Below are 288,358 nucleotides of genomic sequence, written 5' to 3'. Positions count from 1 at the left end.
CAATAATGCCCTATTTTGGCAAATTTACTAAAAAGTAAACATGTTAGAATATTTCTTAGGGCAACATAATTTAGAAAATTAACTTTGAAAGCTGATTTGGCAATATTTATTGTAAGTTTTATGATGTGTCCCTAGGCTTTGGATTCAGGTGTATCATTTCTGGGAATTTATTCTGGAGAAAAAAATCCTATGTAAAATAATTATATTTAACCTTTTTTGCCCAGTAATAGGAAAATATGTAAATAAAACATGACACATTTACTCAGTGAAATAGCTTATAACAAATATAAATTATCATAGACTACATGGCAGCATGGAAAATGGTTCGACAACAACAACAAAAAAAACCAGAAATACAAACACAATACGAGCGAATCTTAAGTATCTAAACATACAGATGGAGTTCTGATTTTCAGGGATGTACATGTGGATTATTGGAAAATATAGTGCCTTGTACTGTTTTTGAAGTAAATGGATACAATGGCCTAGCCTGAAAATTCATATTCATAATACTCGGAAAGAAGACAGACACTATTTGAGGATTGATTGAATTCTACATAAAAGAGTAAAAAAGAAGAGGAAACACTGGTTCTTAACCAATCATTTATGTATTCAAAAAATACATGTATTTATTGGATTCTTTCTCTAAGCCATATTGTATGCTAACTCAAAAACAGGTATATTACAAGTCCTCAATGACCTTAAATTCTAGTGCAAGTTTGTCCAGTCTGTGGCCTGCAGGCCACACGTGGCCCAGGACAGCTTTGTAAACTTTCTTAAAACACTATGAGATTTTTTTTTTAAGCTCATCAGCTATTGTTATTGTTAGTGTATTTTATGTGTGGCCCAAGACAATTAATCTTCCAATGTGGCCCAGGGAAGCCAAAAGATTGGACACCCCTGTTCTAGTAGGAAAAAAAAAGAACTAACTTGGTAAAGATATAGCAATATGACCTACATTAAATGTATTCATGAGAATATTTTTACTAATTCATTAACTTATTCAGTAATTCATTCTATGGCATAATATTGTGGTAGCAAGCCTGAGCTTTGAAGTCAGAAATCTTTGTAACACTGGGCAACATACTTAAATTTGTTAAACTTTGGTCTCCTCATCTGCTAAATGGGCTCAATAATATCATCATCAGATATGATGTGCTAATTAAATATGAAAATATGCATACAGCGCCCGGATCTGTATACTGCTCCCAAAATGTTAATTTTCCTGCAGCTTTTCTTCTTGGTTCTGAGTCATCCTGAAAAGGGATTAAAGTTTATTTAATAATATACACAACTTTATTTATGTATTTTTCTACATGAAGAATGCTCAAATGTTAAAAATTCTAACAAATATTTTCCTCAGATAAATACAGTATCTATTTCTACTAAGTGAATATTTTGAAAGTTCTCTTCAGATGGTTTAAATATCAAAACTTAACAGTTTTAGGAATTCAGTGTAAATGAATTAGGAGTAGGCATATTAAGTTTTCTTTGAAATACACCAAATATTTACAACTAACATTAAATATTAAAGACAAAGACAAAGATTTCCAAAATACATGCTAAATCTCCAACCCAATGCCAAAAAGAGATGAGGAAAGTCTTCATAGAACTACATTTTTGAACATATGTCATAGAACCAATATATTTAGTTTGCAGGGGCAAGACTAATCCAAGACATCTCCTGACTTTTAGCCCTGGATATTATTAATGAGCACTGCATTAACTTCCAATTTTGGTAACAAATATGCTTTAGTTGTCTTTTTCTTGCACAAAAGGAACAAATGCATACTTTTCTCATTGGATGGCTTTCAACTGAGAGAGAGAGGAAGAAAGAAAGGACACAAATATGACATTAGCCATATCACACACTCTAAGGGATTTCAGTATTACTATGAATATTACATTATTCTTGAATAAAAGCTTTCAAACAGCATGACACATTATTTCTTCAAAGAAGCTTTCCCTTTTGCCATCAATTGACATGGCTGAGATATTACTCTTATAATTCTTCATAAGTGAATATGTATCCTAATCTGAAAATTCATATAAGGTTATATTTCCCAAAGTGCTTATCTATCTATAACTTGTTTTGGGTATCATATTTTTCATTGCAAAGCTGCTTGATGAGCATGAATCAGTTGTCAGGTTAAATGTACAAGTAATCAGTAATACATTTCTAAGTTTTCCAACCATTGTTTGCATATGTATAACTAAAGAGAAAAAATACCGGTGGGAGAAAAGGGCTCTTCTTGGTTCTCAGAGAAGCTAGGAGTCATTTACTCTCACTACTTGTTAAGCCTTACTTATTCCTGCAAAGAGGTAAATTAATACATGATTCAAAAGCATGAATAGGCCGGGCACAGTGGCTCATGCCTATAATCCCAGCACTTTGGGAGGCCGAGGCGGGTGGATCACAAGGTCAAGAGATAGCGACCATTCTGACCAACATGGTGAAACCCCATCTCTAAACCATCTCAAAAATTAGCTGGTCTTGGTGGTGTGCGCCTGTAGTCCCAGCTATTCGGGAGGCTGAGGCAGGAGAATTGCTTGAACCCAAGAGGCAGAGGTTGCAGTGAGCCCAGATTGCGCCACTGCACTCCAGCCTGACCCCTGGCACCTGGCGCTTAGAGACAGAATGAGACTCTATCTCAAAAAAAAAAAAAAAGAGCATGAATAGAAACATGTCGTTGTATTTGGCTTTGCTTTCCTGTCATATAAGCTGCAACCCAAATGGTAAGTACAACTTCAACTGGTTAAAGTGGTGGCTCATGTTACAATCTGGAAATGAGGTAATTCAATAAGCTTTGTATAACAACAACAGCAACACTATCTGTTATATTGATAGCTAAATAAAACACATTTTATTCCTGCTTTCATGATAAATTAGAATTATAAGCTAGCTGATTCTTTTTTCAGTGGGATATACATAACCCTGAATTAAGATTTGGAAAATTTCAGTTTGGTTCTGGCTATCTCATTAACTCATAAGCTTTGTTTTTATGTATTATAACTATTATTATCTTTCCAGATCTCAAGTATTTCATGTGTACAATGATAGAATGCAGTAAGACATCACTAGGGCACTTTCCGGATTTTAAATTCTGCTATTTCTGAAACTCTAACCAGAAGCCGATTGCCTCAGTTAAGGGAAGTGTTTCAGAGCACTAACTTGTTTCTGGCTAGACACAAGCAATTAGATGTTTCTATACTTTCTTCTCCACCCACTCTTTCTTGGACCATCCCATCACTCAACTAAAGCTGCCTGTTAAAGGACATCAGTGACTACCATGTTGATAATCCGGTGGTCAGTTCTTTTTCTTCTAGACTTTTACAGAGCATTTGACACAACAAATTACTCGCTTTTTCTTGAAGCATTTCTATATCTGGTTTCTGGAACGTTATTAATATAATTCTCTCTTATATCTCTTTCTACCTCAATACACTACTCCTCCAACACTTTTTCTGAATCCTGTTTTTCTTCACCTTTAATGATTGAAACATCTCAAGCATCATTTCTCAGATCTCATCACTTTTTCATCTACATTCACTACCTAAGTGATCTTTAAAATCTTTCTTTCTAGTCTTCCCCATCTAAGTAAAGTACAATCACATTTTACCAGTAGTCAAGCCAAATATTTAAATATCATCCTTAACTCATCTCTGGAACAGAATTCCTACTCTATAATTTAAAAATCTTATTTAAAACTATTATAGAGAATTTTCTTAATTCTACTTATTTGTTCATTACATACTCATTTATCCACACAGAAACTTCTTTTTGTGTATTTAATCTTCAATTCATTTTTAAAAATATCATCACAAGCACTCATGAACCTATCATTCAATATAAAAACTGTTACTCAATGGACAATCTATATATGCATCCCCCAGCATTGTACAACATCCCCCTGCCACTCCTAACCAAAGTAATAACCATCAGGATGCTTCATTCACAATTTCCTTGCTATAGGTTTATATATTTTTAGCTCATCTTTATGTATTCCTCTACATTTTATTAAGTTCTTAAATACACTTTCATGGTGTATGTACATTTACTTTGTACTCAATATTATATTGCTGAAATTCATCCATGTTGTTACATGTGGATTAAGTTAATTCATTGTGATTGTTTTACTAATATTATTTATTAATATTAATATATTAACATTAACAGGAGATATATTCACTTTTGTGTCAATGAACTAAAATGATTGTCTCTAGGTTTTGGTTACTATGAGCAGTGCATCTATAAATAATCTTGTACATGTAAAAAGTTTCTCCCAGATGGTAGCATATGCTTTTAGTGTCTTGCCCAGATTCTCAGTGACTCCTTTACTGGTTTCTTTTGGTGCTGCTACTAAATGCTTTCACAGGCAGCTTTCCCTGAGAATAGCGGTTACAAAATTGATCCAACCTTATCCTGGGTTGCTAGGGTTGTGCTCTTCCCACCCATTCTTCTCATCTGAGGCAGTTGGGAGTCAATGAAAGTGCACAAAAGCCCTACTACCTTGTTTAGCTTTGCTGCTTTCTCTATCCTGATTCCCAACTCCCTGATAAATATCTCCTGAGTGCATTGCCTTAACAAATCATTGTCCAAGAATCCCTGTCTCAGGGTCTGCTTCCAGAAAATTTGAGCCAAAACACATGTATCCACCTAGGGTTGTAGAGTGTGAGAAAAGTACTATTTTACAAGACCTGTCTTTAAAGTAATTGTATTACTTTCCATTCCCACTAGTAATACATAAATATGTCTATGGATTCATATCTTCTCCATCACTTGACATTTTCAGATTTAAAATTTTTTTTTCCAGTAGAAGAGGTATGAAATAGGGCCTCATTGTGGTATTATTTATTTATACACACTAATAAAGCTAAGTATTCATTTGTATGTATTGGCTATATATATATTTTTTATGACATGCTGGTTCATGTTTTTTTCTCTCATTTTTAATTAGTTCTCTGAGTTTTTCTAAACAAATTATGAAGTTATTAATACATCATTGATATCATTCAATATTTTGTAGGCATTGCAAATGCTTCCTAAATTTAATTTGTTAGTTATACTTTCACTAGTGTTTTTAGACCAAAAAAATGAAAAAAAATTTAAGAGTAAAATGTAACATCTTTTACACAGCTAGATATTTTTGTTGATTTAAGAGAGTTTTGCCTACCTCAGGACCTAAATGTTGATATGAAGTGTATTCTTTATTATTCAGTTCTGGGTAGTTTTTTAATCCCATTAGAATTTCCTTTCTACTTATCAGAGTGTGATTATTTGATTTCTAATTATTCATAAAAAATTTACATTTTTTTGTTATTTTCTTCTAATTATTTTATTATCAGTGAATATGATCTGCATATACCTAGTCTTTGAAATTTTGAGGCTTGGTTTTTGTTTTTTACCTTTTAACATTATCAATATTTATAAATACTCCATGTAGGCCTGAACAATAGAATTTTCTAATTATTGGATGCATAATGGTTTTTTATATCTCTCAGATCAAGCTTATTAATTTTGCTATACTGATTTTATTATCTGCTTTTCTTTGAATTATTTTTGTGTTGAAATTTCATATTATGATGATAATTTTCTAATTTTCTTTTTGCAGTTCTAATTTTTGCTTCATATAATCCAAGGCCATTTCATTAATTGCATGCAGTTTAGAATTTCTATATCTTTTTATGTAATTTGACATTCTATTCTTGTGTTTTGAGCCTTCTTGAATCTGGTTTATGATGTTCTCTCCCTAATATCTCTTACCATCTATTCACCACATACTGTGGCTAGAGTGATCTTTTAAAAGCTAAGTTAGAGCATGGTACTCATCTGTTGAAATATTGTAATGTTTTTTCCCTTTTACTCAAAATAAAATTCAGTATTACAATAGGCCCTCCGTACTCATTCTGACAAATGACTGCCTCTTCTAACTCATCGCTTACTGGATCTCCTTCCTCCTTTAGTGCAGCTAAAGGAGCTTCTTTGCATTTATCTGACCAGGCCAAAAATGTGCTTAGCTCAGGGCCTTTTGTTTCCTATTTTCCATACCCGGATAGATCCTCCCCCAACACAACTGTGTGACGTACTTGCTTCCTTCACTCAAATTCCCATATTGGAACATTCCATATAAAAATGTCACTTCCCAACAAACACATCATCTCTCTCCTGTCTTCACCCTGGATATTTTAAAAGAATTTTTTACCATTATTTGTTTTTCTATTCTTTCCATAAAAGTAGCACTTGTTATTTCACTTACTGATATGTGTGGCAGACTAAATCAATCATTTATTTCCCTAGAGAGCATCCACCCCTCCCATTCTTTTGCTTACTTTGCTGAGAGATGTAACTCTTCAGCCACTTGTTACAACTTACAACTGGTATATTCCAAGGGTCACAGAATTAAGAGTGTGTGATTGAGTGTTGAGTTAGTCCTGCGGGAGGAAAAGGATATAAACAGAAAGTATAACAGATACCAAAGGATGGATACATGTATTTTTCAAGACAGCAGAAAACGAAATGGACATATATTCAGAAATCTGAACAGATTAAGAACCCTACGTTGACTAATTAGAACTTTGAAGGACACAGACTTCGACAGTCATGGAAGTGTGTCTCTTAAACCTCCTTTCAAGAGAAAACCCATTATGAGGAGTGTACTCAGCTGACAGTACCCACTTGCCACTTCTTTGGAATCTACCACTCTATTCAGCCAATTTACATTCCCCACCATTCCAGGACAGCTCCTATACAATGCCTGACCATGGTGGAGGTACTAGCTGTCATTGCTGTCCAGTGCAGCTAAACTTTCATGAGAAATCATTGTTTTGGGGATCACCAACAGGCTGGTCAAGGCTTTCTCAGAGCTCTGTGTAGCTCTAGGCTCCTCTTAACTAAATCCTTCTTTCTTCCTTCACTCTCTTCATAGGTGTCAGGCCCATATCAACAATCTGAAGTCTCTCTCGACCTACTCCTGTGTCATCTCCCCTGTATCTTTTACAGACATTCTCCAACCCCATTCCACCAAAAAAGTCTCTTTCACTTCTAATTTCAACTGAGTGTCTACTCCTTGACTACTGAAACTGACAACAACCAGAGACCCTTATTTGAAGGGGGCTATTAAAATGTAAAGTGACAATAATTTAACTGGGATAGATTTGAAATGTGTTGACCAATTATTCATTTACTTAGCAAATATTTGGGAATCTGTTATGTGTCAATGTAGTTGTCTTCACAAACTTGATGTTACATTTTTAAGAGGAAACCAAAACATTTTTCTATCTTGTTCCTGTTATAGCCTTAGGAATTCAGAGAAAATAGTTTTTTGTTCTTCCATTGTTTGGGTCATGATTGCAGTGTTTCAGAATGTACCTTATCGCTTGTGAAATGAAATAACTTTTATTTAAAATCACTAGGCTTCTTCAACTAGCCACATTTGCCAGATGCTAATAGGCCATAAAAAATAAAGAGAATCAAGTACCTAACTGTCCAATTAAAGAGCAAAACAGTGACAAAATCAAAGTAGAAGACTATATTTCTGGAATGCTTGAATTCCCCTAATAATTGGACTGGGAATAAAAACAAAAATCATGTATCACCGTATTATCAAGGGTTTAGAATAGATTCATTAATAAAATAAAGTTTGCCTTCCTTTTATGCAATAGATACGTCCTGAAAAGATGTATGCAAATTGAATTTGTCTAATCAAATCATATACCAATGCTTTTTATTAAGGAAAATTATGAATCTCTTACCAAAGAATTGTCCAGAGTTTTATACCAGTTTCGCTTAAATCAAGGTGAATTCTCAAGATGGCATATTTCAATATACTAAATATAACAAATAATTGAAGAGGAAATATTAAATAATTAAATTCAAAAGCTATATCTTGGAAGCTGAATTCCTACAAATTGAAATGGGAAATGTCTCTAGTTCAATTTGATTTCTCTAAATTTGTAAAATATTTTTATTTTTAAAATCAATATTTTACTTTTTAAGATATCTTTGCCCCTTTTAAATTTATCTTTCTTTTCATGTACTCAGAAAGAAGAAATAAGGGCAATTTTTTTTCTACCATACATATTAATAGTCTCCTCTTTCCTGAGAATATTTTTATTGCAAATACGTAGCCAGATATATGTAAGTATAATAAAGATATCTGAAATGCTACTTTAAATATTATTAATATAATGTTTTGGCTTATATGAATTCTAAATCAAAGTTCATCTATAATTGATTGTTAAAGACCAAAAGACGGTAAAGGGAAGACAATAAAATTAGCTAGTTTCTATAGAAGAAACATGATGTGCTAAGTAATAACTACAAACTCCAAATGTCAAAATATATTCTTACATAAAATAATTTCAAAAGCTTCCATCACCAGGATAAATTACCATGTTAAACTACCAAATTCCATCACATAATTTGTTTTCCATGGAATTTTCATAACAGAAACAGAACACGTTACCATGACAATTTGATGTATTCAATCAATAAAAACAGTTATGTGCTAATTTCATGAAAACAAGTTTGATATCTGGATGAAGGTGACGATTAGGAAAAAATAGCTCTTGCTCAGAATTTCAGAGTACCAAATGCCAGACAAATGATGTCCAGATAGTGGTTTCTGAAATTTCAGTGTTATAGAGGGTTTCTCAAATGGCTGTTTTTGATTCTGCAAGCAGATTGCTTCAAAGGGACAGCTGTTTCCCTGGAGTTCACTTAAGTATCTGCAAGCATGATCTTGATGGGTCATATATTAGATATCTACTGATTATTCAGTTAGCTTCCCCAGGACACTATAGTTAAGAGGTTACACTGTCTTTCCATTCAAAGGCAGAGCTAAAGCAGAACACAGAGCAGAACTACCTTTGAATTTACAGTCACTGTTAGCCTTTTTCACATAAAATACCATGTTCTGCAGACTTTAAAGATATAATAGCTGAATCCACATGCCTACAAGTTTTAAACAACATAAAAATGTAAAATTGTAAAATATCACATTGCTCTCAGTGAGTTTAGATCATGCCACTGCACTCTAGCCTGGGTGACAGTGCGAGATGCTGTCTCAAAAACAAACAAAAAAAGGATACTACCCTAAGATTTTTTTTAATATTGTGAAGATAAAAATATGTTACCAGATTACCTTATATAAATGATCTCCCCTTTTCTTTCAAGCACTGGCACATGTACTCTTGAAATATGAACTTTAGGAAGAGCACAGAAGCCAATTATGATGATGCTGTGTAACAAGCTCAATAATGGTAAAGATTTGAAATGTTGGTATCTCTAGGGGAGCACAGAAAAGGAAGCAAGTAACTCCTCCTGGGGAAATATACAAGTAATATTATCCCGGCAGCAGTTAATAGTCCTGTCTCCTCATCTGTATGGGATTTTGTAACCTGTAAACTATAGAAGTAACAGCGTGAGAAATCCAAAAAACCCCGAATCATTTGAAGGGTGGTATTAATTTGAGAAACATTTAAAAAGTTTAAGTCTAAAGAACTTTGAATATTCTTGCTTTTGGTTATATTGGACGTGAATATTTAATGTAATAGAATGTGAATTCAAATTATGAATATACTCATTTTTTTAATTCAGAGGACCTGAAGAGAGTCTACACCTAATGAATTAAGTTCAACTGATTTATGTTAAAGAAAATTGTAGACTTGAGAGCCTCAGACCAAAATACAATGCAAGGTTAGCTTTTTGTGTATGTGTTTTTTTAAGTGGGGGAAATTTTTTCTCTCTAGGATACGACTCTATGTTCCTCTATTCTTTCTGTAACATGCAGATGCCCACAATAATTTGTTGAGGAATTTTATAATTTCCTTGAGACTTAGTTTTCTTTTCTTATTTCATTTTTTAAATATATATATTTGTTTGAATTGATCCACTCTATTTTATAATTTACATTTGGCAGCAGTTACCAATTACTTGCCTTAAAAATTACCTCCAAGTAACTCTAGGTACCCCCAAGTTCCTCTAAGTAACTCTAAACAATTATGTTTTTGATGGATCAGCAATTTAGACAGGGTTCAACTGTGTGATTCTTCTGTTCTATGTAGTGTCAAATGAAGTTATCTGCTCATATTCAGCTGGTAGATGGATTGTCCTTGGGTCCAAGATGGCTTCATTTACATGTCTAGAGCGTTTACAAGGATAGCTAAAAGGCCAGGCTTAACAAGGTCTGGCCACCAAAACACCTACACATGGCCTCACCTTTATACTCTCTGGGTAGCCCAACTTACATGACTCTAGACAATCAAAGAACCTATGAGAGATAGGCACAGGCTAAAGTGTTCCTATTACCTGGTCTTGGAAGTCCCAGATTGTCACTCCTGCTACATTCTGTTGGGTAGTGAAACTTCACCTGTCATTAGGAGAAATAGCGAAGAATTTTTAGCCATTTTGAGTCTACTACAGTCTGACCTCTAGTCACCAATTATTTATGATTCCCCCATTTGTAAAATACACTTGATGCCCTCTCAAAGCTCCCCAAAATATCATCCTGTTACAACACAGGGCTCAAGTTCAAATACCAGGATTTTGACATGTAAATTAGTTCCAGATTAAAAATATATAAACCTATATTCTGCTCCAACGATATAATTCTGCATAAAATATATCCAAAACCATAATGGCTTGGAATATATTTATTATTTCTCATGATTCTGTGTATTTACTGGGCTTGGTCATTCCATATCTTTCATGCTGTTACATTCAGGCAGCACCTGGGACTGCAGTTATCAAAAGGCTTCTTTACTCTTCATTTGGTGTCTGGGCTGGAAGACTGAAAACCTGGGATACACTCACCCATGTCTCTTCACACAACTTCTCCAAGTAGTTAACTTGTGTTCCTCATGGCAGGATAGTTAGACTTCTTACATAATGGCTGATATCTCTTACAGACAGGGTCTGAAGATGCTAGCTTTTTAAGACTCAGAAGCGAAAACTGCCACAATGTCACGTCTACTGTATTTTATTAGCCAATAACTGCCAAAATTCAATGGGAAAATACAAACATCCCACATCTGCAGAAGTGTCAAATAATTTGTGGCCACCTCTCATCTGCCACAGTTCCATCTCTGGCCACATTCCTCCAAAAACCAAAATATACTCACACCCTGCAAAGACTTCCCAAAGTCTTATCCAATTATAGTGTCAGCTCAGGCCCAAGGTTTAAGCTCTTGTCACCTAAATCAGCTCCAGGTATGGGGATCTCTGGGTATAGTTTCTCTGGTACATCTCCTCAAGTAGAGTTCTAATCTATCTGAGGCATTGTGAACTAATGAGACAAGTTTTATGAACCTCTCCCCCACTCATGTAACAAACATTGATGAGATAGGCACAGGCTGACCACAATAGACCTTCCCTTCCATGGAGGGTAGGGGAGAAGAGAAAACACAAAGCAGTCACTGTAATTCACAGAAATTCTGAAATACAGCTGGGTACTTGTTAACAATCATTGATTAGGGACGCTTCATCCTCCTTGGAAGTAATTCCTAGGTTCCACTCTCTGGGTTCATTGTTATGACCTTATATTCACTGCTCCATTTATACAAGAAATGGCCAGTATTTGACACTACATAGCCTCTTTTACTACTTCCTACTTGTAGATATTTGGGGTCCTAAAGCTTCTTTTGTTGTTGTACTACCCCTAAATCATTTAGTCTAAGCTGGTGGAGTAATTCTCTTAAAAACTTTGTGGATTTTCTACAAGCCTTTTTGGAATTCTCAAACAAACAACAAAAAAACCACACCCACCAATTGTGTCAAGACAAGCTCCTTTGGCCACGTGGGAGACTTTTCAGTACAATAACATCATCAAGTTTATTCTGTCATCCATACTCTTGGTTTCTTTACCCAATGACTACAGTTTCCTGCCTTGGAATTAGTCTTTTGATTGAGACCATGCCTTACTTTGAGAATATTTTACTAGAAGAGATGGGGAATGAGAGACAGTTTTAATTTCAGTTCTAACATATCCTAACTTTATGCTTCCTCTAAATTCTGCTGGAAGACAAAATTTCCTCTAAATTTTGTTTTATGTTTAAGTTACCTCTCTTTTTGGTCTTTTATCCTAAGGACCTATAAGAAGTCAGTTGGCACTTTCTGTGTTCTGCCTGGAACTCTCCCCAGTGAGATTGTGAGTTCATTTCTTGTCCTTTTTATTCTCCATACATCTACAGATAACAGAGCTGCTGAACTTTTTTTCACTATATAAAAAGACTCTTCTTTGCTCTAAACTCTAAATGTTTTACTTAGTGTCCTTCAACTCCTAATGGTTTTTTCAAGGCCTTTCCAGCATTCAAAAAAAATTCACTCACATTTTTTCCAGATTCTACCTGCCACCTATGTTCAAAGCCAGCCACTGTCCATGTTCTGGGTTTGAGTGACAGCAGGTCCCCACTTCTTGCCACCAAATTCTGCTCCGATTATCTATTACTGTAAGAAAAATAATACCAGAATTAGCAAATAAAAACAATAATTATCTTATTCTATCTCATGATTTTCTGGATCAGAAATTTGATCAGTACTGAGGCATTTCTTTGATTATATTATTGAGGTTCCCTGATGGTGCTCATCTGGCAGAAGCTGGTTGGATGGTCAAATATGGCTACTCCCATAGCTGAAGGCTTCACAGGAATGTCTAGAAGTCTGGCTTCTTCTGGGACTATCCACTGAAGTGCTTACATGTGGCCTATTTAGCTTAGCAGTCTCAGCATAAAGGTCTTCTTACATGTGTCTTAGGGCTCCAAAGCATGTGTTATATCAGATCTGGGTGAAAACTGAAGGCTTCCAATAACCTAGCCTTTGAAATTTCAGAATGTCACTTCCACTGCTTTCAGTTGGTCCAGCAAGTCACTCCAACCTAGATTCAAGGTGAGGAAAATTATACTCTTCCTCTCACTGGGAGGAATAGCAAATAATTTGCAGCCAGTTTTAATGTACCACACATTTCTACTATACATAATCATTTTCATAAAAAAGTGTAATGTGATATGGGATTGGGGCATCTTCTATATGAAGGCTGTTTTGAAACTAGCAGTTAATTCTACAACAAAATTATTTGTTTAAGATTCGTATCATTAGTCTTCATGAAAAAATTCCTTGAGTCTTAAAATAACAAGTCTACAAATGCATGTTTAAAAATAGCTTTCTAAATATTTTGTGTGTGCAGTTATGATTCTGTTCTGAAGTGTGGATACATCTTTGGGAAAATAAAGTGTTCTTGAGAAGTAGATAAAATGGTTTTGTTTACAATTAAATTTGGGAAAATTTTTCACATTATGACAGTATTTTACATAAGGACCTCATCAGGGTCTGTGAAGGTAAATCTATGAACTACTTTGGGTGGTAAGATTGTCATCTGTAGTAGAAGGCAAAAATGTCCCAAATTTTTAACCTTCTAAATTCTATGCCCTTGCCATGTAACTTTACAGTTACTTCATTATTATTTTTAAATTTCCTCTGCTCTGACTCTGGTCCCCACAAACACAAATAGAAATTGTTTGTCAGTTTTGAAACTGAGTCTCATGAGTCTTTGCATACTGGCACTTCTGTTATTCCCATAAGAACATGCTCAGACTAGCTTGCTGGAGAAAAAGTAAAATGTGGAGCATAGCTGCATTGCCCAATTCACTCCAGCTACAGTCAGCCTAGCTTAGCCAACAGTCAGCAACTCTCAGACATGTGGGTGAGTCTGACACCTAAAGAACTCCAAGCAAGGCCAAGCCTAAACCACCAGCACACGGGATCATCAGCTAAATGAGTATTATTATTTAAAACACTTACTTTTAAGATGATTTCTCATGAAGCATTATTGTAGGAAGATGTAACTGATTCAGAAGTCGGTATGAGGAGAGGGTGATGCCATAAAATATCACTAAAACATGCACCACTGATTTGGTGACCAAATGGCAGGCAGAGGACTGAAGAGACTTTAAAAGGAAGTTGGACAAATGGCAAGGAAGCCACCGTAGAGATCTAAGATATGGTAACCATGTTATGGAGTTAAACTTTTGGTAAAACTCTTAACTGCTTTAACTAAAATAAAGCAACTAATGAATGTTTTATCTTGTCACAGAAATTTATAGTAAGAATTGGAAATAGCAGTTTTTTCTTATTAGCTATATGTGAAAATATGCCACAGTAAAACAATGAGCGCAGAATAGTGCTGAGAGTTTGCAAAAACAATTTAGAGGAAAAATAGTGGGACAGGAACCTACTAAATTGGAAGGTAAAACTATTTCTCATTTCTAGTCTCTCATGTTAGACATGGCCTCAGGTATAAGGTCAAATAAAGGGTGCGGCTATGGGACACTTTATGATGACCTCTGAGAGGATTAAGTAATTAATAGTTGATTCCCTCACCTGGACAAAAAGTAACCTCTAGGAGCTGAATGGAATGGTTCCCTAGCAGCCTGTATAAACCCAAGCACCAGAATCGAGTTGGAGAGAGATAAAATAAGTAAATAAATAAATAGTGTGTCTTTGGAGCTTAATGTGGACTAGATCAAATTTTAAAATAAACTCAACAGGTCAGACATGGTGGCTCATACCTATAATCCCGGTACTTTGGGAGGCTGAGGAAGGCAGATGGCTTAAGCTCAGGAGTTGGAGACCAGCCTGGGCAACACGGCAAAACCCTGTCTCTACAAAAAATATGTCAGCCAGGCATGGTTGCACATATATGTAGTCCCAGCTACTCAGGAGGCTAAGGTGGGAGGATCACTAGAGCCTGGGGAGGTGGAGATTGCAGTGAGTTGTCATTGGGCCACTGCACTCCAGACGGGGTGACAGAGCAAGACCCTGTCTCAAAAAAAGTAAATAAAATTAAATTAAAGACATTCAACACTGTGTGTGTCTGTGTGTGTGTATGTATGTGTGAAGATTTTTGCTCTGTAGCCCAGGCAGGAGTACAGTGACATGAACACGGTTCACTGCAACCTCAACCCCCTAGGCTCAAGCAATCCTCCTGCCTCAGCTTCCTGAGTAGCTAGGACCACAGGCACATGCTACCATGCCTGGACACACCTACATTTTTGAGATTTGCATTGGCAAAAGAACCAACAGGCTGGTCTACATGACTTGAGACTTTTCAAAATATAGAGTGCCTTCTAGGACCCCATACTTATATGATCAGAAACAAATTTTGATCTTTATTGAGCATATTTGCTAATGCTGCCTTCAAAAGTGGCGAAAGAGTTCATGAAAAAGGAAAGATAGTCCAGAGGGAGAGCTAAGATCTATAGAGAATAACAGAAGGGGAAACCATTCCTAGCTGTGAGAATTGGACCTAAGAGCATTCTCTATATCCAGAATACTGATTGTAATTTCCCAGTGTAATTTTAGAACACTTAGATGAGTGACTGCCATAGAGCTTCTCATTCTTTGCTTTTTCCAATGATAGTACATTATTGCTTTTAACTTACCACTATTTCACTACTGTAAGTTGGATGTGAGTGAGATAGAAAACTTGTCTCCTTTTGGTTTGTAGGTTGCCAGGTCAGGAATAGCTACATTCAAATTGATATAAATCACAAGATCCTAGAATTGGAGCTTATGTGTGATTGAATGAGGAGGTGAGTGTGTTTTATATAAGGGAGATAAATGAATAACTGTTTCCATCAGAACAGACTAGGGTCTTGGAAAGTGGCTTAGATTCTTCATTTCTCTGGATTCACCTTCTTTAACATATAAATTGTTGATGACCTTTCTCTCTGACACTTAGCTAGGATTGTGAGCCCAGAATTCAAGAAGCCTTTTGAGTTTATGTTTCCTCTCTCTTAATCCTTTGCTATCACCTTGACAACATACCCAGTAAAATGAGATGTACATGGAGGATAGTCAGTGTGCCAAGCCAAGTTAAACCTGTATCAGATAAAATCCAGTTCATTTCCATACACTTGAATGAGTCTAGCCAAGACCTAAAAATTGCCTACACAAACTTGGCGAAAATGATCTCCTGCACTAGTCTACTGGGTAGAAACTAATTTTTTTAAGATATTGATATTTAAGGTTAGTTAATACTTAGCACTTTTGTGGAAATATATATTTCATAGATTGCCTTAAAAATTTTATATGACATATTTCAGTTAAACATAAAAGTCTTGGTAATCATAAAAGTAGAAACTGTATATCCAGTTAAGTTAAGAAATAAACATTCCAAGTACATTGGAAGTTTCTGCTCTGTACCATCCAATTCCTCTTCTTTTCTATACTCCAGAGACAACCACAATCTTACCATTTTTGTTAACCTCAAGAATTTTAATATTCTACTATGTAGGTATTTTTTTCTATAAACAAATATAGTATTGCTTTTATTTAAAAATATATATAATGATGACATTCATTATAACCTGCAATGGCTTTTTATACTCAACATTAGATATTTTAACTTTTATAATTTTAAAAAACATTGTTCTGGTTCTACCATTTTCACTATTGCACTGCATTACTTTATATAGGTATGCCACAATTTATTAAAGCATTATCTTTATATGAACATTATGTTCTTATTTTAGGTCACCGAACATCTTTTTGTATACTGGTTGGATATAGAAATTTGGTTTTAAATTTTACATCCCACAGGTCTGAGGAACTGAAACAATGAAAAGTCCGTACTCCAGCATATATTTTATTCATGCTTCAGGATTTGTCTCCTATATTCATCTAAAAAACACTAAATGTAATACTATTCATGTTGGCATATTTCATACCTCATGCAAAACTGATAAAGTTAACATAAACATGGATTGGCTTCAAGCACCAGGAGCATTCAGAAATTTTTTAAATGATATATATTTAAACGTTTTGTCTACATTTAGTCAATGCACTATCACTCCTGGAAAATACAGTAATTTGCATTAATTCTTCACAGCTTAAAAGAGACAAAATATTCTTCTTAGCAATTCACTTTTTAGCCTTGGCTGGTGTATTAGTCCATTTTCATATTGCTACAAAGAAATACCCAAGAGTGGGTAATTTGTAAAGAAAAAGAATTCTAATGGACTCACAGTTCCTCATGGCTGGAGAGGCCTCACAATGATGGCGGAGGGCAAAAGAGAAGGAAAGGTGTGTCTTATATCGCAGCAGGCAAGAGAGCATGTGCAGGGGAACTGCCCTTTATAAAACCATCAGATCTCCTGAGATTTATTCACTATCATGAGAACAGCACAGGAAAACCCACCCCCATGATTCAATTACCTCCCAGTGGGTGCCTCTAACAACATGTGGGGACTATGCGAGCTACAATTCAAGATGAGATTGGGTGGGGACACAGCCAAACTATATTAGCTGGGATCATTGTTCTAGGTGTGAATGAGAATACAGACTATTTTATGTGAGACTGGGTAACATTCTGTACCAAGAAGTTAGGATTATGATGTAAAGTGTGTAACAAAGTTCTCTTAAATTGATAGTTGTGGAGAAATGTAATAAAATCACACACTAAATTTATTATTCAGAATATCTTTTAGTGATTGAACAGGAGGCTTGATTTTCTTAAATAGATACAACTATGTTACTTTCACAGAGCAATTCATGGATGCTAAGTCAGATAAGTCATTATTTCAATAAGCTCGGAAACATGAAAGGCACTGTATTCAAACAAAATTTGTTGACTTCTACTGTCTATGATGGCTGTGCTGGAAAATGTCAGCCTTAGCTTTAATACCAAAATATTTAACGTTGAAAATATTTGCACTTCACATCATTCACTATTAAGGGGAGTTTAATTTTTAAAGCATATGCAAATCCAAACATCTAAACAGACTCAAAGAATCATATAGATTATATTTCGTGTCTCAAGAGAATACTCTTAGAAAGGATTGAGACTTGTAATTATTTTTTAACAGACCAAAGACTGACCTAAGTGTCCGTATTTTTAATTGTAACACAGTTCCTATTTCCATTTTTATAATATCATTTATAGGACTTAAGGGTTTATAAGAACTAAAGAAATAGTTCACATTAAGCAATTATCAATAATTTCCTTAGAAAATATTTTTATAATAAGAATGATTTATTCACTTTTTGATGAAAATGGTGTATAAACATTTATATTTTACACTGTTCTAATGTTGTTTAATTGTTACAAGTAGCTACAGTCTATCTTGACTCAATTTTAGAGCTATTTGTGTTTTTATATTTAGATTTTGCCTTTACTTCATCTACAAATTTCAATATAATGTGTCAGAATAATTATTGCAAATAATTGAGCATTAAGTAAGTCTGGAAGTTTGCAGGCTTTGCATATTTCTAATTAATATTTCCCGTTTAAAAGCTAAACTTAATGCAACCATGTATGTTTGTTTTGCTTTCATAATTAATGATATTAATAAGCAAAACAGATTCTAAAGGTTTAATGTGGTGAACTAGTCTCTTCATATTTTCATGTAAACCTGTGTTTCTTAAGTTACAGCTGATCCTACTGTATTTGAAGTTCTTATAATTATTGCTATACAACAAACAACTCCAACATTTAGTAGCTTACCACGACCTTAATTTATTATTTCCCACAATTGTGTGGGTTGCCTGAGTCATTTTTCTGCTGGTTTCCACTAGGCTCACTCATGCAGCTGCATTCAACTTCAGGGTCAATAAGTGCTAAGCTCAGCTGGAATGATTGAGAGAGTTGAATCTGTCTCCTGTTTTTCACACTAAAAGAGGCTCTACTGTTTTAAGATCATGATGTTCTCAAGATTTCAGAAGGTCCAAGCCAGCCATGGAATTTGTGGGGGTTCAATTAAAACAAAATGTGGGTCCCCTTGTTAAAAATTAAGAGTTTAAAGATGGTGATAGCAGAGCATTAAACCAAGTGCAGGTCCTACTCAGTACAGATCACATGCCCAAAAGCCAGCCCTGGAAAAGGGCAACAGTTGAAGTTGTAAAATATCTTAGTGCCTTGGGTCTTAGATCACACTACTTCACATCTGCCACATTTTATGGCTCGATGCAAATACCAAGAGCAGCACAGATTTAAAGGGGTAGACCAGGATCGCAAGAATCTGTGATCATATTTTGCATTCTACCACAAAAGATGTTTTAATTCTGCCCTTTCTTACATCATCTAGTCACTCTCAGCATTTTCTCCATTCCAAAAGAAATAATAATCAACTTTTAAACTTTAAATTATTTAATAAAATCAAATGCATTCTACCATTTTTAAGCCTGTTTACTTAATTTCCAAATCTTGATTAACAGGGAAGATTAAAAATTAGAAAATAAATGAAATTATGAACACATCTGTAGATTGAAAAGAAAAATGTATTTGGAAGGAAAAGGGAGTCTTAAGGGATCATCAGGTTGTATTATGAGACTATATAGAGAAGGCTACCAGATAATTTACTATAAATAAATGCATCTGGGTGAATGTGTACAAAGCATTTCCATTTCAATAAAACAGAACAATGTAATCCCCAGATCAAGTATAAGGCCCTGTAAAGCACAGGTATACAGTATAACTCAAATGAGAATTATACTCTAATGGTGCAAAATAGACCAGATTGTCAACATGCATTTTTGACTTGGTGTTAAAAAGAACCAGTTTGCTTTAAAGAGCACAGAGAAGAAAGGCTTTGTAAACCAGAAATCTAATCTGAGAAACAGAGACAAATCTGGGGTGCTGTTATTTTCACTGAGATCAGCCTATATCTTTTTTTTTTTTTTTTTTTTGAGGCAGGATAGATTGTAATGGTACTGTCTCAATCTAGCCTATTGTCACCCAGGCTAGATTGTAGTGGTACAATCATGGTACACTGCAGTCTCGAACTCCTAGGCTCAAGCAATCAACCCACCTCAGCCTCCTGATTAGCTAGAAATACAGGCACACACCACAACCCTTGGCTGTATTTTAAAAAAATCTTTTTGTAGAGACATGGTCTTTCTATGTTGCTCAGGGTGGTCTCAAACTCCTGGCTTCAAGCAGTCCTTCATCCTCAGCCTCCCAAAGTGCTGGGATTATAGATGTGAGCCACTGCCTGGTCTCTCTCATGTCTTTAGAGCAGCTGTGTTGAGGTCGCATTGCTATTAGCAATGAAACGCTGTTTTACAATTTTGAAGGATTCCATGCATTTTACTACCCGTATTTAGATGTTTTCAGTTTAATTTTAATATTGTCTTTCTGATTTATTAACTTCTTTTTCAAAGTCTCCTTCTAAAAGAAACAGGCCCTAATTCTCTCCAACAATTATAATCTTCCAGTAACATTCTATCACAGCTTCTCTAGGTTCTCATTCTAAATACCCATTGTCTTCCTTCTCTAATGTCTAAAAACATGTAGGAAGATAAGTGTTTTCAACCCTTATAATTGTTACCTGCATCTAATTGTACAAGATTAAATCATTTGTTTAAAAGAAAAGACATGAATATGATATATTTTGTTGTAAACTATGAGAATTGTAGAGAATTGTGTATTAATCTGCTGCTAACAAAGACATATCTGAGACTGACTGGGTAATTTGTAAAGGAAAGAAGTTTAATTGACTCACAGTTCAGCATGGCTAGGGAGGCCTCAGAAAACTTACAATCATAGTTGAAGAGGAAGCAAACATGTCCTTCTTCACATGGTGACAGCAAGGAGAAGTGCTGAGCAAAAGGAGGAAAAGCCCCTTATAAAACTGTCAGATCTCATGAGAACTCAGTATCATGAGAGCAGCATGGGAAAGACCCACCCCCATGATTCAGTTACCTCCCACCAGGTTCCTCCCACAGCACGTAGGAATTATGGAAGTAACAATTCAAGATGAGATTTAGATGGGGATATCACATTGGTTGGACCTGTTACCAGAGGGAGTAAAACAGTTTAGTAACAGAACTGTAAAAGGTTTCCTGATGTCTTCCAATAGGGGCTACTAGTTTTTGTTGTTGTTGCAATTTTTCCACTTGAGAAAGACACATGAAAAAGCAAAGGTGAGCAGGGCTGTCTGTTTCCAACTTCAGGGTAATTGAGGGATTGGCTCATTCTGCTGAGAGTGCAACAAAGAGAAGAAAACTCATTACTGGATGGGGGCAAAGAATCCAGGGAGAGGTCAGATTGGCAGAAGTCTGTATCTCACAGCACTGAAGGCAGGCATGAGACAGGGCCCCCCACAGCTTAGGACAGAAGGACTTCTTCCTTGCCCTGCATTGATCCTAAGTGAGACTGAGGACATTTAACAGGCTGGGCTTTGTAGGAATTTTCAGCTTTCCAGATGCTACTTAATACTGCCAGACTGCACTATGTTAATTAAACTCTTCCTACAATGTGGTTATTATGGAAGAGGTCTGCCAATGTCCTGCAAAGTGTGCATTCCCAGGAAGAGAGGACAGGGACTCTGCCAAATGATGAGGGGAAACCCAAACACCAGGACCCAGGTTTTCTAGAAAAGTGTTCTCAAAACAAAATTAATGGCATCCTGTGCTTTCGAATGAAACGGTGAATTCAGTTTCTAAAAAGCACTATCTGCTCTGCATGGGAGCCAAATTTATTAATTAGAATTGTTTTTAATAACTCCGAGTCTCCTTCCACAGACACCAGTAAAGAGAAGAGTAAATGAATGTGTTCCTCTGTAGGAATACACTGCCCCTACACTGCCCTACCTTAGATGTTGTTGTTTGGCATGGGAAGTTTCACACTAGCAATGGAAGAATACAATTCAGAAGAATTTGTGTAAGAGGATCCCATTTTTGTGAAGTAACAGCAAAAATAACTTCTCTACATGTCTACTACATGTCTGCAGATAGATGATGACAATGATAGATTAGGGAGACATGATTGATAGATAGATGTTTGATATATAGATAGGCAGACAAATGATAGATAGTTTTGTTTTGTAATTAAATAATGGTGTAAGAAAATGAACTAGTGAATATGACTTATGACAATGGGTTGGAGGTAATATAGAAAAAGGGAGGAGGCCAGGAACAGTGACTCATTCCTATAATCCCAGTTCACTGTGAGACTGAGAGAGGAGGATCACTTGAAGCCAGAAATGCAAGTCCAACCTGAGTAACATAGCAACACCCTGTCTCTACAAAAGTTTTTTAAAAATTAACTAGGGGTAGCAGTATGCAACTGTAGTCCACCACTCCTGGGAGGCTGAGGTGGGAGAATTGCTTGAGCCCAGAAGTTCAAGGCTACAGTGAATTAGGATTGTACCACTTCACTCCAGCCTGGGCAATAGAGAGATACCTTGGAAAGAAAGCAAGAAAGAGAGAAAGAAAGAGAGAGAGAAAGAAAGAAAAAGAGAGAAAAAGAAAGGAAGAAAGAGAAAGAAAAAAAGAAAGGAAGGAAGTAGGGAGGGAGGAGAGGGAGAAAGACCAAAAAATTATTTTCAAAAGTTATCAGCATATATATTACTCAATTTAAATTCTCTATTTATATAAGATTATGTGTGCATGTATATTTGATTACAAAATTTAAAGTACCTCTATAGTTTGAAACATTTATTGTTAAGGGAATAAAAAGTTACTTCTTTGCTCCTTTCATGTTAATCCCTAAGCAAGGATATATCTGGACAGCCATTAATAGTTCAGATACATGTGGATGGGTGCAGTGGCTCACGCCTGTAATCCTAGCACCTTGGGAAGCCAAGGTGGGTGGATCACCTGAGGTCAGGAGTTCTAGACCAGCCTGGCCAACATGGTGAAACCCCGTTTCTATTAAAAATACAAAAATTAGTTGGGCATGAGGATGCATGCCTGTAATCCCAGCTACTTGGGAAGCTGAGGCAGGAGAATGGTGCAAACCCAGGAGGCAGAGGTTGCAGTGAGCCAAGACTGCACCACTGCACTCCACCCTGGGCAACAGAGCAAGACTCTGTCTCAAAAAAAAAAAAAAAAGATACATGTATTCGAGCCAACTAAATGCCACGCATTATTCAAAGTGTGGGGCCTAACAGTCTCCTTCCTCATTACTCCTCCAGATGCACCCTAAGAGCAGAGAAGTAGTGCTATGCATTGTAGGCTATGAACAAAAGGCTTCTCCTGGTGAAACCAACTCTACCAAATAGTAAACAACAGTAGTCGGGCTGGGGAACACATTCCTGGCAGGGCAGGACAAAGGAGGTATTTATATATCCATGGCGTAAATGTGAAAGATGTAAAGTGTCTAACAATGTTCTGTACACAACACAATCTTTATAGACAAATTTGTCTCAAGACACATAATGTTTTCACGTATAAAATTTTTAGAGGTGTTGCTTGGTTTCTATAATTTTTCATTTTCTTAATACATTTACTTCTGAGTAAGGTAAAGCAGGATCAATTCTTTGCACAAATAATTACAGAGAAAATCATTCTTTTCAAATGTGTATACACCTTGTTTCATTCTCTTCCTATTCTCTGCTTTGCAGTGGAAGATGCCATGTGATCTTTGGCCATCTTGTAAGAAATTAGTTTGATGTCAGGAGCCCAATACTACTGTCTTTTCACTGGCAAAGCTCCCAATGAGATCAATCAGAGCTTTCCTCCTAATCTAGAAGACTGCAATTTTGTCCCAGTGCAGGAGAAAACGTGGGCAAACATAGTAACTATTTGGTCATCATTGACGGTTCAAACACAGTTAGGAGCATTTAAGTCTGTTTAACTCCCCTGCTGGGATGGTGGCCTTAAATTCAGGCAGCAGAGCCTCACAGAGAAAGGCTCATTTTAAAAAATGCTGGGCCCTTTTTACTTCAGCATTTTCATAGATACATTCTGAGGTTTCATGAATTCTGCCAATCCTGGTTTGAGGATTAAATCGATTACTTGGCTGAGTGCAGGAGGGTGAGGACAAGGGCTGCTGGGGTTGAGGGAAGGCACAGACTGGAGGGGGACAATGAGCATTTGACCAAATGAAAAATTACAAAGGGACATCACAAATAATGTTCCTGCAAATATTTTTCCATATGATCTATGATCACTATAATGAGTACAATAAACTACAACCTAACCTAGTAAATTATATTTTTATTCCCTAAAGCATTTTTAATATTCTCAAGCATAATTTGGGGAATATGTTATTAAAAAACAGATATATTTACTAGAAAACAAACTACTTCAAATGCAGTATCTTATTTATTGTTTGAATCATTTCACTTAAGTCATATAAAAGCACAAACAGCGGTAATCATATTACAAAGTATTCCAGGACGCAGGCTTTGCTTTCTAATTATTATTCTTTTCAACTAATTATTAATAGCTGTTTGTTTTGTTTTGTTGTTGATAATGCTTTATTCACTATGCATAACAGAAATAATTACTTATTGAAAGGATTTTCTGTTTATATTTTCCTCTAAGAATTTGTCTTTGGCCTAAAAAGCATGATTGCATTTACTTTCTTTAGTTTCTATTGAAATTTGGAGTAGTTAATGGAATCTTTTTGTGTGCGTGTGGTAAAATCACCTAACGTGAGCTCTACCCTCTTAACAGATTTTTGAGTGTATAATAGAGTGTCCTTGTTTATAGACACAATGTTGTACAGCAGATCTCCATAACTTTTTAAACAAACCACTGATACAATGGCAACATAAATTAAACTTAAAGGATATATTCAACAAAAAACTTAGGCAAAGAATGCATATGATATGATATAATTTATAGGAAGTTAAAAAACAGGCAAAACTAATTTGTGATGATAGAAAACAGAAGAGTAGTTTCTGGAGGTGAGAGTTGGGAGGCTGGCAAAGAGGTGAGGACAGAGGAAAGGAAATGAAGTTTGGTGATGGATATGTTTCATATCTTGATCTAGGGATGTTCCCATGGATGTATATGTTAAAAATCATCATGCAGTACTTAAGATCTGTGCATCTTACTTTACATTTATTATGTCTCAATAAGCTACCATAAACAAAACACAGAAACGGGAGGGAGAAAATGAAAATAAAGACTGGGAATAAATTGAAGGAAGGCTCACATCCCCAAGAAGGTAAGAGAGGACAGGGCATCAGAAATGCACTTCCAGGTCTTTACATAGGTCAGCTTGTGAAAAATGTAGAACTACAAATCAGACTTAAGAGATCCAGGAGGTGAAGTATCCTGTTGCAATAGGATTCCTTTCTTGACAATGGTGGTTCAAGTCCTTCTCCATCATTTCCGTGATTCCCAATGTCAAAATCCCAAATGTGTTTGCAAGAAATCCTAAAAGTTCATTGAATAAACAAACAAAATCTCTCTTTTTAAAAATCACTATCTGAATCTATAAGAGCATAATGTACAAAAATATCAGGATTTCAAATTCTATTTTAAATCTTTAAAATAGACTGTCTGTATTTTCTATAGAATATACTGACTGGTGTTCTATGTTATTTTGTATTTCTAAGTTAAAAAGCCTCAGTCCCCACCCCAACACACACACACACACACACACACACACACACACACACACACACACAGTGTTGCTGGAAAATAACTTACTGGAGAAAAGACACACCAAATGCAAATACTTGGGAAGATACAGTTCTGAAATTGAATATAATTTTTCATTAATAATCAAAGAAAATATATCATAGGCATCTAGTTCATCTCCATGCCATTTCAAGATTTTTCTGTCCATTAAGAGACCCACATAGAATTATAAACAAGCAATATTGTATTTTATTAGCTCACATTTTAATATGACATTTGTATTCCATTTTCTATTTCACTAGTTTCCATGTATATTCCTATTGTTTTCATATTTGTCCTTTTACCAATAGTGTTTTTCTTAATAAGGTTTTTCTTATAAAGTAATTCTAAAATGTTTGGATGTTCCGTATAATCAATTTTCCACAGTTCTGTAATGATTGCTTCATAACATTCTACGGTTGGTTTTATTGCTTTTGTTTTCACTTGTAAAACTATTATCAGAATTGAAAATATAAATGCAAGTGTAGAGTTTTCTGTATCACTGCAAAGATTGAAATTCAGAATTTTTGAAGAGCAGATTGTAAAAACATGACAATATAATCAGAGTTAAAGGATGATGACTTTTTGATGGAGTACTGTTTCTATAAGGCAAACTTATAAATGCTTTACTGAATGACCTCATGTTCATGTTTCCAGTTAATAAGCAGGTTGCTAACTCTCAGCATATTATTGTCTACTGTAATTAGTCAATAAGACTAAGTGTCTAGCGGTATACATACATTATCTAAAAAAATAAAGACAAGTCAATAAATTACCATAATATTTGGTATTTTTATAAGTTTAATTTTTACTAAAAGATGACAAATACAAAACAAGTCATGTATGCATTCAATTAAATCACTGAAATTCTGAATTAATTACGTCACTGATAGATCATCATTTGACACTCTCTCACACACAAACACACACAAATAATAATTAAAGACAAGAAAAGCTAGAACATATTATATTCTGGAAAAAAATAGAGGCAGAACTCTCCATAGAAACTGCTAGTATCAAAAACTAATCATCTTCGTACAAGGCTCTAAGCCTTTGGTTTTCAGCTTCATCAGACTTAATACGTCATCAATCAATCAATCAATCATGTCTTAACTATGATATGAAGGAGAAAAGGAAGAAATTACTTTATAAAAAATTCTATGCATTTAATAAGTAAATGCTTAGACATGACTATGCTAGTAACCATAATGAAATAGGTAGATGCTTGTTCCTCTAGGTGTCATCCCTGAAAATGCTAAAGGTACAAATGTAAGTTGATTAGTCTTATTGTATTGATATCTCAAAACCAGAGAAATACAGTGCCATTGGTGATGTGATTTTGAGAAATGGTGAATATCTCTTGGTAAAGTTCTTAACAAGACAAAGTAGAATCTTTCCTCAATTTGTATGGTGAGCTGCATTACTGGAAAAATCTGTGTGTAGTGAAGCAACACAAAAATGCTTGATTTTGCTAGGGTCATTTATTTATGAACAGGTCTATACCTGCATGTATGTTCAGTGGAGCAGTAGAAATTCATGCCAAACAATATAGTTATTCATTGTACAGAAATTTCCCATACAAACACAGAGCTTCTAGCATCTGCACTTACTAAATAACAGCAGGGCTTCCCCACTTGTCATGACAACCAAATGCCCCAACACATTTCCCAAAGGACTTCTAAGGGATTATATATCTAGTTGAAAACCATTGCTCTAAATCAATTACACCACATCTATTTGCTACTATGGCCAAATCATTGATCTAATCAATTACAACAACAAAGTTAAATTAATGTAAAAGAGAATTCCTAGAATTTCTGCACCTTCCTGTTTTCCTCTTGATTTCAGCCTAAAAGCCTTGACTGTAATGGGGACAAGAAGCTTCTACACTCACATTTGACTTTCTTTGACCTTATCAATTTCTTTAATGCTTGCTATTACTAGGCACACATGCCTTGCCTAGGAAAATCATCGTTTATGTTTGCCTTTTCATTTTTTTTCAGAGGAAAACAAATCACGTAAGGGGTTTATGAGTTTATGTGTAATCATAAAATGTGAGCCTAGAGACACTCTTACTCCCTTAAATGTGATTTTAATAACAAGAGCTAAAATTTAAAAGGACTGCAGGCTATTGTACCAATACAATAGTTACTCTACACAATGTTACAGATATTAATTCATTTCATTCTCATGACCTTCTGTGGAAGATATTATTATCATTTCCATTTTATAGATGAGGAAACTGAGGAACAGCTTAATGTCACACAGCTGGAAAGCAGTAGAGTAAGATTGAAAACCAGGCAGTCTGGTGTCAGAGTCCATGTGCTTAACTAATTATGTTGCACTCTTCCTGTATACATGGGGGAGATGGAATGAAAGGGATAGTTATGAACTGGTTGTTTATCTAGAAGCTTCAGGGTTTTGTTTTGTTTTCATTTTTAAACATCAGATGATGTAATTACTGCTTTCTTCCCTATCAGATTTCTCCTCAAATTATTGCTGTTGTTTTAAAATAATGTCCAGAGCTCCTAACACGTAGAACACATGGAAATTACCCTCTGCTTGCTGGTACTGGGTATGACTCTGACTTAGACTTATGGAGCCTGACAGAGTATGCATTGGCACATTGCGTTTCTACTCATAAATTTTGGCCCTCCACTTTTCTGGCCTGAATTAAATTATTCAATGAACATTTTTATTCTCCTGATACACTCCAGCAAGTGAATTTATAGGTACTTAGGAAATCCAGAATTATTATGAATCAGAAGCTATAGTACTCTAGGTTGTAAGTTCTGTGAGGGCAGATAATGTGTTTGTCTCAGCACTTTGTCTGCTACTGCACTGCCTGAGACCTAATAGATGTTCAATAATATTGTTATTATTATTAAATAAATGAATTAATAAATGATACGTAAGATTTGATAAAACCTACTTGATTTGAATTTACTCATCCTGGCACTATTGCTCTGAATACTCTCTGTTCTAGGTAAAATTATTTTTATTTTTTATTTTTTATTTTTTGAGACGGAGTTTCGCTCTTGTTACCCAGGCTGGAGTGCAATGGCGCAATCTCGGCTCACCGCAACCTCCGCCTCCTGGGTTCAGGCAATTCTTCTGCCTCAGCCTCCTGAGTAGCTGGGATTACAGACACGCACCACCATGCCCAGCTAATTTTTTGTATCTTTAGTAGAGACGGGGTTTCACCATGTTGACCAGGATGGTCTCGATCTCTTGATCTCGTGATCCACCCGCCTCGGCCTCCCAAAGTGCTGGGATTACAGGCGTGAGCCACCGCGCCCGGCTAGGTCAAATTATTTTTACCTTCCATCACTGTTAAGTTTCTAAGCTGATCAACATTCTGCGGTTCTCTGCCAGACGTGATCCAACTTATTATGCCTCACAGCTTCTTGAATTAAACATAGAATCAACTTTCTGTTGTATTCACCTTTTTACAATTTCAAAGTCTTTTCATTATATTGAATCACTGTTTACTATCTACTTTTAATAGAAACAAAATTATTTAGGAATCCTGTAACTATTTTTAAATGGAGGGGGGATTAAAACTTTGATCACAGATCTGCAAACTGTATTTAACCAGGAAAGTTATAATTATATACTTTTTCAAATTATCTCAAAATTTTACTTCTCTGATCTTTCAACAATGCAAAAAAATATGAATACAGAAGGCACTTCCTAGGTACAACATTCTGTCCTAAGAAATTAGAAAGAAGTGTTTTCTTAGATTTTTTGGTTTTCAACTTTATAACCAAGAAACTTTATTAGAAGATAGTCTAAAGTGATACAATGACTGAAAATATGGAGCAGAAGTGACACCAGTTCCATAACCATGGAAGAGCCACTGAACTTCTCTTATGACTCTTTATTTTAATATGATGAAACTGATAATACATAGTTTATAAGCTCAGAGAGAGAACTTAATTTATATGTGTAAAGTGCTTTTTATATTCCATTTCTGGCATATACTAATTGCTATATAAACACTTACTGTCCTGAAGATTCCAATAATAATTCTCCCACCCAGAAATATGTGCTGCAATTTCAGAAACTATTTTAATATGACAAATGTAAATATATATGAACTGCATGCACCTGTATCATATATACACATCTGTATATAAAATGAACCCTTTTCTAAAGATTTCCTATGAAGACTACAGAACATGTGGCAAATATATGTACCTTTTTTCAATATAGCAAATATCTCTTACTATTTCCTGCCTTTACTCCCTATGCTAGATAATCTAAGGACACATCTCTTCAACTTTATCAAATAGGGGTCACCATTGGGAGAGCCTTGATAGAGTATATCTGTAAAGATGGCCCCATCTAGCTGAGGGCAGAGTTTCAATGACGGAACTGATTTCCCCAAGGAGGGCTTAGTGGATATGAAGTTTCACTGAAATTCACACCCAATAGCAAAGTGCAGGGCGGGTCACAATTAATCACAATGTGTTCAATTTTTCAGATGAGCTTTTTATAGAGACAACTATATTTAACCTGTGTGTTCCTTCTATTTACACCAGGGATTCACATTAGTTAAAAATAGAATCTAGGGAACTTGAATATAGCCTAATAACTGAAGGAATTTCATATTTTTTTGTGTTGTTTGAGTATATAGACACAATTGGAAAAAGATTGCTCACAGGAGTCAAGCCACAAGACACAATTCCTGGTCACCAGGATACATTTAAAGGTGTGCTTATTCCAGTGGGGTGAAAAATTGAGTAAATACCATGTCACTGCTCAGAAGTCCAATCTTGAACAGATTTAGAAATGATTAAGAAAATCTATTTTCCCTCATTTAATTATTTGGTGGAATGTTTAGGCTATTTTTCTAAAAACAATAATATTATTTATGTCAATTAAAGAAGTATTATATTTGTAAATAATCTTTTATAGTTTGTTTATGTAAGTTTTTTTCATTTACTGGAAGGTGAGAGCTACATTTTTTGATCAAGTGCATCTGGTGCTTTGATAAGTATATTCACACATATTCTTCGTTAATGCTTATAACAAATAAGTACTATTGTATTTTCCAGCTTTATAGATGAGGAAACCGAAGGTCTTTAAGTAATGTCCAGTCTAAGTAGTTTCAAGAGTGAGGCAGGAATTTTAACCAATTATGTTGTAGTCTAAAATCTATGCCCTTTACACTTCACTATGCAGTTCTACCTGACATGAATATTTTGAGTGAATTATGTTTTTGTTTTTCCCAACTGGTTGTTTTGACAAAGTGCTAAGTAAGGAGTAGTGCTTTTCCAGCTTCCCTTTAAATAGCTCAGTCACTCTATTTTTTTATTATTTTGCTTCCATTATGTGTCAGCTTTCCTTTAAGTGGCTCAGCCACTATATTTTTTATTTTTCTGCTTCCATTATTTCTCTATTTTATCTTTTGGATTCAGGGATGTTATTGCTTAAGCAAAGATACCAACAGAATCATAAGTATAAGAGATGTGTATGGCCAGATCGAGATCCTTGGTAACTAAGTGCCAATTATTGCATCAAGATACTCTACCATGGTGCTTTTAGGAAATCTATTTCAAAACATTTTTTTTTCCATCCCTATTCAAGAAAGCTATGTTTCTATAGCTGGAAACTTTAGTGAAATAACCAGGAGGATACGAGGAGCCACTTCAAGAATAATATGTTCCTCTACCTAAACAGCTCTCTCCTGTCAAAGGAGGAGCTCCTCCATGAAATTGAGACAAAACATGCTACTTTCAAAACTCCACAATATAAGCACCAAGACCTCATTCCCACAGGTAAATCTTGAAATACTTAGTACTCAAATAAGAAAAATGTAATAATCTGTTCTCATTATTAAATTGAGTTTTTTAAAGATTTAAAAATGCTAAAACCAATCTTATGGGTTTTCAAAACCATTAGGTTTAAACACTATCAATGGAAAATAATATAACATAAGATATTCTTCAGAATCTAAGACTCTATGGGCAATATTTGTGAACTCTGGAGTTAAAGGCCAAAACAGCCCCTATAGAACCATGAAGTTCACTCGATAATCACTCATAATCAGTTTTCAAGTTTCTAGATGAATTGAAAGTATAATTACTTTGGAAATAGGAGGGAGACTATTTCAGAGTATTAAAATTAATCCTGTCTTTAATTAATTAATTAAAATTAATCCTGTCTCTGAGTCTATGAAAGCAGGAACCTTGTCTTATTAATCATTCTACCCCTAGTACCTTTTGTTATCTATGACTGATGTGGGTGCTTAAAATATATTGGGAAAAGGAATCAGTGAAATAATAAATGAGTAACTTGATAGTAGCCACAGGCAGAAAAAACCACATGATTCTAACACAGGATAAAAGACTGAGAAGAAAGCTGAGCGGAATATAAAATAAATAGCTCTTTTCCCAATTTCTCTTCCACTATTTCCAATGATCTACAAACCTAAATGAAAGCTTAGGTGTTGATGAAAGTTGTGTTAGTACTTATACCCTATGTTCAAACCCCAGAAAAGTTTTATCTCTTTCAAATTGTGGTTTTTCCTCTTCTGTCTTTCCTCCATTGGCCATTTTCCCATTCTTCCTAATGTCATACCAAATGCAAAGTGTATGTTGCAGTATTCCTAAATTCTCTGACCTAACAATCTTGTACTAACTTAAAAAAATGGAACGTTATAAAAGGTCACGCCAAGGCAAAGAACATTAGCCATCTTAGGATCTCTTCCCTAAATATGCACTTAAATTTTTTAATCAATAAATTCAAGTCACCAGTTGTCATCGAGTCATCTTATTCTGGAGGGAAAAAGGCTGTAAATTGATCAGTTAAGTAGTTAATCAGCTCCTCCACATGAAGGCCCTAGAACCTTACCTCAATAATTTATTATGTTTTCAGATAAGTTGTAATCCTGAAAAATCGCATAAACTCCAAATAGTTTTTCTTTATATAAATTATGTAGAAAACTAAAGGAATTTGGACACTAAACCTATACATTGTTAACAAAACTTAGTGATGTGATTAGACCAGGGTGTTCTTTTCACTAGTAACCTACAGGGAAACAGAAACTTTAAAACTAGAAGGACAGCTTCAATAAAACCTAGAAATGTGATTAGTACTTTATACAAAACTAACATTTTCTAGAGTAATATTTAGAATTCAACTCAAAGTAGTTTTACAATTAAGTCCTTGGAATGAATAAGCTTTAGTTTTGAGGATTCAAAAATGTGTAAGAAATATTTTCTTGATCCTAAGAAATTTTGACCAGTTAATTTTGGAAGAAGAATAGCATGCAAATAGTATTAATATAAAGCAGAAAGCACATTTCAGAAAGGAAATGTTAAATATTATAGGAGTAAAAGAAGAAAAGCTTCTATCTAGTTGGGAAGATTATTAGATGTTTTAGGATTATTATTCTATTTTGAACAGACAGGTAGAGATACGGGGTACAAGAGAGTCTAATTCAATCCTGGTGCAAATATTTAGTATGTGCTTATAAAATGACAGATAAACATATTTGGTGCAATATATACTACTTTCTACAGTGATTACTATGTAACAGGCACTCTTCTAAGGCACTGCATAGTTTAATTCATACAACAGCAATATGAAGTTAAGTTTTGAGATATTCTGTTATTCCAGTGACAAAAATGGTTTAGACCTGGGCAGACTTACTCCATAAAACTTGTTCTTAAATACTTCATCACCCCAGCATAATGCAATATACCCATGTAAAAAGCCTTCACACATATCCCCGAAATCTAAAATTAAAAAAAATACTGCATCACATTCCTCTCACTTCTTATAAGTGTCTAATAGGGAGAATAGTGTGAAAGGTATGGCCATTAACAAAAGATAGATGTCAAGAGGAACTACTTTGTGTAGAGAAAATGAGGAGTTCATATTTCTGTATTTCAGATTACAAGATCTGATATGATACTCATGGAATTGATTTAAAGAGTTGGAGAAAAATTTAATCTTGATTTGAAAATTAACTTTGTAGAGCTGAGTTTGGGATAAATAAGGTCAAAGTAGGGACAAAGTTAGAGAGAGGAGAGGGTAAAGAACACATCATTCTCTTCACTTAGAAAAGAAAGAGGAGGCAAAGTTACTACCGTGTCATAACAGCATTCAACTTCTCACCTGTCCATCATGCACTGCCAGGCTTTGTATCTGACATGCAGAAAACTTGAAAATATTTGCAAATTAGGTTGGAAATAAAACTAATATAGAACATTGTCTATATGCATTTAATTCATGCCATAGTTTCACCAACTCTACCTCCTTGACTACGCATAGTTTTATTTTCTCCTTTTTAGAAATGAAGAACCTCACACATCCCAACATCCCATGGATGGGAAAACCAGGAGTCAACTTCAGATTTGTGTAATTCCAAATTGGTTTAAATTTTTCAAACTGTGTTAGAGACATCTGCTTTAAAGTAGCTTAGTTTTTATTATTGTGATTGAAATGATTTTGTTTGAAGGAGTGAGAAGACTTTTTAACATGTAATGATCTGTCATTCTTATAGTCATACTCATCCTATCATGAAACAGTTTATACAGGGAAAAGTAAAACCCAGCATGATAACTAGAGTTTTGCTTAAACTAATGATTACCCCATTTAAATAAAATGAACCGAGTAGTTGGCAACATATGTAGTTATTGAGAAGATATTTTTGAAATACCAGCATGAGTACTTGTCCTAGGCAATTATCATCTATCCATCAAAAGATAAAAAGGAGCCAAGACTAACACACACACATGCACACACATATTCACACAATTTCTGTCTTAGTAATTGGATAAAAGTTTGTGCTGTTTCTTAAAATTTTTGTTTTTATTTTTATTTTTATTGTGTATGAAGAATTTCCTTTTTGTCATATGGGGCGATGGGATTTATTCTAGACAAAACTCACCTGATTTGAACCCTAAGGAAACAAATTTAAATATTCCCTTAAGGATAATCAGTGAGGTCAAGAAACATGTTAATTTAGGTACATAAAAAACCATGGTCTAATAGATGAGCTATCTGTTCCACCCTCCAACTTTCTAAATTTCAGGACATCAGAAGCAGGTCATGTATTTTCAGGAGAAGGGGTGGGGAAGTGGTATTTCCTCTTTTGTAATAGAAAAAGGAAATCTATTCATTTAGGGTGTATGGGTTTGATCTTGATCCCTCTGATGTAGAGTTGTCATTTGTTTGTTAGATAGGAAAGAAAGGTGTGCACTGACCCAAAGGAAGGCATAACGTCTGAATTATGACCCCGCTCCTCCTACCAGCAGCCACATAAAAGAACCTTCTGCATTAGTAACTATTCAAGTTGACAGGGAAAATTTGAAGGGGAATGTGATAGAATGCCATAATATAAAAGATGGAAGAAAGAGAAAAAACACATAGCACTTTATTCTCTATTAAGAGTTCTTACACATAGGAGGAGAGGTTGAAGAAAGAATAACAATGTAAAAGGTGATATCAAAGGTGTACTCAATTCTGACTTTTATTCTAGCCATTCACCCTTTTGTACTGTATTTCATCTCTTAAGCTTTTTTTCTGTAGTTTTCATAATAAATCTGATACATTTTAGAAATCCAGTTTAAAAAGGCAAGAGAGGCTAAAATTGAAGCTTTCTCTTTCCTAACAGTTTTTTGGATGTTAATGCCTCATTGAAAATACTACTATTTCCTGTTCAAGTTCAAATTGATTTTGATATTTCATTCTGATGTCTTCAACATTATTGACTCATTATAATGTACAGATAATGTTGATATGGTATGATTGTAAAACACCAATAGGCAAAGGGCATTAAATGATTTATTTTTAAAATAAAAATGTCATTTTCTATAGTGTGACCTCTATCTATATGAACTAACCTATCTAGTCATGCAACATAGTGAAAATCAATAGAATATGAAAGTACTAGTTATGATACGTAATATGTTTACAACAAATGTAACATCCCATGTGCTTGAGTGAATTGAACTGTGATGCTTTATTCAAGCTTGGCTAACATGGTAGATTAAATATTATGAGATAAAATACTTTTTAAAAAGCATCCAGCGCTCCAGCCACATTACTCAAATATTTTTTGACAACTCGGCATTTCAATTTTAAAACACTTTTTGCCTGTGTTAAAATTTCAGATCTTTGAAAATATCATGTGACATTACTATTGTTGCAGGAATAGGAAGAAACATTAATCTGCATGTTATTATTGCTTGCAGATGTTCATTTTTGTGTTACTTGAATGCAAATGTCATTTTTTCTGAAACGGCACTTCATTTTATATGTTATATCATAGATGATATGAAAATTTACATTTGATATGCATATATAATAGAAAAACATTCTATCAGATTCTATTAAAATATAGCTGAGTGATAAGTCTGAAGCTCAAATTAGGTGTTCAAAAATGTGTTAGAGTAAATAAAAGTTCTTATTTCTATTAGTTAGGAATTTTACATTCGCAGGTTATAGACATACAATAATATTGATTCAAAGCCCCCAGAAAGGAAGTGGGATTTATTGACTTCATAAATCTCTGAAGTCCCAAAATTTGCCTTCACGTATGATTGTACCCACTGGTTTAAAAATGTCATGAAAACTCTGTTTTTTGTTTGTTTGCTTTTGGTTTTGTGTCTGCCACCCCCCAACCCTATCTCCATCTCTTTCCCTTGTTTTTCTCCAGGTTAGCCTTATTTTCAGGTAGGTCCTTTCCTTCTAGTGATCCTAACAGTGCCCAACTTTCACCTTTCTATCTAATTCATCAAGGCAAAGAAAAATCTCTCTTTTACAATAATTTCCAAAAATTTCACTAGTTAAATTTCATTAGCAAGGCATGAGTCCTGTGGTTACTCTTAGGTCTCAAAAGTGAGGTCATCCTACATAAAGCTGTGAATTAAAAGTGAGCAAGAGGTGGTTTCCCAAAGCAAATGACAAGCATTATTTATACATGTATACACTACATAAGCTCACCTGAGATAAATATAAGTTTTTAGTATATTTCAGTAATGGAACTTCACCAGCATTAGAATTCTGCAAGGGGTGACTAAACTATTTTTAATGATTACCTATAATTTTGAAGGCTAATATTTTGTCATTTTTATACTTTGACTTTATTTAACTTAAAGTAGTAGTCTCTGTGAATAAAGTATTATTGACAACATGATTTGAAGAATATTTATTTCCTTGCATACCAAAAATCCATCTCAAAAATCAAGTTAATTTGCTAACAATCCAGTTCACCTAATAAATGAAATTGGTGCTAGTAAGTGATGACAATATGCTTGAGTTGTTTTTCTAGGAAAAGAAATTTTTTTGATGTTAGTACATACATAGAAATTTGTCCATTCTCTCATGAGTAGCTCATATGTGAAAGACAACTGGCTGGTCAAAGTGAGATATGCAGTCTGTGATCACTGTGTCAAAAAAAGCCAACCGACCAATATAGAGATCAGACCCCTGACCTCAGCTTCATTATGTGTAGATTCAAATCAACTGTGCCTACTAGCTGCAGACATGCATGAGTGTCAGTAAATATCCCAGATTTCCTGACATAGAATCCTTCCCTACCAGGCCACAGCAGAGCTCAGTGAGCCCAAACTGATGACTCATCCAGAAGCAGCCATGCAAATCTTGGCTTCCTGAGGAAGGAACCAGAACAGCAGGCCAAACAATCCTTAGAAAATGATAAGGCTTAAATCAGCACCTTCTCCATTTTCTAGCACTCTCCTCTGACTTCTTTGCCTAGGCATACTGATGTATTATACAATAGTTACATAATTTCTCAGGAAATAGAGCCCAGAGCCAGATGCTCTCTCAAGAATTCGCATTATTATCATTTTTGTTGCTATAAATTGAGTTGTTCTTTTAAAAAAACAATCTCTTAGAGAATGATATATTCAACCAAATACATATCTGGTTTCAGTCATAACAGGATTTAAATCTTGACTTTCAGATTCCAAGTTGACAAAAGTTAAACAAATTTTTATTTTTTTACTGTTTCACACTCTACAAATCAGGTTCCAAAAGTATATCAAGTACTTTCCTTCAACATCTAATAAACATGTTCTACTCTCCCCGTTACCTCCATTATCTCAGCTTTTGGTTTCTCCCTAAATGGAGATTCTTTCTAGCCCTTGATGTATGTGATTAAAAACATATGTTTTACATTATATTTCCTATGTATTATATATTTTATACAATTTCATAATGTGGTAGTTGACAAAGTGTGCTTAGACCATTTACTTACATTTAGTTAAAATACTTGAAAAGATTTTTGTGCTAGAGCTTTTCCAGTGTACAGTGCCCATGATTGTATTTGCTTCAGATCATCATTTACTAAATGTCTTTGATAATGAGAATCCTGATTAGAATTTATTGACTGAGCCTATCTTTTTAAAATATACATTTTATTTTACAGCCCTTGACATTAAGACTCTATTCTTCTATCTATTATTATATGGTGATAGTAAGGTTCAAATTTTCTGAAGATTTAATCAGAGATTCTGCCACTAAGTAGCTTGATTTAATCTCTAGGTATGTAGATAAATAAACAAAATCTAAAGCTAAGAAGACCCTTAAGCTAAGAAGGAAAGAAAAGGAATGGAGCCTGGACAGAAGAAAAGAAGAAAGGGAGTAATAAAGGCAAAGAGGAAAGGAGGGAGGAAGAAATGCAACAAAGTATTGCTTGTAAATTTTCCATATACTTTTGTATTAGTTTGTTCTCAAACTGCTATAAAGAAATACCTGTGACTGGGTAATTTATAAAGAAAAGAGCTTTAATTGGCTCATGGTTCCACAGGCTGTACAAGAAGCATGACTGGGAGGCCTCAAGAAACTCACAATTATTGTGGAAAGCAAAGGGGAAACAGGCATGTCTTACATGGCCAGAGAAAGAGGAATAAAAAGAAGGGGGAAGTGCTACACACTTTTAAACAACCAGCTCTCATGAGAACTCACTCATTATCATGAGACTAGCAATGGGGAAATCTGCCCCTGTGATCCAATCACCTTTCACCAGGCCCCTCCTCCAACACTGAGGATTACAATTAAACATGAGATTGGGTGGGACACAAATCCAAACCATATCAACTTTTAATAGTGTATTTTCTGTTTAAAACTCTGTAAAAACATATAGACTATCGATCTATAATATCAAACAACTTTTAAAGTTAGAGTCAATAAGGCATGCATAACCTTATAAGCAGTCAATACTGAATGAATATTTGTTGAGAAACCCAGATAAAATGGCCAAGACATCTTTTAAATTTATTTTTGTGTGGTTTTTACAAATTTCTTTCAAGCCAAAATACACGAGAAAGAAAGTACAAGTTCATAAAGGACAGAAATGAACTGATCATCTTATTTGAAAAGATTTGGCAAGTTACTTTTTTCACAGTGCTTGAGGACTCTTTCTGTGGGCATCGAAACCTGTGGAAACATTGTATATTGTACAACTGAAAACATAAGAGACATCCTGAAAAATAACAAAAGTGAAACACAGTGCTATTTCAGTCACAAAAAGTTAAATATAAAAATTTACAATAACGTAATTTATATGGATGGTTATAAACATATAATTCTAGACACATATAGAAACAAGTATAAAATACTGTAATTAAAACATTCATTAAAACACATATGGACTTTAGAGTCTCATTGAAATTCCACTGTTAACTTTTAAAGGGTCTTAAAGCTGCCAGTTCAGCTGTTTAAATAATAGGAAGACTTGTAACAGGAACATACTAGGTCATTGTACTATAAAAGCCTATATTTTAAACCTCTTTAATGTTAGTCTTTCTGGGATATTTTTTACATATTTTATTAATAGCAGAATGTTTGTGTAGGTGTTATTTCAGCTACAGAAACACTTTCTAGAATGCATATAAATGTTCTTGGTTGGGTAGACAGTATCAAGGGAAGCATTAAATATCCTTAAGTCTGATTAGTGTGAAGTGTTCTTTTGAAGGCCATTTTATCTTTCAATCAGAATTCCACAAATGGTCATCATCCCACAATGTCAGCATTAAGAAACTCTATCGAAAGCAACAAGGCTGGGTTGTAGTGAATTTATAGAAAAAGTGAATCCTCAAGGACTCATGACCTACTCAGGACCATTGAAGAGTAGAAAACTAGAAGATTGAGTTAGGCCATTTTACAGTCAGTTCCTCTTGGATGGTCCCTTCTCAAAACTATCTCAGAAATTTCAACATTATCTATGGAGTTATATGGAGGAAAAAAAAAGATATTGTATATGACACAGAGTACAAGGTAAATGCAAATCCAAACATTTATTTAACCTTTCTTTTATACTGACTCCATTTGGCCTCCTGAGTATCCATGTTAATTCCAATATTCATGACTCCACCCTTATTATTCTTCTCATCTGAAATATCAGTGTTTTCTCATAGTCCATTGAGTATCAATTTCTATCCATTATTCAAAGATTCAACTGAAAGACCACTGCCCCCTCAACTACTCAGTTCAAAACATTTTCCTAACCACTTCTTGCTCCCCACCTTCTTTCTCCTTTTTTTTTTCTATTCACTTCCTTCTTGTGTTGCATTGCTAGATTCAGGAGAGGTGTTGTAAATTTGTTTTGTTCTTAGGAGTTATACTCTTACTTTATAGACTCTCCCTTTGGCAATCCTTTAAAAATGTAAGATGTTGAGTCCATCCTTAATCTATTGTTTAGCAGCAGTTTGCTCATACATCCATGTGAACACTCGGCACAGCATTAACTCTACTCTTTAAAAAAGGAGCCACTCCGAAATTGGAACCAAAATCTCATCTGTTAGACTCTTTCTAAAGTAAAGACGATGTCAAGCACTTTTACAAGTTATCTCATTGAAAAGTGGCTACAATCTACGCCCCTCCATCCCCACTGGGCCCACATTATGTGGAAGTATGATCGTCATGCCAGAAGCCAGATTTTTCTCCTGTTCCTCTTCTCTACACCATTTAAACCTTGATATTAAAATAAACTGAAGAAAATAATGACCAAAATTCACACATAGAAAAAGGTGTGAAAATTTTCTTTACAATTCAAACTCGTATTTAAGTATCAGGCATTAGAATCTTTCACAAATGTGCACAGAGCACTTTCTTTAATTTTCCACATCATTAACTTTTTAAAACATAAACTAGAGCTACTTGAAACTTGTCCCTTAAACAAGGTCATTATCACTTTTTCAATATATTCTTACACGGGAGAAAAAGGGTTGAGATAGAGATAGAAAGATTGGAATTATGCATAGCCTCCATCATCACATACATACTCTGACCATATTCTATGAGTATCCCCTTCGCCTAAATCCGGTCAATATCCTCAAGTTTTTTTCCCTGCAGTTTTTAAAGCCACTGAGAATCAGGCTCTTACTCTGTGTCAGGGACTGGATTGAATGCTTTATATATATTTCAAAGAGGAAAAGACAAATTTTTGTTGTGAATAAAATTTTAAAACATTGTGGAAATGGTTTCAATATTCTGGGGAAAAGAAAGAAAAAGAAAAACCAAAGGTGAATCCTCCTGTGTCAGAAGAATTTAGGAAACTGGCATAACTGGCATTAGAGCAGGTACTAGAAGGTGCTACTGAGAAAGAAGAGGGAAGAGCTCAATTCTACTTTGAGTTAATTTGAATAGCAAATTGGTGACAAGTTTTTGGTTGAGGAATGGCTGAGGAACTTTTGAAAGTGGTGCAACTCTAATGTATTTATTGAAACAACTGCAAATCTGAAAGTTAGCAAAATCTGTTCCCCTCTGATATACACACACACTCTTATGATAGTGATACCATAAAGAAGAATATGGATATCAAGATAGCATTATGTTTCTGATAATGTATTGTGGAAAAGGAACCAGGAGAGGGTGGGGACCAGTGAAAATCAGAAACGAAAAGGGGCTTGGAACATGTGTGCATCACTAGGAGGCTTTAGAAACTAGATTGCAACCTGTTATCTTGTGATTACAAATGGTGAGATATTGGGGAAGTCTTTTATTCTTTCTAAGACTCATTCGTCAGGAGTAGTTAGGAAAGATGATAATTTTCACCTTGAGAGATTCTTGTATAAATTAATGTGAAATACATATATGGCCACTGATGAGTTTTATTGATATACTTAATGTATTCCCCTTCTTAAGACTTTATCTTCCCTGTGAATTAAAGTAAAACTCCACCCCTACCTTTTAAACTATCTTCCAGTAATAATAAGGAGTATTTCCAGTAATAAATATTAAGGGCACTGCTGTAGAGAGCCAGGTGTTCATGTGAAGTGAGTAACCTTGTCTCCATGCTATACTCCTTCCGTGAGTAAGTTCTCCTTGACCTATCTTTGGCTGTGGATTTCACTTAAACAGTGAGCTGTGTATGACTACACATGCCAAGCCTTGTGACAGCACAAGAAGAAAATGATGAACACCTCTCCATATTCTTAGCAATACCTACAATTCTGCTTCCTAGCTTCTTTCAAGTTAAGAAGTGGTATGATAAAATAGTTTACATTAAGGCAATATAAAATGATAATAGTCTAATGTGTAAACATCTATGAGGGTTACAAGTATATTAATAATAGTAAACATAGGTAACATTTACTGAGCACTTTCTTTGTGATGGTCACTATTCTAAACACCCTTTATCTATTAAATATTTAACTTCTTAGCAACTATCTATTAAGAGTTAAGTTACTGTTAATATCTTCACTTAATCTAAAAATAACAACCAAACTTAAATAGGTGAAAGAATTAAGACAATTAACTTGTCAGAGTTAACTAGTAGGATTAAGATTAAAAAAATGATTTGCAATATTTAATAAATATTGTCATACTATTAATATCTGCTATTAATATTCCCCTTCAAATATTTTATTAATTCATAGCATTACATAACAGGACAAATTAGATAATCGTATTACTTTCTGATATAAGAAAGAGAATCTTGCCTTAATCTTTTGGAAATATTTTCTAAAAATTGAATCTTACCAATATCCCCATGACTTACTGTTTCTGAACTCTAGTTCTCTGTATCATGTCACTCTATTTAAAAATCTCTCAAAGCTTATAGCTCTTTTTTTATTGCCTTTTAGGTTTTGGGGTACATGTGAAGAACATGCAAGATTGTTGCAAAGGTGCATACGTGGCAGTGTGATTTGCTGCCTTCCCCCCCTTCACCTATATGTGGCATTTCTCCCCATGCTATCTCTCCCCAACTCCCCACCCCCACTGTCCCTCCCCTATTTCCCCCCAACAGACCCCAGTGTGTAGTGCTCCCCTCCCTGTGTCCATGTGTTCTTATTGTTCAACACCCGCCTATGAGTGAGAACATGCGGTGTTTGATTTTCTGTTCTTGTGTCAGTTTGCTGAGAATGATGGTTTCCAGGTTCATCCATGTCCCTACAAAGGACGTGAACTCATCGTTTTTGGTGGCTGCATAATATTCCATGGTGTATATGTGCCACATTTTTCCTGTCCAGTCTATCATCGATGGGCATTTGGGTTGGTTACAGGTCTTTGCTATTGTAAACTGTGCTGCAATGAACATTCGTGTGCTTATAGCTCTTATAGCTCAGAGAATGTAGCCCACTTTTCTCCAAGGCCAGACTGATTAGCTTCTCCAGCTTTATTCTGTAAATATGTTAAAGGTTCTTCCACTTTTCTGCTACCCCTACTGCATATAATCACCTTGCCAATTTCCACTCAACTCCAGGGCCAAATTAAGTAAAACTTTCAGAGCACAGAGAACCTGTGACCCAAACGAGGTTAAATCTACCTGTTAGAAGCTATCATTACATATTCGTCCAGCCTCTTCCATGCAATAATAGTACTAATTTAAACCAATTCCTACAATTGTTACTCTTTTCCCATAGATGGAAAAATCCATATGGGCATGGGTATCTCTGTTTTATTTTACTTTTCTTATTTTCACCACTTTATTCCATTTCCTGTTATACCATGCCCTGTATTCAGTACTGTGATGGTCAATTTTGGGTTGTGATGGTCAACTTGACTGGATTAAGGAATAACTAGATAACTAGTGAAGCACTATTTTGAGGTGTGTCTGTGAGGACATTTTCAGAGGAGATTGGTGTGTGAGTCAAGGACTGAGTGGGGAAGATTTACCCTCAATATCAGGGAGGACTATCCAACCAGCTGGGGTCCAGGATAGAAGAAAAAGGCAGAAGAAAGGTGAATTTGCTCCCTTTCTCTCCTGGAGCTGGACATCAGAACTTTTCCTGACCTTGGACATCAGAACTTTAGGCTTTCAGGCCTTTGGACTTCAAGACTCACACCAGCCATCCCCCAGGGTTTCTCGGCATGCTGCCTTAGACTGAGTTACAGCATCTACTTCCCTAGTGGTGAGGCTTTTGGATTTGGAATGAACCACACTATCAGTATCCCTGACTCTGTTATGGGACTTCTCAGCCTCCATAATCACATAAGCCAGTTCTTCTAATACATACTCTGTCATCTATCCGTCTTTCTATATATTCTTTTGGTTTTGTTTCTCTGGAGAACAAACTCTGATACAAGTACCAACCAAGCATGTTCTTATGTGCACACAAGCATCATACTCAAAATGTCCACAAATTGGCTCCTTGTCCTCTCCCCAAATCCTCTTCAGAATTTGTCTTCATCTACACCATGATCGCCTGTCTCCTTATTTATTCAGTCACCTCAGAAATCCTTCTACACTGCTGCTTTCTCTGCCCCTGTTTATCCAGGGTCACCAAGTCACATGCATTCTGCTCCTTAAACTCTTCCTCCTCCCTATCTGCATGATTTTAGTTAAAACACTCACCCTATCTTAAAATATTTTCAGAACTTGTCTGGTCTCTTTGCCTCCAATGTGCCCCTCAAAAAGATCCCCCCCTTCTTTTTCCCTAAAAACAGAGCTGGTCAAGTTAACTTTCTGCTGAAAGTCCTTCAGTGAACTATTAATATTTCAATGTCTTCAAAATATTGTCTCATACTTTTTCTGATGTCCTCCCCCAAACTCACTTTCACTCCAATGTCTAATTCTGCTGCATGTCTCCAACATCTTACCAATGTCTTGAATTTCATGGGCCTTATTTTATTCTTTTGTTTGGGTTACATTTCCCTCTGTTGGGAATGTAGGTAACACCTATTAATTCTTAAGAATCACCTGTCAATTCCTTCAGGAAACTTTCTTTTACTCACTCTTGCTCTTGTTTCATCCTTCAGGGCTTGACCTTCCCACAATGCCCCATAGTCAGATATATAGTTTTCATACTGTATTTGTATTGTCAACTAATACCGCGGTGGAGACATCAGATTTGGTTAGAAAAATTTCAGAATACACATTGGTTAGAAAGAATCCAATTTTCCATTGTTTGCCATTTTGTATGGCATTCGATATTTCATTCTCGTTCCAATTTCAGTTTGAGAGAAAATCCAGACACCACAAGAACCAGCTGAGAGTTGTGGTTTTGTTTTGGTTCCATAATGAAACATTTGTAATAAAACCTTCCTAATGGGATGATGAAGCCTACGGGAACTGTAAAAACACACAGCTCCCCAAGGTTTTTAATTTCTTTCTTTCTTTTTTTTTTTGATTCTGTAGCTTAAATGGCGGAGTTTTGAGATAAAAGCTTTAAAAGCTTCAAAAATGAGTTGAGGTACTTCCTGCTGTTTAGAACTACAAAGACAATATTCCTGCCTGAGTAGCATTTTCCTGCATTAAGGGAACCTCAGAGGAATCTCCACAGAAGTAAGCTGTGGCCTGTGAAAGACAACAAACCTGACCTCTCACTCTTTCACAGAAATCATGTGATAATTTCAAGGAATTGGTCTCCTCTTATTTTCTGTCCTACTCCCCTTGTTAGAGATGGCATTAGAGAGAAAGAGATGCTTTCAACCACCTGCATGGTTTTCTGTTTATCCTCTATCATTTTATGATTTATAAAGTTAAATGTTTGAAATATGTAAGGAAGACATCTGAGTTTTTTTAGCTTAACCTCTGTCGTTCTAATGTCTTTATAAGCACTGTAATTAAACTTACTATTAAACCTATTATTTTATTTTCTACTTTAGAAGTAATTAAATAGATTTGAATATATATTAAATGTTTTTAAATTAAGAAAATTCATAGATATCATTATAAAAATTACACAGATACCATTTAAATTGGCTGTATAATGTATATATTATGCTGTGGACTATCTATGTACATGAAGAATTCACAGGAAACTATTGACAAGACAGAAATCTATTGACAGAATAGATAAATTCTGGTTTTAAGAGCTCCTTTGAAAATAAAACAATACTCCGTCTATCCTTATTAACTTGACTGAATTTCCCAATCTATATTTTTCCAGATTTCATAGTAAATGACAGTATCTACCTCAGATTTCTATGTTGATCAAATGAAATAAAATATATAAAGTTCCCAGGATAAACCTAGCATGTGAAAGACCCTCAGTAAATATAAGTATTTTCTCTCAAAATGTTTGAAACTATAATAGATCTAAATATTTAACAATTCTTTTATATGTTCAGCCATTGTAACATAATATTGTAAATTATCAGAAAAGAAAATGTAGCTCTTACACTGAGGACATATGCTTATTTTGATACAATATTTCAAATGTCCAAAGCATGTTTTTAAATGTAGTCTACCCAGTACTTAGCATGACAAATGGTAACAGTGAAAAATTGATGTCTTTTAAAAAAATGTAATAGATATATTGACTTGCACACAGAGTGTGAAAGTTGTGGACAGGAGGGAAAGAGGAGGAGTTCCAGTTTCCTATATGGGGATTACCCTTTGTGGACTTTGAAATGTTGATATGTATTTTTACCTTGAATAACACAGTAATCCAATTTCCTAATCTGTACAATGAAGATAATAGCATGTCATCTATTTGCCTTTCATAAATAATCAAAAATAAGGGGTTTACAGGCGTATTTTTGCTTTAAATGACCTTATTGAGGTAAATTTGAAACAAATATTAAACTGAACATGCTTAAAGTTATAATCTAACACATTACTACATTAATGTATCCCTGAGAAACCATCACCACAATCAAGATAGTGAGCATATCCACCAATATCATCCCCAGGGATTCTTAGTGGCCCTGGATAATCCCTCCTTCTTATCTTCTTTCCCCACCGCACAGTCTCCTGAGCAACCACAAAGCTACTTTGGTCACTAGAGATTATGTTGCATTTTCTGAAGTTTTGTATAAATGGAATCACACAACATGTACTCTTTGTTATCTGTATTCATTCACTCAGTTTAATCATTTTGAGATCAATTTATGTAATTGTGTTAATCTATAGTTCATTATCTTTTAGTGCTGAGCAGTATTCTATTGCATGAATATTCCAAAATTTGTTTATCATTTCACCTATTGAAAAATATCTAGATCATACTGAGTTTCTGGATGTTACAAAGATTCTATGAACATTCTTAAACAAATGTTCATAAGACATCTTGACAAACATCTAGGTATGGAATGGCTACATCATGTGGCAGGTGTATGGGTAAATATTTTTAGAAAATGAACATACTGCTTCCAAAGTGGTACATATTTTACATTCTCATCAACAGTATAAGAATTCCAGTTACTCCAAATCATTTCCAGCTGTTGGTATGATCAGTCTTTTTCATTTTAAACAACCTAATAGGGATGTAGTAGCATCTCACTGTAGTTATGTATATTTAATTTAACTTTTTACTTTGAAATAACTACAAATTCAGAATTCAGGATGCAGCTATAATAAATAATAAAGATCCCATGTGCCCTTTGCCCATTTTTCCTCAATGGTAACATCTGGAAAAATGATAGAATAATATCACAATCAAAATAGTGTCACTGATACAGTCAAGATGAAAAACAATTCCATTACCATAGTATCTCTTCTGTTGGCTTTTTAAAATCACATCTACCAAGAGTCTATTGTTTTCTCTGTGCTTCTTTTGTTTCTTGTTCTTCTGTTTCTTTTTTCTTAGACTTCTGTGGGCAGTTTGAACATTTTCTAGGATTATATCTTGTTTTACTTATAGTGCATCAGAGTATGTCATTTTATTGGTAGTTTCCTTAGTGGTTTCATTAGGTCTTACAATATGAAAACATAATTTGTTGTACTCTACTATTTATCAATGTTTAGGAATTTTGAGTGAGTAAGGTATAGAAATCTTAGATCCATTTGGGTTTCTTTACCCTCTCCGCTTTTGAAATAAAAAGTTGTCGTCCCTGGTGTGAGTCCGTCCTGAGCGGCTGTTCTTTTGAGCAGTGGTCGTTTATCTCCGTCCGCCTTCTCTTCCACCTAAGTGCGTGTCGCCACCCGATGGAAGATTTGATGGACATGGACATGAGCCCCCTGAAACCCCAGAACTATCTTTTCGGTTGTGAACTAAAGGCCGCCAAAATTATCACTTTAAGGTGGATAATGATGAAAATGAGCACCAGTTATCTTTAAGAACGGGCAGTTTAGGAGCCGGTGCAAAGGATGAATTGCACATTGTTGAAGCAGAGGCAATGAATTACGAAGGCAGTCCAATTAAAGTAGCACTGGCAACTTTGAAAATGTCTGTACAGCCAACGATTTCCCTTGGGGGCTTTGAAATAACACCACCAGTGGTCTTACGATTGAAGTGTGGTTCAGGGCCAGTGCATATCAGTGGACAGCACTTAGTAGCTGTGGAGGAAGATGCAGAGTCAGAAGATGAGGAGGAGGAGGATGTGAAACTCTTAAGTATGTCTGGAAAGCGGTCTGCCCCTGGAGGTGGTAGCAAGGTTCCACAGAAAAAAGTAAAACTTGCTGCTGATGAAGATGATGATGAAGATGAAGATGATGATGATGATTTCGATGATGAGGAAACTGAAGAAAAAGTGCCAGTGAAGAAATCTACACGCGATACTCCAGCCAAAAATGCACAAAAGTCAAATCAGAATAGAAAAAACTCAAAACCATCAACACCAAGATCAAAAGGACAAGAATCCTTCAAAAAACAGGAAAAAACTCCTAAAACACTAAAAGGACCTAGTTATGTAGAAGACATTAAAGCAACAATGCAAGCAAGTATAGAAAAAGGTGGTTCTCTTCCCAAAGTGGAAGCCGAGTTCACCAATTATGTGAAGAATTGCTTCCGGATGAATGACCAGGAGGCGATTCAAGATCTCTGGCAGTGGAGGAAGTCTCTTTAAGAAAATAGTTTAAACAATTTGTTAGAAATTTTCCATCTTATTTCATTTCTGTAACAGTTGATATCTGGCTGTCCTTTTTATAATGCAGAATGAGAATTTTCCCTACCGTGTTTGATAAATGTTGTCTAGATACCATTGCCAAGAATGTGTTGTCCAAAATGCCTGTAGTTTTTAAAGATGGAACTCCACCCTTTGCTTGGTTTTAAGTATGTATGGAATGTTTTGATAGGACATAGTAGTGGTGGTCAGACATGGAAATGGTGGGGAGATGAAAATATACATGTGAAATAAAACTCAGTATTTTAATTAAAAAAAGAAATAAAAAGTTGTCAAGTATTTCTTCTACATGCATAGGGCATCACATCAAATGGTATTGTAATTTTTGCTTCAACTATCAATTATGATTCAAGAAACTCATGAAAAGGAAGATCATCTATTATTTACCTTATTTTTATGAATTATGATATTCTTTTTCCCTTTTAGAAGTTTCTTCTATTTCTGTTTGTTTTCTGCTTAGAGAACTTCCTTTAGCCATTTGTTAAGGATAAGTTTGCTAGCAACGGATTCTGTTAATTTTCTTTATCTGAGAATGTATTTATTTCCCATTAATTCTGAAGGATATTTTTGCTGGTTATAAAATCTGTGGTTGTTCACGTCTCTCAGTGTTTAAAACATGTTGTTTCCCTAGGCTGTTTTCAATATAGGTTTTTTTTTGTTGTTGTTTTTTTGCTCCTGGTTTTCAGGAATTTAATTATGATGTGTACTTACTTGGATGTGTTTGTTTATCTTATTTGGAATTGGCTCAGCTTTCTGAAACTGTGGGTTTATGTCTCTCTGCAAACTTGGGAAGTTTTCAGCCATTATTGCTTAAAATACTTTTCAAATGCTTTGAGTACTCTTCTCTCCTTTTGTGACTGCAGTGATATAAATTTGGCCATTTGGGATTGTCCAACAGATCATTTTAAGTACTTTTTTTGTTTTTCACATTGGGTAAATTCTCTTGATCTGTCCTTAAGTTCATTGATTTTATCTCCTTTTATCTCCATTTTAATATTAAGCCCATGCTGTAATATTTTTTCAGTTATTAGATCTTTTAGTTCTATGATTTACATCTAGTTCTAACTCTTATCTATTTGCAGATTTTTATTTTTTCACTTGTTTAAAATGAATTTATAATTGCTTATTGAAGCTGTTTCAAAATTCTTGTCAGATAATATTGACATATGATTCATCTCGATGTTTGCATCTGTTGATTACATTTTCTCACACTGTCATTTTTCTGGTTCCTAGAATGAGAAGTGATTTTTAAATTGTACTCTGAACCTATATGATTTTATAAAATGTCACTCTCAATCCTATTTAACCATTTTTTAGAAAGTCTTCTGTTTAGCTGTAACTCTAAGGACATTTAGGTGTGTATATTCAGCTTCCTATTATACCCTATAGACACTTTCCTGCAATCACAAGCTACTGACTCATGCTGTTCCACTGCAGACAGCTGGGGATGGCAGTTAGCTTCCCTCTTGACCTGCTGATACCTTCCCTTTAAAAGTATGGCACTTACTCACAACACCTCACTTCTTAGTGGAAGATTAAGATCAGCTCCCCAAGGGCTCTGTTGCTTCATAGAAGATGGAAATGAAGAACTCAAATGCATATTGGCTTTTTGCTGCCAACCCAGGTTAGGCAGAAGCTTAGTTGTCTATTTGGTCCCACTGCACCGAGAAAAGGACCTGGTGGAAACAGAATGTTAACTAGACTTGTCTCCACCACTATTTTCTGCCTCCTGGATGGATGCTCAGCAACGCATTAAACCGGCAAGCCATGCTGGGGGGTTAGGGAGCTATATTCAGAAACAGCATTGTGGCTAACCCTACTTCAAACCACTTTATTCTCACTTTTGCCTAGTGGATATGGAAATTCTGTTCTCAACTGGATGTCAGTGAAGTTAGAGGTGAAAGAAACTAAAATGTATATACCAGCACTTATTTTTACCTCTTTGTTTAGCTTTATTGATACCAGGTAGGGTGAGGATTGATCCTCTCACTGACAAGGAAAGGGAGGAATGAATTCGAGTGGTGACCAGCCATGCTTGAACTACCTTATTTATTAAGTCTCATTGCTGTTGGGGGAGAGTGAAGGCTCAGCTGACCACCAAACCCAACTTACCCTATGTGGTGGTGGAATGGCTCTACTACCTGGATCTTCCAGGAAGATAATAGAATCTTCCAGGAAGATGATGGAGTCTTCCAAGAAAATAATGCCTGTTGCATTTGGCAATACTGAAATTGGTTTTTGTGAGTGGAAAATTATGGTGGAAGATCAACTCAACTCCCTCCATTGCTTGATGTATAGTGTCTTGAAAACTACTGGGTTTTTGTTCAATTTTTGGTTGTTTCTGGCAGGAGAGTAAACCTGGTCTCTATTATTCTATTTTCGCTAGACTCATGTCTCATGTCTAGAGTCTAGTAAGCATTGGTGTTTTATAATGCAAGCAAAAATAAAATGGGAGATGAGAAGCTACTTATTCAAATAAATGAAATTGATTATCTCATCTGCCTTTCTGAGTGAAATTTATAGTTCAGTTAATAGTATTACAACAATATAGATTTCTTAGTCTTGATAATTGCACTATAGTTATGTAAGATGTTAATTAGTGCAACCTAGGTAAAGAGAATATGGACACTCTATACCATTTTTACAACTCTTTTGTAAGTCTGAATTCATCTCAAAGTGAAAGTTAACTTTAAAAATTCTTCATTCTTATTATCAGTGTCGATGACTTAAAATTCTGAGTCACTTTCATTTTTAATCCCACTCTTGCCCAGTCAGCCCCCAAAGTTTGTCCTTTTTAACCCTTCCCTATTATTTTGTCTTCTGCAGTACAGTAGTACAGTCTTTGCTCAAGTTCTCTTTACTTCTATAATAGTTTGAATAATTTCAATGGCCTCTATTTTAGGCTTCCTATTTCTATGTCTGAGAAGGTACAACTAACTCTAGTGGGTCCATCTGTGATTTGGCTAGAGCTCACTAACCTCACCACTTAATAGCCATTTAACTCTTCTGGACCACAATATCCTCAACTGTAAAGTGGAAATAATGGAAAGTGAACCATTTACTTCGGAGAGTGGAAGTGAGATACAAATTTTTCTGTGCATATGTGTGTGTGTGTATATATATATATGCACGTGCACACACACACACATATTTTGGAGTCTGCAAAGCACTTGCATTTTAAAATGACAGTGCATCATTATTTTCTAGACATAAGCAATCATAAACAATTGCTTCCAGGAAGATTATTTCACTCATCTGTTTTGGATTTACAGACTTCCTGTAATCTGCTTACATAAAAATAGCCACCAGTGGTGACAATGAGACCCAAAGCACAATGACACTCCTCAAGCCAAGTCAATCTTAGGGATTGCAGTGGCCTTTTATTTGTACTTTGTACAATTTCTGCCATGTAATATAGCCATACAGGGCGAAAGCTGTTAATTTTCATTTTGTTGCCTTCACTAACTTCTTAAAGCCCCAGAGCTCTAGAGCTGCCTACAAATTAACCCCAAGTAAAGTAAGTCACCCTTAAATGATTAAATTGCCTTCCTGGATACAAGTAATAGCATCCATTGATTAATGCACCTGTGAGTACATGGGTAAAGCTAAAGTGATAAATGTTTCAAAAAGAAATAAATTTTCTGCAGTTCAATTGTAGAAAACAATAGAATATTGATCTTAAAATTATTTATTACCTTTAAAAACTATCATCACTTATATAATTTTGTCACATTTTGATATTGTTTATGAGAATGAACACAAACATTAGCATGGTTTACAAGGCTTTTAAAATTAACAGTATTTTTGCAGATGACTTTTGCTTTACAAGTCACTGACTCTACTCAAACTGCCCAAATCCCTAACTCCTCCCTTTTTATGGCTTTATATGGAATAAATCATCCAAAATTTCTTAATGATAAATAAAAATGCAATACCTTTAAATTTAATATTATGCACTAAGCATTTTTAAATTTAGCATATATATGGGGAAGGGATTTTTTTTTCAAAAGCAAAACTTGTATTTAGTTTGTAATAAAAGTAACACTCAGAAAGCACCACACATCAGCTGGGTAAAAGGGTGAAGGTTAATGAATAATTCAGAATTGCCACCAGATCCTTAACATTATAATGGCTTTCGTACTGCTTGGTTATGTCTTGCTGGACTCACTTAAATGGCATAGTCCACATTTCCACACAGCTTTATTCAGTGAAGAAAATCTATACTGAGACCCTAAGCCTTAACAAATTGCCAAGGAATGAGTCTCAAGATTAGTGTGGATCTATACATATGTAACTATTCAGAACCAAACCTGATAACTAAGGAAGGTAAGGCAGACAAGTAAGTGTAATGAAGGGTTCCTGTTTGCATCTCATGTACTTTGCCCGTTCACTGTGATGTTAAATAAAAACCTTGGCTTTAAATATTGACGGATGAAGAATTATTAACCAGTTGTGTGTTATACAAGCAATTTTGTTTTAGTTCTGGGGTATTTGGCATAAGGATCCTTTACTATTATCTGCAGCTTGAGGATGCACAGCTGGAATGGCAATGGATTTGTTATCTGTAAAACATCCATGAATTTCACCACAGGCCTTCTACCAACATGGAAGCATCTGTGAATCAAACCGTTCCCCAGCTGTTCATCCACTCCTTGCAAGTTATTGCAGTATAAAACCCCTATTAATACTGCTGGTTATACTACACCCCTGATGGGTCCATAGAAAATCTTTCCTCTTATACTACAGTTTAGTGCAGAAATCCCCCAAAGATAATCTCTTATGATTCTTAAAAAAAAAAAATCATATTTTTGGAGGGTTTTGGGGGCAACTCTCCACATTTTATTTGACCCCTTTTTAGTCTCCTTGGTTTTGCAAAAGGTCCTCCCTTCCAGGTAGATATACCCATGGTGCTTTCCCACACAAAGAATAGAAAAAATTTCCATGAACGCAGGACTTAAATGCTAAGTAGAGTAAAAACAAATGCCAGAACGAAGTTATTTCAGCCCTTATCTTCAAAAGCACAATTGCTTTGGGACCCCTTAACAAATAGTTTTTCTTATTAGGGCTCTGGAAATTTTAATTTATTTAACAGTGACATACATATTTTAGGTTTTAATTAAAAGCTTTGAGTTATAAGAATTTCTATCATTGTACCACTATACTTTTATTTAAAAACAAATTGCATTTATAAATCACTTGGTAAGGAGTGTAAATCATGTGGTAAAGCTTTACTTCAGGAAATGGAAAAAGAGTAACTTTCATATTAAAAGTAAAACAATAACGTAACATTTAAATTTACAAGAACATTTATTTTAACTTAAACATCAACTAATAATTATGGTAAAGGAATAATTGTAAGACTTGGTATTCAACAAAGTTGGAAGTTTCGCAAATATTAATGGAAAATATACAATGATTTGTTGTTTTAAAATGTACATATCATCGATGATTATATTTTGTTTTATTGCTCCAAAATTTCATTAAGATCATGCTAACTGTGGAAATTCATGAACTATCTCAACAGTAGCATGCTATTTCTTCCACATCAGCAGATATAGAATTTCTTAACATCAAATTTGTATTGTTTCCAGTATGCAATGTTTGTTTTTCTCTGGATTTATGTTTCTTTGAATCTAAAGAATACAGACTCAGTTCAATAAGAGTATAGTCACATGAGTATAATGTGTAATAGCTTAAATATAATATTACATCAATCATTAACAAAGCAATATCAACAGAGTTTCACGTATGTGTAGATTTTTCATTTTCATTTAGATTTTCATGTTTTTTTTGAAACTTTAGATATCTAATTTTCAGATTGTAGATATTAGTTTTGTTTGTATTCATAAATGAATATAAATATAATGTCCTTTTGAAAATAAAATTTCTGGTATTAGGCCACTTTCAAACAGAGAATAATATATTTGACTGTATTTTAAAAAAGAGAATATGTCAAATACCTTCTGCCTACTCACATTAAAAGAAAGAAATTACTAATTCATTAGTAGTAGAGTAATTGGTTATAGGTATTATATATGCAGGTGGTAAGGGCTAGCAAGCTAAGTTGTTCTGCAGGCTAAGTTCATCTGGTCTTTGGTCTTGTTACCCACAGTAAGCAATATTTCTCCAGATAAATAACCATTATTTTTCTCATTTATTATCCCTCTCCATATTTTTGCTTTACCCACCTCCTTCAAAAATCCAGTCTCCAGTGATACACTTACTGGACAGTGTCTTGGATCCACCTATTTATAATCACAGGTAATTTCTCCATAATTCATGACAATTTGGCCACATTGGTCAAGCACATGTCTGATGCATGGTCTCATATTAGGTCTTCTGTCTGTCTAGAATGCTTTTTTCCATATAGTATTTTTTTATGGTCATGATCACTTCTTGTCATGTTAAAGTACCAGTAAAGCCTTTATTAACTATCCAGTATATTAGCCATCTACCATTATTTTCTGTAGAAAGTAGGATTCCTATGTATCTGAAATGTTCATGAAAGAGTAGCTTAAATGAGTTATAACTTTATTTTTCTCATACCTAAGACATATGCAGGCAATTGGTAAAGTTAACTCAAGGCCTTTGTCCTGTCTTTTTCACATAATCACAGTGTGGCTACCCAGCATCAGACATCATTTCCACATTCCAGCCAGGAGGAAGTAAACAGCAAAGAAGGGGATAAACCTGTGAAAGGAATGAAATGGTCCCAGAAATTTCAAGTCTTCTCACATTTTATTCAGAACTGCATCATATTTCACAGGAAACACTTAAAAGCAGAATTTTTGCCACATCAGCAGCGATATTCTAGCAGCAACAAAGAATGGATAATGAATAGGCATGTAGCAGCATTTGTCAAATTTTCATACATATCATTCATTGTATTTCTTTGCAGCCCTTACCTTGTTAATTATTTTATTGTTTATATGTCTATGTATTTAATGTCGTCTTACTAAAAGATGAGCTCTAGAAGATAAGAAGCCTTATCTCTTTTGTGTGTTTCTGAACCTCTAAAATCTAGAAAACTCTCTGGTGCATAGTATATGCTTTATAAATATTTTCATAGTAAAGGAATATTGGGTTAATTGAAGTTCTTAGGTCTAGTAGTATTTGTTTTATAAATCTAGCTGGTCCAGTGTTGGATATGTATACAATGTATAGTTAGGTTAGTTTGATCTTCCTGTTGAAGTGAACCCTTTATATAACACCCTTCTGTGTGTGGGTATGTGTGTCTGTCTGTGTGCACGTTTTGTTTCGTTTATTGTTGCAAGTTTATAGTCTGTTTTATCTATTACAAGAATTGCAACCTCTGCTCTTTTTTGTTTTTCATTTATATGATGTGTCCTTCTCCACCCCTTTACTTTGAACCTCTGGTTGTCAGTACATGTTAGGTGCATCTCCTAAAGGCAGCAGATGGTTCAGTCTCATTTTCTAAATCCAATTTGCCAATCTATATCTTTTAAGTAGAGAATTTAGGTCATATATACTCAAAATTAATATTATATGTTATATGTAAGGTTTTGTTTGTGTCATCATGTTTTTAGATGGTTACTTTGTAGTATCACTTATTTAATTGCTTTATGGGATCCAGAAATTTGTACTTACATGTTCTTTTATGGTAGCAAGTATTATCCTTTTGTTTTCATGTTTAGAACTCCTTTGAGCATTTTTTGTAGGTTCAGTATAGTGGACAAACTTTTCTAGCATCTATCCTCTAGCTTGTCTGGGAAACGCTCTTTCTTCTTTATTTACAAAGCTCAGTTTAGCAGCATATACACTTGTATATGCTTGTAAAGTTTCTGCTGAGAAGTCTGCTGTTAGTCTGACAGAATTTCCTTTACAGGAGATTTGACCTTCTCTAGCTGTCTTTAAGATCTTTTCCTTAACATTGACCTTGGGTAGCTTGATGACTATGAGTATGCTTTGGTGATGTTCATCTTATGTAGTATCTAGCAGGTGTTCTTTAAATTTCCTGTATCTGGATTTTTACCTCTGTAACCAGGTTAAAAAAAATCCAAAATTATTCTATCAAATATGTCTTGCCTTTTTTTTTTTTTTTTTTTTTTTGCTTATCTCCCAGGAATGCCTACTTATAGGCATTCCTGGGAGATAAGCAAATTTGGTTGCTTTACCTAATGCCATATTTGTACATTTGGTTGCTTTACATAATCCCATATTTCTCAAAGGCTTTGTTCTTACAAAAAAACTTTTTTTTGTCTGACTGAGTTTATTTAAAAGACCAATTTTCAAGCTCCGAATTTTTTTCTTCTAGTTGTTCTAGTCTATCTTTAAAACTTTCTATTCTGTTTTGCAATTCTTTCAGTGACTTTTTAATTTCCAGAGTTATGTTAGGTATGCAGCCATCTCATCTCTCATATCCTGAATCATTTTTCTAGTTTTGGTGTGTTGGTTTTCAACTTTCTCTTCTTTCTCATTGAGTTTCCTGGCAACCCATATTTTGAATTCTTTGTCTATTATTTTAGAATTTTCATTCTGGTTAGAATCTATTGCTAGAGACTTATTGTGACCCTTTGAAGATATCAAAACACTTACAGCCAGAGATCTTGCACTGATTCCTTCTTATGTGAAAGAGCTGTTGCTTCTTTTTTTGAATTTGTTATCATTTGTATGAGACTGTTAAATTTTTCATTCTTCTTCCCTTGAGGGTATGACTGTGGTGTATGTTGTATATGATTGTTTGGCTTCATTTCTGGTTGCTTTCAGAGGGCCAAGACTATGTATGAGTTCCTTCACTGTGGATAGAATTTGTGTGGTGGCTTTCTCAAATGTTGCTTATTGTTCAAGTACTTTCAGAAAGATGCTATGTTAAACAAGTATAACTGGGGATGTTAGTAGCACTTTTAGAATATAATCACATTAGGTAGAATGAGACAGTTTCTGTATTTCTAACACCTAACATTAAATTTCATCCTCTCTGAGAGTAGGCTGTCTAGGAAATGGTTAATTTTGAATTCTCTAACCTTTTTTTATTTTTGAATGCAAAGGAAATCTGTTAGTTGTTTGACTGTTTTTCAGTTTGCCCGAGGCTTGGGTCGAGCACCCAGTGCCATTTACTGATTCTCATTACTTGGAAAGAAAATTTCAACAGAACAAAGACAGAGTAATTTCCATTGGTTCACAGGGAATTCTCTGGTAGTTTCTTTGAAGAAAAATCATAAAAAATGGATACAATTATTATTATATTCCCATTATTAAGTAATAATTATTGACATATTTTATTTTAAGTTATCCAGCAATTTCTTTCCCAGTGAGAGAATTGAGGAACTGAAAAATATCACTTTGCTGCATTACTCAGAATACCAAAATTGGCTTAAAAAGGTGTTAAAATTACACTCCAAGTTGCCTGACTCCTAAGCTTGTGTTTAGACCACTATTTATTTTACTAGGGTGCCTAATAGATGAGCAATTGAATATGTTCATTAATTTTTTCAGGACAATAGGGTGCCATTTAAATACCCAGAATGAAACAACTTGCCCACTATTATACTGATTCCCTGGAAGACATAAAAGGTTGAAGAGTTTACAGCTACAAAGTATTCAATAGACCTCGGGTCAGTGCAGAATCAGAGTTACCTTTATGTTTTAAAATAAATTTGATTTTAATTGAATATATATATTTGCTTGTTTGTTGTCTGCTTGGAAGACCAGGGCCAAGCGCGGTGGCTCAGGCCTGCAAGCCCCAGCACTTTGGGAGGCCCAGTCAGGCAGATCACGGGTCGGGAGATCAACACCATCCTAGCCAACATGGTAAAACCCCATCTCTACTAAAATACAAAAAATTAGCTGGATGTGGTGGTGTGTGCTTAAAGTCTCGGCTACTTGGGAGGCTGAAGCAGGGGAATCGCTTGAACCCAGGAAGTAGAGGATTGCAGTGAGCCTAGATCCAGCCACTGCATTCTGGCCTGGTGACAGAGTGAGACTCTATCTCAAAAAAAAAAAAAAAACAAGGTAAATCATTGTAACTTTGTGTGCTCCACTCACTTACCCACTTAACTGTAAGAATTACCAAAGATGGAATAAGATGGAAATGATAGCAATCAAAACTAAAGTTGCAGTTGCAGAGATTTGAGTTTTTTACTTTAGATTACATTGTGTACCTATTAATGAACACTAAGAAGTTTATTTCAATATTGAAAACGTCCCCACAAATAATGAAATAAGAACGCCTGATAGTATAGCTATCAGGTAGGTAAGTTAGTAGGCAAGGATATTATTATGTCTTTACTTTTAAAAGTCAAAAAAAAATATCTTAACTCAAGTTTGGTATCAAATGGCTCATTGCAGCCATTTAGATTCTTGAAGATAAATTTTACTTGGTGGTGATGAAAATTTTATTCATATTTTGCTGATAGAGAAAGCAGATTCTTTCTTGCAAATGACAAAAGCAAAAATACAATAAAATGTCTGCATTTCTTAAAAGGCTGAGAAGAATTTATAATGACAATATTATTAAGAATACAGAGTCTACAATTATCACTTGCTAGCTCCAAAAATACAAATTTTTCTAGAGTTTTATTTGCAAATTATATTTCTCAGGATTCAATGAATATGCAAGAGAATAGAGAAGGAGAATAAGGGACAGAAAAGAGAAGGAGGGAGAGAGAGTGAAAGAAAAAGAGTGAGGAGAAGGGGAGGAAGAGGAGTAGGGTGGAGGTAGAGGAGATGATAACCAGGGAGAGCACAATGTCCCCTAATGCTGCCTTCTGCTCTGGCTAAAAGATAGGAAAGAATAACCAAAGAATTATTATGTAGTCTTAGAGAATTCATTTCCAATGTGCTTTGCATGTAACACATAACATCTAACTACTGTTAGTTGAAGGCTCCTGTCCCTCCCTCTTCCCCTTTCTCTCTTTCTCTTGGTTTTTCTTTTCTGTTCTTGGAATATTTTCATTTCCTTTCTTCTAATAGAATGCAGTCTATTCACCTGAATTACAATGCCATGCTGACTTAAGTCTTTTTGCTTCTTTATCGTTCAGAAAAAAATTCACTGTACTATAGAAAACCCAAATTAGAATAAGAAATTCATGAGGCATTAGTGATTCTGATTCTTATCACCAATATATAGTGTGCTCTTTTTATGCTGTAGAGGATCTGTTGAAGAACAGTGGAATATTTATCTTGCAGATAGATTGATACTAGAACTGAAATAGTAATGAGAACAGTTTGTATCAGAACATGTACAATTAAATTTGGTTCTAAAATTTGTAGCTTACATGGGAAATCTTTCTTTCTTGTTAAAAGGTATATAGTATTTAAAGAACATTAAAAGTTTCTTATTACAGCATTTCAGATTTGGGAGAAGATTAAAGAATATTGATATATCTAACTTTGAGAATCTAACTTTCATTTTCTTTTGAAATTCTTTCAGTATTGGAACACTCTTATGTTTATTATTTCCCTATGAAACATTTCTGAAATATCTACTGAGTTTTAAATATTAAGAGATTTTAATATTACAAGAAATGTATGGTATATTCTTAAGGTAACTTTAAGAGCTGCTTCTTTTACTAATTATTTGTAACTGTTATTATTTGTAGATGTTAATTCAAATATTCAAAACATATATCTTTATGAATAAAATTAATACTTTCTATGTATTTGAAAATTACATTTTAAATTATTCTTATATAGCACATTTACCAAATGTATTTCATTTATTATGTGCAGAGTATAATTGAAAGTCATTTGGTGTTGTTTTTATTTAGACATGGTAAGTACAGAAAATAAATGCCATTCAAACTGGTTCTTCCATTTTAAATTTGGGAAGAAATTGAAGTTGCTTAAAAAAATTTTTTTGACATATTGCAGCTAAAGTTCTTCAACTTATGCCTTTAGTTTGCTAACATTGAGGGAAATTGCCCATAAATATTCAGGTATCTGAATAAATTAAGACCTAATAAACTTGAAGAAAGATGTTTTGAGAGTGTACTTTTGGGGTGATATTCTCACCAATTTACTTGAAAGAGTGAATTTATATAATTTAAACTAAGTTTCAAAATGTTTAACAAAGACCAGCATTATCTTCTGCTCAGAAGCCTTCTCTAAAAGCATTTACATTGTTCACGGAAATCAAGCTGCTGAGTTTTCTTTTGCTACTTTTAAGGGCTTTTGATCCTTATATGGATATAAGAATCTGTTTTGCATATACCGTTAGACAAAACACATGAATATTAAGCCATTATTTTTACATTAGCAAGTTTTCCCAAGGTAGGTTTTTAACATTTTAAAGACATTTTGTTTTGTGTGTTACTCTCTTTTTGTCTAATCACCTCCAAAATTATGAACACTACAAGAATAATACATACTGAATAACAAAACAGTGTGAAATATTTATAACTAAGAAACAACTGTTAAATGTTCATAAACAAAGTTGTTTGGAGACTCCTTTATTAATTTTTAATTTATCTTCAGTCAATTTCTTATTACTTCCAAATTCCTGTAGGGGATTCTGTTAATTAGTCATGTGTAAAATATTCATTAAAACCAGCTTTCTATTTTCTTCTTTTATTGCAAATTTACATTTCTAATCTTATAACCAAAATAAATGCCATTGGGTAGAGCAACCACATTAATTTTGATCAGCCACCTAAAATAGAAGCTCATACAACTAAAGATAGATATGGTAATATAAAATAGACTAATATTGAGTACTATGTTGGTAGATCATCATTTTGCAATAGCAGATGGATATCTAGTTCATGTTTGAAAAAATATCAACACTACATAAAATAGAGTATATTCGAAGTCTAGTAAAGTAATCTAAGATGAAGTAATAATGAATTTTTACCTGTAGACTTTTGCACATTAAAAACATTTCAGAAACAACATGTAGTTTAGTTAGGGATTCAAAGTTAATCAACAGTAACAATGTTGACATTAAATTTCAATCATTGTGTAGCAAAAGTTTTGCAGAGTTTCTTCAGTTGTTATTTGTTTTAAAATATTGTACTTGTCTTTCCTTACTATGGATAATGTAGTTTCAATTCTGTGCTACAAATAGCAAAGTAGTATATGAAATGGAACATCTATGTGAGTATAGTATTACTAATATAGCTGTTGACTTTTCCCCTAACATAGTGTATGTTAGTAAAACATTCACCACCATCTCTAAAAGAAATATATGTCAGCATTGCAAGAAAAGTTTGCGATGCCAGGTATAGTATTTTCAGAGTGAAATTCTTGGTTTAGTTGAAAACTCTTAGACTTCTAAGAGTTTGGAAACAGCTTAGAAGTCTGAATTTGGATATATCTTAGAATTATCTTAATGTATCTCTTCTTAAAGACTATGTCCAAATTTTAAGTCTTCTGTCATTAATTAAAATTTGTAAAATGTAACTATCTGATTAGAAAGTTTACTAAAATAAAATAACATTATTTATGGGAAAAAGTGGGAAAAACATTTTATAGGAAGGAAAATGTAATTATACTGAAACAAATAGAGCACTTTGTTTGCTTTTTTTTTTTTTAATTGTACTTTAGGTTCTGGGGTATATGTGCAGATCATGCAGGATTGTTGCATAGGTACATACATGGCAAGGTGATTTGCTGTCTTCATCTCCCCATCACCTACATCTGGCATTTCTCCTCATGTTATCCCTCCCCAACCTCCCCACCCCCCACTGTCCCTCCCCTAATCCCCCCAACAGAACTCAGCGTGTGATGCTCCCCTCCCTGTGTCCATGTGTTCTCATTGTTCAACACTCGCCTGTGAGTGAGAACATGTGGTGTTTGATTTTCTGTTCTTGTGTCAGTTTGCTGAGAATGATGGTTTCCAGATTCATCCATGTCCCTACAAAGGACATGAACTCACCACTTTTTATGGCTGCATAGTATTCCATGGTGTATATGTGCCACATTTTCCTTGTTCAATCTATCATCGATGGGCATTTGGGTTGGTTCCAGGTCTTTGGTATTGTAAACAGTGCCGCAATGAAGATACGTGTGCATGTGTCTTTATAATAGAACAATTTATAATTCTTTGGATATATACCCAGTAATGTGATTGCTGAGTCAAATGGTTATTTCTAGGTCCTTGAGGAATTGCCACACTGTCTTCCACAATGGTTGCACTAATTTGCACTCCCACCAACAGTGTAAAAGTGTTCCTATTTCTCCATATCCTCTCCAGCATCTGTTGTCTCCAGATTTTTTAACGATTGCCATTCTAACTGGTTTGAGATGGTATCTCAATGTGGTTTTGATTTGCATTTCCCTAATGACCAGTGACGATGAGCATTTTTTCATGTTTGTTGGCCTCATAGATGTCTTTTTTTGTAAAGTGTCTGTTCATATCCTTTGCCCACTTTTGAATGTGTTTGTTTTTTTTCTTGTAAATCTGTTTTAGTTCTTTCTAGATTCTGGATATTAGCCCTTTGTCAGATGGGTAGATTGCAAAAACTTTTTCCCATTCTGTTGGTTGCTGATTTGCTCTAATGATTGCTTCCTTTGCTGTACAGAAGCTCTGGAGTTTAATTAGATCCCATTTGTCTATTTTTGGCTTTTGTTGCCATTGCTTTTGGTGTTTCAGCCATGAAGTCCTTGCCTATGCCTATGTCCTGAATGGTTTTGCCTAGGCTTTCTTCTAGGGTTTTTATGGTGTTAGGTCTTATGTTTAGATCTTTAATCCATCTGGAGTTAATTTTAGTGTAAGATGTCAGGAAGGGGTCCAGTTTCTGCTTTTTGCACATTGCTAGACAGTTTTCCCAACTATTTATTAAACAGGGAATCCTTTCTCCATTGCTTTTTGTCTCAGGTTTGTCAAAGATCAGATGATTGTAGATATGTGGTGTTGCTTCTGAGGCCTATGTTCTGTTCCATTGGTCTATGTCTCTATTTTGGTACCAGGACTATCCTATTTTGATTCCTGTAGCCTTGTAGTATAGTTAGAAGTCAGGCAGCATGATGCCTCCAGCTTTGTTCTTTTTGCTTAGAATTGTCTTGGCTCTGCAGGCTCTCCTTTGGTTCCATATCAAGTTTGAAGTGTTTTTTTCCAGTTCTGTGAAGAAGGTCATTGGTAGCTTGATGGGAATAGTGTTAAATCTATAAATTACTTTGGGCAGTATGGCCATTTTCACGATGTTGACTCTTCCCAACCATGAGCATAGAATATTTTTCCATCCATTTGTGTCCTCTCTTATTTCATTGAGCAGTGGTTTGTAGTTCTCCTTGAAGAGGTCCTTTATATCCTTTGTTAGTTGTATTTCTAGGTATTTTATTCTCTTTGTAGCAATTGTAAATGTGAGTTCACTTTTGATTTGGCTCTCTGTCTATTATTGGTGTATAGAAATAGTTGTCGTCTCTGCACATTGATTTTGTATCCTGAGACTTTGCTGAAGTCGCTTATCAGTTTCAGGAGATTTTGGGCTGAGACGATGGGGTCTTCTAAAAATACAATCATGTCATCTGCAAATAGAGACAATTTGATTTCCCCCTTTCCTAATTGAATGCCTTTCTTTCTTTTTCTTGCCTGATTGCTCTGTCTAGAACTTCCAATACTATATTGAGTAGGAGTGGTGATAGAGCGCATCCTTGTCCTGTGCCAAATTTCAAAAGGAATGCTTTCAGTTTTTGTCTGTTCAATATGATATTGGCTGTGGGTTTGTCATAAATAGCTTGTATTATTTTATGATATGTTCCATTGATACCAAGTTTATTCAGGGTTTTTAGCGTAAAGGGCTGTTGAATTTTGTCAAAGGCCTTCTGCATCTATTGAGATAATCATGTGGTTTTTGTCTTTGGTTCTGTTTATGTGATGGATTACATTTATAGACTTGCATATGTTGAACCAGCCTTGCATCCCCAGGATGAAGCCTACTTGATCATGATTCTGTTTGCCAGTATTTTATTGAAGATTTTTGCAACAATGTTCATCATGGATATTGGTCTGAAGTTTTCTTTTTTAGTTGCGTCTCTGCTGGGTTTTGGTATTAGGATGATGTTGGTCTCATAAAATCAGTTGGGGAGGATTCCCTCTTTTTGTATTATTTGGAATAGTTTCAGAAGGATTGATACCAGCTACTCTTTGTACATCTGGTAGAATTTGGCTGTAAACCCATCTGGACCTGGGTTTTTTTAAGATAATAAGCTATTAATTGCTGCCTCAACTTTAGCCCTTGTTATTGGTCTATTCAGTGTTTCAACTTCTTCCTGGTTTAGTCTTGGGAGAGGTCAAGTGTCCGGGAATTTATCCATTTCTTCCACATTTACTGGTTTGTGTGCATAGAGTTGTTTCTAGTAATCTCTGATGATAGTTTGTATTTCTGTGGAATCAGTGGTAATGTCCCCTTTATCGTTTTTTATTGCATCTATTTGATTCTTCTCTCTTTTCTTTTTTATTAGTTTGGCTAGGAGTCTATCTATTTTATTGATCTTTTCAAAAAACCAGCTCCTGAATTTGTTGATTTTTTAAAGGGTTTTTTGTATCTCTATCTCCTTCAGTTCTGCTCTGATCTTAGTTATTTCTTGTCTTCTGCTAGCTTTTGAGATTTTTTTTGATCTTGCTCCTCTAATTCTTTCAATTTTGATGATAGGGTGCCGATTTTAGACCTTTCCTTGCTCCTCATGTGGGCATTTATTGCTATATATTGTCCTCTAGAAATTGCTTTAAATGAGTCCCAGAGATTCTGGTATGTTGTGTCTTCATTCTCATTGGTTTTGAAGAACATCTTTATTTCTGCCTTCATTTCATTGCTTATCCAGTTGACATTCAGGAGCCAGTTGTTCATTTTCCATGAAGTTGTGTGGTTTTGAGTTAGTTTCTTAATACTGAGTTCTAATTTGATTGCACCGTGATCTGAGAGACTGTTATGATTTCCATTCTTTTGCATTTGCTGAGGAGTGATTTATTTCCAATTATGTGGTCGATTTTAGAGTAAGTGTGATGTGGTGCTGAGTGGAATATATATTCTGTGGATTTGGGGCTGAGAGTTCTGTAAATGTCTATTAAGTTCCCTTGTCCAGATCTGTGTTCAAGTCCTGGATTTCTTTGTTGACTTTCTGTCTCATTGATTTGTCTAATATTGACAGTGGAGTGTTAAAGTCTCCCACTATTATTGTGCGGGAGTCTAAGTCTCTTTGTAGGTTGTTAAGGATTTGCTTTATGTATCTGAGTGCTCCTGTATTGGGTGCATATATATTTAGAATAGTTAGCTCTTCTTGTTGCACTGATCCTTATACCATTATGTAATGCCCTTCTTTGTCTCCTTTGATTTTTGTTGGTTTAAAGTCCATTTTATCAGAGACTAGTATTGCCACCCCTGCTATTTTTTGCTCTCCATTTGCTTAGTAAATCTTCTTCCATCCCTTTGTTCTGAGTCTAAGTGTGTTTGCACATGAGATGGGTTTCCTGAATACAGCACACCAATGGTTCTTGGCTTTTTATCCAGTTTGCCAGTCTGTGTCTTTTGATTGGGGCATTTAGCCTTTTTACATTAAGGGTAATATTGTTATGTGTGAATTTGATCCTGTCATTTTATTACTGGTTGGTTGTTTTGCCCTTTGGTTGGCATAATTTCTTCATTGTGTAGTTGGTCTTTATCATTGGTTTTTTTTTGCAGTGACCAGTACTGGTTTTTCCTTTCTGTGTTTAGTGCTTCCTTCAGGAGCTCTTGTAGGGCAGGTCTGGTAGTGACACAATCTCTCAGCAATTGCTTGTCCATAAAAAGATTTTATTTTTCCATCACTTATGAAGCTTAGTTTGGCTGGATATGAGATTCTGGGTTGAAAGTTCTTTTGTTTAAGGATGTTGCATCTTGGCCCCCATTCTCTTCTGGCTTGTAGTGTTTCTGCTGAGAGATCCACTGTGAGTCTGATGTGCTTCCCTTTGTGGGTGACCCAGCTTTTCTCTCTGGCTGCCCTTAGCATTTCTTCCTTTGTTTCAACACTGGTGAATCTGACAATTATGTGTCTTCGGGTTGCTCTTCTAGAGGAGTATCGTTGTGGTGTTCTCTGTATTTCCTGTATTTCAGTGTTGGCCTGGCTTGCTAGGTTGGGGAAATTCTCCTGGATAATATCCTGAAGAGTGTTTTCCAGCTTGGATTCATTCTCCCCGTCATCTTCCGGTATACCAATCAAGCATAGATTAGGTCTTTTCACATAATCCCATATTTCTTGAAGGCTTTGTTCCTTTCTTTTCACTCTTTGTTCTCTTTTCTTGCCTTCTCATTTTATTTCATTGAGTTGATCTTCAATCTCTGATATCCTTTCTTCTGCTTGATCTATTCAGCTATTGAAACTTGTGTATGTTTCACGAAGTTATTGTGCTGTGTTTTTCAGCTCCAACAAGTCGTTTATGTTTTTCTCTAAGCTGGTTATTCTAGTTAGCATTTCGTCTAACCTTTTTCAAGGTTTTAGTTTCTTTGTATTGGGATAGAACATGTTCCTTTAACTCAGAGAAGTTTGTTATTACCCACCTTCTGAAGCCTGCTTCTGTCAATTTGTCAAATTCATTCTCCAGCCAGCTTTGTTCCCTTGCTGGTGAGGAGTTGTGATCTCGTGATGGGGAAGAGGTGTTCTGGTTTTTGATGATTTCATTCTTCTTGCGCTGGTTTCTTCCCATCTTGTTGGATTTATATAGTTTTGATCTCAGGTAGCTGCTTGGGGATGTGGCATTTCCTTTGTCTGCCTGCAGAGGCGCTGCTGGTCTGCCACGGATTCAGTGGAGCTGCTGCGATTTTTATTTATTCAGGACAGTTAGGCCGGCTTCTGCAATGGTGGCTGCCCTGCCCCCTGCAGAGCTTGATAGTTCCTGGTTGCTCTCTGATGTTCTGGGTGCGTAACTCTGGAGTGAGAGTTTTTTAGCCTGCTGGGCTTTGTGCGGGGGTGTGGGGGGGCGGGGAGGGGACCCATCCTGCCGTTTGGGCTGTTTCCCTGTTTTCAGTTCCTCTTCTTTCTGGGGTGTGGGTGGCTCCCTCGAGCAGGCTTTCTGGCTTTCACATCAGTCAGTGCTTCTGCCTAGATCTATGCTGACAGCCCCGGCGCTGGCCGAAGTTGCTGTTCTGCACTGTTCAGGCAGCTCGCTGAGGCTTTTCAGCCCAGCAAAGATCTCCTGTTCTGTGGAATGTAGAGGGCTTGGGTAGAGCCCTGTATCTGAACTGACGTCCCAGAGGGGGAGATCCCCTGTCCGCCAGTGGGTTGCACGCACCTCCTGAGTAGGGCAGTGCCCCACCTTGCCTTAACTTGTCCTATTTGGTTTATACCCACTATCCAACCAGACCCACAAAATGAACCTGGTACCTCATTTGGAATTGTGGAGACCACTCGGCTTCTGCATCTCTCTCGCTGGGAGCTGCTTTCCGGAGTTGCCTCTTTTTCGGCCATCTTGGGATCCTCTCCATTAATGTCTTTGAGCATTTTGTTTGCTTTTATGCAGAGTGGTACATTTATTGCCAAATTAAAGTCATCATGAATGACAACACATTTACAACATAGAAACATTTAGCAACATTAAGCACAGGTCTCAGAGTTCTAACTCTGTCTTCTGAGATTAAGTCAAAAAGGAGGCAAATATTTAGGTAACACATACTGCTTCAATAACAAAAACAAATGAACAGGATGTTTAGAATTATACATATCAACATTAAAAATATTTCTTTAATGAACAGAAGACATAATAGAAGACTGAATTTTGGGAAGACACAATGGCAATATTGAACCAGATCTCTAAGTAATAGAAGAAAACATATTCCAAGAAATAGTTAATTGTAGTACCCAATGGCCAATCATTACAGTCCACATGCCAGGTTAATTTTCCCTATCAGTCAACACTCTTTTGAAATAGTTATTCTCCTAAAAACTCACCCAACCTGATTATCTAGCCTGCATTGATTTCTACATCTTGAACACAAATGTCATTCCACAGTAAAATACACATCTAGACTAATCTACCAGTCTAATATTGTAATAATTTTTAAAATGTTGACTTACCGTGCCTTGCTGGTGAAGAATTTATGCTTGCCCTCTAAGTGTTAGCAGTCATGACTGCACAGCTTCATGATTTTTGAGTCTTGAAGCAGTCCGATTATCAAGTATACCTTGATTTATACAAAGCCCTTTAACATATCTTAGAGTCTCTTCTTTATTTGAGTCTATAATTTCTCTTAATCATATATGCACTCTGTTTCTAGCTTGAAAATCATCTTCATGTCTTAGATGGTGGAATGCGCAGTAACAAAAGAAGAATATGGAATTCAATCCTCCCTTTTAAAGGTGAGGACTTTGAGGTCAAGCACAGACATACTTAGTGAACAGAGGATCAGCTGGACCTGGTGTCACTTCACATGCCCATTCTCCATTAAAAAAAAATTTGAATGTAAAAAAGAAACTGGATAGTGTGCGTGACTGCATGTACTATGAGAAGAAAAATAAAAACACCTGAGTGTTTCAGTTCTACCTTGACCCTGACCCAGAGGCAAATTATTAAAGGTTCCTCATCTGAAAAAGGCAAAGGAATTTACTGCTTTGTTTCCACAATGCTGTGAAGACCCAATAATACATACATAAGCATACTCTAGTATATAAGGAGAAGTTATAATAATATAGTAAATTACACCATCTGCCTCCATTCTATGTGTTTTTCAAAATACTCTCAATTGTTGCTGAAAGTTACTGAAACTCCTCAGATAATTATCTTTCTAAACTCTATTCCAGACAAAATATAATTTTTGTATAACTACTAATGTTTTGTCCCTAACATGTCTCTGTTTTATGCTCAGTATTTAAAAAGAGCTTTCAAAAAACGTGTATTTGTGTGTGTGCACAAACACGCACATGTGTTTTTTTTGTTTTGTTTTGTTTTGTTTTGTTTGAGATGGAGTCTTGCTCTGTAGCCCAGGCTGGAGTGCAGTGTCATGATCTTGGCTCACTACAACCCAGCAACCTCCACCTCCCAGGTCCTAGTTCAAGCAATTCCCCAACCTCAGCCTCCCAAGTAGCTGGGATTGCAGGCACAAACCACCACACCCAGCTAATTTTTGTATATTTTTTGTAGAGACAGGGTTTCACCATGTTGACCAGCCTGGTCTTGAACTCCTGACCTCCTGATCCACCTGCCTCAGCCTCCCAAAGTGCTGGGATTACAGGCATGAGCCTCTGCACCCAGCCACACGTGTATTTTAAGGAATACTTTGACCAGTTTAGTTTCATGTAGAATTGGGATGGTATGTTTTCCAAAGAACAAGTAACAACACTGTCTCAGAAATGTAAGAATTTTTTTTTTTGAAAATATCCTCATCTGTATCTGAAAGAATTTCAAATTCAAGCTGTGGTTCCTTTTTGGATACATTTTCCCACAACCAGAGAGTTTCCTATTTAAAATACTGCCATATGCAGCAGGCTCTTGCTCACGAAAAGACTGTATCATCAGTACAAAAATATATTCTTCATTTTTTTTGAAACAAAGGAAGTGTCAGTAAAGGCAGTGTCTTTTAATAAAGAACACCTAAATTTTACACTATTCTAAAAATGTTTTCTGTCCCATCTTTCAGTAGCTGATAGGAAGGTGAGCATTTTGAAAACAAAGCAAAACAAAACAAAATGGCACGATATAACCTGGGCAAATCATGAAATATATTTTGTTTTACTGCATGCACTGTGAAAATCAAAGCAAACTACCGTTATTATTATGAACATATTTATTTTTTCCAACAGATGTACTTGGAATAATTACTCATAATATTATGTCTCAACAGTTTTAAAATATCTACTATTTGAAATATTTTTAAGGAAACAATTAGTGATCAAATGCATGTAAAAATTATTAAAAGGACTGTTTTTATTAAGAATACAATTGATGCTGGGTGCGGTGACTCACGCCTATAATCCCAGCACTTTGGGAGGCCGAGGCAGGCGGATCACGAGGTCAAGAGAGTGAGACTATCCTGACCAACATGGTGAAACCCCGTCTCTACTAAAAATACAAAAATTAGCTGGGTGTGGTGGCACGCGCCTGTAGTCCCAGCTACTCGGGAGGCTGAGGCAGAAGAATTGCTTGAACCGGGGAGGCAGAGGTTGCAGTGAGCCAAGATTGCGCCACTGCACTCCAGCCTGGCGCCTGGCAATGGAACGAGACTCTGTCTCAAAAAAAAAAAAAAGAATACAATTGATTTGTTTCTGTTTTTATATTTGTAAATAGTTAAATAAGCAATTATATACATTACACCAAAACATATTCATAATAGAGAAAAACAATTAAATATTATAACATATCTTATGATTACATGGCTAGGATTTTATCATAGCAAATGATCTTATCTTTATGTCACTATGCAACAAAAATAAAAAGTTATTATCCACCACCATTTTAAACACTAGCAACAACTTATGCACAAAAAAATTCACACCTGTAAAAAGTAGTGTAAAACATTTAGAGATATTTTTATTTACATTCAAAAATCTTTGTAAGTTAGGATTCAGGTTGAAAAGGGTGGGATTTAGAACAGAATTAAAGATTAAGAATTCATCATTGCAAAATGACATTTCTTTTGACAGCATAACTCAGTTGCTACTCAAAAATAAATCATTTATGATTCAAATGCTGTGAATATTTATTTAGTGTCATACCTGTCATTTGTTTGACTTATTTTCCCAAGGATAGAGAAGAACAACTGTACATCTCTTATTACAGAACCAAAATTATTTCTGGTAGCAAAGCAAAAAAAAAAAAAAAAATCACAATGTTATGTATCTTAAAATGAGCAGTAGATTTTTTTGTTGTGCTAATAAATCACAAAAAGAGCCAATAGAATTCTCCTAACACCACTCAATTTGCTCTGAAGCCATCACTTTATAAAATATCATTCAAATGCAACATTAGAAAAATCTATCCAGGCTATTTTACAGGATGATATCTTTATTACGTTTAATAAAAGCAAAAAGAGTCAAATCCCCCAGCTATTTCCAAAATTTAAGTCACAGTGGGGTCTCAAATTATATTTTTGTGCCTATGTTGTCATGCCTGTGCCATTATTTTCCTTAGCATCCACTCATAAGGCTGACTTAAGGGTCTAACATGACATGCTGGAACTGATAATAGGTAGAAATTGAGAAAAATTCTAAGAAATTAAGTTAAACAGTTACGATAGCCACTGAAATTAATTGAGTTAGACATCTAAATTAAGACACTACCAATTTGGGGTAGAAATGAGTCATATTTTAATTAGATTACAATGTACCTGTAAGTTACTATGACAGTATTTTAAAACAATATTTAAATGAACTTAACTCTGAACTAACACAGCTTCAATTTCATCATGTTGTTGGGGATCAGTAGGTTCAATATAAAAAGAATTTTGCCTGCTAAATGATTTTGGGCAAAGCATTAACACTCTCTAAAATGCAATGATAACTTCTATCTCGTACTATTGTTGCAAGATTGACTAACGCTTTATTTAAAAGTTGCACTGTCACACAAAGCTTTATACTAATAAAATGGATTACTGTGCTAATGGTAGTGATTAATATTTTGGGCCAATTTAACCAGATTACATTTTCATTCAACTTTAATGCGGTCTTTGGTAGTTAACCCACCCTGCATAAACCAAGTAAAATATATAGATTTATCAGATAATTTAATTTTTTTATTGATACATAATAGATGTACATATTTTTGGAGTACATGTGATAATTAGATATATTCATATAATGTATAAAGATCAAGTCAGGGTAATTGGGATATTCATCACCTTAAATATTTAATTTTTTCTTTATGCTAAGAACATTCAAGTTGATAGATTTGAATCTTAATGGAAATCTGTTGGCAAAAATAATGAATTGGCATACAGATCAATGCATCATGGTAAGTGGAGTGTGTAATGCATTTGGGGTTCTAATCACTTTACACATCCTTCATTTGGTTTTTCTTGATCTGTGAAATATATGGATTGGATTATAGATCCCACGATTTTCTATTTAGCAATAAATTTTCATACTTATTTCCAAGATAAAAATCGATGTTGTTTTATAGATCACAGATAACATAATATTGATACTAAATTCTACTTTAATGAGTCAAAAATTATTTCATTGCCATTAACTCAAATGGTCTTCAACAACTTCACCTCCCCACAAAAAACTATGTGAGAAGGGTAAACAGACGTTACTATCCCATTTTACAGAAAAAAAAAAATCCCACTAATGCCAATTAAGGTTATAAGTGTCAAGAATAAAACCATAAGACGTTCAACTGAGACTGGAGTCTAGATTATTTTAATCTCAAGAGAAAAAAAGATTTCAGAAAACCTTATAATACGAGAGGGAGGGAAACGGAAGAGCGTGGCCCTTTTAAATGATACAGAAGAAGGGAAGGGAAGTGCCCGGTGGGGAAGGGCATGGTCCCTGGCTCAGGCTGCACCCCCACGGACCTAGGTGAGGACAGGCACTGCTGCCATTTCGCCCAAATGTTGCATTTCCCTAGGCCACCGTGGCCCACCACGTCCCCATCCTGGGCCTATAAAAACCCGAGACCCTAGCAAGGAAGAGACAAAAGCGGCTGGACTTCTAGAGGAACCAACCAGGCAGAAGAAGACACAAGCAGCTGGACTACGAGAGGACGTCAAGGGGAGCACGCTGGCAGAAGAGCACAGGACAAACGAGGGCACACCAGCAGGACACCAAAGGGCGGGACGTGGTGAAGTTTGGCTGCAGTCGGAGGACAGGAGGGGCGGCCAAGAGGGAAAACCCCATCTTTCTTCTGGCTCCCCTATCTGCGGAGAGCTATTTCCACTCAATAAAACTCCGGCCTGAGCGACTGAGCAAGACTCCATCTCAAAATAAAAATATAGATTAAAATATACAGAGATTAAAATGCTTTACTCCACGTATGTATATAAAAGCAGGAAAATAGGTCGGGAACGGTGGCTCACACCTGTAATCCCAGTACTTTGGGAGGCCGAGGCAGGTGGATCATGAGGTCAGGAGTTTAAGATCAGCCTGGCCAAGATAGTGAAACCCTGTCTCTGCTAAAAATACAAATATTAGCCAGGCATGGCGGCATGCGGCTGTAATCCCAGCTACTCAGGAGGTTGAAGCAGAGAATTGCTTAAACTCAGAAGGTGGAGGTTGCAGTGAACCAAGATTGTGCCACTGCACTCCAGCCTGGGTGACAGAGTGAGACTCTATCATAAAAATAAAATAAAAGCAAGAAAATTAAACATATTTATTTTTCATTAAATACTTTTAACAAATGGTGTTAAAATAATTATTAGGCACTTCTTCTTAGCAAGTTCTACTTGTATTTCAAATAGCACATCAGAACTAAAAATACATGTAATTATTATGATATTTAAAAGTAGTAGTTTCTTTGCATTTAAACATGAGTAAATAAATCATATTATATTCATAAAACCGCTCGAGTTGACAAGAATCAAGTTTAATCACATTCATATTTTAAAGTTGTGAATTCACTTAATAAAAATGTACTCATTAATAGCAATTGCTTTTAGATATAGTAATATCTTTGATTCAAAATAAACATTCATAAGCTGCATTAAGAGACATAAATAAACATTTTAGGAAAATAATCTGTAGCTATATTTCTGAATGTTCATGTCGTATGTTACCAGCTTTGATACAGTTAATGAAATTTGAAATACATTTATATGTCAAAGACTTTTTAATGCTACCTCTTGAAAATATTCTACTACTGATTTCCTGCTGAAAAATAATACATTTAAATAAATTGCAGGAATCTGAAAGACTACCCCAAATTAACACACAATAAAACTTATGTACCTCTTTCAATAAGTGATAGAAAGTTCCTAATGAGTTGTAAATTTTCCTTTTTTCGTTGAGTGACATCAAATAACTTTGTATCACTGCCACAAGATTATTAACATACAGACTGAGGAAAGCCTTTAGATTTGCTAACAAATAAATACACTTTCTAGTGCAACTTTAAAACTTAGTCTATAATGCAGTAAAGCTAAGCTGGAGGGGAAAAAAAAAGAAAAAAAAACTTAGTCTAGACTCTATTCCTTATTTTAGGAAATTAAATTCAGAACAGAGTGACCATAGGTACTGCATTTTAACACCTATGTTTGACAAGATTTGTGAAATTAAAATGTCAGAAAAATAGGTTTTGAGGGCACTGTGACTTTTAAAACCATGAAGTGACCTAAAAAGAAGAAAGGGAGGGAGAGAAGGAGGGAGACGGAGAAAGGGAAATGAGAGGGATGCAGAGCAGAGAGCAAGGAAAAAAATTCCTGATGCCTTAATCAACAAACCTGCCTCCCTTTGCCTTGTGTTCAGTCACATGGAGCAATGTGTCAGTTGGCAGAATGAAGAAGTAATTCACAGATTCTGCACATTCCAGTCATAATCACGGGAATGGATTCTGGACTTCGTAAGATCCTAAGATCTCACTGAGAAGATGAAACTTGGCATAACCCATGTGGAAATTCATTTCATCTGTTTTCATTTTATTCTATCTGTCATGTATTTTTGATGACTAAATGGGAAAGAAAAAATGAAATTCTACCACATGAATTTCTGTTAAATATCATTTTAGCTATCAGTTGTCACACCTGCTATTTGATGCATTTCAGTCAATTGACATAATTATATATTTTTGAAACCTATATCATTCTCTGAAGCCTTATTTATTTTATGGTAAATCCAGTTTATTTTATTCAAACATCTTAACAGATACTAAATATTTGTTTTTCATATATTTAAATATTCTTCAGTATAAATCTGTAAAGTATTGAATAATATGCCTGTTTTTAAACTAAAACGAGTCACTATTTTTCATAATGTTGTGACAGCTCTGAAGGCTCTCTTAGAAACATCCAGGTCAGCACATGCACTTAGATTTGCACACGATTTCAGAAAGGTTTTCTAATTTTTTATTTTTATTATATACAAAAATTACAATTGTATATATTTATAGAAGTTGTATTCCACTTTTTTAATACAACATGGAAAGAGTAAATTAAGCTAATTAACATATTCATCACTTCAAATATTTAACATTTGATGAGCACATTAGAAATTTACTCTCAGCAACATTGAAACATACAAGACTCAATTACTAGCTGTATTCACAATGCTGTGCAATTGATCTAAAAATAAAACATACCCCCTAACTGAGGCTTTGTACCCTTTGACTATAATCCTCCTATTCCCCCACCTCCCAGTTGCTGGTAACCACCATCCTACTTTTTGTTTCTATGAGTTCTATTGTTTCAGATTCCACATTTAAGTGAAAATCTGTGGTATTTGTCTTTCTGTATTTGGCTTACTTCACTTAGAACAATGTTTGCCCATTCCATCTGCATGAAATTCGAGATGTTTTGAGGCTTCTTGTTATCGCTTCACAAGTTCCTCTCAAGTTCTGAAGCTCTATCAGTTTTCTATAGTTAGTTCTATATCAGTTACCTCCAGAATTCTATTATTAGACTCATATTATCTTTTCCATTTTTAGTACCAAATATACATATATTTATATAATTCCATACATGATTAATCTGTCTTAAATATGATATAAACATAAACGAAAGCAGATTTTAAAAGATGAAATAAAGATACAATGAACAATATTTTACTGCTTCATTATTGAGATGGCTTTTGAGCATCATTATTTATTCTTGAGTGTGATTAATAAATAATGATAGTATATTATGTAAAAATCTTGTTTCAAAAGGGATCTTGAAAGTTTAGATTTTGGGCTAAATTTTTGTTAAATCTGATGAGTCACTGTTTTTAACCTCTAAAATGACTCATATTGGAAATAGCAGAAGTATCAGCATCCCAATTTCAAAACTATCTGTCTACCCGCACACACACATACACACACACACAAAATACTAGGTTATTAATGTGTACTTTGTGAAAATGATTTTTCAGTCACACTTCTGACAATTGTACCTAAACAGGAATTTCTCATTTGGATGCTGAAAACAAGAAAACCTCTATGTGTAAATTTCCATTCATATACATTTTAATTTATGATTGGCCTTAAGTAATTAAAAAATATTTTTCTCTCAATTTATTTAAATATTTCCTAGGTTAACTAGTTTAAATGTACAATTTATTAAAAACATTTAAGATGGCCAGGCATGGTGACTCATCTCCCTAATCCAAGCGCTCTGGGAGGAAAAGGTCGGAGAACTGCTTTGAGTTTGAGACCAGCCTAGGGAACAAAGCAAGACCCCATCTCTACAAAAAGTAAAATTACAAAATTATCTGGGCATGGTGGCATGCACTTATAGTTCTAGTTACTCAGGCATCTGATGGGGGATGATCCCTTGAGCCCAGGAGTTCAAGGCTGCAGTGAACTATGACCACACCACTGCACTTCAGCCTTGGTGACAGAGCAAGATTGTACAAATAAATACATATAATGAAGATGATTTTCTGGACTTCTACTTCTACACTTGCATTACATCTCATTCAGATCTCTCTCTTTGGCTGCATCATTTGATAAAAGAACAGAAAGAATAAAAGAGAATGCAATCTCTTAACAGAGATATTCCCTTTTGCATTTTTCCTGCCATTTTTTTTTAATATTATGGCAAAGTTTTATTTAGTAAAAAAATATTTTATGTCATCCATTACTCAACATTCACTTATTAAAAATATATTTGAATGCATAATATTTATGAGCACTATTCTGGATAATGTAGGTGTCTTTTTTAAGAGCTGGTATCTTCTTCCTTCCTTTACATAATAACTCTCAGTCTTAAATTAACTGAATTGACAGGGTTCCACCCAAATTTCCTCTGACAGCTTTTTAAAAAAAAATCTACTGCAAATACAATTTCCCCAAGTCAATAGAAAATAGGTATTCCTTATCAACCACAAATAATCACTTAACTGTGATGAATGGGCTCATAGGGTCAGTCCCCACCCTCAAAATCTGAATTTAGAATAAATCCTGGAAATAGTGCTCAGTTTATCAGGAATATGAAAGTTGACATTTCAATAGTTAGCATGCTTTGTCTCTGGTACTGATAGAAGAAAAGAAAAGATTGATATAGTCATTTCAATGTTCCAAATTACATTATGGATAGTGACTCTTAAAATAAAAACATACTTCATAGACCTCCTCTGTAAGGTTTATATTTCATGCGGTGACAAGGTATTTAGGGAGTGCAAATGACAGATGTGAAGTACATTAGCAAAATGAATAGTTACTTCTTCCCACCAGATGAAGCACTTTTTTTTAATCACAACAATTTATCATGAACGAGGTGGTGATTTAAGAGGAAACATTGAAACTATAGTATGTATTGCAAAGGAAGTTAGCAAATTTGAAATTATGACTAAAACACTAGTAAGCAGAAGCTTTTTAAAATGCTTTGAAAGAGCGTTTTCGTGACTGATTTTAATATGTTGAAATTAAACTGTATTACTTAAAAGGTGAAGAAGTGAAAAAATGTACAAGTCTCAGAGTACCTCAGGTCAAAGGGAAGAAGGAAGTTAAACCCTAACTTAGAAATTACTTGCCTATTTCACTCACTGGCTTTAGAGTATCATTATCTGTATTCTTGAGTGAGATTTGTAATGAATGAAAGTGTATTATGTAAAGCCTTGTTTCAAAAAGAGATCTTGAAATTTTTTTTGGCCAAATTATAGATCTGATTAGATTGTCACTATATTTACCTCCTAAGATATCCTTGAAATAGTAGAACTAACAGCATTCCACTTCCAAATCTAGCATTCTCTCTCTCTCTCTCCTTCTCTCCACACACACGCACGTGCACGCGCGCACGCGCGCGCGCGCGCGCACACACACACACACACACTGCATTATTATTATGTATTTCATGAAGATGGCTTATCAACCAAACTTCTGACTGGACACAATCTTGCCTAAACAGGAATTTCTCAGTTGGATGGTGAAAGTAAAATACAGATGCTTGTATATTTTGGTGTGCATTTATTTTCATTTATTTAGTTATCATTAGCCCTAAATATTTTTTAAACTGTTGCTCTCTTAAGTAAATTAAGAATCATTTAACTTTTTTGGATTATTTGACTGATATTGTGCAGATACTGATTTTTCTACTTTCTAAGTATCTAGTATATATTTCCCTTCTTTCTATTCAAGCATTTTAGAAATAAATACAAGTCTAGTTCAAAATCTAAATACTTAAAAGCAGATGAATTTTATTAGTTCTATTTTTATTTTCTTTGTTTATTAATAGCTATAAGTGTTTAGAAAATTATTATTTCAAGGCCATGTGTGTTCAAGAAGACCCCTAAAGATAAATGTGTATAATAAATTATTATAAACGCCAAAATTACAAAAGGGAAACCTGATTTTGAGGCAGGAAATAGGGTGTGGACGAAGGGAACCAAAGGCTGTTTCACATGGACTTCACAGAACTAAATTGAAAGGAAAACCCTCACTTTCCACACCTAAGTAACAAAAGAACCAGAGGCTACTCCTTTTACAAACCCCCATTTTTTTCTGCATGACAGATGGGAAATGGTCTGCAATAAATCAGACTGATTGAGGGTCAAATCTTCTCTTGCAACTTTGTAAGTTCACTCCAGCCTCTGAATGGTTGCTGCCCACAAACAATCAGATTGATTGCCTCAAGTCTTTATTTGCACACAAAGTATAACTTTGTAACTTCACCCTAGCTCCTGATTGGTTGCTTCTTGCAACTAATCAGATGTTTGCACCGGAGTGTGACCTTTGTAACTTCCTTTCAGCCTCTAGTTGGCTGTTTTCTGCACTCAATCAGACTGACTGTGGGCTACCACTTCGTTTACATGAGCATGAAGTGACCAATGGGAAACTTCTAGGGGGTGTTTGCACCCAATAAGATTCTGTATTTAGATCCTTGAGCTGCTGCTCGTTCCTGCTCCAAAACTGTAGAGTGTACTTTCATTTTCAACAAATCCCTGCTTTCGTTCTTTTGTTGCTTCATGGTTTCTTTGCTTTGCAGAGTGTTATGTCCATTTTTTTGTTCAAAACGCCAATAAACTGGACAGCTTGCAGTCACGACCCACTACTGGTGACACTTTGGACAGAGGAAAGTCGATTTCTCAATCTTTCATCAGCATTACTGCATGTGAAGAACCTCCTCTACAAGGCTCTTAAGACATGGATTGGAAAAGGTACAGCTCAGAAACTTGGGAGGTAACTTTAAAAAAAAATGAGGTAGTCAATGTAGAATTTGAATACAACATAGATATGCTGTACTAAAAGTATTTTAAGTATTCTGTGAAAGAAGAACGAAGTGCCTCAATCTGTGAGAAATTTGTAAGGATATCAGCTCAGAGAAGAATATCTATAGGTGAGACGTTGGGAGGACAGAAGTTTCCCAAAGCAGAAACCAACCTTATCCCGCCTGAGTTGGAAGGGTGAATACAGCCAGTCAGGATACTTCTATTTTTCTGTTCAGTCATTGCTTTAGGAATGGCTGCACGAAATGATACTGGACAACATTAAAGGAAATATGTAGACAGAAGAGTCCTGGGAAAAGTTTAGGAGAAACCTAAAAATGTGCAAAACTTGGGGAGGTGCTCTAATGGAACACAGTGCAAACTTTACTCAGTGTGTGTGTGTGTGTGTGTGTGTGAGAGAGAGTCTGTTCTCACATTGCTATAAAGACTTACCTACTTGAGACTGGTTAAAAAAAAAAAAAAAAACTTGTAAAAAAAAAGAGAGATTTAATTGACTCACAGTTCCACAGGCTGTACAGGAAGTATGCTGGGAGTCCTCAGGAAACTTACAATCATGACAGAAGGTGAAAGGGAAACAGTCAAGTCTTACATGGCAGGAGAAGGAGAAAGAGACAGAAAAAGGAGGTGCTACACCTTTAAACAACCAGATCTCATAAAAACTCATTCACTAGCACAAGAATAGCAAAGGGGAAGTCTGCCTCCATGATCCAATCACCTCCCACCAGGCCCTTCCTCCAACATTGAGAATTATGATTTGACACAAATACAAACCATATGATTTTGTCCTTGGCACTTCCCAAATATCATGTCTTTTTCACATTGCAAAATATAATTATAACTTTTCAATAGTCCCCAATTCTTACCTCATTCCAGCATTAACTCTGAAGTCTACAATCCAAAGTCTCATCTGAGACAAGGTAAGTCCTTTCCACCTAGGACCCTGTTAAACCAAAGAGTTTGTGACTTCCAAGATACAATGAGGGTATAGCCATTGGGTACATATTCCCTTTCCAAAAAGGAGAAATCAACCAAAACAAGTGTTACAGGCCCCGTGAAAGTTCAAAACTCAACAAGGTAGTCATTAAATCTTAAATCTCCAAAATAACCTCCTTTGACTCCATGTCTCATGTCCAGGTCACACTGATGCAAGAAGTGGTATCCCAAGGTCTTGGGCAGCTTTTCCCCTGTGGCTCTGCATGGCTCAGATCCCAAGCTTGCTCTCAAAGCCTGGCATTGAGTGTTGATAGCTTTTTCAGGCACACAGTGCAAACTCTCACTGGATCTACCATTCTGGGGTCTGGAGGATGCTGAGCCTCTTCTCAAAGCTCCACTAGACAGTGCCCCAGTGGGGACTCTGTGTGTGGGCTCCAATCCCACATTCCCCCTCTGCACTGCCCTTGCAGAGGTTCTCTACGAGGGTTCCATCCCTGCAGCAGACTTATGCCTAGACATCCAGGCATTTTCATACATCCTTTGGACTCTAGGCAGAGGCTCCCAAGCCTAGCTCTTGCCCTTTTCACACCTGTAGGTTTAACACCATATGGAAGCCAGGAAGGCTTATGGCTTGTACCCTCTGTGGCAGTGGTCTGCCATGTATCTGGGGCCCTTTTATCTACTGCAGAAGCTGGAACAGCTGGGATGCAGAGAGCAGTGTCCCAAGGTTGTACAGGGCAGCAGGGGCCTCCGCAGGGCCCATGAAACCATTATTTTTTCCTAGGTCTCTGGGCCTGTGACTGGGGAGGCTGATGTAAAGGTCTCTGAATTGCATTTAAGGCTTTTACCTCATTGTCTTGGCTATTAGCACTTGGCTCCTCTACTGTTTGGCAAATTCCTGCAGCCTACTGGAATTCCTACCCTTGAAAAAGTGTTTTTCTTTTCTACCACATGGCCAGCCTGCAAATTTTCCAAACATTAATCCTCTGGTTTACTTTTAAATATGTTTCAGTTTCAGATCATCTCTTTGCTCACATATAGAAGTTTATGCTGTTAGAAGCAGCCTTACTACATATTGAACACTTCGCTGCTTAAAAACTTTTTCCACTAAATACCCTAAATCATCTCTCTCAAATTCAAAGTTTCATATATCTCTAGGGCAGAAGAACAATGCCTCCAACCTCTTTGCTAATGCATAATAAAAGTGACCTTTGCTTCAGTTTCCAATAAGTTCCTCATCTCCTTCTGAGACCTTCTCAGCCTGGACTTCATTGTCTATATCACTATCAGCATATTGGTCACATCCTTTAACAAGTCTAGGAAGTTCCAAACTTTCCCTCATCTTATCCTCTTCTGAGCTGTCCACAATCTTCCAACCTCTGCCTGTTACCCAGTTTCAAAGTCGCTTCCACATTTACAGGTATCTTTAGTAATACCTCACTCCTAGTGTCTGTATTAGTTTATTCTCGCTTTACTATAAAGAACAACCTGAGACTGGAGAATTTGTAAAGAAAAGAGATTTAATTGACTCACAGTACCACAGCTGTACAGAAAGCATGACTGGGGAGGCCTCAGGAAACTGACAATCATGGCAGAAGGCAAAGAGGAAGCAGACATGTCTTACATGGCTGGAGAAGAAGAAAGAAGGAGGAGTTGCTACATAATTTTAAACAACCAGATCTCATGAAAACACACTTCATATCATGAGAACAGCAATGGGCGGGGTGGGGGGGTACACCTCCATGATCCAATCACCTCTCACCAGGCCCCTCCTCCAACACTAGATATTTAATTCAACATGCAATTCAGACAGGGACACAAATCCAAACCATATCAATATGTATGTATAACTATCCTAGTCACCTCACTATCAACACTATTAAAGTAAGCCAAAAAGTCAAGAGAAAGATTGAACAGGCAGCTCAAAGTGACGACATGTCATCTAATGATCTATTTAGTCATAAAATTTCAACCTAAGTGTGTCACCCTCTTGTGTGTTGATATCAAACTTCAGATATTGGCCAGGTGCAGGGGTTCATGCCTCTAAGGCCAGCACTTTGGGAGGCCAAGGCAAGCAGATCACCTGAGTTCAGGAGTTTGAGACCAGCCTGACCAATATGGTGAAACCCCATCTCTACTAAAAACACAAAACTTAGCTGGCATTGTGGCACTCACCTGTAATTCCAGCTACCAGGGAGGCTGAGACACAAGAATTACCTGAACCTGGGAGGCAGAAGTTGCAGTGAACTGATATTGTATCACTGCATTCCAGCCTGGGTGACAGAGTGAGATTCCATCTCAAAAACCAAACAAAACAACAACGATGACAAAAAAAACCAAAGTGTAGATATTTTTGCAAGGGCTTAGTCTTTATTAGCTAATGTAATAATGTATATATAACGTGAGGCGTTAGATGTAAAGAAGACAATTGTGTTTGGGAGACTGCTGGAAACAGGAGACCTAGCAAAAGGTTCAAATCGAATCAAAGGAAGGATAAAAGTAGAAGTGAAATTAGGATAGGGATTGAATTACTGTTTCCTAATTTTGTCTAGCACTAGGCTCAAACACAATCTGTTAGCTAAAGTCTATTACTTTTCAGAAAGGTAAATATTTTTAATTTAAATTTTCATCTTTTAAAATCAAGTCCATTGTAAACATGGGTCTAGATGGACATATTTCCAAATTAGCATTTGTGGGTTTATTATGAAACGATGACTGAAAATTGCTACCATTATTGAAAATTACTACATGCAAGAATTGTGCTTGATATGCATCATCTCGTTTAATGCTTAAAGCAAAACTGTGAGGCAGATATAGTCTTTATATTCCCTGATAAAAGCAAAACTCAGTTGTCCAGAATCACAGAACTTGCAAGCAGCAAAAGCAAGATTCAAAACCAGGCTTTCTGAATGCAAAGCCTGTGCTTTAGTTGTGGATTATGGCTCCTAGGAAGAAACATGTCAGTAATGAGCCACAGGGTGTGGCATCTCTATACCTTAGAGATAATTATTTTAATGTTTAATTTTTGAGTGTTGAGATAATCTATTGAGGTGTTTGTAATTTTTTACACAATATTAAATTTCCTTGTCAAGAAATGTTGACACTGCTTTTTAACAGACGGAGTGCAGACTAAGTATTTGCAAGGATTAATAATTCATTTACCAAGTACTTGAAACCACTCCTATAACAACTTATGCCTAATTTACTTCCAATTACACACCTGTATAAAAATTAAGATTTTTAGATTTATATTAGGATAGTAATATTAACAACCTCTCTTGAAATTTTATGGCACCCAATGAGTTATTATTCATGAAGTACCTTGTAATTTCTAGTTTAAAGGTGTTTAATTTAAAGAATACATAGATTCTAATAAAAAGGTCAGATGTGAAATTTATTGAACTGAAAGCAAGTTGTTCTTTATGTGTAATTAATCATGAAACTTACATTGACGTGAACCAAAAAACTCTGGCTTATTACAATTCAACCTCAGTAGAACAGCTAAATGAGAGAACAAATTGTCCAAGTAACATCAACCCAAAGAACACAGCAGAAATTAACATAAGCATAAATGTCATAATTGCTATCATTTAATATTTGTTGGCTGCCTGCTGAGTGGATATAACTATGATAAATGCTGTAAGGTCTTTAAAGAGAAGGAGAATACCCTGAGTCAACAGTATAGGAAAAATAAGTTATATAGTTTGATTTTAATAGTTCTAGAATACAAAGCCCCTTTAATTTATAGCAAGAATTATTTACTCACAACTACATTGTTTATAAAATTTGATAAATTATTTGTATTATAAAACATTTGATACAGATGAAAGATTATGTATAAACACACATTTCAAAGCATAATAATAAACCAGATACCACTGTATGTACTATCTAGTCCTCCTGTATCTCTTACTTTTAATCTTTCACCCAGAAGTACCAGTACCCTAAATTTTCTTGTGTATAATTCCCTTGCTTTTTCTAGATTAAGTGGAAGTTTATATTTTGCTATATTCACTTAGCAAAAAATTAATACCTAACAATCAGCAATTATATTTCTAGATGTATAAGCCAAGAGACAATACAAGTGGTTTATAGCAGCTTCGTTTGTACCATTATAAACAAACAAAAACCAAAAAATTAAAAACAACCTCCATGAATATATAGAGAACTAAAAAATAAACTGAAGTATATTCATATAATGTAATATTTTTTCAGTAATGAAAAGATATAAAGAGATAAGTCTTAAAAACAATGAAGAAAAAAAGAAATTACAAAAGATAATCTGAAGTATAATAACATTTTTATAAATCTCAAAAACAAGTAAACTGATTTATTGTTCAGGGATAGATACATCCACATCACCACTTGGTCTTGTCAGGCATCTTACTTGTTACTAGCCTCACATTTTTGTTGTTGCTCTTTTAAACTCTATGGAGATTTCGTTTGGAACTTTATTGAATCTAAGGATCAATTTGTGGAGAAATGACAGGCTTAAACTAAGTATATCTCACCATTCATTTAAGTTTTATTTAATGACTTCTATTATCTTTCATAATATTTTATATGCAAGTCTTTCAATTTTTATTATATATTCTAAGTTACCTATACTTTGTGTTAATGGTATAAGTGGTATTTTTTAACATAGCAAAATGCATTTGACTTTTATATATTAAGGCTGTATCCATCTACTTTGTCAATATTATTTTCAAATAATTCATATATTATATACATATATAATAATATATACATAATAGCAGCTTTGTTTATTCTTTTCAATCCTAATATGTTGTACCTCTTTTTCTTTCTTTTCTTTTTGTTTTTTCTTTTTTTTTTTGAGATGGAGTCTCACCCAGTTACCCAGGCTAGAGTGCAGTGGTGCAATCTCGGTTCATTGCAACATCAACCTCCCAGGATCAAGCAATTCTCCTGTCTCCGCCTCCCCAGTAGTTGGGGTTACAGGGGTGCACCACCACACCTGGCTAGTTTTTGTATTTTGTTTTTTTTGTTTTTTGTTTTTATTGTTGTTTGGCTTTTTTGAGATGGAGTCTCACTGTTGCCGCCAGGGCTGGAGTGCAATGGCATGATTTTGGCTCACTGCAACCTCTGCCTCATGGGTTCTAGCAATTCTCCTGCCTCAGCTTCCCAAGTAGCCGAGATTGCAAGGATGTGCATCCATGCCCAGCTAATTTTTGTATTTTTAGTAGAGACGGAGTTTCACCATGTTGGTCACGCTGGTCTCAAACTCCTGACCTCAGGGGATCCACCCGCCTCGGCCTCCCAAACTGCTGGGATTACAAGTGTGAGCCACTGGGCCTGGCCTAATTTTTGTATTTTTAGTAGAGATGAGGTTTCACTATGTTGGCCAGGCTGGTCTTGAACTCCCAACCTCAAGTGATCCACCCACCTTGGCCTCCCAAAGTGCTGGGATTACAGGCGTGCACCACCACACCCAGCCATACTTCTTTTTCTTACTCTGTTGGCCAGGCTTTCAGTACAATGTTTCAAAGAAGTGAAAGTAAAAGCCATTTTGTCTTTTTCCTGATTTTATTTATTTATTTATTTATTTATCTATCTATCTATCTATCTATCTATCTGTGGATCGATCAAGACAGAGTCTCCCTCTTTCCCCCAGGCTGGAGTGCAGTGGCACAATCTTGGCTCCTTGCAACCTCTGCCTCCTAGATTCAAGCTATTCTTGTGTCTCAGCCTCCTAAATAGCTGGGACTACAGGCATGCGCCACCACACCTGGCTGATTTTTGTGTTTTTAGTAGAGATAAGATTTCACTATGTTGGCCAGTCTGATCTCTAACTCCTGACCTCAGCTGATCCACCCACCTCAGCCTCCCAAAGTGCTGGGATTACTGGCATGAGCCACTGCTCCTAGTCTTGTCTTTTTCCTGATTTTAAGGTGCTATGACTGATGTTTTCCCTTAAGACTGATGGTTTCCATAGATGCTTAAATTTAACACTTTATCATTCTAAAGATATTTTAAAATATCATACTTTTTTAGAAATTAGAAATGAACATTGAGTTTCATCAAATAATTCTTTTCTGTATCTATTAAGGCGATTGGATTATTTTTCCCTTTTAGCCGCTTAGAGTAATAAATTCACTTGAAAGTTTTCTAAAGTTCATAGTTGTCTAAAGTTGAATTACTGAGATAAATTCAAACATTTTTTCTATACATTAATCGATTTTTATTTTCTTACACGCCATGAATTTGACATTTATCGTTTTTTGCTTAGTTTTGATTTCCATGTTGTACAAATCTTACAGACTAGGTTGCTTTTCTTCTCCTTGTTCTCAGTATTCATATACAGTGAATTTTAATGGTATGTTCTTTGAAAATTTGATTAAACTCACATGTAAAATTATCTGGGTTTGAAATTTTGTCTGTGGGAAGACTTTTAAGTAAAATTGTTATAGATCTACTGTAACATAATTTTTAATCAGTCAAGACAAATTATTTTTGTATTAAAATATATCCTTTGGGTAAATATTACAAATTACTGTGAATAAAATGATTGTTAATTCTCTCTTTATTACTTTCTACTGAAAAACCACCTTTCTTGGCAATAACAAAAAGAATTAACACAAAATGCTTATTGAAAGTTCTAATTGCCCAACATATCACTCACAATTTTATAACTATCTTAGAGGCAATAAATTATCATTATTCATTTTAAAGACAAAGAAACTGAGACACAGAAAAGATTGCTCAGCTTATAAGTGACATTGTTGGCCAGACGTGGTGGCTCATGCCTGTAATCCCAACACTTTGTGAGGCCAAGGACGGTGGATCACTTGAAATCAGGAGTTCAAGACCAGCCTGGCCAACATGCCAAAACCCCCATCTCTACTAAAAATACAAAAAATTAGCTGGACATTGTGGTACAAGCCTATAATCCCAGCTACTAGGGAGGCTTGAACCCTGGACGTTTTACATTGCTTGAACCAGGGGGAATCGCTTAAATCCAGGAGGTGGAGGTTGCAGTGAAACAAGATCACATCACTGGACTCCTGCATGGGAAACAGAGTGAGACTCTGTCTCAAAAAAAAAAAAAAGAAAAAGAAGAAGAAGAGAGAGAGAAAGAGAAATAAAAGAAAGAGAGATAAAGAGAGAAAGAAGAAAGAAAGAAGAAAGAAAAAGAAAGAAAGAAAAAGAAGGAAAGAAAGGAAGGAAGGAAAGGAAGGAAAGAAAGAAAGGAAGGAAGGAAGGAGTGGCGTAGTCAAAATTTACATCTAGGATGTTTTGCTTCAGAGCCTGTGTTCACTAGAATTGTCTGTCCACTAGAAGTCCTGTGGTTTCATGTCTTGTCTTCCATCAGAAAAGTTCTCTCTTTTCCTTTTTCCAATTAAAAAAATCAACTACAGTCAGGATGGCAGGGTCTATAGAAACATTTCTCCTATTCTCACCATCTGATTGAAGTGAAATTAGAAGTTCCAAGCATGAAGAGTATTGTATTTATAGAAGATGAATAAGGTTCCAAGCAGACACAGGCATTGGCATGGAAAAAAAAATCCAAATAACAAGAACAATGTTATACTTCAAAGGAATCATCTCCTTTTACTTAAAGATCACCCGTAAGGAGCCCCTGGCAGAGGCCAGACCTCTCTTTGGGTAAGATTTAATTTAAATTTTTTTAAGACATTTTTTATTTATTTTTAAATTTTTTTATTTTTCAAATTTATTTAATTTTTCTTTTTATTTTTTATGTTTTTGAGACAGAGTCTCCCTCTGTGGTCCAGTGCATTGGTGTGATGTCGGCTCACTGCAAACTCTGCCTCCTGGGTCCAAGCAATTCTCTGCCTAAGCCTCCTAGCAGCTGGGATTACAAGTGCCTGCTAATTTTTGTTTGTTTGTTTGTTTGTATTTTTAGTAGAGATGCAATTTGTGTAGAGCTTCGTGTGTAGTAAAAAATTTAACCTGGCCAGTCACAGTGGCTCACACCTGTAATTTCAGCATGTTGGGAGGCCAAGGCAGGTGGATCACGAGGTCAGGACTTCAAGACCAGCCTGGTCAAGATGGTGAAACCCTGTCTCTACTAAAAATACAAAAAAGAAAAAAAAATTAGTGGGTGACTGTAATCCCAGCTACTTGGGAGACTGAAACAGAGAATTGCTTGAACCGGGAGGTGGTGTTTGCAGTGAGCTGAGATCATATCACTGCACTCCAGCCTGGACCATAGAGCAAGACTCCTTCTCAAAAAAAATTTTTTTTAACCTTACCCAAAGAGAAGTCTGGCCTCTGCCATGGGATCCTTAGAGGTAATCCTTAAAACTCTTGGAATGTCCTGCCTGATAAGTGTTTTTTTGTTTTTAACCTGAAGGCCTTGGGCCATATCAAATAGTCAATGCTAACAACGTAATTTATGTTTGGGAGTTTGAGTTACACATTATTAGCTTGACTTCTGGAGAGTCTGGAGAGTGAGGTCAGCCACATTAAAGGCCAACCATGTCTATGAGACTGAACTCCAATAAAACCTCTGGACATCAAGGCTTGAATGAATTTCCTCAGTTGGTAATACTCCGTGGATATTTTCACATTGTTGGTAGGAGGAGTTAACGCTATTTCTCCACTGAATATGGACAACTAGCAGCTTCACATTTGAACTCTCCTGAACTGGTCCTCATGTGTTTCTTCCCTTAACTGATTTTAATCTATATCCTTTCATAGTAATAAACTATAACCATGAGTTTCATAGTTTTCAGTGTGGTCTGTGAATCCCTTTAGTGAATTATCACAACTGAGAGGAGTCATAAGAACCTCTAAATTCTACAGGTGATGTCAGAATGAGGGTGTTCTTGTGGACTCTTCTCCAAATTTGTACTTAGTAATGACACACATTTGTTTGCCTGATGGCCTGCTCTCTTAGAACAGGACTTCTTGGGAAATGCTTTCATTTCTAACACACAAAAAAAATGTGCAGGCAGCCACATTAAGGCAACTCACATGTTCAATATTCTACAATGGATCTAATTCATGCTACTGTATTTGTATATCTGTATATACTGACATATATGTGTGTGTATTTATATATGTGCATATGCATATATAAATATATATATGTGTATTTATATGTGTGTGTATATATATACACATACATGCACATATATATAATTGATTATCTTTCTTTTTAGACTGCTGGCTTCAGAAGGCAATTATCTTGTCTTTCTTACTAGTTTACAGCGTTTTTTTTTTTTGTTTTTTTTTTTTGAGACGGAGTTTCGCTCTTGTTACCCAGGCTGGAGTGCAATGGCGCGATCTCGGCTCACCGCAACCTCCGCCTCCTGGGTTCAGGCAATTCTCCTGCCTCAGCCTCCCGAGTAGCTGGGATTACAGGCACGCGCCACCATGCCCAGCTAATTTTTTGTATTTTTAGTGGAGACGGGGTTTCACCATGTTGACCAGTTACAGCGTTTTTGTTTATTTACCATTCAAAATTGATAGACTTACTGATTGAGTCATTGATTTAATCATTCAGTGAACATTATTGTTTGCTATATGCTAGGCACTGGTCTACACGCTGTGTGTCCCACAGTAAAGAGTTCAAATTAGACATAAGTTTCTGCCCTTATAAATCTTACAATCTATCAGGAAAGATACATATATATAAAATATATATGTAATATATATTAGCTTATATATATAGCATATAATATATACACACACACATATATATGTGCAATGTGTGTGTTTATATACACACACATTGTTGCCAGGAGGAGTTAACACTATTTCTTCACTGAAAATGCACAACTAGAATCTTGATGTGTGAACTCTCCTGAACTGGTCTTTGTGTGTCTCCTCTCTTAACTAATTTTAATCTGTATCCTTTCATAGTAATAAACTATAACCATGAGTTTCAGTTTATGAACTCATATATACAGAATAAATAATAAAACTACATATTTTCTCAGATGGTAGTAAATTCAGTGGAGAAATAAAGAACTTGGAAAAGGAATGACAAATTTAGCCCTATAGTTTTGTTAATAGTGTAGTCAGAAATGGTCCGTTTACAAGGACATTTGAACGGATACCTGAAGTGCAAAAGCCATGTGCCAATGCTAAGCTGGTGACTGAGGTAAACAATGTCATGTGAAAATTAGGGTGGAACTTGAAGTCCTCCAGGAGACCAGCACTTGCACTAGTTCGGGGGTGAGGCAAGCAGAATTATAGAAGGTGAAGTTAGACAGACACGGGTGAGTTCAGGTTATGCAGGGATCTGTGGGTCAGTGGCAGAGCTTTGGCTTTGATTTTGAATGAATGTGAATTGTCATTAGACAGTTTCGACCGGAGCAGTGTCACGATACAATTTACATCTTAAAATGATTACTCTGACTGCTGTGTTGAGCATAGACTATATGAGGACAAAATTGGGAGGAGAAAGTCCAGGTAAGAGACTAATGGGAAAATCCAAGAAAGCAATAATGGTGTCTAGGACCAAGGTCAAAGTGGCGGTGGCAGTAAAAAGTGAAATGATTTTGAATAGATTGTGAAGATAATTCATGAGCTGGGAAGAGTGGCTCGTGCCTGTAATTCTAGCACTTTGGGAGGCTGAGATGGGAGAATCATTGAGTGCAGGGGTTGGAGATCAGCCTGGGCAATATAGTGAGACCCTGTCTCTACAAAAAATACAAACATTAGCTGGGTGTGGTCGTGTGTGCCTGTAGTTCCACCTACTTGGGAAGCCGAGATGGGAGGATCCCTTGAGCCTAGGAAGTAGAGGCTGCAATGAGCTGTGATGGTGCTACCACACTACAGTCTGGGCAACAGAATGATACCATGTCTCAATAACAACAACAAAAAGATGGAGCTCACAGAATTTGCTGATGGTTTAGATTGGGTGTGAGAGAGAAGTCAAGGGTAATTGAAAGGACTGTGTCTCAAATAACAGGACAGAATTGCCTCAGTTTCAGATTTCAGTTCGTTCTTATATTGATATAAAGAAATACCTGAGATTGGGTAATTTATAAAGAAAATAGGTTTAATTGGCTCACGGTTTTGCAGGCTGTATAGGACGTATAGTAGCTTCTGCTTCTGGGGAGGTCTCAGGAAACTTATAATCAGGTGGAAGGCAAAGAAGAAGCAGGCATATCTGACATGGTCGGGGCAGGAGCAAGAGAGAGAGAGGAGAGAGGTTCCATACACTTTGAAACAACCCCAGATCTCATGGGAATGCACTATTGCAATGACAATAGTGGGATGATGTTAAACCATGAGAAGCCACCCCCACGATCCAATCACCTTCCACCAGGCCCCACCTTCAACACTGTGGGTTAAAATTGAACATGAAATTTGAGAGGGGGACGCAAATTCAAACCATATAGGGGATTTTGTTTTGTTTGGAATTTTTTGTTTCATTTTTTTGTTCTGTTTGGAGGAGGAAATAGGGGAGGCGAAGTGGGGAAGCTTAGACCTTTAAATAGCAAAGCCAAGTAACCAGTTCTAGGTTCTAGGAGTACGGTTAAAACATAACAAATATAAACAACAAAGTCATAAGCTTCACAAGGCTCCACCTGTCCTCTTCACCCCGACATTCCTACGACCTTGCACAGTGCCTTGCTCTTAGGTGTTCAATAAATATTCAAAACACGAAGGAATAAAGAACTGATCATTAATATTTAAAATCCTGCCAGGATTTTGCCTCTATAGGAGCTATGCAGCAGGTGTACTTGAGGATAGGGCCTGGAAAATTCCTTATAATGCAACTCCAGATCTGTGCATTTCTGATGTCTACCACTGAGTAACAAGCTTCCTGTAACATATTTGATTTTGAACAGTGATATCCCTGTGAGTGTTACTCAGCAAACAGAAGAGTTAAATTGAACAACATGCTTTAGTGTTATCTATTAAAATACCGCATGATTTTGTGTAAAACAGTAACTCTGGTTTTTCCATAATTGATAGATATTTTTCTGGCAATAATTGGCAAAGACATTCGGCTATGTCTTGAGGCCCCTCCTGAAAAGAGGAAGTTTGTTTTCCTGTTGTTCTGACAGGAAGAGGTGGATCTAGTTCATCAACATGCAGTACCAAATTGTTAGGATGCAAGCTAAAAAGGATAAGTTAGAATATGGCACTCTCTAGAGTCATGTATCTATACAGCGTCGTGTGTGTGCTTATGTGTGTGTGCCCACGTACTGCGTTTGAAATGCTAAACAAACCTCTTGCTATGGGTTGCAGGCAAACCAATTTTAAAATGCTGCTGTGACAGTAGAAACCAGGGCTTTCAGAAGGGATCCAGGCACCACCTCACTGCCACTCACTAGCAAATGACGTCAGACACACTCTATTCTTGGTAAGCCTCAGATATTCATTTCTTTTCTTTTTTCCCCAGCTTTATTGAGGTTTAATTGACAAAAGTGTACATAGTTAAGGTGTATGACATGATGTTTTGATATAAATACACACTGTGAAATAATGAACACAAACAAATTAATTGACACATTTGTCACTTCCCATGGTTACCTTTGTGTCTGTGTGTGGTGAGCACATTTGACTACTCTCTTAGTTAATCTCATGTATACAGTAATGCAGTAATATTAGGTACAGTCACCATGCGGTACCCTCGATCTCCATAATTTGTTCATCCCGCATAACTGAAACATTGTACTCGGACCAGCATCTCCCTGTTTCCCAACTTCTCCATATCCCAGCCTCTGGCAACCACCATTCTACTCTTTGTTTCAATGACTTTGGCTATTTTACATACTACGGTAAGTGAGATCATACAATATTTGTCTCTCTGTACCTGGCTTATTTCACTTAACATAATGTCTTCTAGGTTCATCTATGTCATCACAAATAGCAGGATTTTCTTCTTATTTATGGCTGAATAATATTTCATCACATATGTATATGCCACATTTTCTTTAACTATTCATCTGTCCACAGACACTTAAGTTGTTTCCATATTCAGGTCTTCATTTGAAAAATGGTGAGGCATACTTATTTCATGGAATTATCTCAAAATGTACATACATTTTCATCCACCAAATGCTTTAATCTGGCTGCTTCTGTAGGGCGAAAAAACTCACACTTTTTCTTCCCCTCTACTCTCATACCACAACAACAATCAAGACAGAAGACTTCTGTGGGGTGGGAGTGTGTGTGTGTTTTGTTTCCACAGAGCAGGAAAGCAGTCGGTTCTATTGCAGACACTAGCTGGGTGTTCTCCAATTCAATTTTGTTGCTATCTACCTGGAGATAGCAGAGCCTGCTAACTTCCAGGAAACTCCACATGTTCAGGTGTCTGTCCTCTTGGGCTTCTGTGGAGACTTCATGATTGAAGGATGGATAATTGTCCTTACACATGATTGAACAAAAAGGCTATGATCTGATACTAATGGTCTGAATGGAGAAACCCAGAAGAGCCTGTCTGATTAGATTCTTGGCCTCTCCATGCAGCATCCTTCCTTCAGAATGTGGGGCAGGAGGCAGGAACTCTTCTGAAGTGGGGATCTTATGACCTACAAGGTAGGTCAGAGAATTTCTTTATAACCAGCTCTAGGACACAAAGGCAAGAGAAGATTTCTGCCTTGGAGAGAAAAAGGAGCAGGTGAAAGGAGGTCAGGAGAAGGTCAGAGAGACAGAAAGAGAGACTCTGTTTACCGAGAACTGTTCCTGAGGCCTAAAGCCCCTCAGTATTATAAAAAGGGCCGTGGGAGTTAATGAGCCAGGAACCGTGGACAAAACCATATAATATATATATATATATTATATATATATATATAAAAAATATCACCACACTGTGCATAACAAACTTTTACTATATAGTATTTATTATAAATATCATTATATATATAATATGTATCTTTCTGTTCTTAAAATTATACCCTAATAATCCTCCATGTCATTGAATAGTGTTTATAAGAACGATTTAAGTGTTTACAATACTTACTGTGGTCAGTTTTTCCAGTATTCAGGGCTACTTTTAGGAATCAATACTCTGATACTGTTTTATTAACATTAAGTCAGGCCAGGCCCGGTGGCTCACGCCTGTAATCCTAGCACTTTGGATGCTGAGGCAGGCAGATCACGAGGTCAGGAGGTCTAGACCCTCTGGCTAACACAGTGAAACTCCATCTCTACTAAAAATGCAAAAAATTAGCCGGGTGTGGTGTGGTGGCATGTGCCTGTAGTCCCAGTTACTCGGGAGGCTGAGGCAGGAGAATCGCTTGAACCCAGGAGATGGAGGTTGCAGTGAGCTGAGTTTGCGCCACTGCACTCCAGCCTGGGTGACAGACAGAGACTCTGTCTCTTAAAAAAAAAAAAAAAAAAATTAAGTCATCATGTTGGCATTTTAAAAATCTGAAATCAGCATCATTATTTTATTCAGATAAAATCAATGACTCTATTATATAATTAATGTGAAAAGACAAATCACTCATCTAGCCAGTTCTATGCTACTGAGTCTTAATAGGCAGATATATTGTGATATTGCAAACCTTCCTTTTCAAGAACAATTTTTATTCTATTTCAAAAACATTTCAAAGTAATGGACTATGAAGAAATCAGAATTGAAACTGATAAAGGTAAGTCTGCACTAAAGTTTCATCTATGCATGATAAAATTAAAGGACAAAGCAGGAAAATATGCTTTGTAATGAGACAAAATATATAGTTTGCTATCAATGAGAAGTTTGCAAAATCAGAAAAAAAGCCAAAAATCTTATTTAAAATATCTCAACAAGGTTATCAACTGAGATTTTTATATTCTTTGAAGGTAATTATTTAGATCAAAGTATTTGGAGTTATTTCATAGCCTGTCTTTGCACCATTTTGTTGACTAATATAGAATCAGAAAGGGCTTCTTCAGCTGCAGGTAATGAACAAAAATACACTCATGACTTAACCTTGACAATATAGAGACGTTTTTGAAGATAGTGCTTTTTTTTGAAAAAAGATCAAATATAATTTTGCTTTAAATGTTTCATAATTAAATATATTTTTCACTTGATTTTGTTCCCTGAAAATACTTCATTATGTTTACATTTCAATGAAAAATGTAAATTTATAATTCTATTGCATGTCTTATTATAAATTTATAATTTATTGCGTTTAAAATGTATCATGCATTTATTTTATTTTATTGTATAAATTTAAAACTTTAAAAAAAAAAAGAAGAATAGCATTGATACAGCATTTTGAAATTGGCCAAAAATACCCAATATTCCCATTTTGCCCTAATATTACTATCACCAATTTTTTATGAACACGTAACGTTGACTCTTCATGGCATAGTTTCCTTAATTATTTCATTTTTGTTTTAAAAATCGTTTCCAGGCTGGGTACTGTGTCTCATACTTGTAATCCTTGCACTTTCAGAGGCCGAGGTAGGAGGCTGGTTCAGCTCAGGAATTCTAGATCAGCCTGGACAACATAGTGAGATCCATGTCTATAAAAAAAAAAATTACAAAAATTAGCCATCCATGGTGGCACACACTGGTAGTCCCAGCTACTCGGGAGGCTAAGGTGGGAGGATCACTTCAGGAGGTTGAGGTTGCAGTGAGCCGAGGTTGCACCACTGCACTCCAGCTGAGGGGACAGAGGGAGACACTCTATTAAAAAAAAATGTTAATACTATAATTGAAGTGGCTATAAATACCTTGGTGCATACAACTTTATCAAACTCTGATTTTGGGGAGTGTGCGTGTGTGTGTGTGTGTGTGTGTGTGTGTGTTTTAGAATATATTTTAAAAATGGGAACTATTGAGTCAAAAGGCAAAAATCCTTTTAAGGCTGTGTACAAACACTGAGAAATTGCTCTCTAAATTAGTTAGTTAGTTTTTTTTCATTTGCTTGCTTTACTAATTAGTCAACAACTGCAGAGAATTTTCACTAGAAGCCCTCTTCCAGGGCCAAGGCATTCTTAGGCTGTGTAGCTATAACAATAGCCACAGGATAGATTTTCACTGTGGGCAGCAATGAGTAAGCAAAGAATCTGACAAAAACTTGCATCTCTCTAGCTGAATGGGACAGAATTTGTCCACTGAGGGAACCTACGGTCTTTGCAGAGGATTCTAATTATATATAAGTAGTAACACTGTGGCAGACCACGGTGAAGGTCAAAACCAGGAAATAAAGTAGGGGGACAGGGAGAGTGAAGATTTAATTCCATGAACAATCACAAATCACAGAACAAAAGGTGTTGCTTATTACTAACACATGTTCGTAATGTAGAAATAACTTTTAGATTATTCTTTTATTCCTTCGTAGGCCACATTAAATTTCTATTTTATTTATAACTCAAAAATGTGCTTCAAATTTTTCTTAATATTTTTCCCCAAATTTGATTTTCAGTGAGTCTTATCAATATCAACACTTTTCTAAATAAGATACATTGTAATAAAAAAAAATTTCCTTGCTATGCAAAATAAATTTTAGTCTGTAACAAAAGATTTAGTGTGCTTCATTAATAAAATCTATCAAGAGTTGACTTTAAATATCAAAATGTTATTCTTTTCCACTTGTAAGAAATTCCAACAATATTTTTTAAGCTAACATTATCTAATAACTGCATTTGAAGGGAAAACCAGAACTGACAATTTTACTAGTAAAGCTATTTGGTGTAAGTATTTCACTCAGGATGTCAACTACTTAGAAACCAAGACTATCAAAAAGCCACATTTGCTTCACTCAAAGCTCAGGATTGTGTTACAAAAACACTGTGTGATAGTTATAAGTTAATACAGACTCCCATTATTACTTATAGCATGCTGGGATGCTTTTTCATGTTACTCTAATAAATGTGATCTTACTTTTTAATAACCCTCATAATCTATAAAAGCCACCATGTTGACTCTGTAGAAAGGTTTCAGTATCCTTTTGAGCAAAATCTTTATGGATTTCTTTGAGGTCTTGAAGGTTTGTCATTTTTAATAGACAAAGCAAAGCACTCAGAGGATAGAGTCTTGAACAGTTAAATTATTTGTATTGAGATTGCCACTCTGAGGTACTTTCATGTAGTATTTTTATTTTAATAAGGAACAACCTCTTTAATTTAGTTCACAACTTAAAGGACTTCTTGTAAGCTTCATATGGGTAAAGAGTTTGGATAAAGAGGGATATGACATTTACTTATGTAAATGTATATACATGTACTTACATCTGTCTAGACTTGTATGTGTACACATATATAGTACAGTTTCCCATACTGTTGTACATATATATTTACACACACACATATAATATGTACCTATACACACATATACATATATGTGTATGTGTTTGTGTGTTTGTGTCTATTCAGTTCCCTGTCATTCTATGTCATGTGGTTGCCCTGTTTTTTTCCTAATGTTCTTGCTTCCTGCCTGAACTTCTGATTTCCCTTGCTGGAAGTCGCTTATTTACAAGAAGCCAAGAACAAATTAGGTCGAGGCCAGGCAGCATTATGTTGGTACAAAGGTAACTGGCTTCTCAGTGAATAAAGACACTTGTAAAGTGTTCTGGTAGCCATGCCTTTGTCCTGGTATATAACTGTGTATTCCTCTCTAGCTCTCTTAGCTCCAAAACAATGATGGTTCTGAAAACATTATCAGTTGGGATTAGGTTTAGTTATTCTAAATCCCAAAATAACAGTTCCAGAATAACAATGACTTAAACAAGATAGTAGGTAAATTTTTCTTGCAAAAGAAGACTGGGGGTAGCCAATTCTGCCAATTCTGGGAGGCTGCGTTGGCTCTTCACTCCTTAGGGACAACTACTTTATCACCCCAACATCATAAGACTGTGGCTCTCTCTCCTAGTTCAAGAAAACAGAGTTCCAATTTTTACCACTGATGAAGCAACAGAAGGAAAAAAATAGAAAGAAAAAAATATATTGCCTACTTTAAGGAGGCTTCTAAAAGTGAAATCCAAAGCTTGTGCTTATACCCCAATGGCCAGAACTTAGTTTCAACAATCTCAGTTGCAAGATAGACTGTAAAATGCAGCTTTGTTTCAGTAGACGATGTTCACAGCTTCAAGTACAAGGTATGTCTACTAAGAAAGATGAAAATAATATTTGCTAGGGAAGCAACAAAGTTTCCGCCATACTTCATAACAGACTATATTCCCTCTGCCATGATTAACAATTATTTCTTTGCATTTTTGGTTTATCCTTGCTTGACTTTAATAATATTGAAGCTAGGGACATGTCATGTCAACCTTTATGGTGTTAGAATAGGACTGTCTAAAAGTTACTGAGGACTCATTCTTAATACTCTAGCAAGACAGCTTAGATTAAGGATTCTTCTCCTATCAGAAAGAAGCTGCTTCTTCCACCCACAGAAAGAGTTACAACCTCCCAAGGGCCCTATTGTTGCTGCTCCTAGGCAGCTAGAACCTACAACTTCTAGTCTCCTATGTGCCTGCTTTTCCCTGAAAAAGTCCTTTTCACAGGCTTGCCCTACAACAAAGGAGCAAGAACAGGGAGCACAGTCCCCTTCACAGAAATCCAATCCTACACTCACAGCATGTACTACAAGTACCTGTCTGGGTGAATTTCCAAGCCAAGAGTCAACAATAGAAGAAAAGGCACAGGCCCTCCAGTCTTCTGATCATCTGCTGGAAAGCCTGCTGCTTGCCCAGGCCTCTCCACTGTTCATGAAGCACAAATGTGCTTCCTAGAGGAGAGAGTCCTGCTTGCCCTTTTGATGGGTTGAGTAGGAACTCAATCCCATCAGTTGTGAGAAAGGAATTTATCAATTTGGGTGCCAGAAAGTCTGAATTTTGATGCTGCCTGTTGACAGTAGTTGTCTGAGAATGTACCTGGGCACCTTGGGATCTGTGGAAAGTCAGGCTGGGCACAACCCCTCCTGATGAACAAAGCGGAGGATCTCCAAATTCCAGCTAGCTGACTATCCAGGAAACCCAGTTCATTTCTAGCACCATTTGGGGATGATTCTGTTTGTCACTCTATAGCTTTGAATCTCTAAAGTGTCACACAGAATATACCATGCAGCAGACACTCAGTAATGTTGGCTGGAGTCTGTTTGTTTGTTTGTTTGTTTGTTTGTTTGTTTTGAGATAGAGTCTCACTCTGTCACTCAGGCTAGAGTGCAATGGTGCAATCTGGGCTCACTGAAGCCTCCGCCTCCGAGGTTCAAGCAATTATCTGCCTCAGTGTCCTGAGTACCTGGGATTACAGGCAGCTGCCACTATGCCTAATTTTTGTATTTTTAGTAGAAATGGGGTTTCACCATCTTGACCAGGCTGTTCTTGAACTCCTGACCTCATGATCCACCCACCTCGGCCTCCCAAAATGCTGGGATTACAGGTATGAGCCACTGCGCCTGGTCGGCTGGAGTCTTAATGAATAAATATAAAATATTTGCTGTTGACCAGGAACAGTGGTTCACGCCTGTAATCCCAGCACTTTGGGAAGCTGAGGTGGGTGGATCACAAGGTCAGGAGTTCGAGACCAGCCTGAGCAACAAGGTGAAACCCCATCTCTACTAAACAAATACAAAAATTAGTCGGGCATGGTGGCACATGCCTGTAGTCCCAGCTACTTAGGAGGCTGAGACAGGAGAATCACTTGAACCCTGGAGGCAGAGGTTGCAGTGAGCCAAGACCATGCCACTGCACTCCAGTCTGGGCGTCAGAGTGAGACTCCATCTCAAACAACAACAAAAAAATTAGCCGGGCACGGTGGCACACATCTGTAATCCTAGCTACTGAGGAGGCAGAGACAGGAGAATTGCTTAAACCCAGGAGACTGATGTCGCAGTGAACACAGATCTCACCACTGTACTCCAGCCTGAGTGACAGGGCAAGACTCCATCCCCCCAAAAAAAATCTGCTGTTACATCTGAAACAACATTAACAAATACTTGAATTATGTGTTCCTTTAGTGAAATTTAAAAAATAGCCCCCTTTCTGTAGATTTGCTAACTTGTCAGTGCATGTTTTTTCATGAAAGAGTATCCCTTTCTAAGACTCTACCAAGGAAAATACAGAGAGCTTTCCAAGAGTAATGCTAAGAGCTTTTGTCTTAGAATCATTCATCATAATGGCGCTTGTTCCAATGTGTTCTTTTTAACGTACTATGGTTATTTCAGTGTGATTCCAATCACCTAATTAGAACAGTTTCCCTGAATCATAAAAGAAAACAGTATCCATTATAAAAAAATTTCTCACTGAGAACCAGAGAGATAAATAGGCCTTTGTAACTGGTGTGGAGGCACATGGAGTAGCAGGAAGGCCAGAAAGAACACTGTTGTTTCCTTTACTGATGTACATTGTGGACCAGGTAGATGAAGCAATACCTTCGACTTTAGAAGGTAAAGAAGTTTGACATTGCCTTGGGCATATAGAGTCACTGGGAGCCAATGAGCTAATGTGATTGTAGCATAGGAAATATGAACTGGGATACTGTTTTTGAGAAAAAGCGGAAAAAATCAGAAATGCTTTAAATTCTATTGTTCTTAGAGCCTTAGTTAATTAAGGCATGCTTTTTAAAAAATTGTTCTTTAGGTTCTGGGGTACATGTGCAGATCATGCAGGATCGTTGCATAGGTACATACATGGCAAGATGGTTTGCTGCCTTAATCCCCCCCTTCACCTATATCTGGCATTTCTCCCCATGTTATCCCTCCCTATCCTCCCCACCCCATGCTGTTCCTCCCCTACCCTCCCCAACAGACCCCCAGTGTGTGATACTTCCCTCCCTGTGTCTATGTGTTCTCATTGTTCAACACTTGGCTATGAGTGAGAACATGCGGTGTTTGATTTTCTGTTCTTGTGTCAGTTTGCTGAGAATGATGATTTCCAGATTCATCCATGTCTCTACAAAGGACATGAGCTCATTGTTTTTTATGGCTGCATAGTATTCCATGGTGTATACATGCCACATTTTCTTTGTCCAGTCTATCATCGATGGGCATTTGGGTTGGTTCCAGGTCTTTGCTATTATTGTAAACAGTGCCACAATGAACACACGTGTGCATGTGTCTTTATAATGGAATGATTTATAATCCTTTGGGTATATACCCAGTAATGGGATTGCTGGGTCAAATGGAATTTCTATTTCTAGATCCTTGAGGAATCACCACACTGTCTTCCACAATGGTTGAACTAATTTACACTCCCACCAACAGTGTAAAAGTGTTCCTGTTTCCACATCCTCTCCAGCATCTGTTGTCTCCAGATTTTTTTCATGATTGCCATTCTAACTGATGTGAGATACAAGCTTTTGCTTTTATTGGATAATCATATTTGCATACTCTAATAGATTATCAGTTTAAGAGTTGATTAATATACATTAAAAGTTACATCTGGGAAAGTTATTTGACCATACACATACTTCTTCAGTGCTTTGCAACATTCAGCACAAACCATGAAGTTACAACTTAAAGATTCTGATAAGAATAGACTCATTTTTTGCCACGTTATCTCTCAATAAAACTTTGCACAGTGAGAGTAAATTCGACCTTGACTCTTTAATAGGATCAAACATTTTATGATGAGAGAAGTACAAAATTAATCCATCCTGTTGACAGTCTTATAAGTCCTTCAGAAAAAAACAAAACAAAACAAAACAAGGACATTCTATTGACTGGAGAATTAGGCATTCTATTGACAAGGACAGTAGGGAAATGGAACAAAATTAGTATATTTACAGGACAACCTTTAAGACCATAATCATATGGTTCCGCTCAAGTGCAATGGTAATGGACCACAGAAAATTGTAAACAAGACACATCACTACTTAAATATTGTGTACAGCAACCTTATCAATCTTGGCACCAAAAGTAAAAACAATGCATAAAATTAATTTCAGCCTTCAACGAAAGAAAGTCAACAGAGGAAGCCTAATTTTAGTGATATGCATTATTATAAAGTTTTCAAAAGTGCTCTTTTCAGATATGAGTAAAACATTTTATACTCTCAAAAATATGTGGGTGGTGAGGACAATATTTGGAAGATATGTTGCTAATGATACAATATTGAAATTATTTAAAATAAAACAATGAATAATCATTAAATATAGGGCCAATAGCAAAAAATAATGTAAGGAAATAAAAACAACTTCAGAAACTGTTTTATATATAGGTCTTTTTTTTTTAAAGGAGAAGTGCCTAGGTTGATGAAAATGTTAAGTGCCTCCATTAGAATCTTATTGTTATCTTCTAATTTATTTAGTTAAAATGAAAAACACATTGTAAAACAGTCTCAACCTCAGGAATAAAGGTCAATTACCTTGATAATAATTCAACTGCAACCTGTGTATTTTACAGCAAAATAATTTCTCAGATAATTCCAATTGTGATTCGGAATTCTTTCCATTTTATATGTATTTTTAAGAAAATTACCTGTAAATTCCTGAATATCTACTAATCAAAACTCTTCATTCTTGCATTGCCTGGAGCTCAGTGATCACATTGGTACAAGAATAAAATAATGTGTCTTTTTTTTCCATATCGATATTCTTTGTACCTTAAAGAATTTTATTTACATGTCACCAAGATTCATTTTTAAAAGATATCATTTTAAATGTTTGCTCAATCTTTAGAAGTTCCTTGTAGAAATATCCTTGAAATCACCAAATCTAGTCAGCATTCTAACTTTCCATAACTGTGCTGTAAGTCAATTAATAAGTCAAATGTGTTTATATTATGTTATAGGACAAAGAAGTCTAAGCTTATTAATAGATTTATAAATGATCTTGTATTATGTACTGTGCTACCAGCATAGGAAGTGGAATTATTTGGTATAATTAAAATATGGAAAATCAGTAACTACTGAATAATTTTGGAAGAGAAACTAGTGCAATTGGCTTGTGAATAAGTTTTAAGACATATATAAGTACAATATTTAAGGTAAATTCTATAAGATGGATCCTTATTTTAAAATGTTAATTCACAAGTTATGTGTCAATAATGTGTTTACATCATCATGGCTTTTGGAAATTTACCTTTACATATGTGTAATTATTTCAGTGAAAGCAGAATTATGTTTACAATTGGTTGGAGATAGTACTATTTATATTAATTTATACCTATAGATAAGATATGGGGGAAAACTCAGAGTCTTATGCTTATCTTTAAAAGAAAATTTTTTAAAATGTGATAAATTGCAAACGATTATCAGTTAATGTACTTTATTTAGATTTCCAAACAGCTTTCTATTTTTTTAAGCCAATTCCTTCTCACAGAAGGCTATTAATAAAACAGTTTACAATGGAAAAATTAAGTCTTGTCTGAGATTAAAGATTTGCGACAAAGTGGAAAGTAAAATGTAAGAATAAAAAGAGAATTCTCAGAGTGATAGGAAGTTGATAATGATGTTCCCTGGAGTTCTAAACCAGAGACTTGTGTCTTCAATATGCATGTTAATAACAATAGATGATAGTGAATAACAAGGAACTGAAATATGCTCTTGATACATAATTACAATATTTAATTTTCCTAATAAAAATTGAGCAGTTGTGGAGAATTGTAAAAAGATATAATAAATGAGTGATTGAAGAACACAAATGTAGATGAAATGTAATGTAAAGTACAATCTATTGCAAACCTAAAGAAATAATTTAAATTACTTGTACATCCTGAGGGATTCTGTAACCTCTCAGGATATTATTTTGGACAACTCAATGAAGGAGAGCAATCAGCTATGAATAAACCAATGTTACAAAATGTTGAAAGCATAGCTAAAAAGAAGAACAGTATTAAGAGGTGATTTTTCACCTGGTTTCTGTTTTAGGAGTGCTGCCCTTTTAGAAAATGAGGTGAGCTTGATAATTTTATAACACAGAAATGTTCAAACAAAGAAAAATAAGTTAATGAAATAATTTACAAGTCAGTTAAAATGCAAACGATTAGCACAGATGCAGGTGATTTTTATTTTTTCCTCTTCACATCAATACCTGCGTCAGAAGAAAATTTGTTCCTAGATGTGGGTACTAGTTTACAAATCTTTATGAAGAGAAACTCTAGGAGAGAAAAACCATACAAAACAGAGACATTTGTAAATGTGTTAAGCAGAATAATGGAAAGATTTAGTGATTTTTCTGAAGGTCACAAAACAATTGAATGGCCAGGCTGGGAAGGAACTTGGGGCTCCTCCCTTCCAGTCAACACTTTGAAAATTACCAGATGCTTTTTGCACCCCCTTCGACTGAAAAAATTAGTAGCAGAAAATCTAGTCAAATGTTCCTGTTCATAGTCTTAGAACCCAATTTTTAAAGTGCTTTTGGACACTAACTTGAGTTTCATAATTAGATCATGAACTGATAAAATGCATAAGTGAAAACGTGTATGAAAACATTATAATTTATTTTTGATACAAACTGTTGACAGACATTAAATTGATTTAATATAGATTAGAAAGACACAAGTTCCTAGATAGCCAGGTTTCCACACTAGCATCTCTATGCCAACTGGTTAAAACCTAAGTTTAGCACTACCAAAAAAAAAAAGAAGAAGAAGAAGAAAAAAGAAACAACTCATTTCTCCTACTGTTTTAGACCTATTAATAATTTTAAAAATAACTATGTTTTGCTGGCTTTTTAAAAAATTAAATGCAAAAGATTGACCTTTGTTATATTCCAATGATGTAAAATACATCTGAAAAATCTAAAAGACCTCTGAGGCAAACAGTTTCCAGATAGTCTCTAAAAATACAAATTTACTTTTTTTTTTAAGACAGTCTCTCACTCTGTCACCAGGCTGGAGTGCAGTGGCATGATCTTGGCTCACTGCAACCTCTGCCTCCCTGGTTCAAGTGATTCTCCTGACTCAGCCTTCCAAGTAGCTAGGACTACAGGCATGTACCACCATGCTCAGCTAATTTTTTTATTTTTAGTAGAGACAGGGTTTCACCATGTTGACCAGGATGGTCTTGATTTCTTGACCTTGTGATCTGCCTGCCTTGGCCTCCCAAAGTGCTGGGATTACAGGTGTGAGCCACCGTACCCAGTTACAAATGTGCATTTTTGACAAATTTTATTATGCACTGTTCTAGAAATTAATTTATTCAATCAATCAGCCATAGCTATCACACTCAGGCATTGAATGAGATGTCATGGAGCAAAACAAAACAGAAAGCCAAAAAACAGAAACTCTGTTCCTGGCCTTTGAGAGTTCTAAGAGCTTAAGTTAAGAACCATTAACAGACAAATCCACTTTGGAAACTTCAGTCCTTCTCCATTCATGGTCATTCCTCTACACTGGGGCTACTGTTCCACTTTGCTAAAGCTTTCCTTAATTTTCACATGGAGTATGTTTTAATCATATTACTCTTTCCTACTTCATATGTAACTTAATTTTCTTTCTTTTTTATTTTTTACCTTTCTATAGCACTTGTGCCAACTGTACATTGTTAATGTTGGTTTTGACTAAAAGAAACTCAATATTTTTAGGTGAGAAACTGCGGTAAATTGTCATCCTAATTAGAGTACTATGAGAATAAGGAAAATATGTAGTAATGTGGAATTACCTAAATTAACAAATTGGTGGCAAAAGTTCAGTAAGTTGAAAAAGTCAAATGATGGGTAAGTTATGATTAATATTGAGAGATATATTTACAGCATGACAAACACTTGGAGTCTAATAGCATTATTGATGTCTAGGTGAGGAACCACACACTGTTACAAAGGCCTCAGAAAGGGGATCCAGAAATGGCATTAGGTTCCTAGTGCCAGTCATCCTGGGCAGAATAAATATGCTTTTGGAGAAGGCTTTTATGTCAACTACACACTAATTTCCTATATTTAAATGTGTTTAGTGTTAAAGGTATGGATGCCTGACTATTCTTACATGTATAGGAATGACCTTAGCAGTTCACTATCATCTAGCAGGGCAAATACTGTTATTTTCATTTAACAGTAGGTGAAATGATCCCCAACAGGGTTAAAGACTCTACTCAAGATAAAAGCTAGAATTAAACCCAGGTCTTCAGAGTTAAATCTTTCCATTGCAAACTCCAACCTGTCCAAGAACTTTTCAAGGAAATCCTGTTTAATTTGGCACTTACAGACAAACCTAAGATAGTACCAATCATGGATCTGATAAGATCTAACATTGCAAGAGGAGTGTTCACCCTAGCATATTCCATCAAAGCCACAATCAGGTAGGTAGCTTAAAGTGACTTCACTCCCATGTGTTATGTTTAGACCAAAATCAAGCTCTAAGTGATGTATATCTTTCAAAGTTAAACATACTACAGTGATACCCAAGGGAAAATTGTTAAGAAAAGTTTAGCCTGATAGTTTAACATTCCTTTGAGAATGCTTTTTAAAAATATCCTTTTCTTTCTGGTAATTAAAACATTTTTGGATTGAAACTGCTAAATGTTTTTTTGTAAGTAATGCAAGACAATGAATCCAAAATTATACATTGATTTTCTGTATTTTCCTTTAAAAATACAGACTTCTTCAAGCAATACATTTTTAAGTGATTTTATTTTTACAAAGAGCAATATTAAAACTATAAGCATCATTAAACACTTTATGCTCACCTTTACACTATCATTTTCTTGAAGAGAACTATGAATACACTTTTGCCTTTTAATAAGAACACACATGCAAAAGAAAAAATAGAAAACTTTTGTTTTAGATTCAAGTGTTAATTCACATTTGCTAATTTTAAAGCATGTCTAGGGAATAGTGATATTTTTAAAGATTGGGCTGTATTTTATTATCGTTAGGATAAAACTGAAGATGAAGCAAGTGTGGCAGATATAAGGAGTAAATTATTTTAAAAATAAGTGCTGTGTTTCAGTTTGTAGCTCATCTCAGAAAATAACGTATTTCTGTATTATGCCTTTTGAAGTTTGTTTCTATGTATGTTCATTGAAACTCAACTTCATATAACTGGAGAAACTAGCTTCACAAAAATAAATTCAGGTTGTTGGAGTACTTCCAATTTTATATTACCAAACTGAGCTTACTCATTTTTCCTTTCAAAATTACTCCTCATCCTATCTTTTCTATCCTTGCGAATGGTTCCCACCTTCTCCCATTCATAGAACTAGAAAACCTTTGTTTCAGCTATACCTCTCAATTTTACCGAGTCAAGAAGACATAAATTTGTCTTTATCTAATGCTTTCTGCAATCTGTCCCTATCGCTCCATCACAAATATGCATACCCTTGTTCAGGCATTCATAATCTATTTCCTAAACTCTTCATAGGTTTATGCTTGCTTCCTTGCCTTTGGCATGCCCTTAAAATCCATCATTTGTATTTTTGCCAGTGATTCACTGAATTGCTTTTCAGTTTAAAAAGGAAAACAAACAAAAAATCTTTGAAAAAAACGTTATTAGTAAAGTCTATAACTTCTTTTTTATGGCATTTAGGATTTTTAAATCACCTTTTCAAACTCCCTAAATAACACTGTCTGATGACTCCTCATTCTTAGAACAACCTCCTGAGTACAATGTCACTCTAGAATGAATAGCGAGAACATGGACTGTGAGCTTATAGTCTGGGTTTGAATCAAGGCCAGTCACTTAGACTAGCTGTCTAGGAGATGCTGTGGACTGAGCAAGTCACACAACAACTTTGTTCCTCATTTGCCTCATCTATTATGGTGCCACTCTTAGGAACTTTTGCCCACATTCACCTAGAAGGGGTCTGGGAAAATGCTATGGAGAGCCACTAAAATGTGTCAATATATTGGCACTTGTGACTGCTGTTAATATGTAAGTCACTTTGTGGCGTGTGATTGTGAATAGTTTTAGTTGTTGCCCCAGTAGTTCGTAAGCCCCTGGAGTCCAGGGGCTGTGGGTGTTCATCTTTCTGAGGCTGCTCTTTATATAAAGTAAATTTGCACTAGTTACTTTTTAAACAGAATAGAAATGGAATGTGACAAAGGTGACCTGACTATTGAAAGGTAAAACAGCTTGTGTTGATGGCAAAAATATTAAGATATTAGTCATTTCCTTTCTTTAAATCAACTTTATTTAAACTTACATATAATACAATTCATCTAACTTATTTACAATAAAATGCATCAAATTTAAGGATACAGTTGGATAAGTTACGACAAATGCATGCACTCATATAACCATTACGTCAATCAAGATATAGAATATTATCATCACCTCAAATTCCCCTTGTGCCTTTCTGCAGTCAGTCCCCCTTCTGCATCCCAGCCCTAGGCAACCATCCATCTATTTTCTGTCATGATACATTAGTTTACCCTGCAGTTATTTTTAATTTTTTAAGCTAGAATTGTTTTTGTGTTTCAATGTGAAAGATCTCTTTCTACACAATTGACTTGTATATTAACATACACAAAGGCATATGCTACACCAATTTTTCTGCAGATGAAAAAAGGAGTACAGGTGAATTTTACCTGAAATTGAGTTGATAAGGGAAAAGTTGAAAAGGCACAATAGACTACATCCTTGTTTTACATGTTGCAACCCAGAGTCCCAGCAAGATGAGGACTGAGCAGTGGCCTGCCACTTTGCATGGATTCAGGTCTCCTGACTGCTACTTGAACCTTTGTTCTCTAGGAAAAATTACTGGCGAGTATACATATTTTTAAAAGGGTATGTCTTGAACTTTAGTTGTCAGAGAAATCCCCTACGACCTACTGATTTTTGGATGCTCTCTCCGGAAGGGCTCTCCATGGGTCGCAGAGACCTTTACTTTTTAAGTACTCACTCTTAGGGTAGCACTCTGAGAGCTGCGCCTGAGGACAAGCGGATCCCTCATTGGGGCTGTAACATTGCTCGGGGTCGGAGGTCACCAGGCAGGGAACGGAGCCCAGGTGGCGTGGGGAAAGGGGATGGAGGCCGGACGTGGCCAGGGGACTCAGGACTTGACTCACACACTCACACAAAAGAGGCCGGAAAGTGTCCGGAGGAAGCCGACGCGTCACGGAGAACGGATCCGGGACCCTGCCGCGCCCGCCCCGCGGCGCCGGGTCCCGGGTCCACAGCCGCACTCACCCGCCGCGCTCTCCGCCACCGCCACCACCGCGGCCGCCGCCAATGAAACTCCTCCTGTTCCTAGGTGAGTGCTCAGCGCCCCTGGTCGCCGAGGTCCTCGGAGGGGCCGGTCCCTCGTAGGGGACGGGATTTTTTAAAGTGGTGGAGCTCATATGGCAAGTGGATTTGGCAAAATCTCCGAGGAGAATTAACTTAGTACTTCTCAGGATGTTTTTCTCCTTGACCTTTCAACTGCAGAGTTGAATATTCAAGGTCTAGGGACTGTTAACCTTTTTACTCCTCTTGAGGAAGTCTCTAAGGTCCCCTTTCACCTGTCCTCTGCTCTGCCCCAAAGAAATTTGGGAAATCCAAACCATTAACACTTATGGGAGGCTTCCTGGCATTCTAAGGGGATTGCCGGCCCAGATTTGAGCTTCATTTTGACAACATTGTGCAGAAAGATAGTGAATGACATCTCCCAAGGTGAAATAATTTTGGCTTAGTCAGTACACATACACTTATTTGCCACTAGGATTTAGAACAGAATACTTAAGAATCTCTTGGTACCTGGTTAGGACAACTTACGTTAGATGACTATTTTCAGAACAATGACCTCATACTTCATAGCTGTTGGTCCTCAAGACTCTTGAGAAGACCTGGAAAAAACAATAAAAAAGGAACCTTTTGAACGTTTCCTTATCTTGTCCTATCAATCTACAACATATAATTTCCAAGTATATTTCAATAACTCTGATGTATAGTCTTGTTCTATGTTTTGTTTCATTTTTGTTGGTCACATTTGTGTGTTTTATGTTTCTGGAAGATCAATCTTTGACCATAATGCTGAGGGTTTTTTTTGTTTTTGTTTTGTTTTTAAATTTTCCCTAATGGAAAAAAAAGTGAAATGCATTTTATTATGAATAAGACAGAATTGAAAACAATCATTAGAACACAGGGGAAAAAAAACGGCAATTGCATTTGTTCTCCTAGATAAGATGCCATCTTAAGGTGACACAGATTTGAATTTGCACATACTCAATTTACCTTCCTTTCTACACAGAATTACTCCCAGAGGAGGGAAATTCCTTTACAATTAGGCAGTTCCCTTTCAAAGTATCTCGCCTCAGAATGAAGGGTAACACTGAATCAACATGCTATACTGATCTAGGAACACAGTTTTTATTATAAAGCTGAGTTGTTTATCACATTTTAGCTTTGTTGAGATTTACATTATAAAGGCTGAAATTGAAAAAAAAAGAATTTATCTTAAAAGTAAGTTTTACTTACTTGCTTTTGTGCTGTTACTTAGCAAAGTGCTCCCTTGGGAAAAATTTATAATCCACTTATCTAAATAGAAAGAAAGGAGAATTTATGTTTATTATACTCTAATTCAGCAATAGGAAGAGGTGTTTCTTTTACTTTTTGAAAAGATGTATTCCTCTATTTTATTTAGTGGTTTTTTCCACTTTGTTGAGTTGTTCCCATACTCAAAATTGCGCCAAGACACCTTGTCACCCAAATGCAAAATGTGAAAAACACAATGGAATTGAAGCCTGCTATTGCAACATGGGATTTTCAGGAAACGGTGTCACAGTTTGTGAAGGTAAACAAGCTTTATTACCTATTTTGGATTATATTGTAAGATTAAATTCTGATGTGAATGCTTTCTGTCCTCCAGAAACTAACTTGTTTTGTGTTATACTGTTAAATTTCATACTATTTAAAAAACACATAAGTAGCTAAACAGTAAGTTTGACTTCTCATGTCAAAATTTATACTTGTTATTGGTTTTAAACGACTTCATGTAGATATTATTTTTGGTGCAAATATTAAAGATTTCCCTTTAGCTCATGCTGGAAACCCAAGTGTAGAGGGCATAGTCAGCAGCTTTGGGAAGAAAAGAGTTCATGAAGTTTAGGCTATACTGGTATGTGTTGCCTTTATATACCACCTTTGCTCCTTGATAGATGATGCCAAGTATATTTGTATATGCCCAAGGTATTTGTATACCGACATGGTATATGATACTCATATACAGGTACTTGCCTGCCTATATTTGGAGATGATACTAAGAGATCCATGGTTTTCTCATGCATATCCTGGGCATAGGAAATGAAGAGAAAAAAGAGAGGAAAGAGACTTGAAAAGACATCAATGTTTGAAAAAGTAGATTGTATTCATAAAGCTTTATGCTACTGCCCAGAGACAGAATGCCAGAAAGGATCTTTGTAGGGTACAGTTTAGCCCATTGATCAGCAGAACACCATCTGATAATCAAATTTTAAAAATTTCTTTTCTGTAGTTGACACCTTTACCCCTAATCCTCCATTCCCCCTATGACAGTCAATCTTTTAAAATTCATTTTCAGCAAAATCTAGTTTTAACTGGATCCATAGGCCAACATTCTGTGTAGGAGAGAGAGAAAAAAAAAGAAGTAGGTCATACAAATTAGTTTTAAAATATAATTACATGGCAAGTTCAAATTATAGCTGTGTGGTATTATGCACCTAAATGTATTTAAGATAACATGAACTTTTTCTAATTAAGCCAGGATGTTGTATATTGTTATTATTGCATGTGTTTGCTTACAGCATAAATGAGTTGTATCTTGTGATTGAATTTGATAGACTCTTTAAAAAGTTAAATATGCAGTGTATCCTAAGACCAAAACTCATCATAATTAGTTTAATGTTTAAAAAATGTACAGCAAAGCTACAGTTCATTTAATGGTGCATTAAGTCAGGTGTTTTTGATTGTATACACAGCCAAGATTTGTAATATACTATTTTACAAGAATTACAAAATTCTTTTCATAAATAATCTTAGAAATTTAGTGTGTGTTTAATTGAATGGCATTATAGGAAGTGGAAGGTTGAATGACCTTCAAAATACTGCATCTCACAAATTAGTGTGCTTTTCCATTAAACATTAGAAATTGTATGCTAGTACTTCATAACCAGCATTGCCTTTTTGTTATTTACTTTTCAACTGTTATGCTTACCATCAGTAATGTCAATAACTTTTCATAATTTTGACCTTTAGCAACCAACCAGCTTATAGTCATGTTTTTAATGATTAAAAAAAAAAAGCAACACATCTTCCATTATCCAATGCAGTTGTTTTTCCCCTGCTGCCTAAGTCAATAACTAGCTAAAGAACAGAAAATATTTTCACTGGGAAAAAAAAATTCTTTAAGACCTTTTGGCCTGCAAATTCTTTTCACACAGAACATAATTTATAATGGGAATTTGTTTTCTTCTTATGTTCATGTTAAACTTAAATTCCCTTTCTGTTAAAAAAAAAATACATATTCACTTGTTTTGATGTTTATTATCTGAGATTTGTAATGTCTTCTTAAAACTGTTCAAACATCTTTTTCACCTTTTATTAATTCACTGACAGGTTTTGAACCTTTTTTTTTAGTCAGGATAGTTACTATGCTCTTTAGAATTAAAACACTGTATTCCCAACTCCTGAATAGTCTAGGTTATATTTTGAGTTTTAAGATTGTGGTTGACATTTTCATTACTAAAGAGATTCCCCACCTTTCCTGTCTTTCTCTAAGATTGGTATTAGGTAAAGATGAAATGACTGAGCAGGAGATTAGCTGCAGGGATGCCTACTTCTTGAGGAATAGAAATTGTTTTCTTTTTTGTGTCCTCAACATCGCAATTATCATAAAATTTGGCTCTCTCAGAGATACCAAAGAAATGTTATAGTAATAGTCCAACCTAACCAAACATATTAAAAGAGCAAGTTTTGAACAAGTAATTTATAATTTGTTTAACATGGTCCTAAAAAAATAAGCTTTAATAGTAGTGAATTTTTAATTCAATCATTTTAAAATTTAACAAATGTTTATTGAGCACTTTGATAATCATTAATATAACCACCATCATCATTAGAATAGCTAATATCTACCCTGTACTGAGTCCAGAAATTAATTAACAGAGACCTCGTTGTCAGACATATTATTAAGAGTATGAGCTGAGGAATCAGACAGACTTGCATTCAAATATTGGCTCCACCACTTGTTTGGTTGGTTGACCCTTCCTAATTCATTTTTATTCTACCTGACAGTGTCAATTCCTAATACATACAATTTATCATATAACTCAGCTACTTAATACCTGTCAATGGCTCTTCCTTATCAACAGAAAAAAGTCTAGACCCTTAACATTTTGACTTAATTCCCACTGACTTCTCAGCAAATATGCCCTCTGTATCTGGCATGAAATTCTTGGAGCTCCTTAAAAATATCATACATGTTCAACCACCGGTTTTCTGTTAACTGCTGATACTTTTTCGTGCCTTGTCTTTGCCCCTTTGTAAATCTTGATAAATCAAATGTATTCTTCAATCCACAACTTAAATGTCACTCCCATCTGGAAAATTTTTCTAAGTGATGTGTACATGCACACCAGTTAACAGAATGAGCTACACTGTCTAAACCATGTCTTACAAATAACTGCAATTTAAAATATTTAATGAAGTGATCATTTCCATAATAGAAATGTAAACAGAAAAAAACACTAACTGTTCTTTGCATCACATTTCAGTATCGATATGGATAAAAATAGAGATGAAGATACATATGTGATACTGTGGATGATTTTTAAAAATACGCCAGAATCAGTGCATTAATGAGTGTTGCCCACTTGTCATTCAATTAAATGTCCCTGTAAGGTTGTTTAATTACAATGATGTGTGTGTGTGTATGTATGTATGTGTGTGTATATGTGTGTGCATGTGTATATATATACGCACATATACATATATATAAAGTGTGTGTATGTGTGTGTATTACAGTACACACACGTGTGTGTATATATATGTATATGTGCGTGTATATATATATATATATATAAAATGTATTTTTCCTATCTTTATTGCCATTTTGAGATTTTGAGCATGGATTTAATGTTCAGAAACAGCTAAGAGAAACTTTTAGCCAAATCTGATGGGTAAAGAGAATAAGTAATGGCCAAAATGATATTTTAAAATGGTGTGCGGTTATAAAGTAATATATGGGGAACATTTTTTCATGAGTATCATGGAGACAATTTGAAAACTTTCGAGATGTTCTGAGCAATAGCAAGCTGACTGTAATAAATGTATGGACTTTCAAGTTGTTACTTCTCATTTGGATGCATATGTTTCATTATTGGTTTAAATATAAGTGAATTATTTTCATGCATTCATCTTATAAATATTTTAAGTGGAATTAACATTATGTGAAATTCTTCAGAATTACACTTCCAAAGGAAATTGCTAATGTTTCTAGCTCCAAAATAACAAAGATAAACCTAATATGTTATTGAAATAAATCCTAGAGGTAAACCAGCTTATTTAGAAAATATATTCATAATGCAATTATTAATGCAAACATTTTCTAAAATAACCATTACAAAGCAGAAAAAAATCAAAATATGTCAGAGTGAAGAAGAGACTAAGCATTTTTCTCTATGAGAAAATATCATAATTACCTTGAAAAAATGAGAATAAGGCAAAATCATTTACTTATTTTAGCAATTACAATATTCATCATATCCCCTTCATACCTGACATTTTCACAAAATGGTACCCCTAAACAATTAGCATAACAACAGCATTATTTTCTTACCAAAAAAAGGTTGTCTATCAGTTTATTTTTACCATATTCTAGTAAGTTATTAAACTCATCAAAGTTATTTATTCACTGAGACAGTGTACTACACAAATAAGCAAAGCTGAAGTTCACAATTGCCTTAAAATTGTATAAATACGTATCTTATGTGAAGTTACATACCCAGAATATAAAGTGTATCAAAACTATCTGCTTCAGGTCCCTCCGGGGAAACTATTTTTCACAGCAGCTTATAAATCTTTTCCTTTTTTTTTTGTCTTAAGACTTCAACTGGACATTTTAAAAATATTTGTTTTTTATTTTCATCACACATTATCAGCTCTCTGGTAGTTTATCTGAAACTTTTATTGTCCTTTTATGTTTATTACATGTTTGTAGTATTGAAATTTAGGAGTAGCAAGTTGAGTTGAGTAGTACCTGGACCACCATTCATAATCCATCCATCCCTCCCTTCCTCCTTCCCTTTCTTCCTTTCTTCCTTCCTTGCTTCCTTCCATTTTTTATTTTCTGTTTTCTATCTTCCTTCTACCCCCTCTGCCTTCCTTCTTTTCCTTCTTTCTCCCTTTCTTGGATTTTAAATTGCAATCCTCAGAAAGAGGTGGCTTCTTATTTTCAGGTCATATTTAAGGACTATTTCAAAAATTGCTAGTATATATCTCACTAATATGTACATTTTGCTTCATATACAAGATATGTTACTAAAAATCTTAGGGAATTTTTATATGTTGCAGAGGAATTTAAATGAATGCTACAGCAAACTTGAAAAGGTATCAACTCAGATGTGCTACTGGAGAGTCAGGTATCAAATTTCTTTAAAGAGAGGTTTATATTTCCTTGGGGATTCTGTATTAAATGAGACATATAACCTCTTTAAGAAATTATAGTCTAAATTAACCCAGGGCTTACCTTTCAGGATTATGATTTCTGTAAACTGCATCCAAATGAATAAAATATCTTGCCAATTTCAGAAATCCTTTTCTTTGTACTAGAAATATGACCTCTTTATTCACAAGAAAGTTTCTACAGTAGAGATATCTACCACAATAATTAGGTGGAACTTCCTCAAAAATATCCACTCCACAATATTATACATTCCCTCAATGTATAGAAAGAGGAAAATAAACCAATAAACCATTACAAAACTTTCTTTAGGTTAATATTTACTTTGAAAAGAGAGGAAAGGTACATGTATGGTCTGAGTTTTGATATCAGTTCCAGAGTTTTAAAACCAAAGACTTTGCTGATCTGGTTTATTAAGGTCAGTTTTGCAGACTAAGTTTTAGGCATCATTCTTCCACATCATCTTGTTTCATGTTTATCTCACAGGATAATTACCAAGAATTTAATGAGATACAACTAAGAAATTTCTTGAGATCTTAAAATAGGGTTTAATATGAACATATGATTTGGGGTTTTCCAAGTAACCGATAATGAAACATAATGAAAATTTTTCTTCAAGTAAAAGTCTCATTAATTTTTAATCAGTATTATCTAGATGGATTCATTGATTATTTAGAACCAGAAAAGTAATATCAATTACTAATAGCGTGAAGAATGAAGCTGAAATGATAAAAATGAACACACAGCTTCTGGGTTCTAATTTCAAGAATAAAAAAGTTATGCAAAAAATCAATCTTAAATAAGACTTTGCACAATATATTTTGTACTTATGCACAAAAAAATACCTTCTGGGTTGACATTTTAGAATGCTGACTTTTTTTCCAAATTAAGAATACCATTTTCTGTTTATACTCCAGGCTCTACCATCAGTTTATACAGCAGATAGATAGATAGATAGATGATAGATAGATAGATAGATAGATAGATATAACTATAGATTGCATCATATAATATGTGTTAGTGGTAAGGGATCAATGACAATAAAAATTGGATATGATTTTCCTAGAACTCGTGTTCATTTTGCATGCAAAGTGAACATGGTGGCTGAACTACCTTATATTTCCTGTTCTCTCATATCTTTTGAAGCTGCTAGGAATCTAAAACTAAATGAAACTTGTATTCTAAATGTAGATTATCACATATTTTAATTCCTGTTGCTTTTCCATAAAAATTCTGGAAGAAAGGTGAACAAAGAAATAGTAGAGATAGCACTTCCAATACCCTCCCCCTTGCACCAAATTACTGAGGTCCCAATTTCTCACTTTGTTTTTTATAGCTCTACTCTTTTGTCAATATTTTAAGGTTGCAAACTTTATTTTGCAAAATTAATGACATTTCTGTTACTCTGGAAACATCAGTTGTCTATAGTCCCAATTTTATAGGGCGTCAGCACACTTCATAGTAAACTCCTGGATATTTTAGAAGTAAATTATCGAGTCTTCTGCTTATCTATGTTCGCATTATTTCTCTTCCTTATTTACTCTCTTTAATTATTAAATAAGTTTCAGGTTTTCAGCTTAATAAAAAATTATATATTGGTGTTGATTTTAGTGACTTCTGTGAGCTAGACACTACTCTAAGCTCTTCATATGAATTTTTAAATTTAATTCTCACAATACTTCTCTGAAGTAAGGGCTAGTATTATCCCCAACTTATAGATTAAGTGATTTGCCAGAGAAAGTATTTACAATCAGTTGCCTCATATGATTCTCACACTACTCTGTGATATAGGTCTGCAAGTAAAAAAAGTGAATTTCATTGAGATAAAATGAATTATTTTGGTTCTACCCCATTCCCATCTGCCTTTTCCCTGCTGCATTATCAAAACAATCATATATGTGTGTGTATGTGTGTGTGTGTGTGTGTGTGTGTGTGTGTGTGTATCAATGCAAGGAGATTAAAGCTATTTACCAGTTTTAATATCTTGATAAAATACATAGGTCAGGTACAAGAGTTTAACTTCTGTTCATCAATCTCCATCAAGACAAGTGAAGTCATAAAAATATTTAAAAGCAATGAAATCAGAGGGAGGCCATGAGAAGTCCACAAACTAGAGTGAAATTCTCAAAGCAGTGTCTAACGCCAGAAAAGGGGGCAGTTCAGTGCACATAGAGAATGCTGCAGCAAAGAGGAGGACTTTTCTTGTGGTGGCAGTAGCCTGTCCTCTTCCCAAAAGTGGAGAGAAATCTAGATGATAGTTTGATATATCATTTTCCTAAGGCTACACAGATTGGGCATTCTATTCCTCCTGGTTTGTCTCCAGATAAAGCCAAGAAAATACTCTCAAAGAAAACTTGGTCATCTGCCTGCAGGCAACTCTTGAGAGTGAAAATTGATGCCACCTTTCTGCCTTCTCCTTACTGATGTTACCCAGAATAATGCCTCAAAATTACTGAGCCCACCTGTGTATACAGAGAACTCTTAATTCTCTTTTACTCAAGCAGTTGTAATGCCTAGCTGACAAAATCTGGAGCAAGTCACCTGTGATCATCAACATTGTTTTTTAACTGTAAACATGAGAGCCATTTAAAGATCGTCCAGTCGTTGAATAAAAGTGAACAATATAAACATGTAGGTGAATAAATAGAAAAATTGGCCTGGAAAGTCATTCTTTTAGGTTGAAGCAAAAAATCGAATTCATATGCTCAAAGAATTCTGGAAAAAATTGCATCCAAACAATTACAAAAATTTAGAAGAGGGTTCTATGTACAAAAGAACTATCATACCACACACAATAAAAACTTCTTACTTTGATATAACCTTAAACCTTTGCGTTACCCAACCTCTTCCACTATCTTTCTCTAATTCTCCTTTCGTAGGAAGAGGTATTAAGCTGCTAAAATTCTCAGCAATGCAAGCCAGTGCCTACACACCACCAGAAGATTGAGGTTAAAGTCTCCCATTCCTGGGTTTTCTGTATTGCAAGGGTGGTTGCTGGATAGAACAGAGAAGTTGCAAATATTCAATTTATTTACGTATGTGTGGAAGATGCATCAGGATAGCATTAGTCAAGATATTCTTGAGCGTGTCATCGCAGTACCATTCCTCTTTTTAAATCCCAATTTCACCCCTTTTCATCTTTTTTTTTTTAATCTAGGCCCAGACCTTTTTCATATTCCTCCTGTGCTTTATCTCAGAGGTTAAATAAGGTGATCATCAGTGTGTTTTCTGACCCTAACTGCATGATTTGCCTGTGATTTTTACATTGAAATGTCATTAATGGAGTAATGAAGTCCACACCTGCTAACCATTGTTGTAGAACCTCTAATTCATTTGACTGAACTCAAATTGTTTTTGTGACTCACTTGTAACTTTCATTGTTGCAATAGTGCAATCATCTCTTCCCTCTGTTGTGTGTTTTCCCCAAGTGATTTCCTGAATTCACTGGCTAATTTGATTGTTCCTGTCAAACAAACTTAAAGTATTTTTCATCTCCAATAAAATAGATTTATCTTCTGATAATTGATGAGATAATGTACAACAATAGGGCTGGAAAATAATCATCTCAAAACTGTAGCACTAGAAAGTGAAGATGGAAAATAACAGAACAAAACTGAGAAACAGAGGACCAACCATGGAAGGCCTAATATTCATCTAATAGAACTCTTATTGAGGAAGGGTTCAGGCAAAATTTAGCAGAGGATAAAATAAAAGACAAAAATTAATTTCCCAAAGCTTAAGAAGGTCAGGAGCCTTCAATTAAAAGAAACCACAGATGACCACTTATCTTCTATGGAATATGCCTGTGGCTTCACTTCTCAGTTTATGTTTAAGGAATATCCATTGATATCCTGCTCTTAAAGAAGAGTATAGTTCACCTCACAACCTGTCACCTTTATTTATAAATTCAAGTTGTTTATAAACTTTATGTCCTCAAGTAATAAAGGAATATATTGGCTGACTTAACCTCAGGCTGTTCCATTCCTAGAACCTAGGTTAAAAGCCTACTCAAATTGTGAGAAGAGAGAAAGTATTTTTCAAAAGGACATTTGACTGACTGTTAGCAGGAGGATGAATAGATGCCATGCAGCCAGAAGGGCAAGTGACCATTGCAAGAACGTTTCTGTCAGTCCCTTCAGTTCCCATTTCTACATTCATCTACTTTTATTTAACCACTGCTTTATCTTTTTCCTGAGACAAATTCTACTCTAGAGGAAAGGACATTTATTAAAATCTTGTGATACATCATATTCATAATAAAAAATTTCTAGATTAATCTCATCCTCCAAATTCTAATTATTGTCCTCTTTTATATGTTATGTTCCAACAACTAAAACCCAGCCCTATAAATATAAACCCTCCTGGTATCTATTATTAATCTACCTATACTCCAGTGACTAGATTCTCTAATAATAAATCCTAACGTTTCTGTGCAAAAGTCTCCAAATTTGTTGTGTATATTTTATCCCTATCCAACTAAGATTCTCATGGTAAGTCACAAAGAGCATCCAAGCCTCAGTTTCCCTAAAATGAGCAGATTGGACTAATATCTTTATTAATGTCCCTATAAGGTTTAAAATTATTCGATACTATTATTGTAATATATTTATTTGAACCATAGTGAATTTTCAGTTCAACTAATTCTTGGGTAAATAGCCTTGGTTTTGGACTCAGTTTGAAACATGAAAGTGAAACAGATACGGAATTTTAATCTCTTGCCTCTAAGCTCCATGCCCTTTTCACTTTACTGCACAGTTCTGTTAAACTCCAATCTCTGGAGCTGGCATGACCAACACAAGAGATGCTTTATCTACTCTCTGTACTCCTTTCCTCCCCACTTACGACCTGACACAACATGATGCTCTTTCCTGATGAGCCAGGATGTAAACTCAAAGTTCTTCTCCCAATATTACCAGGCAGGTGCTACAAATCAATAGACGTTGGCACATAAATGAAACACTTTTTCCATATTTTCTCTGGTGGCTTCCTCCCTCAGAAGGAATGTCTGGATTCATCTTCAGAGAGCCCTCCTGCATTACAGTGCTGAAAAGTAAGGCATTAAATATCATATGATCAGTGAGAGAAGTACTATGTTGGAGTCACTTAAACAATTAAAAACAAGTAGAAGGCTGTACATCCATGATTTTTATATTTGCTCTCATATTGGGAAAGTCTAGTCACTGTGATGTGTGACTGAGAGTATTCCTTTGAATAAGATGGTGTATATATTCATTTAAGGGACAGGAGGGTTGTAATTCATGTGATTTTATAATTGCCATGTAGCTAATAACTAAAACAAAATGCTACATAGTGGAACTGATCTTGGTGTTGCAATTCCAAAAGATCTTTGTTTAATGAGTGTTTATATTCAGGAATGGTAAAAGTAGAAATGATCAGAGAGGCAATTGTCTCAGCTAGGAAGTAAATCTGAAAGCCACATTTATTCATTCCGAGGGTAATGTATATTGCCAGGCATCAAAAATGATTTTGCACCAGGCTGTACTAATGAGGCAGGATGATCAAGTGTGTGTGTGTGCTCAGAAGACAAATTAGACCCTTTCAATATTGGGACTGTTATAAACCTGGACTTACTGTCCAAGACTGGCTTCACATGCCATTTTCTTGGCAAGGCTTTAAAAAAAATTATCTTTCAGTAATAATTGTTCATTTTTAATCATGCTCTCCAGAGTAATGAATCACAGTAAGGAGTAGTTTCATTTTATTTTTACATTGATATTAAATATTGGCATAAGTTTTGATGGAGTCTGCCTGCTTTTCAGTAGTGACTGGGGAATCCCAGCAATGACTACTCCTTGAGGAGAATGACTAGCTCTTATTTTTTATTGTAACCTTGGAAACTACAAAAATCCAATCTACAAAATGCTACAATTCTGGTTTGTTGGTGCCCCGTTTTTGTTGTTCTTTACCTGTGCTGAATTTCTTGAAAGACCGTGAATGGTATTTCTGTTTGCAAGAATCAAGCACTTAGTTCTGACTGAATTTCATATGTCATAAAAGGCTGAAATGAGATTACTTTAGATGTAATCCCATCCCAAATATATTGCTATAAATACAGAGCATCGATTATAGCCAAATGAAAAATGTGCATAAATGATCAAACTAGTATCATAAAACTTTACATAGGTTTGTTCCTTAAAATCTTTGTTTTCCTACTTCATTTTAAGGGATCAACTATGCAAGTCTGAATTTTCATTGACTTATTTATTGCTTTCTTGAACATTTTCATGAATTAGGAAGTAACATTTCCTAAGACAGATTTAGCTGAAATATTGCCATGAATGCCTTGTAATGATCTTCTGTTTTTGAGGCAGCCTTCAGAGTCGCCAAAATCACTTTGACTGTTACTTCCTTTTGGATCTTAAGTATCAAATATGACTTTTTCACAAAAATTCTGAGAAGTGTAAAATCACTGGCACTTAAAAAATGAAATTTTTACTTAGAATCATAGTAGTACTTTCAGGTTTTTAGTTACAAAAAAAATTTACTCATTTTACTCCACGTGTTATTTATAATGCTTGTCTCACATTTATCACTCACTTCCAATGAACTAAACTTCATAAATACAACTTATGTAGAGGTAAATTTTTCTTCAGTAAATTATTTAAGATGAGGTATTATAGGTTTTATCTTTTTTTACAGTGCAAAGTGACTTTATGCTGTTACAATTTTACATTTTAAAAAATTTATTTTGTTTACTATCATGCCCTAAATTTGATTAAAATGAAATAAATAATCATATAAACAAACTGGGAAGAAGTAAAATATTCTTTCCCTCTACAACTTTAAGTCATTTTATGAGAATTTTTGTACTCCCAATATATAAAGATTATAAATAAAATATTGTGCACATCCTCAAAAATTTTTTTTAATTTAAAAAACGTATTTTAACTCTCCTTAAGTGTTACTTTCTTCCTCTAGAAAAGATTCTTTTTCTACTGTTTGACAATGTTAAAATCAACTAAAAATTACATATTTAGGAGCATGTAGAAAAAATAATTTAAGAAATTTTAAATGTATGATCTAGGATAATTTTCTACTTCCTTTCTGCTCAAGATATAATTTTATATCCTCTATTTTATCAACCATCAAACATCAATTGGTCTGAAGTTCACTGGATTTGTGTAATTTGTTAGTCAGCTGTGTGAGAGAACACAACTGTACAGTATATGTTATACAGCATTTGTATAAATGGATCAATCATTTGTATTGTTAAAAATGGAACAAATCAAACTTGTCTGGCATAAAAATTGTGATTTTTCTGAATATTAAAACATTAAGGCAAGATTATTGGAATATTCTACTATCTTCAACTGTTCTGTCCATTGCCATTAAGCATAGATGAAAAGTGCCAGCCTTAAATTACTGTACTTTTATGTGTAGCTGTGACTAGCATAAGAATGAGAGTATTAGGAGGAAAAAAAATTCCAACTGTTTTCAGGGCAATTGGAATATAGGGAACAAACTCTAACACCTGAATCTAATAGATGATATTTTATATTCAAGTCAAAGAATTTTCATTAAAAATGTGATTATGTTGAGTGTCACTGGTCAGACAAGCTCAATTCCTGAAAAGTCCCTTTGCATGGGATTTACTACAAAGTAATGCTATTTTCCATATTAACATGATTTTTCTGCAATCTTATGGTCAGATACATAATTTATATTACCAAGAAATCCAGATTAGTGTACAGTTTCATAGATTCTCTTTATAATTATTTAAAAGCTTCCAAATAAATTGCTGAGAGACAGAATGTTCAAACTGTTAGAACTTTGTACTTATTTTAAGGAGGAAATTAACACTTTGGTCCTTTATTTGCCATGAAAAGAGATAATGACTTTCTCTACGAAGATTAGAATCTAACCGAACATTGTAGGTTAAATATAGCATACAAAATCGTGTGCCATTTGCAAAAATGCTATCAGGGAGAAAACCCAGTGACTGAGTTTCTGCGCTGTATTTTTCAGGTACACAGATTTAATTTAGAGATTATGGTTTGAGAATAAAATTTACTGTATGAGTGTTTTTGCCTGATAAGAAATTGATTTTGTGAACTTGGTACACATTAATTGAAATATCTAGCAATGTGTCTTAACTAGGTTAAGGGAACCATACATACTTGGAACCACATTATTACTTCACACTGGACTAGCAGGTTAATCCCTTTGTTGCCATTGATGGAAACTACTTTTTGCTACTATGGCAGCAGAAATAATCTCCTTCTATTGAATAATAAATAGGTTTTGTGTAATTAACATTATACTTAGTTGGTTCACTATATTGAAGGTGAACTCTTTTAATTTATTTAGAAGTTATATTACTCATACAGATTAAATATAGTATATTTCTCATATTTCAAAGATTATATTTGTTGTCATAAATATGAAAATATGTGCTGATGAGCATATTGAGACTTAAATAAAATACAGTGAAAGTACTAAATTGTCAGCATTCTCCGTACCTTAATTGTTAGCTTATTTAACTAATATTGACTCTAGTTGTATTTACACAGGAGAAATGAATTGCAGAAAAGAATTAACAAATTGTGAAATTCGTAAATTCTGCACAAAGAACCCCAAAATATGTACTTCTCTTAAGATTTTTGGGGCTTGTTTAACCAGATTAGTTATCTATAAAATAATTATCCAGACACATGCACTGAACATCTTCACTTATTTCTCTTTTCTGTGTATAACTCCAGAACCAAAATGTAGGTCATGCTTCTCTAGCACTTTGTGCTTTTGGCCCTCTGCAGGACAAGAATACATCATGAGTCTTAAAGAATTCGGTATTAAAAATATAATTGAAATTGTGTTTAACATTTACAACTAGCATAGGGAGGGAATGTGCTGCTGTCTTTTATGCATTTTTGATAATTCAAGTTGACATGTACAGCCAACTAAATCAGTTTTCATGAGATTGAACAGAAGCTGAGGTGTTTCTAACACTTGCTTGATAGTTTTGCCTTTGTGGCAAATTTTTGATATTTTGAAATAAGAGAGTTGTATATCCTTTGTGTCAGAAAGGTTCTTATGCCAGATTTCCTGGTGCCATATGGAGGATAAGTTCTGAAGATTATTTCTGGACCTTTATAAACACAGAAACCTATTGAGAATACTAAAAAAAGTACAACAAATCTCTGTTGTATATGCAATGCAGGAAGGCAAGCAGATGCTTGATTATAGTGTTATGCTTCTTCAACTAATGTTATGTTCGCTACAACAGTTTCCAGTGGAATACCATGTGGAGAAGAATGGTCTTTTCAATGTGTTTTGTCTTTGAATTTCAGTTTATTTGCAGACAAATATATCCACAAATTTTCAGTAGAGGCATTAATTGTTGTTTTTTACTCAACAATCCCTTTAATACTTCTCCTTTAAAAAATGTCAAATGGTTGCTTTAAGAATAAATAAGTATAGAGTTAATCTGACTTTAAGCAAGTCTTTAGATTGCAGTCCATGGTAAAAATTGCATTATTGTGTTAAGAAAGTAAAACCTAAGTCTTATCAATTATTGGTGATACCTGTTTAACAAAAGATTCCAGTGATTCCTAAACCAGGGACTTATTACTAGTAATGCCTTAATAATTCTAGATCAGTTCCTTTCCTGATGAAAACAAAATTTCTTCTAACAATGCTTAAAATTGAATAGAAATATGACACACTAAAGAGTAATAAAATTCTGAAGTATGACAAGTGTTCAAAATTAGGATGTAAAGTACAGTTAATAAATATAGAAGAGGCCAGGTGCGGTGGCTCACGCCTGTAATCCCAGCACTTTGGGAGGCCGAGGTGGGTGGATCACGAGGTCAAGAGATCGAGACCATCCTGGTCAACGTGGTGAAACCCTGACTCTACTAAAAATACAAAAAATGAGCTGCGCATGGTGGTGCGTGCCTGTAATCCCAGCTACTCAGGAGGCTGAGGCAGGAGAATTGCCTGAACCCAGGAAGCAGAGGTTGTGCTGAGCCAAGATCACACCATTGCACTCCAGCCTGGGTAACAAGAGTGAAACTCCGTCTCCAAAAAAATAAATAAATAAACAAATAAATAAATAAATAAATATAGAAGAGAAAACTGGCCTGCTAATTTCAAAACAGTTTTGGGGATGAAGCACTATGATGGAGATCCACTAAGATAAAAAGGAGCCTCAGCTTTTTTGATTCAGAAATGAAATATTAATGATTAATCAAGGTTGATAAAAACCTGATGAAAACATCCCTATAATCAGTGGGAAGTAGAATTACAGCTTATTGTGAGAGTCAGGGCCATGGAGGAGGCATACCTGGAGTCAAATCCTGGTCCTGGCATCAACCAGTTTCTACATCTCTAGATTGCAAGTAGTTTTATCAACAACAAAATCATTTTTGAAAACTAAAGAAGAAAATACAAATAAAGCACTTAGTTATAATCCCAGCCATATAGAAAGGCTTCAATAAGTGATAATTGTTGCAATGTAAATCTGTCAATCACTTTTTAACAAAGCTGTTTCTGATGGGTTCATTCTCTTTCTACTTTCCCAAACCATTAAGGACACCTGATTAAACGCATCTAGGCTGCAAGATTCAGATGTTAGTGTTACACATATGCTAATGTGTACACAGATGCTCTTCTGCTTTTCCCAAACTCCACAAACTACAACATATAATGGGCACTTCAGTACATACCTGGAAGAAGAACATATTACCCCCTATTCTTTAACAGTTTACTAATCTTCAGCTTATATTTTTAGCTCACTGTGTCCAAAGGAAAAAAGAACAAAACAAAAAATTATTTAATTATTAAAGTAAGAAAGTAAACTTTCTTTAATAAGTAAGTTTCTTTACTTTCCTTTGTACAAATCGCCCGGTCAGTATAGTGGAAGACTGTATTTAAAGTAGATGCATGTTTACAAAGACGATCTGGGAACTAACTTTTCCCAAATCGTATGTATATCAACACATTCAATTATCTAAAAAAGATGGTTAGCATTGAAAGCATGCTATGATATAAAGTACAAGCTTCTATATTATAAAATTCTAAATATTTTTGTTTGGCTTAACAAATTTCTTACCATACTTAGTTGCTTAAAATATATGACAGATGACAGATATTACTATATATGAAGTTTCTTTTAATTATTATTATGCAATTTGTAATAAGACTTGCTTAATACTTTGGCATAAAGCTTATTAGAGTAGAGAAGTACATTTTTTTTTTAATTCTGGGAAAATGGAAGAAAAAGAAAGATTGAATAATTAGCACAACTTTGTTTCAAAGATGAATTTGTTGTCTTACCTCTCAAGTGATTTATGTAATCTCCAGGTAGATTCTTAAACTTTGAGAAAAACCATAGATCTGTAGACTCTCCTTGTGAGACATCACTTAGGATTTTCAATGCCTAGAAGAAATGAAGTGTGTTCATTGACAGGAACCGGTTGAGAAGGATGATTGGAATTACTGTGTCAGGATTCTGCTCTTCCGGGTCTGTGAAGGCATTCATCAGTGTAATATTTTATCTTGAACAAAGATAGATTTGAATGGAAGTGTATCAAGACAACTTCATGCAGTTCAGCAACATTTCTGAGTTACAGTTTAATTTATGTTAGCTCTAGATAATCTAATATTTACTTATTGCATTTGAACCCTCCATAATTTTTTGGAAACCTTTCCAATAAATGAAAAGTAGAGAGCTAAATACGAATTCTATAAAGGAATCATTTTGCAAGTAATCTCAACTTTATGTTTTCAGAAAGTCAGAACAGACATCTTAACTCTTGGCCAGAGGGAGAAACTCCTGCCTGGCTCTCCTAATTCTAAATTTATTCCTTTTTTTTTTAAAACTGTCATTTCAAAATAATTGTCAAAAAGCTGATGATCAATTTGAGTTTTCTAAAGTGCCATGAGATAAAGTGTTTAAAGTCTTGATAGCATAACATTTGTTTTGTTTTTCATTATTTTCATTTTATAATTTTCCGAGAAAACAGTAGGCTATACCTTAAATTGCTTTTCTTTTAAGCATGTTATTTTAAATTCTAATACATTTTGCAACTTCCCTACTAGTTGGTCAATATTCCTAAATTACAGAAACAAAAAAGATGCAGTGGCCATTTAAAAAATTTGAAGAATAATGTGATAAGTACTTCCTTACTATAAATTTAAAAATCATAGTATGATTAGTATGTATGTTTGTTTGTTTTAAAAAGACAGTGGAGCGGTAAGATTGAATCAGATTGAAAGTTCCTTTGGATAATTTACCTTTCCCTAATTCATGCCTCATACTAATTCTGAAGCTTCAGGGGTAAGGACAAAAGAGCAAATAAATGTGACCTGTCTTGGAAAATGATAAGAGTCATGCAATATTGAAAAGAAAAAGATAGCAGCAAAGAAACTATCCACATAAATTAATCAAGTAATACTTGCCAGTGCCTAGAGTAGAATTCTGTATAGTAAGGATCCAACCTAACTATTAGTGTTCCAATAATATTTGTTTCTTCTACCAGCTAGATAAACATCATGGTATTCCTTACCAGCACTGGCTAGACATTGCCTTAAAATTTTTCTTAGTACAGTGGATTGAGTTGTAACTTCCAAATTTTTAGAGTTGTATTGGGAATCAATCTTATTTTAATTAATGGTGTTTTTTTTTTCAATCCTGATTCATGAAAATTATTCAGACTGGTACATCCAATATATAAGCATTCATATATTTTATATTTACCTCACTCTACGTTATGAAACACGCCAAAATAGAAATGTACAAAATATAAATAAATGTAGAAATATTACCATTTTTACCTATATGTCAACAGATGGCTTTGCACACACTTTAGGGTGCATTTCCTCATTGTAATTGGAAGCAACTGCTGTTGCTGAGTCATTCATTAACAAGTATATCATGATTACCTGTCATTTATATACTGTGTAGCTGTCTTAAATCATGTGTGGAAATTACAATTATTATGCTTTCAATTAGATAGTGATTTAGATATTGAGATTTACAGCTACCTTAACTAATATACTTGGTAAAAAAATTATCTGAGACTGAAAATTTGCTATTTAAAATAGCACTGACATCTCCTTCCAAGCTATCCTGTTTAAATGATGCCATCATGTCATGATTTATCTACTTTGTTTCATGATACGCCATGTTAGTTTCATGACATGCATGCTTTCAAAGCATCGTATTGCTACAGAACACCTCCCCTGTGGTCAAATTAGCTTTTAGACTCTATCCAATCTTTTATCCAAGATACATTTTTATTCTTTCTGATCATTTTTGAGGCATTAACTTAGATTTTTTATACTTATTTCAAATAGGACCCCAGCTACTCTTTGTTATGATAAGTGAATAATTGGGAAAATATTTTAATTTTAGTAAAAGCATAGTTTGCATTCCAATTTGAATGTTATTTTATTGTTTGAAAAATTTTCCTTTAACCCAAGTACTTAAAAAATAATATATATTGCTTTTTGATTTTTAAAATATTATTTGTTTACTTGTTTATTTATTTATTTTTTATTTTACATAGAGTCTTATTCTGTTGCCCAGGCTGAAGTGCAGGGGCTCAGCACTTTCTTACTACACCCTTGAACTCCTTAGTTCAGGTGATTCTCTCTTCTCAGCCTCCAGAGTAGCTGTATCTACAGGCGTGTACCACCATACACAGTTAATTTTCTTTTTTTTTTTTAATTGCATTTTTGGTTTTTGGGTACATGTGAAGAACATGCAAGGTTGTTGCATAGGTGCACACGTGGCAGTGTGATGTGCTGCCTTCCTCCCCATCACCTATATCTGGCATTTCTCCCCATGCTATCTCTCCCCAATTCCCCACCCCCCACTGTCCCTCCCCTCTTCTCCCCCGACAGACCCCAGTGTGTGATACTCCCCTCCCTGTGTCCATGTGTTCTCATTGTTCAACACCCACCTATAAGTTAGAACATTAAGTGTTTGATTTTCTGTTCTTGTGTCAGTTTGCTGATAATGATGGCTTCCAGGTTCATCCATGTCCCTACAAAGGACACAAACTCATCGTTTTTTATGACTGCATAGTATTCCATGGTGTATATGTGCCACATTTTCCCTGTCCAGTCTATGATCGATGGGCATTTGGGTTGGTTCCAGGTCTTTGCTATTGTAAACAGTGCTGCAATGAACATTGGTGTGCATGTGTCCTTACAGTAATGATTTATAATCCTTTGGATGTGTACCCAGTAATGGGATTGCTGGGTCAAATGGAATTTCTATTTCTAGGTCCTTGAGGAATCATCACACTGTCTTCCACAATGGTTGAACTAATTTACACTCCCACCAACAGTGTAAAAGTGTTCCTATTTCTCCACATCCTTTCCAGCATCTGTTGTCTCCAGATTTTTTAATGATCGTCATTCTAACTCACGTGGGATGGTATCTCAATGTAGTTTTGATTTGCATTTCTCTAATAACCAGTAATGATGAGCATTTTTTCATATGTTTGTTGGCCTCATGTATGTCTTCTTTTGTAAAGTGTCTGTTCATATCCTTTGCCCACTTTTGAATGGGCTTGTTTTTTTCTTGTAAATCTGTTTTTATTCTTTGTAGATTCTGAATATTAGCCCTTTGTCAGATGGGTAGATTGCAAATTTTTTCCCATTCTGTTGGTTGCTGATTCACTCTAATGACTGTTTATTTTGCTGTGCAGAAGCTGTGGAGTTTGATTAGGTCCCATTTGTCTATTTTGGCTTTTATTGCCAATGCTTTTGTTGTTTTGGTCATGAAGTCCTTGCCTATGCCTATGTCCTGAATGGTTTTGCCTAGATTTTCTTCTAGGATTTTTATGGTGTTAGGTCTTATGTTTAAGTCTTTAATCCATCTCGTGTTAATTTTAGTGTAAGGTGTCAGGAAGGGGTCCGGTTTCTGCTTTCTGCACATGGCTAGCCAATTTTCCCAACACCATTTATTAAACAGGGAATCCTTTCCCCATTGCTTGTTTTTGTCAGGTTTGTCAAAGATCAGATAGTTGTAGATGTGTGGTGTTGCCTCCGAGGCCTCTGTTCTGTTCCATTGGTCTATATCTCTGTTTTGGTACCAGTACCATGCTGTTTTGATTACTGTAGCCTTATAGTACAGTTTGAACTCCTGTAGTGTGATGCCTCCCGCTTTGTTCTTTTTGCTTAGAATTGACTTGGCTATGCGGGCTCTCTTTTGGTTCCATATGAAGTTTAAGGTGGTTTTTTCCAGTTCTGTGAAGAAGGTCATTGGTAGCTTGATGGGGATAGCATTGAATCTGTAAATTACTTTGGGGAGTATGGCCATTTTCACAGGATTGATTCTTCCTAACCATGAACATGGAATGTTTCTCCATCTGTTTGTGTCCTCTCTTATTTCGTTGAGCAGTGATTTGTAGTTCTCCTTGAAGGGGTCCTTTACGTTCCTTGTTAGTTGTATTCCTGGGTATTTTATTCTCTTTGTAGCAACTGTGAATGGCAGTTCGTTCTTGATTTGGCTCTCTTTAAGTCTGTTATTGGTGTATAGGAATGCTTGTGATTTTTGCACATTGATTTTGTATCCTGAGACTTTACTGAAATTGCTTATCCGTTTCAGGAGATTTTGGGCTGAGAGGATGCAGTCTCCTAAATACACAGTCATGTCGTCTGCAAAAAGGGACAAATTGACTTCCTCCTTTCCTGTTGAACACCCTTTATTTCTTTTTCTTGCCTGATTGCTCTGGCTAGAACTTCCAATGTTATATTGAATAGGAGCAGCGAGAGAGGGCATCCTTGTCTAGTGCCATATTTCAAAGGATATGCTTCCAGTTTTTGCCCATTCAGTATGATATTGGCTGTTGGTTTGTTGTAAATAGCTTTTATTATTTTGAGATACGTTCCGTCAATACCTAGTTTACTGAGGGTTTTTAGCATAAAGTGCTGTTGAATTTTGTCAAAGGCCTTCTCTGCATCAGTTGAGATAATCATGTGGTTTTTGTCTTTGGTTCTGTTTATGTGGTGAATTATGTTTACAAATTTGCAATGTTGAACCAGTCTTGCATCCCCGGGATGAAGCCTACTTGATCATGGTTGATAAGCTTTTTGATGTGCTGTTGCAATCGGTTTGCCCCTCAAATTAATCATTAATATTTTTAAATAGTAGTAATAGTAACAATAGCAATAAGAACCATCATAAGGGTCTTACTTTGTGCCACAAACAGTTCTAGTGTCTTTGCTTGTATTAAAACATGTTTTGAATCGGTATACTCTACTGTCTCTTAATATACTACTTATGTAGTAATGTTGTTTTAGACTTACCTGGATATTTGTTTGCATCTTCTCACCATTCCTTCATGCTTACCCTTCTTTCCTTCTGAGTTCAATATTCTTTGTCCTGAGGTTTACCTGATAAATTTTGTATTTGTTTATCTGAAGATGGTTATCTGAGTTAACAGATACTTTTTCCTAAAAACTTTGAAGGTATGGTACATTATTTTCTAGTTATTACTGTTTAAAGTGTCCTTATATATTTTTTTCTGTGTAGACAATCTACCTTTTATTCTTAGCTGTTTATAAAATCATCTCTGCAATTTCACTGTGATGTTTCCATGTTTAGAGTTCTTTTCCCTTATCTTGTCTAAAGCTGCATTTCCTGAATTTGAGCATTCTTATTTTCAACTCTATAAAAGTTTTAATCTGTTAGCTCTTAAAATAATAACTTTCTCATCTACTGTCCTTGGAATTTCAATTGAATGCTCCACTTTCTGTTATCCATGTTTCTTAAACATCACCATTTTCTATCTCTTTTTGCTTATGTGTCTTACATGTTAGTATTTCAGATATTTCACTTGAACATTTTTTCTATAGCTTTATTTAATCTGTTGTTTAACCAGTTTACTACATTATTATTTTTTTTAATTCTAGAGCTTGTTCTACTTGGTTCTCTTAAACTCTCAAGTCTTTTTAAATAGAACCTTGTCACTTTCAAATACTTCATTGCTTATCTATTTAATGTTTTCAACATTGCTACCTTCTATTCTATATGTAATAAGTCTATAAAGTATCCTAAATCTGCTATTTGTTCTTTCTGCTGATCCTCACTGATGGTGTTTTGGGTATGTTTCTGTGTGTGTAGTTTAATTGTAAAATTTATTTTGGCACTCCTTAGGTGTGGGACTCCTGTGATGCCACTGCACAAGATCTTTCTATACAGGAAGAATATTCATTGCTTCTCCCAGCCACCACACCTTCTTCACCATCATCTCAGGGTAACTTCCTGCTGTTTGTCAGCTTGGAGTTTCTATGATTATAGGCATGCAGTCATTCATTCTTAAATGACTCCCACTCTCCCTCTGTCCCCATAGCCTAGGCAAAGACCAATAATTTATTTTATTTTTCCTGGTGAGGACCTTTTTAAGGTCCACCCTATCACCGCATATGTGGCACTTTGAAGTCCTGACTTTAGGCAATTTTTTCAGTCTTAGCTTGACCTTACACAGGTGCAGTCCATACCTTTTTTCCTATAGAAACCCTTACAAAGCCATTACCCTCAAAAAGTATTTTTGAAGTTTTGTTTTACACCCCTGACTTTTATCTTTCCATTTATTTTTGTCCCCAAGAATTTCTCTTATTTTCCAGTATGCTCAGTTTTATCTTCTAAGAGTACATTTATTTTCTTTGTCATATTTTATCTAGCATTTCTAGATGTTTTGTTGAGGAAGGATATTGACATTATCTAGTCCTCATAAATAAGGATAGATTTTTAAAACTTATAAATCATCTTATAAGCATAAAGAAAACTAGCCCAAGAAAAAAAGTTTCAATTCTTTGGATGAAAGAGCAGAAAGGAAATAACTTTGATAGCATGGTTGTGCTACTAAATTAATTAGCCCTGAAGCCAATCTACTGCTGTATTTTTTCTCTTTTGTGAGATAATTAATTGCCTATGTCTTAAGCCACTTTGAAATGGGTTTCTTGTACTTACAGTAAAAAGCATCTTACCTGATCTATTATCAACTCATTTACTTAGGTTTCTGACTCTCTTCATCAGTACCTTGAATATAAAACTATATTGGTGTAAGCTGCTGTCCCACCTTTCATAGAAAAACGTTGAAGCATGAAATTGGGAACAAAATGGCATATATTTTAGTATAGGGTGTTTGCAAATACAAGAAATATAGGTAAGATTTTCAAGTTAAGCTGTTTTAGTGAGTAAGATTAAACTTAAAATTGGAATTCTATAACAAATCAGCAAAATTAAAAAATAATATTAATATTTAAAGCATATGAATGCAACATTTGTGTAAGGTTCAAAGAAGCAAATACTACCAACATATATGTTAGAAGATCCTAAAGGTTGAGCTCTAGTTAAAAGTGAAAAAGATGAGGCAGATTACAAAGAAGATTAAAAGTAGAGGTAAAAGGTGAAGTTGAAAATGAATTACTATATATTGAACATAAAGTGAAAAGAGTAAATTGTGTTGTAATTACATCAAGGACATTAAGAAACATAAAATAATTTAAATAGTTAAATTTGTAATTAATTGTTGTTTTCTTAATAATTATTTCAACTTAACTCATAACACAAGACAGATATATTTTAATTATTCATAACACCCACTTTTATAAAACTGAGGTAAACCAAGATATAAAAATAGACCTTTATTTCTTTAAGACCATATTTGTAGTCAGTTCAGGGCTTTTTTGAAATTAAAATCATACAGTATGGTTAATATGTTTAAATAAGGTAAAATAATCATCAATGCTACTACAAATACTATGAATTATAACAACTAATATTTACAATCTACTGAATGCAATGGCTTTTTAAATTCCTATAATATTCATCAAACCTATGATGTACATGCTCTTATTGTAAGCATTTTATGAGTGAAAAAAAATAGTTGCAATGTAATTCAATATAACTTCATACCTGAATCAGTTGTGGAATAAAATGACACAAAATCATTTGAAATATTATGAAGGTAATGGGCATGATAAAATCATGGTTTCCTAACAACCAATATTTTTCTATGTTGTTCCTTGTCTGCCTGAGAGAAACACTTCACATTCGTTCATTTTTTTTTTAAATATTGAATTTTTTATTGTTTTATGATCTACTGATTTTCATTTTATTGATCTGTTGATATTTTTCTTCTGTCTCCTTTGGAGTTTACATAATTATTTGACTGCTTTGGGGGGAAGAGATTGTTGAGGGGCCAGAGCTGTAATTAGAAGGCTGTTCTACAGAAAGGCTGATGACTTTCCCAAGAATTCTGAGAGGTGTCACCGTGATTTCTGAGAGGTGTCACAAAGATAAACAATGTTTTGGAAAATGCCCATTTAACCTTTGACAAAAGAAGTACTTGGGCATCCAGTAATAGACTACACTGCACAAATGTATGGTAGTTTCTAACATAAGGGAGACTAACCTGCTAGTTTCAGGCTTCAACAGTGATCATGCAAGAGCAGACAAGTTTGCACTCTAGCATTAGAAATTTAGGTTTCATTTAAGGAAAGATTTTCAGGGTGAAAGGTGTAAAGTGCTGGAATCAGTTACAAAGATAAGTTGTCATATTTACTTTCTGGAAGTTTTTACAAATAGTGTAGTTTCTCATCTCTGTGGGATGATTTAAACATAAGAGATGAACTACGTGACCTTTCTGGTTCATTTCCAGCCAGGTGATTCTGTGAGGAAATAAAGTATTTCTTCAGAACTGCTCATAAATTCCATTAGACTACAGTGAGTACTCTCAGTGGTAAGCTCGTGGCTAAAGATTTCTTCTAAATTTTCTGACTGTACTACATAAATAAAGCTTTAACTCCTCAGTGGCTGTAAAATTGTGTTTTAACAATATTAAGTAAAAGTCTTTTAATTATAGAAGTCAGCTGTTTTACACTGAAACACTCCAGTGAATTCTGTTTATAGGCCTCTGTTGGTGACAATGATATGTTGTAAGAAGCAGTATTTTTAATTTTATTTTTACTGAATATTTATTATATGTTTATACTTAGCTGACAACATATTAGACACTAGAAAGAAACAAAGTCACCACTCTTCAGAAAAAAAGCCTAGTGAAAATGTCAAAATGTAAATAAAAAGAATTAGAACTCAGTAGGAATAAGTACATTGAGAAGCGGTAGCACATGGCATAGGGAATACCACCCAAATTGGGGTGTGTGTGTGTGTGTGTGTGCATGTGTGTGTGCACTCACGGGCATGCAGGCATGTGTGAACACATGCGCATGAGTCTTATCTGCATGTGAATGCAGCACACAGATAAGAAATTAGAAATGCTGCTGGAAAAAGGGGAAACCTGAGCTACATACTAAAACATTCGTATTCATTTTTAGTTTAAATTTTATTTTAATAGTTTTGGTGGGTACTGGTGGTTTTCGTTTCCATGGATGCATTCTTAAGTGGTGGTTTCTGAGATTTTGGTGCATCTGTGACTTGTACAATGTATCCTGTACCCAGTATATAATCTTTTATCGTCTCCCTCTCCTACCCTTCCCCCCAAGTTCCCAAAGTCTATTATATCATTCTTATGCCTTTGCATCCTCACAGCTTATCTTTCACTTATAAATGAGAACATGATATTTGCTTTTCCATTCCTAAGTTACTTCACTTTGAATAATGGCCTCCAGCTCCATCCAAGTCACTGCAAAAGACATTATTTCATTCCTTTTTATGGCAGAGTAGTATTCCATGGTGTATATATTCCACATTTTCTTTATCCACTCATTGTTTGATGGGCTTTTAGGTTGGTTCTATATCTTTGCAATTTCAAATTGTGCTGCTATAAATGTGTGTGTGTGTGTGTGTGTGTGTGTGTGTGTGTGTGTATGTGTGTGGTCTTTTTCATATAATGACATCTTTTCCTTTGGGCAGATACCCAGTCATAGGATTGCTGAATGAAATGGTAGTTCTATTTTTAGCTTAAGCATTAGTATTCTTTATTAAAGCAAGGTTAAGAGAGAATATGTCAGAAGCAATACATTTAATGGTTTGGAAAACGGGAGCCATAAGATGTTTGAAAATCTTCAAGTACTTCATAGGTTTAAAATATTGACTACAGGGTGGGGAGAGAAGAAGGATGTAGTCACGTGCTGGATGAGGTAGAGATTTCAACACCTAGCTAAAGGAAATTGACTTACAATCAAGCTATGGGATTTGAAATTAGTTTAGAAAACAAAGATTTTTTAAGTAGTGAAAGTACACAATGACATTTTCATTTTAAGATATAGATCTCCTGACTGTGTGAACAATGCTTAGTTTTGAAGGTTAGATTCAGTGTTTCCAAATAATGATAAAATCTTCTAGGAAGGCCAGTCATGTTAGGGAGAGAATCATGCAGGGTTTAGAAAAGGCTGTGATGTTTTCCTGATATAATTTAGACACATTTAGAGATGTGTTCTCATATTTAACTCATAATTAATTCAAAAATTGGTGCTGCTAGTGTTAAATAGTAAATATTCACAATCCAAAAATATTAAAATGTGAAATACCTACATTAGATCATCAGTTTATTTACAGGAGAATGTTAGCATAAAGAAGAAAAAAAAAGATCTTTACCATTAGATTAACTTGTGTTTTAGTCCTGACTCCAAACTTTCCACCTCCGTAAACTGAAAAGTTAACCTCCTTGACTCCAATCTTCTAACTGGTGAAACAGAACTAATAAAATCTAACCCACAGGAATTTTTGTGAGCATCAATTGAAACAGCACATGTAAAACACTTACAGATTTCAACAACTGGAAAGTACTCAGTAAGTGTTCTGCTCTTGTGCATATTTGTGAAATATAGTAAGGCGTCTTGGGAAATCCTGCTCAAAGGAAAACACATATCATTTTGTTGAAGAATATGGATATGAGGAAAAGATGATGATAAAAACAGGAAAACCTGGCAAAAATAGCCTGAGGAATTACACAATAAGAATTGAAACAATGATTATTGCAAACTATTTTCTACCTGGAAATTGTGGCTTTTCATCTTTCATGTTCTTACAGACAGGGGTAATGCCTTTCACTTCTACAATGTCAGCTATATGGTAGACAATACATTTATAAAACAAAAATAGCTGTGTGAGTGAAAGTTCAATAATGACAGTAGATGATCCATGTTGATTCTTCACAGAGGGCAAGGAAATTTCCCAAGAGTCCCTCAAGCTGCAGAAATCTGGGACCTGACAATAGGCACATAGATTACCTAGGCAGGAATATAGGTTACTTTTAATGGAAAGATAACTGGAATACTGATGCTTTGCTACATGACTTAGGGTGAAAAAGCCAAGTGGAAGTCCTGTTATATTAAATGCCAAAGAATCTGATCCCCAAAATCTTTCCTACATGGCCAAGATAAATGAGGTGATAGAGCAGAGTGGGGAATTCTTATGGATATTTATATAATTGCAAAACTTTTTTGAGAGATACTATTAATTTTAATATCAATTTAGACACATATTTATTTGTTAATTTCTTATTTACTTAATAGATGTATTTTCTGGTCTACTAGCCTATAGTTCTTTGCTAGTATTTCTACCACACGTACATAATGAGGGTGGTTATCAGCTGTTTTGATTAGGTTAGCTAGCCCTTTCCAATTAATTCCAGGTAATACTTATACCTGTATTTTAAAATATGTTTGCTATGAGAAGTAGTTTATAGCCAGGTTCTGGTAGTACCAGATGGAAACAAGCACTTATTCTCCAAACTACTCACCAAAACACATACATACTACTCCTATAACTACTTCTACTACACATACACAATTTGCACATGGATCTCTTTCTGTTCTATTTTATTGGTCTCTTTGTATCTCCTTGAAACAGCTTCACATAGTCTTACCTAATGTAATTTTATATTGTCTCTGCTGATAAAGTTGTTCTACTTTGTTTTTCTTTCTTCAAGAGTATCTTGGATGTATTTAGTCCTTTACCTAAAAAAAATCAGCTTCATTGTGGAATAATTTGCATTTGATAATAATGACCCATTTTAGATGTATACTTTGAGTTTTATAAATTTGTAAAGCCATTTAACCAACACCGCAATTAATATACAGAACATTTCCATTACCGATAGTTCCCATACAATTCAACAGATTCAATTTTTCCTATTACATATGATTTCAAATAATTTTTTGATTGATGTCCTTTGGTAAAGTTTCCTTCTATTCCCAGTTTGCTGAGAGTTATTTAATCATGAATGGATGTTGGAGTTTTGTCAAATGCTTTTTCTGCATTGATAGAGATAATAAATTTTCTTTCTCATTTAATCAATATAGTGAATTACATTGTGTTTATATCAAGAGTATAAGCGTAAAAGTTAAATTATCCTTGAGATAAACCCAACTGAGCCACGATGCTTTGTATGTATATTTGGATTAAGTGTTACAATTATCTTTAGGATTTTTTCCTCTGTGTTCATGAGGCATATTGGTCTATAGATTTTGTACTAGCTTCATCTGATTTTGGTACCAGCATTAAAGATGGCCTCATAGAATAAATTGGAAAGGATTTCCTTCTCTTCAATATTTTGGAAGAGTTTATGTAGAATTAGTATTTTTTTCTTAAGTCTTTGGAAAAATTCACCATTGAAGTCATTTGGGTCTGGAGGTTTTTTTTTTTTTTCTGGGAAGACTTTAAATTATAAATTCATTTTTTCAAAAATATAGAGCTATTCACATTATTTATTTCTTCTTGGGTGAGCTTTGATAGTTTGTCTTTTTTATGGAATTTGTCCATTTTGTCTAAGTCAACGGTTGGCAAACTTTTTTTTTAAAGACTCAGAAAGTAAATATTTTAAGTTTTGCAATACAAAATCAAAGTTCTTATGTATATATTATTGTTTAACATGTACTCATTTAAAAATATAAAAACCATATGTAGTTCATGAGCATAAAACCTAAACTAATGAAAAACTAAAACAGACATCTAGGGTATTTTTCACCTGAGATGTTGAAGGTATTTTGTTTTGTTTTCTTAATATTTCTTGTCTATATTCAAGTTTTAACAAGTGGGAAAAAATACTGAAGCCCAATGCCATGAACATCCTACCCAAAGTCCTATTTCCCATCTGGTTTGTGAGAACAGAAGCTGTTGCTACATGAGCAAGGGATACTGCTCTCTATTATCCTTTCAGATGGTTCTTTCCTCACATGCAGCACGCAACACTTATTTATTGTACTTTGCTGAATCAAAAAGGGACCTCTGCAGTTCTCTAGATTCTTTCTCTTACGTTTTTGTTTGTTTGTTTCTTTATTCTTCTGGGACTGTTAGTAGCTCCATCTGCTTAGCACAGGGAATCTGTCAGGCTCTATCTAAGTCATAGTCTCCTGAACTCTTTCAAAGCAGTAAGCTAGGGCAGTCATATATTAATAATTTATCTCATTTTTAAAACTTACCTCTCAGGGGTTACTGTTTTTTGATGACTGTTGTCCAGTGTCTTGAAAATCACCCTTTCATATATTTTTCTCTGGCAGTGGTTGTTGTTGTTGATGCTAATGATGTTTGTTTCTGTTAAGAGGGTAAATCTTATCCCTGTACCAAAAAGTTTCAAAACTTTGTGTCTCTTGTTACCGTAAGTATAGTCCTTTCATACCTAAATGCTAGGTTGCTCTAAGTTTCATTATCTATAAAGTATATATAATAATGATTATAATACATTGCCCAGCACAAAATTGTAACCCTACAGTGTTTTTGACAAATGCATACTATTGAGATATGAGTTTAAAAGTTTATATATAATAATTCATGCAAATATCAAGATAACCCCTGAGTTAGATTTTAGTCTTTATTTTAGAGTTTAAGAAATTACAGTAGTGGCAAAGTTAGAGGTCAACCTAGGCCTACATAATTGTAAAAGGTCAACTGAAGAGTTTATGTAAGACCATTTAAGAGAGTCTTTAAGTGAATGATAGGGGTTTGGGATAGAGAGATAATTGTTTAAGTGACAAAGAGATCTGAATATCAAGGCATCTCTCACTATCCATCTAGGTGACATATATGCATCATATTTCTCATCTGCTTTTTAACTACATGATTTTACCATCATTGTTCTTATGTTCTAATCAATTATTGGTAATATGAGATATTTATTGTAGGCAGTAATTAATATTTTCTTCATCAGAGTTTCAACTGAGACATCATTTTGGTCCCACTCATTGTAGTTATATCCAGAAACAAATGGTGATCAAGAGTGAGGATTGCCTGATAATCACCAAAGAAACTGCCAATTCTAATTTTCTACTAGAAAGGAAAATGAATTTATCCATATTTTTCTATGCTTGTAATAGGAGTCAGAAGAGAAATTTTTTACCTGTCCACTACAGTCTATTTGTTGGTTTTGTTCGTATTTATTCACCGAATTAAATAGGTAACTATTATAGGCAGAATAATGGCCCCCTAAATATGCCCATGCCTTAATTTTCAAAAACTACAAATATGTTACATGGCAAGAAGGAAATAACATTCTAGATGGAATTAAGGTTGCTAACCATGTGACCTCAAAGTAGTACGATCATCCTGAATTATCTAAGGGGGCCCAATGTAAAACAAGTGTCCTAAAATGTGGAAGAGGAGGCAGAAGAATAGTGCCAGATTGAGGTGATATGAGGAAGATTCAATCAGCCATTTCTGGCTTTGAAGATGGAAGTGGGCCATGAGCCAAGGAACACTGGCAGCCTCCAGAAGCCAGAAAAGTCAAGAAAATAGATTATCCTCTAGAATTTCCTGAAAAGAACTCAACCCAGCTGACACATTTTAGCCCAATGAAACACATTTCAGTCTCCAACCTCTAAATCTGTATAATAATACATTTGTGTTTTTGTAGACATAAAATCTGTGGTAATTCATTTTGGTAGCAATAGGAAATTAATATGATAACTGAGGATGTTTCCTTGGGTATAATGTATAAAAGTAAAAAGTATCACTGTATACATTTCCATTCTTTTCTTTTTCAACCTCTTAGGATTTTGGAGCCACATTTTTGAAAAAGATATTATAAAAATAATGCTTAAATCAAAATGAGACAATTGATTTGTCAATAAATAACTGAAAAGGTAGAAGAAAATAGACCATAGTACTATTGTCCTAAAACTCACAAGGATCCACAGACTGATAAACATATAATCACGTGACTTCTCCTCCCATCTTTGTAGGCAATTACTAAATGATTTAAAATCAGAGTAGTCACTCCAAGCATAGAAATTAGTTAAAATACCTTGTAGTGAAGATAAACTGGAAAATAACATTTATATGTGTATTTGAGGGAGGAACAGGAAGACAGCATGACATAAAGTGGACAGCTGTGGCTGTACAGGCTTGCATGGGGTACAGGAGGGAGAGTTGTGTGTTTGTGTGTGTGTGTGTGTGTGTTCCTGCACACCTGCAGTGTATTAAATCAAGCAACGAAAGAAACTATATTTTCGCCAAAGATTGCTATAAATATATTCTCAATAATTAAATAATAAAATACAAGTAAAACTCATAACTACCAAAGGATTCTGTCAGTTTTTAGATCCTTAATTTATTTATTAAAATAGTAAAATGTCTTCCTGGCATTATTGGAAAGGGGAATTACAGAATATGAATGTATATAAGAAAAGAAACATAAAACAAAAACACTTTAGGACCAGTGAATATTTTAGCAGTTTTTACAAGTGAAGAAAGATAATAAACAAGCAGGTCAATTTATTATCAATATTTTAAGTGTCAAAATTTGCTGAAAAATTGTATATTGTATGTTCAGGCTAACATATATATATATATAATTATCTTATTTAAGATAATATGTATGCTAATTATATTATCTAAGATAATATATATTACTAATTTACTTATTCCTATTGACATTTAATTATTTTCCTATATGATACATCATATTTCACTTAGGAGAGATTTGCATGTGTTGCTTTTTTTTTTTTTTTGAGGCAGAGTTTCACTCTTGTTGCTCAGGCTGGAATGGTGCAGTCTTGGCTCCCTGCAACCTCTGCCTCCTAGGTTCAAGATATTCTCCTGCCTCAGACTTCCTAGTAGCTGGGATTACAGGCACCTACCACCATGCCCAGCTAGTTTTTGTAATTTTAGTAGAGACAAGGTTTCATCATATTGGTCAGGCTGGTCTCGACTGACCTCAGGTGATCTGTCTGCCTCACCCTTCCAAAGTGCTGGGATTACAGGCATGAGCCACCACACCTGACTGCATTTTATTTAAATCTTATTTTCAATATATCATACTTGCTCATAAAGTATTTCTTATTTGAAACTTTAAGTGCAGTCAAAAGAATATCTTTTAAAACCACGTATACTCATGTGAAAAGTTTTTAAAAAATATTTTAAATTATAACTAGAACATTCATGAATAATCATTCAATTATTTTGAACTGAAGGCAGTCTCTCTTTATATACTGTATAGTTTATATATAATGCTTATACATATATATGAAGGGACTCACTAGACATTTGCTCTGTTATATGGAGTAAAAATAAACTCATTTAAGAAAAAAGCACACAAATCGGAAAGTAAGAGTAGTTCTTGGTTTAATTCTAAAATATGAACCAAATTACGATTCTATTTTTAAAAATGCCTGGAAACTAGTTCCTAAGGAAAAAAGACTAAATCAGGAAGGAAAACAAAGGGAGTGAAGCAAAGGAAATGATATTTGAGAATAAATGCAAATGCTCACAGCCTAAGGGTACCACCTGTCTGGCTTCCTTTAAAACTACAGAAATATGTGCTTTGCAACCAAAATCAGTCCGATGTTCATAACTGAGAGGCCTGCACCTGGTAAGAGCAGGGTCCATTGGCAGCCTTATTCCTCAACCAAACCTCCCACACTTTTGGTGCAGACTGGGGTAAGCAGCAACAACAGATGGAACACCACTGTGATACAAAAGACATTTGGTGGGAACCATATGCAAATGTATGTTGGCCATGAAATTATGTGAAAGGTCTTATGATTTGAGAAACTAATTGGAAAACAGAACTACTGCAGAACCAGAAAACAGAAAATTGAATAGATTTTGAGAAAGCTTTGGCAGTAAGCAGATTACATTTATGAAACCAAATAGCCAACACTGTCCTCTACAACTTAAAAATAATAGTAAATTGTATTTCCCAATATATTCCCTTTCTAATTCAACAAATGCATATCAGTGTTCTAGTGGTAAACGTATATAGTACTTAAATTATAAAAATTTGTTATAGAACCGAAACCATTGTCTCTGATATTTTATGGAATATCCTCATGTTTTGGATTTTATCATTTTTAACATCTTTGTAATTTCCATTTGTTCTAAATATACTAGAAATCTTATAAATCTATAATATTTATGAGACCTATTAATTACAATGTTAGAATTACACAATTCTAAGTTTCTAACATTGCTTTACTGAAGATTCCTCCATAAATATTAGAACTAAGCATTCATACTGACATAAAATACAGTCAGACTTTTTCATCATGGTGGTATTCCATGGAGATAAATGTAGGTTTTACATAAATAGAGGTAGGATTCTCTAACATAAGCAGTAAGCGAAAGATGATTATTTCCCACAGTTATTCAAAAGTTAGCATGATTTTTAATGCATACTATTTTTATGGCAACTGCATGTACTACCTTAGGATTTTTAAGTTTTTTTTAATCCTTAAAGTAAGCCTGGCTGGGTGTGGCGCATGCCTGTAATACCAGCACTTTGGGAGGCCAAGGCAGGTGGATCATTTGAGGTCAGGAGTTCAAGATCAGCCTGACATGGTGAAACCCTGCTCTACTAAATACAAAAAATTAGTTAAGCATGATGGTGCATACCTGTAATCCCAGCTACTTGGGAGGCTGAGACAGGAGAATGACTTGAACCTAGGAGGTGAAGGTTGAAGTGACCAGAAGGCAGAGGTTGCAATGAGCTGAGATCGCACCATTGCATTTCAGACTGGGTAACAAGAACAAAACTCTGTCTCAAAAAAAAAAGAAAAAAAAAAAAAAAGGTCCTACAGTAAACATCATTAATTCCATCTTGAAAATTAGGAAATTAAATTTGAACAAGTCACATAATATTGTAGGAGTTTATCCTTAGTTCAGCTAAGAGCTGGGTCCTTGTCACATGGCCATGAGATATAAGGCTCACAGACGATACTTTAAAGGGTGAGAATAATGGAATTTATTGAGCAAAAAGGAGAAAAAGGAAACAGGGACTCTTACCAAAACCAGAGTCCTGCTGGTGTGCTTCCTGCCTTGAAGATTGAATTCCAGGTACCACACTCCAGAACAGGAGAGAGGTCAGGCTTTTCCCCCCTGCAAAGGGTGTGAACTTCCCATGGCTCCACCCCAGTGTGCAGGTCATCAGAGGTTCTTCCAAGGAGCCCTTCCCACCTGGCTGTCTCATTGCCCTCTCTAAAGAAGTATATCTAACTGTTGTCAGAATAAGGATAAGGGTAAGGTGGAAGACTGATCTTAACTGCTTCCTGCTGACAGGAGCTGCTGCTTGGGGAAAATGGCAGTCAGAGTTCTCTCAGAGGCCTATCTAAGGGTTCCTAGCAGAAGGGGCCATTGTCCAAGGCTCCAGTCATATGATTGCATGACCATTTGGAGTTTGATGGCCTGAAGGCAAGAAAAGACAAACAGGGTTATTAGAAAACATGTACCAAAATGGAACAAGGGAGGAGTAAGAATGGCTCAAAAATCCTGAGGCCTTTTACCAGTTTGTACAGGGAGAGAGAGACCAAAAGCCTGACTGGGAAAAAAAAAAACTAGCCTTTGTCAACATGTTGGGCTTCTGGATTCCCTTCCCCTGAGTCTAATCCTAAGCTAACCAGTTTACAGCTTGGCAAATTAACTTTTCCCAGTTTGGAGAATGCATTCTAGGGCAGTGTCCCATAGTACTGAGACAGAATTACCTATCTGTGAAGAGAGAACACAGGAGGAAAAAGCAAAAAACAAAGGCATTTTTTCAAAGGAGTCTCAGGGGTTCAGAATGCATTCAAAAGGGGTACAGACTCAAGATGAATGCCTACCCATCTAGAAAGAGGGGAGCAGGTATCCCTGGTTTCCTTCCCTTCCTAGCAGATACTTGGAGTACGTGAGGGAGAGAGAGAGAAGCGTGTCCTTTCTCCCTCTTCTGTCCTTGCATCCCTGAATCCCGGTGACCTTGGCAGGTGTTGGCATAGGTGCCAAAGTGGCTTGCATCCGTGAAGCAGGTGGGGTTAGAGAACAGGAATTATCCACTCTCATCTATGTCTCTATCCCACCTACTATAGTAGCCTTGGAATTCCCTAGTCCTCATTTATGCTGTGGATACTAGCATGACCTTTATCCATGAAATAGGAGGCTTGGCTTAATTGGCAGGAATTAGCCATACTTACCTGCACTCTGCCTTTTAACCTCTATTGTCATCTGCCTCTGGATCCCTTAGATCCAGTTTTCCTTCCTAGGGTTTTGACCAGAAGCTTGGAATTAAGTTTGTGACAAAAATGTGTCTTCGAGGAGGGGTTGCATGGATTCCTTAACATAAGCCAACCGCTTAGGTGAAAATGTGGAACTGAGTCCTCCTCCAACAAGGGAAAGGAAAGCCTGTCTTGTGACACACCCAGAAGACTGGTAGCTATAGTTATGCTTGCTAGGATTTGAGTGTGTGGTGCTTGGCTTTGGTTAGCTCCCTTGGTTTTACTTTCCCAAAAAGGAAATCTCCAAATGATGAGCATCCTATTTATTCCTATCACCTGGCGGGATTCGCAGGATAATTGCTTAGAACTAGAGTAGTGATTCAGATTTTTACATTGCCCATCCCTCTTGTTCTTTCTGAACTGCAGCTGGAGATTGCTGGTTGGTTCACAGGAACAAGCAGGGTTACTCTAAAATGTAGGTGAAAACTTAAAAACAATTAATGACAAATTTATGATAAGTTTTCAAACATAATTTCTCTCTCCAGGCCTCATTTTTGTGACAAAAAACACACAAATTATCACAGGACTGAGTGGTTTGCAAAACACTTTACTTAGTCTTATACTTTACTTTAGTCTTATACTTGGCTTGATTATTTGAATAAAGTAAACCAGGAATGACTATTTCCACTCAGGGCTTTTGGATTGGCTTTGATGGAACTCTGTTCCACAAGGAATCTCAAATAAGACCTTTTAAAGGTGAACCGAGCCATAGGTTTGTATCCTCAAATATCTGTGAGTTGGGTGATCCTCTCCTCTTAAGGTCCCAAGATAAACTTGGAGCTCCTGGACTTGTTAGAAAGTGACATTCTTTCCTAACCACCAGTCAGGAACCCTGTACAGGGACTGTGTAGGCAAGAGATTGAGGCTAGTTTCTCCCCAAGGGGCTTTTATTAGCTCTGCAAGTTGAGCTTGACACCTTAAAGGGAAGCATACCCTTCCAGTCAGAGTCTTGGTAAAACAATGTGTTTCTACAGTTGCATCCTATTGCAAAAGAAAAATTGATTCTTTTTTTTGTAAATGGATTCTTATTGTACTGATGAAAACAACAATATTGCCATAAGTTAAGAATATTCACAGATAGTTTCCAAATTCTGGAGAAGCCAGGAGAGAGAGAGAGACAAATATGCTCCAAATTTTGTTCATAGAAGTATACCTAACTCAATTATTAAAGGCTGTAAACAGCTCAAAATAAAGTCCCTTGAATCTGAAAAACAAAACAAAGATCAGCAATATTCCAATCAAAAGTCCAAAAGATTACTTCAGCTTTCTGAGTTCAGTTGATTTAGTTTGTGATTTGCTTGATATTCTTGAACATTTCAGCTCCTCATGAGTCCTGTACATTTTTCCTTTATTCCAATATTACAATCTCCAAAATTATCAGAAACCTGTATTTGAGAGCATCTGTCAAAGTTCTATAGCTCATTATAAGTCATCTTACGAAAAGGGTTAAAAACAGGTAACAGTTGTCTATGAATAAAAAAAATGTCCATGGGAGTTACAGTAGAAAACACAATTGTCAAAAAAGTTTGATTATCTCTGTGGCTTACAATAACTTAATGTAACAACCTTAATTATGATTGATAATATATACTCAGACATTAGAATTTTAGAAATCCCATACAATTTTGGAACATATGTTAGCTTTATTCACAAAAATATAACCTAAAGAAGACTGAACATCATTTTAGCAATCCCATGTGCCTAAACATGTCAAATAATCCTGTTTACCTTTCTCTTCTGGATACTCCAGGGGCTGTCTGGAGCCTCTAAAAAGCCAGGAAAGACAATTTTGAAACTGAAGTTTGATTTTGGGAAGCCTGTTAAATATGGTAGCAGTTTAAAACACTTGATGTTATGAAATAGGATTCCAGATTATCATGTTAGTTGTTTTGCCAAAATGATGACTCAAAAATTTTATAGAAGCAAAACCTGCTATAACCTTTTACAAATTTTGCCAAAGAGCAGATTAGTGCCTTAAGAAATCCTTGTTGTGCTTTTATTTCAATGTTTGATTTACAGATAAACTGTAATACCCTTTTGAATTTAGTCAATGTTGACACAGAGAAACTCTTCCACAAGATTAATTTCCACAATCTTTCCATAACTTGTTTGAAACTTCAGCTTTATCTTATGTAATTGAAAACAATCCTTTAACCCTAAGTAAAAATATACATTTCTATGCCTTCTTATAACCTTTTACTAAAAATACATTTTACTGTTCTTGCATACTTTGCAGGTAAACCTATTTTCAGTAGTTTCAATTACATCATATAATGGCGACTCCTAGCAATTTTAACTTTGATGTAAAACCTTGTAAGTTGTATTAATTGTGTGCTAGGTGCAGCCAAGCACACAATTGGTTTGTGTTTGACTCCTTCCAGCATAATTAAGGTTAATTCTATTTGTCCCCAGGCTTCACTAATTTTGAAACCGGCAAATCAGATAGTTCTCAAAATCCCCAAAGCAGTTTATAATCTTAAAACATTTAGGAAGCCTAGCACCTAACCTGTATAATTTAGTTCACCTATTCTCATTTTGATGACATCTTCTTCTTGTCAATAAATAATCTTTAAGGCTGTTTTTATTTCTCAAAGATTAAAGTCACATTAACTGAAAGGTACCAGAGCTTTTATCTTACCTTTAAAAATATTTGATCCAAGCATTTGTCTTCCTTTAGGCCAATTAATTAGACCTCTTATTACAGAATCATGTATACGACACATATATAGCTACACAAAGGCAGGAGAAAACTCAGTCCCCAAAAGATCCTTTTCACAACCAAAACTTTACAGAGAATATAGACAGGGATTCTTATTATTCCTAGCCCAGTAAAATGTCTTCTAAAAGGGAAAAAAAAAAAAAAAAAACTGGCTTACAAGTTAACTGCTGACTGATGGGGTGGAGAAGAAAAAAAGATGCCTGGGGGAAGAACCTCTTATTCTTCTGCAAATGGTTCCTTCACCAGGGAGAGAAGCCTACTTACTCTCCCATGGAGTAACCTCTTGGCCTGGGAAGGGGAAGATGCAGTGAATGCATGGCATTCCCCAGGACCAGCCAGGAGGGGAGAGGGAATGAGGAGCCCCTGCTCACCTGTCCATCCCACAAAAGGAAGGAAAAGACTGACCCCTGAAAACAATGGGGGTGGGGACACAGATTCCCCTACACTCAAAAGGCCAAGGATGAAAAGGCTTAGAAGTGATAGTGAGAGGTTTTGAGTCCCCGTTTTACTCACCCCTTTTCAAGACCTATGTTGGATTCCCAAGTTGTTGTAGGACTTTCTCCTTAGTTCAGCTAAGAGCTGGGTGCTTGTCACGTGGTCATGAGATATTAGGCTCACAGACACTTTGAAGGGTGAGAATAATGGAATTTATTAGGCAAAAAAAAAAAAAAAAAAAAAAAAAAAGGTAAAAGGGAAACAAGGACTTTCCGCAAACCCAGAGTCCTGCTACTGTGCTTCCCACCTCACAGACCAAACCCCAGGTGCCACACCCCAGAACAGTAGAGAGGGACCAGGGTGTTCCCCATTGCAAAGGGCATGAACTTCCTGTGGCTCCACCACAGTGTGCAGGCTGTCAGAGTTTCCGCCAGGGAACACTTCCCACCTGTCTGTCTCAATAAGATTCAGACTTTAATATTTATGAATCTGTAACGTATGTGTTTTTCCAATCTCATGATGGGTTTTCCCAACCAAAATTTCAAACCACTTTTTTTTTTGTTTGGTTCTATACTATCATCACTGTTAAAATGAAATAAATCTTACTTTTTCATTGAAGAATAATTCTTTTGACGTAACATTTGTTTGAGATAATATAAAACTTGCTTAGTATTTTAGAGTGTAAGCTCAGTAGTCAGATTTAAAGCTAGCTCTGACATTATTTAATGCTGTGTCCTTCAGTGAGTGACTTAAAAAGTCTGTTCTTTCAGTATTTTCATCTATCAAATGGGCGCAATGGCATTTTAAAGGTTTCTTTTAATATTTAAAAGACAGAGTTAATTTACCTGCCTAGAACATAATAAGTGCTCAATCAATGTTAGCAATTGAATTGTTTTCATAAAAGATTGGTGGAAATGGTTACAGTAGAGTTCAAAACTTACACTCTCTTGTCCAGTTATTGTGTTTGGAGTAGGTTATTTAAAGAAGATTCTAGTTATACTTTTTGTTGATAAATTATTTTATTGCTTGCTACAAAATTTTTTGGTTGTAAATAGGAAAATTTTTTCTTTTTCTTAAATTAACACTTGATCGCTTGGGTAACTCCCAGGAAATAACTGTAATGTTAGCATGTTGTTCTACATGATTTATCTTTCTGTTAGTCTGCAAAGTTTGTAAACTATAAACAAGCAAGTACAAAAAGTTCGTGCTTCAAATATTTACTTTCCTAGTATAGTTAAAATTGAATGATCAGATAATTTTTTGCCTAAATTTTATTTTTATAACAAAGTATCATACAAATTAGTTTTATTGGGTTACATTTATGTTATTGCTTTCAAGATTTAACAGTTAAATGACGTTAGCTTGTAAATTTTAAAAACTCTCAATATATATTTGCATTCTAGCAGAACTCTGGACTAGATAATTATAAGCATCAAAAGGATTTCTATATTTTGAATCAGGTGAATTTCTGTTTTTAATGATTAAAATTCAAGGATAGTTTAGCTTCACAGTTTTATTTATTTAAGTGTATTTACAGTCACTTTCTCTTTTTTGCCAAAAACAATTCTATAGAACATTAGAAAGCTGGAGCATTAATATAATCACTTTATAGGTGAGAAAACAAGAGACACAAAATAGAACTGAGTGACTTACTCCCTCTAAAAATAAAATAATATTATTATAAATAAATCCAGGATCAGGATTTCTCTTTCCAATTTAAAATCTTCATACTTTTCAGTTGTACCAATAAGCAGAGTTGCATTCTGGTTACATACTTCTTTTCTCTTCCAAAATATCGAGTATGAGTCATTTAGCCAGAACCAAGAAGTTCTCATTTTCAGTAAATGTGCACAGAAAAGTCATCAGGCATAACTAACTGCTATCACAGTCATTTTTAAATGGCTGTTTGAGAGACACAATTTTGATACCATAACAGAAAACATTACAGAAACAAAAAACAGTATTTTATTTGATGAGTTTAACAATATCTCAACTAATAAATTGGCTGTCATCCTTGCCCAGTGTGAAGATAAGGTGGATAAGGACATGTAGATGCCCTCCTTGGTATGTCAATTTGCAATTACCCCATGATAGAGCACACAATTTTACTATGATTGATGAAACATTTTAGAAAGAAAGAACTTAAATGGAAAAATTTTATTAGGTTTTGAAATGACATTGCTAACAGTAGTGCTAGGGGAAAAAGAAGCATAGAAACACTTTAAGAGATAGTAGGAACGCAGCCTAATCCAAACTGCCTACAATGCCCTTGCTGTTTTCACTTACTTTTGCATCATTATGGGGATGTAAACAACTTAATCCTAAGGTTATTGTGCAACCTTTTCTGCTCTGTACTTTGATCAGAAATAGCGTCTGAAATAAAAATGAGATACCTCTAAGACTTCAGTGCTTGTCATAAAAGGCTATTATTAAACATAAATACAGTAACTGCATACTCTGAGCTAGAAAAGCACTACAGTGATAAAGCAATGTACTTTTTACAATAATATCAGGATCACTCTGATCTCCAACATTCATTGAACATTCATTTTCAAGTTGGACAAAAGTTTTTGAATCAGTCTCCTTTGCGCTGAAGAATTCATATCTTAAGTTATATATCAATTTTACCATCCCATATTGGGTCATATAACTGGTCCAGAAAATAAGGCATCATGTATTTTTCCAGGTTCTGTACTGTTAGTTAAATCATCTTCACACAGTTCAGTGTACCTAACCAGTGGTATAAAACTGCAAACCTGATGGTGGAAAGCAACTTCTAACTGACCCTTTAGGCAATTATTGTAGGACTGGAAGCCTGATATTTGGTTACACTCAGTGTCATTTTAAATTTAAATAGCTATAAATTACTCACATTTTTTGAATAGCAACAATTTTTAAATCAATGAACTCATCTAAGAATTGAAGAAATGTCCAGGTGTTCATTAGATGCCTAAAAAATACTGTTTCTTCACATGCTTTAATTGTTTCCTGGGGCCTTGATTTTTATGATGTGTGCATTTATTTTCATCTCATTTTATGAAGCAATCATGTAAGATTGTCATAAGACTGATGATTTGAGAATAAGCAGACATAAATGATAAGATAATATTTCTGTAGCATGCTTTAAAATAAAAGCATATTTGTCTTAAAATATAAACAAATGTCATATTTGATCGGGTGAGTACAAAAATTAGGAATTCAAGATTCAAGATTTACTTTCTGTGATCCCAAATTAGACTTCAAATAAACAAATCCAATCAGATATTTTCATCTTGCTAAGGAAACTTTAAGAGACAGAGAAAGACAATGTTGACAGAATGATGGGCATGAGAATACTCCAATCTAGGCAGGGTCTCTTCAGCTCTTTTCTGGGCTCAGAGAAGTTTGGGATCAGGTCGGCAAAGAAGACAGGTATCAAAGAAGCAAACAGATGTTAGGGCAAAGGAATATGGATTTTGGATTACTAATTATGCATGCACAGCCTCTGTGTTGCAATTTGAACACCAGGATAATTTGTACCTATAAAAAATCCCATGCCAGCCCTTTACCAACTTGTCAATAATAGATGTTTGACATATTCTTATCTTTCTCTTGAGGTGACCTCAGTGAATAGGAATTTATTGTTCATCTTCTATGTGCAGATAATTTCCAGAAATTTCTGAAAATATAAATACTAGTAATTTATGATCTTTTTTCCTTGAGAATTTCATAGTTTAAAACAGAGGGCAGATTTGTGGAGAATTCCTCAGCTTATAAGAAAACATAAAAAGATTTTATATATATAATAGCTTTGCATATTAAGTTTTCTTAAAAAAAGATGAATTTCCATCCCCTCTTTTCTCAAGTAGATTGGCACCCTATTTTATACTGATCCATTTGTTACTTACTTTTGTGTAGCCATAGACTTTAACTATATTCTCACTACTAGTGTATTTTATTTTCCACATTGTGAGATATCTGTCAGATTTGAAAGAATGTTTCCTGAAGATGAAAAAAAATCATGGAAGTTAAATTCTATATTCTTTTCTCTGAGCAAATAAAAACAATTTTCATATATATATATATATATAAATATATATACCAAAATGTGTGAATGACATTTCACTATACTTTTGAAGAATAGTTGATGACTTATGGAAAATATCAAAAGAAAAAGATGTTATTCTAACATCATCAAGATAAAGTTTTGCCTTGAATGGAGAAGACAGGGGAGAGAGGAAATGAGAGATGGCTTCAACCTAGGCTGGCAGGAGGAAGGGTGAAATCATGGTATGGATAGAAAGAACACAAGAGCCAAAATGGCTGCCATCTTTGCAGATAAAGGCATATATGGGTAAGCTAAAACTTACCACATTTTGTAGGAGAATATTTGGAGAGGTACATGGAAATATCAAGTAGCTATTGAGTTAGACTGTGGAGAGAAATCAAGGGTGGAGGAAAAAAATGTAGTCATGTCCCCAGTGGCAATAGTTGAGCACAGAAGAATGAATGTGATCACTATGGAGAAGGCCAAAAGACTGCAAACTGAGACATATTAGTAGCACATTGAACATTGATTGAGTTATAGCCTGGAATGCTGGGCCGGTGGCTCATGCCTGTAGTACCAACATTGGGAGACCAAGGTGGGTGGATCACTTGAGGTCAGGAGTTCGAGACCAGCCTGACCAACATGGTGAAACCCCATCTCTACTAAAAAATACAAAATTAGCCAGGCATGATGGTACATGCCTGTAATCCCAGCTACTTGAGAGGCTGAGGCGCCTAACTCCATGTCTTACTCACAGTGAGCTTAGCCATGTATATGATTTGAGACACAGGAAAATTATATTAGGTCACTCAATAAGGGTATTGGGGCTATAATTATTATCTCAAGAGCAAGGAAATCATATTCACTGTCAAATTTATGGTATATTCTAAAAGCCTACGGTTATCAGAAATCTAATTTAAGTGTTTATTATTTGTGCAGTAATTTCAGATACTAGATATTTACAACATATATAAAATCATAAAGTGCCATGAATACACGTATGGTTTAAATGGTTTTTGAAAAATTTAATAGTTTTAGAAAAACCATGATGTAAGCAGATTTTTTTAAAGCCACATTTTTATTTCTGTAAAATGCTTAATAAAAGAATATGCCTTTAAGTAAGCATTTTTCTTAAAAGATGCAAGAGATACTTTAAGTCATCAATAAGCAATTGGGGATGGGATTCATCTTTGTGTTTTTTGAGATGTTTCACTTCTTAAACTGCAGATATTATCTATTGTTAATGAGTATTCTTCAAAATGTTATTTAGAATGGTTGTACACTTCTAGTTTATTCAAAATATTTATATTGGGCTTTTAGGCTTTAGCTTATTCTTTATATTACTTCTGTGAATATTCTTGTACATAACTTTTGACAGATCTCTAAACCTTAGAATTAATACCTATCAAGAAGGTTCATGGGAAAAGATATGGCTACTTTGGGAATCTTAACTTAAGGGGATCCATAGCTATTGGAGAAGATGTACCAACACCCAAATTATTAGATTGTAGTGTGCGTCACAAATAAAAGAGGTAGGGCCGGGCACGGTGGCTCAAGCCTGTAATCCCAGCACTTTGGGAGGCCGAGGCGGGTGGATCACAAGGTCAAGAGATCGAGACCATCCTGGTCAACATGGTGAAACCCCGTCTCTACTAATACAAAAAATTAGCTGGGCATGGTGGCGCGTGCCTGTATTCCCAGCTACTCAGGAGGCTGAGGCAGGAGAATTGCCTGAACCCAGGAGGCGGAGGTTGCGGTGAGCTGAGATCGCGCCATTGCACTCCAGCCTGGGTAACAAGAGCGAAACTCCGTCTCAAAAAAAAAAAAAAAAAAAAAAAAAAAAAAAAACAAATAAAAGAGGTATTTAGTAGTACAGTGGCAACTCGAAGGGAATGGCTTCCTTAGGTCATTTGCAAGATAAAGGGGTGAAGATTATTGACAGAGAAGCATTAGAAAAGGAAGTGACGTTTGAGTCAGATATTGAAGTATAATCAACAGTTTAGACAAACAAAGGACTCCCCACAATCCAATCAGGCAAAGGAAAAAGTTTACCTAAATGCCTGGAGGCCTGCAAAATAAGAACAGTTTTACTTTTTCATATTCATATTTTGAATATGAAAAAGATATTTTAAATCAGGAAAGGAATGATTATGCAAAAATAATGATGAAACAACTTACTCATTTTAGGAAAATAGTTAGATTTCAACTTCACATTTTACACTGAAGTAAATTGCATATGATTTAGAGATTTTATTGTAGAGAAAACCAAAGGCAATACAAAAGTATTAGCAAACATTTTTATAATGTTAAGAGTGTGAATGGTTTATAAATGTGATTCAAGATCATAAGCAAGAAAGGGAAAGAATGCAAGACATGATTACAAAAAAGATCTCTGCAGCTTAGGAGGCAAACAAGTAAACAAAATACACTATACCACAAATAAAGTTAAAAACAATTTTAACATTTATATCACGTCAATGAGAGGCAATAGTTGATAATTGTGAAAAGGCTCTTGCAAATCTACAAGAAAATTAATAATGCCCAAGCAAAAGATATGAAGAGCCAGTTGGCAAAAGCAAACATACAAAATAAATGTCAGGTAAATATACAAGAAGGTCTGTCCTCAGTAGTATTAAAATACATAATCTCATCATGATTATAAAAATGAGATCTTACATTTTATCTATCAAATTGAAATTGTATGCAAAGAAATTGAGAAATATGCACATCTCATACACTAGTAAATATCTACAAGTTTCCTGAAGAGTAGTTAGGCAATGCTTATGAAGGTTTCATCATTTAGAATAATATTTATGTTGTTTTTGTTAAGTAGCCATTACTACACTGATTTACTTCGTAAATCAGTAAAATGAGATACTACTACACTGAAGGAACTTTTCTCCTCTCCGATGTATTTTATTAATTACATTTTTGGTATCTATTGACATAAGCACAAATTTTTTAGTAATGATAAAAAGGAAAATTAAAATATTCAACTATTATTGTACCTTTGTCTAGTTCTCTTTCAATGTCACATAATTTGTTTATAGTTTTTAGGCTAAAATGTTGTGTTTATATTCTATGTTTCTAACTACTATAATTTTTTAGTAAACTGAATATTTTTTGATATCATGTGCTTTTATCTCATTTAATAACTTTAATCTTAAATTCTACCTTAATATTATGTGTCATCCCTATTTACTTGTTCTGTTGAAATTTGCAAGGTTGCTTCCGTTTAAAATTTAAGTATATTTATTGTTAACAAAATAAAATTGGATTTTGTTTGCAATCTAATCTGACATGCTGTGGGGACATATAAGGGGAAATATATGTCTTCCTCATTTAGTGTAACAGTTGACATACTTGACTGCTATTCTTATTCCATCAAAATTATTTAACGATAGCTAATTTGTTTTTACTTAGAGTTTTAGATTTTTTCTTAATATTAGACTTTGTAAGATTACTTTATCTCTTTTTCCCTGTTATTCTTTTTAATTCAGTTGTGAATTTTCAGTACACTTCTCATTCCAGATGCTTATAATAAATTTCTTATTTTTGTCCTTTACTAAAATTAGATGACGAATCTTCTCTTTCCCAGTGTGTTTTACTTGCCCATTGCACTCAACCCTCACCCTAACTAAAGTAATATGAACCCTACTAGGTGCAGACTATTTATTTATTTATTTATTTTTATTTTTATTTTTTTTTCTGAGACAGAGTTTCACTCTTGTTGCCCAAGTTGGAATGCAGTGGTACGACCTCAGCTCACTGCAACCTCTGCCTCCCGGGTTTGAGTGATTATCCTGCCTCAGCCTCCCAAGTAGCTGGGATTATAGGCATGTGCCACCACGCCTGGCTAATTTTGTATTTTTAGTAGAGACAAGGTTTCACCATGTTGGCCAGGCTGGTTTCGAACTCCTGACCTCAGGTGATCCACCCACCTTGGCCTCCCAGCATGCTGGGATACAGGTGTGAGCCACCTCGCCTGGCTGGTGCAGATGATTTATTAGTTTCTCCTTTCAACATGTATCCTATTATGAGAGTCCTAATTAGCACTTATAGTATGTGTTCATGATCACACAGTCATCATTCATTTGAATTTATGTATGGCAGGGCTTGTTGCCCACCAATTTTACCCCTCTGTGTAATCTTCCCCTATATACAGTTCTGTCTCCTGAATTCATTAGTATTTGGTTAGAATACTGTCTTGAATGTTTTCTTCACACACAGTATATGAGTGATCTACTCTCTGAATCCATGTATTTCTACAAATGTCTTCCATCCTGTTCAGAGAAAGGTTTCTTTAGCAGGTTAGAGAATTATAAAGACACACTCATTTTATCTCAGTGACATACATGTTACTCTTTTGTCTTTCAGTGATGTTAGCAAGAACCTGATACTATTCTAACAGTTTTTCCTTTATGAACTAGCAATATTTTTTGCAACTGAGAGCTTGTAAGATTTTTCTACCAATGATTTAATTTTTCCCATTGAACATGCATTACTTCAATGAATAAAAATGAAATTCAATAAAACTAGCTTCTCAAAAACAACTTCATAACTATCATGTAAGTCCCAGAGAGACTATGAGCATTACTCATCTTTACTATAGCGTTGATTGATAGATACAATGGAATGACAAAGTTTTATAGACTCTGATAGCTTGAAATAAATGTGTCAGAATTTTGTCCTAGCCTCCAGTGAGCAAGACAAATGGTTTCCAGTGTGTACAAAAATAAGATTTTTTCTTTTCATTTCATTTACCTTCTCTACTTATACTTTGTTTTGTTTGGTTTTCTAATATGTGTATGTTAATAGTTCTGACAAAGAGGACCAAAAAGTGATAGTAATATAAAATGGAAACATTTTCTTAAGTGCTACACTTCCCTCAGAAAATAAGTGAGTGTAAATAGAAACAGAGACAATTCTATACAGGTATGGTTGGGTTTTTTCCTGGCTTATACATACTTTTCAATGCCTGAGTCATAGTCAAAGGGACATTTTTCCTTCAAAAATATCTTGACATGAACCTGCAGTTTCAAACACTTTAAAAATTCATTTCCACTGAAGATGTTGAAAAAGAGTAATGAATACCCAGAACAAACATTTTATTCTTGTGTAACTCTGCTTTATTTACCTTGATAATTGTAACATTTTTCATTTAATGAATTTTACATTTCCTTTAATAAGTTGAACTTAAGTTCATGGTCAAGGAAATGTGAATTTACACTATGTGCTTTATAATCAACAATGCCAATGTGAGGGTGAGTATGTCTTCAGTATTGGATTTCTATCTGTCTTATTAATCAATAACTCTGCACATGTGAGTGTATATGTGTGGAGGGATAGGTTATATATACACATGTAACTTATCCCTATACACATATTCTGTCCTACACCTAAAGATTCAGGTGCAAAAGCAATTTCCTGGGGGGAAGAAAGATGTAATTCTGTATCTTCCTTTTGGTACCTTGTCTTGAAAAGAGCATGGTAGTGCATCAGTTCCAGTGTAGAAACAGAAACTCTATTACTTGTCTTGACTGATTGAATCCATCCTAGATTCATTATAGTTCTTTTTTTCTTTCCCTTCTGCTGATCTTCCCCCTTATCTCCTTATCTCTATATTTACCTTGTTATTCACAAAATAAACGATAGAAAGTCCATAATTGAGAAAGCTAATGATGATTTTTTTTAAGTTCCTTTTAGTACCGATATAGAAACAGAATTCCCAGTGCTGTTGAAAACAAACGAGTCCAGTAGGTTGCAGTGGAGAAGAAGAGGGAAAAAAAAAGCTGTCTGTGTTGCTCCACCTTTGACACAGAGGGCCTGCTTTACAAGGAATCACATAATGGCTATAGTCATTTTAGTGTTCAAATTTACGGAGCAATACAGGCAATTACGTCCAGAGGGAAAATGTGTACAGGAGTGATGCTGCTGTGAAAGTTCCATAGCTTTCAAGTTGTTTGATCAATTTGAGCCCAGCCAATAATATCTCAAGTGCTACAAAAAGACAGAGATAATTATTTTTTCTTTTTTAGTTTTTTTTTTCTCCATCTTTGGTCAATAGATTAAAAATGAAGTATAAATTAAAATTGTGTTACGATTCTGGAATACCAGTGTCTTATGAAGGAAATAAACTTCTGTCCCAGGTAACATAATCATATGGTTTGTAGTCCAAAATGTTTCATTACTAGGGGCTCAATATCACTCTTGACTTTGGAGAATTATATGCTCACTATTTATGTCTTATTAAGAAGCATACTTTATGATAAAGTACACTTCACTCTACAATGCTAAAAAATAACTTGGCCTTTGGAGTCAGACAGTCTTAAGTATAAAAATTGTGTCTGCCAGATTCTCTTTCTATGCTAGTATGATTTAACCCATCTGTGTTTTAGTTTCCTCCTAAGTAAAATGAAGACAATATCAATAATTGCATTGTTGCAACAATTAAGTAAAATAAAATGTGCCATTTAACTCAGTGCTTGAAATACATGTTTTCCCTGAAATAATTCTTTCATACTATTGGATATAAATCTTGCTAATCCACCTGTTGATGTAACTCAAAAATAACTAAATGAGTAGCTAACCATCAACAACAGAAACAAACTGCCCACAAATATTTCGAAAATATATTTTGGACATATGCATCTGTTTATTACTTTAACTGACCCCCCGGCCCCCGTAGTTTACTGGCAAGTTGGGCTGAACCACGTGGAACCCCGAAGGCTTTTTCTGGTCAATGCTGAAAGCAAAATAGGTGGAGAGGCTTCCTTTGTCATTTTTCTCTACCTTCACATCCCACCCTCAATCCTCTGGACTTTATTATCATTTGATTGGTAAGAAGAAGCAAACTCAAGGAAGAAGATGCAAAGGACAACGAAAACCAGATGGGTGGGGAGGCAAAGCAAGAGTGCAGTAATGCTCACAGCCATGCTCTGTAAGCTGAGACGGAACCTGAGGAGTTAGAAGGAGAGCAAAGGGGTCCATCCAGAGATGAAGTGCAAAAAAAACAAAAACAAAATAACAAAAAACAGCAGGGTTGCCCCTTTTCTCAGGAGCTGAGAAATACCATGCTCTTGAATCTGACTCATGCTCTGGAAGAGAAGGGAGTCATGAGCTTTCTCCCACGAATAGACAATTCATGACTGTATGGTTGACTATGGAACTATTGACACACCTATCTGAAATGTCCTCAGTTAATTAAGGCACATCAACTTTTTATGTCCAAAAGTGAACGCATCATCTTACCCTGCAAGAAAGCTCCTCCTTCACTTCTCCCTGTCCTGGTAAGTGGATCCATTTATCCACCAGATCCCTCCAAGTCAGAACCGGGATTTTATTTTTGCTGCTCCCCGCTTTTCAGCCAACTCAAATATCCATTCAATCTCCAAGCCCACTGATATTTTAAGTATTATTTTATTATGAAAAATTTTAAATACAGACGAGAAAAATGTGATATAAAAATTTGCATGTAGCCATCACCTGTTTAATCCTGCCTGCCTTTCTTTATCTTTCCCAAACCCCTGACTTGTAACATCTAAATATTTCTGAAATAGTCCCTACCTCTTTCTCCTTGATTCTGCTTTGCTTAGTTCCTCAAGTCTTGTAATGTTCTATCAGAGCTACTTGGGTCCTAGTTAGTTTTCTTTACATTTCAAATCATGTTTTGAAACTCAAATCCAATCATATTTCTCCACTACATAAAATCTGTTGATGGACATCCTTTACCCACTGAATATAATTCCAGATTCTTGGCAAGCGTTTTCTCAGTTTCAGCCATGACTACCTACACAGAGTGTTGCCCTGAAGCCTCTACCCTCATGCCCGCTGTCCACCAGTATGATTCTCTTGTAAAATATGCTGCTCCTGCAGGCCTCCAGGCATTTAGGTAAACTTTTTCCTTTGCCTGATTGGATTGTGGGGAGTCCTTTGTTTGTCTAAACTGTTGCTTATACTTCAATATCTGACTCAAACGTCACTTCCTTTTCTAATGCTTCTCTGTCAATAATCTTCACCCCTTTATCTTGCAAATGACCTAAGGAAGCCATTCCCTTCGAGTTGCCACTGTACTACTAAATACCTCTTTTATTTGTGACGCACACTACAATCTAATAATTTGGGTGTTGGTACATCTTCTCCAATAGCTATGGATCCCCTTAAGTTAGGAGCTGTGTGTATGCCTGTGTTCTTGCCATGCTTAACTCAGTGTACCAAAGGTGAACCAGGAAGAATTTTTGCTCAGAGAAGACTAAATATTTCTCCTTATTAAGAATTTTTAATAACATTTTAAAATGTATCTCCAATATAACTGTATCTCAAAGAATTTTTCATGGCACAGCTTAATCTAAATACTTATCTTACAATCCACCAAGGAAGATTATAGAGTTAGTTACAGGGATTAGGTAGTATTAGCTGATGAATTCTTTTGAACATTAGAAATAAGAGTACCCAAGAAGCAGACTTTTATTTTTCTGTATTATACTCATCCAAAGAAACTTTCTCCTTGAAGATTAATTATTATGAAGTTGGACACTGGAAAGTTTAAGGCTATTTAAATAATTCATATTTCTGTATTACTCACAAAGATAATTTCTTGCCTATCTCCACTATCTTGAGGGAAGAGGGAGGTTACTTTCAGATAAGTGGTATTTTACTGAACAAGATTTGAGTTGGACCATAAGGGAATTTGTCCATATCATATATCCAGCCCAGAAGATAGAGAGATAGATAAGGAAATATTTTTCTTTCCAAATTCTTGATAAGAAAGCAAAGAGGTCAAGCACCCAAAACCATACAGCAGGAAGAGACACAAAAATTAATCTCAACTTTCGTTTATTTCTACCCACTAATATATTACCTAAGACCAGTAACAGTATTTTAGAGTTAAGCAACATACTGGCCAGTTAATGTATTTTTACAAATAGTTAGGTGATATAAAATAGTTCATTTTCTTGGACTCCAACCAATACGTCAGACCTCATGAGTTCTTTTCCTCTATATTTTTGCATATCATTTTTGCAGCTATAGCCCACAAGGAATACAATCCTCATCGTCCTCTCTATTACCAATAACTGATCTGAGAGCCAATTTCTTTTAAAGTTTAATATAAACTTCTCCCAGAATGCCATGAAGGGAGTCAAATTTAAAGATAAAAATGAAAACTTTTATTTTAATAAAAACTCAATTATATGCTTCTGTGTTAACTTGCTTCTATAATGTGAACTCTGACAGCAGGGCACAGATCCTGACTTTTTGATTAATTTTTACTTATTTCCCAGTATAGACATACTCACATTTGGGAACTGGGAAAGTCCATAAATATTTGAGTAACCGAATGATTGAATCAAACTTAATATGGTTGAACTATTTTGCTTATGTTCAATTTGTGAGACACTCTCAGTTAATTTTAAGAAACTAATTTAATTTGTATTTTATGCATACATAGACATACATATCTACTTTCTGAGTATATATAGCCATATAGAGTTGCATAATATATTTATTTATATAAAATAGGTAAATTAATCAAATACATACATGTTAATAAAGTATTAAGTCTTCAGCATTTTATAGAAGACCATTCACAATTTATCTTACTTTATTGTCATATTTCAGCAAATTTCCTTATGTACTCCAACTTCCATATGCTGTGCTTTAGGGGCATTTGACCAGTGCCTGGCCAAATGCTAAATGTGAACAAAGTGTCTTAAATATGCTTTTAAAATTTCTAAAATTTTAAATCTTTTAGGTGACTGTGTACTTACTGGTACCACAGGCTACATGATACCGCCTTCTACTGTCTGACTCTGATGGAATCAAACTTTTACATTACCTGCCTGGCCTATACAAGGTTTTGAGAACTTAACCTTCTTTGTTGTTTCATATCTCAAAGTTGTTGGTCTCCAGGAGAAGCTCAAAACTCTTCCCTTGCTGCTCTGCTCTTCTGTTTTGCCAATAATAAATCAGGTTTTCAAATGCTAGGGATTAAATTTTTCACAGGAACTTGGGATTTCCACTCAACCTGCTGGGAAGATATCTATGGTAAAGTGAAAAGCCATCTGACACCACAAAGAAAAAAAATCTTAGGTGTGATGCCTGGGCTCACTCTGCTCTATTTTTCTCATCAGTTACAGATAATAATACCTACCACTTAGAGCTTCTATAAAGCATTAAGCAAACTAATATTTATAAAGCATTTGGAATAAATCTTCAACTTTTAGTAATTACTGTATGTGAGCAATAGCCAGTATATTAATTAAATGTTACACAACTCACCCTTTAAAAAGAAGTTAAGCCTGGTTTGAATAAAATGAAGAATAAAGATTCAAGACATTTTTCAAACCTGACTTGTGTGTATGATTCCCCTATTTCTTTCTGTGCTCCCCTAGTAGGCTTCTTACAATCTTCAGAATATCCAAGTCACTTTTCTGTGGGCACTTTTGTCCAAAATTTGTTATTCCTTTTGTTTCCTTTCTTCTTCTCTTTCTCTCTGATATTTACCTATCCAATATTCTCCAGTTTGAGTCTATCAGTTTTCTAGAGCTGCCATAAAAAATTATGACCAAATTAGTGGCTTAAAATATCAGAAATTTATTCTCTCACAGCTCTGGAAGCTGAAAGTCTGAAATCAAGGTGTCAGCAGAACCATGCTCCTTAAAAGGGTCTAGGGAAGAATCCTTCCTTGCCTCATCTGGCTTTTGTGGTTGCCAGCTATCCTTGTGATTCTTTAGCTTGCAGTTACATCTTTCAATCTCTGCCTCTTTCTTCACAAAACCTTCTCTTCTGTGTCTCTGTGTCCAAATTTTCCTCCTTTTATAAGGATGTCAGTCATTGGGTTAGCGCCCACCATAATCGAGTATGACCTTGTTTTTGTTTAATTACATATGCAAAGGCCTATTTCAAACAATGTCCCATTCATAGACACCGTGGGGTTAGGACTTGAACTATGCTTTTTAACCCACAACAGGGTTTCATGTCACTGGAAAATATCCTTCTCCACCAGACCATCATGATCATCTCTGAGAAACACTTATTTTCTAATCAATTTTTTAAACAGATAATATAAACCTGCTTTCTGATGTTTAAAAAGGGTTTGTGAACCTTTATCTTCCCTGATAAATTATATTGTAAGAGTTTAAAGGTAGACTATATTATTTACTTTTTTATTGTTCGTATTGTATACTCTTCTGTGGAACAATAGAATGTGTATAGTCGTAAATAACTGCATTAATGAATACATGAAAAGATTACAGGCCTAGTAATGCAAAATTTTTCTGTAGAATAATAGATGAAAATAAATAGTACATGATAAGAACATGTCAATTTGTAATCTCTGACTGTTCATTTTTAATTTGTGTTGTGCTTTTGATGGATTATGTAGAGTATTATAAATTCAAACAGCATATATTTATTGACATGTTTATAATTAAATTACATATAAAAATTTGAAAGATATTACTTAGTTATATCTAGTGCTTTTAAAGTAAGAGATCCTATTTTGCTTTGCAACTACAATAAAGGTCTCATATTATAAACAAGAATAAGACAAGTGTGGAATATTGGTACTTTAGTACTAAGGATTTTAGATATAAACATTTTATAACTTAAACTGTTTAAGAGTCGAAATCCAAACTAGTGTTGAAAAATAGTAGAAACGTATGTCAATTATGTAAAAACAATATTTTAAATTGATATGCCCACAGATGATAATGAATGTGAAATTTTTGCTCAGACCTGTGGCGAAAACGCTAATTGCACTAACACAGAAGGAAGTTATTATTGTATGTGTGTACCTGGTTTTAGATCCAGCAGTAATGAAGAAAAATTTATCACTAATGATGGAACCTTCTGTATAGGTAAGTTTGGTTATCTAAATTAAAATTTGTATATATCTCTTATTGTTTATTACCTCCGGGGATTAAATATATGCAAACCAAATTCTGCCAGACCTAGGTGCTGGGTAATTTGATTTCAGAACTTTCATAAATGTCTTTATTTCTCCATTGTTTTATAGTTTATGGGCTATTTATTCAAGAATATAATAATTTTTGTTTTAATTTTGAGAAAATCAGTTTGCAAAAAGTAAAAAGAGAGAGAAATGTTCATGGAGCCATGAGATCTAGCATAGTGGCAAACAACAGAATAAATATTTACAGTTTAGAATAATATACTACTTCAAGAAAATTGTCATTTGCATTAAAAGATATTAGTGACTTTGTAAATATGCACTCTGTGATGGGTTCTACATTTTTTTCAGACAATAATCATTTATAAAATAATTGTTCTAGTGGTTTTACTTCTGCTTTGATCAAAGTCACACTTCAGATATGCATTAAGTTCTTCTGAACACTAGAGTCAGCAAATTACTTATAAAATCATGTCAGGGTCACTAAAAAAAGTCCTTTGTAGGGAAAATCATTTCCATGGAATTTTTAAGTGATTGTTCACTTTTTGTGGGTCTGAAGGGAGTACCTAGAAGACTTTTTAAAATATCCTTCTATTGTAATTTGATCATGTATGTGATTTATCAGATCCTAGAGAATTGGATTACAGCCTGAGAAAAAAGAGTTATTTAGAAACTTCAATAGGTGAATAATTTTCAGAAGCAAATTCTCTGGAGCCAAAGACTTTAACTTTGAAAATAAACTTTAAATCATCTTAATCATGGTTTCCAAAAAATATTCAGCTTAGCAATAACTCTTATAATTATGATTGGTAACCTACAAAATTAATAGGTACACTGAGGCCCTGTGAATGAAATCATGTAGCCAAAGTCAGACATGGGACTAGAATTCAGGAACCTACATGCAACATAGACAAGGGTAATGTGCCACTTCTAAATGATATTGATTGATAGTAGAGATATTCAAGTTAATCGAGATTACACTAAAGCCTTTGATTAGTGCCCTAGTGAGATTTTTATTATTATTATTATTATTATTATTTTGAGATGGAGTCTCACTCTGTCATCCAGGCTGGAGTGCAGTGGCACAATCCCAGCTCACTGCAACCTCCGCCTTCCAGGTTCAAGCAATTCTCCTGCCTCAGCCTCCGGAGTAACTGGGACTACAGGTGATCGTCACCATGTCCAGTTAATGTTTTGTATTTTAGTAGAGATGGGATTTCACCGTGTTGTCCAGGCTGGTCCCAAACTCCTGAGCTCAGGCAGTCTACCCGCCTCAGGCTCCCAAAGTGCTAGGATGGTAAGCTACGAGACAGTGTTCAAAAAATTTATCTGTGAAATGTCTGTATTAAAGAAATCATCCTGTCTTGGTTACCTGTGCTGTGCAACATTTACTCTGCCATGTAAAAAAGGAAGATTTTATTCTCCTCATTTTATTACCAAGGAAAGTAAAGGGCTAGTCTAGGTTCATACATTTTGGATAAAGGTAAGACTAGACTCACAGTCTTGCATCTAAAAACCCTTTGTTATTTCCACAGGATACTTAAATGTGTAGACCATTTAAATATCACTTTGATCTGAATAATGCAAATATAGTGGATCAAGTTTTGCAAGAGTAAAAAACATTTAAAATATGAGAAAATAACGCTATTAGTGTTGAATGGTAATTTTACCTTTAGTGTTGCAGGAAAAAAGTTTTATTGCAATATAGCATAACAACATACTCAGGAAATAGAAATCAATAAGATTCTGCCCAGAAGACTTATAGTACTTCCCTGTTTGTTCTTCTCAAGCCTATATTCTTGTTCCTAGTCTTAGAATGTCATATAATGTGCTTTTTACCTTTAGTAGTTCAGTTCTAGTATGTAGCCCTGCAAGCTTTAGGGGAGATGTTCCAGTCAGTGAAGAAGCCTAACTTGTAACATCTTAATCACTGTAATTAAATACAATTTTAACTGTGCTCTCCATTCCCTAATGGCTCTTGTCTGCAGAAGACATCTGTCTTTTTATCTGATCATGTTTACTTTTAATAACCCTCAATTCACAAAGGGCTATATTTCTCTGTTCATGTTCCTTGAAGTAGAGAATTTCTACATTAAGAAACACTAAATCGTAGATACAGAGAAAACACAAACATACAAAGATGACTCAATGGCAAAATTTTATGAGGGTAGTAGATTTGTAATAGAAGACTCTTTCTCTTTTGATAGTCAGTTTCTATTGAGATAAGGTGGAATGAGCCTAAGTTTGTGCTAATGCACTTTTTAGCTATTTTAAGTAGTCAGTAAACACACTAACCGTAACTAAAGCCTAATATCCAATTTTGAGTTCTTCTGTTTCTACCTGTTTTGTTTGATGGATTTTTCAGTGAAAAACTCATTCTCTAGAAAAATGCTATTTCTCATCAATTTTTGTTGTCCTTAAGGATTAAGCTTTTTTGAGAAACAGTGTAGCGATTTGTTTTTAGTCCAGTCCTGTAGTAATTTTTGTTGCACAATATCGTAATCCTCAGGGAATTTGAACAGAGAAACATAAATCTATTCCCTCTTGTATTAGCATAATACCTTACAGTATATTGCTCCTGATTTGAAATTTTAGCTTATCCTTAAATTTGACATTTCTGGTAATTATACTCATTAAAATCTCTATGAATAAAAAAATTGGAAGACTTGATATAGGGCAAGAAATGACCCAAGCAAATTTTTGTACCTTTAGTCCATATTCAAATACTGTTTTTCACACATAAGATCATTTTGGTGCAGAAGGCGCTGGGTGAGATTTAGCACTACACTGTGAGATTTTCCACTACCCCTTGGAATCACAGTAAAACAGAACTTCAGAAGTCTAGCTCCTGGAAACCTAGTTACACACCAGAATTTCACAAATGGAGAAGCTGAGGCATCCAATACTAAAGTGTAAAGTTAATCTCCAAAATTAGTAGAAGCCAGGAATTCCTTCAAATTTCCCATGTGTTTTAGAGCATTGTTTACTGTTTGTAATGTCCTACTGCCTTGAGTACTTGGTGATAATTGTAGATTCTTTTTCTAGCTTTGAATAATATTAAATTTTGTCTCTGAAAATTATTTACTATAATTGAACATTTCATCTTTGGTAGTCTGTGAGTTACACATTAGAAAACTCTATTATTGATAATAATTATAAGAATAATAATTATTATAAGAAAAATAATTATAACCATCATATGATCATATTTTGAAAGAAGATTATGGTAAAATCCTGCTTAATTGGCTAATTATACACATGAAAAACAAGCATAATGTTGTTGTTATTATTATTATTATTATTATTGAGTTGAGGTCTCATTCTGTTACCCAGGCTGGAGTGCAGTGGTGCAGTTATGTCTTACTGCAGCCTGGAACTCCTGGGCTCAAGTAATCTTTCTGTCTTAGCTTCCCGAATAGCTGGGACTACACTGCACATCACCTTGTCTGGCTAATTTTAAAATTCTTTCTGTAGAGACAGGTCTTGCTATGTTGCCCAGCCTAGTCTCAGATTCCTGGAATCAAATGATTCTGCTGCCTCAGCCTCCCAAAGTGTTAGGATTACAGGTGTGAACCATCATGCCTAGCCAAGCATCACCTATTAATAAAAAAAAGTAGCAAATGAGTTAAGATCATTAATGATATGTTTGCATTTAGTAATATGAAATTATTAATTTAAAATCAAATGATAAGTTTGTAGTGAGGAAAGTGGGTCAATCAGTAAATCTGGTCTGTCAAATCTAGGCTGACTTAAATAATTACCTAACAGCAATTTAGCTTTCATTAAGAGAGGAAAGAGGTTCTTTTTTTTATATATATAGATTTGGAGATTACCAAGACATGGTAACCTAGAAAAACACCCTTTGTTTATCTGTGTCTTCAAACCTACTTAGTCACAAGGCTCCTGCTATTAGCAAAACATGCAATATGAGTAGAATCACCAGTCCTGATTTTCCAGTTACCATATCCTAGGCACTACTCCAACCACCTTCCCATACATGTTCTTATTTGTTCATGAGGTAGAACTCTTTTGAGTTAGAAGGTGTCTTTTCAAGATATTACCCAAGGTCATCACACAACTAATGGGACTTTTCCTGCAGGAAAGAGGAAACGGTAGGTTTTAGCCATTTGGACCTGCAAAAGATTACAAGAGAAATCAATGAGGATCTTGCTGCAGAACAACAGGCACATTCATTGTAGCCAAGCCAGTTTCACTGGACATTTAAGTTCAAAGTGAAAGAAGGAGGATATAAATTGAGTTCGTGGAGGCAAGAGTTTTATGTTGCTCAGAGATTGGGTTTGGGATGAAGTTTCAAAGAATGTTGCACATTTAAAAGGTTTGAAATTGAGAGAAATCACCACCTTGTTTACTGTTACCCATAGAAAGCATCTAAACTACAAAACAAGGGTATTCAATGAACATAGTATTTTTCTGGCTCATGAAATAAATTTTTTTTATGATATTTCACTGGTCTGTTCACACTTTCATTGGGGCGTTTTCCCAGTTGGAGTATAACATTTGGTACTTCAACAGTTCTCGAAAACACTCATCTTTGCTTTAGTCCTACGTATTTTTCTCACTTCATTGATATCATGAAAAGTGACAACCCTAGTCTGCGCTACCACCTGAGTGCTTCTGTCTTTAGCCCAGCCTAGAATGCTTCCTTTGATGGTTCGTCATATCCCAAGGTTGGCCTGCCACTACTTGTCCCCTACTTTATTTTCTGTTCATTCATTTTTGTGGAGTGGTAGTTCCTGAATACAAATAGAAATGAAAGGATGAGGGGTGAGGGTGCTACAGGAGCATTTCTGCTTCTTTAGAAGTGGTGTTCTCAGATTGCTGGGTAGTACAGATTATGAATATATAGACTTGTCAGAAGAACAAGAGCTTTTCTAACCTTCTTTCAGGCCTGGGCTATTAATTGACCTCTTAACTCTAGTACCATCACCTTTCTGGTGAATGGAACTTTCTTTAAGAATCTAGTAAGAAACTCACTTTTAATTTTTGGTTTTGGTGGTGTGAATTTGGATGTGTTATCTAGATCTTTGTTGGATTTTTGAGTGAGAAATTAGTAACAGCTGCATTTAAGATAACTAGCTATATGATATTTTAAATTAGACTTATTACTCACCTTTTTTCTACAGCAAACAGTATTACATCACCATATTAGTTTTTTTTTTTTTTTTTTTTTTTTTGAGACGGAGTCTCGCTCTTGTTACCCAGGCTGGAGTGCAATGGCGCGATCTCGGCTCACCGCAACCTCTGCCTCCTGGGTTCAGGCAATTCTCCTGCCTCAGCCTCCTGAGTAGCTGGGATTACAGGCACGCGCCACCGTGCCCAGCTAATTTTTTTGTATTAATAGAGACGGAGTTTCACAATGTTGACCAGGATGGTCTCGATCTCTCGACCTCGTGATCCACCCGCCTCGGCCTCCCAAAGTGCTGGGATTACAGGCTTGAGCCACCGCGCCCGGCCTCATATTAGTTTTAAATAAATCTAATGTTCATTTATTAATTTAACAGAAAATATCTTTAAGATGTCAGAGCTGGGGTAGAAACAAACATTTTTGCATTAATTCAAGGTAATAATCTAGACTCTTCAGTTTTTCTTAGAATCTTTTTGTATAGTGGTAGATTACTTATACTGTACTTATAATGTAAAGCATATTTCACTGTAGTAAGTAAAGTTTTAATTAAGAATATAAATTATGTAGACTTAAAGCCCATCACCTTTATTACAGCCTCAATATACAGCTTTTGAGAATGTAAGACTTAATTCTGTCTAATGTATTACTTTATCTATGATGTGTGTATTAAGAACAACAGTGAAATAAAACCTGAACAAAAGTAATAAGTTCTAATAAAATTTAAAGGAAATTCAATCACACATTCTGCTACATCTTAGTTTTTTAGGTTAACTTACATGCAAAAATGAAGTTTTGGAAAGAAATTAGGTCATTCTTTTATCCTCCAGATTACACTGAGTTGTTGAAATCATTTTCATTTAATAATAGAAAATAAATAAGTTTAAATGTGTTTCTTAAATTGGGTCTTTGTCAAATTAGGACTAAATGTTCTATCATCCGTAGTGGAAATTACTGTAATGACTTTGTTGATTAATCATGCAATTCAGAAAGCAATTTGAGAGTTTGGCCCATGAATAATATTTTAAATACTCTGTCAAAAATTGATTGGCGGTACTAAAGTTAAAAAATATATGCAGCAGCCGGGCGCGGTGGCTCACGCCTGTAATCCCAGCACTTTGGGAGGCTGAGGTGGGCGGATCACAAGGTCAAGGATCAAGACCATCCTGGCCAACATGATGAAACCCCGTCTCTACTAAAAATACAAAAATTAGCTGGGCATGGTGGCCAGCGCCTGTAGTCCCAGCTGCTCGGGAGGCTGAAGCAGGAGAATTGCTTGAACCCAGGAAGTAGAGGTTGCAGTGAGCTGAGATCATGCCACTGCACTCCAGCCTGGCACCCAGCGATGGAGCGAGACTCTGTCTCAAAAAAAAAGAAAGTATATGCAGCTAAGTTTGTTCCGCCATTATCTAAACGATAGTATTTCTCTTGCTGTCTTGTAAAATTTGACATGAAACTGCTAACTATAAGTAACACTATTTTCAACAAAGTAGCAAGCATATGAGCACTAACAAAATTTTTTACAAACATTAATATTTCCAGATATAGATGAGTGCAGTGAATCACTTGTCTGTGGTGATCATGCCATATGTGAAAATGTCAATGGTGGATATAACTGCTCCTGCAAAGAAGGTTATCATACATCCACAGGAAAATCACCATTCACACCTAATGATGGCACTTACTGCCAAGGTAAATTACATTATCAAATTTTATGTATGATCAAAGAACTACATAAAATATGTAGTACACAGTTGTGAAGTATCATAGAGCTACATCTTCCAAGAAATGTGCCTGTATTTTTTTATCTTTTATGGAATAAAGAAATAAAAGCCTATTTTTTATTTAATCAAAATTGTAGATAACATATTTTATGTAACTAACATCCCTGGTCCTTAAAACTCCTTTACTTCATTTTCTGTAAAATATTGTACATTCTAAAACTGAAGAGGGAATTCAGGTGTTAGAGAATGTTCTTTTAATATTTAAATAAGTAAGCAAGATCATGGGGATTGATATAATCTGCTTAGGAAAAAATACTTTTTTAAACTTACTATATAATCTATTTTCCTTTTCTACAGAAAATGTGAATGCAAACTGCCATTTAGATAATGTCTGTATTACTGCAAATATTAATAAAACTTTAACAAAAGTAAGTAGAACAGTTAACAATTTATTTTATTTTGACATTTTGGTTTCAGTTAGAATACTTTCAATGTCACACATTTCAAGAAGAGTAAACAGTAGTCGAATGTTAGGGAGAGTTGAAAACATTTACATATAGAGATCTAAGCAACATGTTTGCATCAAAGATAGGGTAAATATGAAACTCCCCAAATTATTCAAGAGGCCTTTTATGTATTTAATATGCTACATTTTCATTACTCCATATGTTAGACATTTCTTTTTATGTAAAAAAGTTGATTAGAAAATAGTAAAGAAATACTTTGACTCTAGACACATCCCACATTCTAAGTAGACATAATTGAATGCACCTAGATTTCGTATCTCAAAGTGAACATTTCAAAGAGCAAATGAAGTAGGTCATTTATGAAATAATTGTCATATGATTAAAAATGTGATTCTCAATATGAGTAATCAACTATCAGTTTAAAGCAAATTTTCGTTTAATCACATTGTAAAGAATTTTTCTGGTTTATTAAAATCTAATTTAAAATATCATTTATTGCTTAGAGGATATCAATATTTATAAGTACTAAGGAATTTATTAAGGTAGATTCATTGGCTATGATATAATTCTATATTGAAGAATAGTAAGTTATTTTGAAAGCTCATCTTTAAAACATTGTTAATTCAAACATGCTCTGTTTCTTTTCTAAAGTAATGTCAATGCTTTTAAGGTATTTGCTAATCTCTTGTAAATAAATTCAGGTTTCAGTGATGCATGTGATAGTTTAGGTTTATTAGTCTGTTATTATTTATGTGTACAGCAAGAAAATTAACCTCAGAATAAATTTAACGTATGTTTTATTCTTATAAAACTCCAGTAGAACTGTTTTAATTTCCTTTATGTGGACTCATTTTTCCCTCAGATCAGACCTATAAAAGAACCCATGGCTTTGCTGCAAGAAGTCTATAGAAATTCTGTGACAGATCTTTCGCCAACAGATATAATTACATATATAGATATATTAGCTGAATCATCTTCATTACTAGGTTACACGAACAACACTCTCTCAGCCAATGACACTCTTTCTAATTCAGCTCTAACTGTAAGTATGTTCAGCTTTAACTCTTAATATCATTGAGCTTTGAATTTTTCCTTTCATCTGTGATTAGTGTAGGATTCAACACTTCTAAAAGACATACTTTTTTTTCAATAGGAATTTGTAAAAACCGTGAATAATTTTGTTCAAAGGGATACATTTGTAGTTTGGGACAAGTTATCTGTGAATCATAGGAGAACTCATCTTACAAAACTCATGCACACTGTTGAACAAGCTACCTTAGGGGTATCCCAAAGCTTCCAAAAGACCACTCAGTTTGATACCAATTCAACGGATATAGGTAAGAAACAAGGGTCCATTTCAAAGTAATAGTGTTTTCCAAATAAGCCATTTTCAAAGGTTGGGGTGAGGGTTAGGAGGCATGGTGTTGAAACTAGTATTGATTAAATTAAAGTCATTTTATCAGGGTATAAATGAATGGGGAAGCATATTGCAAGAGCAATGTGAATAAAGTACTAGTAAAAAGGATAAATACAAAAGCGTCTCCTTCCTGTCATGTCCACCTCTTCTGATTCCCAAACTGCTCAGCAATTAAATGGACAGAGTACATTACTTCCTTGTCATCTTGAGTTTGACATCTCATGACTTATTAGGGCCTATCTTGACCAATGATCTTTTGGATATAGTTTATTTATTTATTTATTGAGACAAAGTGTGGCTCTGTCACCCAGGCTGGAGTCCAGTGGTATGATCTCAGCTCACTGCAACCTCCACATCCTGGGTTCAAGTGATTCTCCTGCCTCAGCCTCCTGAATTGCTGGGATTACAGACGTGTGGCACCACACCTGGCTAATTTTTGTTCTATTGGTAGAGATGGGGTTTCACCATATTGGTCAGACTGGTCCTGAAACCCTGGCCATCCACCTGCTTCGGCTTCCCAAAGTGTTGGGATTATAGGCATGAACCACCATGCTGCTGGATATTACATATTTAAACTTCTATTTAGGAATCCTTTGCATGTTGATAATATAAAGCAATCAACATAGCAAATGAAAATGTTTCTTGCTCTATGCAAATTTATGCTTAAAATATTCAGAAGCTTGTATCAAATTGAAGATGCCTATAAAGTTTTTCTGAGGAAGCAAGGTAAGTTTGCTAAAATAATCATTGCATACATCTTTATTGCATTTTCTTGGTAGCATTCTGCTGTGCAACAGTAGATTTACAAAAATCTGATGATGATTCATCATCTACTCTAAATCAAGGTTTCAAGCATTATGACTAATATATAGGTGCTCTACATTTTTATAATGTTTCTGCAGGAAAATGGTGATACAGCAGGACAAAGGAATTATCACTCAAATGTTTAATTAAGTCACTCAGTAAGTTATAGACACTATACTATAAGACATTGTAGTTGCTTGTCTTTGCTTTAGTAATCACAGTTTTATAGCTTCCTTGGTTACATACACATATTATATTTTATTTAATTCAAACAAGGTTAAATTAAATCATGAGTGCTATAGTGAAATTAGAAAATTGAAACTTGAGTCAGATTTTTAACATATATATTATATTGTCCAAACATGTTAAGAATATGTTCATTCTACTGGCTATAAATAAGTTAAAACACAATAATCATGGATGAAATTATCTCTAAGCTAATATATTTATGATGTACATTGATTAAACTAATGTCAGTTTTTTTATTTTCATGATTTTGTTTCAGCTCTCAAAGTTTTCTTTTTTGATTCATATAACATGAAACATATTCATCCTCATATGAATATGGATGGAGATTATATAAATATACTTCCAAAGAGAAAAGCTGCATATGATTCAAATGGTAGGACTTTAACAATTGAATAGACAATATATCAATGAATTTGCAATAAATACTTATCATGCATTTGATTATATCATATGTACTTGTAACATGTGATTTCCTATAAAAATATTTGATGTCTGTACAGTATACAGAATATTCGTATTCTTACTTGAGATTCCCATTCTGATATAAATACCTGGGGAGAATTTTAGCTGACAATATCTGGGTCCTTGTCTTACCTCCAACTTTTGTTACTGTCGTTATTTTTGAGATTCTAATAAAAATGTACAAAAGAACTCTGATTTTACTACTCCTTATACAACAAAGTCACTATATTTGCAGTTCCTTTATTATTTCTTCCTCAGTATCCATCATATTCTTCATAATGAGACAAAATTTGTGATTGTGTGAGGAAGAAATATAGATTTTTTTAAGTAGTTTTTTTTTTTTTTAATTTCTGCTTTAAGTTCTGGGAAGCAGGCACAGAACGTGCAGGTTTGTTATATAGGTATACGTGTGCCATGGTGGTTTGCTGCAGCTATTGACCTGTCCTCTAAGTTCCCTCCCCTCGCCCCCTACCTGCCAGCAGGCCCTAGTGTGTGATGTTCCCCTCCCTGTGTTCATGTGTTTTCCTTGTTCAATCCCCACTTATGAGTGAGAAAATGCACTGTTTAGCTTTCTGTTCCTGTGTTAGTTTGCTGAGGATGATAGCTTCCAGCTTCATCCATGTCTCTGCAAAGACATTGGGTTGGTTCCACAACTTTGCTCTTGTAAATAGTGCTGCAATAAACATATGTATGCCATGTCTCTTTATAGTAGAATGATTTATAATCCTTTGGGTACGTACCCAGTAATGGGATTGCTGGGTCAAATGATATCTCTGGTTCTAGATCCTTGAGGAATCACCACACTGGCTTCCACAATGGTTGAACTAATTTACACTCCCACCAACAGTGTAAAAGGGTTCCTGTTTCTTCCCAGCCCTGCCAGCATCTATTGTTTCTTGACTTTTTAATAATCGCCCTTCTGACTGGCACGAGATGGTATCTCCTTGTGGTTTGGATTTGCATTTCTCTAATGATCAGTAATGTTGAGCTTTTTTTCATGTTTGTTGCCTGCATAAATGTATTCTTTTGAGAAGTATCTGTTCATATCATTTGCCCAATTTTTGATTGGGTTGTTTGATTTTTTTTCTTGTAAATTCGTCTAAGTTCCTTGTAGATTTTGGATATTAGACCTTCGTCAGATAGGTAGATTGCAAAAGTTTTCTCCCATTATATAGGTTGTCTGTTCATTCCAATGATAGTTTCTTTTGCTGTGCAGAAGCTCTTTAGTTTAATCAGATCTCATTTGTCAACTTGGCTTTTGTTGCAACTGCTTTTGGTGTTTTTGTCATGAAGTTTTTGCCCATGCTTATGTCCTGAATGGTATTAGCTAGATTTTCTTCTAGGGTTTTTATGGTTTTGGGTTTTACATTTAAGTCTTTAATCCAACTTGAGTTAATTTTTGTATATGGTGTAAGAAAGTGATTCAGTTTCAGTTTTCTGCCTGTGGCTAGCCAGTTCTCCCAGAACCATTTATTGAATAGGAGATCCATTCCCCTTTGCTTTTTTTTTTTCTTGGTCAGGTTTATCAAAGATCAAATTGTTGTAGATGTGTGGTGTTATTTCTGAAGTCTCTGTTCTTTTTGGTACCAGTACTATGCTGTTTTGATTACTGTAGCTTTGTAGTATAGTTTGAAGTCAGGTAGTATGATGCCTCTAGCTTTGTTCTTTTTGCTTAGGATTGTCTTGGCTATATGGGATCTTATTTTATTCCATATGAAATGTATAGTAGTTATCTTTTCTTAATTCCATGAAGAATGTCAATGGTAGTTTGATGGGAATAGCATTGAATCTATAAATTACTTTGGGCAATATGGCCATTTTCACAATATTGATTCTTCCGCTCCATGAGCATGGAATTTTTTTCCATTTGTTTGTGTCCTCTCTTACTTCCTTGAGCAGTGATTTGTAGTTCTCCTTGAAGAGGTCCTTCACATCCCATGTTAGCTACAGTCCTAGGTGTTTTATTCTCTTTGTAGCAATTGGAAATGACTACCCAGTAGTCATTCAGGAGCAGGTTGTTCAACTTCCATGTAATTGTGTAATTTTGAGTGAGTTTCTTAATCCTGAGTTCTAATTTGATTGCACTGTAGTCTGAGAGACTGTTATGATTTCATTTCTTTTGCATTTGCTGAGGAGTGTTTTACTTCTAATTATGTAGTCGATTTTAGAATAAGTGCCATTTGGCACTGAGAAGAATGCATATTCTGTTGATTTGGGGAGAAGAGTTCTGTAAATGTCTATTAGGTCCACTTAATCCAGAACTGAGTTCTAGTCCTAAATATCCTTATTTATTTTCTGCCTTGTTGATCTGTCCAACATGGACAGTGGGGTGTTAAAAGCTCCCACTATTATTGGATGGGAGTCTAAGTCTCTTTGTAGGTCTCTAAGAACTCGTTTTATGAATCTGGGTGCTCCTGTATTGGGTGCAAATATATTTAGGATAGTTAGCTCTTCTGGTTGAATTGATCCCTTTACCATTATGTAATGTCCTTCTTTGTCTTTTTGATCTTTGTTGATTTAAAGTTTGTTTTTTCAGAGAATAGGATTGCAACTCCTGCTTTTTTTTTTCATTCCATTTTCTTGGTTAATTTTCCTCCATCCCTTTATTTTGAGAATATGTGTATCTTTGCATATGAGATGGGTCTCCTGAGTATAGCACACCAATGGGTCTTGATTATTTATACAATTTGCCAGTCTATGCCTTTTAATTAGGGCATTTAGCCTATTTACATTTAAGGTTAGTATTGTTATGTGCGAATTTAATCTTGTGATGATGATGCTGTCTGGTTATTTTGCACACTAGTTGCTGCAGTTTCTTCATAGTGTCATTTGTCTTTATATTTTGGTGTGTTTTGCAGTGTCTGGTTCCAGTTTTTCCTTTCCATATTTAGTGCTTCTTTCAGGAGTTCTTGCAAGGCAGGCCTCGTGGTGACAAAATCCTTGAGCATTTGCTTGTAAGAAAGGTTTTTTTTTTCTCTTTCACTTATGAAGCTTAGAAGCTTAGTTTGGCTAGATATGAAATTCTGGGTTAAAATTCTTTTCTTTAAGAATGTTGAATATTGGCCCCCCAATCTCTTTTGACTTGTAGGGTATCTGCTGAGAGGTCCATTCTTACTCTGATGGGCTTCCCTTTGGAGGTAACCTGGCCTCTCTCTTTGGCTGACCTTAACATTTTCTCCTTCATTATGACCTTGAAGAATCTGATGATTATGTGTCTCGGGGTTGATCTTCTCGTGGAGTATCTTAGCAGTGTTTTCTGTATTTCCTGAATTTGCCTGCTGGCCTGTCTTGCTAAGTTGGGGATAAAGTAAGTTTTTTAAGCTTAGATTTCTCTTTCAGTTTGTAATTTCTTAGTCTTTATATAGTAAACTCTTCAACTAAACAACTTTTTTTAAAATTGTATCAAAATTCAAATTTGATTTAGTTCTGGTACTAATGAGGGAATGTGGAATGTGTTCTCTTTCCAGGTCCACAAGGGGGCGTAGTTTTAAAGGCAAGAACTTCCTAGTGCCATGCCCTCCTCCCACCTCTCTCCATCTGGGAGAGTTAATGGTTTATGTTTAAATTTTGCACACGTGGGAAGAAACTAAGAGTCAATTACTCCAGCGGAAGTTCTAAGGAACTCGTTTCATTGGCCTGGGGTCTTAGAGAAAATAGGGGTTCCTCCCAGGTTAAAAGTTCCCTTCTTCCACACCCCTTCGGACTCCATGTTTGGGTCCCCTTCCACCAACACTCCCTTCGTGGAAGCCATCTTTCTCTCTCCTGGATATCCCCTCTGGGGTCCCTTTCTACACTGTCTCGTGGAAGCCTGTCTTCCCCTCCTAAACTCCATCTCTCTCTCTATTCCCTAACACTCTCGTAGCAGCTGCTTTTCGCTCCTGAATTCCATCTTTCTGGATTCTCTCACTCAGTGTGAGAGTTAACTGGTTCTCTCTCTCTCTCTCCTTCTCCTGTTTTTCTCTCTCTTTAAATAAGTCACTTTCTGCAAACACTTCTGAGTCCGGCATTTACTGTGTGCTGCTCTGTGGTCCCCTCTCTCATTCTTTAGAGGGCAGGAGACCAAGAACCTGTAGAAGTGTCCTCTCAGGGGAGCTGAGGGCACCCTGAACTTACACTAACAGGCAAATTAATGATTAAATAACTGAATATCCTTCCTATATGGATGATGTAACTAACATGTAAAATTAATGGATTTGTTCCATGCACGTTAGCAGACACTACAGAACCACAAAAAGCTGAATCTTCTAAAAATAAATCAGCCTTTCTTTGATACCTAACTAGCAAGTAAGTAGCTACTATTTCAATTTAATCATTTATCTGTTATTTTAGTGCAATGCATTAGAAAAACACTCTGCTGATAGTAGAATTTTGTTGTCGTTCCCATATAGGTAAAAATATATTACCTAGAGAAAATACAAATTATAAAAATTTTTCAAAGAATGCTTGGATGGTCATAAATACAAATGAAAAATGTGTACAGCCACATACATATGGTCTCATGGGTAGACACTATTTTATAAAAAGATGTGCTTTTGTCATGTTCTTTTCTCTATTCTTTCTTATCATGTTCTACACAAAAGTGGGAAATAGCCATAAATAAAACAAAAATAACTAAGCCAGACTGCCATTGAACCCTTGGTTTTCACTCCATTATACCATATTCTAATTAACTAAGCATATATTTTGTATTTAGGAACAAATCCAAAGAATGTGTTAAATGGTTGAAATTTCAAAGACAATTTAAGTACTGTTTGGAAGTTTGGAAAAAGACACTGAAAATACCTCTTATAGTGACAGATGATGAAATTGTCATGGAATTAATACCTTGAAGAAATTTTGTCTGCTTGTATGGTAGCTTTGTTATATTTAATGATCCCACATACAAAGTGACATTTGAAAGGGACAGTAATATTAGCTCTCAATAAAGGAGAGTGAAAAGATGTGTTTTTCTCAAGGTTGTATCTTAAAAATAAGGACAAATCTAACACATTGAACAAACCCTCTCAATTATGTATGCATGTATTTATTTATTGAAAAAATTAGTTAATAAAACACATGCATTTTTTTAAACATAAACAGAACCATTGGTAGGAAAAAAGGAGGTCTGTGCAGCACAAGTGGATTTTTTTGTTTTTTGAGACAACACCTCACCCTGTTGCTGAGGCTAATGTACAGTGGCATGATCATGGCTCACTACAGTCTCAACCTCCCAGGGCTCCAGTGATCCTCCCACCTGAACCTCCCAAGTAGCTGGGACCAAAGACACATGCCACCATGCCCGGCTAGTTTTACTATTTTTTATAAAGACATCGTTTTGCCAAATTGCCCAGGCTGGTCTCAAATTACTGCCTCAAGCATCCTCCCACCTCGGCTTCCCAAAGTGTTGGGATTACAGACCTGAGCCACTGTGCCTAGCCCTTGGATTTTTAAATTTTTTTTTATACACTGAATTTTAGAAGAGTAAGGAGGAAAAGTTGAGAATGAACAGAACAAGATTCGATGCTCTGATCTATGGTTTTATGATAAAAAGATAATAGACTTTTGTTAAGAGATATCATATATTTATTTTCACATTGCTTATGAAATAACATTTAGGTGGAAAAATGGAGCAGCATATGAAGCTCTATTGAGAAGGCGTTTTTAGTTATTCTCAAGTTAAAGTAGCAATAAGGCAGTTTGAGAACACTGATTCTCTAAGGAGTTCATTGCATAGTGTATGTGGGAAAAATTGATTTGGGGATTTAACATAAGAAAAATCATAACTCCTGCCACCCCAGTAGTTTTCATTTAATAGTTTGGAAGGCAACTTATGCTTGTACAACAATAATAAAAAACTATTAATGTCATTCAAAAGGATTAGAAGCAACAAAACAAAATAGGAAGAAGGAAGAAGACCTATTGAATCGGAATCTTTAAACAAATCTATATAGGTATTAATTCTAAAGTAAAGTCTACAGAACTTAGCCTAGTTATTTGCACTGTGTAAATGCTCAAATGTGTGTTCTGTCAATTGAATTGAAGGCTATGTCTGGTTCCAGGTAAACATGTAGTAATGTTAACAGATATAGGAAAGATCTTAGGGCAAAAAGACTAAAATAAGCATTGTAAAGAAGAAAAATTAGGAAGGATGGATGACGACTTATTAGGAAATGATCTAATCTTTTCAAATTATTTCAGGGTTTTCTATCCTTGGTTAGTGAATGAATCCCTAATTTTTTTATAAAAGATATGGATTTGGTAAGAAAATTCAAAGCTAGATCAAGCCTCGGATTAGTGAGAAATCATAGGAATTGAAGAAGTTGAAAAACCTGGGAATGGACAAATAAATACTGAGACAACATGTTTTTAAAGGAGGTGAGAAAATATTTTGGAGAATTTTCTGTGGCACCCTTTACCAAAAATAAAAAATTGGTTTTAAATAAATATTTTTCTTCACAAAGGAAAGCAGAAACTAGTAGATTTTAAAAATCCATCTTGTATTTTTGATTGTTCATTAGATTTTGAACCATCTTCTATTACAACTCCTGAGATGCCACTGTCCCACGACATGGTTCATCAACTGGACCTGGTCATGTTGACCTAACAGGTATCCAAGTCCTGCCTCAGGCCCTGGTCTGTTTGTAGCAAAGTCTGGGATAGTTGCCATCTTTTGGAGTCATAATTTCACTAGCCCAACAATGCCATAATTTCTTTAATATAAGTTTTCTAATATGGCACTTGAGGAAAATCCTTTGTGTAATACATCTGGGTTTAGCTGGACTCTTTTTTTAAAAAGATTCCATCTCGTATGTTGAATGCTCATATACTTTATATAACCAAATATGGCCAGTTACAGTGAACCAACTTTTTCATTAACAAAGCCAAACAACAAGAGCAACAAGAAAACTAGAGATCACAGAGCCAGATTCACCTTTAATCACTTTTTAAATGATTTAATTTGAATGATTTGAATGTCAGTGTTGTTTTCAATTGATATAACATTTTCTTACTCAGAAGGTTTCAAGATTATCTCATTGTAAGCTTTTATCTTTACTACCAGACTATTAAACTAAGTATTTTGGTTCCTAACTGGTTATCACAGTAATATCCCACCATGTAGTTTTTGAAGCTTCCTATCAGGATCCCTTGGGGATCTTTTCTTTTCTTTCTTTTTTTTTTTTTTCAATTATACTTCAACTTCTGGGGTACCTGTGAAGAACATGCAGGTTTTGTTACATAGGTATACATGTGCCATCGTGGTTTGCTGAACCCATCAACCCGTCATCTACATTAGGTATTTGTCTTAATGCTATCCTTCCTCTAGGCCCCCCACCCCCTGACAGGCCCTGGTGTGTGATATTCCCCTCCCTGTATCCATGTGTTCTCATTGTTCAACTCCCACTTATGAGTGAGAACATGCAGTGTTTGGTTTTCTGTTCTTGTGTTAGTTTGCAAAGAATGATGGTTTCCAACTTAATCCATGTCCCTACAAAGGACATGAACTTGTCCTTTTTTATGGCTGCTTAGTATTCTGTGGTGTATATGTGCAACATTTTCTTTATTCAGTCTATCATTGATGGGCAGTTCAGTTGGTTCCAAGTCTTGGCTATTGTGAATAGTGGCGTAATAAATGTGTGTGCATGTGTCTTTATAGTAGAATGATTTATAATCCTTTGGGTATATACCCAGTAATGGGATTGCTGGGTCAAATGGAATTTCTAGTTCTAGATCCTTGAGGAATTGCCTCACTGTCTTCCACAGTGGTTGAACTAATTTACACTATCACCAACAGTGTAAATTAGTTCTATTTCTTCACATCCTCTCCAGCATCTTTTGTTTCCTGACTTTTTAATGATCGCCATTCTAATTGGCATAAGGTGGTATCTCATTGCAGTTTTTATTTGCATTCTCTAATGACCAATGATGATGAGCTTTTCTTCATAAGTTTGTTGGCTGCATAAATGTCTTCTTTTGAGAAGTATCTGTACATATCCTTTGCCCACTTTATGATGGGGTTTGTTTTTTCTTGTAAATTTATTTAAGTTATTTGTAGATTTTGGATATTAGCCCTTTGTCAGATAGGTAGATTGCAAAAATTTTCTCCCATTCTGTAGGTTGCCTAGTCACTCTGATGATAGTTTCTTTTGCTGTGCATAAGCTCTTTAACAGTATCTCTTGAGGTGCCTTTTTAGATTAAGATAGAAAACATAAATAGCAGTACACATTGGCAACTTCTAGCTCACACAATCATATCCAAAGAATTCTGTTTATTCCTGTGATGTGGAGGTTTCCAGTTTTGTTATTACAGTTCTTTTTTTTGATGATATTAATATTTGTATTTTTGATTTTGTACTGTTTGGTTATATGCCAATGCACTACATTTGGGGATTTTTAGGAGACATGGATAAATGGCTGCCTCTCAAGGAAATAAATTTCTTCCCTGACACTGTATGATTATATGTTATCAATATTAAAGAGAAACCATTTTAGTGGGCATAAGCTTGAACTCAGTGGCATGTTACAACTCCTTCAACTCTAAAGTTTCTTGACTCTATCAGCCTGTGATAATTCATGATTACCTTCAAATCCTAGAGGTCAGAGAATATGTCTTAATAGAGTTTAATAATGCAGGCATGGGCTTATTGTGGTCCATATTTCAGGAGCTCGGTAGTTGTCTAACTCCCTAATGTAAAATGTCTATTCAATTTTTATGTTTATCTTCAGAGTTTAAATACACTTTGTTTTATAAGAATTTCACTAAATATACTTATTTGATTGATAGGCAATGTTGCAGTTGCATTTATATATTATAAGAGTATTGGTCCTTTGCTTTCGTCATCTGACAACTTCTTATTGAAACCTCAAAATCATAATAATTCTGAAGAGGAGGAAAAAGTCATCTCTTCAGTAATTTCAGTCTCAATGAGCTCAAACCCACCTACATTATATGAACTTGAAAAAATAACGTTTACATTAAGTCACCAAAAGGTAAGTTGTTTTTCTGGTAGTTATCGGCTATGATTGTGATTTAGTCAGAGAAGTGAACTGTTTTTTGTTGTGTCACTTAAATTATCTGAATTCTTGAGTTTGAAAATACAGATTTGAAATTAAAAGAGTGAAGTAGCTTTAACTATCTTTTCCATAAAATATTTTTTACTTTCAGGGCTCCTTAAACATTCTAATTAATAGCAAGAAAATTATTAGTTTGATTCTCTGGAATTAAGCAATATTTTAGGTTTATTTTTAAGTAGACTGTCTATTTTTGAAGTATCCATAGTTTCGAAGAATGACTTATTAAAAAGTATCACAATCAGAGAAATAAATGTCACTTGTATAATGTGAGGTGTTTCCTTAATACTTGTCATTTTAAATAATATGTGAAGGAATTTGGGATTAAGGGATTGATTAAAAGAAAATCATAGCAAAATTTATAATATTCATAAAGAAATTAGTGGAGACCATTGTACTCTTTTATTTTTATTCTAAATCATTTTTCAGATTCATATATAATTAAAGATATACAATAAAAAAGCATGATTAGAACTAACCAACTATTTAACTATTTTAGTTAAAAATGAATGGGGACAACTCAAAATCACAGGTTATTTGCTACCATTTAAAAACTGATGTTATCTTAAACTTTCAACAGAATTTCAGTTCTAGTACATGATACAAGTACTTCTGAAGCTCCATTTGAAGTACCTTGAAGTTGAGCAGTGATATTTGCATTATTATGCAAGGAGAAGGAGCTTTCTAAACAAAAAGAATATATTGACTTATACACAATACAAACATGTCACTGCTAAACAAAAAAATCTAAGGTAGAGAAAAATTAAATGTATAGAAAATATAAGCATTGTATTGAGGGAAAAAGAAGGTATGAAATTGTTTAATAATGGAAACTAAACTTAGACTTTAGATGCTAAGTGCAAAAGACATTTTTAAAACTAGAAACTAAACACTGTTCCTTTACATGGTCTGATGGTTTTTCTGGTTTTTATCAGTGGAATGTTTTGGCAGCTAGAGAGTTGCCAAGAACAACCCACTTTACCAATTTCATAATGAGACACGGCGTGCTCTCATGGCCTTGTGGCAGTGGTGCACTTCATTAGAGTTTTCATCAGGCAGGTTTCTGGTCGGTCATGGCACTGGAAGATCCTGAATGTCAGTACCCAAAAGCAGTTTATTTCTGGCCAGTTTCCCAGGAAGAAACTTTTTTCTTTCCTATCTAGTCCAGACAGAAGTCTGGTTGAAAGGATTAGGAAAATTAAGAAAATGTAGTAGGAGATGGTGGGAAATCAGTGTGTAAACAGAACCTTACTTAACTGTTTTTTAATGATGCCCATAATCACAACTCAGTCTGGTTCCTCAATTCTAGAGTCACTCTGCTTTCTCTAGAATTAGGCACTTCCCAGGCTCTTTCTGAGGAATTAAAAGAATTTCAGTTTTCTTTGTATAGCTTGACCTCCTTGAAAAACTTCTAGTAATGTATCAAATTTTAACTCAGTTATCTTTCCAGACTTATTCAAGGCAAATTCACACTGTTTTTGTCAGAGCTCCAACTGTTGACCTAAGGGTTATATTTAGTATCTATCCCATCAAAACAATTATCTTATTGTATTTAAAATCATCTGAGCTTCTCTCATCCTTGAAGAGTTGATGCTCTTTTTAACTGATAATCCCCACTCAGTATATATCATACATTTGACACTCAAGACATGTTTTCATTAACAAATAGTTGTCTGAAATTTTGAGTTTGATTCTATATTACTCCATTTATCAATGTTTAGTCCTAAATACATCTTAAAATCACATCTCTTGGCCTCTTAACATAACACTTCTCTCAGAGAGTGCTTATGAGAATCAAACTAAGCAAAATAAGCAAGCAAATACATAGTTAAATGTAACCTGTTATATAACTGTAAGTAGCTTTTATTTCTGCAAGTTCAACATTTTATTGATAAATTATTAAATCATACATTAGGTATAATCCTATGATTAATTAATATAAAAGTATGATGAGAAGAACTCCACTGTTTATTGAATAACTATCACACAGCCTGTGTGTGATCTGATCTGTCCCATGTCTGTACCTGATCTTACCATCACTATTTTTTACCTCACTCACTGTGCTCTATTTAACTGGCTTCTAGAAGATTCTGGAATGCCTCTGGTCAGTCTGACTTCAGAGCTTGTCCATTTGCAATTCCAACTGTTTGGAATCATCTGTTCCCAGGTCTGTTGGACCCACCCTTCACTTCATTGAAATACCTACTTAGACATAATCTCCCAGGAGATGCCTCTTTGAACAACTGTCCCTCTCACTTTCTAGTTATTTTTCTCATGGAATAATTTTTCATCTCTGACTAGAATGTAATGTCAACAATGTAAATGTTTTTTCTGTTTTGTTCGGTGTTGTATTTTTAATACCTGGACTAATGACAAATATCTAGTAAATACTCAACAAACATTTATTGAATAAAGATGCATATAATAATTATGCACTGTGGTAAATGACATATGAATGATTTCCTTTAATAAAAATTTTCACAGGTTTATAAGACAAGATTGATAAAATATACCCTTGTTGCAATTTAAATTTCCATTCTTCATATAGCAGCCTTTATTAGAATTTATTCTGTGTTTCACTGTTAAGGCATTGTTTCAATCACATTAATAGTGTCTTAAATATGACAAAAGCAATACTATATATGTAACTTTTCTCTCTTTTTTTCATTAGTAAAATGTCTTTTTTTTCAGACCACAGATAGGTATAGGAGTCTATGTGCCTTTTGGGATTACTCACCTGATACCATGAATGGCAGCTGGTCTTCAGAGGGCTGTGAGCTGACATACTCAAATGAGACCCACACCTCATGCCGCTGTAATCACCTGACACATTTTGCAATTCTGATGTCTTCTGGTTCTTCCATTGTAAGAGAATTTTCCCCTTCATAGTTATAAATCTGCCTATCTATGTTCCTTTTTCTGTTTTTTATCCATGTCATTCAAGACAATACTTAATTTTTTAATATATTTTTCTTGTTTAAATAGCACATTTAGTATAAGAGATAAAACCCCAAGAGGATCTCTCTTTCTGTCTGTTTTCCTGCCTATCTTCTAGAACATGTGTAGTATGCATTTAAGATTATTTCTAGTCTAAGAGTTATCTAGTCTGTAATATCTGGTAGATAACATGTTAAATTCAATTGTAATGCTGCTTTCAAGAGCCATTTGTCCATTTTAAAGTATCATGGAATTTATACCCCCTTTTTCTGTGATGACAGTTTATTTTTACTCATGACAAAGCTCCTGAAAATATTTGACAGTTGGTCAATAAGTATTAGCACACTCATAACTAACATCATGATTTTAGCAATGTAAATCTCCCAAGATTTTTAAACATGAAGAATCTCTCTAGGGTGACTAGTTTCATAATATGTATTTTACTTTTGTAATATCTTATTTATGTTATATATTTATTACATCATTTTTTATTTTATAGCTCTGTGCCATAATCTCCATTAGATTTATTTATAATCTTTCATTAAATATATCAAGTAACCAAATAAATCTGCCTAAACATAATGTCAGTCCTAAAGATGATGTTTTTCCTGAGCTTAAGCAAGTAAACATCTATTCTGTTTATAAACATAAGTATTCATCTAGTTAGGATAAAACCAACATTTTATATTTCAAAGTTTCTGAACAATATTACTTGATAATTCTTATGTTCAACATTGCTAACACCTTTGTTTCATGTGTTTTAGATGAACCACTGCATAGACATGAGACAGTCTTACTACTGATAAATCTGTTTTAATTAACCATTTTCACATTACAATAATGGATTGCCTTTCTAATGTAATGAAATTAATGATGATAACATTGTTAAACCATATACTAATACTAATACTATGTCTAGAAAAAAATCACCAATTACAGAACTGTTAAAGTGCTACATGATTTACATTAGATTTATGTGGCTATTGAGGATTTTCAGAGGTACAAAATTTTTCTCATCTAAATGCACATTTATATTTTTACATTTTATGAATATTTTGATTAATGTTTCACCAAAAAAGGAAGTTCATTATATCTTGTAGCTCCTTTGACAAATTACTGAGTTATTCTTTTAACAGCTTTATTATTATTTTCCCTTAGGGTACTAAGGATCATAATATTCTTACAAGGATCACTCAACTAGGAATAATTATTTCACTGATTTGCCTTTCCATATGCATTTTTACCTTCTGGTTCTTCAGTGAAATTCAAAGCACCAGGACAACAATTCACAAAAATCTTTGCTGTAGCCTATTTCTTGCTGAACTTGTTTTTCTTGTTGGGATAAATACAAGTACTAATAAGGTATGTAGGCATCCTAATTTCTATTTTTGTCCCATGCTATTTGTACTTTCTTAAATATATATGTCATAGAAACATTAATTGTAATTTAGGGTTTAATGGGCCAAGCATACTCATTTGTTCTTCAGCTATCCTTTCTAAGTTTGATAATGCTAACATAGCTAAGCAAACTACTTATCAAGTTCCTTCAGCAATAATGTCCCTCATTATGATGAATTATTGGGACAAATTAAAACTTTGCAACAAACTGAATAAATATTTTTTTTTCTGTTTTGTTTGTAAATGGATGTTAAACAAAGACCAAGGAGAGGGAGAATTAAAAATAAAGTTTATCTTAGAATAGGGACTTAACATAATGCACTGAGGGTTTATAGGTGAAATGTGATAAACTGTTTCTACCAAGTATCTTTTCTAACTTCCCATTTCCCAAGATTATTGACTTTGAAGCTTCCCAAATGGTTTCATATTGTGTTGGTCTGGGTCCTCCTAGAAGCAGTGTTCAGATAGGGTTAAACATGAAATAGATTTATTCACGCAATTGCTGGTGAGAGCAAATGGGAAGAGAGAGGCTTGGAGAGCTATCAGACCAAGATTCAGGTATGACCCTGAGGGGAGAAAAGAAGAGTGGGCAAAAGCATTCCCCACAGTAATGCAGTTTTAAGGAAAGGTCAGCACAGGTGTCAAGAAGTCCTCTGGGAAGTTCTTGAACCCAAGTTACCTGTCAAAGGAATCCTTTGTCTCAGGAGCAGGAGTGCTTTGTAAGAGGAATCCTTTGTCTCTTAGAGCAGTAACCCTACTATGCTCACTCATGGGCTGGCAGCAGCCTATGGGAAGTGAGAACAGCAATGGATTTCCTATGGCTGCAGCTGAAGCCTAGGCCAGTTGCACTCCTTACAGTTGGAGACTGGAGAAGTCTATTCTTGTGACCACAAAAAGTGAAATTGCCTCCATATTTCCACACTTAGAAATCTTTTGAAGACTGAAACCACCAATCACTTAGTAAGGTTTTCTTCAGAAGTAGATGGCAAAAAGTATCTGCTTTAAACAGTATACACTAGACTATAAACTCCTTATCTGTTTTTAAGTTTTGCAGTGGTATTCGTAAAACTTTTCAATTTTATGTATCTCCCACTATTCTCCAATGCCGAGTTCTTCTTTCAGTTACCTCCGACCATTATCTTCACTCAAAACTACTCCTTCTAGTGTTTACTTTCAACTATCTTTCACCTACTAAATGTTTTCCATTTTTCCAGTCATATCTCAAATCTCACTTCCTTGCTAAAGTGATTTCCAAATTTTAATTGCCAATGATCTTTCTGTTCCCCAGCCTTATAGAATACTCTCTAACATATTTTAGTATGTCATCTCATTAATTTTGAATTATATTCTGTTTTTTTAATGGGATAGGTACATAAGTACATGTGTTCTATTAGTATGGGAATATGTAACTACTTCATTTTCTGTTATTTCTTATAGGTCTAACTTCAGTTCTAGATGTGAAATAAACACTGAAAAGAATGTTTAAATGAAAGCCATCTCAAATTTACATGAGAATCTTAACAATTTAAAGTAATTTTATAATGGATATTCTGATGAAATATATTATTAGTCTATTTTGTCAATTTTATTTTTGTCGCCTAAGATATTTATTTTATTTTGTTTAACAGAGTATTGTAAGTAATTTTTATTCTTTGAGAATGAATAAAATAAAGGAAAAGAGAGGTATCTCCAAAACAGAAATCAACTTAAATCCTAACATATTCACCAAGATACCATGGTTTACATGTGAATAATCCACAGTTTATCACATTACATAAATATATAAAAGTTATAAACCTTTGGACAAAAACAATAACTTAGTTCTATCACAAGATTGGTTGATATTTCTTGTTGATGAAGCACGTTTTTTGTTTTTCTAAATCAGCTAAAACTAGTGCATCTTTAAGAACTGACATGACAGGGATATTTTAATATGATCAATCATCATATAAAGTGGCATACTTCATAGTACAATGAAAGTTGAGATTTACAGAAAAAGTTGAGATTGTATGTTATGATAATTTTAAAACAAACACTGCCAATGGCTTTTTTTTTTTCATTGATTTCTATCTAGCTCTTCTGTTCAATCATTGCTGGACTGCTACATTACTTCTTTTTAGCTGCTTTTGCATGGATGTGCATTGAAGGCATACATCTCTATCTCATTGTTGTGGGAGTCATCTACAACAAGGGATTTTTGCACAAGAATTTTTATATCTTTGGCTATCTAAGCCCAGCCGTGGTAGTCGGATTTTCAGCAGCACTAGGATACAGATATTATGGCACAACCAAAGTGTAAGTTAAAATGATTTAATGAGCATTTGAAATACAATATTGAATGTGCTTTTGATAATTTTGCTTTGTTAAAGTACATACAAACATATTTATAGATTTTATCTTTTATTTACTTTTCAGATGTTGGCTAAGCACCGAAAACAACTTTATTTGGAGTTTTATAGGACCAGCATGCCTAATCATTCTTGTATGTATATACAAAATTGTCATTACAATTCCAAAAAGTGATGATTATAGGGTGCTTAAAATTTGTAGCAATAGGGTGTTATTCTAAAAAAAAAAAAGAAGTATTTTACGGTATATCACTTATCAGCATTTTACATATGTTGTAATCGAAAAATATTTATGTATCTTGTAAATTCAAAGCTATTGCAATTCATTTGCCCCTCTTGATGGAGGATAGATTTCTGCATACCATAGAGGAAAAAGCATTTTTCACTTATCAGTAATACCCTGGCATACTGCAATACAGAGAATGTACCAAACAGCTGATAATCTGGCATTTTAGATGTTTATGTTATTTAATCTTTTATCGATGATCGGTCATCTTTGAAGATTAGACTGTCATCTTTATAGCTTTATCATCTTTATGTACCCTGTCATCATAAAGTGATTTTAAACTAAATTACAACATCAGAGACAAGAACCACTATTTCTCATGAACAGACAAGTCATATATTGATAGTCCTATTTCAGCAAGGAAGAGGGCCTTTTAATTCTTATTGGAAGTGGTTTCAAACCTACAAATTTGGCAGGCATTATATGTTCCATTCTAAATAAAGACATTTTTATATATCTCAAGAGCATTTCTAAGTGCTGAAAGTTTTCAACAGTCTTTCTGAATATAATTGTCTGTCAATGAATCTGGGAGGCCTGACAAGACTCTAGAGTGGAATGAATTATCAGTAGAGAAGTTATGGCAATATTTTGGACAATTTTGTTCCATATGTTTTGACCATAAGCTAGCCATCTTTTTGAATTTCTTTTTCTCTCTTCTTTGAGTTTTTTATGGTTATGAGGGTACTGCTAAATGGAGAAGGACTTGAAATGCAAAGCAGAGAATTTTCATCAAGCTGTATTTTGCAATGGTGTGGGTGAAATCAAGTGCACTCATAAACTATACTTTCTACTCATCACAAAAATGCATTTGTAATTCTCACAATAAATCAAACAATATTTTATATAAGAAAATCCATGGGCCAGATTTAAGCTAAAACAATTTGAATTAATTTATTATAACTCCACAATTTTTAATCCACATAAGAATATAAAATGGTGTTGCACTTACATATTTTTATGGGTTACCCTGATATGAGTATTTCATGTGAAGACATATTCTACATATCCTAATTTTACTGATTTTCTCACCATAGGAAAATCCATCTTTGACATTGTTTTGTACCAGCGAAAGGTCTGTGGAACAATGACTCTTACTGTTTAGATGAAAAGTAGCATGATAGAAATTATACTGAAACAACTAAAACAAGAGCATACTTCTCTAAAATAAGAAAGGGGAAGAATTCTTTGAAATAGTTTTTAACAGTTGCCCATGTAAGGCTAATTTGGATTATTTTATAGTAAGATATAGAGAATTTAGATGAGCTCATTTAAAAATGAGTCCTGCAAACTTTTCTAGAAGTCTAAATGAACACTGTCACATTGTTCTAGTCTGGAGTTAATGAACTAATTTATCTTCCATACAGCCTCTGTATAATCATTTTCAGGTTAACCAGAGGGTCAGCCTACTTAAAAAATGAGTTAGGCCCCTCAGTTTTACTCTAAAATTAAATATTTTTTATCTTATATGGTATCCTTTTTAAATACTAAAAAATTCTTAATTATTAAATCAAAGTGAATTAATTTACTCCAGTTATCTTTGTTCTTCTGTGCTAATGCATGCATATTACTATTATTATTCAGCTGCATAACACAATGTTAAATGACATTTTTCCTGTTGCCCAAGAATAGTATCTAGTTCAAAGATAAAGTCAAAGAGATATTGAACACCAAACATTTAAAAAAGAACCATCAACAGATTAGACCTGACTCTTCCCATGGGTCTTACAATGAAAAAGAAAGACTGGCTATAGCCCCTTGAGAGGACTGGAGAAGGCAGCTCAATGGGTGACGGCCCAGAATTAGGAGCGTTTGGCATTTAGGGGAGGACAGTGTTCTCTGTTCAAAAGGTTTTTTTGTTTTTGTTTTTTTTCCCTACGAATGAAGAAAAATGATGGTGTTTTCTTCTACCCTGAAAACAAGATGCGAAGGACTTCTCAAAAAAGTTTGCAAAGCATGGAATCAAAATAGTAAGAGTAAAATTATCATCCTGATCTCACATTACTAGAATGACTGTAGAGTTTTCATGTATCCCTGGTATATAAGAATACTAGACTATGGTGAACATTTTTTATGACAGTTTGGCATATATCCCCTGATTTGGAGCCAAATGTGAACCTGGAGACTAGCACCTGCTTTTGTTTGGCATTTCCTGAAGGCTATGTGCTTACTGGAATATTCTTCAACAGCAGGGACAGAAAAGATTATTATATAGTATGCCTAGTAATAAAATGATGGGGCAACACACAAAGACTTGAGCTATTCTATAAGCACAGATAAGTTGGAGAAATGGAAAGAAGCTTCAAGGGTGCCTAAATCATGTGAAGATATACACAATGAAGAGAATGGATTGAAGGGACATATGGATATCCATCTTTGAAGAATAGAAAGACAGAGGTGGAAATGAAATGCCATGAACATCAAGTAAATTATACATACCATCAAAGTAAAGACTGTCTCTTAAGCCAAGACTAGCAATGGTGATAAGACTAAAGCAAAATGATATCACGAAGCTCCCCCATAACAACAGGTGGTCAAACCCTTCTACCCCACAAGTGCAGGTTGTGGAGCCTTAGCAGTAGAAGACCAGTATCTCAGAACCAACTATACTGCCCCTACTCAAACACATATGCTTCAAGTATCTGGAAAAGAAAAAGAAGTAAACACCAGATTTTTAAAAATCTAAAATTACTGAAAGCTATGACATGTAAATTTCTGTCAGTGTCTGACATTAAAAAAAAAAGTGGGAGAGAGAGATCCAAGATGGCTGATCACTAGCAGCTCGGGATTGTAGCTCCCAGTGAAAGTGCAGAGAACCAGAGGACGCCACACTTTCAGACGAATTTTTGTTGCTCACAGATCAGGAGATTCCCAGCAGAGGAGCCCCACGGGTCGCCAGCGCGACTCTTGTGGCCGGCACAGCGGTTTTGCTGGCGCCTAGGCACGGCAGCTCTTGGTGCAGAGTGAGCAGGACTGGGTCCCCTTTTGGCCGATTACTGGGCAAAAAGGCACCATCAATCTTAACACTGCTGTTTTGGCCGGTGCAATGGATTGCTCAGATTTCGGCGCTGGGAATCAATAAGTTGGACATCTTCTCAGAGACCTAATTTGAAAGTCGGAAATTACAAAGACGACAGGTGGATAAATTTACAATGACAGGAAGAAACCAGCATAAAAAAGCTGGGAATACCCAAAAACAGAATGCCTCTCCCTCTACAGGGGATCACAGTTCCTCATCAGCAACGGAACAAGCCCTGATGGAGAACGAGTGCATTCCATTAACAGAAGTAGGCTTCAGAAGGTGGATGATAAGAAACTTCTGTGAATTAAAAGAACTTGTTCTAACCCAATGCAAAGAAACTAAGAACTTTGAAAAAAAGTTTGATGAAATGCTAATGAGAATAGACAATTTGGAGAGGAATATAGGTGAATTAATGGAGCTGAAAAATGCAACACAAGAACTTTGCGAAGAATGCACAAGTTTTAACAGTTGAATTGATCAAGCAGAAGAAAGGATATCAGAGGTCGAAGACCAACTTAATGAAATAAAACGAGAAGTCAAGATTAGAGAAAAAAGGATAAAAAAGAATGAGCAAAGTCTCCAAGAAATATGGGACTGTGAAAAGACCTAATCTACGTTTGATAGGTGTACCCGAATGTGATGAAGAGAATGAATCCAAGTTGGAAAATACTCTTCAGGAGATTATTCAGGAAAACTTTCCCAACCTAGTATGACAGGACAATATTCAACTCCAGGTAATACAGAGAACACCACAAAGATATTCCTCAAGAAAACCAACCCCAAGGCACATAATCGCCAGATTCATTAGGGTTGAAATGAAGGAGAAAACACTAAGAGCAGCCAGAGAGAAAGGTCAGGTTACCCACAAAGGGAAGCCTATCAGACTTACAGCAGATCTCTCAGCAGAAACCCTACAAGCCAGAAAAGAGTGGGAGCCAATATTCAACATCCTTAAAGAAAAGAACTTTCAACCCAGAATTTCATATCCAGCCAAACTGAGCTTCACAAGTGAAGGAAAAATAAAATATTTTGCAAACAAGCAAGTACTTAGAGATGTCACCATCACCAGGCCTGCTTTGCAGGAGCTTCTGAAAGAAGCACTATACATATAAGGAGCAGCCAGTATCAGCCTTTCCAAAAATATATCCAGCTAGAATCAAATGGCAGTACTAAACTCATATATATTATTAACTGGATAAAAAGCCAAAACCCATCGGTATATCCAGACCCATCTCACATGCAATGATACACAAAGAATCAAAACAAAGGGATGGAGGAAGATTTACCAACCAAACGGAGAGCAAAAATAAATAAATAAATAAAAAGCAGGAGCTGTAACTCTCACCTCTGATAAAATAGACTTTAAAGCAACAAAGATCAAAAGAGGCAAAGAAGGACATTACATAATGATAAAAGGATCAATGCAACAAGAAGAGCTAACGATCCCATATATACATGTACCCAATACAGGAGCACCCAGATACATAAGACAAGCTCTTAATGACTTATAAAGAGACTTAGCCTCCCATACAATAATAATGGGAGACTGTAACATCACATTGCCTTATCAGTACCATAACACACCTATTTCAAAAGTGACTACATTATTGGAAGTAAATCACTCCTCAGTAATCGCATAGTATTTCATAGGTTTAAATGAAATATTGGTTGGCTGCTTGTTTGTTATGTTCTTCCCTTATTCCTTCCTGTCTCCAGTGTTAAGCACAATTATTGGCATAAAAGAGGTTTTCAATTCCCATTTTTAGACTGCATTCTAGCCTGGGCAATAGAGCAATACTCCTATTCTCTCTCCCTCTTTCTCATCCTTTTTTTCCCTCTTCCTCATTCTTTTTTTCTCTCTTTCTTTCTTCCTTTTTTTCTTCAAAAAAAAAAAGTAACTTTTATGTCACCAAAAAAATCTCTACTTTATGAAGTAGAGATTTCTTTCTTTCCTTTTTTTTTTTTGAGACAGAGTTTCGCTCTTGTTACCCAGGCTGGAGTGCAATGGCGCGATCTCGGCTCACCGCAACCTCTGCCTCCTGGGTTCAAGCAATTCTTTTGCCTCAGCCTCCTGAGTAGCTGAAACTACAGGTGCACACTACCACGCCCAGCCAATTTTTGTATTTTTAGTAGAGACGGTGTTTCATCATATTGGCCAAACTGGTCTTGAACCCATGACCTCATGATCTGCCCACCTCAGCTTCCCAAAGTGTTGGGATTACAGGCATGAGCCATCACGCCCAGCCAAGATTCCTATTTAAATTGAGTTCAGATGTTCAAAATCTATCACCACTTGCCATTTTGGGGATAGCAATGAGCTACTGATTAGGAATTTGTCATCCTATGCTTTAGAATATTCTTCTAGGTAAAGACCCAAACCATACGATTAAGTTCACCATGTTAGTTGGGTGATCTGGACATAATAGAAAGACAAAGAAAATATAAAAAATATTTTCTGCCCACTACAGTATGAATGAGGGGAAAAAACACAACACAAATGATAAATAATAATACATAATTAAATATAAGTGATACTGGTGAGATACGGAGAGATCATTATGACTTTCATAGTCATTCAAAAGTCTTCATTAAGATGGAGGACCTTGTTTGTGGATGTGACAAGAAGCAGATTCCGCTACATATGATTGTGAATGTGCAGAGGATTCCAAGTGTAAACTAAAGCAAGCAGCCCTTATAAGCATGCCAGCTTCCTTTCGAGGGAGAACAAAGGACAAAGCAAGAAGTAGCTAGCGTTGTAAACCAGGCAATACTATACATCAACTGAAGTATCATCATTATTCACAGTATTCAAGAATCAACTTTTTAAAATAGATTATCACTTCTTAGTCCAGATTGTCATTAACTACTAAACAATTTTTTACCTCCATAAATAAACTCATCTATTTCTTCTCCTGCACTTTTAGAGTAAGGCCCTCGCTATCCCTCACTAGGATGTGAGTATTAAGAACAACAGTAAGAAGTTTTATTTTAATTTATAATGTGTTTGTTCTTATTTTATTTAAATTTTATTTTAAGTTCAGGGGTACATGTGCAGGTTTGTTATATAAGTAAACTTGTGTCATGGGGGTTTGTTGTACAGATTATTTCATCACCCAGATAATAAGCCTAGTACCCACTGGTGATTTTTCCTCATCCTCTCCCTCCTCTCACCCCTCACCCTCAAATAGTTCCCAGTGTGTGTTGTTCCCCTCTTTGTATCCATTTGTTCTCATCATTTAGCTCCCACTTATAAGTGAAATCATATGGCATTTGGTTTTCTGTTCCTGCATTAGTTTGTTAACGATAATGGTCTCCAGCTCCATCCATGTCCCTGCAAAAGACAAGAGCTCATTCTCTTTATGGCTGCATAGTATTCCATGGTGTATATGTGCCACATTTTCTTCCTTCAGTCTACCACTGATGGACATTTAGGTGGATACTGTGTCTTTGCTATTGCAAATAGTGCTGTAATGAGCATGTGTTTTTAAGATAGAACAATTTATATTCCTTTGTGTAAATACTTAGTAATAGAATTGCTGGGTCAAATGATAGTTCTGTTTTTAGGTCTTTGAGGAATCACCACCCTGTCTTCCACAATGGTTGAACTAATTTATACTCCCACCAAAAGTGTATAATCATTCCTTTTTCTCCCCTACCTCACCAGCATCTGTTATTTTTTCACATTTAAAATATATAAATATATATATATATTATTGCACTTTAGGTTCTGGGGTACATGTGCAGAACATGCAGGATTGTTGCATAAGTACCTATATGGCAATGTGGTTTGCTGCCTTCACCCTCCTATCACCTATATCTGGCATTACTCCCCATGTTGTCCCTCCCCAACCTCCCTACCCTCTGCTGTCCCTCTGGTAGTCCCACACAATAGACCCCAGTGTGTGATGCTCCCCTCCCTGTGTCCATATGTTCTCATTGTCCAATACCCAGCTATGAGTGAGAAAATGCGGTGTTTGATTTTTCTGTTCTTGTGTCAGTTTGCTGAGTATGGTGGTTTCCAGATTCATCTATGTCCCCACAAAGGACGCAAACTCATCATTTTTTATGGCTGCATAGTATTCTGTGGTGTATATGTGCCACATTTTCCATGTGTGGTCTATCGTCGATGGGCATTTGGGTTGGTTCCAGGTCTTTGCTATTGTAAACAGTGCCACAATGAACATACGTGTGCATGTGTTTTTATAACAGAACAATTTATAATCCTTTGGATATATATCCAGTACTGGGATTTCTGGGTCAAATGGAATTTCTATTTCTAGGTCCTTAAGGAATCTCCACACAGTCTTCCACAATGGTTGAACTAATTTACACTCCCACCAACAGTGTAAAAGTGTTCCTATTTCTCCACATCCTCTCCAGCATCTGTTGTCTCCAGATTTTTTAATGATCGCCATCCAAACTGGTGTGAGATGGTATCTCAATGTGGTTTTTATTTGCATTTCTCTAATGAGTGATGATGAGCATTTTTTCAAATGTTTATTGGCCTCATAAATGTCTTCTTTTGAAAAGTGTCTGTTCATATCCTTTGCCCACTTTTGGATGGGTTTGTTTGTTTTTTTCTTATAAATCTGTTTTAGTTCTTTGTTGATTCTGGATATTAGCCCTTTGTCAGATGGGTAGATTGCAAAAATTTTTTCCCATTCTGTTGGTTGCTGGTTCACACTAATGATTGTTTCTTTTGCTGTACAGAAGCTCTGGAGTTTATTTAGGTCCCCTTTGTCTATTTTGGCTTTTGTTGCCAATGCTTTTTGTGTTTTAGTCATGAAGTCCTTGCCTATGCCTATGTCCTGAATGGTTTTGCCTAGGTTTTCTTCTAGGGATTTTATGGTGTTAGGTCTTACGTTTAAGTCTTTAATCCATCTGGAGTTAGTTTTAGTGTAAGGTATCAGGAAGTGTTCCAGTATCTGCTTTCTACATATGGCTAGCCAGTTTACCCAACACCATTTATTAAACAGAGAATCCTTTCCCCATTGCTTGTTTTTCTCAGATTTGTCAAAGATCAGATGGTTGTAGATGTGTGGTGTTGCCTCTGAGGCTTCTGTTCTGTTCCATTGGTCTATATCTCTGTTTTGGTACCAATACCATGCTGTTTTGGTTACTGTAGCAATGCAGTATAGATACCTTTCTATGTTTAGTGCTTCTTTCAGGAGCTCTTATAAGGCAGGCCTGGTGGTGATGAAATCTCTGAGCAATTGCTTGTTCATAAAGAATTTTATTTCTCCTTCACTTATGAAGTTTAGTTTGGCTGGATATGAAATTCTAGGTTGAAAGTTCTTTTCTTTAAGGATGTTGAATATTGGCCCCCACTCTCTTCTGGCTTGTAGGGTTTCTGCGGAGAGATCTGCTGTGAGTCTGATGTGCTTCCCTTTATGGGCAATCCAACCTTTCTCTCTGGCTGCCCTTAGCATTTTTCCCTTCATTTCAGCCCTGTGCATCTGATGATTACGTGCCTTGGGGTTGCTCTTCTTGAGGAATATCTTTGTGATGTTCTCTGTATTTCCTGGACTTGAATATTTTCCTCCTTGCTAGGTTGGGGAAGTTCTCCTGGATAATATCCTGAAGAGTGTTTTCCAGTTTGGATTCATTCTGTCACATTCAGGTACACCTATCAAATGTAGATTAGGTCTTTTCACATAATCCCATATTTCTTGGAGACTTTGTTCATTTCTTTTCACTCTTTTTTCTCTAATCTTGCCTTCTCATTTTATTTCATTGAGTTGATCTTCAATCTCTGATATCCTTTCTTCTGCTTGGTCGATTTGGCTATTGAAACTTGTGTATGCTTCGCGAAGTTCTCGTGTTGTGTTTTTCAGCTCCATCAGGTTATTTATGTTCTTCTCTAAGCTGTTTGTTCTCATTAACATTTCATCAAACCTTTTTTCAAGGTTCTTATTTTCTTTGTATTGGATTAGAGCATGTTCTTTTAGCTCAGATAAGTTTGCTATTACCTGCTTCTGAAACCTGTTTCTGTCAATGCATCAGACTTATTCTCCATCCAGCTTTGTTCCCTTGCTGGTGAGGAGTTGTGATCCCTTGGAGGAGGAGAGGCATTCTGCTTTTTGGTGTTTTCATCCTTTTTGCTCTGGTTTCTTCCCATCTTAGTGGCTTTATCTACCTGTGGTCTTTGTAGTTGGTGACTTTCAGATAGGGTCTCTGAGTGGACATAATTTTTGTTGATGATGAAGTTATTTCTTTCTGTTTTTTAAGTTTTCCTTCTAACAGTCAGGCCTCTCTGCTGTAGGACTGCTGCAGGTCCACTCCAGACTCTGCTTGCCTGGGGATCACCCACGGGGGCTGCAGAATAGTAAGGGTTGTTGCTGGTTTCTTCTTCTATTATCTTCCTCCCAGAAGGATACCCGCCAGATGTCAACCTGAGCTCTCCTTTATGAGGTGTCTCTGTGGATATATGGGGATCAGGGAGCTGCTTGAGGAGACAGTCTGACCCTTATAGGAGCTCAGGTGCTGAGCTGTGAGCTCTGTTGTTTTGTTGAGAGCTGCTTGGCAGGTACGTTTAAGTCTGCTGCAGCAGAACTCATAACCACCTTTTATCCCAGGTGCTCTGTCCTGGGAAGGTGGGGCTTTATTTATAAGTTCCTGACATGGTGCTGCCTTTTTCAGAGATGCCCTGCTCAGCTAGGAGGTAACCTAGTCACAGCCTGCCAACAGAGGCATTGCTGAGCTGCTGTGGACTCTGCCCAGCTGCTGTGTGAACTTCCTTGTGGTTTTGTTTATAGAGGTATAGTTAGAACTGCCTTGATAATGGCAGTCTGCCTCAGTAATGGCAGACTGCCTCTGTAATGGTGGACTGCCTCAGTAATGGCGGACTGCCTCAGTAATGGCGGACTGCCTCGGTAATGGCAGACACCCTTCCCTCAACAGAGCTGGACCATCCCAGGTCCAGCTGTTCTTGCTGTGAAACTCTAAATCCAGAATGTTTCAGATTGCTGGTCTTTGTGCAGGTGGGACCTGCTGAACCAGATCACCTGGCTCCCTGTTTCAGCCCCCTTTTTTCAGTTGAATGGGCAGCTCTGTCTCCCAGGCATTCCAGGCACCAGTTGAAACGGCCACCCAGATTTGTGTGAGTTTTTGTGCAGAGACCCTCTGTGCCAGCTGAAGCAGCCATGCTGGAAACTCATGGTGCTTTTCTGCCCGAAAATCTCCTGGTCTGTGGGCAGTAATAATTTGTTTGGAAATGCGGTGATCACTCACCTTCTGCATTGTTCTCGCTGGGTACTGCACTCCAGAGCTGTTCCTATTCAGCCATCTTGGATCCACCCCTTTTTCACTTTTTAGTAATGACCATTCTGACTGGTGTGAGATGGTATCTCATTGTGGTTTTGATTTGCATTGCTCTGATGATTAGAAACATTAAGCATTTTTTTCATACGCTTGTTGGACGCATGTATGTCTTCTTTTGAAAAGTGTTTTTTCACCTCCCTTGCCCATGTTTTAATGAGGTTGTTTGTCTTTTTTTCTTGTAAATTTGTTTTAGTTCCTTATAGGTTCTGGAATTAAACTTTTGCCAGATGCATAATTTGCAAATATTTTCTTCCATTTCATAGGTTGTCTGTTTACTCTGTTGATAGTTTCTTTCACTGTGCAGAAGCTCTTTAATTTAGTGAGTTCCCATTTGTCAATTTTTTTTAATGCATAAGGGTGAATGACTTACCCTGGCCTGGCATAAACTCAAGTCCTGTTTATAATTTGTTATCATATTGCCACAAAGAGTCTGTTCTGGCAGTTTTTATGACCTCTATTTTAACATTAACATTGGTCAGCTGTTGTTTTTAAACCAGCAATCTCCAACCTTTTTCACACCAGGGACCAGTTTTGTGGAAGACAATTTTTCCACGGATTGTTGGGGAGGGGTGATTGGCATTAGATTCTCATAAGGAGCATGTAACCTAGATCCCTTGCATGTCCATCTCACAATAGGGTTTGCCCTCCTATGAGAAGCTAATGCTGCTGCTGATTTGACAGGAGGCAGAGCTCAGGCAGTACCAGTTCATGGCCTGGGGTTTGGGGATCTCTAGTCTAAACCATAAAAGAGAGAGAGTAAAACAAGGTGTTTTTGACCTCCCAACCCGTCATGACCAGGAACTCAGTTTTCAAGTTTTTCTGGGGTCTCCTTGGCACAACAGGGTCTATTCAGTTGATGAAGGGCTTCAGATTTTATTTTTAGTTTACAACTTAATTGTAGAGCTGTGATTTTCTTGATTTATTTACTGCATCTTATTCAATAATCATCATGCTCAATAATCAATGTCACTGTGTTGCACAACCTTAGGAGCCACAGTTCAAATGCAATGTGGTCTTTAGGGAGCTGCATTCACATTGCAGTCTCTGTGAGTGATGGACCCAAGAACTGTAAAACAATGTGGCCCTCTTTTTGGTCACCCTGCAATATAGAAGTGCCTAGTAAGTCTTCAGTAATTATCTGTGTATTTTAATTGAGCCACTAAAAATATCCATGGCAATAAATGAGGAAGCAAGATTAAGTGATCTTTCTGAAGCTATTTTTCTACCCTAGCCTTGGGTTCCTAATATGCGAGTAAAGTTAATGATGCCAGCCCTACGCAACATGGCTATGGTAAAAAAAAAAAAAAAAAAAAACAACAATAACAATTTTAACTTATTCTTTAACAATTAAAAAAGGAAAATGCACAACAGTCTGGAGGAGGATAATCTTATGGCATTCCTCTACTTACATTTTTCTATTAAAATTAAATAAAAAGACTAATTTTAAAACCATGATTTTTCACAGCAAAAATTATATGCAAGGGAATGTATGTGTAGCCAACTATAGTGTGTGTGTGTTTAGATCTTGATTTTTTAAATATTAGTGAATAAGTAACAGTATTTAATTATAATGAGACATAATTATAATACATGTGTCTGTTATAATAGAGAATTTGTTAGAAGTCTCTAGTACACTGTACCAGAAAAAGTTTAGCTAAAACAAAGTAAATATAAAATATTAGAAAGAAAGCCAGTAGAAACTTAATAGAATAAATAATACTTATTTTCCAGCATAAAGACAAAATGTAAGTGAAGCTTCAAATTTAAATAGATAATTAGGGGCACATTTTTTATGGCCTCATATGAGGGATAAGATTGCCTTCACCGTTTCTCTGAACAAATCTAGAAAGACTTCTGCTCCAGAAAAGAAATCTCTATAGAGCAATCTTTAATCCGTTTCATTCTTACCTGGAATGCTTGCAGTTTATCTATAAAGTAAGGACTGTTAGAGTAAGAACTATAGACTAATACCTTAAATGGTTTTGCTTGTTTTTATGAATGGAGCCCCGGGGCATGCCTGGTTTGGGAATATGATGTAAAATGCCTTTGAGGTAATATATAAATGAGTAAGAACAGAATTCGTTCAACACGAGTGGCTTTTTCTACCACTGTGTATGTGGTTTCAAACAAATATTTAAGCTTTTAATCTGTTCTGATAAGTGTTAACTACTTAGGTATTTGAACAGTAACATGTTCTGCAGTGATCATACTAAAGTACTTCTTCAGGTGTTTGGCTCATTCATATTAAGGATCTCTTAGAATTCTGAAATGTGAACCAGTGACCCCATCGATTCTATCTATGAATCACTACATTTAAAATGTTAAATTGTGACTGTACTTGAAAAGGCCTAGCCTTGCTTTTGAAAGCTGTATAAAAAAGAGGTTTCCAAATCTTTGTAAAGCAAGCTGCAAACTGAAGATAATGTCCATAATTTATTTCTTTATTCAATATTTTTAATCTTCAATGCTCAATTCTTTCAACTAAAACTATGTAAGTGATTAGATTCAAGTACACAAATATAAAGAAGAGTTTGTAAAAATAATTTAACTTTTAAATAGAAACTGAAGTTTCCCATAGACACGTTCAGTATTGAAGAATAGCATTTGCTTGATTGAGGCAAATACTAATTAAGTTATGTCCAAATAAGGCATTTTATTTAAAAACCGTGAGCTTTCATTTGAATTTAAATCAAAACTCTCATAATTGTGTGTCGCTGTTCCACTACTCTTACCTCTTTTCAAATCTGCCCAGAACTCCACTCATCTTTTGTTATAACCTCTAATTGTCCTTATATGTCTACACTCTAATTCCCTTTCACCAGGAAATACTTACTAAAACCTACTCAAAATGAATTCTGTATATAACCCTTACATGATGGGCCACATTTACACATATCTGTTACTATGTGAGACATTTCTATTACATTTTTTAATAGCATAAATTGCCAAAGATTGGAAAAAAATGCAAATATTAGGAGACTGTGCAAAGTAAAAATACTAGTATTCCATCCTACATTCATTTTCTCCATAACTAGGTTTTTCTTAATAGTTACTCTATGTCCTTCTAGACCTCAGCTGTGTGTGTATTTGATTATTAACTCAAAAAACCTGAACTATTATCAATATATTTATTTTCCTTATTAGAATATGCAGTTCTACCATCTTTTAATCATGCATATTATGACTATGTGCTAATATGTTTAACAACTTTCCTATTGATGAATATTTAATGTATTTCCAAATTTTACTTTTAACAAATAATACTGCACAGAGAAACTTTACTCCCATATAATTGCATATATCTATTACATAAAATTATTAGGAACTGCTTCTTAGATGTAGAAATCAAGTATATACAGATTTTAAAATTTACAACTTGTCCTTCAAAACAATTACTTCAATTGATAGGTTCGCCAACGATATATGAGAGTGTTCTCTTTCCGAGACTTTTGTCAACACTAGATATTATTATCTGCAGAGGTAAATAATAACAATAAGTGGTTCAATTGGAATATATAAACCAAAAAGCATTGTGAAAGACCAGGATTCCACAGTAATGGCACAGTTGACACTTTGGACCAATCTTTGTTGTGGAGGCTGTCCTGTCTGTGCCAATGTAAGTTTAGAAACATATCTGGTCTCTACTCACTAGATGTCAGTAGCACCACCACCACTTAAGTATGTCAACCAAAAATGTCTCTCCACATAGCCAAATGTCCTCAAGGGGATGATATTCCCAGTTTTCTTCACTGGGAATCACCAGCCCAGACATGGATCTTAAGTATCTTGAATACGAGTGTATTTTGCAGTTCTCTATAAATAGTATACCTATGACAAAAATTATTAAAATCATGTTTTGGGCACTGCACTTTAGATGTCCACATTAAAGCTGTATTAGAAACACTACTCATTGTAATTTAAAACGTTATGGATAATGGCATCAACATTTTAATTACATGTTTTAATTTAATGTCATCATATTTGTTGGGTGCATCTTTCAGTGACCTCTGTGGTTCAAGGCACTTTAATATTCTAACCTTTATCCATATTATATATTAATAAGCATTTCAGTGCCTGTAATATTTTTCCACTTTTTTCATATTATTCTGACCTTCTTGAAACAATAGATAGTTGGAATTCAAAATAAGAAAAAGTGGAATTTAAAAAAAACACTAATAATACATTGGTAGTTTCGATATGTTCCTATATACGAGAGATATATTCTTACTGGAAATACCTTCAGAGATAATGTTCTTAAGACACATACTAAACAATTTCTTAAAAATTGAATAAACCCACAGAAATTAGAAATCCAAAAATATTTTTTAAAAGTCTTGGGTTTCTAAAGCCCAGTTGGAAATATCTGGTTAAGATGAGATTCATCACTAGTATTTCCTTATAAATGTAGCTTTACAGTGAGGGCTGTTACATAATAATATGATGAAAGGGAAAAAGTATGGATGCTGATAATACAAGATAGCCATTAAAATTATTATTCACTTTAAATTCCCATAGTCTTTTAATCTTTACAAAACACTTTTAATAGAGCTCAGTTAATCCTAATGGAAGCTTCTATAATACATGCAAACAAAAATAGTAACAGCATTTTATAAAAGATGTTTTACTAGATTTTTACACTATAGTACTGTAATCTTGACTTATCTACTTATAAATACCTGAGGGGTTCTGCTATTTATAACTTTTTAAAGCTGTAGATCAATTATTTGAAAAGGACTGATTGCGCTAAGGCAAATTATGTGCATTCTTTTGTAGCTAACAGACAAAACCTTCAGGCTTCTATTCACTAAGAATCCATAAAATCCTTAAACTTGGCCAAGGGCACAGTATAGGTTCTGATCGTCTGGACTTCTGATCATCCTCTGAAAGTAACAGAATTTCCTTGCCCAAGCCAATCTGCTACAAGAGGGAGTCTTTCTTCAATCAGTCTTTATCAGCCTTCGCAGAGCTCTTGTTCTAACAGCTGAAGATATTTAAACTTCTCTATGTTTGTCATATCCCTCTGTCCCCTTTTAATATGCCCTGCAAAATACGAATACCAAATTCTGAAAGAATGGACTGCCTGTGTGGCTTAGTCATGATTTCTTTCTCTCGTATGGAAACATTGCCCTGTCTAGTTTTAGGGCATATTTATTCCCAAGGAATAAATATTTAAGATTCTTTTTGATGCAAAAATCATTCCTCCTGATAGCATCTGATCAAAATGACAACCAGCCCAGGCAAACAGGACATGTGGACACTTTTCCGAGAAACACACGTTCTGGACCCTGTCTGCTGCTCAGCTTCTTTCAGCACAAGCTCTCCATATTCAGTCACACTGGCTGCTTGATGCTTTCTGAGAGGATCTATGCACCTTCTCATCTCAGCACTTCTCCACTGAAACACACTCTATCACATCCTTCTGTTGATACCTCCTCCATCTCGTTACCTCCCATTTGTCTTTCAGATATCAATTCCAACAATACTTTCCAAGGAAAGTCCTGCTTGACTCAGTCTTTAATAAATCTCCTTGCTAAATGCCTTCATAGAAGCCCATTTTTTTTCTTTTGGAAAACTTTTATCATTTTATAATTACACATGTGTTATTGTGAATAACATAATAACATCTGTCTTCTCCAGGAGTACTGTAAGCTCTGTGAAAACAAAACCTTATGGATTTCTCCCAGTATATTATCCTTAAGGGTTAGCATGTAGAATTCACTCATGCATCTTATATTCAAGGTACTCTATAGGTCACCCTTTGCAAAATAGTTATTCTTCTTTTTATAGACTTCTTGAAGATAGCTAGGTTTATGACCTGTAAATTACAATTCCACCCCAGAGAAGTTTCAACAAAAATGAGCAATTGTTTACACAAATGATAAATGCTAAACTTACTCTTGAATTATATCCATTTTGGTACTTATTTTTTCTGATATTACTTTAGAAGAAAGTCCTGAAAGTGGAAAATATTTTCCTCCTCTATCTTAAGAACATATTGCCCCAAAATAAAGCCTGACAAATATAAGTTCTGGTATTTTAAGGTGCTATTTACAGGTCCAATGAAACCATATCACAAAATAATAATTACCCAATTATTCAATTGTTGAATAAATATACATTATATGTATTTTTGGTTACTACAAATTTTTGAAGACAATTTGGAAGAACCATAACTCCATATGAGTGTTATAACCATTACTGATAATAATTGATGTTTGTTGAGAACTTAAATACTGAGCACTCTTTTGAATCCTTTACATTAACTACATAATTTAATACACACAAAAAACCTATGAGAAAAGTACTAACACTATCCACGTTTTACACACAAGGAAGGCAAAGACACAAATAATTAAATAAATCTTGTAAGTGTGAGAACTGGAATTTGAACCTATGAGTGTGGCTCTAAAGTCCATTTAGTCCATTTATTTTGAAGGTGCAGTTGTTGCTTTCTTAAAACTGTAATGTCATATAAGAAAGTAGTCTTCAAACGTTTTTGACTAAAGGCTCATCAGTAAAAACTATATACCTCAATAAATGTATGTTTATATTTTGAGAATTTGTATCATTTATTAGTTTACTAATATTTTATGTAAATGATCTTATATAATATGTAATGTATATTGTAAAACATGCTTTAAAATATATATTTAAAGAATGAAAGATGAAATAACAATATTTAAAATACATCAATATGATTCTCACAAAATATTAGCATTTCATTTTTTTAAATGAAATATTGATTATACTTTAAATACAGCAATTCAGATATAGATCTAAGTTCAGTTTAATACTTGGTTTTAATGACTGTTAGGGAGCTGCAACTTCAAAAATGCATTAAATCTGTATTTTCACCTTAGGTGTAGCAGGTGTACCACTCTGGGTACTCTGTTCTAATACTTTTTTTTTCAAACCTTCAGTAATGTTTTCTTATTGCACTTTCCAGAAGATTTTACTGAAGGAGTATATATAAAGGAATACATTGAAATTTGGTGACATTATTTTATTTGTTTTCCATATATTACTTCATGGGTTATTGTGTTATGTTCTGTGTATTATTTTGGTTAATTTTATCATGAGCAATAGAGATTTTCTCCAATAGTACATGACTTTCATTTCCACTATTAAGTAGAGACATTAATAGAGACTTCTAAACGTGTCATAGATGTATATAACTTTAAATATGACTGAAAACTGAAGGTCTAAATCCATGCTTCAAATTGTCTTCTTAATACTTTGAGTTTTTTAATACCATTTTATCAAATCTGATTAGATCTTCACAGATTTTAACCATGATTGGCTTATATGGACTTGTTACATGGGCTTGCAGCCTGGCTGGCAAATAACATACTTTAGAAGTAGGAAAAATGTCAGTTTTGTCATTTTCTTGTTTGTATTTTCCTTATCAGTATTAATTTTAACCCACAGTGCACTTGGAGATATCTTAAGTCCTATTTGCCCATTTCACTGGGATTACTTTATTAAAACTACATAATGTGAGCTGACGGGTATGCATACAATATGATGCAATAGGCTGAAACATAAAGAGGGCAGACTTCTCCACCTTGAAGAAGAAATATATCCTTCAGAATGGCTCAGAGCTGGCATGGGACTCCACTCTATAGAACATGGAAAAAGTGTCATTCATATTTTAAAGTTTAATTTTTCCTTGGGAAAATATCAGTTGGAATTCTAATGTGTTCTTTGTGTACCCCAATTGATAATTTTTTACAATCCACTATCATGAAATGGTTATACAGTTATATTTGGACTCTAAAGGAGAGAAAGCTTTGTTGTTCATCAGAACAGGAAATGTTACTACATTCTTTAATCCCTTGACCACAGAGAACAATGAGGACAGGTGTCTCCAGTAAAGGATTATTAGCACCATACACTAAATTCTGTTGGCTATTAACAAGGGCTTCATCACTGGTATCATGACTAATTTGAATGAACACTAATGCCAAATAGCTAACCATACTAATACTTATTAATATTTTGTTCTTCTCTTTTTAACTATTTCTCAAATGAAGTAACTGTTAGCTACATACATAAATAAATGTCTGTACAATTAAATTTTTAAATTTGTAGATGTCAGTTTCGCTTTGCTTTATTGTTCCTTCATCTGTAGTTTGGTAGTTTTGTGAAGTGCTCAGGAGCATGAACTCTGTAACCTGTCTACTAGGTATGAATGTGGGCTCTGTTGCCCCCTAATTGAGTTGGGGGCAAGTTATTTGACCTCTCTTTGCCTCGGTTGACATAAATGTGAAACAAATGTAATAAGAATAACAACAACAGAAATAATAATGGTAATGGTGATAATATTAAGGAGAAGACTATTTATCCCCTAAAGTTGGTGAGAAGGTTAAATAGATTAATGAATATAACAGACTTGGAACAATGTTCGGCATATAGAAAGCGCTCAATATAAGCACTCAAAAATTTAATTTTGGTGGGTGTAGAGGTGGCCATTCACTTGAGTTTCAATATAACAGTAGTTTTTAAGTATATGCAGAGTCCCACATTATCCCAGAGCAATCATTCATCTAATTGTGTTCCTCTGTAGTCGATGACTGGTAGGAGAACATTGCTGTTTTCTAAAGTATAAATCTCAACAGTTTAGCGCATTTTTGTGATACTGTTACTATCCCAGGGTGATCTATTAAAATTTTTCTCCTTTTGTGATATAAAGAGCCTACTTTAATATATTTATTATGTTTGCAGATTGTTTCAGAGATTTCAATGTGTTTCGGATTACTCAAATTTTTTTTCATATAATTATAGACTGCACTCCCATTTCTCTGAGGTCTGCTTTCTGCTGAGTTGAGTGATGGTAACCTCAGCAGAGAAATATCTTTTAGCTCTGTAGATATTCCCAAGTCTGCTAAATCCTGACTACAGTGAGTCCTGAACGTGATGAGGCTCATGGTATTAGCAGAGAGCTAGTGTCTATTAGCAGAGAGCTAGCTATTTCCTAGCAGTGTCATGTATATGTGGAGGAGCTGAGGGGAAGCTATTCTATCTTTTTCACGAATCTGACAATAGGTGACCAAACACCGTGGTATCATACTTACTGTGAATTTTCACAAATGTGCTAATACCATTTTATACCCGTGCTTTATACATTCTATTTCTAACCATTACTTTACTAACAAAAGCTGTTTAACAGGCACTGGCTCAATTCACTGCTTCTGGACACAACTATACCATGTATACCAAGGAGTTTCTAAGGGGAAGGAGTTCTGCCAAGACCAAATGTATGATACTGTGATAACTGTTACTATCTGAGTGCAATCCTTTTATGTGCCCTTTCATTTTAGGACATTTTATCAGTTTTAGCACATACACATATATTCAGTTTCCACAATAGTTGGAACATCTAAAAATTTAGCCCCTTTTCCTTTGAGGTCTCTTTCAAACAATTATAGATCAACCTGTGTGTAGAGGGTGACATCGGTCAGGTTTTCCACTAAGAAGCTGATATCCTCCGATTACAAAAAGATCAGACGTGAACAAAATTTAAAAGCTATCAAGTTAGGGTTGACATGCAGGATGCCAAGTGTAGTTAAATTTTAGATAAACAATGAGTTAATTTTTAAGTATAAATATGCCCCTAAATATAGCATGGAATTAATATTAATATTTAGAAGCAAAATACTGGTATCCTATATTTTTATTTACTGCTTCTGCCAATCCTATGTGAAGGACCTATAAAAGAAAGAATTTTACAGAAGAAATATGATAGGTATAGAAATTAACATTTATTTTAAACTGGATTTAAAATCTCATAAAATTTAATTTTAAGTTTAACCTTTTAAGATTTAAAATCGTTTAAAATAAATACAAATTTAAAGATAATAAAAACTATAATTATAGGGTCTTTCATTATATACAAATACACACTGTATTTAGTCTATTGTCACATTGCTACAAAGAACTGCCTAAGACTGGATAATTTATGAAGAAAAGGAATTTAGTTGACTCACAGTTCCACAGGCTGTACAGGAAGTATGGCAGGGGAGGCTTCAGGAAACTTACAGTCCTGGAGAAGTGAAGGGGAAGCCAGTACATCTTCACATGGTGATCAGAGAGAGGGAAATAGTGAAGGAGGAGGTACTACACACTTTCAAACAACCAAACATCATGAGAACTCTATGACGAGAATATCAAAGGGGTAGTCTGCCCCCATGATTCAATCACCTCCCACCAGGCACCTCCTCTGACACTGAAGATTACAATTCAACATGAGATTTGAGTGGGGACGCGGAGCCAAATCATATCATACATATACACACACATGTGCAAAAATGTGCATGTTTTCTCCCTATATTAGTTTTCTATTGCTGCCATAACAAATTACAATTCAGTGGCCTAAGACAACACAAATGTATTTTCTTACAGTTCTTTATGTTAGAGGTCTGGGTATAGCATGTGACAGCTGGTTTTTCTACTTAGAGTCTCACTGGGCTAAAATCAAGATATCAGTGTCTCTGGAGGGACTGAGGAAGAATTCATTTCCATGTTTATTCAGGTTGTTGGCCAAAATGAGTTCCATGCAGTTGTGGGACTAAGGCCCCATTTCCTTGCAGGCTGTGAGACAGGGATCCTACCCAGCCTGTAGAGGCCTCCCTTTTTCCCTGACTCATGACCTCATTCATCTTCAAAGCCAGCACCAACTGGTGGTATCTTCTCCTGCTTAAATTTCTCTGCCTCCACTTCATTATTGCCTTATCTCTCACACCAAATCTCCTCTGACTTAAAGGCTCATGTGATTATATTGGGCCCAACCAGGTAATTCAGGATCACCTCCCTATCTTAAAGTTTACAACATTAATTCTATCTGCAGTATCCCTTTTGCCATATTCATAGGTTCCAGGAATCAGGGTGTGGACACTTTTTTGGAGTGGGGGGACATTTTTCCGGTTTACACACACCAAATTTTCTGATACTCTGTGATAAGCCTTGTAACTAAGGCATTTAATATAGTAATCTCAATTGGGAAATGATTACAAAAAGAAAATCAGACAGAAGACAAAACTTGTACTACTTTGATTCCAATTTAACTCATGGACAATTAATAGCATAATTTTAAATTTTGATCCTTAAATTAATAACTACATAGGGTCAGGCATGGTGGCTCGTGCATGTAATCCCAGTACTTTGGGAAGCCTAGGTGGACAGATCACTTGAGCCCAGGAGTTTGAGACAAGCTTGGGCAACATGGCAAAATCCCATCTCTACTAAAAATACAAAAAATTAGCTGGGTATGGTGGTGTGCACCTGTGATTACAGCTACGCAAGAGGTGAGGTGGGAGGATTGCTTGAGTCGAGGAGGTGGAGGCTGCAGTGGACTGTGATTGCACCACTGCACTCCAGCCTGGGCAACAGAGCAAGACCCTGTCTCAAAATAAATACATAGGTACATATATAGCCATATCTGCAGTGATATAAGGATTGAGAAAGATCAGCTGTTGTATATGGCTCCTCAATAGGCCAGTCAGTAGAAACCCATCTGTTGTTCATGGCAAAAGCAGGTCTGTCCTAGGCCAGTTAATTTAAAGGTAATAAAACTATTTGAAAGAACAAAGAAGTTGTGATTATGACACATTCTTAAATGAACCAGATTCCATTTGATATACATGAAAAATTTAAGCATGGGTCTAAAAGTGCTGTAAGAGAAATCTTTTCATTTTTTTGGTGAGATCTAACATCAGCATATAGATGGCTTCATCAATTATTGAGAGAAAGACTACGAAAAGAAAAAGGACTGAGTGGGAATGCTTCATTTTGAAGTCTGATTTTGAAGCCTTTGAGTTGAATGTACCTGTAGCTCTAAATCCTTCTGAATTCATTGTTGCTCTTTCACCAACTCATCTACTTAAATTTCTTGATTTTTTTTTAAAGACACTTAAAAAATTTCACACACTAACAACAAAATATATGTGCTAAGTTTTGAAATACATGAAATATATGAAATGCATGTATCTGAAGTTAAGAAACAGGTCTCTTTTTGGATAAATATCACTTAGGATGAAACAAAAAAATGACTTTAAAATATTGCTTTATCTCAAGGGTTAAGTGTTCGAGACTTTGAGTGATTGTTTTTTCTTCACAGCTGTTTTTATTCTCTTCTGTATTCTGAAGTGCAGCATTGAATTTCAAAGTTTTTATACTTACCATCTAAGGTCCTTGCCCTGTTTATTTCTATCAAACTATCATGGAATTCAAGTTGACAATCTAAAACCATTTTAAAACGAGACAAAAGTGACAATGAAGAAATGTTCATTTACAAATCGTTAGTTATCCCTGGTGGCTTTGTGGCACTAACATTTAGAGATTAATAAAGGGACCACAGTGGATTAAATAAGCACACACAGGTAAGCACTAAGGAGCAAAAGCACATCTCATTTTGAAAACACTATTTTCTTAATTAAGATGAACCAATGATTTTTCTTACATTTTAAAGAATTACTGAAGTCTGCCATATTATGTAAGACTCTGCCATGTAAACATAGTGCTGATAGTATCTTTCTGGCTGCTCCACCCAAAATATAGACTTTTAAAAAATCTATACTGAAAGTCATTATCACTGGGTTAGCTGAAAACTATTTTTTATTATTAGAAATGCTTTCTAATTCTTCATCATCTTTTTTTGAAGTATTCTTATTTTAACCTCATCTCAAATGCTTCATACTTGTTTCATAAAACTCTCCAAAGATACTTTTCCATACTGTGTAAACTGGTATTTCCACCTCTTAAGTACATAAACTCATGTGCCTTTAGATGCCTTTAGGTGATACTGATTCTTTATTTGCAGCTTTGATGCTGTTAGAAAAAGGATTTAAAGTAGATTATATATTTATGGATAAAGAGAGGATGCAGACAATATAAAGGAGTAAATGTAAGTTTTGCCTGTTTCCCCAAATTTGCTGAATATTTTAATATGACATTGTATTTTATGATCCAGAAAACTGGGGTAACTGGAAAAACCTATATATTTTTTATTTACCTCAACTTTGTTGAATATTGTAATATGACTTTGGATCATGTAATACAGCAAATTTTGAGTAATAAAAAGTTATTCTAAATAATTTTAGATAATTATTTTTCTGGTAAAATTTATTCTGATACAAAGTTAAAGAAAAAATTATTCTGACACTTATTAAATGGGATGGGAACTTTATTCAGGACTATTGTGATAGGTGTCAAAACTATGGCAGAGGGGAGGCAGATTGGCCCAACTCTGAAATCGGGATTTATAGCCAAGGTGCAAGTTAAGGGTAATGGAATAATTACTAAGAAGAGACATCATAGGTGAGAGAAATTCTTGCTAAACTCACCTAACAGGATTCCTAGTGAAGGGCAGCCAGGGTCACCAAATATCAAGGATGGGAGTTGAATACTTTGATCAGGTATTGAGAATGATCAGGTATCAGAAGTGAGAGGATTCTCTCTAAACTGATTTTACCAGGAATTTTACTGAAACAGGACTCCACAAGATCAGACACTGAAGCCCAAGGTCAAGACTTAACTAGTTGTGAAGAGGGCTCACAGGAACCTGGCTAAAGTTTGGTCAAGGAGAGTGTCAGTTTTCTAATGACTAAGGCAAGGAAGAACATCTTGGCATACAAAGTTGGCATTGTGCAAAACAGTAAAGAATACTCATCATTCTCTACATTTCCATGAAATTGAACTCAGGTCTGATTTTATCATTCGAGTTTCAGTTTTTCTAATGTAAGTACGCAGCAGGCAGTATGTAGGCAAGATCACATTTAAACTGAGCGGTGAGGGAATGAAGCCATGGGAATATCTTAGTGGCCAAATTCAGCTGCCCTATGGAATGGTGCATGGGGTACTGCAGAAACTATGTAGAACCCACTGTGAGTGGAGTGAAGTGGTCAAAGGATAGACAAGTAATGCTTTGGGGAAGAAGTATATCAGAGATCAAATCATATCTGACCTTAAAGCCCATTGTATGATCTTTTACTTTAACTCTGAATGACATAGGAAGCCATTGGAGGATTCTGAACAGGGAAAAGATCTGGTTTACATTTTAAAGAGATCAGTTTGACTGCTGTGGTGAGATAGATTACAGGAAGGTAAGGGTGGCAGAAGAGAGATCAATAAAAAGGTTTCTGAAGTAGCCTGGAGGGGGCATATGGTGGGCTGTTTCAGGATAGTGTCTGTGGAAATGGTAAGCAGTTAATGGTCATATTCTGAATATGTTTTGAAAGTAGAGATAAAGAGTTCACTGACTGATAACTAAGAAGATTAAGATAACATTTTTTTGAAATGGGGAAGAGTGCAGGAAAAAAAAGGTCCTTTTTGGGAAGAACAGCGTTTGGTTTTTGTTTTGTTTTGTTTTGTTTTGTTTTTTTGACTGTTTTTTAACTCACAATGCCTATTAGACTTCCAAATGGAGGAGTTAGATTGGGCCTAAGGACAGTAACTTGAACCCTTGGCTCTGATCACCTAGGAATTGAGAGTACATAGATGGGTCCAATGACTGATTTGCACAGTAATCATTTATTTCTCTGTGTTGTCCTTTGCCTCCACTGGTTACTCAAAACTGGCTTAGAAGTCCCTATTAAGGACGCAGTCATGTGTTCTTTCATGATACTATGTAAACAACTACATTGTACTTTCTCTGAATCTTGTTGCCCTTGCCTGTTTTCTGGTCATCTCCTCCATCATACCATAAGTTCTTTAAGGAGAAGGCCTATAGTACATAAATAATTATTGAACAAAAGAGTAAATAAACCTTTGCACTTCAAATAAAATCTAAGTAATAATTGTCCCTGTCTTCCTCACCCAACTCACGTCATGCCATTCTTCGCTTTGTTCACTATACTGCAGCCTCCTTTATCAATTGTTTATAGGAATATCACTTTCTTAGCTCCTCAAGCCTTGAGGATTTTCCCATGCTGTTTTTCTTCATAGATATACTTTTTCTCCCTTCATTATTTGATCTACTAATGCACTGCAATTGATTAAATCCTGGTTTAAATGCTAAGTCCCATGACAGGTACTTCCAAACCTGCATTCAAGTCTTACATGTCAATTTTGTCTCTCCTAACAGTTCAAATTTGTGAATTAATAGCATTTATCACAGTTTGCGGATTTATAAGGATTTGTATGATTATTTGTTTACTATCTGCTTCTCAATAGAATCTATGAGAACAAAAGACCAAGTCTGTTTTACTCATTAATAGGTACCTCACCCTTGCCACCAGACACTTAATAGACCCTTTAAAAAATTCTTAGAATAAATGAAAATAAAAAATTTCACATATTTGTATCATTATCAATGAATATGGATACTATAATCAGTATATTTGTGATTTTTGGATAATATGAAACTGTAACACCTTTTGATAAACATGTTTTAATCTGTTTTCTCTTACATTTGGGAAAATATGAGCTAGTGGAATAAGAATTCGTCTCCCACTTGCCCAGCAGCACCTGGGTTTTATAAGTATGTAAACATTTTCCATTTTTGACAGAAAAAATGTACTTTCAAGATTTGGATCACCCCAGAGAACGTTCCATTTCCTGTCTTCACTAGGTCAGCATGTGATAAAGAAGAGCATATCCAAAATGAATGTGAACTTCTCAGAAACCATTAGCAGTATGAGCGACTATTTTTCAAACTCAGTTTTATTGAAAACAGAAGTTGAAACTTAAATAAATTACTATTTATGTGGAAAATTTGTGGTTCTAGAGAATAGTATTTCTGATCATTTACTTTATCTTCTAACTCTTTCTTTGTTGAGATAACAAGCTCAATATAAATACCTCATAAATATTACTTAAAGATTTTCAAACAAACAATGGTTAGGCATATATTATTTAGACTAACCAAATTTTACAACTCTTAGTATTTATAAATATATATATATATATTTATAAATTTAACTACAGTTATTTCCAAATTTATACAAAGAAGCAATAGCTATTGAAACCTAGAAAATAGTAAGTATTACTTATGCGTATGAAAGACTACTTGTAAAATTAAATATTGCTTAATTGTCATTTCAGTTAATTATTTGAGCATACAAAGAGGATGAAACTATCACCTAAATCAATTTAAATATTCTTTATCTCACCTTTGCAATTGCTAGAGTATTGAAGCATTACTATAATTAGGATTAATTAATCATGTAATTAGAAGTGATGGACATTTGGAAACAGGAAGAAGAGACTAAAGCCCTTATTCCTCAGAGATTTCCTCTCAAGGACCTCTCCATATAAAACTGACAACATGAAATTCTCGGACCCATTATTTTGTTCTGTTTTTTGTAATACTAAACTATACTAAATTTCATTTTGAGAGGCTACATAGAACTCATTAGAATATAGAAAAAATAAATGTGTGATAACTGTAAGCTTCTGAATTACTAGAAGAATTAGCTGAAATTATAATACTGCACTTTGCTATTGTCATTTCAAAGTGGCTTTGGAAAAATCTGGTTGAATTAATAAAATATGCTTAATAAGGGATTAGCCTTCCAGCTATTTCTATAATATTTAATATTTTAAATTATAGGTATGCTCATATTAGAATATATATACATTTAACATGTACCCCTCATTTAACCTTCTAACACTGCAAATATGACTTGGAGTTCTTAAAAACTATAGAAGAAAGGAAAATAAGAGGAAACATTTCATAATGCAGTCACAATAAAAAAGGTGACAACTTGCTGATTCTATTTAGCTCATATTACAAAATATAAATAATAGAATGTGTTTATTAACATATATTTGCCTTACAACAAACATTTAATTCATTGATTATCATTTTGAAACCATCCAAGGTTAAATCAAGGAAAAAGAAAGATTTTCAAACCAAAATTTACCTTAATGTATATATTAATCCTATTAGTGGCAGCAGATGATACTCATCAATCTTTAGATACGATGATAACATCTGAAGAAGTTTCATGAACATGTTGCTTTCACTACCACTTGTACTGATAATTTTCAGTGATATTGTAAAGAACTATATAAATGCCATGAATTTTGGCTTCTATCTTACTGAAATCTTTACTATTTATTTTCTTTATATGTATCTAATTTAAGGTGAAAACTATCTCTTCTTTGAAATTAATTTTTTTTCCAGGTGAATCTCTTGGCTTTTGGAGTTATCATATACAAAGTTTTTCGTCACACTGCAGGGTTGAAACCAGAAGTTAGTTGCTTTGAGAACATAAGGTAAACGTGTCTTTTTAAGTTCACTATTTTTTAGTAATTAAAAGCTTTAGTAACTTAAAATACAAATAATTTTGGGAATTATTTTTAAGTGATTGTTTCATACTTTCCCGTATTTAAAAGACATATTGGAAAATAGTTAGTATGTTTATTAAGACTACAATTACCACAGATTAAATGGTCAGAAGCAATTTTTTCAAACATAAAAAGATGAGGACTGTGTTTTAAGGCAAAGAAGGCCTTAGTGATTTTCTTTTGCAAAATGTTTTTCAGAACTTAGTAATTGTTTCTTTCTTGTTATTTCTAGTTTGCATGTTGTCATGATTTTTCCTTCACACACCCCTCCCCGTTTAAAACTGATTTATTGAAACCTTGAAAATGATTTGTTCAGGAAGAGCTGAATTATGCTATAGGGAACACTGGGAACAACTGACTGTTTGTGTTGCTTGGGAACACTCCTGTAGTTTCAATACCTTGCACAAGATTTAGAGTTGGGATTTAGTAAACGTTTGATCGATTACTTTCTTTCGTCCTCACCAGTCATGGTTTCATGTAGGGTACTGGTTTTAATAAAGTTGAAAATGACTCATTTTCTGAGGTATACTACTGAAACATCTACTGCAACAAAGAATGATTGGACTACAAATGAATGAGAGAAAAATCATTAGTTGCTTCATTTCCAAGGCAATGTCCTTTGTGAGCAGGATTGAATATTGTTTTACCAAAAGTCACAGGCAATCTGTTGAAAAGATGTAAGAGTCAGTATGTGTGTGTATTTTTTCTTTAATTTTTAAGAAAACAGTATTCTGTAATGAATTTATTTTGACATAACTCTATGTCAAAAGCCAAACAAAATAAAACAAAACCCTATTTTTATATCTTACACTTTCTTTTCTTCTAACCTGAAAGGAAAGCAGAGCCGCCTTTGATGTCATGGATATGTACTGACCCCAGTCCACATGGTATACTTTTCAGGGTTTCTTAGGGAAAATACTTCCTAACCAATATATGTCTTACCATCAGGAATTCCTGCAACATTACATTTGAAATCAAAGCGTACACACTAGAGTATACCAGAGAAAAATATTTTAAGATTAAGGAAACTCTTTAATCTTAAAAATAGTTCCATGTTTCAGTAATAGTAATTTGCTTTTGGAAGCAGACTTCTGCTATGGTGCAGTAGCGTACCCTAAAGGCTGTCCCACTTAGCTGCAGCACAACTTATCAGTTTCAAAATCCTACTGGGTCTTTGTAAAAGGTTTATTTTGTTTTATTTTATTTATTTTTTATGATACTTTAAGTTCTGGGGTACACGTGCAGAATGTGCAGGTTTGTTACATAGGTATACACCTGCCATGGTCATTTGCTGCCCATCCTCCCCATCATCTACATTAGTTATTTCTCCTAATGTTAGCCCTCTCCAATGCCCCCACCCCCTGCTAGCCCTCCCCAGCCCCCCTCCCCTCAACAAGCCCCAGTGTGTGATGTTCCCCTCCCTGTATCTGTGTGTTCTCATTGTTTAACACCCACTTATGAGTGAGAACATGCGGTGTTTGGTTTTCTGTTCTTGTGTCAGTTTGCTGAGAATGATGGTTTCCAGCTTCATCCATGTCGCTGAAAAGGACATGAAAGCATCCTTTTTTATGGTTGCATAGTATTCCATGGTGTATATAAAAACTCACCTCCCACATAATTTGAGTAATTTGAGAGATGTGTTGAATGTACATGACTTTCTTCACTGATGCATTTCTAGTATGTGATAGGTCTTGTGCAAGAGGAGCCCTCGCTCTCCTGTTCCTTCTCGGCACCACCTGGATCTTTGGGGTTCTCCATGTTGTGCACCCATCAGTGGTTACAGCTTACCTCTTCACAATCAGCAATGCTTTCCAGGGGATGTTCATTTTCTTATTCCTGTGTGTTTTATCTAGAAAGGTAAACAATTTCTTGTTTTGGTCAATCCTAATATATTCATGTAGCATCAGTTGCCAAACTCATAGAAAATTCTTATTCTTATATATCTATGACTTCTGCCTCTATTGCCTAAATCACCTGTTCATAGGAAAATATGCTTTTAAAAATACATTGGCATTAGGGATATAAATATAGCTTAAATGAACATATTCCGATAATCAGAAAGTCATACATAATACGTTTGAAAACCACATATGACAATTTATTGTGATTTGGAAAAAAATGTGGTTGTTTTGATTAACATTTCTTCCTTTGCTTTTCTTAATTTTTAGATTCAAGAGGAGTATTGCAGATTGTTCAAAAATGTCCCCTGTTGTTTTGGATGTTTAAAGTAAACATAGAGAATGATGGATAATTACAGCTTCACAAAAATAAAAAATCCAAGCAGTAAGTGACCAATGTGTAAAAATGACTCAATCAAATTATGCAATTATTAACTACTAGACAAAAAGTATTTTAAATCAGTTTTTCTGTTTACACTATAGGAACTGTCAATAATGAGGTAAAATTATGTATCATATAGATATAGCATGCTTTTCTACATGAAATAGTTCTGTCAAAAATAGTATTGCAGATATTCGGAAAGTAATTGGTTTCTCAGGAGTGATATCACTGCACCCAAGGAAAGATTTTCTTTCTAACACAAGAAATATATGAATGTCCTGAAGGAAACCACTGGTTTGATATTTTTGTGACTCGTGTTGCCTTTGAAACTAGTCCCCTACCACCTTGGTAATGAGCTCTGTTACAGAAAGTGGAACATAAGAGAATGAAGGGGCAGAATATCAAACAGTGAAAGGTGAATGGTTGTTATAATAATGAGATGTATTTTGAATAAACTTGTTTTTCTGTAGACTACCTGAGAAATTGTTGAGATAAAATAAAGAACTGAAGAAACACATCTTACCATTTTGTGAATTGTTCTGAACTTAAATGTCCACTAAAACAACTTAGACTTCTGTTTGCTATATCCATTTCCTTTTTTAATATTCCAAAAAAAAAGGTTACCTCCAGAAATTGAAGAAAAAGCAAAAAATATGAGTTTCTAAGGCTAGACTGAGATATATGTTATTTCTATACTTATTTCACAGATTGTGACTTTGGATGTTTGATCAGTAAAATATGTTTGTCAAAATATAGTATTGTTTATGCCTATCAATGTAAACCGAGTGTAATAAAGCTGAAGTATTCTACTACCTTTCAGTGAAGTGAAAATTATACTCTCTCAGTATATTTCAATCCTTTATTATTTTTAATTTTAGAAATACTGTAGTTCACATTGCAATATTCCCTTTTAATTTAGTATTTTTAAAGGGGTATTATAAATATGAAAGTACGGATAAAGTGAATTGCTATTTTTCTGTTCAGAAAAGTACACATGTGAAATTGTTATTTATAACAAAGAAATCATGGAGAACTGTAGAGGTTTCACAGTGGATCTATTTTCTGACAGTTTCTACTATCTATTAAAGCATATCTGCTTAAAATATATAGCTTCTATCTACCTTTAAATCTTTGCATTGAAATGTAGAAGCAGTGGCTTTGATTTCAAAAATATGTAATTTTTCCTCTCCTACCTGTAAAAATGTTCCAGTACACTAAATTTGTGATTTTAATTTCTCCAGCTGTTGAAATGAAGTCTGCCAAATCTTGCTCTAACAAATAAAATGTTGTCTAAATGAGGCAGTTGTGCTACAGCTTTGCTGAATTCCTGTTCTTAAGAAAGATGAGCCACCTGCCAAAGGGTCTTTTACATTTTTAGAGAATCCATGATAATAATTTCTCATTATCTTCTAATTTCTTACATGGTAAGTCTGTGACCTATTCTTATCAGTGCCACTGCAGGATAGTGTTATAGAAATGTGATATTGAAAATACTCATCTGTTCAATAGATATATACAAAAATTTATGTGGTAGACAAAATAATGCCCCCTCCCAAAAAAATGTCCTTGCCCTAATCAGAACCTCTTAATATGGTAGATTAAGTGGTGTGGAGAATTAAAGTTGCAGATGAAATTAAGGCTATTAATCAGCTGACCTTGAGATGAGGAGATGATCCTAGATTTTCCAGGTGGGCCCAGTATTTTTGTTCCTGTTCCTAACATCATATTGAGAACATTAATATGATATCACATTATAAAAATGTCTAAGTTGCCTGCTTTTCTCACTTGGTAAATTAACAAGTATAGCCCATTCATTTATTTAGTGGCTGAATGATATTTCATATTGAGGATGTACCATAATTGCAGAGCTGATATACAATCTGAGCTAATGCAATAATATGTTGAAAGAGCTCAGTGCCTTTCAGAAATAATGTTCCCTATGCCATACAGCTTGGTTTCGCTGTGGAAAATACCAAGTGCTAATGTTATTTTTATTCTTAAGATGAATGTGGACTCACGTTGATGAGCCAAAACATCATAACCCTTTCATTGATGTAAAGGTTGTTTGTTGTTTCTAGTATGTATTCAGTGAAAATCATACTATGGATTTGAGATCCACAAAGCTCCTTGAGCATCTTTATTTAAGTGAAAAGGATCTCAATTATTTAACCTGCATTGATGGCTTGAGCAAGCATTAAGATTCATGAGCAATCTGAAAGTACAGAACATTTTACCTGGTATTTCATTCAGACATTGCACATCACAGGTTTGGATGATAGTTATGATTAATGTAAAATGAGATGGTTAGTTTAACTGCAAAGTGTCCCTTCTGGTGCCAATGTACTATGTTTCTAATTCCAACCCCCCATTTGGAAGCGATGTAAATAATAAGGTGTATAAAGCATATTACAATTTTATGCACTCAAAAATAAGGGAAAAAATAATAGGTTTCTTTCAAAATTGTCCTTAAGAAATGTGGTTTTATTTCCTATCGGTCTGCAATTTTTGCCATATATCAATATCTAAGGGCAGGTAGCTCAACCTGAAAATGATTATTTTCTTTCTTTTCCTTAATGTATCAGAAAGTGATTCTAAAAGAACTTCAGTATGCAGAGGGGTTAGTATCTTGGCAGTCAGTTAAGCTTTGGAAGTTTTAGGTGATAAGAACAGAGCCCTAAAAAAGACTCCCTGCTACTGCTGCCTGCTGTGAAGAAACAGCCATGTGTTACCACCACTGCAAATATCGCTCAAATTACCCTAAAATTCCCCTGCTTTTCTGTGCATCCTGGCTCCTGGAGAGCAGTACTGTGCTGGTGAGGTCATTTATTCTGTCACATCAGCCCACACGGCAATCATGACAACTACATCTTTCGCTCAATCTAATGCAGGAGGCTTTTCTGTAAGACCTTAGATGACCCCAGTGAGGAAAGTAATTATTCAAAACAACGGTACTTCTTGTTCCTCAAGCGCTGCCAACTTCTCTGCAGAGCCACCTAAAGGCTCCCCAATTTTATCTTCCCACTCAGATCAATTTCTCAGATTCTCCTAAAGGAGTGTGTAAATAAACAATCTTCTCTCATGTTTTAGAACTTTACTGTCAGAGAGGCAGTACAGTGGTGTGGATGCAGCTCAGATTCTGCAGTCAGACCGTCTTGGCTAGAATTCCCTTCCTAACAGAGTTAGTTGTATAACCCTGGGCAAGTTACAACCCAAACCTCAGTTTATCATCAAGGAAATAGAGATAACAATGACATAATGTTGTCTTCAGACTTAAATCACCTAATATATGGAAAATAATTAATACAATTAGCACATGGCAAGTGGCATCTAAGTATTACAAATATCTTGTTCAAAGTGAAGATCTCCACATTATTGATTTATCCGCAAGTTATTTCTGAAATAAGGAAATAGTAAAAACAAAAATGAGTAACAATAAAGTCAAATGGTAGATTTACTTTCTTTATTTTCTGTCACCTCCCAGTCTACTTTCCCCCACCTTCCATTTTAGTCCACCCAAAAACTCCAACTGCAAGTTTCATTTCCCTCTGTTTTGGAGGGAGAAGTTTAAATATTCAACACCATTGATGTGTTCTCGGGAGTCAGATTGTAGCCCAGGTCTCTATACACACAGAAACTCTGCCCCTGCAGGGAGAGTTCAGTAATTTTAACTGAAGCTTATGTCCTTCAGTTAAAATTAAAGTGTTTTTTCTGTATAAATTTTTCATCAATGTGTTCTTATTTAAATATAAATATTATTAGAATTTACATGAATTTAAATTTATTTTCTCTTCTTTAAACATAGTGCATATAAGCAAAGACATTTTGGTTTTCTCAGCTTTCCACGTACTCCCATAAATAAGGGAGAAATTGACACTGGCATTATTTGGGTACTTTTTTCAGTGTAGACACACACACGTGCACACACACACACACAATTTTATGTACTCAAAAAATAGGAGAAAAATAATGTTTCTTTTAAAATTGTAAGAAATGTGGTTTCAGTATACATATATACTGAAAGAATATATATATATATACACACACACACATATATGTGTATATATATACATATATGTATATATATACACATATATATTCTTAGTTTAGGGCACTTTGCAGTCATTTCATTTGCTCTTGCCTAATTTAAGACTATAGAAAGTATGCTCCTTTAAAACACAATCCTGATACTGTTAAAGGAAAAAGCAAATGAGCTATTTTAATACTTGAGAAAAACTAATAAAGGAATCGTCAACAGAAAAGAAGAAATATTCTTTAATAAATACCAATTACTTGTTTGTAAAATGCATTTGGTTTTACCTATTATTTATGCTTTTTAAATGTTCAGTATTGTTTCCTGAACAAGAGATTTCTTTGTTGTTACATAAAGGTAATTTCTAGCTTTCATATTTAGTAAACCAGATATTGCAAATTTTTGAGATAAAAATTAGGAATTTTATTAGTTGCTAATTTGAGAATTCAGACTTTTTGTTATATCTGCCACACTCATCATTTTGATGAAGAATGCCTCAGAGATTAGAAACATAGTTCTTTATTCTTCTATGAACTAAAGTTAAGACATATTTAGTATTGTGTTATTTTTTCCAAGCAGATTTGCACTCATAGATGGAATAAGCTGAATAAGTCTACATAGCCAAACTTTTTTTCTACTTGCTCCAATAATGCTAACAAATGGGAAGCTCTCACTTACTCCCCAAAACTTCATTTCCTTGAATGTAGAAGTATAACATTACTTCTTAGTACCCTGCTGTTTTTTTTGTGAGACTCAGAAAAGGTAAATGGATATATATATACTCATATATTTTTTGACTTGGACATTATATGAATTTCATACATAAAGAATTATGTACACATGGTCATTTTACAAAATTAATTTAAGGTGGTTTACAAAGATGGGTAAAATATAAGCTAGATAATGTGAATATGAAACACTTAAGAGAGTAGAGTCAAAGGAAAAACAAGGGTACTGTCATCAAACGGAGGTAAAATCTTTAGTAACATGTGAGTGCTTTATTCAGTTGAGTTCTGTCCTATTACCTGTTGCTGTATAACAAAGCCACTCACAAATTGAGTGCCTTAAAGCAGTGATTTGTTATTGTTTCTCCCATTTCTGTTGGCTGATTGGCCTCAGCAAGGCTGTTATTACCCAGAGTTTCTCATGCAGCTATGGTCAGATATTAACTAGGACTACAGTGATCTGACGTAACTGTCCACTATAATCTCAACAGGAGCTGCCAATCAAACACCCATGTGTGGTCTCTCCATGTTATTTGGGTTTCACACAGCATAGATTCTGGGATCCTTGAGGGAGCATCTCGAAAGCTAGCATTACAAGAGGTTCTAGTAGAGACTGAAAATCTTATTACCAACCTCTGAAGTCATATCACCTACTTCTGTGAAAGCAATCAGTCACAAAGCCCACCCAGACTTAGGGGGAAGGAGAAATAGATCCAGCTGTTAATGGAGTACTAACTAGGTCACATTGCATCAGAGCATGTGGGAATGGGAAATATTATTGAGGTCCTTTTTAGAAAATATCATCTGCCATAAGTTTTATGCTCTTGCTAATATTTATATATCCCAATAATATCCTTACATTAGACAAAGCAATGCATTTTATAGGACTGTTGCCTGTAGTGTCCTTGAGTGTAGACCAATGAAATTGCACCAAAGAACAATTTAGTCAAAGCAATAAAAGCCATAAAAGTCCCAAATTATATGGCCTGGGTAACTATTTTATGCTATAATAGCTTTATTCAGGGGTGTATTGTTAAAATTGATATCAGTATTCTCCATCTTATATTCTAGTATTTTGAACACAAGTATTCTGATTGCTGGTAATAGGGTCCTATTTGAAAAACAAAATTAATAAAGACGTTCTATGAGTAGAATTCTTTTTAGAAATCCTACATAATTTATTCATACTCACTTCCAACTACACCCCACAGACTTGAGTCAGCCAATTATTTTAATATATAAAAGTTTTGAGAATTATTACCACTTAAAAAACACAAAACCAAAATATTGAATTAGTCTAACATAGTTTTGCTGCAACTTTCAAAACTCAGAACACTTTTTTCCCTTAGTATATGAATTAAGATATGAGAGACCTCACAGAACATAGATCAGGAAGTATTAATATGATACAATACAGAATTTTCACATCCTTTCACCATCATCCATCCATAATTATTCACTCTCTGATATGGTTTAGATGTGTTTCGCCTCCAAATCTCATGTTGCAATGTAATCTCCAATGTAATCTACCCCTGGAGATTACAGGGGTAATTACAGAGGTGGGTTCTGGTGGGAGGTAATTAGGTTACAGGGGTGGATTCCTCATGAATGGCTTAGTGGCATCCTCTTGATAATAAGTGAGCTCAGATAGTTCATGGTTATGGTTGTCTAAAAGAATGTGAAACCCACACTACCCCGCCTGCCCCCCCGGCCCCTAGCCCTTGCTCCTCCTCTCACTATGTGATGTGCCTGTTTCTCCTTCACCTTCCACCGTGATCAGTAGCTTCCCAAAGCCCTCACCAACAGTAGATGCCAGCACCATGTTTGTTGTATAGCCTGCGGAACCATGAACCAAAATAAACTATTTTTCTTTATAAATTATGTAATTCTTTACAGCAACACATAAACAGATTAACACAGAAAATTAATACTGGGGAGTGGGGCATTTCTATAAAGATATCTGGAAATGTCAGCTTTGGAACTGAGTAATGAGCAGAGGGTGGAAGAATTTAAGAGGTTTTAAAAGAATGCAAGGAAGACGAAGGAAAGTTTAGAACTTCTTAGAGACTTTTCTATTTCAAAATGCTAATAGAAATATTGACAGTAAAGACCAGGCTGACAAGGTCTCAGAAGGAAGTGAGAACTTTATTGGAAACTATAATAAAGGTCACCTGTGTTATGCTGTAGCAAAGAACTTGGCTTCATTGTGTCCATGTTCTAGGATTCTGTAGAAGTTTGGACTTAAGAGTGATAATTTAGGGAATCTGGTGGAAGAAATTTCTAAGCAGCAAAGCATTCAAGATGTGGCCTGGCTACTTATAGAGGCCTATGATCAGATACCGAAGCAAAGAAATGACTTACAGTTGGAACTTAAAAGGGTAGCAGAGGGTAAATGTTTGGAAGATTTGCAGCTTGGCTATGTGGCAGAGAAAGAAACAGCATTTTCAGGACAGCAGTACAAGCAGGCTATGGAACAACCACTAGCTGGAGAGATTAGTGTGTTAAAAGGGAGCCAAGCACTAATATCCAAGACAATGGAAAAGGGTTCGAAGGCATTTCAGAAATCTTGAAGACATCCCCTCTTATCACAGGCCCAGAGGCCTAAAAGGAAAGAATGATTTCAGGAGCCAGGTCCAGGGTCCTGTTGTCCTGATCATCCTTAGGACACTGTTTCCTGCACCTTGGCTGCTCTAGCTCCAGCCACAGCTCAAAGGGCCTCGGAGACAGCTCAGGCCACTACTCCAGAGGGCACAGGCCCTAAGCCTTTGCAGCTTTCTCATGGCATGAAATTTGTAGGTACACAGGATGCAAGCATGAAGGCGGCTTGTCAGCTTTCATGTAGATTTCAGTGATTGTATGAGAAAGTCTGGGTACCCAGGTAGAAGCCTGCCACTGGGGCACAGCCCTCACAGAAAGCCTCTACTAGAGCAATACAGAGGAAAAATGTAGCATTGGAGCCCTCACACAGAATCCCCACCAAGACACTGCCGGAAATGGCAGAAATGGTAGTGCTGGAGCTGCAGGAAATGGGCTGCAACCCTCAGACCCAAGAAAGGCAGAAACACCAGTAGCTTGCACTCTCAGCCTGAGAAAGTCTCAGGCACCATACTCCAACCTATGAAAGCAGCCATGAGGACTGCACCCTGCAAGATCACAGGGGCAGAGCTGGCTTTGGGAACTTACCCCTTGCATCAGTGGGCCCTGGATGCAGGACATGGAGTGAAAGGATGGTGGAGATTTAAGATTTAATGATCACGCTGCCTGGCTTCAGACTTGTTTGAGGCCTATTGACCTTTATTTGGCCTATTTCTTCCTTTTGGAATGTGAATGTCTAGTCAATGCCTATACCACCATTATATCTTGGCAGTAAATAACATGGTTTTAATTTTACAGGCTCATATGTGGAAGGAGCCTCATGGAGCACACAGGCACATGTGTGCTTAGATGAAAATTAGGACTTTGGATTTTGAATGATGCTGGAATGAGTTAAGATTTGGGGAAACTAGTGAGAAGGGATGATTGTTCTCACAATGTAAGAAGAGTATGAGATCTGAGGAGCGAGCCTAAAGTGGAGTTATATGGTTTGGATGTCTTTAGCCTCCAAAACTCATGTTGAAATGTAACCCCCAATGTTGGAGGAGGTCTTGTGAGAGGTGATTGGATCATGGAGGTAGATCCTTCATGAATGGCTTAGGATCCCCTTGGTGGTAAGTGAGTTCTTGCTCAGTTAACTCATGTGATACCTAGTTTTGAAAAGGGTATGGGACCTCCCCCAAACTCCATCTCTTGCTCCTGCTTTCATTATGTATTATATATCTGCTTCTCCTTCATCTTCTTTCATAATTGGAAGCTTCCTGAAGCCATACAGCCTGCTGAAACATGAGCCAAAATAAACCACTTTTCCTTATAAATTATCCAGTCTCAGGTATTCTTTTATAGCAATACAAGAACCAAGAATGGACTAATATACTCCAAAAGTTGGGTTGTTGAGAAATATTGAGAGTACTTGACTTGAGAATAAAGTGCAAACCAAGTATCTTTTGGATGTGAAATAATATACCTTTGCATTCAATTAAATGTATATAGCTGATACCCCTTTGTAACGACAGCAAAAGATGACTTAGTAGCTTTTCAAGGAATCTTTAACAAAAGAACATAGCAAATAATTGTGTGATTGAGAGCTCAGAGTTCTGTTCCGTATATATAGCACAGTGGGAAAAATTCAGTTAAAATCTTGCCCTGCTCAATATACAGATAAACATCAAGCTTGATGAACTTTTACAAATAAACTGATCTTAATATTATATTCAAGGTTGTAAATCTAGTCAGTGTTAAAACCTACAAATGTCTTTCTTTCATTCACTTAATAACTTTAAAAACAGTTTCAAGCATAGAACATAAATATTTAGTTCTCCAAAAAACTATATCATTCTAAACTTTAAATTAACACATGTTCTTGTTATAAAATGGCAAACAAATTATTTTTGTGTTATTTTAAATTATATTTACTATTCTAACTCTAATCATTGTGCAATCTAGGTAATAGTATAATGTTTTCTAAACTCATGTGAATTAACTAATGTTCAGTAAAGTAAATGAATATATATTCAAATACTATTAAAGTTATGTACTTGTATACAATTCTGGTACTGCTGTAGGCAGCCAACGTTATTTAAAAATAATATTAAGAAATCTATTTTTAAATTTGGTGAAACTAAAAGTAGATCTGTCACATAAACTATGTCAGACTTTATCTTTCTGTAACAACTAAGTCAAAGGCTATGACCCAAAACAGGTTATACACTAAGACTAGATTTCATGTAGCTAAGATTTAGTTGAGGAATGTTTTAACACAAAATGACTGACTCAAAATCTGCATGCAACCCCTGATATTAAAGAACTCTTCTGTCCCTGCTTCACTGTGACAGTGTACAAAGGAAAAAGGGAAATGATGTTTAAGAGAAAATAGATTTATGAATTAGGAAATAAGAGAACCTTGAAATAAAGGCAGTTTGCAGGGATGCCTCCCCTGAAGTTACACAAAATTGAAAAGGCATCTACCGAATCTTAAAGCAGCATTCAATGATATCTTTTAGTCTACTCTATTAATGGATGATTTGTATGCAACACTTCCAAGTGAGAAGAGAGTATTACAGAGGACTGAAACAGACATAATTACCCTGCCAGCACAACAGGGGCAGCTTGAGAATAGGGGAAGAATGAAAAAAACCTGTTTTTCTCTGAAACCACCTGAGCAATACAGCCTATGAGAATTGCACACATCACCATGTAGCCTCAGCCATAGCTTATGCCTCTCATTTTTAAAGGGAAAATAACCACCATCAAAAAATTACCCTGCCTCCTTTAGATTAATTAGGCTAACCATCTCTGTTAAATGCTAAATCTTAAAGTAAGTGGTGCTTGCCTTTTGGCAGCACTACAGGCACTAAAAGGCTTGCCATGAAGACACAATTATTTTGGTTTTAGTTTAACTTGTTTTCAAATGGTGACATTCAAAAAGCATTGAAAGTTAATGGAAACCAATGAGGAGGCTGCAGTCATTTAAAAATATACACACACAAAAATATCATTTTATTAGCAAGGAATAATCGCTAACTTTATAGACTTGCCACCCTTATTAGAAGAACACATCTGTGAGGTAGGACCATGTGTGAGGGTGTTCATCTTCCTGCAACATGAGAGATAAACAACATCCTATAATGATACACATAGAAAAATAAAGTCTTCAACAACTAAGATGCCTAATTATAAAAACTGACCAATTTTAATAGTTTTTTAATTGAAAACTTTGTGTTACAAAATATTTAAATATATTATAATTTATTTTCTAATAGAAAAAGAGAAAGTATAGTTTTTTTTTAAATCTCAAAGTGTATAATTTTTTTTGTTTTTTGAGACACAGTCTTGCTCTGTCACCCAGGCTAGAGTTCAGTGGCAGCCATCTCTGCTCACTGCGACCTCTAGGATTCAAGTGATTCTTGTCATCTCCTGAGTAGCTAGGATTACAGGCACATACCACCATGCCAGGATAAGTTTTGTATTTTTAGTAGAGATTCAGTTTCACTGTTTTGGCCAGGCTGGTCTCAAACTCCTGGCCTCAAGCGATCTGCCTGCCTTGGTCTCCCAAAGTGCTGGGATTACAGCCTTGAGCCCCTGTGCCCTGTCAAAGTGTGTATTTTCGAACACCAGTATATAATTATCACTCATATTTAAATTCAATTTTATCATATTTAAAATTCACACAATTTTTCTCTTATATTATGTATTGTCTAGTAAATAATTAACCTTGCCTAAAGAAAAGTCGCAACTTTGCCCTCAACTGCTGGGATCTATACATCCCTGGAATGTCTTATCTGGCAAGAGAGACCTCGTTGATTTGGGGGTTTTGGCCATGGGTCAATGTAACAATGTAATTTATGATGGAAGACTTGAGTCATGCTAAATTAGTTCTATCATTAAACAGAACTAGAGACTAAGTGTATTAGCCTGACCTCTGGGAGGTGCTGAATACTAAAGTATACAATCAAGGCCCAATCAAAACTGTGAACACCAAAGGCTCAGTTGAGCTGCTTTGATTGGCAATATTGTCACACTTTGTGGTTGACAAGTAACTCTGCTTATGACTGCACAGGAAGAGGACAGCCAGGGATCTCAAGGTGGGGCCCCTTCTGGGCTCTGCCTTTTGTATCACTTCCCTTGGCTGATTTTAATTTGTGTACTTTTGTTATAGTAAAAGAAATTATAGGTACAGTGTGTTCCTGAGTTCTCTTTGTTCTAGCCAATTATCAAACCTGTGACTGGTAGTGGGGGTCTTAGAATTTGTAGCTATATATGTCAGGGATCTCAAGAAAAATAGATTTTTATATATATGATATGACATACATTTTATATATAATTATAGTCTATATAGACTATAAGCATATCTTATATGTAATCTGACATATATTTATATGTACACATAATCATGTATCTATGATTTTGTGTGTGTGTGTATGTATATATAGACATATGACATTTACTCAAAGCCAGTGCTCATGCAATGGTCGCATCAGCAGGCTAGGAACTCAGGCAGGGGTTAATGCCAGTCTTGAGTCCAAAATTTGCAGGACAGGTCAGCCGGCTGGAAACTCAGCATAGGCAGTCTTAAAGCAAAATATTTTTCTTCTCCAAGAAACCAGTGTTTACTCTGGAGGCCTTCAGCATACTGGATAAGTCCCATCTACATTATTGAGGGTAATCTCATTTTCTTATATTAATTTGATTGTAGATGTTAATCAGATTTACTAAATATCCTCGAATCCACATCAATATTAGTGTTTGATTAAGTATCTGGGTATTTTGGCCTAGCCAACTTGAAACATAAAACAATCACGACAGCCAACTGGTCTGAAGTGAAGGTGATCCAGAGGACACCTGAAACTTGTGGCTGGTGACTTAAATGAGAGAAGTTTTGTGAGAACTGTGTCTTCTCACTATATAGTTGGCTAAACTCCACAAATAGACCCACACAATTATATTCAACTGATTTTGATAAAGGCACAAAGGCAATTCAATGGAGAAAACACTGTCTTTTCAATAAATGGTACTGGAATAACTGGATGTTTATATAAAAATGTGAACCTAGAGAAGAACTTACACCTTACACGAAAATTAACTGAAAATGGATCTGGCTGGGCATGGTGGCTCATGCCTGGAATCCCAGCACTTTGGGAGGCCAAGGTGGGTGGATCACTTGAAGTCATGAGTTCAAGACCAGCCTGGTCAACATGGTGAAACCCCGTCTCAGATAGAAATACAAAAAAGTTAGCTGGGCATGGTAGTGGGTGCCTGTAATCCCAGCTATGTGGGAGGCTGATACAGGAGAATCACTTGAACCTGGGAGGCAGAGGTTGCAGTGAGCTGAGATTGCACCATTGCACTCCAGCCTGGGTAAGAAGAGTAAATTTCTGTCTCAAAAAAAAAAAAAGAAAGAAAGAAATACAAAAAAATTAGCTGGGCATGATGTTGGGTGCCTGTAATCCCAGCTACTTGGGAGGCTAAGGCAGGCGAGTCACTTGAGCCTGGGAGGTGGAGGTTGCAATGAGCCAAGATCACACCATTGCACTCCAGTCTGGGTGACAAGAGCGAAACTCCGTCTAAACAAACAAACAAAAAATACATAGACCTAAATATAAAATGCTAAACTATAATATTTCCTAGAGAAAACAGGAGAAAAAGCTACATAACCTTCAGTCTGGTGATGAGTTTTTAAATATAACAAGAAAAACACAATCCATGAAAGAAAAAACTGGTAAGTTGGACCTTATTAAAATTGAAAACTTCTGCTCTCCTTAGCACACTTTCAAAAGAATGAAAAGAAAGCACACAATGGGAGAAAATATTTGTAATCACCTATCGGATAAAGGACTTGTATCCAAAATATACAAATAACTCCAGTATTCAACAATAAAAAACAAAGAATTCAATTTAAAATGGGCAAAAGATTTGGACATCTCACCAAAAAGTTATGGCAAATACACATATGAAAATATGATCAAAATCATTTGTTATCAGGAAAACGCAAATTAAAACAATGAAGTAGCACTAAGCTCTAATTACAATGGCTAAAATCCAAAAAGCTGCCAATACCAACTACTGTTAAGAATGCAGAGCAATAGGAACTCTCATTCAACGCTGGTGGAATGCATGCTACCACCCTAGAAACATTTGGCAGTTTCTTACAAAGCTCAACACAGTTTTGCCATATGACCTAGCAATTGTGTAAATTCATGTCTACATGAACCTGCACATGAATGTTTATTGAAACTGATTCACAATCACCAAAAAGGTAAATAAACAATGTGTCCTTTAATAAGTAAATGAATAAACAAACTGTGGGACATTCATACAAATGCTCTTTGGCTATTAAAAGTAATGCACTATGAAGCCACACAAAGACATTGGTGAACCTTAAGAGTGTATTGCTAACTGAAAAAAGCCAATCTGAAAAGACCATATACTGTATAATTCCATATATATGATATTCTGGAAGAGGCAAAACTTCGAGGACAGTAAACAGATCAGTGGTTGTCAGGGGATGATGGGGAGATAGGGCTATGAAAAGGTAAAAAAACAAGGGATTTTTTTAGTGCAGTGAAACTATTCTGTCCAATCTAATAACAGACATACAACACTATGTATTTGTCAAAACCCACAGAAATTAACAGCACAAAGAGTAAACCTTAATGTACACAAATTTTTAAAAAAGCATTTAGGGAATTGAGGAATCCCAGGATATAATGCAGAATGTGACAAAAGAATATAATTTTATTACAAGTGTATAAAACAATCTCATTGAAATGGGATGAAAAGAAAAGGTACTGAGTTAAGTAACTTTGGAAATAAGTAGAGTTTGCAAGACTAAAGGAAAAAAGAAATGTACAAAAGAAATGCACTGTATTCTATTTGATGAGAGTGTTTCCTGTGGGCTGTGGGTTAACAATTCTGAAGCTACTATACATGTGTACAGAAATTAAACAAAGAATGGTGGATTGTAGTAGCCAAATTTCTCACAGCGGTTTAACTAAGGGTAGAGTTAAATAAGGAGAGAAGGCAAGAATGACATATATGTGTAGTAAATTGTTACAATTTTATGTTGCCTCAGGAACCATTTTGAATGTAAGTTGGCCTTTCTCATATCAGAAGCAGGGTCTAGTCACCTTTGACTAAACTTTCCAGTTCTCTGCTTATTCTCAATATTTCAATGGGTGGATCAAAATATCTGCCTACATACATACCACTTGCTGGTGACCACCTTTTTATGAAACAGCTAGATAACAACCTACTTGACTCACCCTGCTGATCCCCACACCCCACATGGACCACGATAATATGCTGTAGTGGTCTCCTCTTAGTCACAGTGTGACTCTGTGAAACCCATGCCTGCTTACATAAACCCACCCATTAGACTCCCTACAGAAAACCTGCCTGGGTAATGCCCTGGATCCCAATAAAGCCTTTAGTCCACAGGTTCCCCTCTCATCTGCTCTTCATCCACTGGTTGAGAATGTGTGTCCTGGACAGCTCCTCCCTTCCAGTTGGCCCTGTGAGGCATGCTGCCATCTTCTCTCTGGGATCTGTAAGTATAAACTGCTTCTATTATTTCATAAGTTTTGTTGAGTTTTCTACCATTCCTCAACTGACCAACATTCCCCAATCTAACTTCTTTCATAGTCAGGGATCTTCTAGAGAATGTTTATCTTGGTAGGAATAAGTTGAATACAGGTCAGCAAGAGTCATAAGGGCATCTGCCAAATTTCCTGTGAGAGAGACAGCTGGTCACATGTTGGACATCTAGGCATTAGACCATCCATGAGAATAAAGAAGTAATCTGTGAAATACACATTGTGAACATCCATGGGGCCCCATCAAGCAGGATTAGAGTTTAGTGCCACTCTCCAGAGAGAGACTTCATGACAAAATTAAAGAAAAATACAACAATATGGTAATGCATTAGAATGGAAGACATTATTATGAACAAATTCACTTAATGTAGATATACATGGTTAAAGAAGCATGTATGTTTGCATGTGTGTGTATACATACGTGGGTTAGTAGACACACATCTATTTCCTTCCTCTGTCATCTGAGAGGACCTAAAACAATGACACCCCAGTAACAGGGAGCACACCAGGCACTCAGCTCTTAGCTTCAAATACTTATTCTCCAATGAAAAGACTCATGGTTCCTTGTAAAAATGGCTGACTTTAGGAATGGGGCAAGAAATACATAAAATTAGCTTAGAGTTTCTTGTAGTGCTAGAAAGTTAAGCATTCTCATAAAGACAAAAATAAGAATATTTCAAATGTGACACAGAAGTCAACTGAAACAGTGCCCAATGGCCAAAGCCAGACAAATTTGAGCAACAAAATAGGCAGACAAAATATAGATAACTGATATTTGACAAGGGAGCAAAGGCAATACAATAGAGAAAAGATAGTGTTTTTTTGCAAAATGGTGCTGAAACAATTGGACATCATAGGCAAAAAGAGAATATGTGCATACTCCTTACATCCTTCACAAAATCAACTCAAAATGGATCATAGATATAAATGTAAAATGTAAAACTATAAAACTCTCAGAAGATAACATAGAAGAAAATCTAGATAACTGTAGCTATGGTGATGAATGTTTAGATACAACAGCAAAATATGATCCACGGGAAAAAATTGATAAACTAGACTTCATTAAATTTAAAAACTTCTGCTCTTCGAAAGACACTGTTGAGATAAGAAGACAAGCCACAAATTGGAAGAAAATTATTGTAAAAGATGTATCTGATAAAGGATTGTTATCCAAAGAATAGGACACAAGACACTTAAAGCTCAACAACTGACTTTAAAAATGTGTAAAGATCTATACAAACTCTTCACCAAAGAAGATATACATATGGCAAATAAACATATATGAAAAGATGCTCAACATCTTCTGTCATTAGAGAATTGTAAAATAAAATGATTTACCACTATACACTATTAGAATGGTCCAGATACAAAACACTGACAACACCTAACACTGACATGAATGTGGAGAAACAAGAACTTCATTCATTGCTAGTGGGAATGCAAAATAGTACAGCCACTTTGAAACAGTTTGCCAGTTTTTTTTACAAAACTAGACATACTTTTACCATGCAATCCAATAATTGTACTTCTTGGTTTTTACCTAAAAGGGTTGAAAGTTTACATTGGTACTTGTAATCACAGCTACTCAGGAGGCTGAGGCAGGAGAATCATTTGAACCCAGGAGGCAGAAGTTGTGGTGAGCTGAGATCATGCCATTGCACTCCAGCCTGGGCAACAAGAGAGAAACTCCATCTCAAAAAAAAAAAACAAAAAAATGTTCATATCCACATAAAAACCCATACATAAATGTTTACAGAAGTTTTCTTCATAATTGTCAAAACTTGGAAGCAACCAAGATGCTCTTTTGGTGTGTGAATGGATAAATAAACTGCGTTACATCCAAACGCTGAAATATTATTCAGTGCTGAACAGAAATGAGGTATCAAGCCATGGAAAAACATAGAGAAACAGTAAATGCATATTACTAAATGAAAAAGGTGAATCTTAAAGGGCTACATACTGTATGATCCAACTATATGACACTCTGGAAAAAGACAAAACAATGGCAACAGTAAACAGATCAGTGGTTGCCGGAGTTAGTGGAGAAGGAAAGATGAATAATTGGAGCACAGAAGAATTTTAGGGAAGTGAAACTAGTCTATGTGATGCCATAATATTGGATATTTATCATTATTCATTTGTCAAAATCATGGAATATACAACACGAAGAGAGAATCCTAATGTAAAATATGGACTTGGATGATAATTATGTCAATGTAGATTCATCATTTCCAATAAATGTATCCCTCAAGTTAGTGAAATTGACAGTGAAACAAGCTGTGCGTGTGCCAGGGAAGCGGGTATATGGGAACTCTATGATTTCCTCTAAATTCTACTGTGAACCTAAAACTTCTCTAAAAATTAAACATACTTTTTAAATAAGTAAATAAAGTAGCATTGGAATATAGCTCTGTATATAATCAATATTCCTGAGTTCATACTGATATAAATGATTGACTAATTTAAAAATAGAAGAGAGTAAACAAACCTTCCATGCACAAAAATTACAAATAATGTATGTAAATATTACCATTCAAAGAGGTAGAGTTTATCTCTCCACTCCTTCACTATAGACAGTTGCTGTAACTTCCAAGTTCATCCTGTGAGGAGGAGAGAGTAACTTCACAGTGGAGAAACCTGTAAACACTACCTCAGTCAGGTGATCTAGGTCATCAGCAGTGATAGGTCATGTTGGTAGTCTATAATCTTTATATGAGAAGACTGTCACTTTATGATATTCCTGTGAAAAACCCATAATCCTAAACTAATAATGAAAAAAATCAGACATATCCCAATTGAGGTACATTTAATATAACCCTTGACTAGCACTACTCGAAACTGTTAAAGTCACCAAAAACAAGAAAAATTGAGAAATTGTCCCAGCCAAACAAAGCCTAAGGAGACATGGTGATGAAATGGAATGTGGTTTACTGGATAGAATCCTGGAAAAGAAAAAAGACACTAGCTAAAATGTAAGGAAATCTGAATAAATTATGGACTTTAGGTAATAGTAATGTATCAATATTCATCCATTGATGTTGAAAAATGTGCCATACTAATGTTGGAAAGTGAATAAATATTTGTAAGTTGAAAAGTTTTTTTATTCATAAGCTGTATTCACTAATGTTTACTTTCCAATACACAGCATTAGCAGGTAAATAAAGTTCTGATTCATCACTCAAATAACACATGAAAATAGGAGGCACCCTCAATGCTGGACCTCAAATGTAACTGACCACATTAACAACCACCTAACAGTATATATAATTGCCACAGCTGACTAATCCCTTTAAGGTTTTGGCCCTGACAGTGAGAATCAAATTAGAATGTTTGAATAGAGTAATGATGGCATATGGCTGTGGAGCATGGAATCAAAAAACCTTGAAAAGTCATTGTCTAGTGTCAAAAAAAGAGTGAGGAACCGAACTGATAGAACGAACAATCCTAAGAAGACAAGCAAGGTGGTGGAACCACTTTTATGGCAATAGGACTTCTAAAGGGGAAAATGAAACTGTAGCTAGTAGCTGCATTTGGGGTTTGGGATACAAATTGGAAGCTTGACATGTGGTGTCTACAGTGTCACCTGCCCTCTTGTTGAGAAGGTGCTGTCAGTAATGCCAGGTAGGCCAATGAGCCAACTAGAACAATAGCTATTCTATGTACGTAGCTCTTGGAGTCTAAGCTTAGATACGAACAGGAATTCTCTTAGTCAAAGTATTATGTACGACAGTTTTGAGACTTGCAAGAATGAAGATGTAGCTCTGAATAGCTAAGTAATCACTTCTAAAAATATCCCATTAAACCCTTAGGGTGGAAGCCCCACATCAAGAGGACCACGGATAAGGCAAATTGATCATACTACTGTCTCTGTCTCTCCTGCTGAACCTAATGATATCTTTCTGATTTCATTCCTTTAATCTATGTAAATCTGTTTCTCTGATTGATCTTCACAGACTCCTCATTTCTCACCTTTGGACTAAGCACAGTCTCAATCTATAATGTGCTGTCTTGACTTTTATTTCTAGCTCCTTTATCTATAAAATGGATCTATTCTGATCCAACATCCATCTATTCTGGTCCAGCATCAAACCATTTTCCCAGTATTCCATCTGAGCTGAACCACCTACTCCTGATAGCCCCAATAAGATCCAGATACCAGCTGAGGTTATACACAACCCAGGGCTTTACCCTAATACTCTTCTGATACAATTGAAAATCTCCAAACTATTCTTTTGAGTCCTCCAAAACTGACTATGTAGTTTTATATTAACAATCTTTTATCTGTATAAAAGATATTTGTACAACGTGCTGATTTGTACATTTTATAGTATGCAAAACATGTATTCATCAGATTCTTCCATAAACTCAATAAAATAGTCAATTCATAGTTTCCCAATGTTAAAACTAAGTTCCAGGAATGTTACCTGCTCTAGATCCCATAGCTAGTAACTTGGATTTTGGAATCCTAAGACAAGAGTCTACCTTGTCAAAGACAGCACATTCCCTTAGTCTGATTTGAAATCCATGATGAACAGACAGGTGCAGAAAAATCTAAGATCACACATATGCCATGAGAAAGTATCTTTGTTTCCATTGCTATTTTACAAAACTACATTTCTAACTACTAACACTTCAAATTCTCTCAAAATAAGCTTCTTTTCCCAATTATTACTCACCATCAACTATAGTCATCCTTTGAAATTATTATGGAAATTTAGCATCTAAAAGAAACAGGAGGTTATAATTAATCCCTAATGACAACTGGCCACAAATTTTTTGTTTTTCTCCCACCTTTTCTAAATGTACCCAACACTCGTCGTGTTTTCTGCCAGATGTTCTAGCCACTGCATTATGGGATTGTTACTTTTGCTGTTTCTCTGGCCTCCTCACTCTTAATCATTTTAAATATGGTTAAAATGATGATCTTTCTTACCATATTTGATATATAACTTCCAAAAAGAATAAAACTTAGCACCCTCCTATTAGTCCTTATCTAAATTGAAACTTATTAGCAGAGAATCAAGGGCCCAATAAAGTGCCCTTTTTTGAAATTTATCTCTACTCTCTTTCATATATTTCAATAATGCCAGTTTCTTATTGTTCTCCTAAATAGGTGCTGATTACTAAACTCTATTCCTGGGTTTTATTTTTATGTTCCTCTCCATGAATTAATATTCTTCACTGACTTTAAGACTTCATGATTCATTCTTTTAAAAGAAATTGTTTGATTTCCTCCACTGTTACCCATTAAATATCTCTCTGATAATATTGTTTTCAGGTTATGTTTCTCATCTGGAGTAATTATGTTTCAAATGTCAAGGGGAAAATAACATTTTCTGTTCCCTGCAAAACTCACGCTGAGCACTTAGGGCATGGAGCATGTCCCAGTTATCCATTGCTGCATAACAAACCAACCCAAACTTAGCAGTATAAAACAACCACTATTTTAGTAGGCACATCAATTTTCAGGGCCAGAAATTCTTTTCTCCTTTATGTATGGAGTCTCAGCTGGCAGTGATACACATGGCCAAATGCAGAATGGCTGGGGCTGCAGAATGAACTTTCAAGATAACTAATTCGCTTACATGGCTGGTGCCTGGGCTAGGATGACTCGAAGGCTGTTCTTAGCTAGGACTGTCAAACAGAATGCCTACTTGGGGGGCAAGCAATGTGGCTATGGCTTCTCACAGTGTGGTTTCTGGGTTTCTAGAAGGACCATTCTGAGCATAAGCATTGCAAGATACCATGGCAGAAACTGAAAGACGACTTCTAACCCAGCTTCAGAAGTGCTGCAGCACCACCTCTGCCTTATTCTTTTGGGGATTGGGGAAGCAGCCTGGGAGGAGTTACCTCTTGATGGGAAAATTCTTGATGGGAAAATGGTAAGATCATATTGAAAAAAAAAATACATGGAATAGAAGATTTATTACAGTAATCACAAAATATAATCTTACAAAGTGCCACAGGGCAAAAATAAATCTTGTTAGGATGACATTCCATGTCAGGCTGTGTGCTGCTTACCTCATTTTTCCCAATCTAGGAAGCATAGTATTCATTATTAGATCATACTTGTAGACATATATGGAATATCCAGCTTCATTTTTTAAGAATTATCCCTTTAATATGTCATCTTGCAGTGCTGTTATGTGTAGTGTCCACCATACCCTGGCCATGGGGCTGAAAATGTCAGCGAGGGAAAGGACACAGCAAAGACAGGACTTATCCTAAAACTGTAAGTCTTATAGGGCCAATCAGAGCCTTTTCTGAAGGAAGAGGTTGGAGAGAAAGTCTATTTCCTTTGATGTTACTAAGCCAAGAACATAGGGAACTGTATGCCAGCTGGTACCCTTTTTAAGCCGACCACACGCAAAAAGTTTATTGAGAATAGATAGAATTTAAGCTGATACACAGCAAGAAGCAGAATCAAGGGATGAAGAGAAAGGCTAATGGCATCAGTACAACCCCAAATTCGAATGTGCATGAAACTACATCCCACCTTGATTTCCAGGTTACACAAGCCAATAAGATCGCTTTTTGGGTTATATTAATTTAAACTGAGTTTCCAGTAGCTGTGCTGAACAACTCTTCTGACCTGAGTGAGACCCATCTAGTTCTGTTACCTCCACAAAAATACTGGAAAGAAAATCTTATAATAAGGGATAGCAATCAATGAAAAAAACTTTATGATAAAGAACATAATGTGTAAAAATACTGGAAAAAAAATCTTATAATAAGGGATAGCAATCAATGAAAAAAACTTTATGATAAAGAACATAATGTTCTCTCTTGAATGAGAGAAATTTTATACCAGTAACCCAGGCACAAGTTAATAAAGCAACTTTGAATTCAACAGCATGAGTTATGATGTTAGTTTGCTCACTTTGTAAGAAACCTTGGCAAGGAAGGTCATAATAAAATTTTCAAATGCATCCATGTTCTTTGATATAAATTTATTTCTGTGGGTGTTTTGCATTCTTTCAGTAAGCTATGAAGAATGTTTTCTCTTCATTAAAAAAAATCTTTCTTGTTCATTCTAACTTGACCCATCCTTCCACAAATATTTAGTGAGGACATAAAATATGCTACCCACTGTAGAAGATAGTTGTATGAGACAGATGAATTCTTGTCCTCATGGACCTTACTACCCAGTTTAGAGGTGGGAGCAGCCAGCATGGGTGAAATCTCTGCTTCTATGATTCGGAACTCCAGGTCACATCCTGAATGTTCTTGTTTCCACGCTTTTGTTTAAGCCATTTCTCTGCCGTAAATGCCTTTCCTTTCCTATTTCCTTTCCCTTAGCTAAATTCTCTTACTTCATTCAAGAAATTTTCTTTCTCTCTTTTGTGCTTTATCCAGACCAACATTTACTTTTTTGAGATGCATTGATGAGGAAGGATAAAAAGTCAACTGTCTTCGGTTAAAAAGAATTACTCATTGATAGGGGTTCGCATACAGAAAACAAGTTTCCTATTGACTTTCTGAGTAGTATCAAGGATCATCACCCTTGTAGCAACAATTCAAGGGCTTTTCTGTTTAACAATGGTTTATTCTGTTTTACATTGTTTATACCGCAATTATTTGAGCACTGATTATATGTCCAGAAATGAGCTGGGCACTATGCCACACAGCACAATAATATACGGTTCTAATACACAAAGAGCACAGTGCTAAGCAAATGCTGACACACAGAATCCAATTAGAGGACAAAGAATTATGTAAAAACATACTAAATAAAGAGCATAAAAATAAGGCACAGTTAATAAGATCGTGCTTATATGTTCAAAAATAAGGGGTAAATGTGGGACAAAATTCTTGGAGCACCTGTAAGAAGGTAATAGAAGCTGATTCTTGTAAAATGGGCAAGTTGGGGCTAGTTACATAAGGTTTCAATAGATGGAAGTGAGTGAGATGCATGGCTTTGGTGGAATAAGGATGAGAGTGTAGGGGTGGGAACGTGAACAGCAAGTGGAAACAACTGAAATAAAAGTGGCCTGATTACGGCAGTGAATACACATTGAACATTAGTTAGCAATAAAATAGAAAATTTAGGGAAGGGTCATGTCATCAGAAAATTAAATCTAGGGAGTGAAAGCAAATCTTTTTGTGGGCTTAACAGAATGTCGTTTTTGAAAGTTTTAAGTACCCTCAACCAGAGCCTCCTGTTCAGGAAGCAAAGATAGTTCTTTGTGCTGGGCTGACAACTAACTGGATCAGGGTGGGTACCCAGCCCAGGATAAACAAAGCGATTCTCCTAGTATAAGGGAAGACTATTAGTTAAGCCAATCAAACTGACTGCATAAAAAACTGTTCACGTATAAGAGTCAAAAAGAGGAAACTTGTAGATAGAATCACATCATGAAACCACATGGGCCGCAAAGGAGGCTAAGAGAAGAGAAAATTCCTCCCAGTAATCCCCTTGTACTTAACATAGTCAATGCAAAACTCTGTTCTTTGGCTCAATAAGCCTAACTAAACACATTGACATTACGAAAGAGATACTTTAAGAATCTTTATCAGGCAACACTGTGGAAGGCAAAGGGAACTACTAGGAATCTATTGAAGCAAGCTAGATTTGAGAGCATGAGGGCTACAGACCATGGTAATGGCAATGACAATGAGAAAAAGGCAAAGGCACAAATGTGTGACCCTGAAAAACAGGACTCAAAAAGTCCTGATGACTGAAATGACCATCATCAGAGTCCATTTCCTAACTGAATTTCACATATCAATATCTTCTAGGGTGAAATTAGAAAGACCTATGACCAAAAATTTAAGAAGAGAGGGAGAAAGAGGTTTTTTCTTTTTATGTGAAGAACAAATTGTTTGAAACACCAACCACCTATCAGGCAATCAGGTCAACTGGGATAACTAAGTCTACTTGACCCGGAGGGAAACTACAGTTGGCATGTCAGTGGTCAAAGAATGACTTTCTCAAAAGCCTAGTGTTTTCCAAAATAATTGAGTCACAATGGACAATAAAAAAATAATGAAGCACATCACCCACAGTAATATTTAGGTTCCAAACACAGGCAATCACAGCATTGGCAAAAAATCTAAAGAGTAGCTTGGGGGCCTGTACTGTTCTATTTTCAGTTCTGAATTTTCAGACCTGTGCACCTTGTGGCAGAGAGACTATCATCTGAATTCCCTGGCCACTCTGCTGAGCTGTAAACCAGCTCATTGCAGCTGGTTTTATGCTCAGTACTATTACCAGACAGCATTAGAAAAAAGACCATGGGGCAGCAGTTCTCAATTTCAACGTGGGTAAGAATCATCAGGTGCCTTGTTATAAAAGCTGATACCTAAGCCCTATCCGTAGAGATTCTGATTTCAGTAGATTTGGAATGGATCCCAGAAATCTGTATTTTAATAAACACCCAGGAGATTCTGATACAGGTGATCCATGGACAATGCTTTGTGAAACCTTGATTCATGAAAATGAGCTAAGTGCTCCATTCAGCATGTCCCCAGAGCAGGCAGTGCATCATTAGTCCATTAGGTCAAGGAGCATGTCATATTAATGTGATTTGTTTATATTTTCTCTTGCTAGATTGTGAGCTTCTTGAGGGCATGTCTTGGTCAATTAATTTTATGTCCCCAATTCCTGGAACAGTGAGTTTAATAAAAGATAATCTAAAGTTGATGCCACAAGAGCAAACAAAATGTTTCCCAATGTCTAAAGGAGGTAAAAGAGCATTATAATTTAATTAAAATTTACTGTTTGCCAAACTATTCCCCTGGAATCTAATTTTGACCTTTGGGAAATCATTCCTTCTTTCCCAACCTAAGTAAATATTACCAAACTAAAAAACTACAAACTCAACTTCTTATACACACCGAATTGATTTGTTGTTGTTGTTGTTTTTCTGAGAAAGGGGCAACTGACCAAATTTGAGCTACTCTTGCTACCTAGGTTTCAGGTCATGGTCATGGGATTTGTTCAGAAATTCATTCTCAAGATTTAAAAATAAAACTGGAGCTATAATGATATATCTACATTTTCTTTTTAAATGATCATTCATTCCTTTCTTCATTCAGCCAAATCATGTCAGTTCTTTGTTCAGATACTTGTGAGTCTCAAGGCTCTTGGTGTACAAGCCCTCCCTTTCTCCCTTGCCTCTGATCCTCTCCACCTCAACTCCTACCTCAAATTTCCTCCTCACTGCACTCAGTCACAGCAGAAACAGCTTCAGCCTTAAGCCTTTGCACTGGCTGTGTGCTCTGCCCAAATACTCCTCATCCTCCACCCTCCATATTTACATAATTCACTGTCTCACCTTCAAGTTTCAGTTTGGAATTAGCAAATGCTTTCCTCTACAGCATTTCTGGTACCTTTCCCTCTCCTGACTCTGCTCTCTTCTTGTTTCATAGTATTTATCAAATTAAAGCACACAAATACACTTTAAAATTATAATTATTGCTTGCTTGCTTCCCCCCAGATCCCCACCTAAAGTGAATTACACAAAATCAAAGATCTTTGATGTATGCCAAGCATCTAGAATTGTGCTTGGCACATAGTAAGTACATGATAATTTAGTAATTCAATTCATCCAGCCAAGATTTGAATGTTACTATGTGCCACATAGTTAAATAAACAGATCAAGTCTCTGTTCTCACAGAACTTACATACTAGTGTAGAATACAGACAACCATCAATAAATATATAATAGAATACCAAGTTGTGATAATCGCTTAGAAGAAAAAAGAACATAGAATATCAGTAGAATGCCAGGGGTATTATTCTACATAGAATGGTCAGGTCATCCAAGTGGTGGTATTTGAGCAGAGTCTTGAAGAAAGTGAGAAAATGAAGATGTGAAGACATGAAGACAGGTTGTTAGGGTTCTAATCTGGCTATGCTATTGATCAACTGTGTGATGCTGAGTAAGACCCCTTTTCAAGAATTAGTTTCCCCCATCTGTATGACGACAATAAAAAATAGTATCCTCCTCAGAGGTTTGGTGCTGAGTATTAAATGAGTTAATTTATACAGAAAGTTCACAGAACATTGTCTGAACGTAATAAATGCTCTATGATTGGCTATTATTATTATTGTTATCTTGGGGTAGAGAATTTCAGTAGAAGATTTTCAATGTTAGCATGCTCGGAAGGTTCAAGGAACAGCAAAGAAACCAGTATGGCTGGCTGGAGGAGCCAAAGAGTGGAAAAAATAATAAGATTTGAGAAATATCAATGGGCTAGCCAAATCATGAGCTTGTACTCATGAAGGTGGTAGAAAAGAGCTCAAGACGTCCAAAATATTGCTTTCCCTACTGAATTGAGGGAGATCTTCTTCTGTAGGAAAGGCCAAATTTTACATCCTGATAGAAGCTGGGATGAGAGACCAGCAGAAATAATTTTGATGTTTGAATTTCTGGCATCCCCAAAGATGTTTTAGTTTCTTCCCTTCTCAAGAATTCTTTACCCTCTTTCTATGTTGAGAACCCCAGACACATCCAATAAGTCCATCTTTTCTATTTTAGTGGGATTAGAGGGTGGATTAAGCTGTTCTGAGTTGGGTGTTTATTATCTGCAACCAGACAGGGTCAGTACACCTCATACTGACCAAATGAAATAGGTACTACTGTTCATAGACACTTTAAAAACAAGAAAAAGAAAGTTCAAAATGAGTAAAAATTGTCCAAATCTGTACATCTGTTTAGTGGATAAACAGGAAATTGAATTCATAATGGCCTTATTATTTCGCATTTCTCTCAAATATTAATCTGCATTGGGCTTAGGAGTGTAGACTGTGGTTTTTACCTTAGCTCTCACGTAAAATTCTTCTTTTTCTCAAATAGTTTCCTTACTTACAAACCTAAGTTAATAATAGTACATACCTTAGTGGTTTGTTGTAATGTTGAAAAATATGAATACATGTAAAGCTCTTAGAACATAACCCAGCACATGGTAATCTATTAATAAAGTATTGGATATTACTATTATTATTATTACTGAGCTTGTTGGCTCAGAGCTCCACATCAGTGTGTTCTGTTTTTATTAGATTTTTATTCTTGTGATTGGTCTACAGATCAAGTTCACTACTCCTTCCAGAATGGGTAACACCAAGTCCACAGCGGATCTATGCCTAGCCCAATCCTAGCTCTCCCCTTAAAAAGTTGCCCACTAACTCTCTCCCCATTGCCTGTGCCCTCTTCCTTTGCCTTGCTCTTGAAGACAATTTATAACTGTCCTAGGATCAGTCTTTAGCCCTTCCCAATTCACTTTACATTTCCTCTCTGGACAATCTCGCCAGCCCTCTAGCATCAATTATCAAATCTCTTTAAATGAATTCCCAAATCTATTATTATAGCTGTGTTAGTTTCCTATCACTACTATAATAAATTGCCTCAAGCTTAATGGCTTAAAACAATAAAGATTTATTATCTTATGGTTCTTAAGTTCAGAGGTCAAAAATTGGTTGACTGAGCTGTGTTCCTTCTGCAGATTGTGGGGGAGAATGTGTTTCCTTCCCTTTTCAGCTTCTGGAGGCCACTTGCTTTCTTTGGCTCTTGGCCCCTTCCTCATCTTCAAAGCCAACAGTATAGAAGCTTCAAATTTCTCCATCTCTCAAACCTCTGCTTGCCGCCACCATCACATTTCCTTCTTTCTTTCCCTTATAGGGACCCTTGTGATTACTTTGAGCACACTCAGAAAATCCAGGATAATCTCTCATCTCAAGACATTTACTTAATCACATCTGCGAAATCCTTGTGATATAAGGCAGCATATTCACAGATCTGGGGATTAACGTGGATGTTTTTGATGAGCAATTATTCTGTTTATCACACTAGCTTTGACTTTTTTCCTGAATGTTAAATTTATATAATATTGCCTAATGTTCTGCTCCTGAAAGTTCCAATTTTACTTAAAAATATTCAAAAATGTAGTCACCTCTTTACACACATTCTAGAATCCTACTCTCTCTCTCTTTCAACTAATCTTGAAATGTCCCTGACAACCCGACCAGAAAACATGATGAAAGAGTAACATGATGACGAAGAATGTGGGCATTAGGGTAAAACTGCCTACATTCAAATCCTGTCTGGAGTACTTGGCTAATCTTTACTGAAGCTCTATTAACAACAGCATACCTAGCATCTTCATCTAAATATAAAGACAATAATGGTATCTACTTCATAGATTTCTTCTAAGAACTAAGAAAGACAATTCAGAAAAGTGCATGCCACAGAATAAGTGCTCAATAAATGTTAGCTAGTTCCCTCATAACTTCTGCATCAGTCAATACAGGCTAAGTTTGTTGCAGTCAAAAATAAAATTAAAATATCAGTGGTTTACAGCAACAGAGGGTCCTTTGTTACAAGTCTCTTGTGGGTCCACAGGCCCTCTGTTCCTCATAGCCACTAATATTTCAGCCTAGGACCAGGCTGAAAGAGCAGTCACCCTCTCAAATATTGCCAATAATAGTGATAGAGAAAAAGAGAGTGCTCTGAAAGTCATACAGTAGCAATTAAATACACAGGCAAGAAATAACACGTTTCACTTCTCCATACAATTATTGTCACAAATGAATCACATGACTAAACCTAACCATAGGAGTGCAGAAATCGTGTCTGATGTGTCTGGAAAGAAAAGAACAAGAATTATTTGGCTAACAGCACTATTTAACAACTGCATCTTCAAATTAAAACTATTTGTTATTAGTTTGCGTTTGGCATTGCCTTTATATTCAGGTCTTACTTTCACTTCCACTGCAATTCCTATAGCTATGCCTTAAATGATATTTTTCTTGGACCATTGCAATAAGCTTACTGGCTTCATTATTTCTATCCTTCCCTATTTTAATGCATCTTTCAAACTGATATGGTACTAATCATATCAGTTACTCCTCTAAAAGCTATTGATAATAAGGCCATTTAGTTTATTAGTTAATAGCCTTGGATCAGGAGTCAGACAGATGTAGACTGAAACAGATATGCTAAACCAGATATGTGATCTTGAGAATATTACTTCAACTCTCTAAACCTCAACATGGTTTTGAGGATTAGTGTTTGTAAATTGCACATTTATTCACTATAAAACTTGTATTGCCATAGTTCAATAAATGTTATTTTTCATTTTCTCCACTGCCTAAAGAATAAAGTACAGAGTTCTTAAGATTCCATTCAAGCCTTTCATAGCCTGAGATTAACTTAATTTCCAGTCTTGTTTTCTCTATGTTTCACTTCCACCCATGAACTTTAGATTGAAGCTCTACCATCCTGCATGCCATAAATGCAGCATAAATTCTCTTACTGTTATATCTTTTCACTGACTAAACCTATAGCCAGAAATGCCCATTTTCTCTTTAGCTTACAGAAAGTTCTCCCAGAGTCAAAGCCTATCTCAAATATCAGCCTTACTCATAAAGACTTTGGTGATAAACTAGTCAGAATGATTCATTTTCTTCTGTCCCTATTTGTGCATTTATTATATCATTTATCTCCTGTTGCTTGCATTGCAGGGCTTCTTTTATTTTTGCATCTCTACTAGATTCTAAGGCCTTTGAGTCAATTCATCAAGTATGGACTGAGGTGCTACTATATACCCAATACTCTAAGAACTGTGGACATACTGATTAATTAAACAGATGTGGGCCCAGCCCTTTGGGGCTATGCCTTTTCCTGTGGTACCTTAAATAGGATCAGTTGTTGAATTGAATTCTTTTCAAGGAATCTTTATATTCATCCTGCCTCTGTCCTCTGGATTCTCTCCAGGTTCCATGTATCTTGTTTAAATTGCTTCAGCCAGTTGTAAACATGAAGCTCTAATAAAAGCTTTGCAAATGCTGAGGACTGTGAGAGGATTAACTCATGTCTCCTGTAGTTACACTCCTGTTTATATGTCCCAGAATCAAGCTTTGCTTTGTGAACAGCAGGACTGTATTATGGCTATGTTTTGCTATATGTTAAAATATGTGTTGGGGAAGGACCAGATTCTCAGCCTGTACAACTATAAACATTTTCTCCAAATTGCCTACAATGTGATCCACCCCACAGAAAAACATATACAAAAACAAAGCTTTGAAGCTATTTTCCCAACTTGAAATGGAATAAAATATAAACTACCTAGCAACACTCCAGCACTTCTTTTTTTAATTAGCCAATGAAATGTGCCTGGAAAATATATTCCTCAGTCCCAAGAGGTTTCTTCTTTGTGAAGTCTTACCTGTTCACCTCTGTGTTCCAGGCAGAAGAGTTTACTTGATCATTTGCATTCCCAAGAGAAAGAAACAGCAAGGTATGGAGAAAGGGCTCTGTCTCAGGAATCTGAGAACCTTATGTTGAAACGGTGTCTCTATCACTAAATAAGATATGCCTTAGCCATGTAACGTAACCTTTCTGAGCCTTAATTGTTTCATTTGTAAAGTGGAGTTAATAATGTATATTTCATATTATATTACATAATAATGTATATTTCATACATAATATTATGTATATTACATAATAATGCATATTTCATAATCTTGAGAAGATTAGCAAGATGGTGTATTTTAGGCACTTATCAGATATATGACATTTAGAATCACTCAGTTGATGGCAGTTATTAGCCCCTGTAGTTCTCTATCAACATGCCTTGACAGACCATAAGCCCCTTGAGAACAGTGAAAATTTTTTGAGAATGGTGATTATCTTGGTCACCGCTCGTATTGCCTAGCAGAGTGCTCAGAAAATATTTGTTTACTGGACAATTTATAAACGCCAGCTGTTTATGAGTTATGCAGGCTTTCCTTGACATCTATTATCTACCTGCCAATGAGCCCTTCTGATTTCACTGCCTGTCATTTCTTATTGAATGGTGACCCAAAGCTGAAAGCTAGCAAGTGGACTGTTATTTGAATTGGTGTTAGAGGATTAAGGATTTAAATATGGTAAATGAGGATATGGATTGAGGATCCTGTGCTAAAGAAATACTTTTTTAAATTCAACTTGGAGGCAATGACTTCAAATCAAAAATTTTTAGCAATGACCTGAGAATACCCCTTAAAATTAGAATACATTTATCTCTTGCTTTGAATTTTTCTCTCTGTGTGGGTGTACATAAATATTCCTGAGCAAAGTGCCTGCTAAGGAGTAGTCTTTTTTTTTTTCTGGTAATAAATGTGTGTGCTCTTTTAGAGAGCATGAATAGAGTGATAGTAAAAGTAATTGTAATATCACACTAAATTCAAATTTAAAAGGTACAAGATAACCATTTTATAGTCAATAAAATTTAAAGGGACAAAACCCAGTTTGGATACTTTTGTCTTATAATCAATAAAAAGCCTCTTTCCCTTATTAGGGAATGTCGGCTTCAGTCAAGCATTGTCAACAGCCAATTTTCTCTATCAGTGAAGCAAATCATTGCAAAATACATGGTACCAGTGTTGCAGTTTTCCATTCTGTCCTGAAATAAAAAAGAAAAAATAATAGTTTCTTTTACTTAAAAAATTAAAAACCTGCAAGATACAAAGGAGAGTGAATTTTCAAGGTATCATAAAAGACTCTTTTTTATCTTTTCTTAAAACCAGATGGAATTCTCTATTTAGAGTAAACACTGTCTCCAATCATCCCTTTTAAAACCCACTTAATAAATATGAACATCAGATAGATATGGGACAGTTATCACCTTGGCAAATACCGCAAGAACAGACATAAAAGGTTGCTATAGCCAACCCAGGAGACGGAAAGACAACGAAAGGCTATTTTACTTCAAAACTAGTTAGAATCAAGGGGGTTAAGAAAAATTGAAAAAGAACGGGAATCTTTCCCCCATTCCTCATGTAATCAGAGTCAAATAGTGCTGGCCACATCGGAGCTACTCAATATTTACCCAGTGACAGAAAACCGGTCTCCAGCTACTGGAAGTATATTCTCAAGAGTAGAAGGGTTTTTAAGAAAGGCCAAAAAGCCTTTGGGACCACGGGAGGCAGAGAATGCAGCTGGATGGAGACCACACAGATTCTGCAAGCGATCTCACTTACCAGTCATCTGGGCAGGTGAGTGCTCAGAAAGGCAGAGCAGGAAAAGACAGCTAAGAAAAAGACTGACTGGCTCCTTGCATTCCTGGATGGAAGGGTTTCTTTTTTTGGCATAAGAATCTTCTAGGTCTGTAGGGCAGCGGATCTCCCAGTTGTCAAAACCCTCTCTTCACTTTTCTGGTGAACTGCCAAACCAGAATTGTCACTCAGGAGCTGCTGGTTGCCGAAGTGTGGCTCACATTCACTCATTGCTGCCTGGGCCTGGGGGCCTTCTGGAAAGAAATTGCTTCTAGAGGTCACTGGGGACCAGCTTCAAACCTAGGTAGAGTTCCGAGGAGGCCAAGTGCAACAAGTGCCAGTGAGGCTGGGCACCCCTACTCTGTGAGGCAGAAGGAGCTGCAGAGATAAGGATCAGGAGGAAGAAGAAAGCTCTGCTGTTTCTAATGTGCTTGAACTGCCATCCAAAAGAAGGTATTTCTTCTTGGAAGCTAGACCCGGAAGCAACCTCTGCTACTATGGGCACAGCTCTGGGAGCTCTTTGGGGATTGCTAAATTCCAGGATTCAGGGTTGGCAATCTGAGAAGCCTCTCTAGCTTTTGGTTCTGAATTGATCATCACACAAAGCTGAAGGTTTAACTTGACTAATTTCAGGGTCTGTTGTTTCAGGTGCAACTTATTCCTGCTAAGTTTAAAGACACAAGCACAACTATCATACTTTTAGTTTCTCTATAATCAAAAGCAATACAAATGCCGAATTTAAACCTTTATGGAGATTTGCATCTCCATGCACTGGGACTTGGTGATTTACACATGTAATTCCCATTAACGCTAATAAGAGATAGACTGTGCGCACCAATCCCCCTGTGTCAGAATGAGAACCATATGGATACTAATAAATACATTTTTAATTCTGATTTTATGCAGATTTAATGTAATACTTTATACAACATTTAGCAAACCCTTTGGAGACAAAGATTGTCTCAATTAATTCTCCCCAACAGAGACGCATATTCGTACAAACTCCTATTTTGACAAGAATATTTACTTCTTTTGTACAGAAGAAAGGATTTAACTGGACATAATTGAATCTATGTTGTGCTAAAATTTCAAGTGCAAAATGTTCTTTGCTTGCAAACATACCTTCTTTACAGGTACAACCTCAGGACTCCTCAGAGATTTTTTTTTTCCAGATGACATTTTAAAATTCATAGTTGTGACTCAATCTTATTGTAGTGTTTTAGTGCCACCTCCTGGACAAATCTTTAAATGCAGGCTACCCAGAAATCGCGCGAACTTAACTTTGCCCAAACCAAGAAACAGTTAATTGAAGAATCCACTATTAATCAAAAGAAAAAAAGGGATTTTTAAAAATAAAAAAAATAACAAGAATAAAAGATAAACTGGTCAAAGAAAAAAGTTTCTTTTTTTGTTTTTAAAGGAGGAATAAAGAGAATAAGGATGGAAGGTATCAACTATAGAAAGATTAAATAGGTCTAGGACTGATGGATATTTTTTTCACGTTGTTTAAAGTTTAGTTTATTTTTTCTATAGACACTTTTTCAGAAAATCTGAAGATAATAAAAAATTTAAACGTACTGTGTGTGCATGAGAATGAAATATTCAGAACAAATTACCTCAAATCTATTAATTATCTCAAATATATTGGAAAGATAAATAACCAAAGTCATTCATTTAGGATTTACTAAAAGAACCACCCATATAAGTAACAGGGGTTTGTAAAATTTAAATAGATTTAAATAATTACAGTGTTGACTTTTTAGAAATGAAATTCTCTCACAGAAGCACAATCAAAACAGCACATATGGTGTTTGAGAAAGTAAATTAAATTTTTTAAATGTAATTATCTTTAACTCAGTATAGACTATAATGCAAAGATATAATCCTCAGCAGAAGCAAGTGTTGATTTATCTGAATCTAACAATACGGCTTCTAACAAAGTACATGGGGTCTCTAAAGACGTGATTTCTGAAAGGCCATGCATTCTCAGGTGAGCATTTTGAATCATCCAGCACACAGTTCAGCATCGGGATATTATAACTTCTAAGACTTCTAAGACTCTCCAGCCCTGGCCCCCATCCACCGTCTCCTTAGAGAAAAAAGAAGGGAAAACCCTCCTTTTTTATCCACAGATCTCACTTTAAAAAAAAAACAGTGCACTGAAAATACAATTCTACTTCAAACAACGAGTGCTCATTGAATTCGAATGTGATGATGTGGGACATGTAATTTAACAAATGAAATGGAGGCCATTATGCGTCCTTACACTAGGCTAATTGTGAAAAGATAATTGGAATTTTTAAATCTCACCATTTTAATCAATCACAGATTTATTGGGATGTTTTAAAAAATACTAAATTATTTTTATCTTGCTGGAACCAGAGGGAGGAAATTTAAGAAGACAGACTTGAAACACACAGCATTTTATTTTATTTTGTTTTTGTAAGCCAACAATCTTGAAAAGGCAGTCTCTTAGAAAACCAGGACTTATGAAATGAAACATCTCTGATTTGAATTAGATCACTGATTGTTTTAGCTCTATATCTTCATGTTCTGTAGGATGTTTTCACACATATATGCACAAACATATGCACAGAGACACTCAAATCTTTTAATTCTGTCAATTTAAAGCAAATTTTAGGTAGACCACCTTTACTTTTCTTCCAGATTCTAGGCAAATGGTTATTTGTACTTGAATGGGGTCTGGAAGATTGCAGGGTAAGGGTTTTTATGTTAGATTGAATCATATTGAGATCATTTATTTTTTTCACAGTTAGGGAAGCTGTTGGAAAAAGAATAAAAGCTGTTTCTATAAATACCACCAAAGAAGACAGTTAAAATGAATACTTTTTTTTCCCTTAAACTGGGATTTCAATCATTTTTATGTCTATTCCTCAAGAAAAGCCCTAATATTATACAGCTCTTTCGACATTCTCAGGTACTATAATATTATCTTCTGGATACACATGCCCAGCTTCTGTTAAATACTAATGGTGACTCCACACATGCATCCTGGGGACACAGTAGCCCTGAGCAGCTTTCACTCCACATATAGTAATAAGGGATACACTTTCTTCATGTCCTTTAACCATACAATAAAATGGATTATATTTCCATTAATGTACCTTGGGAAAAGAGATTGGCCTGTCCTCAAATTATATGGATGGAGAACAAGGAGATGGACGATCACCAATTCAAATTGATTTTAAAAAAGATAAGAACAGTTGATAAACCACCAATGGGTGTGTCTACATTATACATCTCTATCATAATATAAGAATGTGATGACATATTTTTGCCTGGCCTTATGATCCAATGGGTACAAATGAAGGATGTTAATATATAAGCCTAAAAAAATAATGTCTCTGAGCTCCATCTCTACTCTTATGTCTTCAAGCTGCAGCATCTCTCTCCAGGTCTCCCGTAGTCATTTTTGGAAAATGTGAAGTTTCAAACGATCACTTAAAGTAAAAAATCACCATCCTGTCTCTTGATTTCCTTCTCTGGCTTATTGTCCAAGGTCATAGTCTGGAGATTTTTGAAGGTACTTCTTTGACACTATAGTTGAAAGTACCTTTGATGAACATACCCAGTAAGCAATTTTTCAATACTTCCGGTCACCATTCCTGGGGTTTTAAAGAAACCAAGTCCAGGCAAAGTGGAGAAAATAACACTTTTCACCTGGACCATGAAAAAAATACACTTGTACTTAAATTTCTTCAGGTCCAAGACCAAAAATGTTTCTCAGGATTGTAGCTCCCAATGTTCTAAAGGTTAGAGCTCAAACCAATGTATGAATGCTGACAGAAGACAAATGCCAAACCATCGGCTTTCGCTTTCATCTCCCTCTCTCTCCCTTTGCCAAATACTCCAATCTAACTCCTTCCTTCTTCAAAAGTAATCAAGTAAAGTTCTACGCAGATTAGCAAGTACCAAGAGAAAGAAGTTTTGTTGGTCTAATAATGCTTGAGCCAAGATTGTCAACAAAATGACAATTTTGACTAAATGTTTGCCTTTTATAAACAGATCTATATGAAGAAATTTTTCAAGCAGCGAAGTTCTTACCCCCAAGTTAAAATTTGTAACGTTTCCTTAAACTCTTCACTAAATCTGTCTTCATCTGCTGCTGGTCATTACATCTCCACCCATCCCTCTCTTTCTGTCTCTCTCATATGTGCAGACACACACACACGCACACACACACACAAACATAGTATGTACGGCACATACCTGGAGGTGGTTCCTCCTTTTGTGGGCCTGCAAGTTTTCCTGGGATACTACTTTATTGAGTTAAATGAGTGGTTGATCTCCAAGTGTTTTTCTATGTCTCAAGAGCATTCTACTTCTAGGATTGTCAAGACGTTAAAAAAATTCTCACAAAATATTAGGGTTTTTATACATAATTTAAAAAATTACATTTAGCATATTTTTAGATATGTGAAAGACAAATAAGAGGCTGGTTCAACTACCAAAACAGGGACATTCATGAAGAAGCAGCCCACTATCTTCAGGGCTCTGAACATGAGCTTATTCATGAAACAATTGTCTTAATGTGAAAAGTATTTCACATGTACTCATAACACTTAAGGGCTTTGAGGGGAAGTAAAGCAACAATATTTTAGATATCTGTAATGTAGAGTATTTGTCGTTTTCTCTCTATATTGGTCTTAAAACAGTATCTTAAATGAAAGAGCATTTTGTACCTATCAAGTTGTAAATCAAGAATTACGGTCATATTGCAAACGGAAAGGATAATGAAAAAAATTCATTTCACACAACTTTATAGAAAAGAATTTTTGTTGTGCTTATTTTGTTTTCTGAGTCATTTGCATATTGAGAACAATTTAATCCACAGGTATTAATGATATAAGGTATGATTTGTAGTAGAAAATGAGCAGAGAAGATTACCTAAGAGTGGCCCTTAGTAATGCCAGTATTTATTGAGTAGGTACAGAAGAATGAACCCCCACTAAGTGAGTGACACTCTATGGAACTTAACAATATAGAAGTTATACAAAAGAGACTATATAACAAAATATGAAAATAACCCAAATGTTGAATAAGCAAACTGTTGTACACCAACATGATGGAATACTACTCACCTATTTATATGAGCAAACTATCCATGCACATAATAATTCATTTGAGAAAAACTGAATGACAGAAGTCAGTTTTAAAGGGTTACAGACTGAATAATTTCTTTTGTAAGACATTCCTAAAGAGGCAAAATTATAGTTATGAAAAACAGATCAGTTGTTGCTAATGCAAAGGGATGAAAGAGGGTTTAACCATGAAGTGAAAGCTTGAGGAAGTTTTTTTGGAATTATGCACCTGTTTTGTGCCTTGATTATAACAGAAACCACACACGTGACAAAATTCATACAACTGAAAACTGAAATGGAAAGTCAATTTCCTTTATGATATTTTAAATAAAGTAAAAAGATGCTATCAATGTACTATTATATAAAAAAGCTGGAATTAAAAATATATATATATATATATATATATATATGTGACTTAAGTCACTGATAAGAAACAACCAAATACATTTATGTAATTTATGTCTACAATGATTTTTTCTTCATCTCTTTTATCCACTCATTTTATTTATCAAACAAATGTTTCTTGAGGATATACTATACCTTATGAGCAGGTAGGCTGGTTGTGACACCAGGATAGTATTCCTGGCGAGAAATGATGTCAACCTAGATTGCATGAAAGTTGAAACTGATGGGATATGATTACGTACAGGGCATGGGGGGTTTCCAGTTCACATAACTGAGTAGATGGTGGTGGCACTGGAAAAGAATTTGTGTTGTGCTTGTTTTTATTTTCTACAGGAGATGGATATAAATCATTTCTTTAGTTTTGGTCATATTTACTTTGTGGTCCCTGTACCACAACCATGAGAAAATATCAAGTAGCAATTCCATGTACTGGTCTGGAACTTGGGAGCTATTGTAAATCTAGAGACATCTGTTTCTGAGTCACTTGCATATTGAGAACAATTTAATCTACAGGTGTTAATGATACAAGGTACAGTTTGTAATATAAAATGAGCAGAGAAGGTTGCCTAGGAGTGACCCTTGGTAATGCCAATGTTTATTGAGTAGGTACAGAAGAATGAACCCCCACAAAAGAAATAGAAAATAAGTGACCTGAGAAGAATGAAGGAAAGCACGTTATGACATAGAAACCAAGAAAATAGAGGTTTTTCAAGAAGATTGAGTCAGAATGACAGCATCTCACTGAAATTCGAGTGAATTACTGACAATTACACGAAGGATTTGGGAAGATGGGGGACATTTGTTGTCTTAGCCATATTGTTTTGATGGAAAAATGAGGTTGGAATCCTTGCAGGACTAAACTAATGAGTAAATTGGGGGCTTTAAATTGGTAATTTTAGACAATTATGTTGCAAACTTTGGATAATAAACTTTGAGGAGGGAAAGAAGGAGGGGGCATGAAGCTAGAAGCAGCTAATGGCTGACTAATACAATGAAACAGAAAAAATTGAACAGTCAAGGTAATTTAATTGGAACTTTTCCAAGTACATGTGATGAAAAAGAAAAACAGAGAGAAAGGAAATTTAAGATGTTGGCAAGGGTGTTGTTGAAATGGTGAATCATGGAATTTAACCCCATTGAAGCTTTGGGAAATATAGCTGTTAACAAAGGAATGAGTGCACAAGAAGTGACACGTGATACAAATGGTGTTGATCAGTTGCAAAAAGGGTAGCTGAATAAATAAACAGAACACATTAGGAGAATATGGTAAAGAGTGTGTAAGGTTTGAATTACTTATTTTGAAGGAAAAACAAATAGAGGTGATGGCATAATCTTAGGAATGACCACTGGAGCAGAATTTTTAAGTGGAGTAAAAGAGGAAGTCATGGGAGAAAAAGAGGTCAGGACACTGAGAAGCCAGGATCCTTAAGGATTGCTCTTGCTTGCTCTGAAGATATGTGGTATGATGGCAGCAAACTAGGTAACAGTCTTCAACACATGGGCTTGAGCTAAAAGAATTAGCGTTTTATGCAAGAGTGGAAAAGGAATGGGCTGGAGGTGATAATGGAAATCAATGACACCCGTAGCCTAACCACGGGTTATGAGTTACGTAAGAAGAGAAAAAGTAAACAGAAAAAGGCACAAGTGGTGTCCTTAGGAAGGAGGCCATTTATAGTTAAAACAAGAAGATGGTGTTAACAGCGAGATAAGAAGTCAAAAACATAATGGAGATTGCCAATTACAGAGGAACAAGTTCAGAGGATATAGTGAATGGCTTAGTTGGTGCAGGAGTGCAGCCCAGGGACAAGTAGTGCAGAATGTTCTAGAGAACAAGGAACAACAGAGCATAGATGGCCAAAGAAGACAATTGGATCTTTAACTTAAACAGGAATCAGAAGTGTGAGATACAGCAGTCTCAGTGAGTGAAGACAGTAGATATTTATTTTATCTTTTTTTCTGATTGCCAGGGATCCCAGATGCCCTGAACACTGCCTATTGTGTGACTTGGTTGTTGGAAAACTGAGAAACTGTCAACCACACACACTGTATGGGCTGGTTGACAGCAGATCCACAAACAATAGAATATTAATTTAAATACTGGACGTGTTAAAAAAAAAAAACAACTTCCAAGACTGTTGTTGATAGTTGTAGTCTGCTCATGCTTCTAGAGTAGAAAAAAAGCTGATTTAATATTTCGAACAATGATGAAGCATGAAATCATGTTCGGCTTTTGGCATGATTAATTATTTCTCAACTTAAATATGGAGTTGAATTTCTCAGCAAGCACTCTTGGTCTTTAGGCTTGAAATTTTTGGCAAATGTAGCAAAATCTGCTCCCACATAGACATGACAATGTCTGGTGAAATATTAAATACTCAAACGTCTATTTCCTACTCTGAACCTCTTTTAATGAGAGGAAAACATGCTTCCCAGGAGGCCCAGAAGACCTCATCTTAGACCCCACTATGATTGAGTCACATGCTTTTGACCTAGCCACAGGAATGCCCCAAACCATGTTTCTGGGGACAACTCAGCCTTGATAGTGGGGAATTTGGGCTGCATAGGCAAAGAGGAAGGGGAGGTGATTAAGAGGTGGGTTATAAGTCCCATCTGCTTTAAGAAGGCTAGACATCCTCTTACTGAATTGTAGTGTCTGTGTATGGGGGAGAAGGGAGTTTGGAAATAAATGTTTAATATACTAAGGTTATTTTGTAAATGTATTTTCCAGTTTGTTATGTTGCTTAATTTTATTTGTAGAATCCGTTATTCCTCACAGAAACTTCTAACCTTTATGTAGGCAACTCTATCAACCATTTCCTTCATAGTTTCTGGCTTTAGGTCGTGCATAGAGAGCTGTCCTCTATCAAAGATTCTAAAATATTCACTTCTATTTTCTTCAACTGTTGTCAGACTTTTACTTTTTAATATGAAATTCATTGCTTTATCTGAAATTGATTTCAGCAAGGTATGGATTTTCATTACGTTTCCCTCCCAAAGGCTAACTAGTTTTCTCAGCATCATTTGTTGAATAGCCAATCTGTTATCCATGAATTTGAAATACTACATTAACAAAATGCTAAAAATACATATAAAACTCAGACAGGTCCTAAACTCTTTTTCTTTTTTTTCATTCACCTATTTGATCTTGTTTTAGTTGTATATTTTAATATATGAATGGAAAGAAGAGAAAAGATGGATATTAACATGTCAAATTTAGTCCAAACGACACCTGAAGAATTATAGATTTACACTCACATTTTTTGGATGAGCCGAAACAACCTCATATATGGCCAGTAAACTTCATTCTGGAAGCGAGGACACCTGAAAATGTCTGTCCCTACAGTTGTCAGCCTATTCCGCTGCAGGCTGTGAAGATTCTGCTTGCAAATCCCAGCTCCCTTTCTATCAGCAGCCCGAACACTTTTCATCCATTTAACAAATGGTTACTGCTCTCCTACTATGTGCCAAGCGCTGTTCTAGAACACATATGTAATCGTGGTTGAGACAAAGTCCTTGCTTTCATGATACAAGTAAGCAAATAAGATAATTGTATACAGTGGTAATACTGTAGAAGAATGAAAGAGAGCAAGCTGGTGAGACTGAAAGTAACTGGAGTCTGCTGGAGACTTTCAAATAGGTAGCCGGGAAATTGAGATATAACAGGAGACAAGACCCGAGTGGTGAGCGGGAGCCAGGCGTTTAACACAGGCAATTTCAAGTGCAAAAATCTGGGACTGGAATGAATTTAGAATTAGTATACTTAAGGAAGAAAAAATGCTGGATCACAGCGTAGGGTGGTGGCTGTGAGACCGGGAAAAGAGGTGAGAGGGTTAGACAAGAAAGCTGACCGGACAGTACCTTGAAGGCCATGGAAAGGAAACAGCGTTTCAGACTCAACAGCCAGTAGGGTTTTCAGTAAGTTTGCTGCCCTCAATTCAGCATCTCATATATTTAGGAAATCCTTCATGAGCTTCCTGCGTTAACTTTCATTACTGTCGCCATCAAAATTCTTCCTCTAGCCTTTTCTTGCCTATGGTCCCACAGGAACCACGGGTAGTGACAACACTCCTCTATCAGAACATTTACAGAAAACGCAACTGACTTCGTCACCCCTGTTAGAAGTTCTGTGGAATTTTTCCTGCTAGTATTTCTTTTTCTGGTGTTTTATCATGCTCTTCTTATATTGATAATAGCAGTTAACATCTATTAATGCTACTTACTATGCACCAGGCAATGTTCTGGAGGTTTCACATGTATTAACTCATTGAATCTTCATAACCATCCTGTGGAGCAGGAACAGTTATTATTCCCACTTAACAGATGATGGAACTGAAGCGTAGACTCTGCCCACGGTCACACAGCTAGTAAATGGCGGAGCTGGGATTTGAATACAAAAAATATGTCTCCAGAGCCTGACTGCTTAGCCATTATGATTTTCTGCATCCCCAAAGCACCTGTCAGTGGTGCTGTGTATTTGATTGATGCTGAATATCTTAGAGAAACAGCAGAGAAGGATTATTGAAGAAATGCAACTTCCTAATATCAGTGGCCAGTAGTGTGCCTGTTATTAGGCTTTGTACACAGATTTCTTTATTTAAAACCCACAACAACCCTGTAAAACAGGTTTTTATAAGCATTCCTTCTGTCTGGTGCCATAGACAATTTCTGATATCACTCTACTACCGCCTCTCAATCTCTAGCAATGCCCTAAGCATCCTCAGGAGAATCTTGGACAGACCCTTAGCATCATTTTTTAGTCCGGAGAACTCCATTTTTTGCACTGGTTAGGAAATATTCAAGCTGGCCATTAATCCAGGCAGAGGTGCAGTGGCAGTTCTTCTGAATGATGGAAAACAGCAGAACAGTACTCCTATCTGATTTGGCTTACCTATTGCTGGAACTTATTAGGGAATTGTGTCTAACACACAGGTGATGCTCACTTAATGTCTGTGCAGTGGATAAATAGTGCCCCTCAAATGAGAATGAATTCAGCCTCTCTCACTATTATTTTTAAGAAATAGCACTCTTTTCTCACTCTCTTCTGTTACCTTTGTTTTTAAAATCTAAATAGTAAATAGCATGTACATGAGTCAGGCATTGTTTTAAATGCTTCACAAATAATCTAAAAATATCACAACAACCCCATGAGGTGGGCACTATTGTGCTCCCATTCTGCAATAAGAAAAATGAGGCAAGAGATATTAATTAACTTTTCTAAAATTACAAAACTACTAAATAGTAGAACCAGGCCTTAAATCGCAAGCCTGATTCCAACTTCTGAGCTGTTAACCACCTTGACACTGGCTTAATACGGGCTGTTGTCACTGAAAACCTCCTCATGCTTCACTAACCCAATGGCAAAAGTGAGAAGTCATTTATATTTATGTTAACATTATTATAATATGTTAAATCCACTATCCCTTTACTTGAGGTAATATCCATTCTTTCCGAATTCTATTCCACATAAATATTTACACAAATCCCCAGAGCTGCTTGCACTCTGCTCATAAATCAGTCCTTGTCAGAGATCCCCTGTTGCCAATGGCATCACTCAAGGCGGAACTCTACGATTGATGGTGTCCCATGCTCCCCCAGGCCATTCCAGTTGCCTCTGGCCTTATAGCCTGTTGCTAGTACCCCCAATGGACTTTCACAGCTAACAGTGGAGCCAAATATCCAGCATCTTTGATAGCCCATCTAAAAGTGCCAGCAGTCCTCTGAGATACAAAACATCCTGTTTCCTTGCTTTTGTAGGTCAAAGAGAAGGATGTACTCTCCTCACATACATTCAGTCAGAGGCTAACCATAACAAAGCTACCTGGACCCAAAATATTATGCCCTTTAGTGGCACAGCTCTTTCAATTCACACACCTGTCTTCCTCCCTAGAGACCACACTCAATCAGACTAATCCCTCAAATCAGCCACCCCCTGTTCCGTCTGATGGGCCAGCCACTGCTGCAGGCTCTGTCAGCAGTCCACACCCTTTCCAGACATGGGTCTTCTTAGGCATTCTTTTTCCCTTTCCAATATTCTGGCACTGCCTGGACTCACCCTATTAGATCAGACTTTCTTATATATACACCAAACTTCAGTAGGGCAAAAGATATCAGGGTTCTTAATAATTCCCCGTGTGCCACCTTCCAAAGAATTATTTGGCCTTTCGTGTAAATCCACAGCTTCAAACTATGGAAGTGCTCCCCAGCTCCAATAGGCAAGCTTTTCAAAAAACAATATTGCCTAACAGCATCTACTAACAAAACTATAGCCTTGGCCTTAGATGTCCAGAACAACTTACTACATTTTGCTGTGATATTTGTTTGGTCTGCCATTGTGACTTTTGTCTATCCTCGCCATGTTCAAGATATTTACCTACATACAGATATTTTGAAGTATTATGTAAAAATCTATTAATTATGAATTAGACCTTTTTTTCTAAGTGCCTAAATTTCCTTGATATTCTCAAAATCTTTTAAAGCTCCTAATTGTTCCAAAGTCAATTTCTTGTATTTTGTTCTTATTATATCTTGGAATCAATAAAATAAATAAATGATGTGCATGCAAATTATCTTTCATAGCAATGTATGTGTATATTCCAACTCAATAATGGAAAGTATCAATACCAATACTTTCAGAAAGATTCCCTATTAATAATGCTCATAGTTTAAAAATATTCATTAGGAAGAGAAAAACTCAATAACAAACCTAAACATTGCTGTTTCCTGAAGCTCAATCAGCTTCTCTGACACCATAATTGCTTAAGAGTTAGAGTATTCTAGACTCAAATATACTAGAGTAATCCCATTTCTAAATTATTTCTAAAAGTGACCTTCTCAAGCTCATACACAGCCCCCAAATCCTATAATGCCTTCTTGAAGACATAGAAAATATGAAAGTTTATTTCTTGTTGCGAGAGAAGAGGTTGGAAACCAGCCTAATCCTTCTCTGACTTCCTATGGCCTCGTTCTTGATTTCCTTGAGTGAAGGTTTTAAGTAGTGTTTAACTGTATCTCTCAGCTTCCTAGAGATATGGTAGTGAGTTGACCAGTGTACCCTGGTAAGTATTATTTCACTTCAACCTCAGAATGTGGTCTTTTTTGAAAATAATTTCTTTGCAGATATAACTAAGTTAAGATGAGTTCCCACTGGGTTAAGGTAAGCTCTAAGTCCAATGACTAGCATCCTTGTAAGACGAGAAGAGGGCACACAGAAAGATAGCTCAAGTGGTGATGGAGACAGAGATTACAGTTATGCTGCCACAAGTCAAGGAACTCCTGGGTCCACCAGAAGTTGGAAAAACAAGAAAAAATTCTTTACTAGATCCCTTTTCAAAGGAATCATGGCCCTACTGACACCTTGATTCCAGACTTCTAGCCTCCAAAAATCTGAGAGAGTCAATTTCTGTTGTTTGAACCCACCCAGTTTGTGGTACTTTGTTATGGCAGCCCTAGGTAACAAATTCATGTGGAAATGCTCATTTAACAGTGCTGTCTTGGACACTTTAGAAGACAAGTTTGAGTAGGCCTAGATAAATCACTGTTGTACCTGGAGTTTTTATCAAGCAGAGACACAGATTCTGGGGCCAAGGCACCCGATGTATGGCAGTCTGCTTGGACTGCCATAACGAAATACTACAGCCTGGTTCACTTAAACAATAGAAATGCATTTCTCACAGTTTGGGAGGCCAGGTATTCTGAGATCAGGGTGGCAGCCAATTCAGTTCCTGATGAGAGCTCTCTTCCTGGCTTACTAACTGTGTCCTCCTATGGTAGAGCAACACTGAGACCTCTCTGATATGTCCTCCTCCTCTCATAAAGACAGCAATTCCATCAAATTAGGGCCTCTCTATTATGACCTGATTTAAGTTTACCTCCTAAAGTCTCTACTTCTGCATCCAGTCACATTGGAGAGTGGAGTTTCCACAAGTGAATTTTGGAGGGAAATAATTCATTCCCTGGCACCTGGGAGTGCTGCATAATCCTAACAAGTTATTCAACTTCTGTGGCCACCAATTTTCTCCTCTGTAAATGGAATAATAATAAAACCTCATTCACAGAGTTGTTATAAAAATTGCATATATTAATATATGTAAAATATTTTTAATAATACCTGGAACACACTAAATAGCACATAAAAATTAACTCTAATTTTTAGGACATACATAAACCAAACATGAACTATGACTTGGGCATACCAAACCAAGAATGGACTCTTTTTTTTTCTTTTTCTATGATTGGTCCTGTAGAATAAGCTGGTTTTTCTTATAATCATGGTATTATAGAAGGATACAGTATTCTTTGCAGATTTTTGCTGTGTCCTAAGCTCCCACATTGTTAACCATTTGTAGTATATGTAAAGCAACATTGCTCTTGTGGCCATTTGCAAACATATGCCATTCATCATGGGTACCTTAATGATATCATTGACCACATGAAAACCAGAAGAAAAATATACTGATTCCCATCTATTTTAAACATAGAAATATTTAAGGAAATTACTCAAAAAATGGAGCTGTTTGAAAAATTTCAGATCTGAAGATCATAGCAAATAAAAATTATTGAAAACCCAGATCCCTTTACTGGGATATACTTTGAAAGTATAGTCACCTTTGAATTAACCAAAAAATGCAAATTTGAAGAATATTTGAAGGTAATATTATTTTTAAAAAGTTGATAAAGCCATGCTTAAAACATACAGTTTTTAGAAAAAAGTCCTAGTGACATAATATTAGAAATATTCATAGCTAAGCCATGACTGAAGTGGGGGAAAGTGTACTGAGAATAATTATTCAGATTATGTTAATTTTTAAATAAGATGCTTGGTTTCTAATGTTGCTTTGACAAACATTGATTGTTTTGGAAAAAAAAGTTTAGTTTCAAATATTTATTGAATATAATTATTTCATGTCTACTAATATAATTAAGCTAATTTATATATTCATAAATGCATATTTCAGAATCATATCAATTTAATTAGTATTATCATCCTCCTTCAATCCCCAAAGTGTCCTGGTCTGGGGGATAAATGTATTCTCAATTTACTTACAAGCCTTGTAATAAGACATTGGGTTTTACTCTGACAGAAATAAAAAGCCATTAGAATCAAGGAGTGACACGGCGCCCCTTATCGATTACAGAGAGAACGTAACATTTTCCCTTGCACATATTTGAGGATCACTCTATCTGCTCTGGAGTGAGCAGGGGAAGTCTACACAGAGACCACTTAGATGCACATTGCAATTATACGGTGAGAGATGATAATGTTTTAGAACAGGGTGGTAGCAGTGAAGACACATTTAAGATCTAGTTCAAAGGTAGAATCAAAAGCAAAGATTTAGATTTGGGATATAAAATTCTATTTCAGAAGTAGAGTCAAAAGCATTGTGACAGATTGGACCATTGCATGTGGGAGAAAGAGGAGTTCGGGCCTGACCAACTAGAAGGTTTTAGGGCCTGAGAAACAATACAGATGGAGATAATATCTTAAAAAATTAAGAAGCATTTTAGAGGATGAGATTTGCTTGCAGCAGGTAAGAAATTCCCAAGTTCAGTTTGAGACATTAAAATGAGATGCCTGTTAGACATCTTTGTCATACTTGCAAGACTATAGTAGAACACATGAGTCAGGTTTAGAAAGTTTGACTGGAGATAAAACTATGAAAATCATTAGATATTTAGACAGCATTTAAACCCAGAAGATTGGATTTTATTACACAGAAATTTGTCTAGGCAAAAACAGAGGAGCTTGAAGCCTCCATCATTTAAAGATAGCGTGGCAAGTGAAACTGAAAAGGAGAGTCCAGTGTAATAGGAGGAAAACCAAAGCCATAGGATGTATCCGGGGTAAGTGCAGAAACTGTTTCAACAAGGCAGGTAATCATCTTTGTAAAATGCTGCTGATGGGCAGATGTATTCGTCAAGAGTCTCTAGAGAAACAGCACCAATAGCCTCAAAGACACATCCAGAGATAAAATTTGACCAGATATCTGAGCATTCCTTAGCCCAGTCAAGTTGACACATACAATTATCTATCACAATCTAGTATGATGAGAAGTGAGAATTAACCATTAGACTTCACAATGTAAAGGTCATGGTTGACATTAACAAGAGCAGTTACAGTGAAGTGGTGAAGGCAAAAGCTTGAGTAGAGGAGTAAAATAAGATTATGTCCAAAATTTCCTATTATATGCTTCAGCTAAGGAAGAAAGGAAAGAGAAGGTAGATGTAGGCAGTATGGCAAATGGCAATAATTATTACATCCTAATGATAGGAAAGCACGATTTAATTATACTATTCTTTCTACTTGGTATATGTTTTAGTTTTTTAGACAAAAAGTCCTAAAATAGGAGAATAAAAGAAAGGAATTGAGATAGCAATTACATACAACTATTCTGAGTTTTGTTAGAAAAAAGAACCCAGAAATATGAAGCTAGAGGGATGCTTACTAGAGAGGGAGGAAAGTTCAGAGAGATTTTTTAAGGAGATATGAAAATTATATCCCAATTTTTTGCTATTCAAAATGATCCAGTAAAGAGGGAAAATGGATGGTGTACAAAAAAAAGGAGAATTTCTAGACAGATAATTGAACAGATTAAATAAATGGGAGAGAGTCAACTATGCAATGGAGGGTCTCGCATTTGATAGCACCACAGGATCACTTTATGAGCGATGTCGGGTCTGTTGGCATAGTTAAAATTAACTGGGTAAATGTGGTAGAGAAAGTATGTGGCATTTTTATTCCAATTGTTCCTATTTCCTTAGCGAAATGAGCAAGGCCATAAGCTGAGACTGAAGATGAATGAGAGAGTGTTTTAAGTTTAAGTAGAGAGCAGGAAATAGTTACCTAGGAAAACAGCAGAGTGAAAGGATTATGAATTCCGATGGGTCAGTGATCATGATTGTGTGTTTTTCTCTACTGTGAACAGCAGTACAGGTATAGATGCTGAGTACAAAGAGAGTTGGATTCATTCAGGGTTCATATTTTTCAGATTTATACAATAAAGGGCAAGATAATCAAGGTTATATGCAGGGGATTAATGAATAAGTAAGCGAGGAAGTAAAAAGATTACAGATTCAGCAGATTGCAGGTCTCAGTAGGATGTATGGCATCTAATAGTAATGAGAATCTAGGCAATGAATTTATTTGTATGTTGACTGCATTAAAATGTGGAAGTATTGTTATTAAAACACAACACAAAAGTGCAAAGAGATCTTGCAGATTCAAAAATATATTTTTTATATTTAAATACAATATATTATACACATAGCTACAATACATTTTTTAAACTAAAAACAATAACTAACAAACATGATACACAGGAAATTCACAGGAAAGGCCAATAAACATACAAAATAATATTCCACTTTAGCAATTAGGAAAATAATAAATATAAATTAAAATCACAATGAAATATCATTTTATATTAACTGAGTTGGTAAGCATTTTTAAAGTTGTTTAATATCAAGTGTTGGCAAAGAAAGAAAGCATCAGGAATGTTTGTACACTGCTGCTGGTGGAACTGGGAATTGAGACAACCACTTGGGAGAATGTATAAAATAGCATTGTTTGTTTTAAAATAGGAAAACTATTTAAATATCTATTAGCAGGAGTATAGAGAAATAAATGTTGGTATATTCATACCATAGGGAACATAAATGAATACATATAAATCTCACAAACAATGTAAAATGAAAAAATGAAACGAAATATTAAAACCAATTATATAAAGATTTAAGTATTCAAAACAACACTGTTTAATACTTAGGGATATATATGTGTGTGTGTGTACATATATCTGTAACAAAATTCATGAGAGTGCTAAATAATAATTTTAGGATAAGGTTACTTAGAGAAGAGATCCAGGTTGTATGCAGGAAAGGTTTGGAAAGGAGATTTAACTCTGTTGACAAGGATGTGGATACTTGATATAGTATTTCTTCCATCATTTTTAATGTCCTAAATGTTACTTAATAAGTGTTAAACCTAAAAACTACTAATACATTAACTGTCAAAGTCATAGCTACCACTATAAAAAGAAGCCAGGCACGGTGGCTCACACCTGTAATCCTAGCACTTTGAGAGGCCGAGGTGGGTGGATCACCTGAGGTTAGGAGATCAAGACCAGTGTGGCCAACATGGTTAAACCCTGTCTCTACATAGATACAAAAATTAGCCGGGCATGATGGCGGGTGCCTGTAGACCCAGCTACTCTGGAGGCGGCGGCGGAAGAATCGCTTGAACCCGAGAGGCAGAGGTAGCAGTGAGCTGAGATTGCGCCACTATGCTCCAGCCTGGGAAACAGACTGAGACTCCCTCTCAAATAAATAAATAAATAAATAAAAGTAGAGCCTTCTTTTTTCTTTCTCTCCTCACTTTTGTTTATCCTCTGATACCTTCACCTTTTTCCCCTTGTCCCCTCATTCCAACGTACGTTAACTATGGGGTGCCAGGCACTGTGTTGCAGAAATGATTACATTTCTTTGGTTTGTAGTCTTTTACTAGTGTCTAAATCTTAAAAAACAAACAAACAAACAAACAAAACACTGAGGAACAGGGATACATAGGTAATTTCCTTGATCTCTACCACTAAAAGGGGTTAAAATATTAGAGCAATTTTTCTCTTTTGAATTCATCTATTTCTATGAAATCTCATTGGTTAAGCCCAATAGTCCTCTTACTCCCTGAGGCAAGAAAAACTCTTACCTAAATCATATTATGAAGTTTGATAGACCAATTTTCCAAAAGTTCAAGGTTTTCTATTAAAGTTTCTATTTAAGTTTTTTGTTTATTTGTTTCTAGATGAGAAAATGTACCACCCCAGCTCACACATATTTGTCGTAAGGACTTTACACTTTCCCTTGTTAATCTCAACTTACATTCTTTCAAATTATTAGCCAGTAAGTGGGCACCATTTCAGTCACTTCTCTGAGGACCCAGGAGTAATTTTAGCAACCATAATGGACAGTAACATCTAGTTTCTGCAAATGCAATTTTCTCCTCTACTCTACCTTTACTTAAATCACCTTTTGGGATTTCTCTTTTCCCCAGATCAAGTTCATGAATTAATTTGCAGTTGTCATTTTGATTGGCAGTAGAGATAGTTGTTCAGTTATACATGACCCAAAATAAATTGATCTCGAAGTTGTAGATCTGAGCTGTGTTTCCATGGAAGTTTATATAGCATATATAGCACATTTCCTTAGCACTTTATATATTTTTGTTGATATTTTAAAATTTAAAAATAGGGTTGGGTATGGTGACTCACACTTTGGAAGGCTGGAGCAAGAGAATCACTTGAGACCAGGAGTTCAAGACCAGCCTGGCTGACATAGTGAGACCCGGTCTCTAGAAAAAATGAAAAAATAAAATAAAATGAAAAATAATTACACTGGCCTACTAATTCATGTGTCTTGTTTTACCTGTCTTATTAGGGCAAGATGTCCATATTGAATCTGTGTGATATCTAGACATAAGTATAAATGAGCTAGCAAGTGTGTATTCAGTAAGATAAAGTATTGAGGTTAAAACTTGATTTAATTTAAGCCACAGAGATAGAAATGTTTCTTGAGCAGGCACATGTTTTTTCATGAAGAAAATATTAAAATTAGAACATGAAATCTATGCACAATATTTAGCAATCAGGCAATTTTAAGCTTGATGTCACTGTGTTCCTGTATCATATATCCTCTAGGGGTGTCTTTCTGGAGTAACTGTAATAATTTCCAATGGCAGGGGTTTGGGATCTCAAAATGTTTTTCAATTTAAAGGTCCTTTAATAAAATGGAATGAGCAGAGGACTAGAAGCCTAGGTTCTAATTTCATTTATATCTTTCTTCACTTATGCATTCATCAATCATTAATTGCACATCAACTATGAGCCAGGACCTTGTTAGGCATGGGGGTGACCAAGATAAATAAGTTTTTGCCCAGAAATTGATGTCATTCAATCAAACAAAGGCTGTATAACTTGGCCCACATCAATTTTTCAATGTCTGCTTTTACAAAATAGAGGAAATGTAGGTCATAACTATTAATTTCATTAATAAAAGGCTCGAAGGTGCACATGAAAGTTCTGTTTAAACTGTTAGCCACATATACAAATGTTCTGAAGAGGAGCCTGTGACTTTTTGAATGTCCCCTATGTCTGCAACTCCTTTAAAGAAAAGTAACCTAGTGTATGGTAAGGAACAAAAGCAATTTAATTCCATGAAAAGGATCACCTGTTTTGCATAAATATCATGTTATTTTTAATTAAATTCACCACATTAGTTGATTCTCACATTGCTATAAAGAAATACCTGAGACTGGGTAATTTATAAAGAAAAGTGGTTTAATTGCCTCATGATTCCACAGGCTGCACAGGGAGCAGGATGCTGGCATCTGCTAGGCTTCTGGGGAGCCCTCAGCAGACATGCAATCATGGTGGAAAGCAAAGGGGCACTGAGACATCTCATATGACCAGAGCAAGAGGAAGAGAGAGAGGGGAGAAGTGCTACACACTTTTAAACAACCAGATGTCGTGAGAACTCTAACACAGGAACAGCACCAAAGGAGAAAACCTGTCCCCATGATCCAGTTATCTCCCACCAGGCCCCACCTCCAACAACAGGAATTATAATTCACCATGAGATTTGGGTAGGGACACAGATCCAAACCATGTCATCCGTATTAATGACAATTAAAACCCACATCAGTGCAATCATAAATGCAATTTTATCCCACACTAAATCACATTTAAGATTGTAGGGAATATGAAAATAGAACATAAAAGGATAATAATACAGCTGGCACTGCCCTTGGCCTTCTGCTGTGTTCAGGACCCCAAGTACCTTTTGTTCTTTAGCCTGAGATCAATAGGAGAAAATGCCTGATGGCATAAAAGTCCACGTGCTCCAAAGGGAAATGTCTCTCTTCTACCAAACATTCCCCACAATTTAAGAGGGCACAGATATTTGCAAAAAAAAAAATTACGGAACTGGAAGAATTGGTTTGAAGGGAAACTAGAGATTTATCTCACTCGTTCTGAGATTTTTATTTGTAGATGGGTTATAATAGCGTGTCTATGAAGTTATGAATTCCAGAAAACAAAGAAATAAACATTCCTTCATAACATCTTTAAAAAGTCTCTTAATAAACCTCCTTTAAGAAAGGAGGAAGAAATTGCTAAAGTAGTTGCCTCAACCATTAAGTTTGCTTTCAGTTTTGTTTTGATTATTGAAGCAATCTTTTTTTTCCATGTGTTATAGATTGTAAGCAATTGGGAAGAATGGAAATCATCATGTGGTGTTGAAATGGAAGCATAGTGATACCTATAACTACTACAGGATTTTCCCCCAGATTCCACCATGACACAGAACCACTGTCATGGAGAAGCCCTGTTTCATTTGATCATATCAGCTTGGTCATAACTGATTGTGAAGGATTTGATAAATTAGCTAAAAACAGCCAACTACAGTTTGATCCCTAGGCCTGTAAAGAAAGCAGGAAAAAAAATGTCTAAAATTTTGGTAGTAAATGAATTGATTCATGAAGATCATATTTTGGGGCATTTGAATTTAATACCAGAACCATCTAAGTGCCTGGCATTCATCATTTGTCAAATAAGTGATTTAAAAGTTATTAAATAAATTAATGAAATGAGACATAGGAGCAAGGAAGGACACGGGTTTTAGATATGCAGAGAGGATAAAGGCTCCTGAGTAGTACAATTATGAATAAGTAGACTCTATAGAAAAGTAAACGACAGAATAAGCTGAGATGGATTCGTTGGATAGGAACTCCACTCTTTTAAACGCACTTTTTGAGCAATTTTAAAGTTCTCGACAAGGACTGTAGAGAGTTTTCTATGCTTCCTGATCTACCTGGCCATTCATCACTTAGAGAAATTACAAGTTTTACCTGAAAGAATCCAATGCAAAAAGTAAGCACTATTAGTAAATAATAATAAAAAGATACACTACACATTTCTTATTCCACCCATTTCTTCTTTTTTCCATATTTGAGACAGTAAATCATGATGGTGGTCTCTCAAAAGTCTCCGAGAGATACCTATGAGTCCTGGGGTAAAATGCCAGGCAATGTCTTTCAGCTGCACAAAAGAAGGCTGAATTTATTTTTTGCTAATTCTTAATCTTCTACTATCATTGTTTTTCTCAGGTAAGTACTCTTAAACCTAGTATATGTAATTTGTTTTCAGAGATTCTTTTAGATATACCCACTGAGGGCATAACCATTAAAAATTCTACACTTTTTTGGAACTAAGCACTATTTAAGAAAGAAGATAGTTCCCTAAACAACAGTAATACTTATACATTGATGGTGGTATACTCTATACCCAATAACTTCTAAGAACTAGATTTTAAAAATCTGCCTCTGTTAAGAAGGACAGACTAAAAGGGTTTATAATTCTATCTTAAGGAAATATGAACTCTTTTTTGGGGGGATTGGGGGATGGAGTCTTGCTCTGTCACCAGGCTGGAGTGCAGTGGCGCGATCTCGGCTCACTGCCTCCGTCTCCTGAGTTCAAGTAATTCTCCTGCTTCAGCCTCCTGAGTAGCTGGGACTACAGGTGTGTACCACCATGCCCAGCTAATTTTTGTATTCTCAATAGAGACAGGGTTTCACCACGTTGGCCAGGATGGTCTGAATCTCTTGACCTCGTGATCCACCCGCCTCGGCCTCCCAAAGTGCTCGGATTTCAGTCAGGAGCCACCGCGCCTGATTAGAAATATAAACCTCTTTAGGCTTCATTCTATGTTCTGGGCCCAGGGCTGCAACATGGCACCTATTTGATTATTTGCATGCCAAGTACCTCTAGAATGTCTTGTTTTTAAAAGGGAAAGTCAAGTGACAGAGAGAGGCATTTATACAATGACCAGCCCAAGTTGTCTCTATAACCCTAATGAGCAAAAGAAAATGAAATAATAGAGGAATACAACAGAGGTAAAACATGGAATATAAAATCATATATTATTATATGTCTGCTTATATTACAAAGAGTAAAATACAGATGGTGTTGTGAACTCCATTATAAAATCACAACTTATCATTATAATGTCTGAGTTTCTTCTAGATTTTATTGACTTTTTAAAATCCAGATTTAGCATAGCAAATATAACTTTTTGCTAACAGATTAAATCCCAGGAGAATGATATAATCCAAACTTCTTGTCCTCCTGCTGAGCATTATTTTAGGAAATTCTTTATATACGTAAAGAATGTATATACTTTTAAACAATTTATTTCAAGTTAGAATGTTTTAAAGCATAATAATGATATATTATACATACACTCTAGTATCCTAGTCCCCACTCTCAGTGCTCTGAGAAAAGGTCATAGCTTCTGACTTAACTGTTAAATTAATCAGAGAAAAACAAATCCAAACTAGATATCAAGACATGAAGTTTACCAGAAGGTAAAAGGAGTAAGCTGGGGCCAGTGGAGTAAGATGGGGCTGGAAAGTGCCTCAAAATTTTGCATTAGACAGGTGATTAATTTCCTGGAGGAGTTTATATTTAGGAACTCACTCATAAGGAAGAAAAAGAGGGAGAAAAAGGGAGAGATGAAAAGAAGATTGGAGGGAAGGAAGAAATGAAGGGAGGAAGGAGAGATGGAAAAGAGGGAGAGAGAAAGGGAGTGGAGAAGAGAAGGATCATTAAGAAAGCACTCACTAGTCTCTCTTTTGCACGTGCCTTAGAAGCTATGATAATAAGAATACCTCAGCTGGGCACAGTGACTCCCACCTATAATCCCAGCACTTTGGGAGGCCGAGGCGGGTGGATAATGAGGTCAAGAGATCGAGACCCTCCTGGTCAACATGGTGAAACCCCGTCTCTACTAAAAATACAAAAATTAGCTGGGCATGGTGACGTGAGCCTGTAGTCCCAGCTACTCAGGAGGCTGAGGCAGGAGAATTGCTTGAACCCAGGAGGCGGAGGTTGCGGTGAGCCGAGATCACGCCATTGCACTCCAGCCTGGGTAATGAGCGAAACTCCATCTCAAAAAAAAAAAAAAAAAGAATACCTTGCATTTAAATTATTCTCTTTAGGAAATTTCTCTGCATTATCTCATTTTCCAGCTTATACAGAAATCCTCACAAGTGAACAAGGTAAATGTGTTCTCTGTTCTAAAGTCACCTTGGTAAGTCATTTGCAACTTAGGTCAGAGTTAAATGTCAGAGATAGGCATATGTCTAGGTTTCTTGGTCCTCATTATTTATCAAATATTAATTGAGCACCTAATATATAGCAGTCACTATATATTATATACAATAGAATATATAGCAGTCACTATATTGAGCACCTAATATATAGCAGAACCAGACGGTATTGCTAAACAAATCAATGCATAGATAATTCACAAATTGCAAGCATAAAGAAATTCACAAAAGACCAGTGGGGACAAGCAGATAAACAAGCAAGATCAACATCTAGTGCATACTCAAAGTAAAGAGGTGACTGAAGGTTACAATACAGAGGAGAAGTGAAAAACAGCTGAAGGAGATGGGAAGTGCAGCAAAGGGTCCTCTGCCAAAAATGTGGTTGGGTTGAATCTCAAAGGGCAAGCGGGATTCTGCCAAGTGGGGAAGAAGCAGGGCATTCCTGGCAGCAGGAAAGGATGTGCAAATGCAGGGACCACATGAGTACAAAGTATATTATATAAGAACACTGTATAGGAAACACGTATAGTTTGGGGAAGGTATGCTCTCATAACACACTCTATGTTTGCTCCTGATACCATTTGTCATGTCAATTATTTTTTAAAAAATAAACTCATTGGTTGCATTAAAGTCCCAGCTATCTGGTGGTTAAGTGCTTAAGTGAACTTGTAAGGTGAAAATCATGGCTGATAAAGAACCCTTAGGAAACACCATGTTAGACACATTTCAGAGGTAGAGTCTCACTGTGTTGCTCAGGTTAACCTTAAACTCCTGGGTCAAAGTGGTCCTCCTGCCTCAGCCTCCTGAGGAGCTGGAACTGTAATCATGTGCCCGCCACATCTGGACGATGTGCCTTCTCTTGATACATAAATTCAGCACAGCTGTTTTCTCTTTAGCTTTAGAACAGATCATGATGTTTCGGTTGAGCTTCAGATGAGGTTGCTGTCTTGCATTTTAGGTCCAGTAAAATAATCCCACCCAACATGTGCCATTCTTACACTGTGAAGCCACTGACATAACATACAAAATAGCAGATTCATATATGGTATCATGTTAATTCTGGGGCAGATGTTCATTGAGTGGAAGGGTGGGTTGAGTTGCCTGTACTATTTCATTTTCATTCGTTGCCCTCAATCTCTCTCCAGTCTTCATACAGTTGATTTGTATTGCTAAATGAGCATATGATGTCCTATACAATATTGCCTCACACATTCATTCACACATGCAACAAACAATTATTGTGTATCGTCTATAGGCCAGACACTGGTCCAGGTACTGGGCTTATAAAAGCAGTGATCATAAACAGACAATATAATTATAAGAAATACGTTAGAATCAATAAGTGATAAAGATGGGAGGGGAGGAAATGAAAATGGAGTGGAGTGAATGGTAAAGAAATTCAATTTTAAGTAGAGTTTTCATGGTAGACTTCATTTGAAAAGGTGACATCTGTGCAGAAATCTGAAAGAGGTGAGCAAGTAAGCCATCTGGTTTTGGACTCTCAGAGTCCAGAGGTAGAGCAGAGAGACCAATTAAGAGACTATGGCAGTAATCCAGGGGAAAGATGGTGGTGGCTTAGACCAGAGCCACAGCAGTGGAGGCAACACAGTTCAGACTTTGGATACATATTGGACATATTTGCAGAAGTCCTGGTTAGTGATATAAATTTGGGGAAAATTTTTAGCAAAAGAAACAGAATGATAGAATTACATTTCTAGTGAATGAATGAGAAATAAGGAGATACTCAAAAGCTGAACTTAAATCAACAAAGTGAAATATCAACACAATGTCTTGAGACAGAAGATAAGTATCTGTTATCTATTTGATTAGCCTCACTGCACTTTCTTGCAAATCTTCAACAAAGAGGCAAAACTTCTGTCATAATTCAACAAGCTATTAATTACAAGTAAAAATAATTTATTTCTTCTAAGAATATAGCATATATGTGTAGGCTGGGGTAGATGGGAAAAATTATCAGTTCCCAGAGATATAATAAATTGGCACAACAATTGGAAAAAGATTAGAACTATAAAATACATGACAAACTAAAAAATATATATATGTATATATATGTGTGTGCATATATATATATATATATATATATATATATATATAGTCAAGGCACTATTATTTTGTAGCCATATATGATTTGAATTTTCATCAGAAAGAGAAATAAAATACATGAAACACCACAAAACACTGACAATACTCAAATGATAATGATACTTCAAGGAAGCCATCTTTACCTGAATGATGTTCTTTTGATTTCCCTGAGTCAGCTTATTTGTTACCGTCTTCCCTGCTCTTGTGTCATTTGTTTACTGTATTTCAAACAATGGTTATCAGTGTTTTTTAGTGCCCCTCCAAAAAAGACAATTTTTATTATTGCTAGTGATGACTAAGACTGAAGCTTTCTCTCCTGTAACCAAACTTTGACCTGTGTAAGATACCAAAGTACTTTTAGTTTCCTCAGATGTAAGCCTGAGCAGTATTCACAAAAGAAGAGATTCATTTTAGTGCTTGTCAAGGGCCTCAAATTATAGGAGCAGAGAGAAAGAATTGTATGTCCATGTTAGAACAGGCATCTTCAGTTATTGCTGAATGGGCAGGCAAGTTGACATTCTGAGGGTCTATTGTCACCTATTAAGAGGCTAAGCATTCTACTAGAACAAAAAACATGTCACTGCAAAATAGGGAGCTTTAGTGTATAGGCTTTTTATTCTCATTTGAAATTTTAAATTATGTATTTTTATTTTACAAAAATAATACCTATTTATTTTAACCAGGGCCATTGGTAAATACAACTTCAAGATGCATTATTAGCATTTAATTCTGTGGAATTTTCCTCCAGGGGATATTCACCTGGTGAACATTGCAGTTGGCATCTTGGAGTTGCACATGTGGTGGCTTTGACTTTGAAACATTGAAACAATACGCTTTAAAAAAATTAACATCTCCCAATCCCAATCATTTCTATCACTTTTACATTGCATTCATATAACCCATTTTGCTAATATTGCTATAATAAATGGATGATTTGAACCCTTCCACACCTTCCTCCTTTTTCATTTAAGTATATACATACATATACACCTATGTAAATTCTTTAAAACCAGATCATAGCATAAACATGCTGAACACTTGTTTTTTTATCTTAATAAACTTCTAAATAATCCACTGGCCAAAGAAGAAATCCCAATAAAAATTATAAAATATTTAGAATCAAGTGATCAGGAAAATATAGTACATCAAACCTTACCTTTCTGGTCACAGTAGTGCTCAGAGGAAAATGTACAGCCTTAAAATATACATTACAAAAGAAGAAAGGTTAAAAATCAATTACCTAAGCATCTATATCAGTACCTGGAAAAAGAATAGCAACTTAAACCCAAACATAGCAGATGAAGGAAATATTAAAGGTAAGAGCAGCAATGAATACAACAGAAAACAAATGTAACCTGGAGAAAATAAACAAAGTCAGAAATCAGTTATTTAAACAGAGATAAAATTGATAAAAGAAAGACTGATCAAAAAAGAGAAAAGTAAAAATTAACACTAGTAATGCCAATTGCAACGTTTACCAGTTGAATATCCCCTGGAGGAAAAATCCACAGAATTAAATGTGAATAATACATCTTGAACTTCTATTTGTGACTACTATTCAAGACAGAAATTATTCCAATGTTACACAAATGTTTCACAGTATGAAAAAGAAGAAAATACTTCCTAATGTATAAAGTCAGCATGATCTTGGCTCCAAACTTTAGAATAATATTATAAGAAAGAAAATGTATAGTCTAATTTCACTAATGAACATAGATGATTTTAAAAATCTGATGACAACACACCATAACAATATGGGTTTACTTATGGATTCAAGTTTAGTACAGCAGTTGGAAATTAATAAACGTAATTGATTCCAGTAATAGAATAAGGAAAGAGAAATGGATTATTTAGAAGTTTATTAAGAGAAAAAGGCAAGAGTTGAGCATGTGTATACTATGATCTGGTTTTAAGGAATTTACATAGGTATGTAAGTATGCATGTATTTAAATTTAAAAAAGGAAGGTGTGGAAGGGTTCAAATGAGATAAAATTGATAAAAGAAAGTGATCAAAAAAGAGAAAAAATATTAACATTAGTAATGCAAAGAAAACACTATTACAGCTCCTACAGACGTTCAAATAATAATATGAGAATTTTGTGAACAACTTTTTACCAATAAATTTGAAAATTTAGTTGAAAGCAACATATTCCTGGGGAGAGGCTATCAAAACTGACACAAGAAGAAAAAGAAATCTGATGTCCTGTGTCTATTAAAGAAATTGAATCTATAATTTAAAATCTCCCCACAGAAAAATGAAAACAGATAAACACACACACACACACACACACACACAAACACACACAAAGAGGTCCAGATTTTTCACCAATCATGTTTTCAAATATTCAAGACAGAGATTATTCCAATGTTATACAAACATTTCAGAGTATGAAGAAGAAGGAAATACTTCCTAATACATAAAGTCAGCATGACCTTGATTCCAAACACTAGAAGAATATTATAAGAAAGGAAATGTATAGTCTAATTTCACTAATGAATGTAGATGTTTTTAAAAATCCAACAACAACACACCATAGCAATTTGGGTTTATTTAGGGATTCAAGTTTAGTGTAACAGTTAGAGATCAATAAATGTAATTCATCCCAGTAACAGAGTAAGGGAAGAGAAAAAACATAATTTCAATAGATGCAGAAAAATTGTTTCATAACATTCAACAATTCATCCATGAAATGAACGTATGTATATGTTTTTCTGTGTGTGTATAAATTAAATCTGTTGTATCTGTAGTATTATGCAAGGATAGACAAATAGATCAGTCAAACAGGATAAAACACCCAGAAACAGACCCGTATGTTTCTAATCATCTTATTTTTTTTATTTGTATAAATTTATAGAGTATAAGTGTAACTTTGCTACATGCATAGATTGCACAGTGGTGATGTAAGGGCATTTGGGGTATCCATCACCCAAATAATGAACGTTGTATCCATTAAGTAATCTCTCCTCATCCACCCTACTCCTGCCTCCTCACCCTTCTAAGTCTTCATTGTTTATCATTCCACATGCTGTGTCCATAGGTACACATCATTTAACACCTACTTATAAGTGAGAATATGCCAATAACCTGATTTATGACACCAATCAATGCAATACAATAGAGAAGATGGCCTTTTCGATGAATTACAATGAATCAATTAAAGAGTCATATAGAAAAAAAATCTCAGCTTTTTCCTCCCACCAAACACAAAAAATCACATTCTATATGGATCATGGACTTCTGTGTAAAAGTTTGGATAACAATAAAACTAACTTCAAGATTAAGATTTCAAAGAAGAACATCTTCATGACCTTGTTATACAAAAGTATATAAAAGACACTATCTGTTATGATCCAGAGATTCCACTCCTGGGTATGTGTCCAAAAGAATTGAAACTAAGATCTCAAAAAGAAATCTTCACTCCCATGTTCCTCATAGCTTTATTCACAACAGCCAAGAGAGGGATACAATCGAAATCATTATTGACAGGTGAACGGATAAAGAAAATGTGGTATAGACATAGAATGGAACATTATATAGCCTTAAAAAGAAATAAATCATTCCAAATGCAACATTAATAAATCTGGAAGACATTATGCTAAGTGAAATAAACAAGTCACAGATGGATAAATATATGATTCCACTTTTATGAGGTACCTAAAATAGTCAAACTCATAGCAGCAGAAGTGGTTGCCAGAGGCTGACAGAGAGCAGTAATGCGGAACTGTTCAATGAGTTTAAAATTTCAATAATGTAAGAAGAATAAGTTCTGGAGATCTGTTTTACAACACAGTGCCTGTATTAAATAATACTGTGTAATGCACTTAAAAATGTGCTAACAGTAGATCTCATCTTAAGTGTTTTTACTGCAATTTAAAAAATAGGGAAAAAAACTTGAACAGGAACAAAGATATACAAATGACTAAAAGATGAAAATATATTCAGTGTCATTTTTCATAAGCAAAATAGATTGTTAAACTAATAAATTTTCATATGAGTGGGACTTCTGTGATATTCATTTATTCTGCATCTCAATTTGAGTAGTGGCTACAGAGTACCTTCACTTTGTAAAAATGCATCAAACTCTACAATTAAGATTTTGCACGTTTCTGAATGCATGTTATACTCCAAAAAAAGATTTTAAAAGGGAATCTCATGGTTTCTATCATTAATAACATTGTATTGTTCACTTTAAATTTGCCAAGAGAGTAAATCTTAAGAGTCTTCATCACAGACATACACATAGACACACAGATGGTAACTATATGTGTTGATGTATGTGACAATTTGATTGTAAAAATCATTTACAGTGTATACATACATCAAGTAATCATGTGGCATACTTTGAACATACTATCTGTCAATCATTCTCGACAATGATGAGAAAACATTTTAAAAATAAAGGGGGAATCTCATATAGCTTGATGACTACTCTTGCATGTACTCAAATATGCTGAAAGGGAGGAATATTTCAAACACCTTTTCTGTGGGAGGGCACAGAACATGTATATGATAAGTTGATGCCCACCTCCAAATATGGTAAATACACAGCCTCAACTTCTGGGTGTTTAGTTTGCCAAGTTGAAATCAATTTCATTGATCATAGACTCTAAACAAGTAGCATAGAATCACTGACATCCTGGTAAATATGGAAAAGTTTTTCTCTTTTCTCTTTAACTCGATTCCCTTCAATACTCAGGATTGAATTAATTCAATCTTGAGATGTTGAAGAAATGTCAATCCTTTAAGCAGAAGATAGACCAGGCTATCCAGACACCGCAGGATCCCTGTGTCTCACCAAGCATCTGCGCAAGATGCCCTTGCTGAGAGTAAACTAATTGAAAAATTGGGGAAAGCACATGTTTGGACTAATACCTTTGAAATTTAATTTCAGAATTAAATTTTTTGGAATCTAATTTCCTCTTGGAAATTGAGCACGAATGATTTATATTGTTCAAATTTACCATGATTTAATAGGACAGTGTACTATTTAGAGTATTTTGATGCTCTAAATAGTGTCTATTAGTGTTTATTACCTAATCTCCAGTATTATATTAAACAATATGACTGAGATTTGAAAGAGAAGTGTTACATTTTGGCCAAAGGACAGTGTGGTCTGAAATTAATCAATATGTTATTCTAACCTTATTTCAGAGCTTGCCTATGGAGAAATTTAATTGATAATTTCTGGCCCTAAGAGGACACACCAAAAAGCAGATTTTGACAATTGAACTATAATTCATGAAGGTTAGAAAAGGATTCCCCTGATAAACCACTGAAAAATATCTCTGCCCAGAATTGACCACCCATGATTTACTATTTAAGCATGAATCTGAATGTTAGAAGAGAATTTAAGAGCTTAAACATCTTTATCTTTCCGTCCCTATTCACTCACAAATGTGAATTCTTTATTTGGTGAGTTGGAGTAGAGTACCTTACTTTCTCCCACTTTGGCCTTACTTGCCTGATGATAGAGTGCATTTTCCTTAAGGTTTCTTTTTCCACGTAGAAAAAGTTCACTGGAGCGTGGTTTTCTGCCCTGCAAAAGAGACATGAAGCTATCTGCCTCAGATTGAGCTAGTGAAACTGAGGGAAAGTTCAATCTTCAATCCAGCTTTAATGGATGACTCTGTATTTTTGGCTAATAAATTGGTCCCTTTGGTCTTCTCACTGTAAGTAATAACAGGAAAAAATGAGGGTCAAGTTATTACATTCTAAAGATCCCAAAGACTAAATTCTTCTGGCTAAAACCTCTTTGAGATACGAGAATAAAATATCTTCTGGACTACCATTTTGCATAGGATACTTTGTGTAATTCCTTAAATCCATGGTCATTTTGTTGTATCTCATTATTCTGATCCTGCCTTTTAAAAAATGTTATGGTTCCTGTGATTTCTTTTTACATTCCAAGCCTAAAATACTGTTAATTTATCTTTTCCCCACATTGTTCTTTGAAAATTATGTGACAAAATACTCGGATTCTTAGTTTTCATTCCACCCATTTTCTATAAAGCATTTGATATTATTTGTTGCATCCTTCCATTTGAAATACTCTCTTCTAAGGAATATGAGATACTGTATTCATTGTATTCCCAGGCTACTGTATCATTCCTCCTTTACTTTTTTTTTTTTTAAGATTCTTCATGTTATAGTATTTTGTTTTGTGGACCCAGATATCATTCAGTTTCTACAGTCAATAACTTACATGAAGATTAGCTATCACCAACTGCTAATTTTTACTGGAAATTTTGTCAAAGGCCTTCTTTGCATCTATTGAGATAATCGTGTGGTTTTTGTCATTCGTTCTGTTTATATGATGGATTACGTTTATTGGTTTGCATATGTTGAACCAGCCTTGCATCCCATGGATGAAACCGACTTGATCATGGTGGATAAGCTTTTTGATGTGCTGCTGGATTCGGTTTGCCAGTATTTTATTGAGGATTTTCTCATCAATGTTCATCAGGGATATTGGCCTGAAATTTTCATTTTTTTGTTGTGTCTCTGCCAGGTTTTGGTATCAGGATAATGCTGGCCTCATAAAATTAATTATAGAGAAGTCCCTCTTTTTCTATTGTTTGGAAAAAGAGAAAAAGCCCCTCTTTTTCTATTGTTTCTATTGTTTCAGAAGGAATGGTACCAGCTCCTCTTTGTACCTCTGGTAGAATGTGGTTTTGAAACCGTCTGTTCCTAGGCTATTTTTGGTTGGTAGGCTATTAATTACTGCCTCAGTTTCAGAACTTGTTTTTGGTCAATTCAGGGTTTCGACTTCTTCCTGATTTACTTTTGGCAAGGTGTATGTGTCCAGGAATTTATCTGCTTCTTCTAGATTTTCTAGTTTATTTGCATAGAGGTATTTATAGTTCTCTGAGGGTAGTTTGTATTTCTGTGGGATCAGTGGTGATATCCCTTTATCATTTTGTATTGTGTGTGTTTGATTATGCTCTCTTTTCTTCTTTATTAGTCTGGCTAGCAGTATATTTTGTTAATCTTTTCAAAAAACCAGCTCCTGGATCCATCAATTTTTTGCAAGATTTTTTGTTTCTCTATCTCTATCTGTTCTGCTCCGATCTTGGTTGTTTCTTGTTTTCTGCTAGCTTTTGAGTTTGTTTGAGCTCTCTTCTCTAGTTTGTTTAATTGTGATTTTAGGGTATCAATTTTAGATCTTTCCTACTTTCTCCTGTGGGCATTCAGTACTATAAATTTCCCTCTAAACACTGCTTTAGCTGTGTCCCGGAAATTCTGATATGTTGTGTCTTTGTTCTTATTGGTTTCAAAGAACTTACTTATTTCTGCCTTCATTTTGTTATTTACCCAGTAGTATCTCAGGAGCAGGCTGTTCAATTTCCATATAGTTGTGTGGTTTTGAGAGAGTTTCTTAAGCCTGAGTTCTAATTTGATTACACTGTATTCTGAGAGACTGTTTATTATTATTTCCATCATTTTGTGTTTGCTGGGGAGTGTTTTACTTCCAATTGTGGTCAATTTTAGAATAAGTGTGATGTGGTGTTGAGAAGAATGTATATTCTGTTGATTTGGGGTGGGGAGTTCTGTAGATGTCTATTAGTTCTGCTTGGTCCAGACCTGAGTTCAAGACCTAAATATCTTTATTAATTTTTTGTCTCATTGATCTGTCCAATATTGACGATGGAGTGCTAAAGTCTACCACTATTACTGTGTGGGAGTCTAAATCTCTTTGTAGATCTCTAAGAACTTGCTTTATGAATCTGAGTGCTCCTGTATTGGGAGCATATGTATTTAGGATAGTTCTTCTTGTTGCATTGATCCCTTTGCCATTATGTAATGCCCTACTTTGTCTTTTTTTGATCTTTGATGGTTTAAAGTCTGTTTTATCAGAGACTAGGATTGCAACCCCTGCTATTTTTATATTTTACCTTCACTATCATATGCTCATTTAGAATTAAGATGCATGTGATTTGATAAGATGTTAGCCTAATATAATCTTATTTCAAAAGTCGTATAAATTTGGATCTTTTCAAATATTATTTTTACTGACGTTCAGTAACTAGAAAATTGTTTCCTATCTTTCAATGATTAATACTCATTATAAGTATTATTTACTAGTTATTGCATATATGTATACACATGTGTACATGGATATAATTTCAAGATAATTTGAAGCAATGACAAGTAAACTGCTTGTCTTAATTTAAGTGGTGGTAAGTTGGAAATTCTGTCTACTAAATCACTAACAATAAATTATCATGGAAAACAGATTAATATTTTCCTTCTCTACAATTACAGGCTTTCTCTGAAAAACTTTTAGACTCACTGTTGAGATAAGCTCATTCAACTTAAAAAATGATGAATGCATAAAAAGTCTGTCAATAAATGAGAAGAACTCTATGTAAGAGAATTACATAAGTTTCTTTTGTGGTTAAGAATGCTGCTTTTCTAAGACCAGACATAAGTGGACATAATCTCCCATAGATCCAAAAGAGAAATTCTGCCTGACTCTAATTCAATATGGATAAAGACAGAAGCAGATTACTTTGTCATATAGAAAGTTGATGTCATTGAATCATTGCTTCACTGGATAATACTTGAAATAAAAAGTAACAAACAATAACTAGATAAACAAACTATTTACATGAGCCAAAGAATACTTCAAAGTATGTAAATTAATGAGTGATTATTATTTTATAATTATCAGATTAAAGAATATCTTTTATAAAGCCATTTTACTTTAAATTCTTAGGTTGTTTTACATTTTCTAGAGTAAAATCAAGCTCTCTATTTATGTTGCTAAATCAAAAGAGATTTAGTTTAGGACAAAGAGTCCATTCTGTGTTAAAATGCTTATCATATCTCTCTTCTGACCCAATGTCATCACCATGTGTCACGGTGACATGGAGATGAAAAAAAATAGGCATCACATTCTATACATGTGAAATCTATTAACATCTCCACTTGCTGACTTATATATTGTCATCATTCCAAGATGTTATTGTGTTCTACAAAATGTCAATTCTAGTTAGAAAAATAATATACAGATACCATCCATA

The 288,358-nt window shown here is 35.2% G+C and overlaps 1 protein-coding gene and 1 pseudogene across 5 annotated transcripts; both read left to right on the top strand.

Moving 5' to 3' along the window:
• The first annotated feature begins 47,639 nt into the window (after nucleotides 1-47,639).
• Nucleotides 47,640-48,507, top strand: LOC110567669 (nucleophosmin-like; annotated as a pseudogene).
• A 30,918-nt stretch (nucleotides 48,508-79,425) lies between these two features.
• ADGRL4 (adhesion G protein-coupled receptor L4) lies at nucleotides 79,426-222,951 on the top strand. 5 transcript variants are annotated; one of them, XM_064372540.1, is made up of 18 exons: nucleotides 79,427-79,642; nucleotides 92,834-92,948; nucleotides 95,133-95,184; nucleotides 110,962-111,111; nucleotides 165,263-165,415; nucleotides 172,151-172,300; nucleotides 172,690-172,760; nucleotides 173,662-173,841; nucleotides 173,953-174,136; nucleotides 175,526-175,642; nucleotides 184,493-184,698; nucleotides 187,471-187,644; nucleotides 188,875-189,078; nucleotides 191,189-191,409; nucleotides 191,530-191,596; nucleotides 219,210-219,301; nucleotides 221,062-221,230; nucleotides 221,542-222,951. In XM_064372540.1, the coding sequence occupies exons 3-18, from the start codon at nucleotides 95,148-95,150 to the stop codon at nucleotides 221,602-221,604; spliced, it is 2,238 nt and encodes a 745-aa protein (XP_064228610.1). In that variant the 5' UTR covers nucleotides 79,427-79,642; nucleotides 92,834-92,948; nucleotides 95,133-95,147; the 3' UTR covers nucleotides 221,605-222,951. The 5 variants fall into 5 exon arrangements, with proteins under 5 accessions (XP_064228614.1, XP_064228610.1, XP_064228613.1 ...); XM_064372544.1 differs by lacking the exon at nucleotides 221,542-222,951 and having other exon boundaries at nucleotides 79,426-79,642; nucleotides 221,052-221,137; XM_064372543.1 differs by lacking the exon at nucleotides 110,962-111,111 and having other exon boundaries at nucleotides 79,429-79,642.
• The last annotated feature ends 65,407 nt before the right edge of the window (nucleotides 222,952-288,358 follow it).

This window comes from Aotus nancymaae, unplaced genomic scaffold, assembly GCF_030222135.1.
Source record: "Aotus nancymaae isolate 86718 unplaced genomic scaffold, 86718_ANA_hifiasm-v0.15.2.pri h1tg000007l, whole genome shotgun sequence".
In the NCBI taxonomy this organism is placed as follows: Eukaryota; Metazoa; Chordata; class Mammalia; order Primates; family Aotidae; genus Aotus; species Aotus nancymaae.
This window is presented reverse-complemented; position numbering and strand designations above follow the sequence as displayed.

Bases quoted from the DNA above. Each gene is read 5' to 3' on its own strand.
- ADGRL4 (XM_064372540.1), top strand. From the start codon at position 95,148: ATGGACTATGAAGAAATCAGAATTGAAACTGATAAAG. The intron at 172,301-172,689 runs GTAAATTACATT...CCTTTTCTACAG, and splicing joins TGATGGCACTTACTGCCAAG to AAAATGTGAATGCAAACTGC. The intron at 191,597-219,209 runs GTATGTATATAC...TTTTTTTTCCAG, and splicing joins CAGCATGCCTAATCATTCTT to GTGAATCTCTTGGCTTTTGG.